Source organism: Sturnira hondurensis, unplaced genomic scaffold (assembly GCF_014824575.4).
Source record: "Sturnira hondurensis isolate 20B ecotype Veracruz unplaced genomic scaffold, ASM1482457v3 Scaffold0007865, whole genome shotgun sequence".
NCBI lineage: Eukaryota > Metazoa > Chordata > Mammalia > Chiroptera > Phyllostomidae > Sturnira > Sturnira hondurensis.
In genome coordinates this window covers 783,416-1,067,136 of record NW_028080496.1, presented here as the reverse complement: position 1 = coordinate 1,067,136, position 283,721 = coordinate 783,416, and the positions used below count along the sequence as shown (strand labels likewise).

At 50.3% G+C, this 283,721-nt stretch overlaps 3 protein-coding genes and 1 pseudogene across 7 annotated transcripts; 2 read left to right on the top strand and 2 right to left on the bottom strand.

The window, feature by feature from the left end:
• The first annotated feature begins 24,953 nt into the window (after positions 1 to 24,953).
• LOC118992094 (uncharacterized) lies at positions 24,954 to 25,098 on the top strand (annotated as a pseudogene).
• Positions 25,099 to 67,922: 42,824 nt separating this feature from the next.
• On the bottom strand, positions 67,923 to 75,734 carry MINAR1 (membrane integral NOTCH2 associated receptor 1). Its single transcript, XM_037053472.1, has 3 exons — positions 73,431 to 75,734; positions 69,624 to 69,878; positions 67,923 to 68,316 (listed from the first exon to the last, which is right to left on the bottom strand). Exons 1-3 carry the CDS (start codon positions 75,732 to 75,734, stop codon positions 68,119 to 68,121), a joined length of 2,757 nt encoding a protein of 918 aa, XP_036909367.1. The 3' UTR covers positions 67,923 to 68,118.
• A 38,763-nt stretch (positions 75,735 to 114,497) lies between these two features.
• On the bottom strand, positions 114,498 to 127,346 carry RCN2 (reticulocalbin 2). 2 transcript variants are annotated; one of them, XM_037053471.1, is made up of 7 exons: positions 127,082 to 127,346; positions 126,686 to 126,791; positions 123,048 to 123,244; positions 119,748 to 119,849; positions 117,581 to 117,677; positions 116,661 to 116,803; positions 114,498 to 115,510 (listed from the first exon to the last, which is right to left on the bottom strand). In XM_037053471.1, exons 1-7 carry the CDS (start codon positions 127,208 to 127,210, stop codon positions 115,358 to 115,360), a joined length of 927 nt encoding a protein of 308 aa, XP_036909366.1. In that variant the 5' UTR covers positions 127,211 to 127,346; the 3' UTR covers positions 114,498 to 115,357. The 2 variants fall into 2 exon arrangements, with proteins under 2 accessions (XP_036909366.1, XP_036909365.1); XM_037053470.1 differs by having other exon boundaries at positions 119,748 to 119,861; positions 127,082 to 127,345.
• A 2,777-nt stretch (positions 127,347 to 130,123) lies between these two features.
• SCAPER (S-phase cyclin A associated protein in the ER) lies at positions 130,124 to 280,566 on the top strand. Of its 4 annotated transcripts, none has more exons than XM_037053468.1 (32): positions 130,124 to 130,191; positions 133,714 to 133,779; positions 139,421 to 139,538; positions 141,612 to 141,682; positions 143,643 to 143,840; positions 149,086 to 149,186; positions 151,389 to 151,505; positions 151,768 to 151,928; positions 155,442 to 155,698; positions 159,286 to 159,504; positions 162,601 to 162,771; positions 163,588 to 163,663; positions 163,860 to 163,977; positions 164,253 to 164,364; positions 165,341 to 165,481; positions 168,773 to 168,928; positions 169,853 to 169,995; positions 172,618 to 172,699; positions 174,047 to 174,199; positions 174,758 to 174,865; positions 185,857 to 185,993; positions 188,649 to 188,714; positions 193,693 to 193,819; positions 219,013 to 219,128; positions 228,594 to 228,717; positions 240,963 to 241,195; positions 246,308 to 246,463; positions 255,004 to 255,241; positions 259,057 to 259,206; positions 274,671 to 274,862; positions 277,434 to 277,485; positions 280,135 to 280,566. In XM_037053468.1, the coding sequence occupies exons 2-32, from the start codon at positions 133,774 to 133,776 to the stop codon at positions 280,233 to 280,235; spliced, it is 4,200 nt and encodes a 1,399-aa protein (XP_036909363.1). In that variant the 5' UTR covers positions 130,124 to 130,191; positions 133,714 to 133,773; the 3' UTR covers positions 280,236 to 280,566. The 4 variants fall into 4 exon arrangements, with proteins under 4 accessions (XP_036909363.1, XP_036909361.1, XP_036909362.1 ...); XM_037053466.1 differs by having other exon boundaries at positions 159,286 to 159,522; XM_037053467.1 differs by lacking the exon at positions 130,124 to 130,191 and adding an exon at positions 130,232 to 130,310 and having other exon boundaries at positions 159,286 to 159,522.
• Positions 280,567 to 283,721: the final 3,155 nt, after the last annotated feature.

Sequence of the window (283,721 nt, the reverse complement as noted above, 5' to 3'; positions counted from 1 at the left end):
CTGTCAGAGATTATCAAGCTGGCCATCAGACCGCTGGGCATGCGGTGTGTGTGCTCGGTTCTGAGAGCCACCAAGTTTTCTTCCGTGAAGCCAGGGTAGGAGGGACCGCATTGCCACGGTCCCCCTCTCGGAGGGCGAGACACTTGTCCACAAATCCAATACGTGTTGACGGAGCGAGATTCAACATGAAAATGAAGGAAGAGGGAAAGCCCTCTATAAACTGGTAAACACGACAGATGTAACCTGTTTCTTCAGAAAGGGCTTGGGCCGACCATCATGTCTACCGACTCTGTCCCAGTGGCCACAGGTGCAGAGTCGGGAAAGACCCAGATCCTTCGGCCTCCGGGGAATCACAGGCGGGTGGGAAAGGTGCAGCCGTGACTAAAAAGAGCTGCAGCCACAGAATCTCCTTCCGTCACACTTTTTCATAAAGCTGGGAGAGCTGGGAAAGAAGGAGTGTTCGGTGAGACCGCACAGAGGTGAAGGGTATATTGCAGACAATGAAGTGAGCCGGAGCAGTAGCAAAACCCAGAACGCCAGTGGCTTGACATTGTCAGCGATAGTTCTCACTCGTTTAACAGCCGGTCACAGGTGTTCTGGGGTGGCGGCCACTGGGGCCGGGGCTCAGGGTGCAAGAGGGTGGAGACTGGCGCGGACAGGGGCCCTGGCTGTGGCTCCGAGGGCCTTTGAGGGCTGAGCTCTGGCCAGCTGGTAGGAAGAGAGGTCAGGGAGGAGACGCCCAGCTTTTCATCAGGTTAGCCTCAAAGAGACACACATTCTTTTTTTAAAAAAGATTTGCATTTACTTTTAGAGAGAGAGAGAAGGGAGGGAGAAAGGAGAGAGAAACATTGATGTGAGAAGCATTGATTGGTTGCCTCTTGCACAGCCCCTTCTGGGGACCTGGCCTGCAACCCAGGCGTGTGACCCGACTGGGAATAGAACCAGCGACCTTTCAGTTTGTGGGACTATGCCCAACCTGCTGAGCCACACCAGTCAGGATGGGGACACCTGTTCTTTTCCCTCATATTTCATTGGTTAGAACCAGTCGCAGGGCCCCATCTAGGCTTTAGAGGGTTGGAAAAGTAGTCCCTGGCTAAGGACACTTTCTTAAAAACAGCTGAAGGCTATAGCTTGATGGGCAGCAAGCCAACTGCACCCCAGAGGGCTTCCTGGAGGAGGCAGACCTAGTGTCGGGTTTGGAAAGATGAATGGCCATTTGTCAGAAGTTGTAGCCAGAGGGAAAGTGATTTACGACAACAGTCACAGTGAGAAGATTTGTGAGGTTTAGAATTATCTCTGTCCATTAAAAAGCTTTCAGAAGTTTCACATTTGACAGAGTGTTCCACCGAGCATTTTATGACCCAGCTGTGGGTGACAAAGATCTGTACACAGTTTCTGGGCCAAGAGTGATGACTTCAATTTTCTTGCTGAGAGAGCTGTCTGGGTGTGGGGTTTGATGCTGGGTTCATCTGAGGTGTGGACGGAGGCAGGTGTGGCCTCTCTCCTGGGGCACGAGCTGAGCGAGCTGAGCGTGAGCGTGGGGCCGGGAGTGACCCCTCCGAGCCTGCGTGCAGGGTTGCTCTTGAGCTGCAGGGGCAGCAGGTGCGCACGCTCTGTGCAGAGGGTCAGCTCAGCAACTGGTCTTTCAGAACCCTGGTCTCTTCCTCCATCGCTGCCCGGTCCTGCTCCTGCTCGACTCACATACATGTCGGAGAAGTAGCCAATGAGGGGAGAGCCAAACAAAAAAATCAATGTAGATGGAGACATTTGTTAATAATTCAATGTTATGCAAAGTAATCGATTCACTTGCATTTCTGTTCAGTGGCATGGGATGACTAGTTACTCCGGAGAAGACCTGGAGCTAGAAGCCAGCGAAAGGACCACGCTGTTGGGTGGCAAACTCCAGGGTATGTTCTCCAGGTGGCAGGCAGCCCCCAAGGTTTGGGCCAGCCACATGGCCTCGTGCAAATGGTCTTCTAGGTAGAGAAGCTGGTGGCCAGGTGAGCGCTGTGACCTATCAGTTCTGTCTGGCGAATTGCTCTTGGCCTTGCCCCCCCACTTCAGGTCCGTAGAGCCTCCTAGCTCTTACCATAACGTCTCTCGCATGGAACGCACGCCACAGTAACCACTCCAAGGCCCTTCTTGGCTCCGACCTTGCCGTTCTGACTCACCGTCCACATGCACCTGGAGGATTTCACCCCATTATTTCTGGGTTCATTTGTTTGTTCGTTCATTTATGTATCCATTCATCCAATATTTATTGAGCTCCATCGTGCAAAAGGCCTTGGAACATGGCCATGGTTTTCGCTGGGGTGTTCAGTCTCGTCACATTGCTGCTCCCTGTCATCAGGTGAAACCCCGCAGCAGGGCACCCACAGCAGGCAGTGGGTGGTGGCGCTGGGATGCACCCGGAAGGTGGCTCGAGCTTTCTAATTGGAGCGCAGGCTGAGACGCACGTCCCTGTGCCTGCGTCAGACCCATTCAGAACTTCTCAGCATCCCCACATCTGTGGTTTTGGGGTGTATAGTTTAGCTTTAACTGCTTCTGTGATGACCGCCTCTGGCTGGGGTCCCCTTTCCAATGTGAGGTGTCCGCACACGTGCAGCCTGACAGCATGAACAAATGAATGCTGCGTGGGGCGAAACTCTGACCAATGGGGCGGCGGGAGCCAGGGGGGCGCTTCTTGCTCTTCCTGCCTCCACCCGCACTGTCCTGCCTCATGGTCGTTCTGCGACCTCGGCAAAAGCAGCGTGTGAATCCAACAATCAGTCTCGCTTACAGCCAAGCAAAGAGCAGGTCAGTAGTAGGTGCCGTTGGCCCTTCCTCCCTCTCTGCTTCCTTCCCCTTCCCCCTCCCTCCTGTGTCTCTGATGATAAAGGGGGAACACGCAGATGCTCACGGTTTCAGCTCCGCTTTCTGGGCCGCCCGGGCAGACAGCGCGTGAGGCGGTTTCACTGTGTAGGATGGTCTTCTCTTTCCAAAAAGGTTCTTGCTGAGGGCTTCCTGAGGTCGAGAACATGAGTATTCTGTTGCTGTGAGGACCTCACCCCCGTGGCTGAGTTGAGGGTGCAGCCATTGTGATACAGAGGAACTTTTTAAAAAAAAAGAGTTTACTTATTTATTTTTAGAGAGGAAAAAGGAAGGAGAAAGAAAGGGAGAGAAACATCTTGTATGGTGGATGAGCACCCCCTACTGGGGACCTGTCCTGCAACCCAGGCATGTGCCCTGACTAGGATTTGAATCTATGACCCTTTGGTTCTCAGGCCGGTGCTCAATGCACTAAGCCACACCAGCCGGAGCTGCACATGGGAACCCTTACCATCATATTTATACGACCAGAGTTTGCTCCCTGTTAATATATAGAAAACGCAGTCTGTGCTGAAAAGGAATTTTAGCCATGTGAGTCTCGTTCCCCAGGGAAGGAAAACTGAGGCGCACAGCCTTTACCACTGTGCTGGCCCCTGGTAATTGTTCTAATTACCTGTGAGCTAATTAGGGACTATTATGTATTCAGGAGTGAGATTTTCATCCTTCGGAATTTGCATTTCCAGCGAGAGGCTCATTCTCTACGCATGACAAGGTGAGTGTTCCCCGCTGGTTTCCTTTCCTCAGACACACGCTGGGCTCACTCTGGGATGCTGTCATCAGAAGCCCATTAGGAGGAGCCCAGAGGAGCCGGGAAGCGGGAGCAGGCTCCCGGGGCACCTGGGCAGATCTGGAATCCATCTCATCCCCGGAACGAGTATTTGGAACGAGACTGAACTTGGACAGCTCTTTTCAGGGGCTGCTTTTGAGTTTGTCCGGCCGTAACCCTGGACCTTCCCAGAGAAACCAAACAGCGTTCCTTCCCCGAGGAAGACATGGCCGTGGTCTGGGCCCTGGCGGGAGCCCAGGAGGGGCTTTCGGCAGCCGGGGTGGGGCCTGCCGAGCTGCGTGTGACGGTGAACATGGGGCCCAGGGAGTCCCCGTGGTCTGCTACTCGCTCCCTCTCTGTTCCCCACTGGCTTCTACTGAGTGTCCCGAGTCCTTGCGGTGTTGTTCCCTGTGGACTGAAGTCTCACTTCTCAGCCCTCTCCATCTCGGGGTTGCGGCTTGTTTCTCCCTCCCTGGGGGGAGTGAGGAGCAGAGGGAGGGAGAGAAGGTCTCCTTCCGTTGGCCAGCTCTGACCGCGGTGGCCAGCTGCAGGCCAGTGAGCCCCTCAGGGTGGGCGCTGTGTCCCAGAGAGACTTTGGTGTTCACGGTGTGAGCCTGTGCGCTTGCAGGACTGAGGTCCCCTTTCGCCTGCTGGCTGTTGGCCGGGGTTTTCTCAGCTTCTGGTGGCTTCTTGTACCCCTGACCTGTGGCCGCCCTGCCTTCAAAGCCTGCAGTGGTGCCTCAAGTCTTCCTCATGTCTCTGATTCTCCCTTCGCCCCCTCCTCTGCACTCAGCCACGGGAAGCTCCCCACTTCTGAAGGCTCATGGAACCATGTTGAGCCCGTCTTGTCAGAAGGTGGTCGTACCGGATAACAACACCGTCGCAGGAATAATTCTCATTGCGTCACAGGTGCTTTAGGACTGGGGGTGGTGTGTCATTTTAGAGATTCCACCTACCGCCTCCCCATCCAGAAGTCGTGCAGAATCCGCCCGAACAAAGTCGGCGTGGGTGGGTTTGGCAGGACGAGGTTCTGCTGAGCCAAAGGTTTTACTCTGTCCTTTCGACAGACGGTGACACACCTACTCGAATCAGATGACTGACTGGTCCCTGCTGGTTCTGGTCTCCAGAAACACACAGTCCAGTGGGGGACGATGATCCCGCCTTGTTCTGGGGGCTGTTTGTAGCAGGGGTGGGCACAGCCTGTGTTGGTGGGAACGTGTTTACTCTCAGAGAAGTAGTGTGGGTGGGGGGGTGATTATTAGGGAGCAGTTTGCCCAAACATTGAAATTTTGGTTGGATCCCAAAGGATGTTTTTCTGCATTGTATTTGGCNGGTCTCCAGAAACACACAGTCCAGTGGGGGACGATGATCGAGCCTTGTTCTGGGGGCTGTTTGTAGCAGGGGTGGGCACAGCCTGTGTTGGTGGGAACGTGTTTACTCTCAGAGAAGTAGTGTGGGTGGGGGGGTGATTATTAGGGAGCAGTTTGCCCAAACATTGAAATTTTGGTTGGATCCCAAAGGATGTTTTTCTGCATTGTATTTGGCAAGTCCTTTTTTCCTGCCAGAACCTAAGTCTCCTCATCAGCATTATGAGAAGTTTGAGAAGGTACTCTGTCTAGCCCATTTCATGGGGCCTGTCATAGAAATCCCATTTCCGGGCGGGTGCGTGTAGAATGAGCAGAAACAGCCGTGAAGACGGGTGGGGACATGGAGGATGAGAGCGTCCCTGGGCGTGTGTCCTGCCTGCCTGCCCGCCTCGTTGCTGGGTGTCAGCAAGCTCCCTCTGTCCTGTTCAGCCGGGAAGTCGGCGTCCACACGGACGCCACAGAAGGTGAATTCATGCCATACGAGTCGGGAATCCAGAGGCAGGGTGACCTTGAGGTCGACCTCACCCAGCGGCACATTTTCTCTCTCTGTCCCCTCGGATCTGCTCTTCCCCCACTGGCAACGGAGTCCCAGACGAAGTTCTGGGCCACACAGGCTGGTCCAGAGAGGGACCCCCAGCAACCTTTTCTAGAATTGCATAGAACCTGGTGGGGTGAATCCTGAGGCGGTAGGAAAGCCTGCGCTGTGAACACCAACCCGAGGTCGTGCCCCCTCCAGTGGTCAGAGCAGGGAGCACCATGGCCGACTTAGGCCATGATGCCCCTTGGGGGATGTCTCCGCCTTAGAGACAGCCACGGAGTCCACTCACAGGCCCTGCGTACTGGCCTCTCACTTGAAGAGGACACTCAGGACTTCGCTTGGGTCCAGCAATCCATCCAGATCTGCTTGGCGCTGGGATGGAGCTATCGGTGGAAAGATGCACAGCCTGCCCAGGGCGGTGACGAATGGCGGCCTTCGGGCCGGGGCTCAGCGGTCAGCACCCAGCAGCCGCGTGCACGGTGGGAGCACCCTGGTGCGGCTCCGAGGGCACTGGACCTGTGCCTTGCGCGCAGGCCACGTCCTTGGAATGGACCGTGGATACACGATGCTCCGATAAAAATGTCTTTTCTCTTTGAGTCAAGCCTTCCTTTTATCCAGGCACAAAAATAAGTACAAGTCTGCAGGCAGAGCCACGCCTCTCCACGCGGTGGCTTCGCCCCATTGGCTCGGCCCCCATTCCAGAGACGCAGGAAGTAATAATGGGTTTTCCATTCATCACTGCGGCACCTTAATGGCTCTTCGCAAATTATTTGTTCTATGAAGAACAAGGATGGGAAGCACAGCGACAAAAAGTCAACCCACACTGCTGCCGCGGCAACAAATTCAGCACTCGTGTCTGCTCACACTGTGTTCCAGGTTTGGCCCCCGTGCACGCAAATGGCATCATGGAAGAAGCATCGCTGATGTTCGTACATTACAAGCATTTTCTGTGTTTATTGTGTGACCATCACAGTAATGCGTTTTAGTGGCTGTCGGTCAATCATCGATTTCTTTTTTAAAAAAAATTTTAATGATGGATTTCGGAGCATGAAAACCAGCGGTGGTCTGGGACACATCCGCGCCCGTCCGGGATGTAGGTTTAGAGCCGGTGCGGGTTGATGTCCCCGCCCCTTCTTGCTGCTCGTGTGAAGGGGTCGCTGCTGCAGGGGCAGGAGGGGACGCCACCCTAATGAGGCTCGAACGCCCTGCCTGCAAAGGAACGCTTCCTACTTAATGCAGAATTTTTCTCTTTCATAATCTTGCTATTTTAATTGTACGTATGTTTTCTCGACGCTATTATTGAAGAGTTATACTCTGGATACTTCCCAGTGGACTCGTGTGGTGTGGAGACAGAGACCGTGTGAGCCCTAACTGGAGACTTGTCCTCAAGTACAGGTGGAGTGCCAACCAGGGATGGGAGTGAGCGCCGCCCTGCAGGGCAGCAGGGGACGGTCCCACTGGCTTCTCTTGCCCTTCCTGTGGCAGATGTCAATCAGGGAGAAGGGTCTCCCCACACCAGGCTCGGGCACAAGCGCGACATCTCTCTCAGCACTGTCCTCAGACGCCTGCAGCCAGGCAGCAGCTCAGACACATGCGAGATGGAGTCTCTGGTTCGGAGGAAAGTGTGCAGACCCCGGAGCGAGGAGCCTTCTCACTTGGCCCAGGATCAGCCGTACTACCAGGGGCATTAAAAAACCCCAGAATGTTGAGGAAATGGGAACGGAAGATCTGAATTCTGGAGAAATGACTCATCTTGCAGAGCATTCCAGGAAGGGTCCTACGTCCTATAGCATCGGAGAGTTGCTTGGGACAGGTCATGACCTTGAAGCATTGGTGGGATAAAGATGGGACTAGACCTCATGATGGAGACCTCCCTGGGGTGCCCTCCAGTAACCCGTCCTTATTTTCTTCATTTTGCCTGCCGGGTCCTCCCCCTCTGCCTCCCACGCCGGCTCTGAGAGAGCTCTGGCAGCCTGGTGGCTGCCTGCCTCCTCGGAACACACCGCTCTTTTCCTCCACGCATCTCCTCTTGCGTCTTCCTTTTTGGCCACGTGTGGAGGAGGTGGTCTAGCCCTAAACTTTGGCTCCGAAGCAGGGAGTGACTCCACCCATTCCTGTGGCAGGGGCCAGTGGGGTGGGCGCTGGGCAGGATGGGGGCCTGTGTGTGTGAAGGGTTTGACTAGAGTGTCCCGGAGACTGGAATAGTGGCCCAGGCCCGCATCCTTATTTCAGGGCCACTGTTTTTATGGAAAGGAAGGACAGAGAAGTAGGGTTGCAGAAATGGTCATAAGGTATATGTTACCCGTGAACACGCCAACGCAGGTCCTGTACCTGTCCTGTCCTGACAGTTCGTTCCTGCTGGACCTTGGGTTTGGTGGAGGGCCGTCTCGCTCACGTTCCCTGGCAAATGCATCTTCTCGCAGTCGTGTGTGCGCTCGATGGCTCTTGTTTGACCTCATCTGGAGATGGCATCGAAGCATGCACCTTTGAGGCCAGTGGGGACGAGGCTGGGGCCCGTCCGGCTCCCCCTGTGACAGGCCGTGGCTTGACCGCCCCCGCACTCCGCTCCCTCGTCTGCAGTGGTGATGCCCACGATGAAATCCGCGATTGTATCAAAACATCGTTTCCCTTCTGAGACTCGTCTCTCGCAGGAAATCCGCGCTGGTTCTTCGCTCTGCTTCCGCCTATTCTCATCTCAGTCGCCTTTCTGCTCTCCTCCCAAGACCCTCCATGTTACCCGAGGAAGTCCCGCACACACTCTCTCGGTGGGCAGCGCCACCCTCCTCCCGTCTCTTCCCTGAGAGCCGGGGAACCACCGAGACCTCGTTGTGGTTTTTTCTCTTCAGAATACCCTTCGTGCTGTGCAGTCTGCTCTGAATCGCGTCCTGATGTCGGGAAGGGGTGGCCCGTGGCCCATCCAAGAGTCCCGCCTCCCCTTGTGATGTCCCCACTGCACACCACACACACGGGGACAGGGGGTGGTGCAGGGGACGGATCTCTTCCAAAGCCGCTGTCTTGAGGCAAACGTGAGGATGAAAAGTCTGGCTTGTGTTTCCCAAGTTCCATGGGGGCACATTTCCTCTGCTGGCGTGTCTCATAGTCTGTATCGTGGTTTGCAATGTTAACTCTTTTTCATTGAGCCTGGGCAGTCTGCTGGTCTGGGGACTCTTGTTGGTCAGATGGGTGAGGGGCACGCTGCCGTCATAAGTAACCCCTGCCTCTCACGTGCTTAAGGCCATAACGGTTTACTTCTGGCTTGTTCGGTGGGTGCAGCCCTCTAGGCCAGCAGCGGAAGAAAGGGGGTACAGCGGAATGCACCCTGAGTTTTGTTTGCTTGCGTTGCTTTGTTTCGCTTTTATTGAGTGCCACGGGGGTAAACCTGCAGTGTCAGGGACCGCATGTGTATAACGTGTGCTATGTGACAGGTTTGGACACGCGCATACGCGTCCGACTCCATCCGCACAGGGGAGGAGACGAACAGCCCCTCATTCCCTTTGCAGTCAAGGCCCTGCCTCCCTGCACCTCGTCCTCGGGCCACACCGACCTGCTTTCTGTTCCCGTGGATGGGTTTGCATGCTCTAGAATTTTCTACGGTCGGAATCATCTCCTTTCCACGTACTCTTTTTCCGACGGGTGCGTTCACTCAGCGTGATGATCTGTAGCTCCCCAGGATGACACCCCAGGCCACATGCCATTCTGCCCCTGAGTATGACATGGCGTGTGTCCCGCTGACCATCCCTCATGCTTAGAAAACATGTCCTGGGACCCCGGGGCCACGGGCGGAGGGTGCCTCCTCCCATCATCCTTCGCTGGCATGTGTCCTGTTGTGTGCAGGATGAAATTTTTGCAGTTTATCTTCTACCATCTGCTAAGCAGACACACTGTGATTTGTGCAGCAGAGGACGCACACGCCGAGTTCTCTCTTTACAGTCAAATGCAGATTTTCCATTTAAAGTCAAGTTCTTCCTTTCTAAATGCTAACGAGGACGGTGGTTTTAGAGAGTCCCAGATGGTTAAATTAGGAGACAGAGAATTTAAAAAGGGAGCAAGCAAGAGAGAGAGAGAGACCAGCCCAAGATTACTCACAGAGCCTGAAGCCTTCATTTGGTTATGAATGAAACGCATTTCCTCGTGTATCTTAAAGTGCGTACCTTCTCCCGCTTGGCTCTGAAATCGTTGCCCATCCTTGGCAGGCACCGTCGGCGTCCCGGGCTGCGCCTGACCTCCCTCACCAACCTCTTTCTTTTGCCCATTGCAGGAGAAGATGCTCTGCTTAGAACAGAAGATGCTACTGGGAACGGAGGCATTTGCGTACAGGCACTTGCGTACAGGCAACCCGTACAGAGGGGTTGTGAGGTTGGGGGAGATAGGCCATTGTGCCTGTGTGTGACGCTCTGGGATGTTCCTTCCCCCGGAGAAGGAACCCATAAGAGCAGAGGCCGCAGAGGTCACTGTGGAGCCTCCGTCCGCCTGGACGCCTGGGCATCTAGTGCACAGAACGCCCCCCCCCCCCCACCGACCTGCTGTGCACGTGCAGCCTGAGGGAGAAAGAAAACTTATCCTGAGCCAGCGTTTGGCAAACCAGGGCCCACAGGCCAAAGCTGGCCTGCTGCCTGTTTTTTGAATAAAGTTTTATTGGAACACAGTGGCACCCGTTCACGGATGGATTTTCTACGGCTGCTTTTCTCTGTCCAAGGACAGAGTCGGGTATCCACACCAGAGACTGTACGAATGGCTCACAAGGCCTGGAAGACTCACTCTTTCGCCCTTTACAGAAAAAGTCTGTCAATCCCTGATTCCCGCCGCCGTGTTTTTAGGGGCAGTTTGGTTTTTGCGGCGTAACCCAGCCTCTCCTGATGGCTACCCTGAGGACCATTTTTAAAGCTCACTGGTTTAGTGGGTAACCAATAAGGCATCGTTGTGTTTACTTTACATTTCCTTGGTTATTATTGGGGTCCCACGTTTTTCTGCGTGTTGACAAGATGTATTTCTCTTTCGTCTGTTTGGGTCATTTGCCATGTTGTCATTAGGGCTGCTGTGATTTTCTTATTGATTTGACCGAGGTCTCCAGGGAGGGAGGGTAGTAATGCTTTGCAATTTATATCTGATTGATTCTGTGAAAGCCCCTCTTACAAAGGAGACAGTCCTCCCCTTCCAGAGGTTCAATAAATATTTAAGTGTATTTGCTCTTGTTTAATCCATCAGCAATTTGTTTTAGTGTGAGGGAGAAGGGCCTAATGCAGGCTTTTCTAAAATAGGTAACCAATTTCCCAACACCATTTATTGATAAACCTTCCCTTTCCCGTTTTTTAAGACCGTANATGGGCATCTAGTGCACAGAACGCCCCCCCCCCCCGACCTGCTGTGCACGTGCAGCCTGAGGGAGAAAGAAAACTTATTCTGAGCCAGCGTTTGGCAAACCAGGGCCCGCAGGCCAAAGCTGGCCCGCTGCCTGTTTTTTGAATAAAGTTTTATTGGAACACAGTGGCACCCGTTCACGGATGGATTTTCTACGGCTGCTTTTCTCTGCTCCAAGGACAGAGTCGGGTATCCACACCAGAGACTGTACGAATGGCTCACAAGGCCTGGAAGACTCACTCTTTCACCCTTTACAGAAAAAGTCTGTCAACCCCTGATTCCCGCCGCCGTGTTTTTAGGGGCAGTTTGGTTTTTGCGGCGTAACCCAGCCTCTCCTGATGGCTTCCCTGAGGACCATTTTTAAAGCTCACTGGTTTAGTGGGTAACCAATAAGGCATCGTTGTGTTTACTTTACATTTCCTTGGTTATTATTGGGGTCCCACGTTTTTCTGCGTGTTGACAAGATGTATTTCTCTTTCGTCTGTTTGGGTCATTTGCCATGTTGTCATTAGGGCTGCTGTGATTTTCTTATTGATTTGACCGAGGTCTCCAGGGAGGGAGGGTAGTAATGCTTTGCAATTTATATCTGATTGATTCTGTGAAAGCCCCTCTTACAAAGGAGACAGTCCTCCCCTTCCAGAGGTTCAATAAATATTTAAGTGTATTTGCTCTTGTTTAATCCATCAGCAATTTGTTTTAGTGTGAGGGAGAAGGGCCTAATGCAGGCTTTTCTAAAATAGGTAACCAATTTCCCAACACCATTTATTGATAAACCTTCCCTTTCCCGTTTTTTAAGACCGTAGGATTTGATAAATCCCTCAATATGAAATGGTTCATTTTAAAGCCAGTTGTTCTGTTGATTGGGTTATCTTGCATGTTCTTGCAAAATTGCTTTTGTTATCATGTGAAGTGGAAGGCAAAATACAAAGATATATGTGTTGTATATGTGTGTGTGTTTATGTGCATACTACCTGCATATACACACACATATACATACGCATAGACACACATGTGCGCTCAACTACACAAAAAGAACCTTAATCATAGTAAAAACAAACCAGATGGAAAATAGTCTAAAATATTAACAGCTAGTGTTTGTATGAAACTGCTTCTCTATCTTTACATTTTTTTCGGGTATTTTCATAATCTTTTATACACAATAATGAACAACTCATTTATTTTTAGGGGGAAAATCCTCACCCTAAAATGGAATTTGGTTTTCTGATTTCTTCGCCTGTCCGATGTTCACTGCCATCCCGAGAGGTTCTGCAGTGGCCAGGAGACAATTCCCCGATTTTCCGCCCCCACGAGACGCTGCCAACTGCCCGCGCAGAGTGGGCATCTCTCCAGCAGAAACTTCCAGCCCTTCCCCCGTTTCTCGGAATCGGTCCCCTCTGGAGGTGCAGATCGATGTTGCCCAGGGCTTTGGCCGTAAAGGAGAAGCCAGGGTGTCTGGTTACAGGGGACAGGGACCCCGGGGCCTGATGGCTCCCACATCCACAGCTTTTCCCATCAGCCCCACCCTCCACCTTCCCAGGCATCCATCCACGGCCCTGCCAGCTGCCTGGCCACCCAGGCCAGACCCTAGGGTTCTCCACCCCCCCAACCCCCCTCTCCGTCTCTTAACCTCCCCTATTGCTATGACTACGCAGCTCACCCACCCTTCAGAGGCCTCTCAAAGCTCTCCCGCCCTCTTCTCTCCTAGTTCCGGCCTCATTATCCTTCCTTTGCCTTAGGGAGTCCCCTCTTCTCTGGGCTGATCGACTCCTACTGTTACCGAACAAGGGGGTCCGGCGGGGTGGGGGGCAATACTTGGCCCACCGAGGGACGCCAAAAAAACTGCTACAGAAAACAGAGGCCCCTCCCAAGGACGGCATACTAATATCTATTGGGCTCTTCTGTCCGCGGCTAATTGGAAAGACATCTCTCAATGCCAGAGATTTGTGAAAAGGAAACAAAATGTTTACTTAATGCTATTCAGGCCTAATGCCTTCCTTGAAATATTAAAGTCTTTAAGGGTATACACCTACACACACACACACACACACAGCATTCCCTTCTCCCATTGTCCCAACTCTGGGTACCTTAAATCAGGAAAAGAGCACACGTCCGTTTTTCAGGTCGCTGGCACTGTGAGCTGTGTCGCCTGTCTAGGCAGCATCTCCAATTAATCCAAAGTCATGCGGCACCTTCCACTGGCAAGAGTTCTTGTACCAAGTTCCAGTCAAAGTCTTTCCCGCTTTCCAGGCCACTCAGCCAAAGGGAGCACTTCAAAACCGTGTGGGCCTCTTCTACCAAAGCCGCACTCCACTGAAAGCGTGTGTCTTTCTTCTTCACCTGGCCGCAGGGATCTCCATTCTGGCAAAGCTACGTGGTTTTCCCTTTTCTGGCCAACAGGGGGTCCTCACTCTGCTAAAGCCACGTCTTTCTCGCAGGCACTCTCTCAGAGAAGCAGCCCCCAATTACATCCTGGGTAGCAGCCACTCACTTCTCCCTGGCCCAAAACTTGGCCACAGCTATTTAACGTATCTATGAAACCAGTTAAAGGTTATAGATATGTTAAATGACCATTCCAGAGGTTAGCTGCAAAACTGTTGCTATGCAAAACAACTCTCAATGGCCTTGCTCCATTTGTCCCTTCCCCCAACTGACACCTGGGTAGGATGAGGACATCTTAATAATATTTCCTCCAATATTCCTATACACTTTGAGTTCTGGACACCATTCCAAATCTTTTTTGGGGACCCCCTCCTTGGCTGCACCCTGTATCACTACTGCCTCCCAGGATTTTCTTTTTCTTTAACAAAATNCCAATTAATCCAAAGTCATACGGCACCTTCCACTGGCAAGAGTTCTTGTACCAAGTTCCAGTCAAAGTCTTTCCCGCTTTCCAGGCCACTCGGCCAAAGGGAGCACTTCAAAACCGTGTGGGCCTCTTCTACCAAAGCCACACTCCACTGAAAGCGCATGTCTTTCTTCTTCACCTGGCCTCAGGGATCTCCATTCTGGCAAAGCTACGTGGTTTTCCCTTTTCTGGCCAAAAGGGGGTCTTAACTCTGTTGAAACCGCGTGGCTCTCCCTCCTAATGGCTACAGGGGTCTACATCTTTCCAAAACAGCGTGGCTCTCCCCCTCCCCTGGCCAAGGGGGGGGGTCCTCACTCAGCTAAAGCCACATGCCTCTCTCGCAGGCACTCTCTCCGAGAAGCAGCTTTCAATTCCAGCCTGGTTAGCCCCCACTCTGCTAAAGCCACATGGCTCTCAAGCAGACCCTCTCTCAGAGAAGCAGCTCCCAATTCTAGCCTGGGTAGCAGCCACTCACTTCTCCCTGGCCCAAAGCTTCGCCACAGCTATTTAACATATCTATGAAACCAGTTAAAGGTTATAGATATGTTAAATGACCATTCCAGAGGTTAGCTGCAAAACTGTTGCTATGCAAAACAACTCTCAATGGCCTTGCTCCATTTGTCCCTTCCCCCAACTGACACCTGGGTAGGATGAGGACATCTTAATAATATTTCCTCCAATATTCCTATACACTTTGAGTTCTGGACACCATTCCAAATCTTTTTTGGGGACCCCCTCCTTGGCTGCACCCTGTATCACTACTGCCTGCCAGGATTTTCTTTTTCTTTAACAAAATTTTTTTCTTATTGTTGTTCAGTTACAGTTGTCCCCATCCCCCCTCCATTACTCTCTCCCACCAAACCCTGCCCCACCTCCCACATTCAAACACCCCCCCCCCCCCCGTTGTCTTTGTCCAACACGTCTTCCTTGACAACCCTGCCCCTTCCCGTTATTCCCCTTTCCCCTCCCCTCTCGGGTCGCTCTCAGCTTGTCCTTTATTTCCACGTCTCTGGTTGCATTTTGCTGGCTTGCTTGTTTTCTTGATTAGCTTCCACTTATAGGTGAGATCATCTAGGATTTGTCTTCCACCACCCGGCTTACTCCACTTAGCATAATAAAGCCAAGGTCAGGCTTTGCTTAAAGCTCCGCATTGTTGCATCTGCTGCCTTGACCTCCATTCTGCTCTTGCTGTTCAGAGTTGGTATTTACAGTTCATCGGCTGAGACCCGAGCTTCAGCATTTCCTGACGAGCCCTAGCGAATCGTGCAGGGAGCTGTTCTTCCTTGAACTTTCGGACGGGCCAGGCCCTGGGCTTGGAGCGCTCTCTCTTCCCAGCAGTGCCAGCACGTGCGTGGGCGAGGCCGAGAGGTGTCGGGAAGTGGGCGACAGAAAGCGAGAGGCTGTCTGTTCTGAGTGAACGGTTCCTCCGAGGTCAAGGGAGGGGCTGACACTCAGCAGGCGTTACTGCTGCAAACCTGACGGACCAGAGTCCCAACGCCAGCTTGGCGGTGTGAGAGTCCTGTGACCTTGAACTAGATACTTAATCTCGCCGCACTTCTCTGCTTCTCAGTGATAAAATAAGGAGCACCTACTTTGTGAGGTGAGAATCACATGAGCTAAGGATTTGTAGATGCATGATCTTTACTCTGTTATAAACCATCTTGAAGCAGTGACTTCCTTTCTTACTGTAACTTTATGGGGCGAGACTCTGGTCGCTTCTTCAGCGGGTTTTGCCTGCCATCCTGACGTGACTGTGGCGTCTGTGGGTCTACTGGGGCTGGAGGGTCCCCGGTGGCCTCCCTCACGCACCTGGTCACGGCGGTGGCTGGTGGCCAGGAGACCCGGGTTCCCTCCGCTCGGCCAGTCATCCTTCAGCCAGCCGGCCGGGATTTCCTCGGAGCCCAGAGTTCTCGGTTCCATGAGCAGAAACAGAAGCTGTGCGACTTCTTCCAGAACTTACAGGCATCGCTGCTGCTGCTTTCTGTCGACCCAAACCACAAGGGGGGCCTGGCTTCTAGTCTCAGCGCAGAGGGTCCAGGAGCAGGCGGGGGGAGGGGGGTGTGCCCTGGGCCGTTGTTACCCCTCTTGTCCTGCACCTGTGGGTCCTGGGGAGGTGGTTGCAGTGCAGAGAGTGATGGTGGGGAGAGAAGCCACGGGCAGAGGCTCTGGGGCCGCAGACCCACCCGGGTCCTGTTCTCACTGTCCTGGGCACGTAAATGTTGCAGGTTCCCGGTCCCCTCTTTTCTCACATTCTCTTGAGAGCCACCCCCCGCCCCTGTCATCTTGGGATCGTGTCAGGTAAACTTTAAAGTCTCCCGGAGTCGCTTTGGGAGACTTTGGCTGATGCTTTGCTGTGATTTACAAATGGAAATTTTACTAAGAGTTTCTAATTTTACTTCTTTTTACTTTATCACCATAGAAAATGACTTTATATAACTATGTATTCCCTTATTTAGTTGTTGTTTTTTTTTCAACTAGAAGGTAAACCCCACGAAGTTTTGAACTTGATCTGTTTTATTTACCACGGGATTTGCCCGCACTGTAAAAGTCTGTGCCACAAGCAGCGTTTGTCAAATGCACGAATGAGGGAATGGATTTTTCTTGTGAAAAAAATTTTCTGTGTACACGGGAGACTTCCAGCACTGCCATATGTGCTACGAACGTAATGGGCTGAATCTGTCTGCCGCACTTCATCACCCGGAGAACAGGGAACTAGAAAGTGCCAACGTGACACCGAGTGTGTCAGAAAAGAGGTTGCCCAGCGATGGAAATAAGGAAGATGGCTGCGGAGGTGAGCTGGAGCCGCTTCCTCCGGGAAGGTGGGGGTGCGGTTCCGGTCTTCCGGTCTCCCCTCACCACTGAGGGGTCTCCCCGCGGTGAGAAGCAGTCTCCCACCCAGGTGTTGCCGGCGAGTTCCCTCAGTCACCGAAGGAAGTGTGCTGCGTGGCCTGCTCAGCGCCTCGGCTAAGGCAGCCCCTCCTGGTGGCACTGAGCCTGCCCAGCCGTGGGCCAGACCTACACTTGATCCAAACACCTTCAGGAAGAGCTGAAACGATCTCTGTAATAAACACATGCCATGAACTCCGCTTGTCTGCAGACCACATCCTTGTTCCCGTGAGGCTGTGCTTGGCCCAGCCAGTTCTGGTCTCCTGGCTGAGCGGGACCTTCAAGGCCACTGCGGTCACGGGCCGGAGGGCTGCACTGAAGCTCAGTCTCGGGACGTGTGCCCGTGCCAGGTAGGGTGCCTGTGACTGAGGGCCGAGGTGTGGGACGGAGCCCTCCAGGACCCACCAAGGGTGCTCCCGGCACAGCCCTGGACTCGCTTCCAAGTGACATTATTGTATTGATTCCAGAGGTTCAACCCCCAAGAAAAGGTCAAAATATTTTTTACCATTCAAGACATTTTTAATGAATCTACCTCAGTCTCCAGGGCAATTTCTCTCTAATAAATTTGTTTTTCCACAGTAATAGCATCATTAAAAGAGGTTTTATAGCTTGTCTTCATGCAGTAACTGCTTTGAAGGGACATAATAATTCAGACGTTCAGCTCCAGGATCTTCGCTGAAGACAAAGCTTTACGCAAAAGCCCTTTTTTGTGTTTTTATTCTTAACTCAGTTGGTGGACAGTTTCACTATGAATGTTAGCGTTTTCCATTCCTAAGCACATTCTAGTTTTGCTTACACGTGTAAAAAGACATTTTATATTCTCAAATCGCCTTTTTAGTATTCAAGAGCCATTTTAAAGTTTCTGAACAGAAGGGTGGACGTGGAGACAACACTTTTGAGGAGAATTCACCCAGTGGTTCTCGACGCCGGTTGCATGGTGAGACAACCTGTAGATGCTTTGGAGGTGCCCACCCGGCCCCCACCCCAGGGTAATTAAGTCAGAATCTGTGGGGGTGGCTCCCGGGGTAACTGCAGGGTACAGCCAGCCGCAGGCAGAAGTGAGCCATTGAATTCTGAAACCTGGCCGGGGGGGTGTCAGCTCCTCTAAGGGAGGGGTGGAAAGCCCAGCCGTTGGACACGGCAGGCCCCTGGGCGCTGTGTGACTGGGTGATGGGCGGGAAGCAGCGGAGTCTGGGTGGAATCTGGCGGGAGCGGGCATCTGACAGGCAGCGGGAGGGGGCGTGGGCTTTCGAGTGCCCAGGCATATGTGTGTGGGGGCGAGGTGGGGGCGGGGGCGGTGAGACGCAGTGCTGGAGAGAGGCGCAGAGGAAGGACGGGCAGGGCTGGAAGCCATGTGAAAATTCCAAAGTTCCTTGTGAGCACCACCAGGAGGCATCGATGGATAAAACAGAGGAATGACAAGATCAGATGTGAGATCTTCAGGGACTCGGCTGACTTCAGGGTCAGACGGGGCAGGAGAAAGACAAGAGGCGGCAGGGAGGGGACCGGTGAGGAGGCGGCAGCGGAAGTCCAGCTGAGACGTCTGTCAGGGCGGCCTCTTCAGCTGGTGGCAGTGGGGTCGCAGAGAGGCGGGTCCATCCCAGAGATGTCAGGGCAGGGCTTGGGATGAGGGAGAAGGTGGGGAGAACGATGGCTTGAGCATCTGAGCTTCTTCCTCGACAGTAAAGGTGGGAGGGAGGGGAGATGCCCATGAGCTTTAACTCGGGCACATTGTGCTTGAGGAGGGGGTTGGGACTGTCTGTCACGAGGCCGGACTGTTGGCCAAGGATGAACTTATGGCCTTGGATATTGGGGCAGTGGGCTATCCACATGGAAGACAGTCCGATTGGACCTGTCACTTCTGCCATACATCACCATGAATCCCCGCGGGGCTCCAGCGCTGAACATTATAGAAAGAAAGGAAGGATTATCTATAACCCAGGGATGGAGAGGCCTTCCCACACAAGACGCAAATCCGGAAGCTGCCCTAGGAAGGATTGATAGACTCGGTTTTGCGTACAAGGAGGTAATCACAGCATCGTTTGTGGTGATGAAAAATTCGAAACAAGGTAAAGATCACTTAAAGCAGGAACGATGTGAATAAATACAGCGTTGGACATTTACAGGAGTGGGAGTATGTCTTCCAGATGCCAGCGTGCCCGGGCGGGAGCCTCGACCCCACCCCCTCTCACGCCGGGCGTCTTTGGGGCGTTACCCGACTCCCTCCCGTCCCTGGTCCACGGTTAAGCACGATGATCTTGTGCACCTCGTAGGGTGGTTGTGGGATGAGGCAAATGAATGGTGCAAAGCCCTTTGGAGGACTAGGTCCTTGCACAGTGGCCGCCGCCGCCCCAGCATCCGGGCTGCCTGGAAGGTACCCCTTAAAGGGCGCGCCGGCCCAGACAGCCCGCCGAGAGAGCAGACGGTGCGCGCAGTAGGGCCCACGTCCACAGGAACGGGTTCCTCTGGCCCGTGCGTAGATGGAAATGAGTAGAGCACATGGCTGTGGCCTGGGACAGCCCACCACACTGTCATGGGGGCGGGGGGTGGGGGGGAAGGGCAGTCAGCGGGTCTGGAGAGCGCCGCTCACATCGTACGCTGTACAATTTAGTATCGCTTCAGTCGTTTGCAAAGGAGAAGGAGGTTTCATAGCTCTGCATGAAAGAAAAAGGAAAGAAAGAAGGAAGGAAGGAAGGAAGGAGATGGAAAGGAGGAGGGAGGAGGGAGAGAGGAAAGATAACTTAACACTCTGTGCCTTTAACACTCCAAAGCTCATGGTGGAAAAGCACTGGTGCCCACCCCCTCCTCCTCCTGACCCAAGCCCTGGTCTTAGGCGCCCGCTGGGGGGCACACAGGACCCAGAGGGAAGCGGGCGTGAGCTGGAAAGGGGTGGCAACGTCAGCCCTGGCTGTAAAAACGGCCAAGTCATTCTTCCTTTCTCCTAAAATAGACATTGGATGTATTTTCAAGGCGATCAGACATGCTAATAAGCAGTTCGAGGACTGTTATAAGTATAAATCGTGGGACCCACCAAAGTAGGACAAATAATTAAAGCAATCAAGTCAGCATTAAAATGGTGTAGAACTAATGTAATTAATTTACCCTTTTTATAATGATATAAAAACAAGACCATAAATCACTGCACAGCTTCTTTTTACTGAATTTGTAAATGTGGGTGTGTGCGTGTATCAAACATTAATTTTCTGCTTTGGAATGTAATTAAATAAGAGCCAGATGTAAAGAGGAGAAATCACTCCACTAATTCTATGAGACAGCAGGAACAAACTTTCCTTACATGTGGGATGAAAGGGAGTGATATTTAGGGCTCTACAGCCCGAAATACTAATCAGTCTGGAAGTTCCAATTTTTTCTTTTTGGCTGGAGGAGGTGGAAAATAGTCGACATTTTTTAGGCTGAAATACGATGTGAGCGCAGAAATTCGTGGGGGTTCCCCAGTTATTAGTGTACGGTCTTCCCGGGGTGGGGATGACGGGCACTGGAACCCAGTCCTGGGACCCCGCCCCCCCAGGCCTGAGGGGACTCAGGGAAGGTTAGGGGGACCCTCCAGGGCCCGATGGGGGTGTTGCCAGAAGCCGTGGAAAACGTCCTTGAGCAGCTTTGAGGGAGGGGGCAGCGTGCCCAAGACGGAGGACTCTGACCCTGGCCCGAGGACAGCTGGCAACGCCCACCAGCGTCTCCCTGTCCGGTTGTCTTGTAGGATCTTCTCTTGCTCCTCGTTTATCTTTTCATTGCTGCCGTTCCTTCACCATGGCTCAGATTTTCCTGCCTTCTTCTCTCCCCGCAGAGCTCTTGCTGCATGTCCTCAGTCCAGTCTGAGGTTTTCCTCAGTCCTGCCGTTTCAGGGGCTGGCTGGCGTGGGGGGAAGCTCTGGAGGGGGGAGCTGGAGGCAGAAGCCGCCCCCCTCTCGGCACAGACAGCACACCCACCAGCGGATAAACAGCTTGGCCTTAGATGAAAAGGGGGTCCTGTTCGCCTTCCCGCCAGGGCCTGAGGCATACGCCCAGGGCCATTAAAGGCGTGGGAGGGTGCTCTGGTCATTGACTTGGGCTCTTCACCCTCCAGGGCCGACCCCAGTTCAAGCCTGGGCCTCTGCTGATAAAACATGGAGACAGTTCTGCGCTGTGGAAAGCTCCGTCATTCTCCCTGTGCTCCAGGAGCAAATTTCTGCGAAAAACAGCTGATAGAGGCCCATCTAGAAAGATGGGTAAGGCCTGAAAAACCTCATTCCGGGAAGAGATCGTGGCCATCCGTCGGTGCCCGTTCCGCGGCTGTTTGGATGGCGAGTGCCGAAGGTCGTACATCTTAATTGGAAAAGCATGCCCTTTCTCGACTCCTTGCAGCTCGTTTTTGTCATTACTGTTTCTGCCCGTCTCGTCCCCTCCTTCATGAATCAGTCACTGTTCTCTGGGGCCCTTCGCTGAAGGTTGCCCGCTCGGCCAGGGACCCAGCGGGAGAAATACACACCAGCCTTGGTGGAGGCAGCCAGGGGGTGGCATACGAGGACGCACGACCCTCAGACTCAGGGTGACAGGCGGCATTTGGTGAGGGGAAATTGAACGGGGACTCCCAGGCAGCTGCAGGCAGATTCCCGCAGGCAGGTGGCCGCCTAAGCAGCACCGTGCTCCATTGCCAGCACCGGAGCCCAGTGAGCCAGCGTCACCAAGACCGGCCCGTGGAGAGGACTCGGTTGGAGCTGGCCCGATTCTGTTTGCTTTCTCGGAGTCTTTCACTTGCTTTCTCCATGTGCATCTATTACACTGCAGGCCCAAGAGCAGGCCCTGGGGCAGAGAGATGGAGCAGACGCCGTCCCTGTCCTCCAGGAGCCCGGGGAAGGGTCAAATGTGGCAGCGGACCGTGGCTCTGAGACGTGGGAGGCCTGTGCTGAGCCACAACGCCAATGTGTGTGTCTGCCCTGTTTGGCTTCCTCCTTCCTTCTAGGGGCATACGGCCTCCTGACCTTTCTCACTTGGCATTAGTGAGACCTCCCAGCACCACCCCTGTGTTCAGTAGAGGGGGAGGCTAGACCCAAGGGCGCCGATGTGATCAGTAGTCCCTGCCCTCTGGGACTCCACGCAGCAGATCGTCCCAGTCCCTGCCGGGGGCATCCAGGACCCCTGGGCGCGGGGGTGCCCGGGCCTCACCTGCAGACGCTTGGTCCCGCAGACTGGGGGGGACTTGAGCGTGTGGTTTTGGCAGTCTGCACTGGTGCTGCCCCGGGCAGTCAGTCCTGGGAGGAGGCCCCGGACATGCGTAGCGCACGGGGCTGGGGTGGGGGAGCTGCTGCCCTCGGAGGTTTCACAGAGGACCTGGACTTCCTGCAGGCGAGGCGCAGAGAGGACATGTGCGGCTGGGCAGGGAGGTGGCTGGGGGGTGGAGGACATGGGAAGGGGGGCAGCGGGGGCAGGAGTAAGGGAGGGGCGATGAAAGCCGAGACCGGGTGGGTGAGAGCAGGGGTTGGCGGCGGTTGCTCAGCGAAGGTGCCGCAGGGTCCGGCTTCGATGCTGTGGCACAGGTAGTGAGTGACAGGCTCACATCTGAGTTCAGGGCAGTGTCGCCGCCGGATGCAGGCGTGAGGTCTGCAACAGTGGGGTGGGGGGAGGGAGGGTGGGGCCCGGGGCTGCCTTGGTTCTCTGTGTCTATATAACAAGTGCAATATGCCCTTGACCTTCCTGGGTGGGGGGGCTGAACTGAACATGGGCACCAGTTCCTTGTCTGCCATGCTGAGGTCTGGAACAGGGACACCGTGGGGCTTGTCTTGCCCCACGTGGCATTGGCCGGGCTGCTGCCTGGCCCCACGGCGCTCCCCCGAGTGGCCTCTGTCTGCCGTGGGGAGGGGGCTGCTGGGGATTCTTCCCAGAAGAGTGGGTCCAGGGGAGTCAGAATTCTGACATGGAGCCTGGCTTGCAGAGGCAGCATTCTGAGTGGCAAATGCAGAAGTGGAGCATCTTGGAAGGCCCAGCCCGGGAAACAACTTATGTTGCTATCAGGGGTTGAAGTCCCAGGGCCGGCTGAGATTGGAGGGGAGGGGAATAGATTTGACCCCCTACCCCACATGGAGTAGAATCAACGCCATGTCCTATAAGAGCACGGGGTTGAGAGACATCAGGGCAGCTGCCTTGGTGAGCGCTGGCTCCAGCCAGCAGCCTTTCCCTGAGGAGACGAAGATGCTGGAAGCATAGGGACAGGAAGGATGTTCCTCAGAGATGTCCCCCCGGACGACCTGCGCCCTGACTGGATGGAGCCAGGAACGAGTCCTGTGGACGGGATGCCATCCCCCGGAAAGCAGCAGAGCCTGTGGGGGTGTGAAGGGAGGGCGGGTGGCGGAGGTGGGGGCGGGTTGGTGCCGAGCTGAGTTGGAGAGCCCTCCAGATGGAGCCCGGGAGGGAGACACAGCCTGAAGATGCAAGAAGTCGTTGGACCTGAAACCTCAGCAATGGAGGAGTCTGGTGCGCCTCCATTCTCCTTCTTATCTTCATCCTTAATGTCTGGAGCAGCTCAGACCCTTCGATCGGATGTGCCTTTTCCTTAATGCGAATAGGAAAACGCATCCCAGGTGGGGGCGAGACACACACCTCCGAAGCCCTAGTCAGAGACGGTGGCTGCGCCGATCCCAGCTCACGCTCGGGGGCATCTGCTGCCTCCTGCCCCACTGCGGGCGGGCGGGAGCGAAAGTGGCACTTCTGCCATCAGCCAGGGCTCCCATCCCCCGCCCCCCCCTTCCCGAAGAGCCCAAATCAGAGGCGTGAATCCGGTCTCAGCGTAGCAATCAGGAGGGACGCTGTGAGAGTTATTTTCGAAAGCATTTAAAAATATCTCCTTCCGAGAGGCTTCCAGAGGGAGACACTCATTAAAACATACATAATGGAAGCCTTTCCTTTCGAGGTTTTTTGTTTGTTTGTTTGTTTGTTTGCTCCTTTTGCTCCTGACAAAGGTGAAGTTTCTAAGTCTGGTTTTAAAAGATGAATTTCTGTCCTCAGAGGGTAGGCAGACCATGTGCTGAAGTGGAGGTATCTTCACCAAAAAGGAGCACAGGCATGCACGGGCTGCCTGGGAGGCGAGGAGGAAATTTTCTGGCAGAAATTTTCTTGCAGAAATCTGCTCGTCGGCAGAACTGCTGGGCGCTTCCACAGACTGCGTTTTTTCTGGTCACACTGAGTCCATGGAATACAGATACTTAAAAAAGCAAACACATGCAGCTTCTCCTGTCATTGACCTCAGTATTTTGACACCATATTGTGTATAATTTTTGTGAGAATGGTGGAACTTGCTGTCCTGGGGAAAAGCAGACATCGGTTGTAAGACATAGTGATTTAAGGAAGTTGTGAAATACCAGCCAGGTTTTAGGTAAAAATGAGGGAGTGGAGCGAGCTCGTAGAAACTTTCCTCTTTCTTTTTCTTTTCTTTTTCACCTGGCTTCTCCAAGCGACAGTGGCCTCCTCAGAGTCTCCGCCCATTGAGGCTTCACACCCAGTGGGGTCCCCAGGACTTCTCCCTGCTGTCCTCAGCCGGGATGGCCCCAGTGCCTCCACCCCACCTTGCATGTGCCGTTTCTTTTCTGTAGACTGTGTCCAGCCCTGTCCCCCGAGTTCAGTCCTGAGCGCCCGGCGGCTGGACTCTTAAATCACAGGTTTCCTTACCAAGCCCGTCCCTCTACTTGTCCCCCAGCCTGAGGTCCTGAGCTGTTCCCATCGCCCCGAGGACAGACACTTGCTGAACAAATGATCGCTACCGGGAGAAACCGCTGATTCTGTGGGGATGAACAAAGATGGCCCGAAAGGCTACTACTTCTGAATTTGGGAATTCAGGGAGTCTGAACCACCCCTTGCATTTGGCAGAGTCTCAAAGGCAGGGGGGACCCGGGGACACTTCCATGGATCAGGGAATCTCAGGGGTGGCCTGTTGCCAGAGGGCCCGGGGGCCCAGGGCGCTGGAGGTGGCCTGCCTGCAAGAGGGCATCTGTGTGATCCCTTAGGGGCGCGTCTTTCACCTCCCCCAATTGGTGCTAAGTTGGAAGCAGGGGCAAAAACTAGGGAGGCTGGCTGCGGGTCGGATGACGGAGTTCTGTTTTAGTCCGTGGTCTGGCCGCCGTCGGCCTGCACATTCAGTCTCTCGATTCCAAAAGGCCCGCATGCCTACCGTCTTTTAACACATGTGGAGTTAGATCATGTCTTATGTTCTACAACATGTGACGATCTAATCGACAAAGTTCTTTCTTTGTCGCTCATAAGACAATGGCACATTGAAAAATGAACGGCATCTAGGTTTGAGGAACTATAAAAATTGGGGGGTAAAACCGTGAGACTAACCCCCTGGCAATGGGCAAGGACACACCTGATTGGTGGTGTTGCTCTTATATCACTCAGGGGCAAAGCAGTTGTATAGTCCTTAGTTCATCCTAGCTTGTTGCCTGCATTGGTGGCCAGAGCTGGTTCATGCCTGGGGCACATAAAAAAAAAACAAAAAAAAAAAAAAAAAAAAAAAAAAAAAAACGGTGTTCGANCCCAGATGGTACCGCCAGAAGGTGCCACCAGAAGGGGCGGAAGGGAACCGGGATGGGGGTTGGGTGGAAAAGGAGCCACAGAAGCAGCCATAGCGGCCACTTGCCGAGTGACCACCTGCGCCAGGCATCATTCTAGACACAATATATGAATCATGTTTTTTAAAAATTAAAAAAATATATTTATTTTTAGAGAGGGGGAAGGGAGGGAGAAAGAGGGAAACATCAATGTGTGGTTGCCTCTGGCACGCCCCCTACTGGCGACCTGGCCCACAACCCAGGCATGTGCCCTGACTGGGGATCGAACCTGCAACCCTGTGGTTCACAGGCCAGCTCTCAATCCACAGAGCCACACCAGGTAAATCATCTTCAATATAACAAGATGAATTTGGAAAGGAGGAGAACCAGTCCTTCAGGAACAGACAGCAGAACCACTAGGCGCCCCTTGAGCATTAAGGACTTCCAACCCTCCCACTCGAAGGAGCCCAAGGAGAGGCTGTCCCAGGACGGCGCAGGGCTTCCTCTCCGCTGCGCTCCCCGTCTGGCTGCTGGTCCCCGTGCAGCTAGCAGATGGCTCCGGGGGCTCCAGGCACCTCGGCTGCGTTTGCGGAGGGAAGCCGCGCGGAGGAGTGCCATCTGTCTCTACCCAGTGTTAGGAAACAAAATTCGGCAGAGTGACATTTCAAGATCTCCCTGGCTTTTCTCCACGATTTTGGGGACTCGGGCGGCATCTCCTCTCACAGAGAAAACAAGCCCCGAGGAGCCTCACACGGCGAAGGGCTTCTACAGGCCGAAGGGGCGGGACAGGACGTCCCCCATACGGAGTAGGTGTTTCGGGCAAGGTCACCCTCCCGGTCCTTCCGGATCGACTGTCTAAGACCCCAGCCCTGGGAGAGGCTGCAGCTCTTATCTGAGTCAGATACTGAGTCTTGGTTTGGTGGGCTCAGCAAAAGTGACTCTGTGGGGGCGACTTTCCTCCCAAGTCCCCCCGTGTGCCACGGATGAGAGTAAACATGACTGAGACATGATGTGATCTGCTTGGGGAGGAGAGGTGGCCAGTTTCCCAGAGGAAAAAGGCTGTGAGCAGTGGCCAGTTTCTCAGGGGAAAAAGGCGTTGAGCCCCTCCTCTAGGGCCTTTTATTGGGTTCTAATACACAGGAATACAGGGCGGCAAGGATCAAACAGTAGATAACATTTCAAAGAAATCTGAGGGCTTAGTCTGAGTCAGTGACTGTCAGGAACAGAGTTTTAGGGTTTCCTGCTCGAACCCTGAACATATGAATGAAAGCACTCTTAGCAAAGCAGATTTCACAGGTTTATCAGGAAGTCTTTGTGATGCCAGATTTTCCCCCAGGACTCGCTCTAGCAAGGCAAGGAGCTGCACCCCTCCCCATCAGGTATTCAGGCTTAAGGGGATTAGAGCCAGGAAGCGCTTCTCCCAGAGAACATGGGGACTCGGGCTATGTCAAAGCCGGGGGTGGGGGGCCGAGAGTCCATTGCTCCCTGTTGCAGCCCCCCGAGTCCTTCCATGAAGGCCTCCCAGGTGGTCATGTCTGGCCTAGGTTGCCCCTCCTCTCAGGGGTCTTCAAGGACTTCCGCCGAAACTTTGGGGGCAGGGAGGAAACTGAGGCAGCGTTGGCTACCAGAGACAAGCTTTGTCTCCTGAGGCTCGCATTCCAGAGGTCACTTGTTCATCCTTAGCCACAGGGGGTAGAGTTACACTTCCTAGAACCAGGCAGAGCGTCCACGACGTGACTCCACGTGGGGCCTGTCATGTCTTTTAAACACCAGTTGTTCAGGAAAGCCCAAGCTTCCCCGGCTGCCACTGTCAGCACCCCATTCGGCCGCGACGATGCAGCAGAGTTCAGACATGCTGGGATTAGACCAAGTCGCTTTCCCCCCCCCAGGGCTGGGACATCGCTGTTCCGAACGATGCTGGGGTGCTGGGCCTGAGAGCCGGGAAGTTGGGGGGAGACCTGTGGTACAGGGACTAGGGGTGACTTCACAGCCTGCCAGGCAGGGCGCCTGCGTTGGGGAGAGTGCGAGGTTTCTGCAGAAAGCTGAGCGGACTTTCTCACCAGGAAGGAGAATGGGAGGGTGAACCACACCAGTGGGGGAGTCAGCGTGGAAGGCAGCCCTCGACTGGCCTCAAGGTCACTGGTGAGTGAAAAGGGCCCATTTCCCGACCGGAGGGACCTGACAGTTCCTCAGACGCAACCGCAGCCTTGACCTGCATTGGCACGAAGCAGGTTACAGCGGGTGTTTCCCTCCGGATCCCCGAGGCTCTGCTCGCGTGGCAAATCAGGGCGTGTGGCCATTTCCTGTTCAGTCCATCCGACTTCCATGCAGCGTGTATACATTCGGTGGGAAAGAACGGGTGAAGGGCAGAAGGGAACGGATTATTACAGAGTCAGAAACAAACCCATTGTGCTCCTTACACGAGTGAGGGAAACGAGTGGGCCCTCAGTTTCGGTGCTGGGGACGGTGGAGAGAGAGGTGTACACACACTCTTGAGCGAGCACTCGCCTCTCAGACCCAAGTGGTCGGGCCCCTGGGAAAATGTGGCTCAGAGCTGTGTGTGGCTCTCTGCACGTCTTTAAAGAGAGATCCGGACTGCTAGGGCTTTTTCAGTCTTTCCGCTGCAGGCTGAGTCCTGCAGGCTGGCACACACCAGAGCCTCTGGGGCTTCTGTGGGTGTGAGTGGGGAGTGGCGTGGGGCCCAGCGCCCTGCCCACCCAGGAGTTCACTTCTAGTCCCACTGGCCTCAGAGCTCTCGTCTACCCAGCCGATGACCAGAGCTGCACTTTCAAGGCTTTTGTTCATGCGGACGCTTGAGCAGCCCTGCCCTGCCTCTCCCCTTTCGTTCAGCCAGGCAGCACTCTCTTCCCTGACCCTCCTTCCTGACTTTGGTGCCGGCTCCTGAGCCCCCCCAGGACGCGTGACCCCTGGAGGTGCTGGCGTGGGGCCCACGCCCTGCAGTCTGGGGACAAACCCGGGCTCTCTGTAAATAAGGTTCTACTGAAACGTGGCGACACCTGCTCGCTCACACAGAGTTCCGGCTGTTTTCGTCCGGCAGTGGCCGAGCTGACTGGTTGTAGCAAGACCTCGTGGCCCTTGACGCCGGAAATAGCTACTACCTGGTGTCTCCCAGACCAAGCTTGCTGACCGGGGTGGCGCCCGCACGCCTGACTTGCGGTCCCAGTCCTGGAGCTGCCCGGCTGGGGTGCTGTAGAGCCCCCGTGGGCCCAGTGTCCTCGCCTATGCGTCGGGGGTGACGCGCCCTCCCCACTCGGCATGTTCAGGACGCAGAGGACAGCCAGTGCGGAGCCCCTTGGCTGCTGGTGGACGGGCAGCGTGGCCGCTTCTCCCGTCCTCAGAGCCCTTGTATCGCTCCAGTTCCTTCATCCGATCCTCCCCAGGTATCCCTGTGGCCGTGACGAGAGCTATAAAACCCCGCGGTGTGCAGACCAGGCTGATGCTGATTTGCTAGCCAGCCTCCCTTTCTTCAGGCTGTCAGATGACACGGAGGTTTTTAAATAAGCATGAATTATGGAAGAAGACTGCCTCGTGAATGAAACCCACAGTCCCCTATTTTACTCCAAGAATTTAAAAAAAAATTCCCATTTATGGCTTCTCTATGCAATGGAGAAACCACACCGGGTGGATGAGCGTCGTTAGTTTTCACGCCACCCTCTCTGGCCAGGTATTCTCCTTGGTTGCAGCGGAAGTTGTGGGCATGCCCTGGGGAACAGAGGCTGTGAGGACGGCAGAGGGGGTGCCGGCCGGGGCTGCTGCCCAGACACCCGGCCTGCCCTGCGGGCTGCTGGGCAGCTGAGCTGGGTGGGGCATTTGCGAATCAGGCAGACAGGGCTGTCCGGGCCTCCTCGCTCCCTCAGGGCCCGGAGGGAGCAAACAGTCCAGACAGTGGGGTACGAAGAATGCCGTTTGGTCAGCTTGGTTCAGGCACAGCTTCTCCCTCTGCGTAATTTGTCCTGGCCCGCAGGGGCTGCTGAGGTTGCAAACGGCAGCCCTGGGGACTGCAGACCTGCTTTGTCTGGCTCCTGTGATTGCTACTTTATGTGATTTGAGTGTCTGCACGGGCTGGTGCCTGCTTCAGCTCAGCCCCTGGCCTTGGTATCTCCCTGACAGTTAGAACTGGACCCCTGAGGGGGGGGGCCTGCAACCTCACCAAGCAGTGCTGGTCTTTGGGGTTCCAGGGAGCTGCTGGCAGCCCAGGCAGAGGCTGGCCCCTCCCCTTCCATTCTTGCAGGGGGAAGGTTCATGAAGGACAGATGAGGAGTCAGCCCTGCAGACAGGGACAGAGGCCCAGTCTCTGCAGGGGAAGCAGAGGGGACACGGAAGCTGGAAGGCACCGAGGCTCCGGAAGGAGCAACTGACTTGGAGGGAGATGTCGGTGCCTCTTTGGTGGCCCACAGCCAGCGCCCAAGACACACCAGGCACCGGGAGGCGGGCAGCGCCCGTGTTTCGCTCCTCCTCTTGGGCAGGAGCTGACCTTCGGCCTCCTGTTGGGGGCCTTACGGGTGTGTGAGCATTGGACACAGAAGGACTGCTCTGTGCGCGGGACTGAGTCTCCCTTTCCCAGCCTTCGTCCCGCCACCCGGGCCTCTCTTCCTGCAAAACCCAGTGGGTGTGCCTGGATTTTGTGAGGGGCCAATTTCACGTGCCGGGGTGGTGGAAGGCTGGGGTGCCGTTTGCACACTTGCAGATTCTGGCTTTAAACTGCTTCACACCACAGAAAGCAGTGGACGTCTTGGTTTTCTTCCTGGTTTTATCAGGAAAGTGGAAACCGCAGGAGTTCATAATAACCCTTTTCGTGCCCTGGCCTCCCACCCCCCGCCCTGGAGCCAAGCAAGGTGTACGCACCCCTTCTCTGAACTAACATTTTGATGTACAAAATAAAGTCCACAGGATTACAAAGGGAACCAACCGTCAAAGTAGTTACCGAAGTATTATTACGACACCAAGTAGCAGGATACAGTGGCAGGTCTGATTAACCCCTTAATTTCAAGTCAGTCAGCGGCGTCCGCAATCCTTTGAGATTCCTGCCGTGACGGTAGTAGGTCGTGAAAATATCGGCGACTTCTGTAAGCGACAAACATCACAGGTGGTTCTCATATTACTGGGGGTTGTTACCTGTGTTCGTCATTGAAGGAAAAGATGGCTTTGTTGGAGGTTAGTGAAAATAAGGAGGCCATTTTTTTGTTCTTGCCCATCTAAGGCATGAATTAAGAAACATAATTAGAGGTAGGATTTCTCGGGAAGAAGGATGCCCATTGGAGGCTGAGGTGCGCGCATTCTGTCGTGTTCAGGAAATACCCCTCAAGTTGTGTGTCATTGAGTGTTTCCCAGGTGGCTGTTGAATTTTCTTTTCAGACTCCAAGGAGATGACATTGTTTTCTTCTCGTCTGCCCTGTTAACAGAGAGAAAGGCAGGAGCGGATTTCCTGCTAGTGAACTCCCCGTCCTGAGATCAGCTTTCCCGGGGCTCCTTCCGGGTCACATCTGACCCTGCTTTCTCAGGTGCCCCGCACGTCCCTGTCCCCATTGACCTGTGTGCCCGGTCCCAGCCATTCCTCCGGAGGGTGGGGCTCTGCCCTTCCCTGTGGTTTCTGCCCCTGCCCTCCAGAACTGCTCTACAGCTTCTATCATTTTAAGGATATTCATTGCGGCCCTGGCTGGTGGGGCTCAGTGGATTGAGCTCAGGCTGTGAACCAAAGGGTCGCTGGTTCGATTCCCAGTCAGGGCACATGCCTGGGTTGCAGGCCAGGTCCCCATTAGGGGGAACACGAGAGGCAACCACGCATTGACGTTTCTCTTTTTCTCCCTCCCTTCCCCTCTTTCTATAAATAAATAAATAAAATCTTTTTTAAAAAGGAATAGTCATCATTATATTCATATTCTCTACCTTGGCTTCTCTTTTTATCTATTGAACAATCTGTTTCTGATTTTAAAAAGTTACACTCTCCCGATGGGAATTGTTGATTTATCTTTATTTCTTCTCATATTTCTGTTTGTGGCTGCATTGTCTTACAGATTCTTTTGGATATCTTGTTTGATACATGTATCTTTTTCATTTTTGCTTTTATCGGTGCGCAAGGCCAAACATGGTCTCTTATCACATTTATTCTCTAGATTCTGTTCCGTCTGACATCGAACTTGCTTTCTCGGTTGGTCTCATGTTTGCGGGTGTATCTCTTCCCCATGCCCCTTTGCACCGTTTCGTTACAAATTGTCTCTTGCACACAGCGTATTGCGGAATGCGGGTAGGTTCTGTTCCCCTTTGTCTTTCTTAAATTCAGTATGACAGCTGCTTGTTTGGGTTAGTGTATTCCATTTGCATTTGTTGGAATTCATGTCATAGTGGAAATTGCTATCTTATTTTTTCTGTTTCTATTTATGTATCTGTTTATTTAATCGATAATTTCCGGACTCACAGACTGAGAGCAGGCTGACAGCTGAGGGGGGTCACTGGGTGGCTGGAAGGATTCAGCAAAAAAGAAAAAAAGAGAGAAAGAACTTGTGGACACAGACCACAGCATGGTGACCCGGAGAAGGAGTAGGGGGTGGAGGCAGAAGAGGGTATGGGGGATAAATGGCAATGAAGGGGAAATAATATTTTAAAAAAGCAGTCCCCTCTAAAATCAATTTAAAGTTAATCCCCTTCAAGAAATAAGGGAAACAGAGATGAGCCCCTTACAGTGACTGACAGAAGTCCTCTAATTAGGGGTGGACTTCCTAATTACAGGAAGGGCTTGCAGGCTGACTGACTAGGGGCCCCGGCCCCCCACCCCCTGCCCCCGCTCCCAGCCCCCCCCCCTGGGAGGAGCTGGCACTTTCTCTCCGGGCAGGTGTTCCCAGCACAGGTCGGCACCTGCGCTCGTGGTCCTCCTCGGCAGGCTGTGCCTGACGGGAAACCTGATGGAGGGAACTCAGTCTGAGGTCCATGGGAGAGGGGGTATTGGGGTCCAGCAGCAGCTGGCTCCCAGTCGACACAGCAGCTCTGGGGTTGGATTCCTCTGAGTCACACCCTGGCTCTGCTGCTTGCTTTGGGCGAGTTGCTTAAACTCTCCCTCAGTGTCCTTGTCGGCCAGTGAGGACCCGCACCCCCGGCCCTGGCCGAGTGGCTATAGAGAAGGATGGAAACCACTGGTCTCCTCTCCGCCCCCCTCAGGGCCACACCCCGACCTGTTCACTGTGTTATCACCCTACATGCTGGCTCTTGGGTGGATGCATCTCAGAGGGGCCGCGCTGCTGCCTGCCAGGACTGAGTTCATCAGGAAGCAACTTCGTGCGGGAGAGACGTTTATGGCCTCCCATGCTGAGGCTGACTGAGGACAGGCCCAGGCCAGCCGAGCTGGTGTCCCCGTGTCAACAAGGACAGCTCTCTCTCCGCCAGTCCCAGCGAGATGGTGGCTACAGCTGGCAGGATGACACCTACCCTTCCTTCCTCAGGTCCACCCATGAGTCTGAGGGGCCTGTCCCGGGCCACGGGCTGTGGTGCTTCCTGCAGCCTGGTGAGCTCAGCCGAGGGCCAGTGTCGCCCCGAACCAGGACGGCTGCCAGGGTGTTGACCCCGCACCCAGCTCAGACCAGGAAGCCCACAGCTGCGGAGTTCACAGGGTGAGGGTGGCTGTTACTCATGCTAAACCCTGTCTTGTCTGGCTCAGTTTTGTCGTCTGACTCATGGTGGGGGTGACAGACACAGGAAAAGGGCCCACGTGCACATGTCACATTCCCCTCGGGTCTGAGCGCGTCCTCCCGAGGACAGACACCCAGCAGCACCAACTCAGTCGCTGTACCGATGACGGTGACGCCTGGTGGCTCCTGGACACCTTACATTCTCCAGCGGCCCTCTCATCAAATGATCTCACCCGGTGTCTGGAACGGGTGAGGCGGACGGTCTGCGGCCCCAAGCCCGTCACGCTGGGCCATCTGACACCTTGTGCCGTGCGGCTGCCGCTGTGGGAGGTACGGCGGCTCCTCCCCACCTCGTCCTCCGTGCACACGGCCGCCCATCTGTCCCCTCCTGGCTGCTGCCGTTCGATCTGAACTGACTTCTCCACGCCCTCCGCTCGGTCTGTGTCTGACCTTGTCTCCCCGGCTGGTTTCCCCCGGCGCGTCCCATGCCGTGTGGTCGGGTTCATCCCGGGAGAGAATGACATGAGCCAGGGACACACCGAATACGAAAAGAGGCTCTGGCCGGGAAAACCTGCTCTTGCTGAAAGTCAGAGTTTAGCAAATGATGCTGGACAAGAGGGAAGGGGGTAAACAGCTGCCCTGCGTCCTCTAAATGGCCTCCTTTCCGAGTACGCACCGGGTGTGGGTTCTTCCAGCTTCTCGTCTCCTGGGGGCAGCTTGGCAGCTCTCCCTCGGTGTGCGCCTCCCTGGGACGCCCAGCGTCTCATCTCCAGCCCATCTGGCTTCGTCTCACCGCCGGCGCCAGGGCACGGATGCTGCAGCCTCCGGAAGCCGCAGGGGTTTGGGGGAGCAGAAGGTGGGCACCCCTGGGTTGGATTTCCTGACCTCTGCAAATGAGCTGTGTGGCTTTAGGGAACCCAGACCACCTCTCTGGCCTCGCGTGAAAGTGTGATTCAATATCGTGTCTCTGTTCGGACCAGAGGCTCAAATCCCCGGGTGCCTGGACGGGTCAGGAGAGCAGTCGGCCCTGGGCTCTGCAGAGCCCATCCAGACCCGACCCGTCCCGCAGGGCACGGACGCCAGGCCCGCGGTTCTCCGTCTCAGGCCTCTTCCGGTTGTGATGCTGCCAGGGCGGCACAGGGAGGCCCCGAGGCGCTGGGCCCTCCCACGTGCCACCACAGTGAATCTGCAGGACCTCGCGCTTGATGAGAGTCTCGTGGGTTTGGCATCTGTGCTCCAGGACACAACTGGGTCCCTCCTCGCTCTCTGTCATTACCACCTCCAGTCCCACCCCCTCCCCACCCTGGGTCTTTTCTGAAAGTCCCACAGCACCCCTGACCCCAGGCTCCTGAGGTCTTCTCCCAGGGTCCAGTCCCTGTAATGGGGGGGGGGGGGCTGGCCTGCTCTAAACAACTGTCTTTGGCAAGTGCCCTGACCGTTCTTGACAGTGCCTGCACCACGCTCCACCGTGAAAGTCCCTCCTATCCGTCCTTAAAGAAGCCAGTTAATGCCCTGGCTGGTGTGGCTCAGTGGGTTGAGCGCAGGCCTGCAAACCAGAGGATTACGGTTCGATTCCCAGTCAGGGCACTTGCCTGGGTTGCAGCCAGGTCCCAGTAGGGGCTGCACGAGAGGCAACCATACATTGATATTTCTCTCCCTGTCTCCTTCCCTTCCCCTCTGAAGATAAATAAGTAAAATCTTTTTTTAAAAGCTTCACAATTTTAAAAAAAGAAGCCAGTTAATGTGTGTGCTTTCTGATCTTTGGGTCAGTAACAACCCTGACTTCTCGGTTTAGTCCGCAGACTTCCAAACATAGGCTGACCTTGAACATGCACTCGCGTCTTTTCGTGGCTGCTATTCTCACCTTCAGGAGCGCTGGCACTTGAGGCTGGGGATCGGGCTGTGTGAGTTTAGCTCAGGTCGCACTGAGCCGGGACCGCAGAAAGTGCGTTGTCGAGCGGGACGGCAGTGGTGGCATCTCCGTCCCAGACGGCAGGGCTGTCTCCCTGGACGTCCTCCAGGAGGGCTCTGTGTTTTAGAGCCGGGAAACTCATTTCTGCCTGCTGACAGGAAGCGTCCATCCGTTGGAGTCTGACGGGACACGTCCGAATTCCTCTCGTTCTCTCTCAAACCTGGGGCCCCAGCGGAGAATTGCCCGGAACCTCACGGTCCCAAATAGCAGAGTTTGCAAACCGGTGGTCTTGGGGCTGCCTTGGACCCACGGAAGGGCCCAGCTAGTGTTCTGGGTCTTTTTTTGAGTATTTTTTCCTTGTGCAGAAGCAGCAGAACACGGGCTTCGCGATCCGATCCAGCCAGTGCCATCCACCACCAGCATCGTCACTGCGCATGGGCCACCACCCCGCTCTCCAGCCCCCGCCGAACCTCGCTCTTAAATCTTGGCCCTTTGAGGCTCCATCAGGTTGCAGCCCCCCAAATCTCCTCCTCCCAGGCTGCAAGCAGGCTCCATCAGTCCAAGGAGTCGGAATGCTTGGGGAAACTTGTCTGCCACCTCCGGTGCAGTTAGAAATGGAAGGATGTGAGCCCGCTCCACGCCCAGCACCGAGCCAGGCCTGGGAGGCAGTGATGGTGAGACGGGGGGGCTTCGGCCCCCAGGAGGCTAAGTCTCTTGCTGGAGGAAGGGTGGTGAGCAGACATTTGCAGCGCGTGTCTCTAACCGTGCCGTGTTCGGGGCTGTGAAGGAGCAGCTGGGATGCCGGAGCGCCCGGCCTCCTGGTCTGCCCCCCTGGCCTGGACAGCCGCCCCTGCGGCAAAGCTGGCTGTGAGCTGCCGGCCGATCCCCACGCCTGCCCAGGAGAGGTCCGACTCCCATCACGCCTCAGCGTGGTCACACCGGGGCACACACAAGAAGCCGTGCTCCAAAACATGAGGTGCAGGGGGCGGGGCCAGGTGAGCAGCTTGTAAATGATGGCAGTTCGGTTTTTAAAATTCTGGGAGGGCCAAACTGAACACGCCTGCACACACCTGCCCCTGGGTGGCCTCTGCTTTTCAAAACCGTAGCCTGTCCCCGCCCTCAATTCCCAAGTTCCTTAAAATTCAGGTCCTCTATTTTAGGCTCAGAGGAAGACAGCCTTTTCCAAGACAACCGGGGCTTCTCGGCAGGCAAGTTCCTCCTGAGCCCAAGTTCCTCATCAGCCGAACATCTGGTCCTCACCGCCCCAACAGCTGCACACACTGTCAGTGCGAGCAGTGTCCATATGGGCGTCATTAGCCTCCAAACTGACCCTCGGGGTCTGGACGGGAGACCGGGCTGCCAGCCAGGGGGTGTGAAGGAGTCTTGCCTGCCCTGGGAATCACTGACTCTTCCTTCATCCTTGGACCTTCATGGAGACTCACAACCCCCTCCTGTGTCTCAAGGTGCAGCTTGATGGTCTGTGGACACTTCACTGTTGGCCACTCAACCCAGCCAGGCCCAGCACCACACCACCATCCTCGCCACTAACGCCGCAGCTCATTACTCGCTCGGCCTTGAGATGAACTTGGAGGCCCCAGAGGTCGGGGACTGTGTGCTAGATGTGCCGGCCTCGTTAGGGCCTCTGTCTGTCGCACCTGGAACTAACCGCCTGCCATGGCACCGTGTAGTGCCAGAGACTTCTGTCAGGTGCCTAACATTTTGTGTGACCTTTTGCACACAAGCCTGACGTTTCCTCTGAGCTTCCAGGTGGGGGCGCTCTTTGCTGTTCACTGGGACCAGGCACTCGAGTGCTCCCACACTCGTGTGTCTCCAGCAAAAGGGGCCGCTCCCCTTCTCTTGAAAAGCTCCCAGACACCTGCACAGTGTATTCTCTTGCGTCCAGGCTGTGGGAGAGTCCACCGTGGCAGATGAAGCTGCTGCACTGTGTTCCCGTGAAGAGAGTCACTCTGGTGCGTGTCGGTCCAGGAACTGGCTCTTCAGGAGCCCGCATTATGATTTGGGCCACTCAGTTCAATTCGACAAGCTTTCGAGAAGCACCTCCTGGGCACCGGGTGCCAAGCACAGCCCTTGGTGGGAGGGGTGGGAGGGAGAGGGCAGGACAGAGAGGGGGACCATTTGAACCTCCCATCCCAACCAGGGACGGGGTCCCCTCAGCATCTCAGGGTTCAGCACACATCTGAAGACCTGATTCAGGGGCGGAAGCTCCATGAAGCTTCACCCTGCGGTTCCAATGTGTGCAATACCTCCGTCTTCATTTTCCCTGTTCGCAGGTCAGGCCGCAGCAATGTTCCCTGTCTGTGGTACTTGGGGTATGGGTTTCTTGGAGACGCAGAGCCAGCTGCTGGCAGCCAGAAAGGCCGTCCCCGGGGTGGGGGTGGGGTGGTATGAGACAGGACTCCCTGCTTGGTGAGACAATATATTAACCGTGGTCCTTAATGGCACCCAGAGACATGCAAACCTGTTCCTAATAGGTTTATTTTTCTGGTGAACAAGAGAAAAATGAAACCTGTAATAAGGCAAAAGAGGATCCCGCCTTCCTCTAAACAGCTCCAGAAAGTGCTTGTCTCCAGGAAGAGAGGGACTTAACCTTCGGGGACCCTCACACAAACAGTCACATCGACCCCCTGGTCCTGTACGTACTTCACATGAAAACACCACTGAGCCGGGAGATCTTTGTGGAGAAAGTCCAAACACCCTGATTTCCTCCTTTTGTGAACTCAGCGCTTCTTTTAGGCAAGACTGTATTCTTCGAAAAAATGTCTCCCTTCGTTTTATGTCCATGCCCTCCCCATCCACGTAGGTGGCCTGTGGGGAGGCGAAGTCTCTCTAACAGAGGGAGCACTCACCTGTCTCTCGGGAGACACCCACTCCTGTGTCCCCTGAACCAGCTGGGAACTCGTCCAGGCCTGGACCTGTGTTCCTTTCAGAGGCAGGGCCCTGGGCTCGTGTCCTGGCTCGAGTCTCTTGCTCTGAGGCCTTGGCAGCTGGACAAGTAGCTACCTCAGCACCTGAGGCGAAGGCAGAGGGAGGCACGGGGGCTGTGCAGGACGGCGGGCTGGGCGAGAGGCCGAGGCTGGACGGGCCTCGGAGGGAGACGAGGGTCAGGAGACGATGCTTTGGGGCTGGCACTGCCATCTGGGGAGGGCTGCTCTGGCGGGCAGAGGGTGTGGTCACGGACAGTTCACTCCTGGGAGCGGTCTGAGCAGGACCTCACAGCTGGAGGTGCTGGGGTTGGGGCCCAGCATCCTTGTCCCCACCCAGTGGAGCAGGTGTGAGGTGTCAGCTGTGTGGGCTGCGGAATGAAGGCGAGAGTCGGGGAGAGACTGACCTGAGGGACAGACCTGTCCTGTGCTCCCCCAGGTACTGAATCCTCGGCCACGAGGGCGAGTCCGGTCCTGCTGTCTGTCAGAGCCGTGGTTCTTAACTGAACACGCCGCAGACTCTGCTGGAGCTCAGGACCCCTACTGCAGACCCTGGAGGGGAAAGCCGCTGGGTCAAAGGTCAAAGGTCAAGGTCATGTGATTGGCTCACACTCTCAGGGGCAGCGTGTTTGGACCGAAGAGGTCTAAATTCTGTTTCCTCTTAGATTGCTTCCCTCTCGTTCGCCAGCACCCAGTGTTCTCGCTCCCTCGTGGCAATCAGGGAGGACAGGGGACAAGTGTCATATCCTGGGCCCGGGAAGAGCTGTCTGCAGTGAGGGGTCGGCGTCGCCGGCTGAGCACAGACAACAGATGGCACCAGTTCTGGTGACACAGCCTGACCTTGGGCAGCAAGGCAGGAGCTCGAGGCCGGTAAATGCACATCTGAAATAACGGACCATACACCCACGCGACCCCACGACACATCCATTAAAAGCTGGAACTGCGGGCTGATTTCCGAAGCCTCTGCTACTGACACGTTGGCTTAAAAAAAGAAAGAAAGAAAGAAAGAAAGAAAGAAAGAAAGAAAGAAAGAAAGCCTGTTAGGCAGCCACAGTACAGAATCCCAGTTCCCTATCAGGAAATCTGCTGTGTCTGCCCTTTGAGCTAAGTAATGCGCCCGCCCCTGGGGGCTCCTGGGGAAAAGGAAGCCTGAAGAATGGGGGTGGGGGGCGAGGCCACGGGCACCGGGCTCCCCTGGATGTGGTCGGTGTTGCCTCAAATGCCTGGTGAGCTCAGGGGGCGTCTTCACAGAGACCCCTGCCCTGCTGTCGTGCAACCTGACTCCCCGCTTCCAGTGGGAGAGTTTCTCAGCGCGTCGGTGGGAGCCAGAGCTTCCGCGGGGAGGGGCCCGCCCCTTCGACACCGCCGCCGGCTGTGGGGACGTGCGCAGTCTCAGACGCTGCCTGTCTGGCGTCTGGGAGGCGGCAGATAACGTGCGTGGGAGTATCCCCTTATCTCGTTCATCACGGCGTCAGGTAGCCTGGCCCCAGGGAATCCGCAACAGGGCTCGGCATTTTCAGTTTTTTAAATGAACCTCTTCGATGTTGACTTCGGGTTTCTTTCCTAAAGATAACGTTGTTCTCTGGGGGAATTTGTTCTGTTTTATTTCTTTGTCAAGATTGCAGTTTTAATCTATGCACGTATAAGGAATTCCAAGAAGATAACCGTACCACGGAGCCAGGGGCTGTTCTTGTTTTGGATTTCGGGAAAAAAGAGAGTATTTCAAATGGCATATTTGTGGGTAATCAGTGAGAAAGATTTTTTATTGTTTTTTACATGTTCGTGACGTTTCTGGCGTGCTGTGACTTGCAAAGTCCCCTCGCTGATGCTGTCTCCTTTCCTTTTGTCCTCACCACACGTCTGTGTCACTGTCTTTGTTTTACGGATGAGGAAACTGCTTTCTGTTACTCACCTACACCAGGCAGCTAGTGCGTTCCAGAAAGAAGGCCCCGACCCGGCTGCCTCTGGTAGCTCTCCTTCTCTTGCTCCTACGGCGGTTGAGTCTCTTCATCCATTCCTTTCAGCAGCTGACATCTCTGAGTGTCTGTCTCGTATGATTCCAGCTTCAGGAAAACATTGGCAATACAGAGGCAAAAACATACAGAGTGTTCGTCTTTGAGGACTTCCTCGTCTCATGGAGAAATCAGATGGGCAATCAAGAATGTCAGCTCAGCCCTGGCTGGTGTGACTCAGTCGACTAAGTGGACTGAGCCCTAGCCTGCAAACCAAAGGGTCACCGGTTCGATTCCCAGTCAGGGCACATGCCTGGGTCGTGGCCCAGGTCCCCAGGAGGGGGCGGGTAAGAGGCAACCACACATTGATCTCTCTCCCTCTCTTTCCCCCTCCCTTTCCTTCTCTCAAAAAATAAATAAATACTTTTTTAAAATGTCCATTCACCATGCTAAGACAATTGAGAGTATTTTTTCAAATCTAAATCTGGTTTCCAACCAACCCTCACTGAGCACATACATGTGCACACTTCTGTGAAAGACACAAGGTGGATGAAGGCCCTTCAGGGAAGCGTCCCAGTCTAGCAGGTGAGGGGCCTGGAGGGGCCGTCAGTCTTCCGCTGCAGGCTCCAGTGAGCAGGAGACGGGCCCGTGTGCCTGCGGTCACCTCGGTTGTATTGCAGCACCCTCCGTCCTGGAGCCGAGGAGCCAGAACCTCACTCAGGGGCGCGTCGGGCACTTGCACAGAGGTGGTGCTGGGACAAAGGCTTTTGTTGGTGGCTCCGCACTGCTCAGAGCTGAGAATTCTTTTACTTCTGGCCACATGGCCCCTTCCTTTGCTGTGGCTGTGTCATGCCCTGGGGGGCGGGGACACTCTGCTCCTTCCGGACTCGGCTGTGTGCCTGTGTGTGCCTGTGGGGAGGTGCGGGAAGTTGGCCGGAACGTCTTTGGAAGGCGCGCTAAGGCTGCACCTCTGTAGATGCTCTGCACCCCCGTGTCCTTTCTGGGACTGGCTGCTTCTGCAAAAGAAAAAAAAAAGATTCCTGGCATTTGCTAAGGATGGCAAGGAGAGATTGAGATGAAGCTCCACTGGAAATGCCTCGGGGACAGGTGGAGGCAGAGTGGAGAGCCAGGTGGAGGAGCCGGGGCAGGATAAGGGCCAGGGGGATCCTAGCCCCAACAGCGAGACAGGACGGGGTTTTGATGGCAGGTGGCCCTGAGACATCGAGGGTGGGGCGTTTTCCTTACGCCAACCTGGCAGCGTTCTTGCTGGAGCTGGAATAAGGGGCCAAGGAGGGAGCCTGAGGTCGGGGCCTGCTCGGAAAGGGGACTCAGAGGACCCCGACTCCAAGGTGCTCGGGGAGAGGCCTTGTCAGTCAGGGTGGAGCCGGGGGAGGGGGAGCCCACCAGGCTCAGCTGTGGTTCCTCCATGTGGATGTGGCCTGAGCCTCCCTGCCTGACCTAAGTCGCAGGTCAGGCCGCAGCAGCCCTGGCCCCGGTCGCCCCTTCCGGTCACTGCACCTGGTGGGTGCCCTGCAGGATGGTGCTTTGTCCTGATCCACCCGTCTGCCCTGTTAGACTCTGCTGTCTGCCAGCAGGGGGGGCCCTCTACTTCCGCTCTTGCTGCTGGACTGTTCGCCGAGCCCGCTCTGTGGGCGTGCAGCACCTCTCACTCGCGTGCATGCCGGCCCTGGGTGCACCCCCACCCCACGGAGGTGGAGGAAGCGGAGGCCCAGAGAGCGAGCCCAGTGGCCGAGGGACAGAGCCAGGTTCTAACCCAGTTTCCAGGGCTGCAAAGCCCTCCCCTCTGGAGGGCCCCAGGTGCTACTGAGGGAGCACCTTTAGGAGCAAATGGGCGCAGAGGCCAGCCAGGCCTGGGGAGCTGGTGGGGCTGGAGACGCAGGGTCTGTGGAAGAGAGGCCTCCCGCCTGGGGCCTCTGAGCCTCGGTTTGCTCATCCACGGGGTGGGGTGCCCTCTTCACGGTGTGGAGGTCAGGACTGAGAGAGTGGGTGTGGAGGGTGTACGGAGCCCAGTGGCCGCATGGAGGAAGTGCTCCAGGCGTCCTCTTCCTGTTCCCTTCACATCCTTGGAGAAGAGGCAGGGACAGGACAGCATCCGCTCCCGTGTTCCTGATTTGGACACAGGCCCCGGAACAGGTTCCTCTGGTGTGGGACAAGCACCATTGTTACCCCTGTGCCCCTCCCCGCAGCGCCCCCCCCCCGCCCCCCTCCAGCTGCCCTGGGCCTCCTCTGTGGCCTCAGCAGGCTTGGATTGCCCTTGGATTTCACAATGGCCGTTCCTGACAGGCGTCCTCCCTGCCAGCCTCCCTGGGCTGGCTGCACAGAAGCCTGCATTCGTCAGTGACAGACTCTTTGAAAAACGAGGCGCAGGCTCGACGCACCGCGCTCTCCGGGCGACGCCGGCCTGCAAACCCCGCTTTGTGCAGCAGGAGATTGATTTCTCCCGGCCCTGCGTCTCGCGCCGATATTTCATCTCGGGAGGTCAGGGCTGTGGGTGTTTGCAGTCATGCGGCGCTCCCTCCTGCCCGTATTTGAATCGCCGGATGGGAGCCTGGGAGATTTGCCCCATCCATTCATCTCCCTTTAAATTCGAGCCAGCTTCTTTGTGGCTTTAACGCAAGAAAGACTCGGCGTGGCCAGCCAGCCAGCGTGATGCATCTGGCAAGGTGGCACATGGAGCTGAGCGTGAAGTCCACGTTGGGCCCCGAAGTTGACCGGGGTGGGAAATGGAAATGAGGGAGGTCAGGTTGGGGGGGGGGGGGGCGGGGCGCGCGGCGGCGGCGCTGTCCTTGGTCCTGAAGGTGGTTTGAGGGACCGACAGGCCTGGGAGAGGCGGACAGTGTTTGGGGATGGCAGCGCTGCACCTCCCTGGGGTTGGCTTGGTGTGCCCTGGACCTCAGCTTTGTCTGGTCACACAGAGGAGCCGGGTCTGCGGGAAACGAGCCACACCCAACCTGTGAGAGGCCACACATGGGCCAGCTGCGCCTTGTTCGTTTGGGGGCCTGGACAGAGGATGAGGGAAGGCGGGCCGGATGGGTGGAGGCTGGAGCGAGGAGCAGAGGGCCTTCCGGTGCGGCTGCCTGTCAGGGCTGTGATGGGAGCCCAGCTGTGTCCTGCCTTGTTCTTCCTTCCTCACCTGTGTCTCCCTCCCGGTCCCCACTCGGGATTTAATGAGACTTTATTGTGGGCCCGACCCTTGCCAGGCACTGCGGGGAGAGATGTGCACAACCGCTTCTGTCCCCAGGAGGCAGACAGTGCAAAGAGGACACAGGGCCCACCTGTCCGTGACCGCTCCTCACCTTTAGTGCGGGCTCCTTGGAGGGCTGTGTCGCACGCCAGGTCAGCCGCAAGCCCAGTGGGTGGCTCATGAGCGCCCAGGAAGTGGCGGCAGCTGTTCAGTTTTTGTCTTCTTACCCTGCTGACAAGAGCCACGGTTGCATAGTGGGGGAGAGGGCTCCCAGGGAAAGCAGGAGGGGCAGTGAGGGGGGAAGGGTGGGCCTCCCCTGAGGACAGAGTGGGGTGTGAGTCCCCCCTCTGTTGCTCCAGATGCGGACTCCGGAGCAAGAGGTGGGCCTGTCAGCAGGTGGCGGGATCGAAGTTTTAGAGAGCGAACCCTGATGGTGGCCCAGAATGAGGACTGGGGGCAGAAAGACAGCTCAGGAGGTGTTTCCGTGGGGCGGGCGTGAGCGCACACAGACCGGGGAAGGGAGATGTGGGGCAGGTGGAGGTGTCAGGAATGGTTGTTGCCTGGGGGTGAAGGGAAAGGAACGGGGCTGTGTATCCAGCATAGGCAGTGGAGAAGGAAGGGGAGGGGGCAGGGGAGGGGGCCTGCCAGGGGGACCCCAGGTGCGCATGGGGAGCATCGACGGGCCGCCTTGGGGCCACTGGAGGTCCTGGTCACTTAAGGAAGTGGATAGGAAGGCGGAGGGCAGACAGACGGTTGGAGAAGGGGACCCAGGCTGCGAGACCGAGGGAGCGGCGGTGCAGAGAAGCAGGGAAGGAAGGCGGGAGGGCGCAGGATCCCGGTGCCAGAGCCCTGGGGACGTGTGGAGTGAAGGGTGAAGCCGGTGGCACTCAGGGCCTGGGAAGCCGCTTTTCTGTCGGCTCCTGTTCCCGGGTCTGTACAGACGATGACCAGTGATGCGTCCGACTTCGCCTCCCCGTGATCCCTGTTTAGTCAACACAGGGTTTGTTGCCTGCAAACAGCTCCTCGTCCACCCTCCTGCCGGGCCTCGTAGGAGTTTAAATAAAGGCCGGCCAACAGGATCTTGAAATTTCCAGCCCGACAGCTTATCTTCCTCCGGGCTGGTTATTAAGATTTCAGAAGCTTCGCCATCCACCCAGGAACACACACTGATAATGCTGTCGGTGGGAGGTTTCCATGGAAACTAATCTCATCGATTTTTTTAATCATTTCTCTCAGTGCTCACATCAGCCAGTGACTGGCTGTCTGGCCCTGAGCCAGGTGTGTGTGGGGGGAAGAACGTGTCCACCCTTGACTGGAAGGCTGGCCAGGGCCTGTACCTGTCCACGGCACTTTGAGGTGGACAGGAAACGGTCTGCATCTGGACGCCGTCCCGGCGGTCAGGGCAGCTGGTGTGAAGTCCCGAACGCCCACCTTTGGCACTTGGGGTGTGTGGCAAGGTATTTAAAGGCTCAGCGCCACCTCGCCTCCATCTGGGGCAGGAGGAAACCCTACCTGTAATGACACAAGCTGAGGTCGTGAAAGTGCAGCAACGGAGGCAACCACCTGTGAGTGCTGAACGCTCAGGCCGTTTCCACTTGCCGTTATGTTTTTATGGTTCTGGAAACAGTTAACTTGTGTTGGTGGGTACAGTGGAGCTCACGCAGCCCCTTCCTGAGTCTGTTGTTTGACCATGAAAGTTTTCACTTCAAAATGGAGCGGGGGAAGGAAACCCACCTGTACTGACTTGTGAGGGGCTGGGACGGCAAAGACCAAGGCCGGAGGGGAAAGGAGCTCAGCCAGGGAGGGGCAGGGGATGTGAGCCCTGGGCTGCCACCTCTCCTCAGCCCTGCACCCCCTACCTGGTCCTTCCTGGCCTCGCTCTCCCCTCCCACGTCCTCCCTGCTTCTCCGGACCCCTGGTCTGGAATCTGGGCAGGTCTCTGCCCTTCAGGCTGACGAAGCCCGGGGTGTCCACTGCTTCCTCCTGACTCTAAACAGCGGAGGGCCAGCCACTCTCCTTTGGTTTGCTCTTGTCTCCTGCCCGGTGTACTCCCCCCGGTTCACAGACTCGGTCTTTCCTTTGCAATAGTTTTTGTTATTTTCATGAGAACCCGTTCTGTGTATTCTTTTTACAACAAATCTCACCGTTTTTGCAGAAACTCAGGGACTTTTGAGGAGCTTGTTCAGGGCCCCAGCGTCTTGCAGGTGGAGACGAGATGGGACCCGAGAGCCGACATTTCTAACCCTCCCTCCCCTGCTCCGCCGACACGAGCGAGCTGTGGCCCTTGTCCTGTGCGGCTCCTCGTCCCATAGAAAGGAGACCGTCCCCTTGACGTGTGCTGTGGCGCTTATTGTTTCCATGTCTCTGTGGGTTGGCGCTGGTACCTGATGTTTCGGTGACTGATGGCCTCACCGTTCAAGCCTGGGGCGCCCCATGGCTCTGTGGGCAGGCAGGCCCCGGGGGCAGCGTGGGGCAGGGGGTGGGGGTGGGGCAGGCATCGCAGGGGCTGCATCGGCCCTGGGCACACAGCTTTAATGTGTCTTTAATGCAGATTTTCAAATCTGTTAGGACAGAGTTTGGAGTATCATCCTTTAATTTCCTTCTCTATAACCAGATAGCCATCCTTAGTTCTGATTTCAAAGGGTCACTCATTTTTCTGGATTCTGAGCGGTTTCGCCTGGTTTATCGGATCAGTGACAAAAGCAACCTCTGGATGAACCTATCACCTTTATTTATTTATTAAAAGATTTTATTTACCTTTAGAGAGGAAGGGAAGGAGAGAAGGAGAGAAACATCAATGTATGGTTGCCTCTGGTGCGTCCCCCTCCGGGAACTGGTCTGCAACCCAGGCATGTGCCCTGACTGGGAATCGAACGGTGATCCTGTGGTTCGCAGGCCCACGCTCAATCCACTGAGCTACACCAGCCAGAACTACCTTTATTTATTTTTTACTAATGATGAATATTGGTTCCTATTATTTTTTCTTAACTATAGTTAGATGTGATTTATCTGTTAATAATGCAACCTGTTAAAGGTTCATGCCTTTATGAACAAAAACCTTTCTGTTCCTTCCGTCTCGGTAACGTCTTACGCTCGACCTTCACTTTTCCGGTGTTGACGTCGCGCACTCCCTCTTCTTCACCTTTCTCTTTTTTGCCTTTGCCCGCCCCCCACTTCAGCATCTCGGTGCCCCAGCGCCTGGGAGTTTTCTGTCCTGTTTGTGTAACCTCAGGACTTCTCAGATTTCTTGAGAATTTCTTGAAAATTCTGGGTGTGTCCCCCGCAAATTCCCAAGTGGAAGCCGTAACCCCAGTTAACAGGAAGGTGTTAGGGGGCGGGGCCTCCAGGGGGCGCTGTGGTCCTGAGCACGGAGCCCTGATAAGCAGCCTCAGTGTGCTTGCGGAGGAGCCCCCGGATAGCTCCCCCAGGGAGGGGGGCACAGTGAGGGGGCGGCCGCCCATCGTGGGCCAGGATGCAGGTCCTCACAGGACACGGGCCTCCAGAACTGTGAGAAACAAGTGTTTGTTGTTTAGAAGCCGCACAGTGTGTGGGGCTGTCAGAGCCGCCCTAACAGACCAGACCGGGCCCAAACAGGGTCTCCTCTCGGGCTCTAGGGCCTGAGGTTAGGCCCTGCCCTGCAGGGACTGGGCATCTGAAGTAAGAGGTCAAGTGACTTAGCCACCTCGACGCCCTCCCCTGTGGGATCCGCACCTTCCCCACAGGTCTGCCCTGAGGACCCAGCAAGGGCTGGGTGCCTGGCAGGCGGCAGGTGGCCCTGAGGGTGAGGTGGGAGGAGCTGCCTGCCCCTCCCCCGCCCCTCCCAGCCCTCAGCCAGACTGACCCTGCAGCCTCATCTCCAGGTTCACCCCAATTAACTCAATCACGTCCAAGAACCACGTTCAGAGGGCCTCCTGCGCCACAGGCACCCTGTGCGGAGCCCTGCGCCTGTCACAGGGGGTGGGCACAGGAAAACGGGCACTTCAGGCGGTGCCTTCGATCCTGTGCGGTGAACTTCCAACGACAGATAGTTACCGCACAGTGCAGCACCTGTGCCACTGTGAACGCAGGTAAGGGGTGGAAGGGGCACAGGCAGGGGGCAGTTTCTTCCCCTTGGACGGCAGGGCACAGGAGAGGGGCTCACGGGCTGGCAGGCAGGGGGGCAGAGATGGGTTTCCAGATGCAGCTCTGGCCCCCAACACTGCTTGCCTCCCTATACACACATCCCCCCTCTTCCTCCAAGGTCCAGCTCAGTCCCAGCTTCCCCGGGAAGCCTGTGACAACCGCTCTGACTCACCGGCCTTCCCTTGAACTTGGGCAGCTCCACGGGCCTGAGCTGTGAGCTCGCTGACGGAGTGGGCATCTTCTGACTCTGAATCCCAGGGCCGCACCTTACTGACACCTAGCAGGTGCTATGACAGATGGAACGGTCCCCCAAACAATTAGATAATCACCATGGGGCCCCCCTCCCCTGGCTGGGACAGACCGAGACCCCCTGACGACCCCACGGGGCTCTGAGGATGGGAAGAAATTAGAGCGTTTTGTCTTTCACGGCCCCCACTACCTGTTCCTTGTCCCTGGTCCTTGGATTCAGGAGCAGAAGGGACCTGGCTCCTGACTGCGGAGGGCGGACAGACAAGCAGGAGAGGGGTGTAGGAACCTGGCAAACACACCCTCACTGCTGAAATGTCAAAGCCACCCGAGTCAAGCCCATTAATCTTGTTTTATTGCGAGATTCAAAGTCGCCAGGCTGTGGCAGCCACAAAATTGATGGATGGGCTTCCCTGCGTTCACGGCACCGTGCTGCCTGGGAAACCAGATCTCGGAAGAACAGGGAGAGGAAATTAAAACCGCCTTTCGAGGTTTTTCAGTTACTGCCTGCACAGAAAGACGGGGTGGGCATTCACGGTCGCTGGCCGCCAAGTTGCTTACGCTCGGTTTTTACTGCCTGTTTTATAAGCAAATCGAAGAAGCGGCGTTGCCGAAACCATCCCGATAAATCTTAAGCCAGTCCCCGCTCCAGGGAGGGGGCGGCCCTGTCACTTCCGGCCAGCAGGCTGGGATCTTGTTGGACGTTTTGCTAATGAAGTAGGTGCAGGATGGCAATGCCTGGCTGTTTTAATTTGCAATTCTGTGATCGCCGGGGAGCCGGGACCCATCACCATATGTCAGTCTTCTCCTCAGAGTTCCGCTTTTCGTAAAGAGCGGTTCCCTAGTATGACTGACAGGTCAGCAGTCACACACTCATTGAGGGACTACTATGTGCTCGGCACATTCTGGGCGAGATGACTTGTAGGTATCAGCTATTTCCTAACATAATGGAGTGAGGGGAGGAGACTGGAGAGAGGGGAGGGGGAGAGAGAGAGAGAGGAAAATCCCATTTCACTGCAATACAGCTGATACACATACTCCCTGGTTTTGTCGTAATTTTTGCTATTTTTGGAGAACACAGAGGTCTTTCTATTTTTTAATCTATCTTTTCCTTTGTGGTTTTTCTCTCATATGTTCAAATATTTAGTTCTGTGTTCTGTGGTCAAATGTTTTGAAAATCAGCGTTATCTGATATCAGTAAATCCATGAGGACCTTTCAGAAACTTTAGTGACTTATTCCTGTCTCCGTTTTGCCTTTGTCCTGTCTATTTGTGTGTGTGTGTGTGTGTGTGTGTGTGTGTGTGTATGCATCTGGCCTCTTCATGCACATGCACACCCACACCCCCCCAATGAGCACACATGTATGAAGTATGAAGAACATCATCAAAATACATACATTTCTAATTATACAACTCTCCATAACATGGCTGCATACTTGAAACTTTTTTTAAAGATTTATTTATTTATTTTTAGAGGGGAAGGGAAGGAGAGAGGGAGAGAAATATCAATGTATGGTTGGCTCTCATGCGTCCCCTGATGGGAACTGGCCTGCAACCCAGGCATGTGCCCTGACTGGGAATCGAACCGCGATACTCTGGTTCGCAGGCCCACGCTCAATCCACTGAGCTACACCAGCCAGGGCATACTTGAAACTTTACCCTTATTATTAGTGGCCTGGTTTCCGTCCTCTCTTCTCAGGCTGAGTTTCATTTGTCACGCACCGTGAGGAGGTTGATGGGAGACTCATCTGTTTCTTGTTCTTTCTGTCCAAAGCTGATGTTCAGTGGCCCTGTGGTGGCCACCACCAACCACACAGATGCCTCAGCGACCGCTGTGCCCTCACGGGGCTGATTGAACCCCGACTGCTTTTCACTGGACACCGGAATTTTTCATCAGTGCTCAGAACGTCGCTAGACATGATCTAATTTCATTTTTACAACAGCGCTATAAAAATGACACGGTGACTGCCCACATTTACTTCCCATTTTAAATGGGAGACATGGGGAAATGGGTCACATGGAAATTAACTGCCGGGTTCAAAGCCGCAGAGCCGTGCATTAGAATGAGGATGCGAACCCGGGTCCAGCTGACCTCAGATTTGGGCTCTTAAAGCCCCACATTCTCCTGCTTTCCTTTTGTTTTCCTCTCTCATTTTATTTCTTTTCAATTTTTTTCTGGTCCCTTGATTTTTCTATTCCATTATTCTATTCTATTTCTCACTTATTCTCCGTCCTCTCCCTTTCTGTCTCTCTCCTGGTTCTGGTTTCTGATTTGTCAGCAGTATATCAGGCATTCTTCTTGGTTCCTACTTGTCTGAATATTTTTCTTCATAGTATCTGCTGGAATTTTTAACTTATGCATTGTCGTCTCAAAATATCATCCATAGAGTCTCTGCTCCTGTGTGTTTATGGATATTTTCTTTATGATTTAGTACATGATCCTTTTTTTAGACCCAAGGCTACGTACCTCAAAAGATAAAGTAATCCATGTTTGTGAACTGTGAAATTCCATGTGCGTCTAGTGGACACGCCGGGTTTATTGTCTCTCCCATGTTTTCTGTCCTCACTTAATCTCTCCGTACTTCGGTCTGTAACAGACTGATAATGGTGAATTACACTCTCCCCCCGAACTGTGTTTTTGTCCCATTTCTCATGTATTTTTGAAGTTTTCGCCTACATGCTTTTGAGACGTATGTAAAATTTTTACTTTGAAACCCTCTGATCTCCAGGGCTAATCTCGCTGTCGTTTGGTCTGAGGTTGACGGGCATAATTCCAGCCCATGAGTTTATTTTAACTTTCACCATCTTTCTGCTACAAAAGTGGATGTTACGGGCAACTTAATACTAACGTAAAAAAATCTTTAAGTAGCTGCCTGGCTGGTGTAGCTCAGTGCGTTGAGCTCGGGCCTGCGAACCAGATGATCACAGTTCAGTTCCCAGTCAGGGCACATGCTTGGGTTGCAGGTCAGTTCCCGGCAGGAGACCCATGAGAGGCAACCATACATTGATGTTTCTCTCCCTCTCTCCTTCCCTCCCCCTCTATAGATAAATAAATAAAATCTTTAAAAACAAAACAAGAAAAAATCTTTAAGTAGCTTGAGATCCCCACTTACATTTGTTTTCATAATCACCGTTCTGTGTTTCTCATCTGCCACCCCACTTCATGTCTGCTGTTGTCCTCTTTCCTCTTTTGATTTTTGATAAATGATTATATTATACTTCATTTGAAAGGTAACTCTCTAATTTAGAACCATCATTTATAATAAAATTATGAGCCACCCAGTGACATTCTTAAAGCTACAATCGTCCTTTTTAAACTTTCTAAAGCAACACAACCCATAGCTCCCCTTGATAGCCAACGATGGATTTCACAGGTTTTGCTTCTTTTCTTTCATCTTCCTTTTTATCTCTTCCTTTATTAGTAAAATCTGGGTTTTGATGCTACTTTTTTCCCTCTTTTATTTGGTTTTAGTGTTGGTTATTCGTAGCTTGTTTGTGAGCCCTAATGGTAGTTAATCTAGTTCGTGATGTTCCATGGATTTGCTCATGCTGTTCCATGCATTTGTTTGTGCTGTTCCATGCATCCGCCCATGCTGTTCCATGCATTCATTCATGCTGTTTCATGCATCCACTCATGCTGTTCCATGCATCCACTCATGCTGTTCCATGGATCCACTCATGCTGTTCCATGGATCCGCTTATGCTGTTCCATGCATCCATTCATGCTGTTCCATGCCTTAGTTTTTCATGCTGTTCTGTGTCAGCTGACACCTTCAAATGTGTTCACTGAGCATCCAGGAAAGCATGAGGTGCCCTTGCCGCCCTGTTTTTGGAGTGTTTCCTCCCCATTCCTCCATTTCTACCCTTTCCCAAGTCTAGCTGCCTGCTAACGCTCTTCAGGTGGCAATTCTTGCTCCCTCTGTGCAGGGAATCGATTCCATTTCACAAGCGAACCCTAGTCTTTGTGTGATTATTTTAAAAGGGTGCCCCCTGTCCCCACCACTGCCCTGTGGACCCCACAAGAGTGGGGCTGTGCTGTCCTGGGTTCTGGGAGCATGCAGTCTGGGCTGCGCGGGAGCTCACAGGTCCCGTGGGGTACAGCAGTGAGGCAGTGTGTGCATGTACGGAGCCTCCTCCTCCCTCCCACACTTGCTGTGGGGATATGTCCCCGTCTCACCACAGTGGGGCCCGTTCGATTGCCAGGAGCTAAGCCCCTCCCTGGCAGGAGGACAAGCACCAAGCCTGGAGTCCCAGGGCCTGGACCTCAGATATTTTGCACCCCCTTCCCAGTTGGTGAGAAACCCTAAGCCTCGGGCCTCGGTCTCCGCCCCCCTGGAAAAGGAAGATGTTGAGTTGTGCAGGAGCAGACNTCTGGGCTGCGCGGGAGCTCGCAGGTCCCGTGGGGTACAGCAGTGAGGCAGTGTGTGCATGTACAGAGCCTCCTCCTCCCTCCCACACTTGCTGTGGGGATATGTCCCCGTCTCGCCACGGTGGGGCCCGTTCGATTGCCAGGAGCTAAGCCCCTCCCTGGCAGGAGGACAAGCACCAAGCCTGGAGTCCCAGGGCCTGGACCTCAGATATTTTGCACCCCCTTCCCAGTTGGTGAGAAACCCTAAGCCTCGGGCCTCGGTCTCCGCCCCCCTGGAAAAGGAAGATGTTGAGTTGTGCAGGAGCAGACTGAAGCAACCTGTGAGGGGAGGGGAGTGATAGGTGGGCCGGTGGAGCGGATTTCATGCAGGCTCAGCAAGTGCCGGCCCCCAGGTGGGCTGTGGACCCAGCACGCCCGTCAGAGTGGCTCCCATTGGATGCGAATGTCCGGGCCTGTTTGTCTGGTCACCCGGCGTGGGCTCTGGCTGGGACCAGGGGTGTTTCTGGGAGGAGGGAAACCCCACGGAGGCCGACGGCGGGGCAGCCGGCAGCCGGCAGCAGGCCCTTCCTGGAGGAGATCGGGCAGTGCGTCTCCGCGGCCACCACACCACCCAGTGCTCTCTGGCTCCCCGGGGGCAGCTCCTCCAGGCCCTGGGGACCCCTCTTCTTTAGGAACCGGACGGTGAGCCAGCATGGTGGGCAGGGCCGGCAGCCTGCCACCAGGGAGGGGGCCAGCTCCGAGCCGGTTCAGTGCCCTCAGTCCACTCTCCTCCTCTGCTGCTAATAGCAGCCAGAAAGTTGGAACTTGTCACCCTTTACGGTGGCTTCTCAGTGACAGTATATCCGGCTGCCTGATTTCGATATCTGTGGAAAGCACCACCTGTAGGAAAGAATGCCAGCCAGTGCAGCCCAGACCGGCTTGCGGTCATCGCAGTCGTCCAACACACCCACGGGCCGTGCTTCCCCACTTTTCATCCCCTGTTCTGAGAGGGGGTGTCCGGAGCAATCAGCATCCTCTCAAAAGCCCGCCGGCCTTCTCGTGCTTGAGGAGAGGTGCTTTCATTCGTCCGGGCTCACTGAGGATGGAGAGATGGAAATAAGGCAGCAGAGCTCCCGGTAACGTTTGGGAGCCTGTCCCATTAGCAGTGGAGAAGGAAGCCCGCTCGCACCTGCTTCCCAATGCACACGGGCGAAGGTTGCTCAGGGACCCCTTTGAGGATGCTCACGTGGAAGCCAGGAGGACCTCCCCACCCCAGTCTCGCTTTGCTCTCTCACTTGGCTGACAGATGCAGTTGGAGTTGTCAGAACCACCTTGACATGTGCTAATTAGTTTCACATTAAAAAAAAAACAAAACAGGTGCTGTCCTAGACGTCGTCATAACCTAGCTCTTCGCCGAGAAGGCCGAGATGTAGAGAAAATTCGTTCACGTCTCTTACCCCACGTGGGTGGGGTTCCGGTGCACTTTGTGGAAGCTCCCAGGGGCAGTGATCCTCAGCCACGTTGCGGGATTTCTGTTCTCGTGGGCTCCTGACGCCCCGTGGCTCATCTTGCCTGCTCTGCACAGGCTCAGATGTGAGACGCGTCTCCTCTCCCCAAATCCCAGCAAACACCCACACGGCACTGTGTGCACGCTGGACGTTAGCCGCTGCTGGGGAGCTAGGAGCTCACGTTGCAGCCAGGCACCCTCGTTCGGCAGTGAGGTTGGGACAGGCCTGTCCTTGGGCAGCTCAGCCCTGGAAGGCTTCCGTTGGCCCCTTGTATCCCAGAGTGACACCCGTAAGTCTCCCAGCTTCGGTGATTCATCGTCTTATCGAGTCCTTCTGTGCCATGCCCTCCCCTGCAGGCGATGACACATTCCACCCTGGGCTACTCAGGGATGGCTCTGTGACAGGTTTTGGCCAAGGACACAGGCTGCAGGCAATGCACGCCACCTCTGGGCACAATATTCCAGAACGAGGACACGGGTTGTCAGTTCACACTGTTTCTAATTGACAGTTCGCTGCGACTGGCCCACCCCAGGGAGCCAGCCTGTGGTCCTGGAAACCCAGGCGTGACCTTGGCAGACAAGCCTGCTGTGTCACGTGGATGGGCCAGACACCGTGGACACTGCCAGAGAGTGTGAGCATTTTGCCCTGAATGCTGCCAGCAGGACATTCCTGAAACAGGAGCATCTTTTGTCTCTTCAGGGACTTCGGCCACAAGGCTTTTGATGAGTTCCGAAGTGGACTGTTTTGCTGTGTGTTGGGGCAAATGTGCGCTTGGCTACAAAACGTCGGCTCCCGCGGGGGTCCTAGTGACCCCTGTTGCCCCTGCTTTTCCATCTTGGGAACGTTCAGCGCGCCCGTGGCCAGAAGAATGGTCTTCTGCCCTGTCTGCTAGCTTGGCCACAGGAACCATGCTCTTGGGTGATGAGGTCAGCTTCTGAAAGTACCAGACTGAGGATCCGTGTTTCTTCTCTCTCACCCGTGTGCCAGCCACTCGGCCACCAGCGCTGCGGGAGACAGGAGGGCACGTGGCTCCCAGAAGTGCAGACAGGAAGAGGAAGTGTGGAGGGAGGAGGAGGAGGCCGTCGGAGGCAGGCCAGCAGGGAGGGAGGGAGGCGTGTCCTCACTCTCTCCCAGCTGAGGCCCCAGAGGCCTGCTCAGCTCCTGGGGGTGAGGACAGTGCCCAGTGTCTCCTGGTCCCCCCAGAAGAGCGCAGAGGTTGACAGCGTTGGCTGGAGCTTTCCTCGGGGCGAGGGGCAGGGGCGCTGCTCATGGTGAGGGGTGCTGCAAGCGTGGGCTCGGGCGGACCGTCCTGGCTGAGAACTGGCTTGGCGTCGCAGCTCGGCCTCGGCAGCTGTGCAGCCCAGACAGGGCTGGGCTGGCGTCAAAACAGCTGGACTGCTGAGCCCCGCCGAGGCCGAGAGGTCGGCACCAGCCCCTGCTGTCCCCAGCAGCGCCATGGCACCCGCCGGGAGAGCTGCTGTGGCAGAGGGTGGTGTTTCTGTGCCGGGCTGTTCCGGGAACACTCAGCCTCGGAAGATTAGGCTCATAACGGCCCATTCCTTCCCGCCGCTTGTCACCGCCGTCTGCCGGGGGATCGGAGTTCTCAGTGCCCCACGCTCCAAGTGAACGCACATTGAACTGTTGTGACAGCTTGGAAATTTTGTCGCTGATTGTCGATGACTTCCCGTCGGGATCGATGTGCAGTCCTGTTTTTTCGGCTGGTTAGGTCCCATCCAGCTTTCTTGATCCCAGGTTTCGGGGGACCCGGCTCCTTCCCTCAGCACCACGGAAGGGATGGAAGCCAGGGACCCCCGACCCCTCCCCGGCGGGGCTGGGTTTGAGGTCTGACATCCAGAACCACGGGGCCCACTGGGCCCGCTCTTTGCTGGAAGAAAAAACAGGGAGCTCTCCACGAAAAAGTCACACTGTGCAGCCTCTGCCCAGGGATCCTGTGAGAATCAGTGAGGACAAACACAGAGCTCCTCGCTGGGGCTGTGCCTGGGAGACGGGACGGAGGGTGGGGTTGTCGGCAGGCGGGCACACCGCTTCTCAGAGAGGATGCTTCCTGTCCCCTCAGTCATTAACGCCCGCGGTCCTCAGGGCGGCTCCTAGACACCCTCCCCCACGCCCTACCTACATGTTAACATTAGGGATTTTATAAAAAATCATGTTTTGTTTTGCTCCTTCTAGTTAGTGCTCTGTACTTGCAGGTGAGAGTTGATATTCATTCACAGTCATGGGGACTGTCCGCACATCTGACCGGGTGAGTTGATCTTTGACCTGGCGGATGAAATTCCACCATTAGAACAGTTCAAGGTGCATGGCATCCTTCCTTCAACAGGCTTTATGTATCCTGTACAAGCAAGACAAATGCTGAACGCAGGTCTTGGGAACAAAACTCCACATTTCCATCCAAGCCACCCACTCCCCCCAGATGCCTCCCGAGATTCACGGGGTGCGGTGCTGGAGGAGAGCGTGGCACCCGGTTCCAGCCGCTTGCTCTTTCATTTTCACCAGCGAGGTGATCGGCGCCGTTTGCAAACGCAGGAACCGGGATGAGCACAGGGTTCGGGACCAGCAGAGGGCGCTACTCTGTACCATCCTGCTGGAAAGCGAGCCTCTCGCTGTTGGCCGGCAGGCACGTGGGCCAGCAGCCCGCCTGAGGGAGGTGTGAAATAAAGCTGTTTAATCTGTGTGGTTCTTGCATCAGCCAGGAGCATTTGGTGTCGGGGCCGCATTTTTCGCAGAGGCAGCTGTAGAGCGCACATCTTGTCACAGGCCTCGTTCCCGTCTCGCTGCCGTCGACGGCTGCTGTTTCCCCACTCCTGCCTCACCTGTCATCGGAAGGGTCGATAGCAGCTGCCAGGTTGGCTGAGCTTCTTCCCCCCACCAAGGCAATGCCAGGTGGGGGCTTGGCCCACGCCCCTGCTGGCCTCACAGTTAACAGCTCAACCCCCCTGGCCTTCCTCCTGCGAAAAGTCACACTCCAGCGGGAGGTTTCCACCTAGAAGCAGTGCACAATGAGACCGAAGTACCCTGGAGAGCAGAGCCCTGTGCCAGGCGATCCTCCCCTCTCCCTGTGCGAGATCCTGGGCTGTGCGCTAGGGCGGGGGAAGCCGACCAGGAGGCTCAGGCAGCAGGTGGTGGAGCCATTGGTTTCTGCCTTGAATTTACACCCAGGCTGGCTCCCCGAGGAAAGGGGTGGGCGTGAGACTAGGAGGGAGTGTGTGGGCCTAGGGACCCTGAGAGCTCACCTGTGCAAAGCTCCCCGGGGCCTCACTCACAGAGAGTGACACCCCTGCCGTTTCTTCATGGATCTTGAAAATGCTGGAGGGAGACGGAGAAGGAGGGTTTGGGGAGACCCACCTGCACCAGAGGGGAAGGATGCTATTCAGAACATAAATCATTATAAAAATATAATTGGAACAAACATAGTGGCTCAGGTGAAATCATAGCCTGGATATATCATTTCTTAAGTTTAGTGTTGGTACTGTGGTTCCATACTGAATGTCCTTATTCTCGTGAACAACATACTAAAATATTGTGGGAAGGGGCATGTTGCATGCAACACGGAAAGATACATTTGCAACAAATATTAGAAGGGAATTCAGCCCTGGCTGGTGAGTGCTGGCCTGCAAACCGAAGGGTCGCTGGTTCGATTCCCAGTCAGGGCACAAGCCTGGGTTGCAGGCCATGTCTCCAGTAGGGGGCGCATGAGAGGCAGCCACACACTGATGTTTCTCTCCCTCTCTTCCTCCTTCCTTTCCCTTCTGTCTGAAAAATAAATAAGTAAAATCTTTTTAAAAAGAAGAAGAAGGAAATTCATTACTCCTAAAACCCAGAAGAAAAATGATCAGACAGTAAACAGAGTAAATAAGAGAAGACTATCCAGGGGAAAACAACCAGCTCCCTAATTCAAGAGATACACATTAAAACCAGGAGACGCCACCCGTCACCCACAGACTGTCGGAACCAGAAGAGTTGGGAAATGCAACGTGCTGGCATGCACACTGGAAATGGTGGAACTGTGAAAGAACGTGGCCACTTTCCAAGAGCATCTCACCTGGGCCCAGGTGTGTGGGGGGAGGGGGCAGGTACACGCACTCGGCCGTGGCAGCTGTGCTTACAGTGAGGAACCCGGAGCAACGGAAGGGCTGTCAGAAAAGGGATGGGAACACAAGTCACCGCAATGAGTGGAAAACGTCTCTACCTGTACCACTAAACCGTGTGATTTTACGTCTCTATCATTCTGTGTCCAAAAGAATGAGGAAAAAGACGTACCCCCGACAAGAACGCGAGGTGGGGAGCAGGGCAGGCTGCTCAGAGGAACTTCTGCCTTGCCTGTGGTGTTTTATTTTACTTTTTAGAAAGGGAAGTATATTCCTATACTGCTTATGTAATTAAGAGTTTCATATATGATCGAACAGTAGTTAAAAAATGTAGGCAGCATTCCTTCCCTCCCCAAGATCGTTTATCAATCAGCTCTGTTTCCCGTCTGCGAATACGTCAGCCACCACTCACCGGGGTGAAGGTCCCCTCTGCCGGTCTGGCTTCTATTTTTACTCTCCTCTGGCTCCTCTGGACGTACTGTTTAAATCGGTCGTGTTGTGATTGGAAAATTAAATTCAAATAAGGACAGAGGGAAAGTGCTCCTGCATTTAAGTAGCTTGGGTGTTTACCTTTTCCCCGTTCAGGTGTGCGTGTACAGGACTTCTCCCGGCCTGGTGCCGTGAGGACAATGGCAAGAAGCCCCATGAGAGCCATCGGTCGCATCTGCACCAGGGACACATTTTGGGCAGCGCTATTATTTGGGGACGTTGTGAAAGAATGGCATTTCTCTTCCCAAGCCTGACGACTAGTGAATAAGAATGTGCGTCATTTAAGTCCCTACATATTCTATCAGGAGTATCAAAGGAATGTGAAAATTCAGAGAGAAATCACTGATCGCCAACTTGAATCATCTTGAGAGTGTCAGTGCTGTTGGTCAGTAGGTTTGGCTTTTTTTTTTTTAAGATTTTATTTATCTATATCTTTAGAGAGGAAGGGAAGGAGAGAGGGAGAGAAACATCAATGTATGGTTGCCTCTCGTGCATCTCCTGCTGGGACCTGGCCTGCCACCCAGGCATGTGCCCTGACTGGGAATCAAACCGTGATCCTTTGAGTAGGTTTGTTTTTAATGGGGACCCTGAGGTCCAGCAGGGAGCGGCCTCCCGGGTCACAGAATGTTTGGGCAACGTGGAGGGCGCTTTCCAGCCCTGATCGTCCCCAGCAATGTGACCTCGGTGGGTGTGGGGTGCCCCTCCCGTGCACCCAGTTTGTAAATGAGATGCTGGAGGGAGTGGGAAAGAGGGAAGGCGATCACACCTGCCTGCCCGGCCACGGCGTGCAGTCAGCCGTGGGCAGCAGGCCTTCCTGCCGCGGCTGTGGCCCACGTGGGAGGGTCCAGATTGCTGGTGCTGTGGGTCTGCATCAGCAGGAGCAGATGGCAGGGGACCCTTGTGAAACCTGGTGGGATAAAGCATGACCTTTAGAGTCGAGAATCAAGATAAAAGTCATGTGTTCCCAGCCATCAACTAATTATACAGTCTCCCCAGGTCTTCAGGAAACGAGTCCCCCCCCCCGTCCCCAGGGGGCAAGGCACACTCAGGGAGGGTGGGGAGCAGTATCTCCAGCCCTCACGGGCTTGCGTTTCGCTGCTCTTGTACTAATTCTGATGACAAGTGTGCCGGGGACAACATTGTGAAAGCTGGTCTGAATCAGACATATCCTACCTCAAAATTAAAAAAAAAATTATACAGAAGTGTGGTCTGTAGGTGCAGGTGTGGGGAGCTGAGACTGGCAGGTGGGACCTGCTAGCACCCTCCCTGGGTGGGCACCATTGGCTTCTGCAGACGCCCGCGTGGTGGGTAGGAATCCACTTGTTGTTGGCTGCTGGTTATGGAGGACGGGTTCCGGAAATGCTAACGACAGACGGTTCCATCGATTCTTGAAAACGCTTGCTGACTTCTCTTCCCCACCGTCAAGTACTTTAGGTCACTCTAAGGCTGGATTTTTTCACCCTCACCGTTTTCTCCCTGCCTCCCGTCAGGGGGACGAGGGAAGCTTGGCAGTGGGACTCGAGGACGCTTGCAAAAGGCCTCTGTTGGGGCTTGGGGAATCAGAGAACGCACCCTGAGAACCCGCGTGTGGACTTGCATGAAGGACACGGGTTGAGTCTTCAGGATCCGGGGGTGGACTCCTGGGAGGGCAGAAGGTCAACGGGGACTCTCTGGTTCATAAGCACAGCTCTGTCCCCGCGTGCCGTGTCCCCTCGGGCCTTCCCGGTTTGCATGGCAGGGAGATCACCAGTGCAGGGTCTCCCGGGAGGTTGGGGGCGGGGTCACTGAGAGAAGAGGGGACGTGCAGCCTCCGCAGCCGCCTAACACTGGACACGGGCGCCCAGTGAACGGGATGCTCTGCTGGCCGGAGCCTGAGGCCCACGGGCGGCTCACGGAGCCTGTGCAAACGCTGCCTCCAGGGGCCCAGCCTGGGACCGGCTTCTGAGGAGGCACCCGCAAGGGCAATTACAGGAGTGATCGAGGAACTCCGAGCTCTGCAATTAATTATGAGGCCGGAGGGAAAATGTTATGGGGACAAACTGCTCGGCTTCCCCTTCTGCCTTCACACAAACACATTCGTCAGCACCCGAGGGCAGAGAAAAGATAAGCCCAGGAAGCTCTGGTGCCCAGGAAGCTCTGGTGCCCAGGAAGCTCTGGTGCCTGGGAAGCTCTGGTGCCCGGGAAGCTCTGGTGCCCAGGAAGGCCCCTCGCCTGCTGGGTTCTACGTGGCGTTCTCAGAACGGAAGGCACGGGTTCTGCCCAAATGTGGGCCCAGCCGCTCCCGGGATAGGAGGTGCAGCGACCTCAGGAAGGGACCCGGGTGCCACCCCTGCAGCCCTTGGAGCCTGTCCCCCTGCCCCCGCCTTTGTAGCAGGGGTGAAGGGAAGCCAAGTGAGAGGAGGGAAGGATAGTCAGAAACGCTGCGCTGTTCCTTGACAATGGCTGCGTGGGTGATGGTGCAGAGTCGGAGGGATCTGGATTTAAATCCAAAGTCAAGTTCGAGCTCAAGGTCGCTAACTGGGATGGTAGACATGTGTGCCGACCTCCCTGAGCCCTGGCTTCTCCAGCTGTGATATGGCGACAGCGCCCACTGCTCAAACGTGGTGTCAGGAGAGACGCACGTCACTCACCACTGGCCGACCTTGTCCATCCGTCAGCTTCTAGGTGGATCACGTGCCCACCACCCAGTGGCACTGTGGGTGCCATTCCCCGTGGCCTCTCAGCCTCGGAGCCCTGACCAGCACGCGGCTGGCACGTCACAGACACTGGCAGAACGAATGCCTGCCCACATGGGGCTCGGCCCGGTGCCATCCCATAGTAAGACTGTAAACTATGATGTCATTCAAAAACTGGGCCTGGGGATCTTTGTCCGGAGATCTCGGGGAACTCAGTTTCACTGTGAAAGCCCGTGTGGCAGACTCAATGTGAGTGTGAACTCCGGTCCCGGAAGCCCCGGGTTTCACTCGCAGACCTCCCACCGAGTCATCTTGGGCAGGTTCCTTGTCTGCTCTGTCTCCTTGACTGTAAAATGAGGCTGTGGGTGGTGATGGCAATCAGTGCCGGGGGCCGTGGCTCCCTGCAGGAGCCTGCTGCTTGCTCTCGGGGGAGGTAGCTGGAACCATCAGACCCCAGGGGCCCTGGATGGCCTGTGTGTCCACCCTGGGGCTGGGGCTGATCTCAGCCCCTCTCCAGCAGGTGGGGCTCAGGGTCTTTCGCTGCATGCACGGCCCTCTTACGGCACAGGGCCTGCACCGGCGTGGGCACCGTGGGGACAGAAAGCTTGTTTTCACTTCCAAGTGGTGCTCCTTTGAAAGCCCTTGTCATCTGCCTCGCCCCTCCCCAGGGCCAATTTCAAGCCTTTTACTGTGAGACAAGGTGATGACACGCCCCATGTGTCCCTCCTGACAGTGTCTGGAAGGGTCACAGCTCTGTCCCCAGCAGTTCTCGTAGTCCCTGGCACACCGACCCCGTTCACTGAAAAGTCTGTAGGGTGTGTGGAGGGAATGGATCAGTTTTCTGTGCGGTAGAACGTGCCGCAGGTTTGGCTGAATCACCCTACCAGTGCACCGGCACGGCCCTGTCCTTCTCCCTCCCTCTCGATTTCAGTCCCTGCCGCTTTCACGTCGATGACAAAAAGTGAAGGTGGAACTCTGCCGCTGGTCTTCCCAGGGAGACTCAGGTTTGCAGAAAAGGGGGGCCCATCGGCCCAGGACATCCATGGAAGAGCTCCCACTGTGACTGCAGGCGTGTGTGGACCCTGTGACAGGTTAGTTCCCACTCGACGGTGCCCCTCACACTCCCACAGGAACGTGCTTGTGCCCTGAGGTCGGCCAGAGCACAGACTCCTGGAAACACGTCTCATAGCTCGCAGCCGGCCCAAGCAGCCACGCCGCATACGGTGATGCATCTCAGCGGATGCGTGTGCACGCCAGCCACACGCAGGGCTGCTCTCTCCCCGCCAACAGCACAGGGAGAGAGCGTGCACAGACACGCACCAATATGTCTCACTCTGCCTCACACACACACTGGATGTGTGCTCACACTGCTGCACACATACTCACTGTACTTGTGCTCACGCTGCCTCACACACACTCACACGTGTGCTCGCCCTGCCTCACACACACACTGTACATGCGCTGAGACACCCGGATTGGACCGCCCAGGCCCCAGAGAGAAGGAGCTCTGGAAGTCCCCCTCCCGGGGAGTGTGGAGCCTGACAGAAGTTCAACGCCAGGGATGACGGCGAGCGACCAGCGTGAAAACACTGGGCGCTTGTCTTCTGCTCGCGGGTGACCATCATCACTCAGGAGGCGTGATTTATGAGGCGCTCTTCTCGACAAACGAAAGGAAACTGTTATGTACCATTAACCACGCTTGCCCCGCTGGTTTCAAACAATAATTTCATGCCCAGAATCTATTAAATCTTTCGGGCATTTTCAAAACCTGCTCCGCGTTGAAGTGAAAGTTGAGACAGCAAGGAGACGGTGTTGTGTGGGTTGACACGCAGGGCCGGGTGCTGGCCAGTGACCCCGACGCCCTCGTCCTGTTTTCTGATGCTGGCGTGTTTTCTGCGTCACGTAGCATCGCTTCTGTGCGAAGTGCTGGGTGCCTGCTCCACCTCCTCTCCACGCCAGGGACTGGTCAAGATGTGAACCTGCTCCAGCCCCGGGAAAGCGCAGCGGCTACGGCTCTCCATGGAGCAAGCCGCCCGGAGCCATCGCAAAGCCTGAATGCTAGAGCCCTCGGGATGGCGTGTGGTTTACTTTTTAAGATTTTAATATTTTAGCTGTCTATTTTTAGAGAGAGGGGAAGGGGTGGAGAAAGAGAAGGAGAGAGACATCAATGTGTGGTTGCCTCTCCTGTGCCCCCTACCGAGGACCTGGCCCACAACCCAGGCACGTGCCCTGACTGGGAGTCGAACCTATGACCCTTTGGTTTGCTGGCAGGCACTCAGTCCTCTGAGCCACATCAGCCGGGGCTGGTGTGTGCTTTTTCAAAAAGTACACTCACTAAGGGAAAGTAAAGCAAGCAGATATTGACTTTTGCTACTTCTTCGGCGGGGGCAGGGGAGAGATGTAAATTAATAATGTTAAAATGCCCTACAATAGCATATGCTATATTGACTTGTCCTGTTAGAAAGGATCAGCGTTTTCCCCTACAAGATTACTTATATGTCACTTTCTTAATCCACTTTTTCAGAGGACTTAGGCAAAATTCAGTCCAGGTAGAGTGGATCTGTACGCCCACTTTGGACTGTGGGTCTGAATTAATATTTTACCATAAAAATAAGTCACCTTACTCCTACCCTTGCACAGTCACCCCAACATTCTCTGAGACTGTTGTCTCTGAGACACCGTTCCCGTCGGAGACTTGTTTTCAGTGCTGAGGTGTGAAGATAGTCACCGCTTTCCCACAACATGCTTGTGACTCACATTCAGTCACTTCAGTGACGCCAGCAGGGAGCCCGGTGACACTCGTGAGTGGCCGACTGAGATCAGAGAAGGCGGATGCATTCTCCCCTCCCCGGGCTCCACGACAGGATTTCCCAAGCGTCCACCGCGCTATAGCTTCTGTCCATAGTGAGAAATGCCTGACTGTAGGGCACAAACACTGCGCTGATGTTGTGTTTACATAAGAACAGATGAACCGGCAAATGGAGCAGAATAAACAGTCCAGGAAACCATATATATATATATATATACCCACAGACATGAAGGAGGAGAATGATCCTTCCGATAAACGGAGCTGATTGAAGGAAAAAGCGTACCTTAAGCCCCTACCTCACACCGGAGAAAACTCTCCATGCCCGAAGGCGGGTACACATCTCACCGTGCAAAGTAGAACGTCAAAGCTTCCGGAAGGAAACAGAGCACCTTCATGACCTTGGAGCCTGTAAAGATTTCTTAACCAGGATGCAAACTGCCCATCATATACTGCAAGAAAATGATGCCTCTCTGGATTAAAACAAAGAACTTTCCTCGATCGGAAAGACAGCTTGAAGAGGGTGAAAAACGGATCCCCAAGGAATGGAAAACCGTATTTGTCATGTAGATCTACCAATAACTCATTTCCAGCAGATGTAGGGATATCCTCAAGTCAGTAAGAAACAGACAAGCAGCCTCACAGAACCCTGGCCCAAAAAAAAAAAAAAAATGGACCTGCAAGTCACAAAGGAGCATATGCAAATAGCTGATAAACACACAGAAAGGTAGCAAACCCCATCAGTCGTCAGGAAAATGCACGTTAAATAGGTCGGGAGAGACCACCGCACCTGGGACTCCTGGGGGGCACCTGGGACTCCCGTGTACGCCGCTCAGGGTGGGGTCCCCTGGTCGCTTGGACATCCCGAGTTTTCCTGTGGACACTGAGGGCACGGCACGCTCCCCGTGCGGAAATTCGTCGGGCGCACCCTATGTTCCCTGCACACCACCGAACTCTTACGACCGTACGTGTAGAACACAACGTCCCCATGAGATCTACTTTTTCTGTTTATTTCTGATTATTTGGAGAGGCAGGTGTTTACATGATAGCTTCAAAACCAACCGTAGTACATTAACCAAGTTTTACACAAGCCATTTGAAAAAGGATCTAAAAATGTGCTTAGTTACTGGTGTCTATATAACGTCGGCCAAGCACCAGGAGTGTGCTGAGCCATTCAGGGCAGACACAGAAAAGACAGGTCCCCCCCTGCCCTCCCGGGGCCCGCTCCTCCGAATCCCACGTGTAAACACCCCCTCATGCCTCACGCCTCACGCCCTCCTGTCCCTAAGGCATAAATAAGGAAGGGGGTTGTACTTCTCATCGTTAATAAGTGTACCCTTTTCTCTCCAACGGCACCAGCAATTGCTCATCTCTTGACCTTTAATACAAGGTTCCCGTAGTACAATAATACAACAGTCTATACTGGTTTGGTGTTCACACGGTGGGCGGTGGTATTCTTGCAGGTCGGTCGTAATAAGACCCCTGTTGAGTGCTCACCATTCCCAAGTGTTTAGGCCGCTCAGAATCACTCACTGTTGGCAGAACTTTTGTTGTGGTTGCTCCGAGGCTGATGAACTGTAAACAGTGCAGCACGGCCTCCATCCCAGTACGGGGATCGACGTCCCGGACAGTGAATGTCAGTCAGCACATCCGGGAAACTAGCCTCGAGATTATCAGTCACGGAGCCGAGCGCCCTAAAATCCTAGTCGGTGATGATGGTTGAGTAATGGGTGACATGTGTGATTTGCTTAACTGTGTTTGCCATTTAAAGACGGGGGTACTGGTGTGAAATTTTTGAGAACTGTGAGCTGGGAACCTTTTTTTTTTTTTTTTTTTTTGCTTTTCTGCGAGGCTGGGCTCAAAGCAAATTAAGACCGGGAGAGAGGGTGCAGTGACTCTGAGTTGTGTCATTGGCAGAGGGCATCTGATTTCAAAGTCATCTCTTAAAGAATGACATCTGATTGTGCACTTTTCAAAATGCAAGGGGAATGAGGTGAATCTGGATGGTGTCCTTATTTTAGACTCGGGCACGACCAATGAGGCTTTACGTGAAAATGCCTGTGCGTGTGGTGGAAGTTGACACCCCCCGCCCCCAGTGCAGGGGACGGGCCAGTTCCCATGTCACCGCAGGGCGCTCCCAGAAGCTGGACGTGAGAGGGGACTCTGAGAGGGAAGGACAGATGTTCCCCTCCCAGACAGATTCTGGTCTGGACCGGCTCTGCAAACAGGGTGCTATGGGGGCCAGAGTGGGACTGGGGTCCAGGGAGAGAAGGCTGTAGTGAGCTCGGGCATCCGTGGAGTGACAGAACCCAACTACAGGGCAACAGAATGTCACCTTCCTTGGGTCCCAGGACCCCGAGCACTCACGAGCTTCAAGTCACAGTGAAGGCCCAAATCTGACACCAGACGAGCGGATCCCTTCCCAGAGGAGACCCCCTGGCCCTGGGTCCCTCCCTACCTGGACGCTTCCATCTGTGCCCACGATGTTGAGTTCACTTCAAAGTTGTGCGGGACTCAGAGCAAAGCCTCATTTCTCTGATTGCTTCCCCAGATGTGAAAAGGGCAGAAGGAAATGGGTCCCTTCACTTCCCTGCATGGGGTGGGGCTCACAGGCAGGCCCCGCCCCTCCGTAACCAGATGGGGGGGGGGGCCCTTAGGAACAGAGTCACCTGAGGGCAGTGGCGACTGTGGTTCGGGACCGTCCCCCAGGACTCTCTCTACCTGGCAAATGAGGGGCCCGACTGGCATTGGACAAGACCCATCTTGCCCTGGGTGAGCGTTCCTCCCCTTCCCTGCGAATCACAGAGCAAGACACTAGGACCGGCCTGCCTTCGATGTTCTGGGGGCCCCGGGGAGAGGGCGGGAGGAGGACGTGTCCCAGAGCCACGCTGGCTTGGAGGACCAGTCCCCGTGGGCAGTCACCTGGTACCCACTTTGGGGCAAATCAAACCACCTTATTTAACGTGCCCAACCCAAAACCAAGCACCAAAGGACTAAAATTCTGACCACGGACAGTAATACACACACACACACACACACACACACGTGCACACACACGCGTGCACACACACGCATCATCCTCAATGATAAATAAGGCTTGTGTTTCAGGTGCCCAGGTGAACATCCAAAGCAAACATGAGACTGAAACAGATGACATGAAGACCTCTGAAAATAAAGGTTCCCGACCCCTCGTTGGTCAGGAGCAGGAGATGACGCCCTGACCACCTCTGAGGGGGCGCAGCAGACTCAGACATAACAAGCTAAGCATTACGTGGGACATTTGGGGGTGGATGCTGGGCTCCTGTTGGTTTAAAAGCTGAGATGTTTCCCAAAGCCCCCTCTCAGGGATGTCTTACACCGTCCGGAGCGGGTATTCTCACTACCAACGTGCATTTCCACCCCTCCTTGTCCTCGGGGGAGTTGGGTAGCCGGTTTCTGCCCATCGTTCTCCTTCCCCTGTGACACGATGTTCGACTCGGATACTGAAAGGGACTCCTGTCCCGTGACGTTGAAGCACCGGTCCGTAGGTGGGAGCGGCGAGCGAATCCCCACAAAGTGACAGTGGCCTTCCCCCCCCCCCGGCACACTGAAGACACCATGCTCTCACGTTAGCTAACGGAGAAGACAGTGAACCGAAAGTAGGTACTCAGATAGACACACGGGGAGATGCATAAACCGGTAAATAGATCCTAGGATTTGGGCCGCTGACCAGAGTTCGGAACTGGGGGAGGTGCCTCTCTCCCACTGTGGACGAGCTTTCCAGTGTCTGTGAAGCCGTGGAGGTGGCCGCTCTCAGCGGCGTGCGGAAACTGTGGGTTACAGTTAGAAGGTCAGGGGTAGCCGTTCTCTCTCCTCTTCAAGGCACAAGGGCAAGTTCCTGACTCTTCGACTCAGGAGTGAGAAGCAGAGCGTCTGGTCCCCCTGGGAGACAGATGATCAAGGAATGGAGCCACTCACCGAAGCAAGAATGGGGGGCGCCCTTCGGCGTGGCTGTTATTTGCTCTGTTAAGCCCTCCCACCCCGCTGTTCGCAAGCGGTCCTCCCACCTCGTGGGGCGGGGACAGGAAGCACTCCTGGCCCCAACTCCTTGGCTTGTCAGGCAGAGAAAGGTGCACTTCATGCCACGAGTGGGCAGTCCAGCTCCTTCCTCCCGTGGGCATGAGGAAGAGGCCCCGGAGGGCTCTGTGAAGATCTGCAGTGATGTGCGTCGTGACGACAGAGGGCGAAACTGAGAAGTCAGTAGCCCTTGGTGACAGTCTGCAGAGGAGGAGCGTCCTTCGTGGGTACACACCCGGTGCCTCGCCCGCAGCGCCCTAAGAGTGTCGGGAAAACAGAACTTCTCCCTGTCTCCCCTCATCTGGCTCTCTCCCTCGGTTTCCCTCCAAAAGGTATGTACGAAATATCTTTTTTGTAACGCATTCCCCACCGGGAAACTTCCAACAAAATGGAAGAAATCTAACTGAACTTCCTGTTCTTTTTGTTTTGTTTTTCACGTGTAATTCAATTTGTATCCCTGCTAGTTCATTACATTCTTTTGGTAGGAAAAGTTATTGCACTTCTAAAAATGCATCCAAGCCCTGGCTGGTGTGGCTCCGTGGATTGAGTGCCAGCCTGCGAACCAAAGGGTCAGCAGTTCGATTCCCAGTCGGGGCGCAGGCCTGGGTTGCGGGCCAGTCCCCCAGGAGGGGGTGTGCAAGAAACACCCACGCATTGCTGTTTCTCTCCCTCTCTTTCTCCCTCCCTTCCCCTCTCTCCAAAAATAAATAAAATCTTTTTAAAAAATTAAAAAGAAATTAAAAATGCATCCGAGCATCATTCAGTCACAGCCCCCAGGCAGGCAGATCTCCGTCTGCAATGCATGCTTTCCGGGGGCCGTCACCCGCAAAGCCTCCAGGATTTCATCTCCATTCGAAGACACTAGTGCCACGCTGCCGCACGATTTTAAACTGTGGAGGAAGACGTCGGCGGCCCTGAGCCGCGTGCCACTCGGCGCCCTCGGGCTCACGATTTCATGGTGCAGATGGGCACGACGATGACCAGGATGACCGTGCACGCGGCGGCGGCGATCAGCGCCGCGATCTTGCAGACCCTGGCTCTCCGGAACTCGGCTTCTTTGCGTTTGAGTAACGAGTCGTAGCCTGGAGTGTAAATATCCTCCATCCAGTACTCTAAGTTGTTTGGATTTAGAGATTCCTGCGCCTGAAAGTGAAGAGGAGAGGTTAGAAAGGTGGTGAGTGCTTGAACCCGGGTGGGAGGCGCCCTGACAGCCGTCCCTCCCGGAGCCCCTGGGGGTGCTCTGGGGCCGTGAGATGGGTGTGCGCCCAGCACTGCCCACATCCCCGGCCTGCGGCGGGTCCCACGCAGCCCCGGTTGCACCTGCCCCTTCTTCAAGACAAACGTCATGTTTTGACCCAGCAGACCTGCGGGTCTCCTGTGTAGGAGCAAGCAGAGAGGCCAAAGACACACGAGCCTGAAGTTCAAGGGCACACAACCAGGACGGGCTGGCCCAGCGCAGGGGAAGCGGGCGATCACTGAGAAATACGCTCCGCTCACGGTCCCTGAGAATGGAGCTTGCACAGGACTATCGGGTCGCTCCTGTCAGTCCCCAGAGAAGCAAATGCACCTCGCAGATAAGCAATTCAAACCAAAGACAAAATGTTCCCGTTTCAGACACCTGTGGAGTAGCCCAGGCCGCGGCCCCAAGCCACGGTCTGCAGATGTGTGGGGCAGGGCGTCTCCACGCCAGGCACCGCGTCCCCAGAGGGAGAGCCGTCTGCAGGAGAAATACCGTGTGTGAGCTGCCTGGCCTGTGAACCCCATTCCCCATGGATGGTGCTCCTCTAGTTCCGCAAAGAAAGGCAGCGTTCTTGTGTATGGCGAGCGTTGAATACACGTCACAGAAAAGCAACAGCACCTTGCTGCTCCAAGCGAGGGCACCTAAATCCTGGAAATGCTCACAGATATCCATGTTCTTGGATTGTTCACTGCTCCCAAACATCAGCATGTAAATAATCCACCTGTCTCTCTCTCACACACATATACGCGCACGCAAAGGAAACCACCCACAGATTTCAGCTCTGTTTCATGATGTCACTAGTGGGGTAATGATGGTTCTAACCCACGCCGGTCACTCTCTGTCCGATTGTGCTCGCTCCCACCTTGCTCTGCGCCCCAGGAGACTGGCCCCCAAGGATGCGTCTGGGGCTCCCAGGCGCCCATAGCTGGGCGTCCACTGTCTGCTCACCCCAGGTGTTGCACGGAACAGTCTGGCCTGGGGATTGTGAGCAGGTGTGAGGACCTGCGCTGGGTACGGAGTCTTATAAACGTATCTCGTTAGCAAATGCAGCCCAAGTCAGCCACTGTGAGGCTTCCCGTGGCTACGTGTTCACAGATAACTAAACAGCAGCCCCTTGGTGAAACTCTGAGCTCCGAGGAAGTTCAGAATTCCAGGGCGGGGCCCGGGAGCTCCCCAGCCACCCCCCCCCCAGGGATGTCCGGAAGCTCACCTGCAGGTCCAGGGCCGTGAGCTTGCCCTTGTCACCCACGTTCCGGGGGTACTCCTCCAGGGTCCAGGAAGGCTGGCCCCGCTTCACCTCAGCCAGCTCGGTCAGCCGCATGTCCGTGTAGAGAGGGTTGTTCTTCAGGTGGGCCTTGAGGGAGGCGGGGTAGGGTTGCGGGCTGAACACCTGCTCCACCAGGAAGCCGTCCTTGGGCTGCTTGGGCAGGCGGTGCTGGGGGGGCGCGTCATGCTGCCTGTCGGCCTGTGGAGGGGCACAGAGGCCGTGGGCTCGAGGTCCCTGCCTCCAGCTTCACACCTCCAGGCCCCTGGCATCCCCGCAGCAGCATGCAGTGACCCACCAACAGACGTACACAACCCACACAGACGTGCAAGCCCACGTCTCTGTGCCAGGAACAGAAGGCCCTATCGGGGCCTCGCCCACCACTGCTCTCACCGACCCGCCTCATACGTAGGGGAAGCAGATGGGGCCCAGGACCCCCCCGTAGTCGGGAGGTGGGGTTGCAGTTTCAACCTCGGCATCTGGCTTCTGAGACTCTTTGCTTAACCATTACTACCCCCTTGCTTTTGCCAACGGGGGGTCTGGTCCCGAGGAGTAAAAGATACAGGCTTTTCTCCCCGGGAGCTGCGGAACCCACACTGCCTCTCTGGAAGGAAGAAGCCACACCAGAAAGCAGGCTGAGAGCCTCTGGTGATTTTCAGCAACCCCTGCAGGGCCGTGAAGGTCGGGGGACGCTCAGGAGGACAGTGTGGGCGCAGGTAGGGGCCCGGCACGGTGGGCCGCCACTCAGGTTCTCAGTCCCTGAGCTGCGGCCCGGGCACTCTCACAGCTGGGGGCTTCTGATACCTTCTGATTCTAACGCTGGGCCTTTGGATCTCTACAGAATGTCACTTCCTCCAGGAAGCACTCCTTGACCACCGGGACTGGGTCAGTGCCCACCTATGCAGCTCCACAGGATGTGGACAGACCCAGCGGCCAACACTGTCCTGTTGGTCTGTGTCCTCCGCTGGCCTGTGAGCTCCTGGAAGGCAGGGCGTTGTCCTGTCTGCCTTTTCACGCCATAGTCCGGCAAAACCGCTCCCCCCCGCCCCCGCCGGAGCAGAAGTGTGTGAGCGGGTGTGACCCACCCCGGGGCAGGGATGGGCATGGGCCCTCCCACTGGCACCCTGGGACCCTGCTCCAAACGCAGAGTCAGGCGGGTGACCATTGCCCAACTCCAACAAGAAAATGATGTGGCCTCTCATGTTCTCACTCCTCAACGCCCAGTATCCTCCAAGAGGCTTCACTGATGTTATTGGTTCTGCTCGTTTCCACCACCCAACACTCAGAGCTACCGCAGCTGCCAGGCCGCACCAAACTGGGGGCAGGGCAGGTGTCCCCTGCCGTGCTCAGTGCTGAGAGCGGGTCCTCTCGGTTCCCCCTCTCAGTAACCCCCCTTTCTGCGGCTGCAAAATGCAGGCTAGAGAGGGGACGAGAGCGAGCCAGGGTCCCACAGACAGCAAGTGGGACGGGCAGGGTTTCAGCCTGCCGGGGCGTCTGAGGCGGGAAGCCTGCCTTGCTGCTCCTGCTGGGAGACGCCCAGGAGCTCACTCGGCGGTCAGTGTGTGCGCGTGACAGGCTTTCCTACGTAAGTTTAAAGACGCTCCCTCAGAACAAAGAGGGCGGAGGGCGAGCGTTGAGAGGCCAGCAGTCACCCCCTCAGAGGTTTCAGGGGCTGCAGCATAAAGGAGGTTAGTGGGGCGCACAGGAGCCCGGTCAGCACGGAGAAGGGGACAAGACGTTCTTGACAGCGGGCCACGGGGGAGAAAGGCCGGGTGGGGAGTCAGGGCCTGGCCAGCAGAGGTGCTCGGCTGGGTCTGCCCGCGTGAGCGGTGTGTTTCCGAGAAAGGCAGGCAGGGCAGAGCCCAGGCTCCGGACCCAGGGGCTTCCTGTGAGGGCGGATGGACGGATGGACGTGCCCTGGGCTCCTGGAGTTGGACCCTTTTCACTGAGGTGATGAGGAGACACGGGAGGGCCATAACCGGGGGCCCCGCCCCGCCCCCTCCACAGTGGGGCTTGAGGAACACGAAGGGAAGGGAAAGGGAGGGGAGGGGTGGGGAGGGACCAGGTATCCACGTGCCCCAGGTCTCAGGCGGGGTGTGGTGAGGGCTTGGATGGTGCGGAGCATGAATGTAAATGTAGACGGAGGCAGGGAGGCAGAGAGCACCAGGAAGACAGACCCTCTGGGCCTACAGCTGAGTATGGGGAGAGTGAGACCGCCGGGGAGGTCACGGGCCTCCCTACAGTGTGGGAAGCTGACGGTGCGGTGGCCCCAGAACGGGGGCGGGGCAGGGAGCGCTGGCTTTGAAGGAACAGGAGAGCCCGTTTGGGACCTGGTGACACGTGCGCTGTCACGGGGGGAAGAGGCCCCGAGCATTGTGAGGCGTGTGACTGAAGCTCAGGTGGCAGGGGGGCTGGTCACCACCCTGGGGAGCGTCAGCCCAGGTGGCAAGAGCCACCTACTGGGAGGGAGAAGTGGGTCACAGAAGGTGACAAAGTAAAGATGACTCAGGCGGAAAATGAGCAATTTGGGGGTAGGCACGTCAACGGACCTTCCTGAAACTTCTGGCTATTTCTGGCGGGTTCACGAGGCTGTGACGCTGTACAGGGTGGAGGCACGGCTCGCTCAGTGTAGCCTGGCCTTTCTGTAGACGTGCCCAGCCGTCCGAGTGCCCGACGTGGCCGCTTTTCAACGCTGACGCCGCCACAGGGCACCCGAAACCTGGCCGGATGCTAGCAGCTCGGGACAGCAACAGGGACCAGAGGGCCAGTGGCCAGGGTACACTCTGCTTTCTCTCCACACCGCACCCTGTGCCATGGCCAGCACGGGCAGCGAAGGTTTCTTCGGGGTCAGAATATAGATCGCTCTTTAGATTCACTCCCTCCTCAAACTCTGGACCCTGAAAACGCCCCAAGAGCCCAGCTTCCCAAGCCCCTCCTGGTTGGCACCCTTGGAACTAGCCTCCTCCTGTGGTTTTGCATGTCTGCAGCCCACGCCACCTTCCCTCTGATGACCGGGGCCCCTCTGTTCTCAGGACACTCCTGGCCTGTCCTCGGGCCTTTAAAACCAGGGGAGGGACTGAGAGGGTCCACCAGACCCAGGCAGGATGCAGAGGAGCGGCCACCAGTGAGCAGGTGTGTGTGAGTACGTACACGTGTGAGTGTGTCTGTGCCCATATATGTGTGCACACGTGTGCCCTCGGGCACCGACAGGCCACAGCAGCTACACAGATGCAAAACGCAGATGCAAAACGCGTCGCGCTCAGGGAAAGGGCGGAGTGGACCGTGTGCGGGAAGAAATGACACAGGAAGGAGGACGCTGCTGTGGGCGGCACTGTCCCTGGTTGGGGGTAGAACTACGGACGACTTTCTGTCTATCTTGTTTTCTAACTGAATTCCTGTCATTCCTATACAGCAGCCGCTGACGCTTCCCCCGAGGGGCACCTCGCCTGCGCCTACTTCTTACGTCACTTCTCTCCTGTTCTTTCGGAAAGGACAGCGGGCTGTCTCCAGTGACGCGGGCCCGTCTGCCACTTCCCCTGTCCTGTGAAGACTTGGTCTCCCGCCCGGCAGCAGCCCCCAGCCCGGGCCCTCCCGGCTGACGCGAGGACCCGCCTGCCTGTGCCGCGCCCCCTGCTCCGACGGGCCCAAAGCCTCTGCCAAACCTGGAAGGGCAGCTGGCACGCGAGGGGCAACGCCCAAGACTGGGGAACGCACCGGGCTGCGCCCGGTCACGTGAGCTTCCGTGGACATTACCTCCTTCGATTTTCGATGCCAGTCCTTGCTCTCTCCAGGGCCTCTGTCCTTGATCTCCTCCTCGCCGGGGCCCGCGCGGCTGGCATACGTGATGGTGCGCCAGTCCCTGGGCGAGTTGGAGATGCTGGCGATTTTGGACTCGGTGGCACTGTTCTCTTCCGTCAGCGACCTGGAGGACGGCCTAGCGAAGAGGCTTTTCTTCAGGGCCTGGACACGCAGGCTCTCGCTGTTGCTCCCGCTGGCGTCGGAGCAGCACCAGTCGGCGCCGTTCTCCAGTTTGGGCCCGTGGGAGCCGCTGTGCGCACGGAACATCCGGGGAGAGGCGCTCTCCTCGGAGGGACCCTCGCTGGTCAAGGAGTTCAGGTCGATCGGCACGCTCACCTTCTCGGGCTGCTGCATTTTCTGATCCAACTTGTTCAGCTTGCCCAAGACGTGGGAGATTTCCTCGCGGACACCCGACAGCGACTCCAGCTTCCGTTCGATTTCGCCGATGCGGAGCACCAGTTTGCACACGCTGGTCTTCAGCTCCTCTTCCGAGTGGTGGCTATGGTCGGGCCGGCTGCCCTTTTCTCCTTTGCTGCCGGGAAGCCCACTGGCCCCTTTGGGGATGTTGCGCTCTGGCGAACTGTCACAGTCGGACTTGTGAAGCTGAGACAAGGACCCTGTGCTGTTGTAGCAGGATGATTGTATCACTCCCGTCGAGCCACTGATGCTCATGTCATCGAGGAATCGGAAAATGTCGCTGATGTCGTCGCTGACGATCTCGGAGTCGTCGTCCGACTGCTTCCTGGTGTGCCTGTCCCCATACCGGCAGTGCCCCGAGGCACCCAGGTCTTTGCATTTCTTGGGCTCCGGCAGGTGCTGCTCGGTCTGGGTGCCCACGCTGCTGGTGTCCGAGCTGAGCTGCCCACTGGTGCAGCTGATACTCTTGTCCTTGAACTTTTTCACTGGTTCATGCTTCTCCAGGTCAAGGGCGGACGGGATCTCCTTCGATTTCAGCCCGCTGGGTTTCGCCGTGTAGCCGATGGGGAGCATGGGCTGTTGTTGCTCCTTTGGCGTGAGGTAAGCCGGCCGCTGGTCCGGGACCGGGAAGCTGGGCGACTGGCCGCCGGCATTTGGATAGCGCAGCTTCTCCTCGGAAGGGTTTCGATGGAAAAAGGACCGTTCAAAGTCAGGGACCTCTTCCGTGTTCAGGCTCCAGCTTTTGGCTGGCCAGGGGGTCTGCTTGCCGGGCCTCCCCAGGCAGCGCCTGGCTTCCGGGGTCCCCATCACAGGGGTGGGTCCGAAATACGTGGAGGCCTGAAGGTCATCTAAGCTTTCGTGCTTCGCCCGCCTCTTGTCAGGGACAGGAGAATACGCGGGGTTCAGGTACTGGCTGTTGTAGGGCATTTCAAAGCTGTGGTTCAAGAAGGGTGTCTTGTGGGGCTCCTTGCGGCTCGGGGGCTCCCCGTGCTCCCCCTCTGCCTTGTTAGCGGGGCCAACCAAACTGGGAGACACGGTCATCAGGTTGTGAAAATCCTCTTTGAAGATGTTCCTCTTCTGGACGCAGGACGGGACCACAAAGGGCTGGTCGTGGGCGAGGAAGGCCTCCTTGATGCTCCGGGTGATGGGCAGCGAGTCCTGGTCCGAGACGGGCTCGTTCTCGATGTTCATAGGGAAGTAGGTCCTCTGCATCTCGCAGGGCTGAGGGCTGGCAACCGAGTACGGGGCCAGGGCCTGCAGCCTGTCCAGCGAGGCGGCGCGGGCCTTGGCCTCTTTGCTGACACCCAGCAAGAAGTTGGGTTCAGAGGCGGGCACAAACTGCGGACAGTCCTTGCAGTCCACCTTCCGGCACTTGGACGGCTGCCTGGTGGGGTAGCCCTGGCTGAAAGGTCTGCCGTCCAGCTCGCAGTTCAGGGGCTCGCACTCGGCCGCCTGGCAGATCTCCGCGTCCGGCCTGCAGGACTCGAAGGACGCCTCCTTCTTGCGTGCCTTCTGCCGGCCCATGGGCAGCTTCTCCTTGGCGGCACCCCCATTCATCTGGATGAGGTTGAAAATGGTCACGATGTCCGCGGCCACCATGATTTTCTTGGACTGCTGGTTGTTCACGGTGCATTTCATCTTGTCTTTGAATAACGTGGCTGGAAAACTGGGGTCGAGGCAGGCCGTGTAGAAGAGCACGCTCCTCAGTTTGGCCAGCTGCGGCAGGTCGAAGCGGGCGCACAGGGACTTGCACAGGTCCTGGTAGGACACGGAGCTTTGCTTGCTGTCCAGCTCCTCCAGGATCTTCACCAGGAAGAGGGAGGTTTCCTGACCGGCCTCCATGACTTAGAGTTCGCACAGGCTCGCCGACTCCGAGTCAGTTCTACAGAGAGGGCATCGAAAAAGAGGGAGGGGGAGAGGATTAGAAGAAACACCAGTGGGAGGTCCTGGCTGGTGTGGCTCAGTGGATCAAGTGTGGGTCTGCGAACCAAAGCATGGCTGGTTCGATTCCCAGTCAGGGCACATGCCTGGGGTGCGGGCCAGGTCCCCAGTAGGGGGCGCACAAGAGGCAACCACACATTGATGTTTCACTCTCCCTCTTTCTCCCTCCCTTCCCCCTCTCCAAAAATAAATAAATAAAGTCTTGAAAAGAAAAGAAAAGAAACACTGCTGGGGTTTTAAGTCAAGCTTGCTGTGTACCACATGAAGAAATACAAGGACAAACGTTTCAATGACTAAAAATGTATTAAGAGCTTTAAGAGTATTTGTAACACGTGAGCTTGTAACTCCCTCCCCAGGAATCCACCTTACAGATGTGGTCAGTGACAATGATTTATGCATGAAGATGTTTACTGCGATGGTATTTACAAGAGAAAAAATAAAACAGCCCAAAGGTCCCACAAATAAGGGAATGCAAAGATGAAGCTCTCGGTGACATACGTGACTTCTTATAAACGTTAAAATTCCTCGAGTGGACGTCCTTTCCAGGGGCTGCCATTTGTCCATAAAAAGGAACAAACCACTACAACAGGCAGCGACGTGGGTCCCCGGTGGATTGTGCTGGCGGGAAAGAGGCCTGGGCCACAGGGCCACGTGCCGTACAATTCCGCGGCAGCGACAGTGTGGGAAAGATGTGTCCCGGGGCGAGGGGCTGACTGCGGAGGGACGCAGAGGGACCTTCCAGGAAGATGGAACTGTGATGCTGGGGTGGTGCTGTGGCCGCCCGCATTTGTCGAAACTCAGGGAACTGCATGCCACATGGGTGAATTGTACTGTGTGTAAATGAGACCTCCATTCAGGAATTACACAGGGAGGACTCCTTCTGAGAATGACTGGCTACGCTATGGCATGGGAAAAAAATAGTAAAATAAATCTGTATACGTAGGACGATCTTACTGCTATATTCCTGGAAATGGAAAGGAAAGGAAACAATGTCTGCCAAGATGTGAACGCTGGTTACATTTGGATTGTAAATACGGATTTTTTTTCTGAATCAGGAACCTGGTCTTCAAGATTGTATGATGCAAATTTTCAAACACCTAGCAAAAGGGGACGAATTTTGTCCTAAGCACTCAGGTAGCCACCGTCTGGGATTGCACCACGAATATTTTTCCCTGTTTGCTTTATCGCACATCTGCCGCTCCTCTGTCCAGCCATCTTTCTGCCTTAGCGCACGTCAGTGTAAACTGCAGGCATGTATACGCTTCCCCTAAATATTTCATTGTGGAGACCGCGGACTTGACTTCAGTAATTGTTCACAGTTTTCCACTTAACGTAAGGCTTATGCACAGTGACATGTGGGAATCTTGAGTGGGCATTAGCTGGAATTTTGACCAGTGGGCTATAACCAAAACCATATAATGGTCTGGGATATTCCGGTTGCCCCAGCAACTTCCCTCGTGCCTCTTCCCCTTCAACCACCATTCTTATTTTTGACAGGTAACTTTTATTTTTTCTTTATCATTTCCCATTTTTTCCTGGAACTCCTGCCATGGATACGAGTTACTTTGTAATCAGCAAACGATAATTCATCTTACTTCGGAATGGGAAGACGAAGCTGCGTTCATGAATCTTGGATGGAAAACCTAAAAATGCCAAACCCGACGTTTGACAGAATCTCACGGGAGAAAGCGAAGCTCCTCGTTGACTGACAGGGACCCAGGTTCTGAGAGTTACGAGGAAGCATCACATGACACAGGGGTTTCCCTTCCCTGGTTGCACCCTGCTTAGAACAGGCGTCTTGGACAGTTGACTCCGTCCGCACGCGTCCTGTCTATTTTCTACGGGAACAGTAGCTTTCCCTCGGGTTGAATTCCGGCTGCTCTGGGCTGCGGTGCTCCCTCCCTCCGGGGCTGCTGTGCCCACGGGCGTGCGCCCTCCCGAGAATGGCTGCAGCAAAGTGCGGAGACCAACGTTTGGGTTTGCTTGTGCAGAAAAGACAGCGAAACCCGGAGAGGATCTGTACCAGCCCAGAACAAGTCACCGGGGCCCACTTCACCAGCACGGCCCTCCGGGTGCTGCCCCTGCCCTGCCCCCGCCCGATGAGAGCATTCTGGGGCCAGGCGGTTCTAGTGTGTCAGGGGTGGGGACAGCCTGACACACCTGCCCCACAGGTAAATAAACGGGCGAAGGCATCAGAGCGGAGGATGAATGAAAGCAGCTTCGGCCCATGCATCTCGCAGGTCAGGATTTCGGTGGCACCAAGTGCTTTCCCCGCGGTCTTTTTGGATGCTCACCTGTGCGGCCTCTTGCGCACGCGCTGTAGCCCTCTGGCAGATAAGGACACGGGCCTGCAGGATGGAAGACCGCGACTGGGAGCCCCCGAGAATCAGAGCCAGGGCTTCCAGAGAACCCGGGACCGCTTCTTCCCTGCGAGGCCTTCTCAGTTTTTTTTTTTAATTCTTGTTCGCAAGGCTCAAAAATGATTCATCCCGGGTTAGAAGAGAACTCGGAAAGTCAAGACCCAGGGCCTCGCTTTTCCCTGCAGCAGGTCCAGCGGGAGTCAGCAGGGGGCTCTGCTCCACTTCGCCTTTGCCCAGGAGGGGAGAACAGCGCCCCCACCCGGAGGGATGCTGTACGGAGGCAACGAAGGGCGTGGTGGTGTACCTGCTAGGCCTGGAGCTCCCACACACATTTCTCTGGCCCGAAAAAGCACGCGGGCACACTCGTTTCCACTGAGCGGAAAAAGGCATCCCACCCACGTCCCAAGGGAGGGGCAGAATCTTTAGGGACCGAGGGAATAACGACCGCACTCATGTTCCTCATTTACAACTTCAGTGTCCAAGTGTGCTGGGCCCTGGCAGCAGAGCAACGCAGAACCGGGGTCCCTGCCCCCTGAGACCCTCGCTGCCTCGGATCCAGGCTATCCTCGCCCTGCTTTCTCTCATCCATTCGGCGAGCATCCACTCAGCACCTGCTGATGCCCCAGGCCCTGCTCGAGATTCAGGGGGTCTTCAGGCTGCAGAGACTGGGGTCCTCCAGGGGCTCAGGTTGCAGGGTCTAGCTAGCTGTCCCGGGGGACCAGATGCGAGGGATGGGTCTGTGACACACTGTGACACGGAACTAGATGACCGCCATGGGGGGTCATGGCGGTGGTCATCTAGTGGGTAGCAAAAGTAGGTAAAATCACCAACCTTCATTACCCAAAGGATAAATCACAAGGAGGGATACAGAGTAATAACAGCAACAGTAAGACAAGTAATGCCGATAAATAAATAATCAGACAAGAGCAAAGTGGATCACACACAGCTCTGAGCCTGCTCTTGCCAGCCCCTGTATTCTCACTTCAGACGCCGAGCGGGAGTGTGCCAGATTGTACAGAGACGCCTCTCGAGCGACTGCCAAACCGTGACCTGGGGGGCCGTTAGGGGTTCCGACAGGGGGCTTTCAAAGTCACACCGGGAGTGGACATAGCCCTCCCCTGCTCGCCGGTGGGTTTCTGATGCTTCATCGTCATAGCAGATGTAATCTAAAAGGTTCGACTGTTCAAAGAGGTGGGCGGGTGTGAGGGGGGAATGAACGATCCACTCTGATGCTCCCTCAGGTTACACAGATGATGATACACCAGCAGTAAAGTTAGCAACTTCCCAAGACCAAGACGTCACGAGTGAGAAGCGCGCCCGAGGCTGGCCGCCAGCCGCCTCTGCCTGTCTCTGAAGTCCATACCCCTCTTCCCTGCTTGTTGTTCTTGCACTGACACCCAGCCTGCAAGGAAGCTCCACAAACTGAGATGCCCATGTCAGTGGGAAGAGGTAAGTAATGGCGGGGGGGGGGGGCGTTGAGCAGCCCAGTCACCGAGGAACTTGGAGACCACGTGTCACCACGTGGCTGGAGCAGAGAGCAGGGCCTGCCCCCTCCCTTCTCCTGGTGGTCGCATCCCTGCCCAGCAGACACAAAGCCTCGCTGGATTCTGCTTCCCGCGTGCACCAGGATTCGAGAAAGAGCTCGTTCTGGGGATGAATCCCGAGGGAGATAACCCCCGGAGCAGCGCCGCGTGCTGTGGGTCACGGGAGGCAGGCGTCTCAGCCCCACGGGGACACGCATGTTTCCGAGGGAGCAGCAAAGAGTTGATAAATACAAAGGCTTTTCGAAGCTGCAAGTCACATCGATGTCACCTCTAGCCCGAGCCAGGAAGAAAATGGCATTACATATGTAAGACTCAAAAAGGACTCCCACCGACAAAGAAACCTTTGTCTGTCTTCCAAGTGTTAAAGTGCCACGGAACACTCCCTCACCAAACTCATCAGAAATGCAAATAAACGGGTGTATTCTTCCCCCAGCAACTGACATTTATCATCTCACGGTCCCAGATCGATAGAAATCAGACACACACACACACACACACACACAAAACAAGCGCCCGACTTTGTTTACCAGGCATTAAGGTTTTCTCTCCAGCCTCCCACAAGCTAACAGAATCTCTGAATCTGCTCTTTCTGCGGAATCCCCTCTCGCTCCCTCTCCTGCTCCACCTTCCTCCGATAAACAAGAAGAAAGCTCATTAAAGGGGGCTGGACAGCTGCCCCTAGGAGCAGGCTACTCTCCGTGGCCCCCTTCCCTTCTTTCAGCAGGCCCCAAAATACTGCCACCAGACTCTGCTCGAGCTGGTGGCGCCGAGCGGAGCCCATTGTAAAAGACACGGGTATCCACAGCAGTCTGCCGGCTTCTCTGCCTGCAGGGCGGGCTCCGTGGTGCTGGCGGGTCACAAACATGGGAAGGAGGGAGGGGCCTCTACCCACCGTCTCCATCCGGGAGAGGGGGCATGGGCAGCAGCTTGTGTGCGGGAGGAAGGGGTGCAATCGCTGGCCACATCTGCCGCCGCCAGACTCCCCCCCACCCCGCTCCCCCGCCGGCAGCTGTCCATGGCACACACAGAATCATGGCAGGGCCTGGCGGCGGAGCCCCCACTGCCCGGGGACACCGCCCATCCTCAAGCCAAATGGTCTGAAGCCTTCCCTAGATGTGTCTGAATCCCCATCTGAAAGAGCGCCTGAGCGAACCAGCACCTTCCCCACCGTGGACTCACGGTTTCACACCTCTACGGTCTTCCAGCAGGACAGGCAAGTGATCGCTGGGGCTGGATTTGGCAGCCTCAGGGAGGCCGGCTCACAGCGGGGCGGGGAGGGGGACGCTTCCTGTGCCCGAGCGAGACGGCCTGCGGGTGCACACCTGGCGGCCAGGCCGTGCCTCTGTGTTTTCCTGGGGGTGAAGTTGCAGGTCCCACCTCCTCAGTGAGAGCCACGCTCCCATTCCACGTCGACGCCGCTGGAAGTCTCGCCTGGAGAACCGGATGCACTGGTGGTCTATCTTGGGGTTGTCCCGCGCTCTTTGCGCTGATGTGCCAGGCTTTTTACACACCCCGCTGGTATATTTAACGCTCAAAATACGGTCTTCTAGAAGCGAATTTGCAGCCATGAAAACTTGTCCCAAACTGCATGGTCCTTTTCCGTGGTTTCCCTTCTCTCATCCCTTCTCTGACAGCCAGGTTGGCTCACGCCCGCTACACCACACACCCACTCCCTCTCCACCACCGCCCAGAGCGCAGCAGAAAGGGCCCTGTGGCCCACACCGTTCCGGAGTCCTGGGGGTTAGGTGGACTCACACCGGCGCGCCACCACCGGTGCCCACACTGCGCACGGACACGCGCTCGAGTGCGCTCCCATCCCCGCCCGCCCCGGCTCTCCGAAGTTACCTCCGAGGCTCCCGGAGCGGGGTCCCTGGGGGTCTCCCGATCTTCTCTGGCCGAGGTCCACACGGCCTCGAATGCCGCGCCTCCGCAAGGCTCCGGAGCCCACTGGTCCCCGCCTCCCGGTCAGCGGGTTCTGTGCTGGAGGTGCTTCCCGGGGCTGGGGAGGATGCAGCTCTGGCCCCGAGTCGGGGTTCTGCTCTCACCTGCGTGGCGCCCCGCTGACTGCGGCCGGGGCAGGAGCTGGTGCACGGCGGCCAGAGCAGGCACGTGGGCTCCTCCGGGGCAGGGGGCAACCAGCAGAGGCTCGCATGGCGCCGGGGCTCGCGGCGGCCCCGGGACGTGGCCTCAGCGCCCGGGGAGCCTCAGCCTTGGGCGTTGTGTCTCGGCCTGTGCCGCCGCGTCACGGTCTTGGGGGCAGTGAGCAGCGAGTGCCGGGGAAGCGGCGGCACAGAGCCGGGCTCGGCCTCCCCATCGTCGCCTGCCAGGGGCGCGCAGGCTGGCAGGGCGCACGGACAGTGACTGCGCGCGCCCTGGGGATGGAGGGGCGGGCCCCGGGAGGGGCGCGGCGGACGCCCCAAGAGGTTACCCTGATGGAGGTTGCAGCCTGGAGAGCGCGCGCGGGGCGCCGCCAGAGCACAGCTCGGGGAAGGCCACGTCCCCGCGGTCCCGGATCGCGGTTGCAGCGCTGGGGGGCAGAGCCAGCGGAGGCTGCGCGCTGGAGGGAGCGGCGGCCGGAGCCGCCAGCAGGGTTCGCGTCTCCCCGCTCCCTGTGTTGAAGGTGACTGCGGCCCCCAGTGGCCAAGTAGGGGCGCGCGGTGCCTTCACTTCTCTTCCCTGGATTGCGCGGGGCTCTTTCTTCCTGGCCTCTGATTCCGCCGCCCTTTTCAAGGCCGGGGCAAGGTGATCACTTCGTTCATAGATTTTCCCTCCTGGCTGGTCTCTGCTTAAATGGTACCCAGGTCGGAGAGACTGGCGGTCACGTGACCACCCCTTCCTCAAACACACACAATTGCAGTCACACCCAGGATCGACGGAACTTGGGTGGATTTCCGAAAGTCAGGCTGAATACATCATCGGAACCGGAGGCCCTGTGCTCCGCCGTGGGCCGAAACGCAGTGGCAGCCTGCAGTGCCACAGACTCCACAGACCCTGTCCCCGCTGCCAGGGAGGCCCCTACGGATGACACCACCGGTCCCTTTGTTAGGAATGATGCTTTTTCACACCCATGGGATATCTCATTTCAGGGAAAAACATCCCCCAGGGAGAGGAGCCTACCTCCCCGACACCCATCCCCACCCCCGGCTGGGTTTCCGGGAGCACAGCCCAGATGCCAGCCCAGGTGGCCGTGGCGGCCTTGGCGGCCTTGGCTACCTGTAGTGTGAGTATGGCCCCAGGGAGGCACGAGATCTCCTCCCGGCGCCGCCCCCCTCCACGTACACTGCCCAGATGTGGCTGGCAAAACCTCTAAAAGTGGACCTGCTAATAAATGGATACTTTAAATACTGCCTGACCAGGGTGACGTGTTGACAACTTGATGTTCCCAGAACTCCTCTGCTCCAGTTGTATAATTCATTTGCCTGTAGCGCCTTATGGTGAGGCCATTTCTAATTCTCTCTGCACAGAGGGTGCAGGGATTTGAAAGAGAGGCCCTGGCTCGGCAGCTCCAGTGGTTAGAGCTTTGTCCCCATCCCTGGAGAAACCCACTAATGAAAGCATAAAACAGTGGAACAACAAATTAATGTTTCTCTCTCCCTCTCTCAAATCAACAAATAAAAAAATAATAATTAAAAAAGAAAGGGTAAGCAGGAATAATCGTTGATCCATTCTGCCTTTCCCAGGATTTCATTTAAAAAATTTTTTTTTGCTTTTTTCCCCATTCTTGTGGCCCTCTGGTTGAAACTACTGCTCTAGGTCCATCCACATCGTCACCACTGTGAAGGTATCATTCTTTTGTATGGCTGAGTGATATTTCATTGTATGTGTATATCACATCTTCCTTATTCATTTGTTATCCATGCACACTTGGATTGCCCCATGTATCAGCTGTTGTAAGTAACGCTGCATTGACCACAGGGTGCATGTATTTTTTCCACTAGTGTTTTAGATTCTTTCAGATAAATACCCAGCAGTGGGATTGCTGGGTCATGTGGTAGTTCTATTGATTTTTTGAGGAACCTCCACACTGTTCTCCACTGTGGCTGCACCAATTTACACCCCCACCAACAGTGCACGACGGTTCCCTTTCTCCGCATCCTCACTGACATTTGTTTGATTTATTGATGATGGCCATTCTGACAGGTGTGAGACGATATTTCACTGTGGCTTTAATTGGCATTTCCCTGATGATTAGTAAAGTTGAGCACCCATATGTCATCTTCAGAGAAGAGTCTATTTAGGTCTCCTGCCCATTTTTAAGTCAGATTTTTGTGCCTGTGCGTGAAGTTATATGAGTTCCTTATATATTTTGGATATTAACTCCTTGCCAGGTGTATCATTTGTGAATACCTCCTTCCATTCAGTAGGTTACCTATTCATGTTGTTGACATTTGGTTCCTCATTGTACTTCCTAACTCTCTTGAAGTTCTCCCTAAATTCCTATTCTACTCCCTAGTTTGGTGAGGATCCTTAGGACTATTTCGTTGCATTCTTTATTGGGCGAATTATGTATCTCCATTTCCTTAGACTTTTCCTGGGTATTTTTCTTTCTTTTTTTTTTAAAGATTTTTATTTATTTATCTTAGAGGGGAAGGGAAGGAGAGAGAGAGAGAGAGAAATATCAATGCATGGTTGCCTCTCGTGCGTCCCCCGCCAGGAACTGGGAACTGGCCTGCAACCCAGGCATGTGCCCTGACTGGGAATCGAACCGCGATCCTGTGGTTCGCAGGCCCGTGCTCAATCCACTGAGCTACACCAGCCAGGGCTCCTGGGTATTTTTCTTGTTCTTTCATTTAAGAGATAATCCTCTTTCCATTTTGGGTGACTTTCTGTTTGTTGAAAAGAATTAGGCAAAACAGCCCCTTCCCCCAGCTCCGGAAACGTGGGCTGGCATGGAAGCAGAGGCTCTGTGTGGACCACGTACGCTGGGCTGCCTGATGGCAGGGCCGAGCGGCCCTTAGGCATCCGGGTCCAGGCTGCAGAGACCGCAGGGCGGCAGCCGGGCGGCCCGGGTAGGAACTGGACGCGATATACCAGGCCTGCTGCCTCTCTGCAGCCTGAACCGGACTGGGTGACGGTCCCAGAAACCTGCCGCTGGACTGGGCATGTGGGCCCACCCCAGGAGGTGGAGGGCGTGGACGGTGGCGCTGAGGCCCCTCCCCACCGGGTCTTCTCCAGCGTGTCTCTGTCTGGTGTGTGGCACCAAGAGCGGCCCCCGTAAGCTCCATGGGTCCTGCGGCGTCTGATGGTGTCAGGAAGGCCCGTGGAGCTGAGCATGCGCTCTCCCCGTGCAGGACACGTGCTCATGGTGCCGGGCATGCGCTCTCCGCATGCAGAGCACGTGCTCTACACGACCGCGCATGCGCTCTGACGACCGAACCCGAGGTGACGCCCTGTTCCTCCGTGCGCCCGGAACACTGCTGTCTGTCCACAGGGGGCTTGCTCGCGGGACTCTGATCGGAGACTCTGGGCTCCTGTGCCCGCCGCTATCCCGAGGGCTGGGGCGTGGTGAGTGCCACGAGGGTGCCCAGTTTCCCCGGGCCGTGGGCTCTCCCGGCCCCGGGGCCACACTCCTCCTCCGGGGAAAGGGCGTCCTGCTGCTCCGGGGACGGCGTGGGGGCGCTGTGTGTCCGGGCCCGCAGTGGAGGGCCACCCACCGGCCCCACTGGCTGCTGCCGAGTCCCAGGTGCGCCCTAGACTCCAGACCCAGGGCGCCCAGTGCCGTTTCCCCGGGTGACGGTGACCCTTTGGAAAACCTGGCCTGGCGTTCCCGTGCGGCGTGCGGGGCGGCCTGACTGAGGTAACGTCTGCTTTCGCCTCCTGGCTTTTCTGTCCGACTTGGGACGAGTCCTTTAACCTCCTTGATGACGTGAAATGAAGATTCTGCGCAAAACGACCTGGAAGTTTCTTTGCCTCTGGAGTCACACCTCGCCTGTGTGTTAGCCAGGCACTCGGGCTTCCCACCCGCGGTGGCCGCGAGACTCGCGTGGTCAGCTCGACTCTTCCCAGCCCCCGCTTCTGCACTTGGGGTGACAGTAGAACCTCGCGAACGTGGATGGCACTAACGTAGCGTGTGTGATGATTCTGTGCCTGGGCCGAAGTTTGTCTTTGTTTGGTAACCCGGGACCTCGTGGGAAGGGCAGAGAAACCGTGTCAACAGTGCTGCCAAACCAGTGTTCAGAATCTTTCAGAAGTAGCTGTTTTTCAAGTCCTTGCAGGCGTTCTTCGCCACCTGCGTCTGTATTTACCACGAACCAGCCTGTAGCCCAGAGGGGAAACCAAATCGCCTGGTGGCCGGGGCTCCTGTCCGCTGGGAGCCTGGCCTCCTCCCCGTCGGCCCTGCTGGGTGCTTGCTCCCTGCTTCTGATCCTGGGAGACTCCCTGGCCCTGGAGCGGACTAAGCCACCTAGCTGTGGAAATGGCAGATCAGGCAGGGAAGCTCTTGTTCTGCTGCAGCACATACTCCTGACCACCCCTGCCACAGTGTGATGGAAAGGGCGCAGGGGGCACCTAGGAGGGGGCTCCGATTAGCGAGGGAGAAGCCCTTGCAGGTGGCAGTCGCCGTCTGCCATCACACACCGGCAGGTCATTTCCACCGGGAGCCTTGCAGCTTCGTAAGACAGACCTGTCTTCGGAATCAATCTGTCTGTTTTAGCATAGCCGCAGGCGGTGCCTCCGCCCAGCCCTAGCAGGGAAGCACTGCCTGGGGTGAAGGACTATGACGTGGGACTTAACGAGACTCACTGCAGTGGGGCCTGGAACTTACCTGCTGTGTATTAGATGCTGGAGCGAACAGTGTCCTAAACCGTCTTTTGTGTTCTTGTTACTGTTAAGGAGGCGAAGCTGAACTGTGTGGACCAGAACGTACTGGCAGCCCAAATCCTTCTGTCTGGAGTGGGAGGGAAAGATCAAAGCCACCTCCTTCCAGGAAGTCGAATGTGGAGAGAGCACCTGCCTGCTTTGGAGCCGGAGGACCAGGCAAGTGAGCAGTTCTCCCTGCCTGCGCTGTGTGTGTGGTGCCTGGCAGCCGTTTGTTTGCCTCCAGGGAAACCTCGCACTCTCCTGGGAGGATGGAGCTTTTCCAGACTCCCCAGGGGGAAGAGCTCATTGTCGGCTAAACCCAAGAGCGCCCCAAGCCAGCTTGTCTCTAGGTTGGGAGTGTAGAGGGGGCGAGGGTGCTGAGTGCAGGGAAGCTGTGTCGTAGTCTGGCCTCTCTTACTGCATGAATTCTGGGGGTGGATGTTGTACAGTAAGAGACTGAGCATCTGTGAGCTAAGACGGTAAACCCACAACATCCCCTTGAGCCGGCCACCATTGTGTAGGCTGTCTCACCGCTCTGAGCTTGTGGCAGTCAGGGGCACGTTGCTACATTATCATTTTTCCCACTTTCCATTCCAACTCCCTTCAGTGCCTCGAGCACTCCATGAGGCTGGAGTGAAGGGCAGCTCAGAGAACACTGCCCTCATCAGAGAAGTGATTCTCCCCTGGTGAGATCAGACTACGATCCCTGGAAAGAGGTCACGGAGCTGGCAGACTGGGAGTTTCTGGTGATGGGCAGCTCACTGATCCTGGCTGGCCAGGACTTGGGGCTATAAAGCGTGTCCTGTCACAAATTAGGCCCTCCTTCCAAAATGCATCAGGCAAGAAACTTCCCAAACGCTTGAAATTTTAGGACCAGCTGCCAAATGCAGGGCTGAACTGGGGATTTTAAGACAGATTTGTATTTAAAAAAAAAAAAAGAAGAAGAGAAGGAAGCCAAGAGAGACGTTTCCCAAAAGCTGCCCACAACGAGTCTGTGGCAGCTTTATCTATGACAGAAAAGTTTCTGGTGTTAAGACAACTTTTAAAAGTAAGGTGAGAGTTCTTCAGACACTAAAATGAAACTAATATGAACTCTGAAAGAGAAACAAGTTGATATATGCTACATTTTAAAACGATAAAAGGAATCATGTGTTAGTATTGCAACAAAGCAAATACATCTGCATATGGACAAGGTCTGCAAGGTGTGGAGCGGAAGGGATCATAAGAGTTGCCAGTTGTTTCTATCAAATTCTCTTTAAATGTGTTACCTTACCCTCCCCCCCAAAAAAAAGAAAGGAAAGGAGAATTTTTCCTGCCATGATACCTTTGAATATGAAATTCCTGCCACTGTCCTCAGGTCTCTCACGTTCTCAGCATATGGGCCTGTAGTGAAAATTTGTGTTTCGTGTTTCCTGGCCTTTCTGGGCGCCCTGCTCTCTGTCCAGCTTTGCTGTCCTGAGACACGAAGACCCCACAGGCAGCCGGGCTGACAGGGCCGGCCCAGAGTTGCCTGTTTGCAGTCCTGTTACATGCAGCTCTTATCCAAATTTATCACACAGTTTCCTAAAAACCAGGTCCACCATATGGAGACTTTTTTTTTTTAGTGACGCTATTGATTGTGGTTTGTGGGACTTGAGAAGAATGCAGCCACCAGGAGCAGGAAAATGTTACGTGATTCAGTTCATCCCCAAACCATGATGACAAACATGACCAGGAAATCCCTCACAGGAGATAAAGAGCCGACGGGGAGCAGGCTGTGGGCTTCTCCCGATTTGGTGCGCAGGAAGAAGTCACATTTGTTCCTTTACTTAAAATGACACACAGGCTGGTGGGACTGCTGACCTGCGGCCACGGCCCTCCCAGTAGGAGCCTTTTGGTTTTGGGGTGTGTCTGTCCCATTGCAGCAAAGGGGCAACCCTGGCTCCTCACTGGTGTGCTGTGCTTTGCTGGCTCTGTCCCACCTGCCCCTGCCCCATCTTTCCTGTGGGAGGCTTGTTCTGAAACCTCGCTGGATCTTCCACGCCTGCATGGGAACCCGGCGCAGGCTCACTTGACTGGCCATTCTGACGTGAGCATACTCACAGACTCGATCTGGGTTCTCTGTTCTCTGCACTGAGCTCCACTGTCCGCACTGGTGACATCCTTCTCTTCACGGTGCTGGGAAGCTCTGTGTTTCATATCAGACTGGGCCTGCTCAAGCTCTAAACCACCCTGGGGCCCCCAGAATGCTGGGCGCCCCCGCTCTGGAGCACTTGGTGCATTCCACATTGAGCTGTCACGATTGGTGGCTCCCGGGTAACTCTCCCACCCCACCCCAGCTGGACTGGGCCTTACCTCCGAGTTTGGCACCTCATCAGGCTCACATAGTAGGGCCTCAATAAGTATTCATGCAGTCGAGGTGACTGGTCTGAGGAGACCACCCTGTGCCTGCAAACACCCCAGCATCTTCTGATCTGCAGCCGCGCCGCCTGATTCTCGCCCCGTCTCCCTGTCCCCCCTTTCTGTACACCACACTGGCCCACCAGAACCCAGCTCGCCCTGCACTGCTGCCAAAGCATCACCCCAGTTTGCCTCGCACCTCCTGTTCCCTTCGCCCCACTCTAGCTTTGCTCCTGACGGCATCACATACCTTGTCACGTTGTCACTTCTCCGCACTTCCTGTACTCATGTATTTAACCAAAATTACCGAGCACTTGTTATGTGCCAGGGGAGTGGAAACGGGAAGATTGAAGGCACAGTGCAGTACAGAGGGGTCAGCATGTAGTCATAGCGCTTCCGTGTGGCTGCTGTGAGTGTGTTCACAGGGGGGAGAGGAAGGTGGGGACACCAGCCTGGACCATACGAGGTTTGGCTGCACGGGTGCAGGGTCCCTCCCCTCACACTGTACACTGAGGGAGGGAGGGTGTGTGTAAGTAATCCCGTGTACGTTATCTCCACAGCAGGGAGGGTCAGACCTGAGTCAGCAGGCCACCCCGAGCAGCATCCGGTGGCAGAGAGGGAAGACCTGGAGGCCGGGGGTCAGGCAGCCGCAAACAACCCCTGTCCTTCTCAGTGCTGCGCTCTGAAAACCGCACAACGTGAAGCTGAAAGACGAAGGACCTTCCTCCTCTCCACGCCCCACTGTGGCACTGAAGGCACAATACTGAGGAGAGAATGGTGATGCCTCCCATTCTTACAGCACCTGCAGTTCTCCAGGTGATTTCTGTGCCCATCCTCTTTCTTGGAGTTGGTGGTGACTTTATGAAATACAAAGAGTGGGGACTAGTACTTCCAGGCTTTTCTGAGAGGAAATGAGGCTTCAGGAGGCTGAGTGACCTGCCCGTGATCCCTCAGCCAGCAAAGGGTAGTCCCGGAAGGCTGAGTGAGCCCATTCTGGCCCTCTCCCAGTGCATGTCCCCCTTCCTGGGCCCCCAAATCCCTCTTTTTGGAGGGTTTTAGCAGGCACGTTTCCCGCAGCCTGGGTGGACCACACCTCGGCTGCAGGAAACAGCAGGAGTCCGCAGACTTTTTCTGTGAAGGGCCAGACAGTGACTGTTTCAGGCTTTGTGGGCCGTGGAGTCTCTATCCCAGCTCCGGAGTTCTAGCCTGGGCGCAGTGGCAGCCTCGGGTGCGCCCATCAGAGGGTTTAGGAACGGAAGGGCGGTGTCCCCATCATGTCTGCCAATCAGTCCTCCCACGTGGCTCTGCACACCCTCCGTGGAGAGATGGGGTGGCGGTGGGCTCAGTGACAGTGGGCGTCACTCTGTGTCAGACGGCTTTCTTGCAAAGTGTCTGCAACTGCCCCAGTTGCTATGGACAGAGGGGCCATTGGTTGTAAATGGAGCTGAAGAGGAGGAGGGCCCATGTCCCTGTGGGGATGGGAGCCAGTACCCACCTGCCTGGCTTGGGCCTACACTTCCTGCTCTCGGCCGTCACTGCGGGTAAGACCAGGCTCCCGCCCCACGGTCCCCACAGTTTTGCTCAGCCTTCCAGGCCCCTTTGCAGTTGGCGTTTGAGTAATGAAAACCAGCAGTGCTGTGCCCGGAACAGGGAGGCATGTTGGGGACCTTTGTACGATACAGACCCAGCTTTGTCTCTCCCTTGATTGAACCCTTTATGGCAACTGGAGAAAGGACGTATTGCCGGGCGTGGAGTGCGGGGCCCTCTGCTCGTGGCCCTGGTGACCATGCCCGCTCACAGCCACCACCGCTCCCTGCTCCCGTGCCTGAACTGCTGTCCCCTAAACACACGATGTGGGTTCCATGCCTCGGTTTCTCTTTCCACCTCTTCCTTGTCTTTGGGGGGCTCAGGCAGCACAGGGCATGCAGGTCATGCCGGGACTTGCCCACTTGTAACCCTGGAAGTCCCAGGCTAGGAAACCGTTAAGTCCTGGGCGCAGTGGGTGTGACAGTGGGTTTTGTGTGTCAGTCTGACCGTGCCGCCTCGTGCCCAGGTCTGTGGCCGGGTGGTCTGCTGGGACAGCCTGTCAGGGTGTCTTTGGACGAGAGTAACACTGAGTCGCTGAGGAAGGCGGATGGCCGTCTGCAGTGTGTGGGGGCCTCACCCCGCCGTCTGGGGGAGACAGAGTAACACTGATGGAGCCAGAAACAGTTGTTGCAGAGAACAACTTTAGAATCTGTTCAGGAATTAGAGGAAAAGAACACAGGTATTTTGTTTCAGAACAAAAGGTGTTAGATCAGAAGATGAACAAACAACTTACCTCTGTCTTGTTGAGGAATTGGCTGAATTGAAGCATTATTACGGGTACATCCCGAGCAGTTAGAGGTACGCACGGACAGACCACCTACCCGCAGTCACCGAACCAGGAGAGAAGGGGAGTGCGTTCAGAGTATCCACTGAGAGCGCTATTTTTTTTCTTTTTGACATAGTATCCATTAGGAGAAAGGGCAAAACAAACACATTTAAAAACACCGAAGGACCGAGTTTACCACATGCAGACTTTCATTAAAAAGCCTATTAAAGGATCTATTTGAACACAAATGGAAAGCAAGAAGTGGAAAAAGCAATGATGAAACACATTGGTAAAATGTGTCGGCAAATTTAATTAAACATCTGCTTAAAAACCCTACATGTCTGTGTTAAAGGTAAAACTAAAATTATGAGTCATAATAGGGAGAAGCGGGAGGTGTTTACTGGGTGTCTAACCTCACACATTCTTTATACAGGATTGGGGCATGCATGCACATATAGTCTTTATTTTAAGTATAGTTTACTATGCATTTTTTTAAAAAATGGAAGGCATTAAAAGAACAAATGTTTTTTATGTTCCTGTTCAAAAGAGACTGAAAAAAAATGGAAACAAAATGTTATCAAGCCGATAGGAAGCAGAGAAAAATAATAGAAAAAAATGAGTGGGGAAGGTAGTCTCACTCTGTCGTTAATATTTTTCTATTAATGTAGCTTGGAAGCTTTTGTAATACAGCACTTTATATTAGTTATATATATATATATATAGGGAGAGTACGAGAGCATATGCATGGGAATGATATCCCAATTCACCAAAATATCTGCCCTGGGGGAAAAGGGAGGGTGGGCTGAGGCCCTGGATCCTGGTCAACGGGGCACCTGCATTGTCCTGAATGCCTGGTTTCTTCCAGTGCTGCTCACAGAGGCGTCGTGGGAAAGCGTGGGAGAGCTGGGTGGCGGGACACCTCTCTCCCTGCTGAGGCGTGTGCAGGTGGTGTTCGCAGCGACAGACGTCTGGGAGAAGCGCTCCACGCTGCCCCACGGGGTCGGGGTCACGCAGGCCCACTGAGGAGTCCTTCCCATCGGCCCCGACCTGGAAATGACCCACAGGCCTGCCCATCGATAAAGTGGGTGAATAAATCTGGGTGTATTTTGACAGTGGTGGGATACTATGGAGTGATTAGGCTATTGAGTGTTATGTTTTATAACATTGAGCAAGAGAGGTGGAGGAGTTACTTGTCTGTTTCCAGGAGGGCTGGAAACAGACTCTGCCGAGCCGTGTGCACGAGGCAGCGGCGAACTCCAGTGGGCAGAGCGGGAACCGCCACAGGCGCGGGCGACCCTCAGAGCCAGGATACGGGGGGAGGAGGGTGTGAAAGGAGGCACGTGAGGCTTCTGGGTGGTGGCAGTGATCTGCCTCCAACTGTGACATGAGCCCGTGCTTTTACTGTATAGCAGTGAGCTACGTGTGTGCCTTGTGGGAGAGCACAGGGCCCCGGCCTCGATGTGAAATGCTCTGAAGCGTACTGTTGCTCAGTGACCGTGCGTCTGAGGTGTCTGAGGGAGCTCTGTGTCAGCTTGTCGGCATTTTTATTGATAACAACATGATCAGTGTCCTCACCTGGCCCTGGGAACACTCTGGAAGGTTCTGTCTTTGCAACTGGTGGTACAGCGACCGCATCCCGGTCCCCTAGTTCTGCCGTGTTCTCTGGACAAGCCCGTGGTTCCTGGTCTGAGGGAGCTGGATATGGCCTCTGCCAGGGGGATGGAGGGTTGGCGATTGCAGCTCACACGCCACCCCCCCCCCCCCGACTCCTTGCTGCTGGGCGGCCTTTGGGAGTGCTGACGTCCTGGTCCCAACGCTGGTGCTTCATTACGAACATTGGTCACGGCATCTGGAACACCCAGATGCCCGATATTGGGGGTTTGCAGGCCAAAGGCTCTTTGAGTGGCTGGGTTTTTTTTTTTTTTTTTTTGAAACGTGAATGGTCTTTTTCACACTTAACATTTAAAACTGTAAAAGCTACTCTCAGCTCTTGGACGGTATCAGAACTGGCACTTCGGCCCGGCCCTGTGGCAGGGCATGCTCCTCCTGCGACACATGGCCCGTGGGCAGGACGCACGCAGGCAGGCTTCCTCGTTGGCCACACCCTGTCCTGTGTCTGCCTGGGGGCTGTTAAAACTGAGCTCCGAGGAGAGCGGGCTGCCCTCCCTGTTGGGGTGGGCCCCAGCTGGTCGACAGAGGCCTGAGTGGGACACAGACCGGCCTCCCCAGGCAGGAGGACAGGCTGCACCACTCACCACAGGCAGGGTCTTGCCAGGCGCCACCGTGGTGAACCTTTCCCTGTCTCTGTACGTAGGCACCCTGCTGGCTCTGTGTCTGCAGAGAACCCCAGGTCACAGTCCAGGTCCTGCGACTCTCCGGCAGTTTACCCCTGTCCATTCCTACCAGTGTTTCTCTTGATTGGGGAAGTAGAACCTCTTAATAGATATTGAGTGCTTATTTTGTGCTCGTTACATTATCTGGATTATCTGATTTAATTTTCACAGAAGTCCTGCTCAGATAGGTGTAATGCCTTAATCCATTTTATGTGTGTGTAAACAGGCTTAGAGAGGAGGAGCAGCCTTCCCTCAGCTTTCCCCCCAGGCGGGAGTTCAGAGGGACTTGGAGGACATTCCAGCAGGGAAGAACAGGGCAGTGTGGATCCAGACAGTTACTTTCTAAGCCAAAATTCCCGTTTACCAAGGGGAACTGTGAAAAGCAGAGACAGGCCACACCACCCCGTCACCCGGGGAGGGCCTGTAGCCCCGAGGGCACAGGCGTGCCGTGTGGGGCGGCATCCAGGGCAGGAGGGCTGGGCCCTTGCAGCAGCGTGCAGCCCTGGGTCCCGGCGAGGCGCTTTCCCTGTGGGCATGGGCACATGGCAACTCCAAGCGGGTTCTGCTCTCAGCCAAGAGAAGCTAGAGCCGGCTGCAGCTCCTCTCTCCCCTGCACCCCCACCCCCAATATTAGATCACAGAGGAAAGGCTGGGGGCCCAGCCAGCCAAGGGCCTTCCTACAAGGACGGCCTTCCTGGATTAGTGCCCGTGCAACTGAGTGTTTCGTTCTGGCTTGAGTGAAGTGCTGAGGCCCAGCAGCGCAGTGCCTGCACCTCGGCCTCGAATCTGTCTCCTCCAGCACAGGCCTGTGGCTCGCCTTTGGTGGCCAGCAGGCCTGGCAGATCTTCACGTCGCCTGCTGCGGAGCACAGCCCCAGGGAGGGAGGCGCCTCCTTCCAGGGAGGTCCGCAGAGATGGACGCCTGAGTTCTGGGGCAGGTGGTGGGGACAGGAGCACCTCTCAAGCTGCTACTGTGGTTGCAATGCACAGAATAGTATAAACGGGGAAGCTGAGCACAGAAACTTGACATCACTTCCGGGTCACTGGGAGAACTCGCCACTGGTTGGCCACGGTGCAGTGCTCTTATCTCAGCTTCCAGAGCCCGGAGAGCTCGCTGGAAGGGGGCCGTCGCTGTGGGCCGGGACCACGGCTGTGACAGGGGTAAGTCAGTCTGGGCTGACTGCAATCACCCGGCACACAAAGCCATTTAAAGCGGTGGAAGAACCAGGAGAATGAAAAAGTGTTTGTCAGCCCTAAGGGACAGCAGGAAAGTTTAAGGAGGTGCAGCCAGGCAAGGGTGGCCATGGCATCACTTGTCCTCTCTTGCCCTCTCCAAGGGTTCCAATGAGTCACCAGGTCTGGCCTCCCACACTGGCACCCTGGCGCAGGGAACCGGACCTGGGCGCCATGTGGCACATGTTAGGGAAGAACGTCACCCAGTGAGTGTGGGTCGCTTAGTGATGGTGCAAAGCTTCCCGGGATGGGTGGGGGTGGCGCAGAAAATGAGGACAAACGAGATCAGAGACTGCCACGTAACTTCTGTCTGTGGCAGTCGGTTCTCCCTTTGGTTCGGGAATCGTGTGCATTTTGCCTCCGTTCAGCCCTGTGTTCGAGGCTGCCGGCGCTCCGGCCTTAAAGCTCACCAACTACTGTGGAATGCTGCCACCCGGTGGTGGCGGCGGGAATTGTCTCATGTGGACCCCAAACCAGAGAGCCTCAAATTACCTTAAAAGGCGGCTTTGAAAACAATAAAAATTAAAAATATAAACCTTTGAGAGCAAGAGTAAACAACATAGTCTTAAAAGCTAAGCAGACCTGGTTTAAAGGCACATTCATTTGATGTTCGGCCAATAAAAGGAAAAGCTTAAGGTATATTATGGATTTTCTGCCCTCCTTCCTTTTGTTAAACTGTTACTTGGCTATCCTGTTTAAAAGGAAATTACAAGAACAGAATCTTCCTTAAGATCTGAGGTATCCCTGACTGAGCGAAACATAGCTTTTTAAAAATTAATGTACCTGTCTTTGTCTAACAGGAATGTAGAGGGGTTTTTTTGTTTTGTTTTTAATAGCTTTAACTTGTGTGTGAAGCTGGGACGGCTCAGCAGGATCAGCTAGATGTGTGTGGAAACCGTGTTTGGGCGCCTTGGAGCTGACTTCTAAGACTCTTGTTAGGGACGCCCTCCTCGCCCTCGGTCCATATAATTGACCTTTAAGTTAGAGTGAGTTTTTTTCTCGTGGCCCATAAAGGGGAGAAGGAGAAGCAGGAAAGTGGGGATTCAGGGAGGGGGCTTTGCAAGGATTCTGGGCCCAGGGAGTGTGGCGGGATCTCAACATCTAGAGGCAAGCTGTTAACACGGAGCCTGCCTAGAACAGGTCAGCGTGACGCCATGACCCCCCTTCCAATCGTCCCCTTCACAGTGGCCCTTTCTGACCAGAAACCAAGGCTCACCTACGCTCCTGCAGTCTTACCAGGGCAGCTCCCTTTGAGCCTTAAGCAAACATGGGGGCGCCAAACAAAGTGATGAATTTAAAACAGTGCCTTTGGGGCAACTCCTCTGAGGAGCGGTCAGAGTCCCGGGCTTGTCTGGGTCCCCGAATGCTCTCTGCCACAGGGCTCGTCCCAGGTGAAGGGGCAGCCGGCCTGGGTGAGGAAGCTCTGAACGGGGGCACACTGCAATTGCCGAGAGGGTTTCCCTGCTTCTCTCCCCCATGGGTTGTCAAATAAGTCATTACGCTCGTGGAAGAGTCTCCTGAAAACGGAGCAAAGAGCCCCAGAACCGGTGTCCCCCCTCCCACTGTGTGATGGGTTCTTTCAGGCACTCTGTGTGCCCAGGACCTGTCCCGCTCCGCCAGGCACCTTCTGTGCGGCGTGACTCCCACAGTCATGAAACCGGAAAAGATACCACTGAGAGGTTTTCTTAGGCTCCGCCGAGAAAGAAATGCCAATCAGCCATAAAGTAGGCAATAAAAAGCTTTACTGGGGTTTGTGCTCCCGGGTGAGATTCCACGGTCTGTAGGATGAGGCCTTGGAAGTCACGCCCAAGCAGGGAATGTAGTGGGGTTTTCTTTTCATTGACTCCCTGTGGGAGCTGGGGATTGGTGCCCTCTGAACAAAGCAGCAATACAGCATTGGTGGTCTCTTCCTCGGACTCAGGTTACTGTGAGGATGTCTGTTTTGGCAAAGTCCAGCAGGAGCTTCCTCCTATCCCCGCCCACCCTAACATTCCGACCTCTTTGATAGGATAAGGGGTGTCGTGTTCATCTGGCTGCTTCTTGCTGTCAGAGGGGGATAGAGGGGAGGGCCTAGAGGTCAACTGTTTCTAGTTTGCTAGGGAGGGGCGAGTAGGTTTGTGTCTTCAGCAACATCTGGTTAAAAGTAATTCTGGAAGCTTTGCGAATTCTTTCCTGGAGGAATGTCAGGAAACAGGGGCCAAGCATTAATAGTATACAGATTATTATGATTGGCCCTAGGACGGGGGCCAGGGTGGTAAAAAATAGGAAACGCCATCACAGGGTTATTTCAAGAGTGGTGGGGTCTTGGTGTAAGCTGTGGGGTCAGCATAGTCGGGAAGCAGGGGAAGGCTGAGGAGGAGTTAATGGTCCGCAGCAGCGTTCCATTGCACCAGAAAAACATACCTGGGGGGCTGGTAGTGGTTCCCAATATCTGCACGGTCTGGTCACATGGGGAAGCACCTGCAGTAGTGTAACATACTTTGGGACTGTTCATTATGTTTTGAGAGAGAGGTACATCCTTTAGGAAAAAAGGTGTCGGGAAGTTTGTGACCTTGAGGGGAGTGGGTATGGGAACTGCCGCAACAGGGGAGCGGTCAAGAAAAGCACACAGGAAACAGTCGGTGATGTTTCCCATGTCAGTGATATTGAAGAACTGAATTCCTTGGCGTATGAGGCTTAGCCAAGAAAAAGGGGCACTCCGTTTTCTTTGTTGGATCTGTGTTTGCAAGGATTGTTCATGTGTTAATATGGTGTCAGTTAATAGGGTTGCATTCCATGGTTCTGGAACAAGAGTTTGGTATATTTCAATAGAACTCTGGGGATACAAATATGAGAGGCTTTGGTATAGTTTTCCCTTCACTCCCTGTTCCCATCTGGAGTCCCATGGATCATAAATGGTAAAGCGCCACGACTGGAGAGTATCTGCATCTACAATAGTGCAAGGGGCGGCCTCCATATGTGTCTGGCCAGAGTTTGCACTTACTTTTTGTCTGGTCATAGAGGAAGCAGAGAATGTGCCATCCATGCCGGGCAGTCCAGCTGTCTAGCCCTCTAAAGCTACTTTTGGGAGCAGAGAGACGGATGGATATAGAGCAACCAGTGGGAGGGCAGTCCGCAAAAGTGACAGAGTGAGAATTTACCTGTCTGTTTTTGCAATATGTTTCACGTACGAAGAATCTCTAGATGTATTTGGTTTGTAGGTTTGGAGAGGGTTTTGCCAGGGATGGGTAAGCAAGAAGGATGAGAAGGAGGATTTGTAGAGACTTCATTGGGAGAACCTGGAGTTTTAGTAAAGTGGACTCGGGTATCTCCTATGGGCTGTGCTGACCACTTTCCTGAGGCAGGGGCCAGCTTAAGGTGGGAGAGGTGGACCCACACTGGCTGACCCACCAGCTTTGCTGCTGTGGGAGTGGTTAAAATAACAGTATGATGCCCCATCCACTTGGGCTGGAGCAGTCCAGGTCGGAGTTCTTTGAGTAATACCTGGTCTCCAGGCTGTAGGAGAGTGCCTGGGCCTGTCTCCGGACACCCCCCCCCCCCCCCGCCCAGGAGGAAGAACTCTGTCTACGTGTTCACGGAGAAGATGCCGGAGGAGAGAGAGATAGGGCAGATAGGAGGCCAGAGGAGGAGTATATACTGGCAGGTTATGGTTAATAAGGAAAGGGCGGCCGTGCAGTAGTTCAAAAGGGCTAAGTCCTGTTGGTATGTTTGGTTAGGTGGGTTTTCAGGATACCATTAGCCTGTTCTACTTTACCGGAAGACTGGGGATGATAAGGGATGTGCAGCTTCCCCTCAACGAACAGGAGGTGAAATTCCTGTAGATGGGAAGGGCTCAAAAGAGAGAGTGCTCGGTGGGATAGCAGGTCTGTAAGGCGATGAGAGGAAAATACGGTAACAGGTTGGCACAGAGTGAGTTTGAGGGCTTCTTTCCCGAGTTCAGCTGCGCTCCCTAACACCCAGAGGCACGGCTGCCATCCACGTAGGGCAGGATCAAGCTGTTTGATAAGTAGGCAACTGGGCAGTATGTTGGGCCTCCGGGTTGAGCTAAGACTCCCACCGCAATTCTCTGTCTCTCCTCTGTAAACAGATGGAAAGGACGGGAGGGATTGGGAAGACTCAGGGAGGGGGCCTGTAACAGCGTGTCCCGCAGGATGGTAAAGGCTTTTTGCACTAATTTGGGGGATGTGAGGGGGTCAGTAGGAGTGTCTTTGGCTGCTTCATACAGCGGCTTGGCGTGTAGGGCAAAGTTGGGGACCCAGTGTCTGAAAAATCCAATTAGCCCCAAGAAAGATAGAATTTGATCGCCTGTCGTAGGTGGTTGGAGATTGCGGAGGAGCTGAGTGCGGTCCACTGTGAGACCACGTGAGGTAGGCGAAAGGGTGAGACCTAAGAAGGTGACTTGTTGGCTTGACAACTGAGCCTTGTCAGGGGAGACTCAGTATACTTTTTGGGCAAGGAAGTTAAGGAGATCTGCAGTATGTGGTCTGGAATTTTGCAAAGTGGGGCTGCAGAGAAGGAGGTCATCTACATATTGGAGGACTTTGCTGGAACCTAGGTCACAGGAGCTAAAGCCTGTGACCAAATAAATGGGGGCTATCTCTAAACCCTTGTGGCAAGACTGTCCACGTGAGCTGTTGTGACAGAGCAGTGTCAGGGTCTGTCCATGTGAAGGCGAAAAGAAACTGGGACTCTGGGTGTAGTGGGATAGTGAAGAGGCATCTTTGAGGTCTAGAACTGAGAAGTGGGTTGTACAAGGAGGAATGTGAGAGAGAATAGTATAGGGGTTAGGTTTCCATGATCTGAAGAGTGGTGCCTAATAATTGCAGAACATCCTGTCCTAGAAGTGGAATAGGGCAGGAGGGTATGACAAGGAATGAATGGGAAAAGGGAAAGCTGTCCAGACTGCAGCTAAGCAGGGGGGTTCGCCATGGGTTAGATGGGGTCTCGTCAACCCCCATGACCGAGATCTGGGAAGGAGTAAGAGGTCCTGAAAGAGATGGTAAAACAGAGTAGGTAGCCCCCATGTCCACTAGGAAAGAAATGGACTTACCTGCTACCTGTAGCGTTACCCTGGGCTCAGCGAGGGTGATAGGGGTCTTCGAGGCTGGGCTGCTTCAATCACCTAGGAGTCCGAGAAGTCCCGGAGTGACCAGGGAAGAGTCCGCACCTTGATCAGCTGGTCCCCCGTGTGGAGACACTGGGGACGAGCTTCTAAGGGGACAGGCATCCTTCTAGTGGCCAAGCTGCTGTCAATCAGGGCAAGGCTTCCTTGGTGGCTAGGGTTGAGGACACTGGCGAGCCTAGTGCCCTTTTTTTGCCACACTTGAAACAGGCCCCCCGGTGGGGTGTTCTTTGGCCCGGACTTAGGCTTCACCCCTGCGCCAGTGTTTGTCGCCGGCTGCAGGGCCGCTAGTATGGCCTGGGTTTGTAGGGCTACCTTTTGCTGTAGGCGAGCCTGGTGGGCATCCTCAGCCTCTGCTTCCCGGTTATTGAAAACCTTAAATGCCTTACTTACCAGATCTCGGATGGGGGTTTGGGGGCCATCCTCAGCCTTTTTCAGTTTCCTTCTAATGTCTGGGGCTGACTGGGAGATAACGTGAGTAGCTAAGACAGCGGCCCCAGCATTAGAAGCCGGGTCGAGGCAGGTATGGAGCACCATTGCCTCGGTTAGTCTGTTGAGAAACGGCGCTGGATTTTTCCGGGGCCTTGGGTGACCTCTCTGAGCTTACCGTAATTGACTGCTTTCTGGGCAGATTGGTGCATACCTGCTGTCAGGCACTTGACCATTTGGTCGCAGCATCTCCAACCCGCCTGTCCTACCTGGTAGCCCCAGCCTGGTTCTGCCTCTGGCATGGCTTCAGCCCCTACTGGCATGAGGGGATTGGTGGTGTGGGTTTGGTCTGCATGAGCCCTAGCTGCAGTCCAGACTCGGTTGCGCTCATAGTGGAAGTTAAAATGATGTGCAGGTCATGCCACGTGGGGTCATAAGCCTGGGCTAGGTACTGGAATTCCTTGATAAAATTGGTAGGGTTAGTGGAGAACGAGCCTAGGCGTTTTTCAATTGAAGAGAGGTCAGCTAGTGAAAAAGGAACATGGACCCAAACTACATCTTCTGCTCCTGCCACTTCCCGGAGGGGGCAAATGCAGGAGTCTAGGGGCTCTAGATCCAGGTGGGAGTGAGTGTATGAGCTGACAGGGGAAGAAAGGTCTTCAGGGGGAGGGGGAGAATCTCCTTGAGAAGGGGGAGCCAGGACTGAAGTAGTTGATGGCAGGGACTGATGAGGAGGAGGAGGAGGAGGGGTAGCAGGGTCTTCAGGGGGACCAGAAAAGGGGCAGGAAGGCTCTGGGGCAGCAGGCTTAGGAGGCTGGGCAGGGTCAGGGTTCCCTCAGGCAAGGAGAGCTTGCCAGGGAGCCGGGTTGGAGCGCAAGGCCCAAAAGCTCTGAATGTAGAAGACCTCAGAGCATTTGCCAGTCCGTCTGCAAAAATTATTTAGGTCAGTAAGGGTAACAAAATTAAAAGTGCCTTTAGGAGGCCAGGTCTCACGATTACTGAGCTGATATAATGGCCAGGCCATAGTGGATAGAAAAATCAGCTGTTTTCACTCGAGTCCAAGATCAGTTACTTTCAAATTTTTCAGAAGGCACCCTAGAGGTGATTTAGGATCTGGCTTGGACTCCTGCCCCGCCATTCCTGGTCCCACGAGGAGCAGCAGATGGGAATCGGTGTCCCTCAACCCAATCTGCTGATCCAGTCGGTAAAAATGAGAATCTAGGCCCAGGGACGTCTCCTCCGGTGCCTAGAGCCTCTCAGTGGAGGGAGGGCCGTCCCTCCCAGAAGGGTCACCCCGACACAGCGCTGCGATTTGGTGGAGAGCAGTCTCTCCAGCAGACAGGGGCCCGGAATCAGTGTTCAGGGACCAGAAACTGAAGGGCAGTGGCACTTACCCTGGTTCTTTGTCTGGACTAGTGGGGCGGCCATGAGGCTTTCTCGGGGAGCTGAGAGAGGAGCGGTCTTCAGCAGACAACAACTCCTCCCGGGTTTCGGCACCAAATGAAAGGTTTTCTTAGGCTCCGCCGAGAAAGAAATGCCAATCAGCCATAAAGTAGGCAATAAAGAGCTTTATTGGGGTTTGTGCACCCGGGTGAGGTTCCCTGGTCTGCAGAGTAGGGCCGGGGAAGTCACGCCCAAGCAGGGAATGTTGTGGGGTTTTATTTTCGTTGGCTCCCCATGGGAGCTGGGGATTGGTGCCCTCTGAACAAAGCAGCAATACAGCATTGGTGGTCTCTTCCTCGGACTCAGGTTACCGTGAGGATGTCCGTCTTGGCAGAGTCCAGCTGGAGCTTCCTCCTATCCCCGCCCACCCTAACAACCACTGTCTGGCCTGCCTGTCACTGCCAACCCCAAAAAGCAGAGACAGCGATTGAATCTTCATGGGTGCTTTACTCAGATGGCCGGCGGTCCGAGAAGTCAGCAGGTTCATATGGTAACAGCCCATCTTAAATTCCATTTTTAAATGGCCCTTTTTATAAGGAGAACAAAATGTAGGTAAGGGGTTTGGAATTCAGGGAAAAGTTAATTGGCTTAAAAAAACCTTCAGCCCTGGCAGTGGTCTGCAGCTGTGTCTCGGGTGGTGGTCATCTCACGCTGGAGCAGGGTGGCTCAGATACCATCTCGAACTGAGGCACAGGGTGGAGCTGCCTGTGGTCTCCTGGAGGCAGGGCGGGTCACACTGCGGGTTCTTGGAACAAAGCTTTTACACCCACGGATTACTGAGCTTATCAGCTATTACTTAAACTAAAGTGTTCCAACTCTAAGTCCCCAATCAAACAACAAGTCATCAGCGGGTGATCCACTCTGGAACAGCACACGATCAGCCCGTGAACACCACGCGATGGGTGCATGTGTGGCACGTGACTGGCGGGTAAAAATGGGTGTGACACGTGATCAGCGTGTGAATGGCACATGAGCGGGCATGGGTGGCACTCACGATTGGTGTGTGGAAACAGCACATGAATGGCATGTGAAGATGCAACCAGAAAAAATGGCGACATTGGAGCCGCCTGTCTCCAGCAAACCCAATAAGCAGTGACAGCAATTGACCCTTTATGGGCGTTTTATTCAGATGGCCGGCGATCTGAGAAGCCAGCGGGTTCACACCCCAAAGAACCGTCTTCCTTTTTCTTTCCAGGCCAGACTTTTAAAAAAAGATTCTATTTATTTATCTTTAGAGGAGAAGAGAAGGGGAGAAGGAGAGAAATATCAATGTATACTTGCCTCTTGTGTGCCCCCTGCTGGGAACTGGCCTGCAACCCAGGCATGGCCCGAGTTCAATCCACTAAGCCACACCAGCCAGGGCCCCAAGCCAGACTTTTTATAATGGGGAATAAACAAGGTGTGAGGGCTTTTAAAATTCAGGGAGAATTCGGTGAAAGAGACTGCCGCGTTCCTGTCCTGGGCAGTCAGCTGTTCCCAGAGTGTTGTCTGCCGCTCCCTGGAACACACAGGCCCAGATGCCTCCATTGTCCCCCAAGAGGCTGGCTGTCTTCCCAGGAGCCTCCTCTATCTGTAGTTTCTGAAACAAAATCTTTAACATATGCATTACTTGCTAGGCTTATAACTATTTACCTTAAACTAAAATTTCCCAACTCTTAGGTCTGCTGTCAGTCTGAGCCAGGAGCTCTCCGGTGTGCGGGCTGCGGCCCTGCAGGGGCGAGCTCTCAGATCTGCTCACAGCCCATTTGAACACACCCCGTCCTGGAAGGTGCATTCCAGTCGAGGTTGGACGTGACCTGATTTCCTTTCATAAAATGTTTGCTATTTTTCTGTCTCCTTTTGAACAAAAACAATTATATGCTAATTGTCAGAGTGTTTTGTTTTCATACTTCGTTAAATACATAGAAAAAGTGCAGTTGTGCCGTTGAATGTAATCAATCACGTCTGATTTTTATAGATGATACTTATTTATTCCAGAAAGCTATAGAGATGTGTTCAATACACATTTTCCCAAATGGTGTGCTTCAGAGGCCTAGCTTCATAAATAGCGGAATTTTAACTACACTATACCCAGCACGCTGCTAGGGAAACAGTAATAATTACGTTAGATGTACGTGACTTTGTCAATGCCTGCTTTTAGTCACTGCGTTTTGCCCCATGTAATGATTGCACAGCTGTGTGTTTGGCCCGAACTTTCAGGAAAAAGAATCTTTCGTTTTAATTTTTTAATTCAATTTTTATTTGTTTATATTTAGAAACGAAACTGATTATCGTATACCGGGGTATTATTTTGCATAAGGATATCATCATTGCTTTCTAGAGTGACATATTTAATGCGTCAGCATAAGTAAAAGAATTAAAAACATTTATATAGATACGGAATTGGTACTACCCATGTTTAATGCACATCCTCATTCCTCCCTTAAAAACCTGGGCAAAAATGTGCTCAGTACACATGGCAGAATGCGGTGTATCCTACAAGATGTGCTCTTGAAGTTATTTCTTAATGGTTCTTTTAAAATAATATTGTTCAACTCTGGCTGGTGTGGCTCAGTGGATTGAGCGCTGGCCTGGGAACTGAAGGGAATCGAACTGATCGGTTCGATTCCCAGTCAGGGCACAAGCCTGGGTTGCAGGCCAGTTCCCAGTAGGGGCCGTGGGAGAGGCAACCACACACTGATGTTTCTCCCCCAGTCCTTCTCCCTTCCTCTGTCTCTAAAAAAATTAATAAAATCTTTAAAGTAAAATAATAGTCTTCAAAATAAATGGAAAATAAAGTTGGTCCTTTCAGGCTCGACCGGCTGGGTTGCTGACGAGGACAGGTTGTGCTCACTGGGTTATGTAGCAGACGTGCTCCATGATCTCGATAAGCTAACTCAGCCGTCCAAAATAAAAATATGTTATAAGGCAGTAAAATAATGAAGACATTTAATAAAATAATGTTATGTTGACAAAGATATATGAAAATTCCCATTTTCCTGCCTTTCCTGATTAAATAAGGTGCCAATAAGTGAAGAGGTGGCAGGTGTATATAATTAAATTGTCATTTAACACACTTTTGGGAAGGTTTTTTGGTTATAGTTCTCAGAAATGTAAATAAGGAATAATTGTAATGAATGGGTAACATCATTTGCATAAAAGGTGGTTTTAAATTATGTGATTTCAACAGTATTGCAAGAGGACCTGGTCAAGTCATCAGCTGAGTATTTAATGAAAAACAGCTTGTGATAAGGATACCATTTTTGACATGTGACTCGGAAGGAGTTCCAAGAACCGAGTGACCAGTCTGTAACATAATAGCTATTTCCACTGACTTATTTCCGAGAACAGGTTTCTCCGGAAACTATGATAGTTGCATCTATAGAAATGGGAAAGAGAAACGGAATAGATGCTAAGGCATGTCTCAATTTAATAGCAGGTGACATCCGCCAATGGAATAAGGCATGGTTTATAAAAAGCCACCCATCTTGTTAAGAGATGTCCTTTCAGCAAACTCTGCTTCGTGTGTTACTCTCGGTGCGTAGGTGCCTTTGCTTGCTGTCCCCAGAGAACCCTGTTCTCCCCACGCGGCCCCCTGTGCCCCTGTGTGCAGACGGCTGTGGGATGGCCTCTCCCCAGGGGAAAGTGAGGAGTTGCGGTGTGTGTGATGTCTCAGAGGTGGCCTGTCTTCTCCGTTCCCCTCGCTGGGTCCCACCGAGATGGTGAGGACTGAGTCTCTGAGTCCCTGGGTGGAGGCAGAGCCATGCAGACCAGACACGCGCTTGAGTCTGGTGGGTGTGCGGAGGATCAGTGTGCATGGTGGTGAGCCCCCCTGGGACGTGGGGGTTTGTTTAAGCAGCCATAACTTCCTTAAATAGCACAATGCTTAATAATTACCTGAACTGTAATACATCTGTGTTGCTTTTTTCAAGTGCATGCTGACAGTGAATTGTACCAGTAACCCAATCCAGAAGAAAGTTTTAACACTCAGAGGCTTATGGTGATAGGGAATCGTTCCAAAATTCAGTTCCGTGTCTGTTCATAGTTTCGACAGAGAGAGTTTGGTTGCAGTGATCAACAGATACAGACATGAGTAACATTAGGCCGAGATATGTAGTTGAATGGAACTAGCAATATGAATTCATGGAGGAAAAAAATGATATAAAATTGCCTAATGTTAAAGAAGAGTTGGTTCATATGCATTTTTCAAAGGATGATGGTTTGCCGTAAGTGGCTACCAGACTCTCCTCTGCTGCTTGCTTAGAAGTATTTAGGACTTTAAAAATCTGCGCGTCGCAGCACAGGAACACGGTGCTAGGAAAGCCTGAGTCAGGGCGTGCTGAGTCTGTGTGGAGTTGGGGATGTCTTTTCAGTGTCTCCCTACTCAGCCGAATGGCTGGCTCTCTGGGCGGCCGCCCCCACGTGAGTGGCTCTGCACAGGGAAGGCACCGCACTGCCCTCCGAAACACCCCATCCTCCACACCTGCTCACGTACAAGAAAATTGTTACAGAAAATGAAGCGACCAGACAACGAGGGTTCAGGAGCACGATCTTTATTACATGCATGGGCCCAGAGGAGAGTGACCTCCAAATTCTGAGCCCTGAACAAAGGGTTCTTGGGGTTTATATAGTCTGCAGGGTCTTCCTGTCTACGTGGCAAGCAAGTTACAGAAGCGGAATGCGGAAGTTAGTTCTGGCTACGGGGCTTATCTTAGTCTTTGGCAACATCCTGTTATTTGCTTTCTCAAACGCCTGGCTAGCTCTTCCCCAGGGTGTTGGGGGTTGGGTGAACAAAGGTTTTCCGTACCATTCCCCCCTGTGGGTGCTTAGACAGCGCTTTCATCTGTCTCAGCATCCAATAATGGGACTCTCTGCTCTTGTGACGAAAGAGGGTGGTGGAGTCAAGGGCTCCTGCGGTGGGGCCTGATAGGGAGGCGGCTGGTGAATAACTAATTCATCTTCTTGGGCCTGATCCTGGTGGATGGGGGGCCTGACTCTAGTAACTAATATGGCCAGGGTCCTCTGTCCCCAGGGCCGCGCACAACCCGTTCTCAGGCGCACTCTGCCCGAGGTCCCTTTGGGACGCCTCTGAGTTCCTGCACACTGGCTCAGCCACCTGGGCATGTCCTGGGCTAATTCCTGCCATCTGTCTATATAGGGGTATTGGTCGGGGTGACCTGGCTTCCCTGTAACTATGAGGTGAACTGCTCTAATGGTGGACAAGTTCAAAGTCCCCTCGGGGGGGCCAGCCGACTCCAAAGGTCGGCCATTCTGATGTGCAGAAAGTCTCGAGTTGTTCTGCATTCAGCGACGGGTCCTGCCCTCTAAATTTACTGAAGTTCTGAAGCATACAATCTAGGACTGTGGAAGGCCCACCTCCCATGGTCTTCCTCCTGCTCGGTGCAGACACACAAAGGGTGGGGTTCACTCGCTCGTCCGCCTGGCCTGCTCTCTTACGGGACGAAGTCGGTCTTGGCTGAGGTTGCCCCAGCAGAATTCAGGGTTAACTGCCAACCGTTATGCCGTATGACCTGACACAGGAACCGCAGGTTGGGACCCAATCTTGCTCCGTAGGTTTTTCACCCATGGAGCCACAAACACACACACTCTCACTTTCACTCTCAGACACTCAGAAGTTAAACATTCCCTCCCCGAGTGAGGGTCCAGTGATTGGACTACCTAGTCTCGATCCTCAGGCAGATCTGGGAGGACTCGAACCTCCCCTCCTGGTCTCGGGTCCGGTCCCTCCTTGAGTGAGGGTCTGATGATTGGACTCAGTCTAAGTTCCTGACTCCGATCAAATTTTCTGGCTATGAGAGGTGATCAGTCTCTCCTGGTCTTGGGTCCATTCCCCAGGGCACTTACTGATCCCCAGGGCCTTCCGATAGATCGTGGTCCGAAACCCTCACTTCCCGTCCGGAGTCTGGAGTCTCGAGTCCGGTTGTCCAGTGCCCGACCGGTCGGGGCCTGAGAAATCTCAGGGCACGTGCTCCCCTGGTCCCCAGGCGGGCCACCGGCCGCTTGGCCCGCCCTGTCCAGCCCTGTCCAGACGGCGGCAAGTCGGCCCAAATTTATGTAAGGTCGCTTCCCAGTCAGGGAACCAAATGTTACAGAAAATGAAGCAACCAAACACCAAGGGGTTCAGGAGCACGATCTTTATTACATGCACGGGCCCAGAGGAGAGTGACCTTCAAATTCTGAGCCCTGAACAAAGGGTTCTTGGGGTTCATATAGTCTGCAGGGTCTTCCTGTCTACGTGGCAAGCGAGTTACAGAAGCGGAATGCGGAAGTTAGTTCTGGCTCTGGGGCTTATCTTAGTCCTTGGGAACATCCTGTTATTACCTTTCTCAAACACCCGGCTAGCTCTTCCCCGGGGTGCTTGGGGGTCCGGTGAACAAAGGTTTTCCGTACCAAAACCTCAATTGAAAAAACACGAAACAGAAGGTATTTGGAGATGCTGTTTGGAGTGGACTCAGCAGGGGAGCTGGTCGGTGACCCCACCAAGTGTGGGGGCTGCTTTGGAGGTATCGATGCGGCCTTGGCTCCAGAGCCTGGGGTGCTGTTCCCGCCTGTTGGTGCCGGCCAGGTTGCCCCCCAAGGCAGTGGGTCCCAGTCTGAGCAGCCCTGGCAAACGGAGGGTTCCTGGTGAGATGCCCCCCTTCCCCTCACAGACATGGACAGTTATGGAGTCAGAGTGGGGTGGAAAAGAAGGGAGCTGGGACTGGGGTGTTAGGGTGTCGGAGTTCCTCAACTCTTGTGGCCTTGCCTCACCCGCTGAAACGCAATATGCCAAATGACCAGTAAACCTTGTCTCTGTAGGTCTCTGCTGCCCTTACACTAAAGTGATCCAAACACCCTGACGGTGACCAAATCAAGGACTCACCCCTCTGTAGTACGGTACACTGGAAGTACAGGGTGCTCTATTTTAGCTTGCATGAAAATGGTTTTTGTGAAATCAAGTTTTAAAAGGGTGGGTCCCCTGACGTGGAAGTGAGGACCAGAGGGCATGTGGTGGGGAGAAGGCCCACTAGTCGGATGACGTGGCCTTAAACATCCCAGGGCGGCCGCCTTCCTGCCTCTTCCCAGGGATGGACGGGTGAGGGGAGGATGGGGCTGGGCTGAGCATCAGGCGCCCACCTTCCTTCTCCGAATGGTTTCTGGTCACACATGGAAGCATGTCCCCTGAGTCTTCCTGTGGTGGGGGCTTTGGCCCAGAGAGTCCCCTCTTTCCCCCAGCTGCACAGACCAGAGTCCCTGGGACCAACGAAAAAGGATGGAGACCCAGCAAAGCTTCCTGTTTTCTGGGCAGAAAGAGATTACGCACAGATGGGACCTGGTGCCACATGGTGACCTGGGGGAAGCGGGACAAACAGCTTTTCCACCTCACAGTCCAGCCCCAGGGCACTGGGGAGTTGCATCTGGTATGACATGGGCTAAAATGCCAGATGGACGCCAGCCCAACTGACACCGACTGTGCTCCTATGACCAGCCCTTCGTCGGGGCCTTTGAGGCTGTGGGGCAGATGTTTTTGTAGGACGGTGTGGAGTTCTGGAGGCCATGGACGCTCTGCATGAGCCCCTCATTGCAGAGGCACAGGATTAGCAGTTGGGGGCGGGCTCTGGGGTGCAGGCTTCAGAGGGGGGATAGAGACCTTCGCAGGGAGCAGGGCGGGCTGTGGAGCAGACACTGCCCGGGAGTGGAGGGCATCACTCTGTTGGAAATGTACCCGGGGCCCCGTTTCTCGGCGTTCAGTGTGTGGCAGGCAGCTTGAGAGAGGAGGGGCACCCCAAAGCATGGTTGCTCTGATGTACCCGTGCACCTTGTCCATGTGCACATCACCCCAAAATCCGTGTCAATCAGGCAGGTAACTGGGCAGGCGAATGGCAGAGAGAGGCAGGGGGCAGGAGAGAATGCTTTCACATTTCCTTGGTTTCCCTTCTTGCTTTATTCGGTTTTCCATCTAAGCTGCGAGCAGTTCCAGCCGCCCCAGGGCTGGAGAGACCTGAGAGACCTTTCAGGACCTTTCCGGACCTTTCGTGCCTGAGAGACCATCTTGCTTCAGGCACGAAAGACCTCAGACTCACTTTGCAGCCGGTGAAACCCACCGGTGAGCACAGGCCCCAGGGCGTTGCCACAGGCGGGGAGCAGAGCTGGGGAGAAACTGTCCCCGCGGATCAGGGCCTATGTGCCCCCTGCAGCGCCCTCTCCTGGGCGGGGTGGGGATCCAGCTCGGTCCCTGTGTCGGGCAGACCGCAGATCATTGTCTCTGGTTGGTTCATCTTCAGACTCTAGGTGGCCTATAGAGAAGTAAGGCATGTAGTTCTTTCTTCACCGAGCGCCATAAAGTCCCTTGTCTCCACTCCCTCCTGCTGTGGCAGACACCATCAGCTTTGTATTTAAATCACCCGGGGAAGGGGGGAAGGTTTAGAGTACCGATGTCTCCCCAGCTCCTCCCCCCCCCCCCCCCCCACGGACAGGTGCTCCTGCCAAAGGTCCAGGTCTTCGCNGTGCACCTTGTCCATGTGCACATCACCCCAAAATCCGTGTCAATCAGGCAGGTAACTGGGCAGGCGAATGGCAGAGAGAGGCAGGGGGCAGGAGAGAATGCTTTCACATTTCCTTGGTTTCCCATCTTGCTTTATTCGGTTTTCCATCTAAGCTGCGAGCAGTTCCAGCCGCCCCAGGGCTGGAGAGACCTGAGAGACCTTTCAGGACCTTTCAGGACCTTTCGTGCCTGAGAGACCATCTTGCTTCAGGCACGGAAGACCTCAGACTCACTTTGCAGCCGGTGAAACCCACCGGTGAGCACAGGCCCCAGGGCGTTGCCACAGGCGGGGAGCAGAGCTGGGGAGAAACTGTCCCCGCGGATCAGGGCCTGTGTGCCCCCTGCAGCGCCCTCTCCTGGGCGGGGTGGGGATCCAGCTCGGTCCCTGTGTCGGGCAGACCGCAGATCATTGTCTTTGGTTGGTTCATCTTCAGACTCTAGGTGGCCTATAGAGAAGTAAGGCATGTAGTTCTTTCTTCACCGAGCGCCATAAAGTCCCCTGTCTCCACTCCCTCCTGCTGTGGCAGACACGATCAGCTTTGTATTTAAATCACCCGGGGAAGGGGGGAAGGTTTAAAGTACCGATGTCTCCCCAGCTCCTCCCCCCCCTCCCGCACGGACAGGTGCTCCTGCCAAAGGTCCAGGTCTTCGTGGTGTCTCGGTGTAATTGTGCTGTCCTGCGGGCCTGAGGAACCCTGAGGTGAGGGGGTCCTTCTTCTGAACTCACAGTTGGAGAAGTCGGAGTTCTTACAGAGGAAAAACGCGGATCTCCCGGCCCCTCCCGAGCCTCTGGTTTGGAATGTGCCCCGGTGTCTGCGGCGTTAAACGGACTTCTGGCGTGTGGCATGCAAACCAAAGCCACGACCACAGCCTCCCAAACATTGAGATGACAGGTCTGTCCTCCTCGGCCGTTCTTCAGGCTGTGGGGAGACCAGGCGGCACCCCACATCAGCAGGCAGCTTCTGGGACTGAGGACACAGCCATCAATGGTTTAACCCCCCGACCCCCCAGGTGATTCCAACACTGGGTGCGCAGTTAAAGGTCGCAGTTGCAACCAGGTGACTCCTGGTTCAGCTGCATTAACTGGGGCGTTGCCGGCCAGAGCCGCAGACTCGGCTCCCTCCGCGTGAAAGGACAGGCATCCAGGACAGGGGGCCGCTTTTCGAGCACAGAGGCCTTTCCGGCAACAAGTGCGCGCCGGGAACACAGACCACGTCTGGGGAGGGGGTGGGGGGCGCGGGGCGGGGCGAAGGCCGCGCTGAGACCCCTCCAGTGGCCTTGCCGCTGGGTGGCGCAGGGCCGCGGTGCGGGGTTCCCCAGGTCTTCTCAGAATGCGCCCCGCAGCTGTCCTTCCTGCATCTCAGGTCAAACGGGGGCTCTTCTCACTGCGGCTCACCCTGTGCTCCTGGCAGCTGCGCCTCACCAGCGCCCCCTTCCTCCGGGAAACACGGCCTTGGCCCCCCCCTTAGCTCTTGGGACTTCCTCCTGGGAACTAGTGACACTGACAAAGGCTAACCAGACTTGGGCACCTAAGATCATGAAGTTTCGTTTTTGCCTAAATATTAGACTGTGATCAGTACATCAGAAGAAGGGAATAGCCACGTTCGTAGTGTTTTTGTTTGTATCTTTAACAAAGAATGTCTGCGTTGTGCAAGCTGATCTTGGCAGTGAGTGGGGGCAGCTGGGTGAGCCCCCAGTGCAGGAGAAGCTGCCGGGGTGTTCTGCGCGCATCTCGGCCTTTCTCAGTTTGCAGGTAATCACTCCCATTCTGTTCGCTGCCTTTTCGTTTTGTTGCTGGTTTCTTTGTGTGGAAGGTGTTTTCGTGTGTACAGCATGCTTCAACTACATGTTACTTGTCCACTACAAAGTGGAAACACAACATCCAAGCACAGAGAAGTCAGGTATTTAGTTTGGCCTGCTGTTATAAAATCAGAAAATTGTTTGATAATTTCCCCCAAATAGTCTCCAGAATGCACTTCACTGTGATTGTTCTCATCACATATTAGAGTGGTCAGGAGACAAACTCAGTGTGTTATGAATTAATAATAGAGTTTCTTCACACTCATTGTGCTTTTAAATATTTGAATAGACTTTTTCTATTTTTCTTGGCCAACTTGAGAAAGGAAACTTAAAATAGGATGAGTCCTTCTGTATTTGATGGGCTTTGAAGATGACGAGAATGTAAGTTTTGGAATTGTTCCGTACTGGGAATAAAAATGTGCTTTTGGTTCTGTATCTGTCAGGTACATGTAGCTGCCTGTGTGGTTCAGATCTTATACATGTTTATTGGTTTTTCTTTTCAATCTGCCAATTATTGAAAGGTGTTAACATCTCCTGCTATGATGATAAACTTCTCCATTTCCACTCATGAGGTATGAGATTTAGTTATATATTTTGAAGGAAACTTAACAATTTTAAATTTTGCATGCAGCTAATATCTCTTTGGATCTCTCTTCATCTTCAGTAATGCCTTAGACTATTTTTTAAATATTAATAAAGCTACATTAATTTTAAAAAGATGAAAATGGCCTCTGCACCATTGAAAGGCCGCACTGTAATCAGCTAACCCAGTATTTCCTACCTGCTGATTAATGCAGAGCTGGGTCAGAATAACTCACACGTGCTGTTCTTGACCTGTTTCATATTTTCATGCAAATTCTTAAGAAGATGCTATTTATCTGGGTTTTATCTTAGGATTCAGGCTGTGGGGGCTCCTGAGGCATGAATGTCTTGAATGACTAGTGGTCAGAGGAGCCCCCCCAGGCTGCCCCAGTCTGCGTTCCCCCAGCGGTGTCCTGGGGTTCCCGTCTCTCCACATCCGCACCAGCACTTCTTGTTTGGGGCTTTGTGACGGCCATTCTGACCTGTGTGAAGTGGTATCTCGTTGTGGTTTTAGCGTGCATCTCTCTGATGGCTAGTCATGCTGACCTTTTCTCATCTGTCTATGGGCCCTCCATACGTCCTCCTTGGAGAAGTGTCTGTTCAGACCCTTTGTCCATTTTTCACTTGGATTGTTTTCTTGGTGTGGGGTTGTGTGTTCTTAATATATTTGGGAGATCAAACCCTTGTCCAAGGTATCATTGGCAAATATATTTTCCCATACGGTTGGTTCCCTTTTCATTCTGCTGTTTTCCTTGGCCATGCAGAAGCTTTTTATTTTGATGAGATCCCATTTGTTTATTCTTTCTTTTTTATCCCTTGCTCTAGGGGGACGTATTGGTGAAAATATTACCACATGGAATATGAGGTTTTCCTACTTATGTTCTCCTCTAGGACTTTTATGGTGTTGTGACTTATTTAAGCCTTTATCCATGTAGAGTATTTTTGTGTAAGGAGTAAGTTGAAGGTCAAGTTTCATTTTTTAGCATGTACCTGTCCCGATCTCCCCACACCATTTGTTGGAGGCTTATTTTCACTCCATTATATGCTCCTGTCCCTTTTGTCAAATATTAATTGACCATAGGGACTTGGGTTTATTTCTGGGCTCTCCATTCTGTTCCATTGATCTGTGTCTGTTCTTACGCCAGTACCCGACTGTTTTGATTACCATGGCCTTGTAGTATAGTCTGATATCAAGTATTGCGATCCCTCCTACTTTGTTGTTCTTCCTCAAAATTGCTTTGGCTATTCAGGGTCATTTATGGTTCCATATAAATTTTTGAAATGTTTGTTCTGTATCTGTGAAATATGTCATTGGTACTTTAATAGGGATTGTGTGGAAACTATAAATTGCTTTGGGCAGTATGGACACTTTGATGTCTGGGCTTCTCTGTCACCCCCCCAGGACTTGCGCTCCCTGAACACATGAGCTCTGTTGGAGACAACTGTCAACTGTCATCAGGAAAACTATTAACCGAATAAAAACATTTAAGGAACAAAAAGTACTGTCTGTGGGTGAGAGCTAGGGAAACGCGAATTCCTCACCTTCTCCAGAGTCTTTACTCCCCCCACACATACTAACCTGACCTACCTACCGAGTAAGGTTCAAAACTGACCAGGTAGGTGTGCCGAAGTGCTCGTCACACGCGACAGTGTGACTGATACTGAGCTGTGCTGGTGATTTCAACCTGGGAAACTCTTACAGTTACTTCTACTCCCAGATAGCAAGGCCACATTTGCTACAACAGAAACTGAAATACATCAGGTGTACAGTCAAGTGTAATATGCTTTTATTTAAAAAAAAAAAAAAGCAAAACAAGAATATGGAACAGGAATAATTTAACAGAATTTTAGAACCCTCACTGCCCAAATCCGGGAATGGATGAGGCGGGATGATGCAAATACAACAGAAGCTGTGCTCGAAAATGGGTTTACCAGGAAGGTTAAAAGCAAACAAACATTTAAAAAGACAGGACATTTCATTTTTAATCAGTGGAAAGAGACGAGTTCTAGACAATATCAAATGCAACACACAACAGACTACAGTTACACATTAAATATAATTACCATCTATACATATGCAAAAATATAAAGTTCTATTTCATACAATAAAACCCTTTATAGAAACCATTTTAAAACTAAGCAGAACTTCTCAAGTTATATGCGAGGTATAAGTCCCTCTGTAGGTTCCTTTAAAGGTTTTAAAACAAAATGCTAAATCTAAAAACTGATGTCCTCTGGTCAGTTCCCAATTTAATGCTACTTAAACAAAATCGATAGCTCGATCACATACTCCTGTAATATTGTTCAGGCATCTCTACATCTTCCATTTTTTCAAGTATGGAAATAGAACTCAAAATACTCACAGTACAGTACTAAACAGATGGCGTCTTTCAGGAAGGGTCTGCTGTCATATGGCACAACACTGGTTTATTTCTTCAATACATTTTGAAGTAAGTATCGGGGTTTGGTTTGGTTTTTTTCTCCCTAAAAGGCGAAAAGTCAGATACACTGGACTGTGGTAAGACTTCCGAGTGGAAAATAACCTCATGAATCTTTTATCCCCAAAGTAACACTGGTAACAAATTTATAAAAGGATCCCGCACGCTCCTCAGACACACCCAGGGACTAAAGCTCGTCGTGATAGAAATACTCGTCGTGAAGCTGTCGGCCATAGTCTGTGGCTTCACTGGTGAGAAACAAGTCTTGGTTCTCCAGAATCTCGGCCTCGGAGAGCTTCCTGTCGCTGTCCAGGTCCATCTCATCGATCAGATGAAGCGCCTGTAACGCAGAAAAAAGGTGCTGAGTGGAGTAGGATTTTCAGCAAGGGGTTCACATTTCAGTGGGATTGGAGTTGTAAGAACCGTTCGTGTTTCTTCATGCAGGTTGCACCGTGCTTCATGGTGCAAAGTGAAGAATCAGAAGCTAAGAAGCTGCGATAGGAAGCTCACGCCCTCGGTACTGTCTCCAGAGCTACGACACCACACACTGCAGGCAGGTCTGCCTCTGGCTTCTCCCACGATCCTTCCTTGATTTCTGCTGGGTTCTGCCTCCTTTTCTCAACTCAAATCCAATTCAGGATTTCTCAAATTTAAGCAAAATGCATGTAACCCCTTTTGAGCCCCTCTAGGTAAATGGAAATCCTGTTCTTCTACTCACTGTCCTGTCAAATACATGATACAATCTTAACTTCCTGGCCCCTTGACCATCTAAACCAGTTCACAGATAAATTAAGATACTGCAATAGATTGGCCTAACTATGAGGGGGGACCCCCCCAAAATGAACAAAATTTACTTGTAAAAATTGTGTATTTATTCTTACATGTGTAAACTTCAGTCACCTTCAATATATTCCCTGCTGGATGCAGTACACCTAATGAGATGTTTTTCTACAGCTCAAAACAGGTTTTGAGCTCGCCAATTTTGATGCCTCTTAATGCTTCTGCTTTTTGTTTTGCCTCTTCCACATTGGCAAAACGTTTCCTTCTGAGGACTTTTTTCATTAAGGTAAACAAAAACAAAGTCGCTCTGGCGAGATCAGGTGAATAGGGAGGGCGAGGCATCGGTGTCACGCCATTTTTCAGCAAAAACTGATAAACACAGTGGTATGGACAGGTGTGCTCAGAAATCACCCATCATGAAATGGGCAAACTCGTTTAACGAGTCTTCAAAAGGAATTCACTGAGGTCAAACGCAGCCTCTCACACCACCACCAGCTGGCGCACTGATCCAGATGGTTTCCTAGAACACTCAGCTAGCAAGGAAGCGTGTACTTACAAGGAGCCTGCCCTCCAGAAGATGATTACAGTTTCTGAGGGGTCCTCCTTTGTACGTAACTCGATTACTTCCTTCTTTGGCTTAAAATTGTAAACTTCCTTTCTTATCAATAGCACCAAATACGCAGGGGAGGTCATCACTCTGCAACACTCACCTCTTCCTGGGCTATGCCCTGGTTGTTGGGCACCACCCAGGACAGCAGCTCCTGGGGATCCAGCCTGCCGTCGGCATCTTTGTCATAATCGTTCAGGAATCGATCCTTCTCAACAAGTATCCACTCCGGATCTTCATTTGCAGCTTAATATGAAAACAATAAGAAACATAAACACTCACAAGAATAACGCATAAGACGTTTGATCATCCCCAGAATGAAGGTTGCCCAAAGACACAGAAACACTTAACAAAAAGTGCTCAAGTACAAACTACACAGTAAGTTTTCAAAAGTGACACACGGGTATAAATAACTCTGAGTTTTCACACCGCGGCACAGCTCACCACCAAGGAGTAACCGTGTTCACTGCTGCTGCTTGTTCTGGTACCTGGTTTTCCCAAATTTGTTTGGGAACTTTGTTTATCGTATGACTACGTAAGACATCCTACGTGTTCTCACAGATAATGCCACCTGTAACTGTAAGGTGGCATTCACAGCAAGGGGCGCTTTCATACAACAATTGGGGAAAAGGGACAGCTGTTTACAGAAAAGGCTGCATGGACCAACTCCCAATTTTAAACGATCAGCAGTCACTTTCCAGTCTACACCGGTGTTTATTTTGTATTTCCACATCAAGATCTACATGCAAAGATACAAGATTTCGTGTAAAAATATTAACCTTTACTTCCTCCATCACTGATTTCGTAACAACACTGTATTTGTCTGAAAATAGAGGCGTGTCTGAGCCCAGGCACAGGACTCCGGCAGGACAGTGTCCTCAGATCTGGGGAGTCCCTCTGTGGTGCCCGTGTTGTACTGAAGTTGGCAGAACAAGTTGAAACCAGGCCAAGCTCTTCTTGTTTTTCCTTCTTTACTTCCGTTTGTCCCCCTGCCCTTCCCCACACAACCCCCAGGCTCCTTACCTGGATCCCGCCTGTAGTCACCAAGAAATTCTTCCAAACTAACAAATCCATCACCATTTTTGTCATGTTCTTCCAAGGCCTCTTGAATGACAAATTCCTGTTGCATAAAATAAATGAGTGACAAAACTTCCAGTCCCCCCACCATCTGAGTCACTCTTGCTGAACTTCTCAGGAGAAACCATGTTGATCACCTGTGCTTATGACCAGGGGAGTTCACAGACACGAACGAGACACCAAATACTCGGTACCTCTTGGCAAAGACCCTCTCCTAGGTTTCCACACACAGTACAATCGTTCCTAAATGCCTCTTGTTTACTGCCCTCACTTGTAATCACCGCTATTTGATGCCTGTTCCCCTCATTCTCCTCTCTGCCAAGGCAGGGCCCCCTCACCTGCCCCGCAGACCCCATCCGCACCCACTTCCTGAGCGCTTTTTCTCACACTTTCTCCGAGATGATGCTGTAAGTCATCTCGGATTCTAGTGGTCTAGGCCCTCACAGCTTGGCGCTGATGTTCGCGTTCCTTTCTTTCTGGACTCGAGCACGGCGGTCATGAAAACAGGTTCTTCAGAGCGTCCCACTCTAGCCAAACCCAGAGGCTTCACGGGCACGTGTGGGAAATAACACTCAAACACGAGTCGCCTGTTTCTCCTCTTCCCACACTTAGCCAACGCCCGTTTACTCTTTCTTCAGACTGTGACCAAGGTCCAGACCAAAGCACGTAACGCCTACGTTGTTATTTCACTGCTGTCACGGGCCATCCCCTTTCTCAACCTTCAGTGCTCCTAAGTCCCAGAGACGAGAGCCAGCACCCTCCACCGGCCTCGACAGGGCTCAGGTCGCTTGTCTCCACTGGATTTTGGCACTTAATCAAATGGTGCCCAGCACTGTTCTTAAACTGGGTCATGTATTTTGTGGCAAGGGAGATGTCAGACACCTCACAGTGGCAAAGAAGCAGTGCTGACGGTGCTGCACTGAGCTGTGGGGAGACATGCCCCCGCAGCCTTGGTGCCCGCAGCAGCCGCACCTGTCCGTGACCACGAAGCAGCAGCCCTGCCCCGCCCTGAAATGTCCTGAGCGCAAAGCCACAGAGCTGGAGGCTGATGCCAGGCAACAGACCTCGATACAACCATTGAGTCTGACTTTTAGAGCTATTTTGTTATTTTACTCTCTCCTCCCCAATATGCTCTCAAGAAGCTTGCCAAGTCACAGAAGGACTCAATCAACGTTCGCAGAGTTAAACCTAGAGTGCCGCCAGCTGCTGCCGAGGTGGTGGCGGGGCTCTCCAGGCCCAATGTGGCGAAAACAGTAGTAGTTCTTCGCAGCTGTGCCTGCGCCTCCACCCCCCGCCCCTCCATGAAAAGAGATGCAAAGGTGATGTTTTCTTTCTTTTTTTAAGATTTTACTTACTTTTGGAGAGTGGGAAAGAGAGAGAAATATCCACATGCAAGAGATACATCAATTGGTTGCCTCACATACCCCCTACTGGAGATCTGCAACCCAAGCACTTGCCCTGACTGGGAATCGAACCGGCAACCCTTTGGGTCTGCAGGCTGGCAGTCCATCCACTGAGTGACACCAGCAAGGGCCGATGGGTTTTCTAAGACTCAAAGTTTTCACAAGAGATGTTGTAAACAAAATAGGAGGTTTCAGTGTTACTAATACTGAAAAACCACAGAAAAATCTGCAAGTCAGGGGAAGAGTAATACTCATATATTACAGAGATTAAAAAAAAAAAACAACAAAAAGCCCTGGCTGGTGTAGCTCAGTGGATTGAGCTCAGGCCTGCAAACCACACCATCGCGGTTCGATGCCCAGTCAGGCACATGCCTGGGTTGCAGGCCAGTTCCCAGCAGGGGATTCAAGAGAGGCAACCATACGTTGATATTTCTCTCCTCTTCTTCCCTCTCCCTCTAAAAAAGTAAATAAATAAAATCTTTAAAAAACAAACAACTCAGTCCTTTACCTCCTCCCTCCCACTTACCCGGGTGGGTAAGCGACCCACCCCCGGGACCCTCCTTCCCAGGCCTAATCTAAAGTGGGGAGAACCTGGGATCTTCCAGTCTCTGAAAATTCTGGCTGCTATACAATTCATTTTCATGACTTAGTAAAAACAGGTTTTAAAGTTCTGGTCGCTCGATAGTTCTCTTAAAAATTTTCTTCCTTACCTTCATATAATCAACTTCTTCAGGATGCTCGAAAGCAATAAATTCTTCAAGATTCAAAGCAGGATCTACATCCTGGTTAGCTTTTTCAAATCGCTTCTTGTCCTTTAAATGAAGCTTGGAAGATTAAACATTGAACATGTTTAAAGGTATCATCATAAAATATCACCATAAACAATACTCTGAAAATACAAACGAGGTAAATCTAAAGGACACTTTCATACATTATTTTGTCTCCACATCATCCCTGTGAAGGTTGCTGGGCCAACAACGTCTCCGAGAAGCACAGAGCAGCGGGTTCCGGAGTGAGAGAGACGCAGATCGGAACTGCGGCAGCGCCGCCCACCAGCTGTGCTACGGAAGGCCAAGTGCCGGGTGCTGCTGGGTTCCACACGGTAACATTGGGACACTCCGACACCAAGAGCAACAGATGAACGTGTGACTATACAGAACTATTAGTAAACAGGGTCTACACAGCAGAAACCATGAACAAGATGAAAAGTGACGGGGACGATGCTCTAACCCACTGAGGACGTGGCGAGGGCTCCATCTTCCTTTTCCTAACGAAGTGTCAGCTTTCAGGGAGAAGACTGCTCTTAATTAACTTCTCACAGCTAATTCTGTAATCAGGAGGCTTGGAAACCAATAGTCCTATATTGCTAATCCTGCATTCATTCTTTTCTGAGAACTTCTGTGAATAATTTTTCTTTCTATAAACTTGCATGTATTAAACCACCTATTTTTAAAAAGCTCAATTTGAAATATTTTAGAAACTTTTAATTCATGTGTTTCATTGTTAAAAAGAAATGCTCTTCTCCAATTTCTAGGAATTAGGTAGCATTCACTCACCGAGACATTTCTTTTATGACAACTGATTTACATAGATGCTCACTTCTTCCCCAAAGAATTTATCTTTCAAACATTCAGAATCCATTGGTCAGTTAGTTACACTCACCTACTTCTCAGCAGCTGCCTTTAACGTAATGTTTCATATTTTTAAATAACTAGACGATATAATTTACATTTTACATTCGGGTTTCACACAGGGAAAAGCAGTCAAACGAGACCTGATGTGCTTTGTTGAGTCAATCGAGTTCTTTCTGAATAAACCTCTCTTCAAAATACTAAGTGCCTGGACTTCCCTATGAACGAATGCTTCCGTTCGGAGCAAAGATGTCCATGCTTCTGCAGAGGGAGTGCAATCTGGCCAATCTGCCCATGAAGGATCGCTTTCAACACACTGAGAATTCTTTAAAAAAAACAAACGAGAAACAAATAATATTCTACCTCACATTTCTCAGATTACTTAAAATAATGTGATCTCTGAAAGCGCTTTCACCCACAGTCGTCTGAAGAACACGATCTACTGGCCCCTCAAACGCGAGAGGCCAGTGCACGCAGCGGCTGCTTGTCCAAAGTGGCCAACTTCGGAAACACAGTCACACAACAGACTCCCCACCTCCTACCAACTCGACTCTCTGCTTCTGTACAAAAACCCTGTACTCTACGGGATGACAAAAAGCATTGTATACATGGTAGTAAAAAGATTTAATTACCAATCATTTGTTTTTATATTGTAACGGAAGCTCGGGGAGAACAACATTGCCATATGTGGTGGACTGATGCTTTCCCACGAAGGAACGTGTAACTTGTGTCACCAGAGCCAAAGCCTAGGTTCTACAAATCCGGACCAGCCCACATAAGGTTGTAACCCACAAAAATGAATGTTGCTTGTACACGCACTTTAGAAGTTAGAGGGACTGAGCTCTGGCCAGACAGGTCCCCAGACTTTAGTTATCCCGTTAAACTGCTGTCAACACTTGCTCCTCAATCATAAAGACACACTTTTTGGGGCATTTCACAGCTCAGGAGGGCCATGATTCCAGGTTATCTCTATTCTCTATATGGAAAGAGTAAAAATATAAGATAAAATTCAGGTATCCAACTGATTTTTGTTTTTAATAGGCTTCCATGCAGAAAGGAATTATTTAGCTATTCTGTTAGTTTTTATGATTTATTCATGGTATAATGTTTAGTCTGTAACCTGACGACTGACTCATTCTTCATCCTTGATTTTTTCCTTTGGAGAGTAACGCAACTGTTGCTGAGTTCATCTTTATACCCCACATCCACTTTTAGAGAATTATATCAAATTGTAATACAGTATTATGATGAAAACTTCATGTAGAGACATATTCCTGGGTCGTCACACTTCGCTACTGAGAAGTGTTCACTGCAGAGACCCACTTATTCCTTTCGGTTCTTAAGCTCCATCCAACTCATTCCGCAAAGGTAGAGCCTGAGGCTCGACCTGCCCTGAGTGCCCCGGGGGAGGAGGAGGGGTGGTGGTGGGGACACTGCAGGATGAGCAGACATCGTTGCAAAGAAAAAACAAGTGGTTTATGTTAATAAATCATGTATCTCTTCAAAGTGAACATTTTCTTCTCAACACCATAATCTATCACTTCATACCCGCTTAAGAATATAGATTTAAAAATCAAAAATACATTCTTTTATTTTGACGGGAGAGTGATCAAGTCTTTTGGGTGCCAAGAGAAGAAAAAAAAGAACACAAGTAGAATCTAAGAACAGCAAGATTTTCAAATACTGGATTTAACTTCTCTGCTGTTCCTGGGCAGGGAAGTTGTGACATCACGCGATGGTTTGGCTTTAGAAGAGACTCAGAACTTGAACGATGTTTCTAAAGGTAAGTTCGTACAGTCAAGGAGGACACCTCTTAGGTGGGCAAATCTCAGAGCTCGCAAATCTCATCGTGTTTGCACCAGGTGCTAAGAAAGTTCTGCAGACACTGATGGCGCGGCGACACGAATGCCCGCAGCACCGCTGACGCGCACACTGAGAAATGGTTCGTACGGTAAGTGTTACGTTCTGTGGAGTGCACCGCAATGCAGAAACATTTTTTTAAAGAGTTAATTTATGTAAAAGTATGTGCTTAAATATGGGAATGGGCCTCTTGTAATCTTTCCTCTTAGTGAATACGATATACAACAGATTGTTCAATAACATAAAAAATAAAATATTGACACACGCATCCAAAATACACACAGACACAAAACACCAATTCTGGAGACGAGGACAAATGGTACACCTGAGAAGAGATGCAAGGGTGACGCAGACAGTCACCCTCGGGCACTAAACCTGGCTTGAAAGGAAACTGCTACACTGACCAAGAGGCTGAGCAGGCGACTGGCGGCCTGGCAGCCAAGGCGGTGCAGCGGAGGACCTCGGCCCGGAGCGCTCCTTCCCTCGGGAAGCCGGAGTGGCTCGTGCGCATGCGCTCACCTGCCTGAAGGACTCCTCTTCCGCATCATCCAGAGCTGTGTTCTCATCAAAGTCGATGACACGATCATACATCTGGATGTTGTACTCGTCCCAGGACACGGCACCATCACTGTTTTTGTCATATTCAACAAACTGCTGCTTTGCTTCTTGCATAGCATAGTGTTTAAAAGACATCTGAATCCACGAGCTGAGTTCACCTGTGTCAATTTCCCAGAGCACAGGGAACATTAGCAGTAACTGTCATACACAGAGGATTTCTAAATCTTCTCTCAAAGAATAAAAAAATAGTGTTTGCAAAGGCTGAATGAGAAGTGGCTTAGTTGGATTCAAAGAAACAGGAGTAGGAAGTAGGAGGACCTGCTGGTGTGTAAGACTCCAAAAAATCACACTTACTAGGTCAGCCCATTGAGTTCACAGCGTTTCTGTGATTTGTTCGCTGTGGATCTCCAAAGATCTTCCTTTGGAAGAATTAGCAATTGGCCAAAAGAGCACTTAACTTTGTAAAAAAATTACCCGTGAAGTTGCAAATACCTTTGCTGTTGCAATCATCTCTGGAAGCGCAAATCTTTAAGTAATGACCTATTAAAATATGCATTAGAAAAAAAGTGCTTTTCATTTATGAAAACATAAAATTTTCCTTTAAAGTAAGTTTAACATTGAGTTGAAGCCAAACAGTACTAAGGACAAAACAGATGGTAAGTAGACAAGGCCTGAATTGTAAAAAGATAATTCAAGTGACTGAAGTTTGGTCACATTTTTCACCCAGCCCATGGAGTCCCAGGTATTAGGAAAGGGCTCCTGTAGTGGCGCTGACACCAGGGGAGGCAGAACTGGAGCACACGAACCTGGAATGAATAAATACGACAGTGCACGGCACCTCCATGAAGGCATGAGGAGGAGGGGCCGTTGCCTGCACTGGCCTGAAAGGACCTCATGTTCGAACTGAGACCTGAAGAACCAGAAGCCACCCTGGGGGGGAGTGAGGGTGCGGCAGTCACCCCTGAGAGAGGGGAAGGCCGGTGTAAAGACCCTGAGGCATAGGGACACATGCATATCCCCTGCTTTCCTGCAAAGACCACCTACCTAAAATGTGTAAATGTACCTAAATGCACACACATATATTTAAATTCATTCATGGAAAAAATATTTGAGAAAACATTGCAGTATGTTCCTTTAACCATGACACTAAAACATTCAGAGGCAACTGGAACAAAATTATGGGCAGCAAATGTGATTTATGCCCCTCTTACAACAGCTGTCTAACTTGGTACCTGAAAGTTTCTAAATCTCATATATCCACTTTCAGATCAATTATTAAAAATGTATTCATAGAGTTACTTACTCTTTGCATTACAGACAAAGGGGAGGAGAAAAATATTTGCGGAAAGAGTGGTACCGCTCTACTGGTTTGGGGGGGGGTGACAGGCGAATAGAAAAGTATACACTTTTTTGTCTCCCCTGAAACTCTTCATCAGGACAGAATAGTACTTAGACATCAATGATGTCTAAAAGGTATTAAACGATGACTATACAATACACCATCTATACACATTGTCTCTGATCTTCAAAACGAGGCAATTATAATTGCTAGTTTAAAGCTCAGGAAATTCGGGTTTCTCATTGAGGACTCACAGCTATTAAGTAGCTGAGTGCACACTCCAAGGCTACCTTTGGCTTCAGAGCCTAAACTTCTTCCATTGACCTTCGCCGTCTCCCAAGAACCTGAGTCCAGTCCTGGCCCTTACAGTGCCAATGAGCAGATGCTCCCGAAGGGTCCTCAAGAATGAGGACTTATTCTAGTTTATTTAAAGAGCTCATCATGGCCAAGAAAATGCAGAACGAAACGGTAACCGGAAACGGTTTGCTCCAGCTTTGCCGTAAGGGAATGTTAATACTCTCAAGTGTTTTGTTTTGCTATCTGTGAAATGAACATTTGGACGAAGTGCCCTTTAACTTTAACTTTTTATTTTTTAAAAGATTTTATTTATTTATTTTTAGAGGGGAAGGGAAGGAGAGGAGGAGAGAAATATCAATGTATGGTTGCCTCTCATGAGTCCCCTGCTGGGAACTGGCCTGCAACCCAGGCATATGCCCTGACTGGGCATCGAACCGCGATGGTGTGGTTCGCAGGCCCGAGCTCAATCCACTGAGCTACACCAGCCAGGGCTAACATTAACTTTTTAAAAAGTTACTATTGCCAGAGCCAAGTGGCTCAACCGGTTGGAACATCAAAGGGTTGCAGCTTGATCCCCAACTGGGATGCGTGGGCTCTGAATGCAGGAGGCAACCAATTGACATTTCTCTTTCTCCTTTCCTCTCTCTAAATCAATAAACAACAACAACAACAACAAACATATCCTTGGGCAAGGACTAAAAAACTTTGCTATTAAATATTTAATTATAGCAGGCGTTTATAGACAGATACCATCAAGTCTGCCGAAACTACCTGTTCTGCGTGCTTCCTTGTATAACCAAAGATGGACCCATTCTTGCTGGGTAATAGAGTTCAACAGCTAATTGCTGTTTAAGTCTAGAGAATCTAAACCTCGATATTCCTAAAGGCACCAGTGTAAAAACTTTATTGACAACCCATCTTAAATTTCCCAGACTGAAATTCTCTCTCCCGTCACTTCATTCCACAGATGCTGAGCTGCATGAAAATAGGTTACAGCAACGTAGCTCCTATGTTTGGTTCAGAATCACCTTAGAAAGTGACAGGGTTCATCACTTGAATTAAGCAATGAGAGGCAGGTACACAGCAATTAACTAGAATATTCTTTTAACAATCTGTGCATTTCATTTCTGCCTACAGAATCTACTTAAGATCACTGAGATTTTTTTTTTAAGTAAAGGGTACTGAAAACTGAATTAAGATTGGATTCTAAGTCCTGGCTTTACCACTGATTTGAGAAGGGCATCCATGGACTTCAATTTATTCATCTCTACAAAGAAGGGTAGACAAGATGACCCCAGTGTCCCGATTAGCAGTAATAATTTGTGATAAACATAATTCACACGCAGCAGGTCTTTCTATACTTGCTTATGAAAAGAAGCAAACTCTTATAATTCTAAAAAAAGAATGTATCAAAAGAGCAATAACTTAATACCTTAAGTTGGTTTTTGGCCTGTCCCTAGGATGAATCATTTGTTGACACAGACAGAAGTCCTATGAGGAAGAGGGTGTTTGCTCATGGTATAACCACATATGTTGTATGACCATGCTGTGTATATATTATTAAAGAAAGCACTGAGTTTTACTTGGTATCCTATGTCTAAAGATTTCCAAGAATACCACAGGGAAGGGAGTTGGGGGGATAGTTAAGGGTAAAGGGGGTCAAATGCATAGTGAAGGAAGATTTCACTGCGGGTGGTGGGCACACAATCTAATACACAGATGATGTAATACAGAATTGTACGTGTGAGACCCATATAATCTCATTAACCAATGTCACCCCAATAAGTTAACTTAAAAAATAAAAGTAAGTAAAGATTTCCTGGCATAAAACCTACTCACTATGTCCTTTCCCCCCTCTCACAGTACTTCTAATTTGTGGGAACACTCGCACTGTGCCGTCAGCAGACACCCCTCTTAAATGTGTGTTTCTGTGTCCATTGTTAGTTGTGCAGGACGTGCTTACTTTCGGTGAGAAAGCCATCTGAGTCCAAGTCAATTTTCTTTATGATTGACTTCAGCCTTTTGTGTTGCTCCTCCGGGGTGAGTTTAACATATTCGTCGACTTCTTCCTTCGGGGGTAAGCGATACACAGGGGTCAAGCATTACTACCAGTGGAGCAAAATGGTGGAGCAAATCACGGCCACCGGATGCCTCCCAGTCAACACAACCTGCTCTCCAAGGCCCTTATCCTTCCACACCCTCGTTAACCCCCTGCCTTGCGTGGGAGGAAGGAGGGTTTGGGCCTTGGGATCTCCAGTGAGCGGCGTCCTGCCGGGTGCCAGGATCAGGCCACCCAGGACCCAGCCTGGTACCCAAGGAGGCCATCCTCCCGGCCCCGGCCCCGGCCCAGCCGCCTCACCTGGCCGCCCAGCAGCGCCTCGCGGTCATAGTCTGTGCGGTGCTCGCCGTGCGCGTCCCCGGCAGCGGCCGTGGCGCAGAGGAGCAGCAACAGCAACCCACGCGCCGTGGGCCTCGGGCCCAGCCCCATCGCGCCGGCCGCCGTGGACACTGGATGAGGCGGGGGGCTGGCGGCGCTCGGTGGCGCGGCGTACGTGGGGGCACGCAGCGCAGAGGGGCGGTGGCGCCGTTCCTCGACTCCCGGGAGCTGATGCTCGAGCCACGACTGCGCAGTGCGATTCCCGGGCCAAGCTTATATAACCCCAGTGGAGGGGGCGGGGCGCCAGTCTGGGTCGCTGATTGCTCTCTGCTAGGGAGGCAAGGCGCGGGAGGGGAGATCCCCTGCGGGTGGGGAGAGCCCCTGCGGGCGGGTAGAACCCTGCGGGCGACTTTCCCCCACCGCACCCCGGAAACTCTGCCAGAAACTCCCGTCTGCTCCACGAGTCTGTCCTGGTTAACCCTCAGTGAGGAAAAGGCAGGAGATTCTAACTACGGTACAGTTGTTATAAAAAAAATCTGCTCTGGAGAACCAACGGACAGTATCCATTTCTCAGTGTTCAGTGTATCTCTCTGATTTATTTCACCAGAGTAGAATGAACTAACGCACGCACATAACAAGCAAGATATTTGTATTGGATGCTCAGTCGTGACTTAATAGTTCTGCCATCTTGGCCAAGTTACTTAGCCCTTGAAAATCTATTTGCTCGTTTCAAAAATGGGCATAGTGATGAGACTACCTTAAAGAGTTGTCATGAAGATTAAATAATATAATGCATTCAGACAAATATGATGAGGTGTCAGCTTCACACCCATGTGAGTAGAAAAGTAAAGGATAATTGCATGGAAAGAATAGCTGGCTTAGCTAGGACCTAGGAAACTCTTACCAAGTAGAATACAGGTTTTGCCCCTTCTTGAACTTCATATAGATGGCATCACACAGCATTTACAGCGATTGGTCGCATGCCCTGCATGCCCTTCTGTCTTAGTGGAAGTACAATAGCGTGGTGTCATGAAGGAACACAGACAGATCATGTTTGGATCCTCGGTTTCCCTACCTCACCTGCTGTACACTTTAAATGAGTGACTTCATTTTTTAAAAATTATGTGAAAAAATTAAATAATAACACCTGTCTAATAAATTTTGTGTGGGGAGTATTCTATGTAAGGTGTCTTACCCATAGAAGGAGCTCAAAACTTTAAAAAAATTATTTAAAAAATTTTAATCTGTTGATTTTTGAGAGAGACAGAGAGACATCAATCAGTTCTGCATTGATTGAGTCTCCTATGTGCCCTGATTGGAGTCGAACCTGCAAACTTGGTGTATCAGGACCAGGTTGTAACCAACGGAGCTACCTGGTCAGGGCCTGGGGCTCAAATTTTTTTGACTTTTCTTTTTCCACCCCCCAGCAAATTCCTACTCAACCTTCCAGATCCAGCAAAAGTGTTTCCTGAAAGATGACTTTTCTAACTTCCTGCCACCAAAACTGTTGATCTCTTAGGTCTCTTTGTCCCGTCATTTTGCTTTGTCTGTTTCTCTGCCATAGCAATTAGCACAGAATACTGTGACTATTTGTTGACATTACTACAAGAACTAGGGAGCCTTGAGGTCAGGAACAGACGACTATAGGGCAGTCAAAGAAGGGACAGTTTAGACGGAGTAATCATACAACTCGAGGGATTTTTCTTGGTTTAGTCTATTAATCTTTTGGGGAGAGAAGATGTGAACATGCCAGGGTTAGGGAGAGGGGATAACTGATGAGGATGAGGCCCTGGCTACCGTTTATTAAACTGCAGTCTGTTCTCCATTCTCCTGATCCTTATTTTGATAACTGTAGTGCTTATCACCTTATCGTGTAACTGGTTGTGCTTACTGTTTATTGTCTGTCTCCACCCAGCTCCAAGAAGGCAGGAATATTTTTAAAATCTAGTTTATTGACTAACTCCAAGCACCTAGAACAGCATCTGATATGTGATAGGTGTATAAGAAACTTTTGGTAAGTAAAATCAATAAAAGAGTAAGTTTCCTAAAAAGGAAAGGGGGGAAGAGGAGCCAGAACATAGCCAACGATATGGTTCTGTCTCGACCTGGAAAAGAATATACTTGCCAGTGAGGACTCCTCCTAGTTGGTTGGCCTCAAATTCATAACCGTTCTTAGCAGAGGTGCCTAAGGCAGGCTGCATTTCAATGAAAAGCTACAGACTGGGCTGCCAAACCTCCTGCCTGCGAGTGGACTCTTATAGGAGATCCAGGATCAAACTGGACTGATAGGACTGAGGCATGCAACCAGCCGTACAGCCTCACTTACATCTCCATGGACCAGTCAGGGCCCATTTGTATAGAAATGGGCCAATCGGGGGTGGGGTCGGGCAGTTCTCCACATAAACCTGCTTCATCTCTGCTTCTTCTCAGCTGCACACTCTCAATTCCCGTGGAAGACTGGGTTACCTGGCTAGAGCTGGGTTTCCTCGACCAATAACTTCACTTTACCCTAAACCGGGGACTCCTGTGGGCATAGAGTTCGTGATAGGACCTTCCCTTGACAGTTTTCACCACGCCGACAGTCCAATTGTGAGGTAGTCTCCATTGGATTCTATGACTTCCCACCTGTTGTGACACGGGAGAGAGAAGGGTGAAGCGTCTGAACTCCCAGTTAGATGACGATGATAATTACGGTCTAGAATCTAGACCACAATTTTTGTTCAGAACTGTGATTTAAGTATGTTTTGTCGGGTGTGTACTCCACCCTGCGAGCCTGGAACAGAGGAGGGGCCGCATAGAGCTTCCCAGAGTAGTCCCGCGTGGGTTCTGGAGCGTGTTCACGGGTTCTTCTTCGGTGAGACTCGCTGTGGGGATAAGACAGAGGGAAGGGATCCAGTAGGAGAGCGCGCGCAGGGTGGACAGAGGTGGCTGTGCGAACGCAGCGCAGAACTCCAGTCTCCGCGGCCCCACCTCGCGGGCTGATGCGCCTGCGCGCGGGAGGCCAGAGCGCGGGTCACGTGGTGCGCTGCAGCGGCCCCGCCCCTTTCCCGGCGGGACGCTCGGTGTCGCCCGCGCTGCGCTGGGCGGCGGGGGTGAGTGTTCGCTGGGGTGCGCGTCCCGAAGACCTGGCGGGCCTGGGCGGGGACACTGGCGGGCGGGGACGCTGGCGGACCGAGTGACTCGCGGGACCACGGGGCGCCGTGGCGGCGGGGTACGCTCCTCCACCGCTCCCCTTCCCTAGGCGTGCGGGCGGAGAGGGCCTGGGAGCGCGGCGGGGGGGAGGGGAGCGGGCCGCTGGGGAGGACCTGGGGGTCGTCAGGGGAAGCCTGCGGGGCAGGCGGCGAGGTGTGCGGGCCGAGGGGCCATGCGCAGGTAGTGTCCCCCTCGGCCCGGGGTTTCCGGAGGACCCTTCTCGCCGGCACCACGCTGACAGGATGGCCGCCGTCCGCTCCCTGTCAGCGGGTTTTCCGCGCTTTCCCTACGCTCTGCGGGGAAGCAGGGCGAGAGGGGCTGCCCGAAGGATGAGACCCCCCGGGGCCTCGAACCTGTCAGCGCCTCCTTCCCGGCACCTCGCCGGCTCCTTCCCCCGCCATGTGGTGAGAAAGCGGGCCGGAGACCGGCCTTGGAGCAGCACCTGCTGCCGCCGGGCTCCCGGGACGCGCCGCCGCCTCAGAGCAGCTGCCTGCGGCGGGTGGACCACATTTCCCCTTCTGTTCATGCCCAGAGATTCTCCAAAAAAATAGCGGTTCCGTGGAGACATCTTACTGCATAGTAATTCCTTGATTATATTACTGCTTGTTACAGTTCATACATCGGCTTCACCAACATTAGCTATTTCATGCTCATAAACAGGCCAAGGCAGAAGCATGGGATGTTCCTTATGCCCCCTGGTATGAACGGGGAAACTGAGGCTGACAGAGGTTATTTCCTGTCCCAGGTCACCTGCTGGCACATGGTAGATCTGGGATTAAGCTTTCAGACCTGAGGTTTAGGTCTGAGCGTTATCCCCTCTGGTCTGTCCCTGGTATTTTTTTCTCTTAACTAGGACTTTCTCAAAAAATGTGTTGGGTGCCTGTTGATTTATGCCACATAGTGAAATGGTTTGAATAATACTCAGTGAGGAATTAGTCTTTGACTTAATCATACAGCCAGTTTGTAATGATTGGGAAAGTTGTTTTTGTGGAAGTATTATTTGATGGTTTTGAAAGCAGACTGCTCTCGGTTTGAATCCCAGCTCCATGAACTGTCCTTTGGCCAGTGGTTAAGTTTTCTGGTGCTTGATTTCCTCCTCCGTAAAATAGGGAACTGTTTTCCACCTCATACATTTGTGATAGTAAGTAAATGAGGTGTCATTACAGCTGCTCCTGGCCCATAGTAAGCCCTCAACAAACCCTGGCTCCTACCCTTCCTTCTTTCCACGCCATTGGGCTGTAATTATTTATTTTCTCTAGTTAACCACCTGCTGGTTTAGGTCCGTTCACCTGCTGGATTATGCATGAAAGCATAATCAGTGTTACTACAAAAATGCATTTTTAAATAACTCTGGTAACCACGGTCCGGAAGATATAGTGTTTAAATTTTTTAATTTACTGGTGTTTTAGAGATAAAGAGGAAGCGGGGAAAGGGAGAGAGAAGAGAGACATCAATCTATTGTTCTAACTTATTGATGCATTCATTTGTTGATTCCCATATGTGCCCTGACGGGGATCAAACCTCCAACCTTGGCGAAAAAGGTAGACTGTAAAAATGTTTGTTCTAGGGCTTCACCATTATAATATCACACAGAGTGCTTTCATTGCCCCAAAGTTCTCTGTTTTGTGCATTTATCCCTCTATCCCCAAGCCATTCCACTTCTTTTCTGTCACTATCTTCGTTGAGTGCTTACCATTTCTATAATACTGTCTTATGTAGGTGAAAGAGAAGATCAGGTATTCGTCCTTTCCTTCAGGCTCTTAAGGTGTCATAGAAGAGAAAAGTCTCATACAAGAAAAAGGGAAAAAAGGATAACATTTACTGAGTGTTTACTATGTGCTAGGTTTTATATATTGTATAAAAAACTATACATTGTAAAAATTATTTACATAGTGTAAAAAATTATATAGTAAAATATTTTATAAAATTAAAATTATATTGTATAAAATATATTTATACAATATATTTATATATTATATAAAATTATTTGTATAAAATTATTCTGTATACCATATAAAAATTATACGTGTCAGATATTGTTTTAACTGGTCAATAGTATAGTATGCTACCATTTAACTATGTAAAGTAGATGTTATTGTCCTTACAGAATAGAAAACTTCAGTTCCAAGGGATTAAATGACTTGTTCACGGCTGTATAACTAGTATCTAATAAATTGACTAAATTGGATTCCATCCCACATCAGTGTACTCTCATTCCCACTGTCCCATGCTTATTTCAGCATACATATATCTCATCTAATCCTTCCAACAACTTTATGAGTTGGGGATAGCCTTCATTCCCCCCACAAGCTATGTGCCCTTTTCTTTGATTCAGTTTTATTGATGTATAATTTACATACAAAAGTGCACCCACTTTTTAAGTGGACAGTTTATTGAATATCCACAACTTAATACATAATTGTGAACCACTGCCACAGTCCGGGTGTAGAACATGTCCATCTCCCAGAAAGTTCCCGTGTACCCCTTCTTTCTTTTCATGGCCAAACAATATTCCATTGTACTAGTTTTTTAATCCATCAACTGACAGACGTTTGGGTAGTTTCCACTTTCTGGCTATGATGAATAATATTGCTGTGAATATTGCTATAGTTTTTGTTTGGGCGTATGTTTTCATTTGAGGCGCTGCATTTAAAAGGAGCAAATTCACTTGACAAAGGATAAGTGATCTTGGCAGTCGTCCCAGAAGGTTCGGTTCCAGTTGCTGCTTGCTCTTCTCTGTTCAGTAGCTCTTCGTACAGGGTCAAGCCATTCTTTTTAGCGATTTCCCTGCCCCTTTGTGTTCTGTCCACTGTCTCTGCTTCGGATTCCTTTGAGTAAAGATCTGGCCACATTAAGTAGGTTCCCTGAAAAGTAGGTTCTGTTCTGTGGAGAGTCTTATGTAATTGGTAAATAAGATATTCTGATAACATCTCACTTTCTGAAAATCCCTAAGAAGAGTTTACACAGTGTTTCATGTACTGGGTTGAGATTCATTAGTGAGTCATACGTCAAAGCAGTGGAAGCATTTAAATAGTGGAATAGAGAAGGAAATATCAGAGTATACCTCACCCAACAGGGGTGAGTATTACTTCATGAAACTTTCGTTTCAGTTAAACGTGAAAACTGAGTCAGGATATGAAGTGTTTGTGTGTTTATAGTTGGTAGGAAAAAGTTTGAATCCTCTAGGTTGGGATATTGTGGATTATTCGTGTGATAACACTGCTTCTTTTCCATTTAATTTGCTTTTGAGCGACTATTTAAAACATGATATATTGTATCAAAACAGGCAGTATGAAGGAGCAGTTTATTTCTTGTTGTTAATTTAATGAGAAATTTGTGGGAATAGGATTTGTATCTTTTTATGAATAAATATGATTTCGGAACAATGTTATGACTACTAGTCTATCTATACTTTATTCTAGGAGTCACACCCCACGGGATTATGTGATGAATGAGCTTCTTGGCATAGAAGAAAATAAAGAATGATGGTAAGCAATTAACTATCTTAAACACTAACCTTTGTTTTTTTGTGTTTTTTTTTTTTGGCCTCTCTCTTTCCTTTCTTCCATCTATTTTAAAAAATATTCTTACTTGTTTTTTTTAAGATTTTATTTATTTATCTTTAGAGGGGAAGGGAAGGAGAGAGGGAGAGAAATATCAATATATGGTTGCCTCTCATGTGTCCCCCGCTGGGAACTGGCCCGCAACCCAGGCATGTGCCCTGACTGGGAATTGAACTGCGATCGTCTGGTTCGCAGGCTCGTGCTCAATCCGCTGAGCTACACCAGCCAGGGCTCTTATTTGTTGATTTGAGAGAGAAATGAGACAGAATCAATTTGTTGTTCCAAGTATTTATGCATTCATTGGCTGATTCTTGCATGTGCTTTGACTGGGGATTGAACCTGCAACCTTGGCATGACAGACGATGCTGAGCTACCCAGCCAGGGCTCTTCCGTGTATTTTTGACTTACTATCTTTTCTCATGCAGTATTTGTTCCATAAAGGTATTTGATAGAACACATTTGTGGGACAGCGCAGTGATACAGTGTACAACTGTGGTATTCAGCTTGATATAGTGCTCCTGCCATTTGTGGGACCCTAGAGCAGAGAGTCAAATGGAAGCCAGCTTCTTTTATGTCCTAATTTTTAAAAGTCATAAGTCGATCCATGCCACCAGATTGACCTGCTTTTCTACCCAGGGCCGAGCCGCTCTGAAAGGAGCAGTGCGCTCCCAACGGGGGTGGGGTGCAGGTCTCTGGATCTGGGAGGCGGACCAGTGTGGCGAAACGCCCAGGGAGCCCAGACAGGCAGCTTCCCTTTCCCCAACGCTTTGCTAACTCAGGATTTTCAGGCAGCTCTGAGTGTCTTCTTACACTGCACCCTACACCACCCCACTACAGGAAAAGGAGGGCATGGAGTTTAGAGGGGAGCCCTGTCTGCCTGCACACCTCCTGTGGGAAATGTAGGGTAGCCATTTCTAGACAGAATTAGATGTTTTTACTTCCAGCACAGAGGCTGTGATCTCCCTCCTTCCCTTTCCTTCCCTCATTGTGAGGCCTGGGGGAGTCCCAGTGCAGTTTGCGAATCCCTCTTCATTCCCGTTCACTCAGTTCCTGCTTAGCTTTGGGTTTGATACTTTGACAGGTTCAGTCTTTGAAAGTGTAGAGCCCAGAGCAGGAGTGTGTCTGCCTGTGTTCTGCATCCTTTTCATCGTAACCCACTCTGCACCCCCCGTACTATACTCTGCTTTACGTCTTAATGATGTAACAACACGTTCTAAGTTTTTGATTTTTTTTATCTGTCATTTGGGATTACTTTCCTTCTGCATGTTATATCCTGAGAATTTCCTACTGCAAGGGACCTTTTAATTATAAACTCTGTTTTTGTTTACCTAAAGATATCTTTTTAAAAAAATATTATTTATTGATTGATTGATTTTTAGAGAGGGGAAGGGAGGAATAAAGGAAGAGAAACATTGATGTGTGGTTGCCTCTTGCACGCCCCCTGCTGGGGACCTGGCTTGCAACCCAGGCATGTGCCCTGACTGGGAATCCAACCCGAGACCCTTTGCTTCCCAGGCCTGCGCTCAATCCACTGAGCTACATCAGCCTGGGCTAAGATATCTTTTTTCTGCCTACATTTCAAACATGGTCTTGCTCAGCATACAAGTCCAGGTTGCCAGATTTTCCTCTCAATACCTTGAAATAAATATTCCACATCTTCCTTTTGATCTTTTGATATTTCTTTTTCTTTTTGATTTTTATTTACTGTTACATACAACATTTACATGGTTCAAAACGTAAGCTATAAGATAGTATTCATTTAGAGAAGTCTGATTTTCGTCGCTATTCTTCCTCTTCTTCCCTTGTGGATAATCCTTTCTTTTTCAGTTTTTTAAAAAATATATTTTATGGAGGCCCTGGCTGGCGTAGCTCAGTGGATTGAGCACAGGCCTGCGAACCAGAGGATCGAGGTTCAATTCCCAGTCAGGGCACATGCCTGGGTTGCAGGCCAGTTCCCTGCAGGCCAACTCCCAGCAGGGGATGCGCAAAAGGCAACCATACATTGATGTCTCTCTCCCTCTCTCCTTCCCCTCTAAAGATAAATAAATAAAAAATTATAAAATATATATATATTTTATTGATCGTGCCATTACAGTTGTCTCATTCCCCCCGCTTCACTCCCCTCCACCCTGCACACCCCTCCCCCACCATTCCCCCCTTTGTTCATGTCCATGTGTCACAAGTTCTTTAGATTCTGTATTTCCCATAGTATTCCTGCCCTCCCCCCTGTCTATTTTCTACCTACCATCTATGCTACTTATTCTCTGTTCCTTCTTCCCCCTTCTCCTCCTCCCACTCCCCTGTTGCTAACCCTCCATGTGATCTCCATTTCTATGTTTCTGCTCCCAATCTAGCTGTCCTCTTAGTTTGCTTTTGTTTTAGGTGTGGTTGTTAATAACTGTGAGTTTGCTGTCCTTTCACTGTTCATATTTTTATCTTCTTTTTCTTAGATAAGTCCCTTTAACATTTCATATAAGAAGGGCTTGGTGATGATGAACTCCTTGAACTTGACCTTATCTGAGAAGCACTTTATCTGCCCTTCCATTCTAAATGAAAGCTTTGCTGGATAGAGCAATCTTGGCTGTAGGTCTTTGGATTTCATGACTTGGAATACTTCCTTCCAGCCCCTTCTTGCCTGTAAGGTCTCTTTTGAGAAATCTGCTGACAGTCTGATGGGTACTCCTTTGTAGGTGACTGTCCCCTTATCTCTTTCTGCTTCTAGAATTCTCTCCTTCATTTTCATCTTGGCTAATGTAATGATGATGTGCCTTGGTGTGTTCCTTCTTGGGTCTGACTTCTTTGGGACTCTCTGAGCTTCCTGGACTTCCTGGAAGTCTATTTCCTTTGCCAGACTGGGGAAATTCTCCTTTATTATTTGTTCAAATAAGTTTTCCACTCGTGGCTGTTCCTCTTCCCCTTCTGGTACCTCTATAATTCGGATGTTGGAACGTTTAAAGATGTCCTGGAGGTTCTTAAGCCTCTCCTCATTTTTTTTGAATTCTTGTTTCTTCCTTCTTTTCTGTTTGGTTGTTTCTTTCTTCCTTCTGGTCCACTCCCTTGATTTGAGTCCCAGTTTCCCTTCCATCACCACTGGTTTCCTGTGCATTTCCCTTCATTTCAATCAGTTTAGCCTCTATATGTTCCTCTGATTTGTGGCTAAAGTCAACCAATTCTGTGAGCACCCTGATCACCAGTGTTTTGAACTGTGTATCTGAGAGCTTGGCTATTTCTTGGTCACTTAGAATTATAGGCTCTGGGGCTTTGAGCTGTTCTTGAGTCATAATGTTTGGTCTGTTCCCACCTGTTAGGTATGAAGGGCGGAGCCTTGGGTTGTGACGCTGTATGTGGGGTCAGGGTCAGAGAGGGGGAAAAAAATGGTGCTTTGCTCTGCTCTGCTCTCTCTCAGATTTTTGTCCCCTCTGCGGCTTCCCACAAGCAAATTGAGCCCCTCTAGTGCTGGTTCCTGGGTGTGTGGGCCCGTGTACTCTCCAGGACCCTGTGGGTCTCTCCAACAAACTCTCTGTGAGCCTGGGAGCTTCTCCCAGCCCCTCAACCCTGAGAAAGTCTTTCCAGATGGTGCTTTCAGGCTCTAATTCCCGTTGCTGGGGCCCTAGCCTGCAGGGTCTGTCTCTGCACACATGCCCTACAGAATGTGTAATCGCAGTCAGCCAGCCGCCCTGTGCCCTCACTGGGTCCGCCCATCGCCACCCCACGCCTGGGATCCACCGACCGCCTCTGCCTCTGCTCCTAGGTCGGTTGGACCCAAGGATCTTTCCAGCCTGACCCCACTCCGCCGCCGACTCCGCCCCTCTTACTGGTCTGGTTGAGTGGTTCGTTGTGGTCGGACTTCCGAACAGTTTAATTTTCACTGTCTAGGCTGCATTTTTGTTTCTAAAACTTCACTGTCTTTAAATTTAGTTGTGGGAGGGGGCACAGTGTTTCGCCTATGCCTCCATCTTGGCCGGAAGTCTCTTTTTCAGTTTTTAAAGAAACTGTTAAAATACACATACAATTCACATCTGAATCCTTTTTAAGTGTCCTGTTCAGTGGTATGTAGCACATTCGCGTTACTGTGTAACCATCATCACCATCCATCTCCAGAACTCCTTTACCCTTGCAAAACCCAAACTCGGTACCCATGCAACAGGAACTCCTCACTCTGCGTTCTCTGCCCCCTGGCAGCCCTCATTCTACTTTCTGTCTTTGTGATTTCGGCCGCTCTAGGTCCCACACTGAAGTGGAATCGCACAGCAGTCGCCTTTCTCCGACTGGCTTATTTTAGGTAGCGTACTGTCCTCAAGGTTGTAGCGTGTGTGAGAATTTCCTTTGTGAGACTGAATGCTATTCCATTGTGTGTATATGGCACACTTTGCGCCATAGTAATGGCTCATAGTTACTAGCCCATAGTAATGAGCTAGTAACTCGCTCATTAGCCGGTGCACAGGGCGGCTCCCACCTCTTAGGTGTTGAGAATAAAGTCACTGTGAACACGGGTGTACAGTTACATCTTTGAGGCCCTGTTTTCTGTTCTTTGTGCTGTATACCCAGAAAGGGAATTGCTGGATCATGTATATGGTCATTCTGTTTAAAGATTTCTGAGGCCCTGACTGGTGTGGCTCACGTGGTTGAGTGCTGTCTCGCAAAGCGAGAGGTCACCAGTCGGATTCCCGGGCCGGTCCCAGTTGGGCCATGTGTGAGAGGCAACCCACCCATGTTTTGCTCTCTCCCCTTGCCCCCATTCCCTATCTTTAAAAATAAAGATATAAAATTTAAAAAAATTTTCCGAGGAACCCCCATACCATTTTCCACAGCAGCTGTACTGTTTTTACATTCTGACCAATAATGCACAAGAGTTCCCATTCGTATTGTATGTATCCTTGCCAACACTTTTTTTTCTGACAGTAGCCATTTTGCCGGGTGCTGTGAGTAATCATTTTTACTAGTTTTTGGTTTATCCTTTATTGCTTATATTTTCAAAAAGCATCTCTGTAAGTATGCATGTGTATATTATATATTATATATCTATCATATACATGATTTATCACATAATTTCATAATTTAGAGTATAATTGTGAGATGTACTACAAAAGGAGTATGAGTTGTTTCTTGCCTACAAATTGGAGGCCTGGCCAAGTCCAGGCGTTGAAGAGACCTCATTCTGAGAAAGTTACTCTTTCAACTTTTTTATTTTCCATTTCTTTAAAAATTTTGTTTATTTGTTTTTAGAGAGGGGAAGGGAGGGAGACAGAGAGAGAGGGAAAGGGTTGCCTCGCGTGCCCCCACCCCCAGCCCAGGCGTGTGCCCTAGACCGGGAGTTGAACTGGAACCGGCAGCTCTTTGGCTGGGGCGCTCGATCCACTGAGCCACACCAGGTGGGGCTGGATTACAGTGTTTAAAACTATTAAGTTACTACTGGCATTTCTGGAAGAATAGAATCACTAGAAATTACTAGAATTTGAGTGTTTCCTTCCTGAGAAATATGAGAAGTAATGAATTTATCTGCCAAATATATTTTATATGTTGACCGACCTGCTGATTTAGTACATGCTCGCCCCACCATATGCAGGCGTCATCCCAGCGCTCCAACAGCCACGACAAAGTGAGGAGAATAGTCGCCGAGGAGGGACGCACGGCCCGAAACCTGATCGCCTGGAGCGTCCCGCTGGAGAGCAGAGATGAGGAGGGTACGTCTTAGAAATGAGTTTCCTTGTGCTGTCAATGAGAAGGTGATGTTTAGTCCTAAACCACAGATAGACCGAAAGCTGGTTACCATTAGAAAACTCTTGAGCAAACTAGCATAGATTAAATAAGTAGTGATTTTTACAGCCTTTTTATCTGATATGCAAATGGTTTCAGGAAAATGTTGTTAGTAATTTTACTGTTTCACAAAGGAATAAATTTAGGTTTGTTATACTATTATGACCAGTGAGTTAGGGTTTTTTTAAGTTAGAGGAGATTAGATTTTTGTTTCATCACATTCTTATACAAATAAAAAACAGATATCAACATTATTTACTACAAAAGTACAACATAAAACCTAAACATATCTATGGGTGCTATGTATTATGTTTTGTTAAATTTCATTTGCCATTTTTCATGTGTTATTCAGAGCACAGAGCAGTCTGGAGGTGTTTTTATTACATTTGCTTCTATTTTAAGTAACCATAAAAGGAAAGAAAATACCGGAAAGGAAAGAAAATGAATCACACATATGTATATGACATAGTTTTGTGTATAAATACCTAAAAAATGAGCCAGTACTATTTAAAAGCTTCATTTCTGTTAATTGTGAAATAACAGAACAATAAGCCCAGAGAATTAAAACTATCTGAATATCTACAATAACTACAAAGAAGAATGTTAACTTTATGATTTTTGGTAAGGATTATTTTATATTTTTAAAACTTTCCACTTATAGAAAAACATTTATTTATTTGTTTGTTTATTTTGTAGCATCAGTTTGGGCCCTGGCCAAGTAGCTCAGTTGGTTACAGTGTCATCCTGATACACCCAGGTCGTGGGTTTGATCACGGATCACCAGTGAATGGTGGTGGAACAAAGAATTGATGTTTTTTTCTCTCAAAAAAATTAATAAATCTATAAAAAATAAAAGTTATAAAACAAAACAACCACTTGTTCTTGTTTTATGGCTGCGATGTACTCAGATATTTCTGAGGATAATAAATCAGTGTTTGAAAGTTCTCATCTGTTCTTTGGGTGGTTTTTTTCCTATTTCCTCTGGCACTTGTCCTAAGCCGGTGATGCTACTAGATGGTCTGTAACGAGAGGATGAACCAAGGGTTGTGTGTGAGTGCAGGGTTCTCTGCCTTCGTGCCCGGTCAACATAAGGGAGGTCGCTTACGGGCAGATAGATCGTGGACAGATGTTACAGTTTACTGCCTTTGTCCTGCCTTGGGGTTCTGACGGAAATTATTTAGCAGAAAGAAAATTATTTTGTTGTACATTATACATTTTTTACTCCTGTTTAGAATTGTTTTCAGAAATAGAGTGATTGTGAAACAGTTGGTAGTATCTTATTAAAAAATAGAACAAATGAGAAAGATACACGTGACTGCAAAAATAGGAAAGACTAACAACCTCCCTTTTCAAAATGAAACTGTATTTCATAAATCATATAAGTTAAAATAATGAGTCTTATGTAGTAAAGGAGGTATTCTTGATTTTAGTGTTGCAATAAAATTTGTATTGAAACAAATATTTTTTCAGACCTGTATATATAAGTTGAGATGTACCTCTAACTTGACCTTGTTTTTATTTTTTAAAATTTTATCACCCATGAAACAAATTCAGGTCCTATCTCAACACAGTTTTTTTGGTGGAAGTTTTTTATTTGACCTTGCTGTTATTTATTTAAAGAAAAATTTTTTATTGATGTGAGAGAGATTTGAAAGAGTGATTTGTTGTTCCACTTATTTATGCTTTCCTTGGTTGATTCTTCTACGTACTCTGACCGGGGATCGAACCTGCAACCTTGGCATATTGAGATGACACTCTGACCAACTGAGCAACCCAGCCAGGGCGACCTTGTTTTTAAATTGTCAGAATATCTGACTTCCTTAAGTTGATTTACTCCTCTTTTGAAAAGGCTGCTCAATGAAAGTATTCTGTTTTCAGAAATTTGTTTTTTATTCCATCAGTAGTTCAGATTGATCTTCAGTAGCATAGTAGTTTGTGTAGTTTGATTTTATATTGTATTAACTATTTGTTGATCTTTACATTTATGTTTATTCTTGAAGGAAGGTCGAAATGTCAAGCTGGTGGAAAATCAAAGAGGGCAGTTCAGGGCACTCATAAAACTACCAAACAGGTACAGTATATGCAGCTTTTCATTTTACTTAAAGAGTTTACTTTTTTAGGATATGAATATTATATATTTTATTTTCATGTATAAATTTAATGTAACTTTCTTTTTTTAAAGATTTATTTATTTTTACAGAGAGGGAAAGAGAGGGAGGGAAACATCAATGTGTGGTTGCCTCTCTCATGCCCCCTACTGGGAACCTGGCCCACAACCCAGGCATGTGCCCTGACTGGGAATTGAACTGGCGACCCTTTGGTTCGTGGCCAGTGCTCAATCCACTGAGCCACACCAGCCAGGGCAGGAGTTACATTTTTAACACTCTGTTCTGTAATAGTTGCAATTTTCTAATAATCTCTACCTACTTATCACCTTGTCAGACTTTTGTGGACTTTTACATTTTCCTTTCTGACAGAAGAGCTCCCTTCAACATTTTTAGAAGCCAGGTCTTGTCGTGGTTAATTTCCCATCATCTTTATTTTTTCTTCTCTTATCTTTTTTTGTTAGACAAAGCCTTTATTTCTACTTCATGTCTGAAGGGTCACTTTGATGGATAAATTATTCTTGGCTGGCAGTTTTCATCTTTCAGTATGTGGAATATATCATTCTTATCTAGGTTACTGGGTTTTTTCTTCTCCCTGGCTGTCTTTAGAATTCTTTCTTTATCGTTGACTATTAACAACTTTAATATAATGTGTTGGAGGTCTTTTTGCGTTGAGAAAACTAGTTATTATTCTCTTAGCTTCTTGTACGTGTATGTCCAGCTCCTTCTCCAGGTTTGGGAAGTTCTCATCTGTCAGTTTAAACAGACTTTCTGTTCGCTGCTCTGCTTCTCCGCTCGTTCTGGGGACCCATTTTCCTGGGTCGCCCCTTCTCCTGGAGGCAGATAGGTCTCAGGTCTCTCTCCTCTTCCCTGTGAGTCATTTCTGGGTTTCTGTCTCTCTCCCGTGTGGCCTGCTCTATTTCCAGTGCTTTCTAATGCGTTCTTCATCTCGTTTGTTGAGTTCTTCAGCTCCAGAATTTCTGTTTGATTCTTTCTTTATAGTTTCAGGTTTTTGGTGAAGTACTTCTTCCGTTCATTCATTTTGTGCCTGAGGTCATTGGGCTGCCTCTCTGGGTTTTCTTCTATCTCCTTGAGTGTCTTCATGGTACCAGTTTTGAATTCTCTGACATTGTGGTCGCAGTCTTCTATGGCTTTGAGTTTGGGTCCTGGAGAATCATCGTTTTCTTTTGTGTTACTGTGATTATTTGTGGTGCTTGATGGGTTTTTCCTCAGCGAGTGCATTTGAGGTAGTGAACAACTTTCTTATTTAGGTAAAGCTTTTTTTTTAACCTAATAATTCATTAGGTTGGAAATTGGAGGCCTTTTTTGTTTTCCAGTAGGTGGCACTGTGGGATGTGTTTTTAGTTTCTCTTACCTGAGCTGACTGACTCGGGTTTGATAGCCACCACTTCCTCCCTGCAGGGTGCCCTTGCTGCTCGTGCCTCCAGGAGTCGCTGGTGCCTTCCTTACTGCTGCGGGTGTCCCTGCTGTCACAGCGTAGCCACTGGGATGGTGGTTCCCCTGCTGCGTCTTGGGTCTCATCTGGGGTCTCATCTGGGATCTCATGGGACTCGGGCAATGTCCCTGTAGTATGGAGGTGGCATTGGTGGGCCGGGGAGCTGGGGTAGCAGGCCGCCTCCACTGCCTCCATGTTTGCCAGGCTCTTAGCTGTTGCCACCACGGGCTGGGCCCGGTCAGGGCACATACCTAGGTTGTGGGTTCGATTTCTGTTGGGGCGTGTGCAGGAGGCAAGCAGTCGGTCTTTTTCTCTCACATTGGTGTTTCTTTCTCAAATCAATAAACTTATTTTTAATTATTAAAAAACCAGTCTTGGGTAAAGGTAAAGAAAAAAAGAAAAATGTACTTCATGTAATAATACAATCCCTGGAGGATTAAAAAAATTTTTATGTATTGTTTTATTTACAGAACACTGCAGGAGACTGTAAAATAACATCATCCACAACAGGAGAAAAACACTTTGATAAAAGTCCCACGAAAACAAGGCACCCTCGTAAAATTGATCTAAGAGCTAGATACTGGGCGTTTCTTTTTGACAATCTTCGCCGGGCAGTGGATGAGATCTATGTAACTTGTGAATCAGATCAGAGTGTGGTAGAGTGTAAGGTAAGTTTCGCTTTGAGGCTTTGGCCACACCTGACTTGACTGTTTACCTCAGTGTGTAATACTGTGACATTGACTGCAGTCCCTGTGCTGCACGTAAGATCCCTAAAGCCATGCTCATTTTACAGCTGAAGGTTTGTACCCTTTGACCAGCCTCTCCCTACCCCCCACACCCCTCGAAGCTGCGGTTCCACTCAGTTCCGCGAGTACTTCAGGTTTTCCCTGGCTTTGATTTTTCCAGGGAACTTTGCTGGTTGCTGCTGTTTGCCTTGCCTCATTATGTGCAAGATTTGGTAGAAACCTGTCTTGATATGTAGTCCTGGGCAAGAAGTCAAAGGGATGGATACACACTCAGACACAATTACTTACAAAAAAAATCCCTCTTTATTCTCCCTTGGTGCGCCAGGTGGCACTAGTGAGATTTTCACATTCTTCGGTTTCGTGTTTAATGTCTTTAGTGGGACGTTGCTCCCTTTCCGCTGAGGTGCTGGTCGCTCTCCAGATTCACTCCCGTTGGGGAAAGGGGAGCCTGATGGCCGACCGTGACCAGTCCTGGGTGGGAACGGAGTGTCGTCAGTGAGTTGGGTTCCTGTTTGTGTCTGTAACTGGGTATTAAACAGATACACAGCATTAGCCGCTGCTAAAAATTCACTTAAAAACCTGGCCTTATAAACTACATAGAATATTACTTCATACTGCATAAAACTGTTTTGAGAAAAACCAGGAGTGATACATCTTTATTGAATTATTACAAAGGTAGCGTCTTCTGTTTCTATAGTGAACAGGGTTGAAAAACCTGGAATTCATTACCTAACCTTTGAAATGTATGTAGAGTCGAAGAATATTTACATGTTGAGACAGCAGCTGTATTTCTTTTAAAATTGGAAACAACCAGAACAGGTTTTAAGCTTAAAAATATGATTCATCAGAAGCAGGTGTTTAGGATGAACAATAATTGAACTCATCCAAAGTTATGGTTTGTCACAATTGATATTGTTACATTCAGCATGTGAAATTTATTTTTTAAGATGAATGTTTTCAGGCCAGTCGTATTTGTGGAGTGTAGTGGATCAGCGTGGTGTGGTAGAAAGCACTGTGGGACCTAACTGTAGAGGTTCTGACAGGAAGTGAGTGTGTGGGTCTAGATGATCTAGGTCATCCCTAGGTCACTCACATTAGCAGGTTGTTTGAGTTTATGTTGGGAAAGTACCGCGTTCGTTGAGGAAATCAGATTTGGGTGTGAAGTGTGCACTTCCTCCTGGGAATAAGCTTGCCCAGTTGTAATCGGGCCTCTGGGAGGAGCAGCGGAAGCTCCGGCCCCTTTCTCTGACGCTGTCTTTGAGGGGCTGGACGTGGCCATGAGACGCTGTGGCTCTGTTTTCTGGCTCTGACCCTCGACTACCCAAAACTCTGTGGAAGTGTGGCAGCAATAGAAGCTTGTTCAAGTTGGTGGGTTTTAAGAATGGAGAAGGTTTTGACAAAGTGAGGGGGTGCAGAGAGGGGGGCTCTCTTGTCCGTACGGTGCCAGGATGTTCAAAGGCTTATGCTGAGAAATGAAATCTGGGAGCTTGAAAGTAACCTTCATACACAGCTCTGCGGCCCTGCACACCCAGGACTTGCAGGTAGGGATGTAAACAGGCAGAGTAGAGCGTTTGGTCGAAGCACATGCTGGGTGCGTAGTACCTCGACTTTGTGTTTTGTTTATCTTCCTTCTTTCACACAAGCACTTCCATACATTATCTCATTTGATTAGTATCTTTGTGAGACGCATAGTCTAGGTTTTTCCTCTCATTCTAACTGTGGATGCAACCCTTGATTTGCAGGAGATTTGCTTACTAACAAGATTTGTGATGTTTGTGATTTTTTCTTCACAGCTCAGTTCCTTGTCTCGTATGCACAATGCACTCACTGATAGCCATGTTATGTAATTCACATAAGTAGAACATGGTAGTAAAAAGTGTGTTTTCTGCTTCAGCCAGAAGTAGCCGTAGATCAGAGCACGGGTTATGTGTGTAACCAGAGGAGGCTGACTTCCTCACTCGTCGTTTGAAGGAGTGCCCGTTAGGCTCACAGTCACGTCCAGTGACTTGCTGAGAACCGATATTCACCAAAGCTGTGCTCTCACCGTCAGCACTCGCGTCCCCGTCTCCCTCACCATGTGGGCAGAGGATGGGTGGAGGGGCGCCCAGGCAGTGCAGTGGGAGCCAGCCTCTCAGCTTCTTCCGAGAAGGGTTTGGGGTGGGGCGGGGTGCTCGCAATGGGGACTCTGAATGGTGCTGTTCGCAGGGTGGAAAGTGATGTGATTCACGTGCCGTTTGGCTTTCAGATGATTTCCATTCTGAATTACCATTCCAGTAGTAGCTTTAAAAACAGGCCTCAAAATCATTCTTAATACTTTAAGAGCATTCTTAAAAATCATGCTCTTAAAATCGTGTCTCCCTTTGGTAAAGCTCTTTCTTGTGTTAGGTTCCCTGTATCGCTGACTTCTCACGGGATGCATGTTTCCACCCCCCACCGCCAGAGTCACCGCTGTGCCCACTCCTGTGGCTGAACTGGCGGGCTCTGTCGCCGTCCTGGGCCCAGGGGCCTGCGCACTGGTGTTGTATGTCAGCAGGACAAAGGATGGCGCCAACCGTCCTGTGCCCAGCGCCAGTAACTAGAATTAATTACCAACCAATCAAATCCGTTGCAGCCAATTGGTAAACTAATTGGTAATTTTAGCCGTACATCTATATGTACTTATCTGAATGCCTGTACCATTACTTTCAGAAGCACTTTTGTTCTGTTCCATCCTGCCTGACAAAGTGGCCTTCCTTGCTGTGGGGGGGAGATGCGCATCAGTGACCGCGAGGCTGCTCCAGCTGCTTGTCCTGCTTGTGTTCCGGGTTCGTAGAACACGACTCGGATTACAGCTGCGTGGTACCACTCTGATCATTCCCGATAATGCGGAGCTCAACATTCCTTACAGTGGGTTGTTTAAGCCACCAAGGGTCCTTTCTCTGGGCCGACTGGCATCGGAGGTGTAGCTGCTGACCCTCTGGTCCAGTGAAGGGTGGTTTTCCTTCTCCTCCAGCACGCCCCCTCACAGGGAAACTCAGAACCCTGATGGAATACGTTATTCTGGACTGAACCTTTCTGTGCTCTAATGAGGGTGGTTTAAGTTGAATGAATTTAATTTAAAAATTGAATTAGTAGAGTTGAGAAAAGGAAGCCAACTAAATCTTTACGTTTTTCCTTTTCCTGATTGTAGAAGACTGTTATTACCAGTGATTTGGCAGTAAGGATCACCTTTAGAGGAAATAAACAATACTTCTTTGTTCAGAAGAGTCTAATTTTGAAGTAGAATATGAGTTTTGTGACTAAAGTGAGATTGGTACTGTATTTTGTTTGGGCATAATTACGTGTACATTTAATACTAGGGTTGGGCCTGATTTCCAAAGTGTAGCTATATTTTTTAAAAATTTATAACGGGGCCCTGGCTGGTGTAGCTCAGTGGATTGAGCGCGGGCCTGCAAACCGCAAGATTGCAGTTTGATTCCCGGTCAGGGCACATGCTTGGGTTGCAGGCCAGTTCCCAGCAGGGGACGCAGGAGAGGCAACCATATGTTGATATTTCTCTCCTCTCCTTCCCTTCCCCTCTAAAGATAAATAATTAAATAAATCATATTATTTAAAAAAATTTATAATGGAAAGTGTCATGGAGGTCTTTGGGTACTGCTGATACTAGAAAGTCAGTCTAAAGCTTGGTTATGTAACACCAATATGTTTATAAAACAAATGATCATTTTAAAAAACTAAATTTCTTGGGGTGACATTATTTAGTAACGTAAATCTCAGGTGTACAGCTTTGTAGTGGAACGCCTGTGTACTCTATTGTGTCTTCAGCACCCACAGTCTGCTCCCCTTCCATGGCCTTGGATGTGACCCCCTCTGCTCCCTTTGACCTTCCTCCAACCCCCTCCCCCTCTGGTACCCACCGTCTGCTGTCTGTACCTATGCGTCTGGTTTTGTATCTGTTTGTTGCTTTTTGTTTTATATCTCACATATGAGTGCAGTTTTACGGTTTTTGTCCTTTTCCATCTGACTGACTTCCTTTGCCATAATACTCGCAAGAGTCATCCATGTGGCCACAAATGGCAACATTTCATCTCTGTAACGGCCACCGAGTATTCCGCTGCACGGATGTATCACGCCTTCTTTATCCAGTCGTCTGTCGAAGGCCCCTTGGTTAAACAATTTGATTAAACAGTGAGCAGAGGACCTGCACAGATATTTTTACAAGGAAGACATACAGATGGCCCACAGATATAAGAAAAAATGCTTCACATTACTAGCCACACGGGAAATGCAAATCGGAACAATAGCGAGACACCAGCTCACATCTGTTAGAATGGCTGTTCCTGGCAAGACAAGGACTGACCGGTGGCGCAGAGTGTGGAGAGAAGCAGAGCCCGTGCACTGCCGGTCAGTAGCAGCCTCTTTGGAGACGGGTCAGGATTTGGTGCTGCAGCAGAGCGTGCAGTTACCTGTGAATCAGCGGTTTCGCTCAACAGAAGTGCATATGTATGTGCAGAGGACATCTACATGAATAATAGCATGTAATTTGTAATGTCTGGGATTCAGAAATTATCCAAGTATTCATCGGCAGTTGATTGGATAAATAAACATTCACTTAAAGAATGCCGTTTCACTGGTGACCTTAGACATCGACAGTTAGTGAATTGCAGGTACACTCTGAAATATGGATGAACCTAGTAAACAGATGTACAAAAGAAGCCAAAAATAATATTCTATGAGCTCATTTACATGAACTTTGAAATAGGCAAAATTAAACTACCAAAGGTTAAAGCAGTGGGTACCTTGGATGGGATGAAGGGGTGACAGGGAGGGGACAAGAGGGAATTTTGAGAGACTGGCATTGTTTTATTTTCGACCGGGGTGGTGGTTGCCTGGGTCTTTGCTGTGAAGTAATTTACCTATACATTTGTGTCTTGTGCATTTTTCTGCTTATTACCCCCACAATAAAGAAGGTTGAAAGAATTGTCATTCTGGCAGTCTTAAACAAAGAATACCAGTACTGTCTCGTGGTCTTTAGATTCTCAGCTTCACTAATTTCCTGGCAAATAGTATGAATGAAAATAAAACAGAAACCAAGAAAACTGAATCAGTAGATTTTCCAGCTTCCTTCGCTCTCAAGTTCTTTTTAGTGTGAGAATGGACTATGATGTTTGTTGTTGCTTCCTATCAGGAGGTGCTGATGATGCTGGACAACTACGTAAGAGATTTCAAAGCACTGATTGACTGGATTCAGCTTCAGGAAAAGCTGGAGAAGACAGATGCTCAAAGCAGGTAATGAACTCGGGTCTTTATTGCTAAAGCTGCCAGCATTTTCTAAAGCAGCCATTGAAATTGACAGTGAACTTGACCTTAGCATCTCTCATTCAACTTAGTAACAAATATTTATTTGATACCTACGAGTGCAAGCCACTTTTTTTCAGTGCAGACATTTAACTGCTAAATATGGTACATTTTCTGCTCTCTTGAATTTGGAGTCTAACAGTAGGGTAAAATAGAGCTTATGGTACAAAAACTGTTGCAGGTGTTCAGAAAAGGGCAGGGTCGTGTCTTTGGGGGGTAGACCGGGAATGACTTCCTGGAGGATGCAAAGTATTCAAAGGGTATACTGGGTTTTTGAGAATTTAAGCATGTCGCTTTAAAGCCTGTCTCTTTGAGGTCAAATCCTCACGAGTCTTGGTTTTAGTCCCCCTCCCCTTGGATGTCCTTGACCTTGTACAGTGTATATCCTTACGATGAATCTTTATTTTCTTTCCCCCTCTTTTTAAATTTAACTTGAGTTTCTATAATGTAACCACCAATATGGAAGAAAAGCTAACTCTCCAATAGATTTTCGTTTCTTGCGTGCAAATTCCAGGCAGCCAGCAGGGGCTGTTTTGAGGCTTGGTTGCCTTGAGAAAGATTCCGCACCAGGTCCCAGCTTAACAGCTGCTCTCCAAAAGCATGCCCAGAGCGCCTCTTCCTCCTTGGACCAGTTAACAGCATTTCTCCTCCTCGCTTCCTGAGCAGCTCGAAGATACAGAGCGCGACCTTGAATTCCCTACAGGCGGCATTGTTCAGTCCACCTTCCTCGAGGTTCCTTTCACCTAGGCCTCAGACTTAAGTACAAAAGCTGAAACTGTACATATGTAGAGAAGAAAATACAAGTGTTTATATGTTGCATTGTGGATGAGGACTCTGTATTACAAAGTAAGAAGCCACAAAGGAAAATATTGACAGGCTTGTTTAATAGGAAGAAAATATGCTTTTCTAAATACTAAAATTAAAAGAGGTGCATCGTGTAACCCCAAGGATTCATAGCCATAATAGTAATAGTAGTTAAATGATTTCAAATCAGTTAAGAAATTATACAAATCCCAGTGGGAAGAAAATGAGGAAAAGATACCAATATGAAAATCCTAAGAGAAGAAATTAAAATGGTTGTTAAAAAAGTTTAGCCTCAGAATTAATGATAATAAACACATAAAATTTGAAAAACAAAAACAAGTACCATTTTACCAATGATTTTTAAAAAATTAAACACCTTGACTGAAATTTCTGTAGGAAAAAGCAGTCATTGCAAGATGCAGCTTTGGCACAGAAGTCGGCCAACTTTTCCTGCGAAGCGCCAGGTGGTAAATATTTCAGACTTGGCTGGCAGCGCTGTCTTTGTCACGAGCCAGTGGAATTTTTAAAGCCAGGTGTCAGCTGTTGGCAAGGTTGGAGGGAAACGGACCCTTACCGTCTGGTGGCAGTGTGGTCTGGTAAACCTTTCTGGAAGGTGATCAGCAGGAGATTGTCAGAAGCCTTAGACTTGATTTGGATAATCTTTTATTGGAATTTTCTTGTTTTCTGGCAATATCACTTTTTAATGAGAGAAGAAAATCACAATCACTAGATCGAGTGGAGAGTAAGAGGCACAGAGATTCTGGGGAGGTGTGGAGGTCTGACCCAGGGCAGAGGGGTAGAGAAGAAAAGATTTTTGGTGGGGACGAGCACTGGGCGTGGGCCCGTGAGGCGGGGAAGGCAGCTTCCTCCTGAAGAGACGTGTCTGTGCTCCCACCGCGTGGGGCGTTGACAGGTAGAGGAAGGAGGCTTCGCGTTTCCCTGCGTGCTCTTCATTGAACCCTCACCCCTGTGTTTCCGTCTTGATCCCAGTTCTGCGTGCTTAGGTCTCCGGGACACTGGATGCAAGTGGCCTGAATTAGTACCTTTGTACCACATTTTTAAATGTGGTTTCAGCTGGGTGAGCGGAGGCATTTAAACATGAGCATTGCGAACATCGTGTCCTTGTGCCTCACGGTCCCGTTCTAGAAAGCAGGGCGGTTTGCTGTGCTGAAGTGGCTGGGAGGTCCTGCCTCTGTGTCATCGGCGATGGCTCACGGGCACTGTGGCCGCCTTCTGGCCAGTGGTTCCCCGGGGGAGAATTGTAACCTGCAGAAGAGGTTGGGTTTTCCCCGCTTCCGTCTATGTCATCTGTGTGTCTTGACCCGGCAGACCAACCTCGCTGGCCTGGGAAGTAAAGAAGATGTCTCCAGGACGCCCTGTGGTTGCCAGTCCGTCGACCGACAGAATCAGCGTCGCATCAAATGCTCGAAGAAGCTTAAATTTTGGGTGAGATGAACTCAGGGGAACCTGCTAAGGCTTTTATTACAGTAAATTGTTTTCTGCAGATAAAATGCACTTAAAGTATTGTAAAACTGATATTCTGTTATAAAAATACCCATTTATATGGCCGCCTGTGTGTTGTTTGCAACTGTTTGAGTGAAATCCAGGTGAGGAAAGTTTAACTTTAGGAAATGTATGAAAACGTAATTGGGATCCCCAAATTTAAACCCTCACTTGGTTTACTGATGAGCAGGCGTTTTCTCCGCAGGGCTCCACAGGGCGCGGTGGCCACTCCCCGTCTGGCTCCCACGGGTGGGAGTTGGGCTGACAAGGTCAAGGCTCATCACACAGTCGCCGCTGCTTCTCCAGATGTGGCACCTGCTCAGTCTTGCCCACCAATGACAGTGCCGAAGGCTTCCTGCAAAAATGGCAAGTGACTTTGAGTTGTTCTTTTTTATGTGGTAGACAGGTGGGTATATGTGGAAACAGTTTGATTTAAAATGGGAGCTGACGGCATTGTATATTTATCTTTTTACATCATTTACATGGTATTAGTCTTTCCTACATAAACCCATAAAATAGTCTTAAAATCTATGTGAAAGCATAAGGAGCTCATTCTAGTCTGAGGTTTGCCCTGCGTAAACTTTAAGGAGAATGAATGCTTTTGTCGATGTATTTGTAGGACAGGGCCCTGACTAGGAATTGAACCAGGGACCCTTTGCGTTGCAGACTGGTACTCAGTCCACTGAGCCACACCAGCCAGGCATTACTTTAAAAACATCTTCGGGAGGTTTTCGGTTACTTGATCCTGCTTTATAGCCAGCCACGTAATATTTACTGAAATGTTTAATATGGTATATTAAAAACCACAGAGCGTTCTAAAAATATTATTCTTCTATTTTGGCAAGAAGATAAAGAGTACAAGCAGATCGCCTTAATTCTGTCAGAGTTTGGTTTGAGGTTTTATTAAAATCAAAATGTTTTAGTTTTATCTTTATTCTTTTGGGGGATGGGTAACCAGGGATGGAAACTGGAGACCGGGGATGCCCGCCAAGGCCGCTGCGTTCCTGTTTCCCAGCCTTTGCTCTGCCCTGTGCAGTGGCTGCAGGCTCTGCGCAGCTCGTTAGCGTCCTGGCTGCTGCCTTCTGGGGTGCCTTGGCGTGCCGCCCCGCCCGTGCAGCGCTTGGCCGTTGTCAGACTTCTGAGGGAAGATGGAAGGCAGACTTTGGGCCTCCCGTCCTGCATCTGCCCCTCTCCAGGAGTCCTGCCTCTGAAGTCCCAGTTGCTTCAGACTCACTGCGCTCCAGTGTCTGTGTCAGCCAGACCCGACTGCTGGTCTCCGCCAGGGCTCGCCTCCCGCCCTGAGAGTTCCAAGTGTCTTCAGGGAGCATTCTGGCCTGAAGATCCACATGTGGATCTCCCGCGGTTGTCCTTCCCTTTTCTTGGAAAGTATGGTTTCTCAAATCTGGCCTCTATTGCTTGCTTTCCAATGGCTCTAAACAATTCATTTATATGTTTTGTCTAGCTTTTATAGTTTGGAGGAAAGAAGGTTAATTTTGGTACAGGCCACTTTGTCATGGCTGTGACTACAGAATCCATGTGCAAACCCACAGGGGAGGCCTGGCCAAGTGGCTGCTGGGTTAGCGCCGAGGCCGAGGGCTCGCTGTCTGGTGCGAGCACATACAAGAAAGCAGCAGTAAGTGGAACAGATTGATGGGCTCTTTCTCTCCCCCCCCCCCCTGTTCCTCTCTCTCTAAAAGCAATATAACAAACGTTTCAAAAAGCACACATGTGGGACATTGGCCAAAATCGACACATGCTGAGCTGTTACACATTTCAACAAACTTCAGATGATTGAGCCCCTTCTGTCTTTTCTGAACACAGGGGAAGTAAGGTAGAAAGCAATAACAAGAAGATAATCATACAATTGTAAAGTTTTTTGAAGTTAAAAATGGATGAAAATGGAACAGAGACAAGATAGCATATAATTTATTTGTTACCACAGTGCTACTGTTATATTTAAAATTTTTTTTCTATTAAAGACATTAAGTATTTATAAGAGAAAGGATACGATGTTTAGGATTTGCTTTAAAATATTTCAATGGCAACCATTTGGAAGGGGAAATAGAAGGAATGAGAGTGGAAGAATGTTAGCAACTGTGGAAGCGGGACGGGCAGGCCACGGTGTTCATAATACCCATTGGCTCTGCACTGTGCATTTGAAACTCGTCAGAATCAAAAAATTAAAAAAAACAATTGTTAACCTATTTCTCCTTTAGAGATTTCAAAGTAGAAATGTTTAAAGTAAATAGTACAGGTTCTTTTTAATCTTTATTTTAAAACATACAAAATGTAGTATAGTTATTATATTTTTTAAAAATAGGATTATGAGTAATGAGCATTTTATAAATTTTTTTGAAATAAAATTTCTTCCTTTTAGTGAATCACGTGATACACACCCCCAGAATTCAGTCTCCCCGTCCGATGTTAGTGCGTAGCCTTGTCACTGTATTGTATCTCAGTCGTGCTGACAGGCGTCTCTCATGGTGGCTGTAATTTCCATTTCTCTAGTGACTAATGGCGCTGAATTTCTCTCATGTGCTTATTTGCCATTTGTGTGCCCTCTTCAGTGAAATGTTTGGTCATGTTTTTTACCCATTTCCTACTTGGATAGTTGGTAATGATGCTGTTGACTTTTGAGTGTTCTCTGTATATTCTAGACGTTAGTCCCGACTGGGATATTTCCTACCAGTTTGTTGTTGCTTTTCCATTCTGCTCACAAAGCCTTTTGCAGACGAAACCTTTTAATTTTGAGGAGGCCCCTGGGGTCTCAGGGATCATGCCTTCGGTGGCAGCTGTAGGAGCGCATTATCTAGCCATAGGTTGGAAAGATACTCCTTTTGTGTTCCCTACAAGTTTTATGTGACTTAGCATGGGTTTCCTAGCATTTACTTCTTAGTTTCACGTCTTTCAGTAAGTTTGGGAGGTTTTCAGCCGTTCTTCAAAGCCTGGTGAGTCCTGCACTCCCTCCCTTTCCCCTCTGGGGCTCCGAGGACAGGTCCCTGAAACACTTTCCCAGAAAATCCGAGGCAGCTCCTAGTGGCATCAGGTCAGCTGCCCTCAGGCCCCGCTGATGCCGGGAGCAGCAGCCTGAAGGGAGCGCTGGCTCCCACCTGGTGCAGGGCAGGGGGGGCCTTCGCTCCCTGCTGGGCGGCACTGACGTGAGGGGAGGTAGGTCAGAATGCCCACTCAGTCTTCCTTCCCCCACTGTGTTCTGCAGGGGGAGGGGGGGTAATTTTAAAGTAGATAATTTAATATAGCAGAATTCTATTTTTTTTATTTTTTGAAAGTTTTTGTTTATTTATTTTTAGAGAGGGGAGGGGAAGGAGAGAGGGAGAGAAACATCAATGTGTGATTGCCTCTTGTGGCCCACAACCCAGGCCTGTGCCCTGACTGGGAATCAAACCGGTGACCCTTTGGTTCGCAGGCCGGCACTCAGTCCACTGAGCCACACCAGTCAGGGCCTGAAACTCTCTGTCTCAGTTTCCTTACTGCTAAAACGGGGATGATAGTGCTCATAGGGTGTAAGTGAAGGTGAAAAGTGTGATTGTGTGTAAAGCCCTTAGAAGAGGGCTGGCACACTCTGTACACTGTGTAAACCATGTGGCACTAAGTCTTAATCTAAATCTCAGTTTTGTTGTTTGTAAAATAGGAATAATTTTTAAAAAATGTTGGTGGGATAGGATTAATCCTGACGCGACAGTGTAGTTAGAGGGACAAGAGCCTCAGTGTGTATGTGTGTATAGACATACTACTTAGTGTCACGTTAGTATATTACTTATATTTACTGGGAATTACACTGAAAATATTTTTAATTTATAGCTTTTTGAAAATTTTAGCATCTAAAGAATTCTGTATCATTTTCCTCCCTCAACGGCACAGAACGGAAAGACGCTGAAGGGTGGGAGACCGTGCAGAGAGGAAGGCCTGTTCGCTCCCGGTCGGCGGCAGCCGTGCCCAAGGCTTCAGCGCCAGCCTCGCGGTCAAAGGACGACAGCGACAAGGAAAACGCAGGCCTTTCACCGGAGGACGGCGTGCACAGAGGTGGATTTGTCGGAGACGGGCCGCATCAGGCCGCGGACTCTCGGCCCAGAGACCCCTCACACCTGTGTGACCGTCCTCTCGCTGAGAGAACCCAGGTAGTACATCCCGAAAGTCCTTGTGCTGAATTTTTGTGAGGGATACGTGTATGCCGAGCTGGCTTATTTTTCTCCTTCATTTTTAACTTTTTGTTGTGAAAAATTTTGAATCTACCGAACAGTTGCCGGACTAGAACAGCGAGCCCTCCTATGCGCTTTGCCTGGATTCGTAGGTGCACATTTTGCTGCGTCTTTTCTCTCTGTTTACGTGTCACACAGACGTGCTGCACACGTGGGGTCTGCACATGTGAGAACACGTGCAGCGTCACAGCATGTGTCTCTGAGGGAAAGGAAAGCTTTTGCGGAGCCACATTATAGTTATAAAACTGAGGCAATTTGATAGTTCTATGATATTATTGCCTTATAATAGATACTCAGAATTTTCTAGTTCTCCCAATAATTCATAGAATTTTTCCCCCAGTCCAGGGTCCAGTCCAGAATCACGCATGGTGTTTGGCTTTGTTTCTGTAGTATCGGTCTATCTTTGTTTTCTGTGACATTAATATTTTGAAGACTACATTGCAGTTTTCTTTGTAGAATGTCCTTTAGTTTGTTTGCTCATTATTCAGTTTAGATTATGCAGTTTTAAAAAATTGAAAAAAGTTTCAATTACAGATGTACAATATTATGTGAGTTTCAGGCATACTGCATAGTGATTAGACATTTGTGTACCTGACACAGTGCCCCCACTAAGTCCAGTGCCCCTGACGCCACACACGGTCACTGCAGTGTCCCTCTCCACGCTCCCCGTGCCGCACTCCACGGAGCTCACGCAGCTCGGACAGACACAGTGGTCGTCCCGAGTGTGGCTTCAGGAGGCCTCTGGCATCAGTGTGGCCCAGTCCGTTGCTGACGTGGATGCCTGGGTCTCCGTGGCGCGTCCTCCTGCTTCGCTTGGACTGGTACTGAAAACACTGGGGAAGGTCAGGGTCATTTTCAACCTGTTCTGCTTCTGCTTCCCCTTCTGCTTCCCGCAGTTCAGATGTGGCGTGCTTTGCTAATATTTCATGTAATTCTTTGAAGTTAATATTTTTAGTATTTTATTGATACATTTGAATTTTGTACTTGTTTGATGAAGGAATGCACTATTTATTTATTTGTTTACATTATATTTTCTTGTATTTTGTACATTACCATGTGTCCCCCTCTACCCTCTTCCACCTCCACCAGGAATGCATTATTTAGGCTTGTTTGCATCAAGATTCATGCTCTATGAGTGTAATTTTATGTAAAGTGACTAATGAAATATGAGTTATTCTTTGATATGACACAGGGGCTAAGTAAACAAGTTGTAAAACAGTTGTTTCTCAGTCTGGAGTAGCTTCTGCTTTTAAAAGTCTCTTCTTTTACCTGTAGAACATTTACTTTTATTGGAAACTATACTTAACTTCAGTGTTTTTCTTTTTTTTTGTAATTTTATTATTTTTAAAGGGTTTTAAAAATTGATTTTAGAGAGAGGAAGGGAGAGAGAGAGAGGGAGAAACACTGATTTGTTGTTCCACTTACCTGTGCTTTCATTGGTTGATTCTTGTATGTGCCCTGATTGGGAATCGAACCTGCAATCTTGGTGAGTCGGGACAATGCTCTAAGCAACTGAGCCAGGGCCGCGTGTTTTCCTTCTTAATGATGACAATGTTTCTTACTCCTACATTGTTCGTGGTGTTCTATAAGTCTTCGATGGCCGTATGTTTTACGCCCACTTGAGGTTAGAAACCCCTTGTAGGCAGTGTTCATTTCCCACAACACAGAGCGCAGCCCTAGACACCTAGGAAATGATCAGTAGTTAGTGTTGACTGTAGCTTGAAGGAACTTTTTAATATAGGTTCAGTTAATTAAAAAATACTTTTTATATCTCTTAACAAACGTCCAGCATTTTTGCTAATGTGTGTTTTAGCTGTAAATTTTAATAATGTGAAACTTCCACTGGTTTGGTATAAGAAAAATCTGTGATTTTGGAACTTGAGGAATAATCTATACATAAAACTCTTGAGTAATTAAACTATTTAAAAAATATTTCAGTATGAAAGTTCACGGCTGATGGTGGTCAAGCTAATGATAATATTTGTTTTCTCCACTGCCATTCTAAAAATGGAATTAGCATATTTATATATTTTTCAACATTACTTTATAGTTGGGCTTTGATTTTGTTATATAAATGATATTGATTTTTTAATAAACAGAGTTGACTGTATTATAAACATCAGTAATGCTTATATAAATGTTGCCAAGAAGATTATACACGTGGCGACTGATGCATGGATGATGTTGACAGCGGTGTAAACACCGCGATGCAATTTACATAACGCTCACGTTAAAATCAGCACTTCGGGACACTTTCAGCTCTGACCAATAGAATTTTTAAAGTAGTTTATAAGACTCGGCCAAGTTTCATATTTATATAAATAATTAATCAAACTCAGGGGTTTTATGGCTGCTGCACTCAATATTTATCTAATGTTTATTTAAGTACTGGTGTGAGTTTCAAAGTCAAAATTTTAGATGGGAGTTCAGCTCATTACTCTGAGTATAATCGGAAAACACAGCAACATTCTTTCTCTACTTGGTTTGCAGGTGAAAATAAAGGCTCATTTCTGTTCACTGGACAGCTTTTAAAAATGCATGGGTGGTGGACCTGATCCAGTGGTGTATGTGTTTTAGATCGTTTTCACATTTCTGTTGGTTATGTGTTAAATACTCTTAAAAGCAAGAGGGGGGGATGTCAAAATCTAAAGAATATGAGGTATGCAGTGAGACTGCTCACGAAATCTGTACTGTTTTATGGTGTATTTCTCTTTTAGATCTGAAAATTGGTGTTGTGTGCCATATTGGGTCTTCTTGAAAGATAATTAGAGGTTGTTTTAATGTTATCTAAAGTTTGATATTTATATCATCCTTTATATTTTTGAGTGAAATACCCTCAAACTATATATTTGGTGAAAAGTGCCTTTATTTGACAGTAGACAGTCTTCACAAAAAAACCATATAAATACCTTATTTGAATATAACAAAGTATTATGATTGCAACTACATTTTTTGTGAGGTATATCTTAAAGTACTCATCAAGAAGAGGCAGGTAAAGCAAAATATAATTACAGTACCTATTGCTTAGTTTTTTTAAATCTTCACCCAAGGATATGTTTATTGATTTTTTTAAGAGAGCGAGGAAGGGAGAGAGAGAGAGGAAAAGAGAAAAACGTCGGCCGGCTGCCTCCTTTATGCACCCTGACCAGGGATCGAACCCTCAGCCTAGGCGTGTGCCCTGACTGGGAATCGAGCGTGCAGCTCTTTGGTGTGTGGGATGATGCTCCAAGCCACTGAGCCCTCCAGCCAGGGTGATGTTGCTTAGTTTCTTAAAGCACTCAGGCAGTGCCCTATACATAGTAGGTATGCAAATAAAGCTTGGGGCTGCTTGCTTAATGGTTTTTTCCTTTACACTCGAAACATACAAAAAGGATGGGTGAGTTTTCTGCCCACCCGTCAACTGCCACTTCACGGTTGATACATTCAGCAGAATCAGGTTTTCTAACGTGGAGTAGTCAGTATTTTCTTTTAAACCTCTGACTCAGTCTATAAATATATTTTGTTAGTTCACAGTGAGCCCGTTGGATGACGTCAAGAACTCTGGCAGCGGTGTCTTACCAGACAGTCCCGTGCGAACCTCGGAAATTCCTGCTGTTCACGTGGATGCGGAGTGTGTTTCGATGACTCAGCAGGAGGGCGCACCTCCTGTGCGTTCGAACGAGGACGCATCTTCCGCAGAGAGAGCGGGGACGGAAAGTGAGCTGGACTCTTCAGATGTTTCAAATGTGAGTGCTGCTACCTTGGTAAGAACAACTTATCGGAATTCTGAGTGAATGCAGTGAAGCCATAATCTGTTATTGGGGCACGAACTCCAGTAATCATAAATTGTATTATGTGTTACTTTACAAAGCATTTTTTTTACAAGTCATTTTCTTATGGAGCATTCTGTGTATTATTTCCTTTTAACATTTTACGCTTTTTGACATTTTGATATGGTTTAGATCCTTCTCGTCTTGTAGAGGAAGAAAATGAGACTGTGAAAGTTACATAACTTGCTCAAAATCATTCCGTTTGAATGTGATTTGGTCCAGGGTGTGTAAGCCCAGCATTAAGAAACCGATTCAGTAGCGAGTCTGCCCTGTGCACGTAGCACTTCGGTGGGTGGGACATGGCGTCCGCTGGATCTAGTGTTGAAATCCTCCTCACACGTTACTTCAGACAGCGGCTGGGACTTGGTGTGTAAGGTGAAACTGATGTGCCATCCCCATTGTGGAATCTTTGAAACTGCATTGATTTATGATTCTGTAGGTTTGTGTTTTGGGATGACTGCTTATTTCTGCTCACGTCTTCCTATTTCCAACTTCAGTCTTAAGAGTACTTGGCCTGGATAATCCAGAATAGGTCATGCTGGCTTTGTTTAAAAAGCAACTTTCAGAGGGCAAGAGGCACATACAAAAAGTTACTGAGAAAAGCGACTCAGATTTTCTTTTCTAAATGGCCAGCATATATTGTAATTTTTTTCAGAACTCAGTGCCTCGTCATGCTGAAGGATTCTGTCAGCAGATGGTAATAGGCCAGATTATGCTTCTGGTGGAGAAGAACACTAGACAGAGGTGGAGCAATGTGGGTTCTTTCAGGGAGAAATAAGGTCTAGAGCAATAAGAAAAGCAAATACTTAGATTCCTTTAATAAGTAATAAAGAACAATTTGTTTATTTTAACTTGGGTCTTTCAGTGTGAATGTTTTTAAAGGTCGGACATCATTATGGTGCTATAAGAAGTGGGTTTAATGTGTGGGATAGAAATTGGTCCTATTTACACATTTTTTCATATCTAGATATATTAAATTACTTGTATTGCAAATTGATTCCGTGAGAATCAAATTTCAGAAGTGGAAACAGATCCCAAACTTAAATAAGCATAAAATAGTTAAAAGTTGTTCTCATTATTTTTAATCATGTATAAAAAGAAGCTTGTGGTAGAATATTAAAAACTCTGTGTTACATTGAGGATTGGATATACGTACTTGAAAGAAAATAAGTTCTGCTTTAACTATGAATATTAATATATTCTTACAGGGGGTAGAGGAATTTTTTTTAAAGATTTAAGAAAGTTTGTATTTGTCTTGGCAGAGGTGCTTCTATGGGCAGCCCTAGATAAGCACGTCATCGTTCAGGTTCTCAGTGGGGGTCACAGCAACGAGAGAGCTCTTTTCTTTCTCAATAGAGTGTCCTCATGTAACTGGTTACCGTGTGAAAGAAAACGTGTGCTCTTGTTTCAAAACTTCAGCCAAAAATGACTGGGAGAACCTCTGCTTAAGGTCATCTTTTGCCAACATTGTAAAAATCTGCTGACAGGAAACCTAGCTACAGTGGATCTGTTTTCTCACATTTACTAAAGTTTCAGATTTACTAAATATTTGGAAATTTAGAAAGATGCCCTCTGCAGATGTTCATTTGAGTCCCACAGTGTGACAGTAGTAAAACTTACGTGTGGCTGATTGAATCATCACTTCCTCCTTGAGCTCTGCTGTTACGTTCGAGTGTTTTCAGGTTTTCAGAAACTAAATGGAAAGGTAGTGTGAGGAGGATGCAGTTGAGGGAATGGGCTTATATGGGAAAATATTCAACTTTAATACTTGGAATTTTTAAAAGATTTTGTTTACTTATTTTTAGAGAGGGGAAGGGAGGGAGAGAGAGAGGGAGGGAAACATCCATGTGTGGTTGCCTCTCATGCGCCCCCTACTGGGGACCTGGCCCACAACCCAAGCACGTGCTCTGACTGGGAATCGAACTGGTGACCCATTTGGTTCACAGGCCAGCGCTCAGTCCACTGAGCCACACCAGCCAGGGCAGGTTCATTCTTCTTATTGTCTTTAACTGTGTTCTGTTATATGCCTGTGACACAGTATGCTCATCTGTTGAGTCAATGACACATTACAGTTTTTTTCAGGCTTTGTGTGATGAATAAAGGCCCCATGAACATCTCTTTGTTTTAAATGCATTTTCATTTCTCTTGGAACAGTAGTGAGGTCAATATTATTGATAATACAGTGTCCAGGTCTTCTGTATCTGGGCCCAGTTTTGGTACTTGCTCTATCAGTAGAGAAAGGGGTGTGGAAACCTCTGAATATAACTGTGGAACTACATTTTTATACATATTTAGCTTACCATAGGGACTTATTAATTAATACTTGTAATTTATACTGTTTGTAATACTTAACGGAGCTTGTATTTAAGTTAGGTATCATCACCGTTACAGTGTAAATTCTATGTTCCCTTTAAAGCACAGGTGGCAAGCACAAGGCCCGCGGGCCGAATCCCGTCCCCCACCTTGTTTTATCCGCCCAGCACCTTGCTTCTACCAGGCAGCAGCTCCGAGCTCTCCCTTAACTGTTACGGAGTATTTACATTTATACAGCCCTAAAATGACATCCTGCCCTTTGAAGGCATCCGTGAGGCTGGTGTGGCCCCTGGTAAAAATGAGTTAGACACCCCTTCTTTAAAGTATAGTGTTTTTAAAGACATTTGACCCAGAACTTTTGAATTTTTGCATGGAAATAAAATTCACACTGTCAGTAATAATACTTGCGATTTATATAACTCCACAGTTCCTCATGCACAGCCGTCTGGTAAAGAAGGTAAGCTGTGGATTATTGTACCATTTTACAGAGTACAAAACAGGCTCTTGAATTTTAGAACCTTCCACGTCACACAGCTAGCGAGAGGCTGAGCCTGTACTGGACCCCAGGTTTATAATTCTAGAACAAGGCGATTTTATGTATACTATTGAGTATATGAGTAGAATATAAAGGATGAAATGATTACTTAACTTGCTAATCAAGTGATGATTCTTTATTTCTGTTTGTTTTTAACTTTCTAGTCCATGGCAGAAGTTCTCGCTAAGAAGGAAGAGCTCGCGGATCGTCTGGAAAAGGCCAACGAAGAAGCCATCGCTAGCGCCATCGCCGAGGAGGAGCAGCTGACCAGGGAGATTGAAGCTGAAGAGAACAATGATATTAACATCGAAACTGACAACGACAGCGACTTCTCTGTGAGCCTTTAGAGTTTCTGATTGGTTGTTCAGAAATCAAGTTCTCGGGGCACGAAGGACTGGGAGTCCGTCTAGTCCTATTTAGAATTGCTTTAAATAATATATTCAATAACAGTATGGTCACTCTGTGTGATTAAGATACGCAGTAAATAATAGCACGTCTTAGTTCAACACTTTACCGTTACTAGGAGTTCTTAATATAATGTAATTGACCAGCTAGAAGCTATTGTCCATTTACAAACCAAGGAATTGAATCTCAGAAAGTGACAACTCACCGTTACTCGGATTGTCATTGTAGAGACTGAGAAGCACCTAAGGTGTCTTACTCTTTCTACTGTAATAAAAAGCCAGCGGTCCTCTGCCTTGCTGACGCTGAGTGTCTGTGAGAGGGCTTTCTTAAAGAAGGAAAGAAACGCTAACTAGATGTTCCAGATACTCTTCTATTAAGTCTCACTGCCCAGCAGATGATCTTAAGCTCTCACACATTCTCTGAAGATGTCAGAATTCATGGAGCGCTGGCGTACCACGTTCCTGTGCCACCGTACAGTGCGACGGGGGCTCTTAGGGCTGTTAAATATTTCATGTGCTTTGTCTCTGCAGATTTGTCTTTCTCCTAAAATGTTTAGACTGTGGTAGTTTTAACTTGGTGATTATTGTGGTCACAAAACTACACACTTCTAGTTTTATTCTAGTTTTGAACTATTTGTTAAATAAAATATATTAGCAACAGAGAGGAAAATTTCACATGTAATTGATTTTTTTAAGGTTATCATTGTGTTCCAGTATTTGTTTTGAATTTTCTTTATTACATTTTAGGCCAGCATGGGCAATGGAAGTGTGTTTTTCTGTGGTATGTCTATGGACTGGAATGATGTCCTTGCGGATTATGAAGGTACTGTGTGTGTGTGTGCGCACGTGTGTGTACAGGTGGAGGGATATAAAATAGGTGATCTTGTTGTATGAATTTCTATGTAAAGTGCATAATTCACAGAGGGAATGCTGTTGCCTTTTGAAAGTCTGTTCTCAATGGTTAGTTTCATAGAACTGTGTGGTTGAACAGTGACTGTGGTTTTCTTCTTAACGAGCAGCTCGTGAATCGTGGCGCCAGAATACGTCCTGGGGGGACATTGTGGAGGAGGAGCCTGCGAGACCTCCAGGACATGGCATTCACATGCACGAGAAGCTTTCCTCCCCGTCCCGCAAAAGGTCTGGCCTGCAAACAATAATTTGAAATATTCTGCAGGAGGGGCGCTAGCCACTCCTGACTGTTAAACAGAGTTGCTACTACGCAGCGTTTTAAGGCCCATGACTCAGGCCAGCTCAGATCCATTGAAAAGTGACAATGGTTTCCTAAAATGTTAGACTGAAATTAGTTTTGTGTACTTCGTATATTTATTTTTAGAACTCTGAGGACTGAATAAATTATTTTTGGTTTTATCATGTAAACATACTGTGGCCTGTTTATTTACTTGTATTAATAGAACAATTGCAGAATCTAAGAAGAAACACGAAGAAAAACAAATGAAAGCACAGCAGCTAAGGGAAAAGTTACGTGAAGAGAAAACACTAAAGCTTCAGAAATTGTTAGAAAGGGTGAGTTTCTAATATTTAGGGAAGTATGAGAGCCTGAAATGGCAATTTCCCTCTGGTCTGAGAAGCTTAGGGAACTGCAGAGCACGCAAGGAGCCGCCGGAAGCAGCACTGCCCCTCGGGAGCAAGGGGCCGCCCCCTTTGCCAAGCGACGTGGTTCCCAGCCTTGCCGCCTCGGCCCGGGCCCTGAGGCCCCATCCTCTAGCCTCAATTCCATGCTGTCCCTGCGCCATACCTTTTTAGGTGGTTAAACACATAAGTATGCAACTGAAACGTTAGTTTCTCTCCTACTCACGTTGAGTCCACATCTGATTTCCTGTGATCTATTCTTGTTGGTGCCAGACCTCATTCCTTGAAGCACGCACCTTGTCTTTTGCTTCTGTGTGATGTTTTAAGGAACCAAGGGCAGCTGTTATGTCTACCTTTGTTCCTCTGTGGGCAAAATCCTCTTTCCCTCAGAGAATGTTTCTTAGGCAAACACATGTCATTTTTAGACTTCTCACCGTTTTCTAGCCTCAGGCTAAAACTACTTGGTGCTCTTCATTGGGTCACTGGAGGCACTGGGTATGTAGGGCTCACACACACCCTGTGTGCATTTTGCGTGTCCTCGAGTGCAGTGTGGCAGTGACAGGGAACACTGCTGTTGGGCCGCGTCTAATGCGGTGAGCGAGGTGCTGTGCAGTTGGTGACTCAGCCCACAAAACAAGCCAGCCAGTTAGCTGCCGCTGCCTCTCTGTCCCTCGAGGCAAGGACAGGGAGATGGGGGCTTAAAAAGTTTTATTTGCGGGGCCAGCAAGTGGCCAGGTGGGCAGGGGCCCCGGGCAGTCTGCCTCTGCCGTGTGTTCTCCGTCGCCGGTCATGCTCTGCCGTCTCTGCCCCAGCCCCAACCTCGACCAGCCCCAAGCTGTCTGTCAGTGTGCACGTCTGTGAAACGGCCGTGGGCACCGATTGTAACGATGCCGTAATTCACTGTGTGCAGGAGAAAGACGTCCGCAAGTGGAAGGAAGAATTACTGGACCAGCGACGTAGGATGATGGAAGAGAAATTGCTTCATGCTGAATTTAAACGAGAGGTGCAGCTACAGGCAATTGTCAAAAAAGCCCAGGAGGAAGAAGCCAAGGTAGGTGTCTCTCTGCTGCTTCGGAGGTTGAGTCAGTTCCCCACGTCCCTTTCCCGTTGTTGCATAAGAAGTTCCTGTTTACATGAAGTTTATTCTGGGCCACAGGAACAGCACTTTCACAGGCTCGCGTACAGCGTACTAGGTGCAGCGTCTTACCTTTACGGCGATCCTGGGAGATGCGTAGGTGTATTTTACGGCACTAGTGAGGTATGAGTGATGGAGAGTAGATCGCACATATGCAAAGCATCAGACTGAGGAGTTTCGACATGTGTATGTTCCTGCAGCTATCAGTGCTGTAAAGATTTTAAACAGTTCCCTCGCCCTCAACAGTTTCTCCGTGCCGCCTTGTGCTTCATTCCTCCCTCCAACCACGACCGCCGTTTCTGATCTGCTTCTCGTCACTGTAGATGTTAACATTTCCTAGCATTTTAGGTGAATGGGATCACACAGTGTGTGCTCTTTCTCTGGCGTCTTTCACTCAGCATAGTTATTTTGATTTCATCCCTTCTGACAGTACATCGGTTACTTTTCATGGCCGAGCACGCCATGCCGCTGAACAGAAATAGCTTAATTTGTTAGTTCAGTCACCTGTTGATGGACGTTTGTTTTCTTTCCGGGTTTCGCAGTGAACATTCACATTCTAATCTTTGCGCAGATGTGTGCCTTTATTTTCTTGAGTAAATACCTGATGGTGGATTGGTAGGGTCTTATGATAGGTTTATCTTTAACTGTTAAAGAAAAAGTTTTCCAAAGTGGTTATAGTGTTACCTCTTTGGCTGGCATGGCCGGCACTGGATGTGAGTTGCAGTTAGCCACATTCTCGCCGACACTTGACATGGTCACGCGTTGTAATTGTGGCCATTCTCAGTAGTGTGTGTGTGTATGGTGTGTTGTGTGGTTTTTTATTTTAATATTTTATTTATTTGTCTTTAGAGGGGAAGGGAAGGAGAGAGGAGGAGAAACATCAATGTATGGTTGCTTCTCATGCATCCCCTGCTGGGAACTGGCCCCTGCCGGGAACTGGCCTGCAACCCAGGCATGTGCCCTGACTGGGAATCGAACTGCAATTGTCTGGTTCGCAGGCCCGCGCTCAATCCACTGAGCTACACCAGCCAGGGCTGTGTTGTGTGGTTTTAATTTTCCACTTTGAACATGTTTTCATCTACTTATTTCCTATCTGCATATCTTATTTGGTGAAATATTTGTTCATACATCTTGTTCATTTTATTAAAGTTAGATTGGTTTATTATTGTGTTCTTTTTCTTAACTGTATTAAAGTATAATTGGCGGATAAAATACTGAGATATTAATTTTTTTAAAGATTTTATTTGTTTTAGACAGAGGGGAAGGGTGGGAGAAAGAGAGGGAGAGACACATCAATGTGTGGCCGCCTCTCACACGCCCCCTACTGGGGACCTGGACCACAACCCAGGCACGGGCCCTGACTGGGAATCAAACCAGCGACCCTTTGGTTCACAGGCCAGCGCCCAATCCACTGAGCCACACCAGCCAGGGCCAATACTGAGATATTTAAAGCGTACAACATGGTGATGTGATCTACTGTACGTGGTTAAGGGTTCCCCCGGGCAAGTTAATGAGCGTATCCATCACCTCACCCTTTTGTGTTTTGTGTGTGTGAGAGAGCACATTGCACTTGCACAGCAATGTCATCGACCGCGCTGTGCCCTCGGCGCTGTGTCACTGGAAGTCTGCGCCCTCTCACGACCCCTCCGCATGCCTTGCCCCCCAGCCCCTGGCAGCGGCCTTTTCACTCCTTGTTTCCATGAGTTTGACTTTTTTTTTTTAATTTCAAGTATAAGTGGTGCCATGCAATATTTCTCTTTCTCTGTCTGGCTTATTTACTCAGCACAATGCCTTCCAGGTTCATCCTCCTTGTTGCAAATGTCAGGATTTCTTAGAGGATTTCATATTAGGGTAGTTAGATCTGTGTTTTGCCAGTGTTTTCTCTCAGTCTGTGGATTGCCTTTTTATTTTCCTAACAATGTGTTTTAAAATTTTCCAAGTTTATAAAGTTTAATACATTGACTGTTTTTTTCCATGCTTGGTGAGTTTTGTGTCCTATTAAAAATTTTTTCCTTACCTTGCCGTGGTTGGTGTGGCTCAGTGGATTGAGCACGGGCCTGCAAAGCAAAAGGTTGCTGGTTCGATTCCCAGTCAAGACACATGCCTTTGTTCCAGACAAGGTCCCTGGTAGGGGGTGCTCATGAGGCAACCACACATTGATGTTTCTCTCTCTCTCTTTCTCCCTCTCTTCCTCCCTCTCTTCCCTTCTCTCTAGAAATAAATAAATAAAATATTTTAAAAACACCTTTACCTAAACTTAAAATCACTAAGATTTTTGTCTTTTTCATAGAAATTGTTAATTTTACAGTGAGGTCTGTGTTCCATTTTGAGTTATTTTTTGTATATGGTGTGAGTTAGGGCTGAGAGTAATTTTTTTTCTGGGGATAACTCGTGTTCCCATACCAGTTGTTCGAAGTACTTTCGTGTATTCAGTGGCCTTAGTCCCGTTGCTGTGAGGCCGCTGGCCCTGTACATGTGGGTCTGTGTCTGGGGGTCTGAGTGACCCCCGTGGTGACAGCTGCGTGTCCCCAACACAGGTTCCTGCAGCCTCCGCTCCCGTCACAGAGCGCGAGCCCAGGCGTTCCTGCCCGGTTTCCCTCTGCCACTTCACCGCATTCTTGTGGCTGTAAAGAACGCAGAGGTTGACCCTGCTGGCTTTTTTCAGCTTCATCATAAGCTACACTTTGCCCATACAGACTCCTCTCTGGGAAACACGTGGCTCCTGGGAACTGCTGTGCGTGAAGGGGTGGGTGCAGGGTCTAGGGTTCCATACCTTGTCCGGGGCTGTCACTCAGCCAGAATGTGCGGGGGAGAATAATTGTTATTTAGGGTTTGTGCAGACTCACCAGAATAACGTATATGTACCTGAACCTTCATGTAATTTGTGTGGCTGCAGGCTACTGTGATTTTCCAGTAGAACTTTATAACATGGTCTATACGCCCCTTAATTTGTTTCTTGAATTAAAAATATTTTCACGGCAGACTTTTTTAATCAGTTGTCACCGAGGCCAATGGGTTTATTATATACAGTGGATTGTTATCCATTTTTGAGGTAAATATTGAAAGAAAAGACTCATAAGTCAGTAAATTTTTGTTTTATGCCTTACCATTTGTTTATGTTATAATATAAATACTATTACATTTATATTTGTGATATACCCGAGAATTAACTTGATTTGAAATTCACTTCCCCTGTTTTTGTTGAAGGTAAATGAAATCGCCTTCATAAATACCCTGGAAGCCCAGAATAAACGCCATGACGTGTTATCAAAACTGAAGGAATATGAGCAGAGGCTGAATGAGTTGCAGGAAGAACGTCAGCGGAGGCAGGAGGAGAAGCAGGCGCGTGACGAGGCCGTGCAGGTAGGATTCCCGTGTGGGAAGCGTGTACCGAGCACCTGCTGCGTCCCGGGCGTGAAGAGGGAGGGTGCCGTAAACACGTTCCTGGCGGTGAGGCAGGATGCCCGGGGAGGTGGGGGCCGTCCGAGCGGTTCCAGGAGGCTTAAGAATTAGGAGGTACCTGTCTAATTCTTTTGCCATAGGGTATAGATTTATGGCGCATATTCTGTTACTGGTAAACAGGAGGCAGGAGAGGTTGTGCGCACTGCCTGGGGGTGGGGGTGAGCTGAAAGGAACGCATCATACAGACAGTAATGGGGCGGGAATTAGCAGAAGTACTCCACCGGGCGGGAATATCCTGGGGGCACAGTGTTCCACGCTGCAGCTTGCCCTGTGTCGACGAAGCCTTTTCCACCTCGATGATGGTGGTGGTGATGATAAGTACGGTTGTTACTGGTGTTTCAGAAGACAGAGGCACAGATTCGATGTGACTAGATCAGAGTCCCCCAGCTGGTGAACAGTGGGGTCTGGAAACGCAGTTAGGGAGTCTGAGCCAGCGCCCACTCGCCGAAACGCGTTGACTTGCAGCACCTCTGTCTCCGAGCCACAAGCTGGTCTTCAGTAGTTCCTTTCTGGAAGCTTCCCTCAGACACGAACTCTGTCAGCTGTGCTTTGTTCATGATGTTCAGGCGTTTCTACAAGCATTTCTGAGCACGAGGCTCTAGAAGTGATTAACCAGGAAACGTTATTAGGTTCTTAGAGAATATGAGTATCATAGTACCTGCTGAAAATAGCTTTCATTCTGATCATTATGGGTAACGATCGTCAGGGACGTGAAAACCTGGTGTCATCGATGTGTGATTATCTGTGTGTGTCACAGCTGTGTCACCTTTAATCACTCTCACTTCGCACCTGAGTCTAACATCTTACCCCACACTTCCGCGTCAGGAAAGAAAGAGAGCGCTGGAGGCAGAACGGCAGGCCCGCGTGGAGGAATTGTTAATGAGGAGGAAAGAGCAAGAGGCTCGGATTGAACAACAGAGGCAAGAAAAGGAAAAAGCCCGTGAGGATGCCGCCAGGGAAAGAGCCAGGTACCTCACCTGCTGCCTTGATTTTGATCCTGACAAACATCTTGCAGTGCGTGAATATTCACATCAAGTCGTCAAATGAAGCCAATCGCTGTCATGTAGATTTTTTGAAGAAGTAGTCCCAATACAGAAATGTTGTAAATAATTTTGATTGATAGGCATTATGACATCATATTAAAATGAAAACCTGTTGAACATTTCTGTTAGATGGGAAACTTGATATTTCCAGATTTTTTTTGGTTGCAAGAAATAGAGTTTGATTCTGGCTTCGCTAAGCAAAGGGAAGTTTTAGGGACACGCTGGGAGTATAAGCGATCGGAGGCCTGAGAACTCGCCTTGGACGTGGTCAGGCAGCAGATGCCAGGCCCCAGGGGCTCAGCCACGGTCTTTGGGTGGGAACAGTCTGGTCAGCGCGTCATCACTCTGATAAGTGACCTTTGGCCATCCCTGCATTTTACAATCACTTGTTTAAAATGCAAAGGGCCAGGAAAAAGCATTTCGTTGGGGAAACCTAAATCCCTTTTGGTGTGCACCTGCTGACCTGTGATTTCTTTCCTGACCTTTGGATTGTGGCAAATGTGGTGGATGAGAAAATTTACTGTCCAAGGCTAAAGATGAGGCTGAGCAGTTTTTGCATACTTACCAGCTACTCAGTTTTTAAAAATATATAATGCCTGTTCAAGTTGTTGCCTATTTCTTTATTGGGATCTATTCTATTGATGTTTAGGAATTACCTTTAGTAGATACTGCTTCCTCACCAGATACACATACTGCCCGTAAATTTGGTAGGTTGTGGCTTGCTTTTCACTCTCGTTGTGATGTCTTTTGATTAATATAATCCTTGATTGCAGTGTAGTAAAACTGAACAAGCTGTGACTTGTGCTTGCTAATCTTGTTTGTGAAATCCTTTTTGTCCTGAATCATAAGATACTCTTTAAAATGTCGTAGTTTATCTTTAACAGTGTGTGCCTACCAAGAATTTATTTTATTGTGTGGTTTGAGATAGAAATACAATTCCATGTGTTTTCATGTGAATACCCTAACGTGTTATTGAAAAATCAACTTTTTCCTACTGATCTACTAAGTTTTCTGACATAAACCAAGATTTTATGGATGCCTGGGTCTGTTTGTGGGCTCTGTCTTCTGGGCCAGGGGTCTTTTTTTTTTTTTTACTCTCTGCTTTAATTATCAAAGCTTTGTAGTAATTCTTGGTGTTTAATGCTATCGCCCACTTTCCTTTTTATCAGGACCATCTTGGCCCTTTCACGTTTCTGCATGGCTGTGATTTGTCTCGGTCGGTTCTCTTCATGATTGTCTGACTCTTTGCATTACTGTTTTCCATCAGATTTGGGGAGTGTCTGGCTGTGCTTTCTCCGGGTCTTTAGCTGGCAATTCTCTCGGGGCTCCTCTGAGCTCTTCAGTGCCTCAGCTTTTCTCTGGTTTAGATGCCCTTGACAGTGTGGAGGTGCCGTCAGGTGTTTGGTGGAGCGTTCCCCAGCTAGGAGTCAACAGACGCGTTTTCATGGTTGGATCAGGGTTACTGACTCCGACTGGAGGACCACAGGGGTAAATGTTAGTTTGTGTTCCTGACTTGTCAGAAGTTCATGCTCTCGACTGGACCTGACCACTGATTTGTTCACCTTGATCCCCAGTGGAGACAGTGTGTGTTGGGGTTCTTCACTGTGTGAGTTAATGTGAAAACCCCCCTTGCTGTGCTGTGCTGTGCTGTGGTCCTTGGAAGCAAGCCACCATGCACAGCGCCCCTGCGGGATAGGAGAATCCCCCGTAACTTATTTACGATGCAGGACATTTGTCTGTTCTCTCCCACTGAGTCACTGATTGGCTTTTGCATCACTGTGAACCCATGGATGTGGTTTTTGTCCTTTGGGTTGTAAACCAGTGTTATGTCACTCACTTCTTTGCTCAGCTTGGTCCCACTTTGGACCTTGGGAGTCCTTCACGTGGCCCGTGTGTCTCGCTCACACTGCGGCTGTTTCCCAGACTCCTTCCTTCCCGGCGGGGCGGGACGCTCCAGACCCATCACGTTCTCCGTGCCGCTCCCCAGAATCGGCTGTTTGTCCAAGGATGTCTCATCCCTTCTGTTGGAACACTTTTGTGAAATGTTTTTCTTTCTCTGCTGAGATTCCCAATTTGTTAAATTGTTGTCTTAGTATTTTTATTTTGGTGCACTTTTCATTATTCGAACATGTTTCTAACAGCTGTTTTGTAGCCTTTGCCTGCTCAGTCCCACAGTGACCTCACTCAGAGGGTTTCGATGGGAGGCCCGCCCGCCCGCCCTGTGTGTCTCCCGATGTGTTTGCGGTTGTTTCCTCTCCTCTCCTGCTCGTGCACTCCTGCCTTCTCTGTGCTTTTCCTGTGGTTTTACTGCCACGTCTAAGTGACAGTCCCAGCGCTGGTGTTTAAACCCCTGCCCGGGTCCAGAAACCTCCCTCCTAACCCGTAATCTCTGCTGCTGTCCAAATGCTCAGTGAGCAGCGCGTCTGGGACTTAACAGGCACTGACAGAAATAATGCTAAAAAATAACAGCTCTTTAGCATACATAAGCCTGTGAATCCTAATTGAATTTTTAACCACGGGGTTTGTTCCCCCACCGTGTTCTCACAGAGACCGGGAGGAGCGGCTGGCCGCGCTCACGGCCGCGCAGCAGGAGGCCGTGGAGGAGCTGCAGAAGAAAATCCAGCTCAAGGTGGGGACTCGTGTGTGACGCTGTAGCGCTGTCGGGGGCGCATCAGAGTGGAGTCTCGCTCACTGAACGGTTGTCCAGGAAGTCGAGTCAGTGTGTCCTCGTAATCTTTGGGTAACGAGACATACAACTTGGCCACCACCGTATGGGCTACTTCAACTCTCTGAAAACGAAATTTGTTTTAACAAGATGAAGCAATTGAGGGGAAAAATTAAACACACCTCAACCTTTCTTGTTTTAACTGAGCAGTGAGTTGTACATTTGTAGCTTGGGAGGTTACGACGAGCTGGCATTTGGAGGAGGGCCTCACCACGAGCACGGCCGTGTCTAGCAGTGTGAACACTTCACATCTGTCCCAGTTGTTTGCGCGTTGCCTCCTCACAGAGGGAGTGGGTTCCGTGTGGCAGCGCGCCAGCCTCCCTGTTTGTGTGGCCCGAGGGCTTTGTCGTGCCTTTACGTTTAATACAGGGAGTGTTTATTGGTAGGCGTGGGGACAGAGATGATGAGTAAGACATGATTCCAAATTTCAGGGCCCTCGGCTGAAGTGGGAGGTTCCAGTGCTGAGCAGAAAGTGTCCACGTGGATGAAGGCTCATTTACAAACCCAGTGCTGTGGAAGTGCAGGGGGCACTTAGTCTCCATGGAAGGCGTCAGGGAAGTGATTCTAGAGAATGACTCCTGAATCTTAAGAGACGAGTTACATGTGCAGGAAAGTGGGTCCCTGGGTGGGATGCTACTGCAGCGTGTGAAGTAGTGTGAGCACGGAGCCAGGATCTGAAGTAGTGGTTCCTGGTGTGTTTGGGTTTTGTCTCCGGGAAGTCACTGGAGGTTAGACAGCTAGAAGCACAGTGGGCGTGGGGTCGAGGTCCTGGGCCTGACAGCCCTTTTCTGCTGTGAGGATTCGCTTGGCCCTCACCCGCGGGTCAGCGTTTCCTGCAGCCGTTCAGGAACCGCTCCCCAAAGGCGCACCGTGTGTGACGAGTGGGCGAAGGGTTGCTTCATGGGAGCTCCGTTTACTGAGTCTTGGCTGACGCACAGTGACACGCGACAGGCTGTATAAAGTTACAGTTTAAAAGCCTTTCTAGCTTTTGCTTACTGTTTTCCACGTTTATTTGACTATGGAACCTCTTCCAGAAGCACTAATTAACGCCCCGTGGTGTGCCTCCCTGGAGCCGCCGGCGGAAACGTTAGTGTTCCTGCGGGAGAGGTTGAAGGGCTTTACGGGAATCGTCCTCCATGTTCAAGTTAACGTTGAATTAAGATGTCCTGTTATTTTACAGAAATACTTTTTCAGGTTATCAGTATAAATTGCTTAACGCTGTGTATCGTCACACTCTGCCTTCGTCTGCAGCACGATGAAAGCATCCGGAGACACATGGAGCAGATGGAGCAGAGGAAAGAAAAGGCTGCTGAGCTGAGCAGTGGACGGCATGCAAACCCCGATTACGCCCCCAAACTGACCCCTTACGAGAGGAAGAAGCAGTGTTCTCTGTGCGGCGTCCTGGTGGGTGGTCCTGCTCAACACGGCGGAAATGCAGTATGGGTTACGGCTGTGGTTGGTTGGACTGTGAAAATGCACTCTCCTTGATTTTTAAAACTCATTTAAGGCATCTGCTGAGTACCATGAATTCTGTGTTTTTTTTATATGCAAAGTAAGCAGTACAAAAATAATATCAGCATTTAGAAGTAGGACCACAAAATTCCAAATTACGCAGCTGCCACTGTCATGGACAGGTGCCTGCTTAGTGACAGCCCGAGGCAGTGCTGTTCAGTATGGGAACCAAAAAAAGGGAAGGCGTGTTTTCCGTGCCGAAGCTTGAACCCTGGTGCTTAGAGGAAGAGGCATCCATGAGGGTTAGCTCTAACGGCCTGCCCTTTTGGGACCGTGTGTGCTCTAGAGGGTTCTCCAAATTGCGTCCTAAAGCAAGCGTTTGTAAGCAAGCCTCATGCACAGACACTAGAGTGACATCAGCCTGCGTATGGTGTCATGGGTTGAATGGGCAGCGTTGGGAATGAGCTGTAGTTCGGTGCTGACCTCCTGGCTTTGGGCGTGTGCTTTCAGATCTCCTCAGAGGTGTACCTGTTCAGCCACATCCGAGGGCGGAAGCACCAGCAGGCGGTGCGGGGCAGCAGCAGCATCCAAGGGCGGGAGCTGTCCGACGAGGAGGTGGTGAGCGCGCCCTTCCCACCGGGGCTCTGTGTGTGCGCGCGTTTCCGCGGCTACCTAGGGCTGCGTGGGCACTTAATAACTGTACTGGTGCGCAGACGCGTTACTCTTTTAGTGCACGTATTAACAAGGGACGTAGAAATGAGAATTGAATGCTGTGTTTATGTAATTTCAGTATAAAACAGGTTATGGCATTTTTATACTTCAATAATATAAAGAATTATTAGGGATTCTCTACTTCTCTTGGCTAACAGTTGACAGTATAAGTTTCATATAAAATAATATGCTGTTTTATATGATAGTATATATGATAGTGTACTAAATTAATGATATATATGATTTGGAAATTTCTGGAAATGCTTTATCAATGTATAATTATTATTTCAATGCAATTTAGACTTGTATAAGTACTTTTATAAATTTTTTTAGCCAAATGTTTTTGAGATATGGATGGCATTACTAACCTGTGAACTTAGTGGTTTTAGTTATAATAACAAATTTCTAAAACTACCCAAAGATGAAAAATCCGTGTTTGTCAAGCATCTCCCAAGAAGCCTGGGAAAGGTTACTGTGGTTCTCTGAGGGCCTTACTGAGTGTAGGTGCAGATGTGTGTTTAATGCATTCCCTACCCTTTTTGAATCCTCACCGAGGGTATGTTTACTGACCTGAGAGAGAGGGAGCAACATCGATGTGAAAGAGGAGAACATGGACTGGTTGCCTCCCATAGGCACCCCGACTGGGGGTCGAACCTTTGACTTCCTGGTGTACGGGATGATGCTCCAGCTCGCCAAGCCAGCCTCTCAGGGCGTGTGTTTGTGTTTTAGGCCAAGTATTAGTGCAAAAGAGTTGAAAAGTTAAAAATTTTAAAGTTTATAAAGTACAAAAATTGCGGAAAGCTAAGGTAATCGAATTATCGAAGACAGATAATTTTAGAAACACATTTCGTGTAGGCCAAGTGTCTAATCAAGGTCGCAGCTGTGTGCAGTCCTGCCCAGGCCTTCGCATGCACGCCCCACTCACCGACTCACCCAGACAGTGCCAGCCCTGAGAGCCCAGGCACGGTGAGCGCCCTCCACAGGTGTCCCGTTTGACTGCACCTTCCCCACGTTTAGACACAGAAATCCCTGCCAGTGGGTCACAGTTGCCCACAGCCCTCAGTGCAGTAACATGCTGTGCAGACCGTGGCCTAGGAACAGTAGGCCACGCCACACAGCCCAGGCGTGTGGTAGGCAGGCCGCAGCATCTAGGTGTGTGTAAGTGCCTCTGTGATGTTCGCACAGCCGTGAAATCCACTGTCGCATTTCTCAGAAATCCAGAATTGCTGTCACGAAGCCGTGCACGACGGTGGTGACTTTAGTTATAACCCCTTCTTCCCAAACACAAGTGTGTGGTACAGCACAGGAGTTACGTGGTATAGGAAGGCAGTGTTTTATTTCTCACGTGGAAATTTCATTTTTAATCAGTGAAGGTGTCTATAGTAAACATACTTGTTCTACTTAAAGTTATTACTTGTCATCTGTGATGTCTTTATGTTATATACGTAAGGTCTGTGACCCTTCTTCTCTGGCACACAAGATTTTATTTATACCACCTCTGACCTAATAAAACTGTACCTTTGACCTTATGCATTTGACATACCGGATAACTTACTCTTGATCTTTGACACATTTTGTTTTAATCCTGTTAAATATAATGGGTAGTTGCCCCACAAGAAGGGTTTAGTGTTTTGTGTTTTTATTTTAATTTGATCAGGAAATTTTTAATGTTTCTTGAGCCTTCACACAAAGAGCTGTTAGCTGTTTGATTTTCTCTCTTTTATTATCTTAGAATCCAAATCATGAAAGTGTGTGATTTTTTTTAAAGGTCGAAGCAAATGGTGCTAGTTAAATGCATTCCAGAATTTAATATTTTTGTGTGCATTGCTGGAGAAATAATGCAGTTTGTTTTAATTAATACTCATTTTTTGGTAGTTTGCTGTTTGATTCGCCTAGAGAAGCTGGTGCTGAGTGTTGTGGGGGTCGTGTGAAGTACACTTAACCCTATATAAAGAACTAGGTCTAAAAGTTAATTTAAAAGAAATTTTGAATCCATCTGTTTCTGTTTGTGAGACTCCGTGGCTTTAAAAGCATGAAGATTATACAAGTTCTGAATGTGAGCCTGTGTATATAAATATAGAGAAAGTGATAGTTCATTTTCATTTAATTCATGGGAAGTATGAAAAGGAGCTTCATGAAGGATCTTATATTAATCATCATTTATTGGATGTTTACAAGCAAGTGTGGCTTTACAAACTCCAGATTAGTATACAACTTGGAAAAATATGCTACTTAGGCAGTTGAAGGAAAAAATGAAATTTTCAATTAGCAGAAACATAAAGACGTCCCTTGTTTAGTGAAATAGTAAGTCGAGCCCCCTGGCCAGAGCGTGGTGAGCGTCGAGGTGGAGGCCGTAGCAGCTGCCTCTCAGCGTCCATGGCGGTCTGGGGAACAGCAGACACTTCCTAGTCAGTCCGTTCCTTCCCTCCCCTTGCTTGCCTTCTGTGAACAGAAGCAGAAGTATTTACCCTCTTGTTATAACCATGCAAAGAAAAACCTTGTTTGCTTTGCAACAGAAAATCAAGGAAATGAACAAACTAGTACTCGTTTAGAATAAATCATTCTCCCCCCCAATACATCAGTAAGGTAGGTTTTAAGCTAGAGAAGTAATCCAAAAACATCCTACCTTCTTAGAGGACAAAACTTCCATTGCCTTCATTTTCTCTTTCCCAGGATGGGAGGTGCTAGTAGCTCTGTGTGAGGGCGCGAGGAGACAGAGAAACACACACACACACACACACAGCATGTAGCTCACACACGCCTGGGGCTGGTTCTCACTGGCATTTTCTTCCCACCATTTGGAGTTCTGGTGGTACATTCACTCACAGCTAACTAGGGTGTGCGGAGGCTGTGTGGCCATCTCGCTGATTCAGCCTCCTTCATCGTTCTAAACCTTAGTGTGATCCAACAATTTAAAGAGTATCTCCAGTTAGTACACGGCCTGTTTTGAAAAACAGCCCTCAGTCCCCAGCCACTTGCTCCTCTCGCGCCGTGGCGTCAGTGTGTGGAAGGGCACGGCTTCGTGACCCCACGTCAGGAGCACGAGTCGGATCTTGAGGCAGGTGCCCTCTCCCTTGTCTGGGTTCCAGCCGGTGTCCTTGTTCACCTGTTCACTTACGTGCTCTCCGCGCCACTGCTTTGAAGAGTGGCTGGTGAGCTCGTCACCTGCTCTTCCCAGGCCACCCCTCAGTCCTCTCGGCCTGCGCATCTGAGTCTCTGACGTAGTCTTTGTTCTGCCCCCTTGAAGGCCATCTGGCTTCCACCAGCCACAGGTTCATCGCACGTAGGAAGGAGGCCTTTGGGAAAGCTAGGCCGCAGGGCCTTTCCTGACCGCAGAGCCTGGCGTGCGAATGGAGCCCAGCCAGCTGCCCCGGTCCTCTCCGGACGACACGTTCGGCCTCGCTCTCGCTTGCCGAACACACCTGTCTTCCCTGGGAAATGCACTGTCCTTCTTATTTTCCTTTTTCCATCTCCAAGTTTCTCTGGGTGAAAAGGTAAAATTACTGTAACCTCTTCTTCCTCTCTATTCTGACCAAGTGACAGCCTTCCTCTGTGGCTCTCAGACACTGAACACATGTGAAAGGACATTCACCCGCACAGCCAGGGGTCAGCAACCGTGTATTTGTATGGTCTGTCTATTTCTACTTTTAAATGTTGTGGTGAAATTCATTATAAATACCTAAGGGCATTAGCTGTATACATACTATTAGTGCAACAATAGTGAGACAATTATCTATGAGATACTCACTACTCAGGTTAGAGAGAATCTCCTGGCAGGAAATTCTGAGTTTTTGTGGTTGTTTGTATGTGCTTTTGTTTGTGAAAGATATTTTCACTGGGCGTAGATATGTAGCTTGACAATTACTTCTAAGAATTGAGTGGATATTATTTGCTGTCTTCTTGCTTCCATCTCTGTTTCCATCTCCAATAGGCTGAGTTTGTTCCTCTTTATTCTTTTACAGAATTGCCCTGGCTCTTTCTCTGCCTTTCAGTTTGTATATGACCTTTGCAATTAGTTTATTAAGCTGTGAAAATCCTATTAGAATTTCAGGGTTGAGGTTGTGTTGCGGTTACAGATGAGGTTGGTGACCGTGGATACCTCTCGAACACTCTCTCAGTGGCGTGCTGGGATGCTCCTGTCTCGGACTTGTGTGTGTGTGTGTACCTCACCGGATTGCTAAACATTTCTTGTAGGTTCATTCTATCTTTAAATAATTCATGGGCTTTTGAAGTGTTTCCTTTTAAACAAAGTGGTGTTTCTAAGGTCATGGATTAGAAGGGTGGCAGGACCTTTTGTTCAGGTTTCTGTGAGAGTGGGTGTGTTGGGGAGTGTGAGGTGACCCCTGGATTTGACTGACATCTGGCACAGGGGCAGCTTAATCTTCTGTGTAGCACTTGGTTTTGAAATCAGTGCCGCCACATGAGCCCTGGTTTGTTTTTCATTTCAACTTTTATTGCATGACGATCAGCTATTTTGGCTAAGTAGCTTCTATTTTGGGGAGTTTATTGATTTTCTTTATAGCTTAATACATTATACAATTTTAGGAATAATACATTTTTTCTCTGGGTATGTATAATGTATTAGATCAGATTTGTTCATTGTTATGCAAATATTTAATGTCTTCACACTTTTTTGTCCTTATTAATAATTTTTCTCCAAAATGGAAACACTGCTACTATACTGTTACTATTATTCATGTCTGTATTTTTTGGTACACAGGTCACATAGACTTATCATCGTGCTGGTAACTGTTTACATATTTTGTCCTGCTGATGGGTTTTATTGTCTCGGGGTGTGAACTCTCTCTCCCTAGTGCCTCTCCCTCTGCTGTTACCTCTGCTCAGCAGTCACCCTGCTACCCTCCTTCTGGGCAGTGGTGCCTGAGCGGCCCTCCCCTCCTTCCTCCCCTCCTTCCTCCCCTCCTTCCTCCCCTCCTCTACTGCCCCCTTCGGCATCCAGGGGGAACCCTCACGAGTACACTTTTAGTTCAGTAGTTTTCTGTTCTAGAGAAAAATACCATGCTGTATGTCATCCTTTTGGACTTCTGTTTTTCCACTCAGTGTTATGATGCCCAGGTTCACACAAATTGGAAATCCGTTGATGTTTTTAAAGAGCTGTGGAGTACACCTGTCACACATGGAACCGCCCGTGTTTCCAAGTCTGCAGTGGAATGAGTTTGGGCGTGTGTGCACCTCACCTCCACAAAGTCACCGTCACCTCGCCTGCTGGGTCCCTGCTGGCTTTCTGCCCAATTTTGTTCTATCCATTTTTTGAGAGGGATACCGAAATCTTTTGGTTTTAATTGTGAATTTTAAAATTTCTCTTGGCAATTCAATTAGTGTAGCTTCATGTAATTTAAAGTTGTGTTATTAGGTACTTAGACACTAGTGATTTTCATGTACTCTTGATGAAGTCTTACGAAATAACCTTCTTTCTCCTAGTGACATTCTTCGCTCCCTTGTCCGATATTGAGATCGCTACTGTAGTTTCTTTTGTCTGGTGTTGGATTGGTGTAACTTCTCTCTCTTTTACTTTGTGTTTACATTTTTATTTTGTGTATATATTACATTTAGTTTGTATTTGTATCATATCTACTGTGCTTTTGTGCTTTTATGTATAACCTTTTCCAAAACTGACAAGTTGAGAGACTGAAAGGGACCATTTGTTTGGTGCCATTGAGCATGATGTGCCGCCACCAACGCCCCCAGCGCTTGTCCCCGGGGCCCTTAAAGCCACTCTGAGCGGGGGGAGTCCGACTGTCTCTGAGTGTTCCTGTTCCTGTGGTTTTGTGTTGAAAGGCTGATGCGATTTGTGACCCGTGGCGCTGTTGTTACTGGGACGTTACGAGATGATGTCTCAGGATGCAGCCGGGTGGTTCCACCACTTGCCATGTTTGCCATCTGAGCATCCGAAGGAGACACCTTGGTTGCAAGGCCTGCCTCGGCACAGCTGGACGGTCCCTGTCCCAGTGTTGAGCTCAGACCCCTTTCCGTCCTCACAGCGTGACCAATTAGTCAGCGAGTGCCCTGAGCCTTGCTTTGAGTCGTCTGTTAGACCTCAGATCAGATCAGAAAGGAGCAGCCGAGTCTGCAGAAGTAGTCTTGACGTTGTTTATCACCTTCTCCCATCGGAAAACTGACGGGGTATTTATAATTGTCACCGAGTGGCAGGGGGACAGATGGCGGGCCATCGTCCTTATCGGAAGATGGCCTTTTCTCTTTTCATGGTGTCGTTTTCATAGTATTTCATTAGCTTCATTTTCTCATCTGTCGTCTCCAGCAATGCAATACATAGATTGTAATATACGAAAACGTAAGTGTGTCCCACACCTGGAGAAAGAGACTTAGCAGAGTTAAATCTTCTGTATAATTAAAATAGCCTATAAAGTTTGCAAAGTTGTCATTGCCATATGTGTTTGATTTTTCAAAATGATGCTGTCACAGAGAGCAGTGTTTTGACAGAAGGTGTTATGTTTCAGGCAATATATTTTTCAAATTTACTGTTTGATGAAATTTTCAATCTTATTTAAGTACAATGGAACCCTCAGAGTTTTTATTTTATTTTTAAGCATTTATTCAGCACCTACTTGTGCATTTTGCATTCGTACACGTGCCCAGGAAACAAAGACACACTGTCGTGTGAGTAGTGTCTTTAGTTTGCTCTGTCTCTGACCAGGAATGTGCAGTATCGTGAGTCTATAAATGTGCTCGGTTAAACACCAGAGAACTAAGTTCGGCATATAGTGCTTTCATTTTTGAATAGTGTTTGGATAATATATGTAGCCACTTTATTTGATGTGGCTAATGCCATCCAGCAAATCAGTACACACCGGCTGTTCTCTGGACTGTCTGGGGGATCACCCGCTGGAATAGTTTTACGGAGGAGCAATGCCAGTCAGAATACCTGTTCACTGCAGGTGCTTTTGGTCATATTCTGAGTAAAACTCTGACAGCCAGGGAGAGTTTTTCAACTCTCTCAACGGAAAACCGTTGAGAGACAGCGGTTTTCCAAACGCAGCGTGGAAACCCGAGCATCGCTTTCTCACCTGCCCGGTGCCTTGGCCTCTACCCTGCTCCTGAAGGTCAGCTCTTGGCTCCAGAGAAATACGCCTCTTGAGCATGACATTGGATTTCTCTATAAAAAACATTTTTTGATTTTCCAGTAAAAATATATTTGTTGTTACTGTAATGAAGCTTAGTTCTTTTTTTCAAAGGAGACCTTTAAACCCTTTTGATCTAGGAAGAATAACATCCCTCAGATTTCTCAGTTCTGTTCTATAATATTTCCACGTAATGGGAAGCAGATTATCTCCTTCAGTATATCTATGTGCCGCATTTTATGAAATGTGTTTATTCTGAGCTAACACTTGAGAAAGCTGTAAAAATGGAAGCTCTCCTATATTGTGTCTTTCATATTTCCCTATTATCCTATTTTTAGAACTTTTACTTTCTTTCCCAAAGATCATGAACCTATCTATAGCTTAATTTTTTCATGTCTTTCTTTCTTTCTTCCTTCCTTTTTTTTCTTTTTAACAAAATAAGGAATTATGAGAACCTTTAGGAGGAGTTTGATAGAATATCAGGGTCATAAACCTCAATATTTAATATAGTAAATTATGTTAGGACGGCCAGAGCTTTTGGTCTAGGATGCCATAAAAGGTAATAAAAAGAATAAGAGGAGTATAAACTCTGATGAGATCATGTCTGTATGGTATTAGTTTCCTTATATACATTTACTAGTATTTCATATTGCAGCAACGTTACTTCCATGAGAAGTCACAATCGTGACTTGAAAACCAGAGTTACATTTTTTAGTGTGTGCGTGTATGGGATTAGCCATCCTTACTTAGCTTTTGGTCTTTTCACAATGATTCTTAGAACGTTAGAAAAGAGGGGACGTTAGGTTTTATCATCTGCTGCCTTTATTTTACAAGTGAGGAAACCGAGGCCCAGAGAAGTCAGCTCTGTCACGGGCTGTGGAGTTTATCCTGGGGTGGACGCCGTGACTCAGCGCCGGTTCTAAGGAGCCAACCTGCGCTTCTGTCCCTGAAGAAGAAACTGTCCCCTGTGAATGCTTATGCGGAATGAAAGGGTCAGATGGAGTGGCCAGCTCCCAAAAGGAGCTGTGAAGTCCGCTTAACATTTAATGACGCGCTCAGGAAAAAAATAAAGGTATTTTAGATCATTTTACTTCTGCAAAATTACCGGAAGGAAATAGAGATTGATTCATACTTGAGGAAGGACAAAGTAAATCATAGATACTGTGTCTCCAGAGTGTATTTTGCTTTTCCTTGTGCCTGTGGCATAGTAATTAGAATTTTGAGTAATTATGAAATGATAGTGTGTTTTTACACGGTTATGTTCCTTCTTCCACAGACAAGTAAGCCTGCAGCAACTGTAACCTTACACAAATCAACCTTGTTTTCTTTAAGGAGTTGGCCTTTCCTTGCATTTTCTTATTAGCATTAATTTTGCAGTTAATGTTAATATATATAAGTTGTGGAGTATTTGAGAAAATAATGCCTGCTGTTAGTATATTGATCTACTCATTTCTGCTTTTTATATATGAACATATAACTCTTACACATTTATATATAAACTGTATCATATAGATTTTGAACCCTGATTTTTTAATTTATTATTACACAGTGTATTTTTTTAATATTACTGTTGTTTAAAACTAATGACATCGTGTAGTCAGTCTCCTGTGGGTGCCTGGGCCGTGATTTATGCAACCAACTCCCTAGTGCTGGTCTTCCATTGTGTTACTAAATCTCACTGCAGCGAATATATTTCTAGAGAGATATTTTGCTACTTCTCTATTTCCTTCCAGTAATTTTGCAGAAGTAAGGTTATCTAAAATGTTAAGCAGACTGGGATTCTGAGGCGAGTTGCTGGTTCGCCGAGAACAGGGCCCGGGTCGCCAGTCTCCGAGGAAGTGGTGCTGCAGGGGTGAGAAGCCACTGCATGTCAGGAAGAGACAGCGGCGTGTGTATCTTCTGGTCCTTGCTGATTCCTTGGGGTTTTAAGAAAGGATGTCATCAAGGATTGGAGGGCAAAGGTTAGGTTCTACGGTCCAGGCCATGGCTCCAATCATACGAGGAATCTGGGACATTGAGCAGAAAGGAGAAATAACTAAGCCACCAAAGGTTATAGACTAGACTCCTGCTGAGGCCAGTCTGTGGGAGAGGGGGGGCTGCCAGCCTGTGTCCCCAGGGTACGGATTCAGGCCCTTCTATGTCCCAGTTTGCAGGAGGGGGAGTCAGCGAATGGGCCTTCAGACACGGTGTGCACTCACCATTCCTTTGCCTGGGACTCAGTCACATGGCTCCCTCCAGCTCTGAGGGCAGCTGGGCAGTTCAGGCCTTGGCAGAGGCGTTGTGTGACGGGCTGAAGCTCTGTTGCTGTGCGGGCTGCTCAGGGGCAGTGTGCTGGCGTGGCCGGCCAGTGGGCAGGTGGATCGAGGGTCCCGATCCGGCTACGGTTCAGCCCGTGGGGAAAGGCTGCTGTCGGGGTTGAGTTCTTCCATCAGGATGAGCATGGCGTCTGATTGTGGTGGCGTGGTGTCAGCCGCTGCTGCCCTTCTTAGCTGTTATGGAAGGGATGCGTTGATTCCTTAGTTCCTGGATGCTGGGGCTTTCTAATTCTGCATTTTATTTTCATTTATTATTTTGAGTACACTTGTAAAGAAATGCTGTCTCTCGTTTACCATTTGGTTACTGAGTGGCAGGATAAAATTTGGATTATTTACTAGTTTTCAAGATAACGAATTGGTTCTCTGTTATCCTCCAAAGGTGCCCAATTAGTCTAAAAATATACATGTAATTATAAACTTACAGGTAAACACTTTGGATGAGGTTTAATCATTTAAAATTTCCTTCTTTGAACCTCACATCATTCCACTTTTAGGTAGTGAGAGCCTCTTGAAATTCACTCTGCGGTTCTTTTGACCTGAGCCTAACTGGTTTTCATGGTCATCTCGCCACTTGGTATGGGGAGATGTTTAGGCTTATGATCAACTGTTTTGCTAAGAAGCCTTGGCTCTTTTTAACGAGAAACGATATTTTGGGAGCAGGGGTGCTCGTTGCTGCTGGGCTGGTCATTGTGAGCAGAATTCAGAAATAAATACCATGTATGTGATGTGCATGCATAGAAATGCTCATATACATTTATTTATGCTTTGTTTATTTAAAGATGATGGCTCATGAATTCTTACAATTCAAACTGAAGACTATAGGAGTTTGACTGAACCTCCTGTGTATTGTATGCGTATCAGTTTTCTTTTCTTTTCTTTAAGTCTTTTTTTTAAGAGTTTATGTATTTATCTTTAGAGGGGAATGGAAGGAGAGAAGGAGAGAAGTATCAATGTATGGTTGCCTCTTGTGAGTCCCCTGCTGGGAACTGGCCTGCAACCCAGGCATGTGCCCTGACTGGGAATCGAACCGCGATCGTGCCGCGATCGTGTGGTTCGTAGTCTCGTGCTCAATCCACTGAGCCACACCAGCCAGGGCCGTATCGGTTTTCTTTTATAGCGAGCACTCCCGGTGTCCGAGACACGGGGCACTCTTTCCTCCTCACCTTCAGTGGACAGCGATCTCCCCTCCAGCCCTCTGACCGACTGGCCGCTGCCAGTGCAGAACTGCGTCTGCAGGCTGCCTCCCCTCCTGCCTGTGTGCTTGCGTTGTTAGCACTTTGCTGATGTGCCCCGGAGGTTTGATGAGTCAGCAAAGGTCTCCGGTAAAACAGTAGCATCCAGAGCAGTTGCGGAAACCAGTGTGTCCTGGAGGTCACACTTACTGCCTCTGCGTAGTCTTTTCTACGTGCTGTTGTCTGTAGCGGTGCTGCATGATTTTTAATCATCATCTCCGTCTTCATCATGGCTTTTGTTTGTCTTGCAGGAGCATCTTTCCTTAAAGAAGTACGTTATTGACATTGTGGTTGAAAGTGCAGCTCCACCAGAGCCACTGAAAGATGGAGAAGAGCGGCAAAAAAACAAAAAAAAAGCCAGGAAGATAAAAGCCCGCATGAACTCCAGGTATCGTAAACATCCTTGAAAGCAGAGCAGAACTATCAGTGATGTATCCTTTTTAATGTAAATTCAAGGAAGACCCTCCCCCCCAAAAAAAGTTTAAAGTTGTTTACTTCAACGAAGCCTTGGAAGTAACACTGATGAGCCTAATTTATAGCCACTTTCTTTGATTGAGAAGGAAAACTGCGTATCGATCTAAAGCCCTTGCCTTCACCTGCTAAGAGCTCTTCTTATAATTTGATGCAGAAGCTGTGCCAGACTTGTGCCTCCTCCAGCATGCAGTAGCGTGTCTGCGTGTGTGTAAACCAAGCCTATTTCTCTTTCCAACTATTGATTTTTAAATGAAGTATTAAAGAAAATCAATAGCAATCAACAAATAGAAGTCTGCTGGCTGTAGTGTCAAATCCCATGACTAGCTTTAATCAATTTGCTTGCCTGTCACAACAAGAAAAAGTTCAAGAAATATCTGGAAATGGAAAGTGAGTTGTCAGACCTGTAGTTTATCATCAGCCTCAAAGTGACATCCGAGGCTCAGACAGCTGTGTGGCGCATCGTGACCTCAGAAACTCTGTCATCACCTGATGACGGATGAGTCTCGTTCGAGGACACCGTGCAGTGCCTCCTTCGTAGATAAGTTGAGAGAAGGTGGTCTGAGTACGTGGTTATACCTTTGCTCCCCAATCTCTAGAGAGGTGGAGACGCCGGGCCCGTGGGCACACAGCCGCGTGCGCTAGAGTGCCGGGGAGTGGCAGTCGCCTCTGTGCAGGTTCCAGTTTTCAGTTGCAGTGAATAGAGCGGTTCTGCCGTCATTTCTCAGAGTCGGTGAAAACTTCAGAGTAGTTATGGAAGCAAAGAATACAAGAGGCTTTTTTAGTTGCATTTTTGGATGTCCCTCCAAGTTCGTAAGAATAGTTCCACGGTGAAATTCAGGGGGTGCAGGCCTTTGTTTCTGGTTTATGCTAAGACTCTGCTGAACTCCTGACACTGGAGTAGCACAGGGCCCGTCCTTTGGACCTATCCCCTCTGTGTGCGCTTTCACCTGGTGAGCTGACCCAGCCCTGTGGCTTTAAATATCCTCTACCCACCAATTTTACAGCTTCAGAGTTACTTCCACTTGGTGCGCACCAGACCAGGTCCTGCTCTCTCCTCCCCATCCCAACCCCTTCTCTTTCCTGAGCTGACCTCATGTCCGTCCAACTGCAAATAGCGGTAGCTTTACTTCAGATATGCCCAGCATTTGACTGTTGAATTCACTGCCCCCCGGGGACCCCGCCTCCTTGGTCTCTCACCTGGTGGTCGCCGTAGCCCTCCACCGGTCTCCTTGTTTCTGCCCCTGCCCGCCTCGTCTACACACTGTAGCCACAGCAAGCCTGGTAAATGTAAGTCAGAGCGTGTCATTTTCTTTTGTCAGAACCTCCAGTGTCCTCTTGCTGGGCGACTCTCCCCACAGCTGTCCACACAGCCAGCTCTCACCTCGTTCCCCGTCTCCACGGGAAGCCGCACATAAGCGTGTGTTTCACTACCACAGACGTCTTCCTGAGCCATTTCCCCTTTGTAAGGTGGAGATAACACCACGTCGTGCCTCAAGGGCTGGGGGAGACAGTGGCTGTGCAGCCCCCGGCACAGCGCGGGGGGCTCACTCCACCGCCCTTCCTGTGGGGTCAGAGTTACTTGCAAGTACGAAGTGGTTATTTCCCCATTTTGATATGTCTTACCATTTCACTGGTAGCACTGGGCATGTGGAGGTCTAAATAACACTGTAGTATTTCATTCTAGTTTAGTTATCCCTCTGTTCTCGGGAACAGCCTGTGCTGCTTTCCTTTTCCCATTAGGCCAGTTGCAGTTTGTGTCTTTTGTGCTTTATGAAGCGGAGTTTATTTTTTCACCTGTCATTTTTGTCTGGATTGGTATATATTGTGACCGATTATTTCATAGGTAACTGGACTGATTCTCTGAGGCTAAGACCTTTTGGATGAGCAGTTTAAATGACCTTTTTGCTCCAAAAGGAGAAATCGACAAATTAAGTCGCATGGATGGGTTGCCGTGGTGACACCCATGTTAGACAGCGGAGGGTCTAGACAAGCAGAGGGTCGGTGGCTGTTGGCCTGGCTGGTTCGGGCTGCAGGGGGCGCCCCACGGTGGCGGGAAGGGTTTATCGGAGGTTTTTCCAGGCATGCGGAATTTAGTCAGTAGAAAGAACAAAAGCAAAACAAAAGTAGTCTTTTGAGTGGTCAGATTATTTCTACTGCCTTTTAAGTTATTTCTAAAGTTGAATGATTACTCTTTACCTGTATTTAATTTGACACTACACACCTTTTGAGGTACATAGACACTTAGCCACCTCAACTACCTTGTAGAGACTTAATATGGTTTCAAATTTAATAATTATGATTTTAACATTTTGAAAAGTAAGCATTGTTCTGCACCAGGTCTGTAAACCCAGAAGTGTTTTTACGAATCTGCTCGCTCTCCTATGAGGGAAGGCACATCTTCAGTCTGTTTGGGCAGCATTCATGGTATTTTAAAGAAGTGGCCTCAGGGATCAAAGTGTTAAAACCCGTGTACTAATGTTGCTGATTTTGGAAGAGGAAACACAGCTAGGATTTTTGTTAGAAAAATTAGCAGCAAATAACTAACAGCGATTAAACCTTTTCTCTTCAGGGCCAAAGAATATGAAAGTTTAACAGAAACAAAAAATTCTGCCTCTGACTCACCATATAAAGCAAAGTGAGTATTTCATCCTGCACTTTAGTTCCCCATTTCTTTAGTCCCCGCCTGCAACAAAGTCTGTCTGAACCCTCGGCATGTGCCTGTGGTCACGGGCTGTGTGTCCACCGCGTAGAACTTTATTGTCCCAACGCAGTGCTGTCCCACCCGGGGCAGTTTCGCCAGGGGACATTTGTCTCTATGTGGGATGGAGGGTGGCACTTTGGTTACCACAGCTCAGGGGACGGTGCTACTGCCCCGCAGCATGGGGAGGCCGGGGGAGCGGTGACACAGTCCTCAGGGCACAGGACAGTCCCTCCAGCAGAGAAGCATCTCGTCCAGACCGTCACTTGTGTTGACAGGACAGGTTCTGGCAGGGCTGCTGGTTATGTGGGAGGAGATCTTTCAGGACCGTTGTGACGGCCACTTGTGACAGGTGAGGATTTAGACCCCATGACGACAGAACCGAGAGGCACGCGGAAACGTCCCAGTGTGCTCCTCTGTGACACGCTGCCCACGGAAGTGCAGCGGACAGGTTCCGCTGGTGATGGCGAGTAGGCTGCTGTGGCCTCGGGGGGGTGGGGGTGAGTCTGGGGTGTAGGACGTGACCTGGAGGCTTTGTGCTGTTTGGCGAAATCATGCAAGATGTACCCAGACAGTTATGTGCAGAGGTGATGTTTAGTCATGAAAAAGGTCGAGAAACACTTGAGTCCCACAAATTGAGGGCTATCGATAACCACACAGCTGTTGATAGGTAGGTCGTAGCATTTTAATGTAGCAACTATCACAGTTGGACAAGAACGTTCCTGCACTGGATGCGGCTGGAGGCCGTGGTGGCCCCAGGGGGTGTCTGAGCCCCTGTTGGCCGAGGCGGACATTCCTGGGGGGGGGCTGAGTGTGGCGGCTCAGAGCCCCCATGGAGTGAGGGGAGCTTCCGTGTGGGCGGGCACACGGCCTGGGCTGGGAAGTCAGGGCAGTGTGGAGGCCTGTCTGCGCAGAGGCCCCGGTGAGGAGGGCAGTCTGGCCAGGGTGTCAACACCCCTGTGGGGGTGAAGAAGGGAGAGCCCAGGACAGGCAGGTGGGGCCGAGCAGGGAGGCAGCAGCGGAGACAGGGAGCTGTCTGGGCTGGGCGAGTCAGTCACGTGTTCAGTAAGGATGGTGGTAGGTGAGCTGCTTGCTGCGGGGAAGGTAGTTAAACGCACTCAGAGACAGAAAAGACACCGTGTGGTGATGCTCTGGAATTGCAGGTATCACCTTAACTCGTCATTGCCAACATACAGAAGTACAAATGGAAATAAATGTAAACATAAATGTGTAGGGGTAGGTATGTGGCATATATTAATTCACAAGGTGACATACACACATTTCCTGAGCCTGCCCACCGAGAGTGGCACCCTGACAGCATCGAGCGTGTGCAGGGCAGCCCTTGAGTGTGCGGTGAGCGGCCTGTTTTCGGTGGGGGGGGGGGGGGGGGGGTTCTTTCCCCTGAGCAGGGCTGCTGTCAGACGGGAATAGAAGTGTGCAGAGCAGGAGGCTGTATCTGTCCACTGACGTTTTCACCTTATATGGGGGTTTCTTGAGCTCTTATATTTAGAAATACAGGTTTGAGCATATTGTTTAAAAATGGAAGGGAAACCAGTGGCCCTAAATTTAGACCATGTACCTGTGAAATGGAGGAGGTGACAAAGAAGGAAAGGTAACAGGTTTGTCTTCATGTCCAGCGCACCAAGTGGACCCAGCCTGTGCTTTTACCCTGTCACGCATCTTCCCAGTGGTCCCAGCAGACTGGCCTCTGACGGAGGTCGGGGCTCCTTTCAGAGGGGCTCTCGCGACTCACGGTTACGGCCAACAGGTGTGACTGTCAGGTTGCCGGTGGAGTTTGTTCGGTTTGGGGGAAGAAAGTACCTGATCACACAACATTCTCCACAAAGCCAGTTACCCGGCAGACACTTACCGTATTTTAGGGTCAGAGTTACGAAGCGACCGCTTTTTCTTTTCACGCAGAAGCAATCCAGGTAACAACTTCTGTGTTAACAACTACACCCTTTAAGCTGCTCCTGCTGGTGCCTTGTGGAGAAAGTGCAGCTTTCAGGGCCTCAGTATAGTTGTTCGCAGTATGCAGCAAAGTCTGAGGCTTTTTTCCTCGAGACGGGCAGGCAGGGAGTGAGGCGGAGGGTTAGCTCCTGTTCCCTACGCGCCCCCTTGGTTTGGCGTTCTTCCTCCAAGGGTAGGCTCACGTGAATCCCAGATTCGATGTACCTCGCTGAAACACGAGCCTCTTGTATTCTGTGAGTTAAAATGGTCCCTGGGCCTCCCTAAGCACCTCTGGCTTTCAGTGGACCGGGAGCGTTCTTGGTAAGAACACTGCTGGATTCATCGGAGTCCGCGGCCTCAGCCGGGTGTCTGGTTACGTGCCGGGCAGCCTTTGTTCAGCCAGAGGCTGAAGTGGCTGCTTGTCTGTCCCACAGTGAGGTTGGCTGCCAATACTCTTCCCCACGATAAGGTCGGTAGCTTTAATCGGATGGGACTCCAGCCCACATTCAGTTGGAAGGAAAAAGAAGTATGTTGCGCTTACTCAGTTTTTGTGTTTTTTTACATTTCGTTTCACTTTTGTTCGGTTGAGAACTTTCCATCAATGAATAGTAATAATAGTTGGCCATTTGTTAGCTGCTGTGGTGAATGAGGTCCATTGCATAGTTGCCTGTGAGCTTCAGAGGCTCTAGAAGGGAAAATCTGTGTATTAACTCCACTTTTAAGATGAGGAGACTGGGGTTTGGGCGAGTGACTTCCCGGGGCTCCCATGCGTGCTCTGTGCTGCAGCCAGGTTTCCGGCTCGGGGGTTTCAGGCCCGAGTTTCGTGTTCGTTCTTCCACACGTCAAAGGGACTTTATATTAGGTAGCTTGGGTTTAACCCAGAGTTCATCTGCATCTTTTTAAAGCTGCATTTGCTGTGTTTTTTTTTAATTTAAAATTTTTACACAAATGCATGTATGGATGAAATTGTATCTTGGGGTATTACTCATTTGTGAATAACTTTCCGTTTCTGGGTTGACTCGTATGGTACAGAGAGAAAAGCCTGAGGTTTGACGATGGACTGTCCAGGTTCTTAGTCCCAGTAGCACTCGTACCACTTGTGAGACTTGGAGAAAGTCTCCTAACCTGCCGGAGCCTCGGTTTCTTCACTTTTCAAACAGGGCTAACACTCACGAACAGTGTTTTTCAGAGGCTTGAATAACGTCAGGTACAGGAACGCATTTGTGAACACATCTGTGAGGTTGCGGGTGGTATTAAGAATGTAAAGAAGAAACTCCCCCTCGGACCATTTGTCGTGAAAGGTCTGTGGAGTGCGCCGGTGCACAGGCCGCGCTCTGGGCACCGTGGGTGTGGCAGCGAGCAGTGGCTCGTCGAGGTGATTCTGCACGTCTCACTGTCCAGTGTGGTACCTTCTGGTCCCAGTGACTGTATTTCAAGTGCTCAGCAGCCCCCACGCGGGCAGTCCAGATCCAGAACTGCCCCTCGTCGCAGGGTGTTCTGCTGTGCAGCTCTGTGTGGGAGGGACTCGGGATCAGTGGGTTCAAGGGCCAGTGCCAGCAGAGGAAGGCATGTTTAAGCTCAGCACTTCGGGATAAGCGGGGATTTTCCAAAGACCGTGGGGGTGGGGGAAGCCCTTGAGAAGGCATGGATGGGGAGCATCTGGTAAGACACTGAGCAGGAGGAAGAGGGTGTAGACGTGGGAGGACCGCGAGGCCTGCGGAGGCCGAGGGATGCGCCCGCGCTGTGGGGAAGTCCACCCTCCTCGGCTGCGACAGCAGAAACAGGAGAGTGTGGGTGAGAGGCAGAGTCTCGAAGATTTACAGCAGAAAGGAGGATTTTCTTGTTGATGGCAGTGGCTTCCGTTTCTCTGTGAAATGTAAGGTCCTGGTAGAAAAGCAGGAGGGGGCATGCCAGGGTGGGCAGGGAGAGGCTGCAGGGTGTGTGGGGCTGTCTTTGTGGAGAGTGGGCAGGTGCAGCCCGGCAGACGTGGGAGATCCCACGGTCAGGCTTCTGCAGCACGGCCTGGCTTCTCCTCAGGACCAGGAATGGGAGGCTGGCCCGTGTCTGCCGGCCCAGCTGAAAAAATAAGTGGGAGCAAGGCCCTGAGGAGGGTGCCCAGCCCTGCAGTATGAGCTAAACAGGCACTGGTGACCCTCCCCACTGGGGTGGCTGCTAGGAGCAATAAGAAAGCAAGCAGGTGATGACAGCCTGGCCGTGGAGTCCGTCCGTCACAGGTGGAGGTGAAGGGGAGACTGCCGTGCTGATGTGTCAGCCCTGGAGAGACCTGGGTGAGGGTCTCCTGGGTGTGTGATGGCGAGACGCCGAAGCAAGTGAGTGGGAACGAAAGGCTTGCTCCCAGCGAAATGGAAGGGGGGGGGACTACAGAAAGGTGTGCAGCCCCTTCCTGAGTAAAGAACTCCGCAGTCTAGGTCACATGCAGTATTTCTTGGTGAAAAGCAGGCGATTGCTCGATTGTCTAGGTAAATGACACGGGCAGTGTCGGGCAGTCCTACATTGCGTGTAAATTGGGTCACGCAGAGTTTGACATTGAGAGTTTGCGATGCTTATAACATAGTGAGGATTTAGATGAAAACCTGCTCAGGCTCTTGCACTCATTTCTCTGCCATCGTGCGCTCACCTCCCTGTCTCCAGTCTGGTTCTGGTTTGACTGTCACACGGGAACTGACCGCAGCAGCCTGTCCCCTAATGCATGAGGGGACAGCACCCTCCATCGCTTGTGTTTGGTGACATGAGCATCCATGTGGCTCGTGAGTAGGAAGAAAGCTGGACCAGCCTTGTGGGGGGCTGGCTTTCCTTCCCCTTGGGTGCTCTGGGGCAGTTTCTCATACGATAATGGAAGTAACTTTTGTTCCAGGAAGTTTAGGAAAATGCAGTGTGCTGGTCTAATTTGTGAGTGTCCTCGTTCTCTTTCACTCACTCCTTCCCATTTAATTTTGTGTTGAAGGCTTCAGCGGTTGGCCAGAGATCTTCTGAAACAGCTGCAAGTACAAGACAGTGGGTCGTGGGCAAACACTAAGGTTTCCGCTTTAGACCGCACCCTGGGAGAGGTCGCCAGGATCCTGGAAAAGGAGGTATGTCACTAACCTCTGCCCCTGGCCGCTGTCCCTGAGCTTGTTTGCCCCTCCGACAGGACGCGGGCTCCCGGGCAGAGGCCAGTGTGCGGTTCCTTCCCCGTTCCCAAAGCCAGTCGGTGTTGATGGATGGTTTCCTTTTGTTCTTGATTAAATTGAAGTAACAAAAATATGTTCTTTAGGTCATGGTTTTCTCAGTCATATTTTTCTCCACACAAACAAAATGAAATTATTTTAAATGGAATCATACCGATAAAGATATATAACACTTTTATGGCAGAAAATATAATGCTTTGAGTCATAAAGCCCATAAATCACAGATTTTCACAAAACACCAATTTTCTTCCTGTTTCCAATAATAGATTTGGCAGTTTTCTTTAATGACTTAGAGTCATTAAATATTTCAAAGACAGCTTAAAAATTATTAATAACTTCAAGTCTTTATTATTCACTGTAGAAAATTTTAAGTATACAAAGAAGAAATCAAATTCCCTGTAATGTCCACTGTTGACACTTTATTGTATTTTTCTAATCCTTTTACTGTACATTTTTTACATTTTATCTAATTTTATGATAAATAATTTCTCACAACTTAAAAAATTTTTTACCGAAGAATGAATCACAGTTCACATAATTTGTATCTCTTCTAATTTTCCTATTCTGGGAAAATTACTTGTTTATTACCCACATTTTTTTTATTTCTTATTTTCTGGGTTTAAAATTTACTACATTACAATTTATACATAAAAAAGACTGTAGTGATAAGAGTAACAAACATAAGGCCCTGCCGTGAACTGACCACAGACCTAGGCAGGGGACTGACCATTCCCAGCCACCTCTGCCTCGCCTCCCTCTGGGCAGATGCTGCACAGAAGTAAAGGGGTGGCTTCTCTTTGTTTTTTAAAAATAGTTTTATTGCTTTATCACATAAATGTATTGTTAAATAATATACAGGGGTGGGCAAAAGTAAATTTACAGTTGTAATGCAAATAAATACCATGGTATTAATAAATAATAATAATACAAGAGTACACTGTGTTTGGTGTACTCGCAACTGTAAACCTACTTTTGCCTACCTCTGTATGATTTAGTTCTGCTTGTATTTGACTTATAAAATAGTATGCTCTAGACTTTTTCTAAATATAACATTCAAAATGATGGTTCTAAGTTTCATTGAAGCTTATAAATGTAGCTGTTTTCAGTTATTTTCTCTGTTGTACACTGCATTCTTGATTGTGTTAATTCTGCAGTTTTTTATCCATTCTCCTGGCAGTGGACGTTTGTTTTCAAGACTTGGGTGTGGGTGTGTGGGTGTGTATGTGTGTGTGGGGCGAGGGGGAGAGACTGGAGATGCTGCTGCTCGCTAGCACAGTCCTGGGTCAGAGCACGTGAACAAGAGTGTCTCTGGAGGGGAGCCCCAGACGCCAGTCTGCTTCAGCGTCACCTGGAGGACTCGAGACCACGCAGCTTGCTGGGCCCCCCACCCCGGGCTTTCTGGTTCGGCAGGTCTGGGGTGGGTCCCGAGAATCTGTATTTCTAGCAAGTTTCCTGGTGACGCTGCTGCTGGTCTGGGTCTGGTCAGGGCCTGTGCCTCAGGGGTGAACTGTGACCAACTTGACGACGAGGTGGTGCTCAGCACTGCCCTCGTGGAGCCGAGCAGGTACTGGCTGTGGCTCTGTGGGGGGGCCCCAGCCTCTACTCTGCCCGGCACGGCCCCTCCGAGTGATGGAGCCTGAGGGTCCAGTCAGTGTGGGGCTTGCGCTGTGTGGGGTGTGCAGGTTTGATGTGCCTTGGAGAAATCTCTGTAATTATTTTAAAATTAGTGCATATTGATTATTTTCTGTTTTTATAAAGGGTAAGTATACTTTGAAGTAAAGGCAATTGCTTGAAAATAACACCATGTGCACCTTCTCTCGTGAATACTGTTTAATTTTTTTTTTCGTGAATACTGTTTTAGATTGAAGTAATCAGAATTTTTGAGGAAAAATTAAAATGATCTTTATAAGAAAGGTATTCATTATAAAGATCTAAGTAAAGTTACTTCACTGACAAAGGGGCAATTCACTGCAGCACCACTGATTCCTTCTAGTTTGGGGGAGAGTGAAGCCTGGCCCCCAGTCCACGTGGTCCGTGTCAGGAAGATGCCGTAGAGCGCACACTGCCGGGCCAGTGCCAGCCTGCGGGAGCCTCCACTGAGACCCTGCTCCCGCTTTTGTGAGTGCTTTTACCCAGCTGAGGCAGGCTCCCTTTCTGTGCCACTACGTTTGTAGAGTTGTTCTGACATTTCAGGGTAATTTCGCTGGTGATATTTACAGTTTCGGTCTAGGCATTGTAAATAGCCATTTCTTTTTGTTTGGAAAACTGCCTGGAGTAACAAAATGGTTAGAGCTAAAGCCAAGTACCCAGTGAGGGGCTTGGGGGCGGCCTGGGGGTGGCCAGAGTGGGCACGGGCAAGCCCTCCCAGAGGCAGGGTGAGAGATGGAGCCGGAGGGCTTATCCCATAACTTAGACCTCAGCACACAGTGTGTCTGCTGTTGCGGACAAGGTTTCCTCAGGATTTTTAGGAAGGTCAAAGGTCTGCTCTCGAGCACAGGGGTGAGACTGTGATGCATGGGAGCACGCCTGGGATGGAGGCGGTCAGGACACCGGGTCCCGTCTTGTGCTGAGTTCTGTGAGTCTGTTCAGAAAGGAAAAGTTTGTAACCTTTGTTGCATCTGTTACGTTTGTTAGAAAATGAAAGCCACTCTGTAAGGAAATATGGCATCCTAGGGTTTGCACCCACTCTGCAAACAAAAACATCCAACAGAGCTGGAAAAGTAACCTTTTTAAAAGCATCAGACAGCTAAAAAGAAATTAAATAATTTTTAACTATTTAATTTAATAACCAGGTCAAAGAAAAAAGCAAGAATTGTGAAAGTTGTGCTTATAACTGCATTCCGTGAGAGCGTTTCCCAGGCTGGCAAGTGTGAGTTGTGGTTTGTCAGCCGCAGGACGGAGAAGACGAAAGGAGAAGCGTAGGGGCCGCCAATGTTGGAAATCTGCTGGGGCTTCCCCTCCCCAGACGCTGCCCTGACATCAGCAGGACCCTCTGGGCAGAAGTGAGGAGCCTAGTTTGGCCCTGGGGCAGCGTGTCGCCTCTATTACTTTGAATGCTGAATTGAGTTTCCGGTAGTCCCTGGTGGATGATGGTGTCCCTAGGAACTGGGCAGAAGCAAGTGCTAGTCCCCATGGGAAGAAGATGGCTGTATCCGAGGCCTTCGATAACGTGTCCAGTCATTTTATAAGAACAAGTAGCCATAGTCAAAAAGCAAGCACAGAAGTAAATGAGTCATTACAAGTAAGAGCGAGCAGAAACTAGAATTGCGGGGCCTTATAAATGTGGGTCACAGATCCTAAAACTGTTGCTTGGCTTTGAGGAAATTAAAGATGCACTTAACCTGTCTGTAGCTGTGGACCCGAAAGTAGTACCCGTGTCAGTGATTCAGAACCCCCATCCCTTGGTCACCGTTGGTAAAGCAGATGGAACACAACCTGGAACTGCACGGTAACCAAGCAGTTTGGAGTCTCTGCACCAAGATGTGGAAAATGGCGCTTGGGGCTGGGTACAATCGGTGACCCAAAAGTGGTGGACGACCTCTTTGTAGAACTGGTAAGGAAGAAAAGTGGGCGGCTAGGGCCTGCAGCCAAGCCCCGAGACCTGGGTTCCTGTCTTCCAGGGCTGTCCCAGCAGAGGGACATCTGCCGTATGCCAGTCACTGCACAGCCTGCAGCTCGGCTTCCGGTCACCTGGTGGCTGGGAGGCCCCCGTCACTGCACAGAGGGATGTGATCTTGAATTGCTCATATTCCCTGGTGCCCAGCAGAAGCACATGGAAAATCCACTCGACAGGAAGCAAGCATCCCCCTGAGTCTCACATTACTTCAACAAAGTAACTTTCAAATACTCTGTTTGACAGAGAGATGTAATTAGGCATATAAAAGGGCAAGGCAACATGGATTTAAAAAGTCAATAAAAGCAGACCAACAGGGTCTCCAGAACCACACCGACTGGGTTCAAGAATGTAAGTATTCGTTGTTGTTTTTTAAAGCGATGGCATATTTGAAAGAAAACAAATTTGGGAACTAAACATTTTGTAATCAAAATTAAGAAAACAGTATGTGAGATAACAGGATAAGCCAGCCGCAGAGCGAATCAGTGCACCGTGCGGCAGGCCACAAGAAGGAATCCCGAATGGGCAACGGGGTCAGCTGTGCAGTGACGGGTGGAAACTGAACTTCCGGTGGTGAGCACAACGGAACAGACCCAGACACTGAGTTATAATGCTGCATGCCTGAAAGTTACATGATGTTGTAAACCAGTGTTACCTAGATTAAAAAAAAATAGTAATGGAAATGAAAGAAATCAGACTGAAACATGAAGATTGTGCGAGGCATGCAACACGGCATGTCGTGAAGAGGGCTAGTTTCTGTGTGGCGATTCAGAAGGAGAGGAGAGAGGGTAATAGGGCAGAAACAGGATTTGCAGGGATTGTCATTTAGGACTTTCCCACGGATTCAAGAAGCCCAGGGAAACTCAAGCAGGGAAAGTAAAAAGAAATCTACACCTACAGACAGCATAGTGAAACTGGAAAAAATAAAATTGCAAGCCAGTCTCATTCATGAACTTGGAATCGAAATTCCTAAAGAACGTTTTGGCAAACCAGATCAGGCAGTGTATAAAAAGGATAATGTATCCCAACAAAATTGCATTTATTCAAGACACTCAAGATTGGTTTAACATTGGAAAGTCAGTCATAGCTTTTTCTGTCACATTAAAAGAAGAGAAGAGAAAGCATACGATCATCTCAAAAGATGCAGCAAAGGCGTTTGGTAAGCTCACTGTTGATTAATGATGGTAGAATAGGCACAGAATGAAATTTTCTTAATCTGAGAAATTGTATCTACAAAAAAATGGATAGCTAGCTTCGAAAAACTAGTAAGTTTAACAAGGTTACTAAATACAAGGATAACAAGTAAACATCAATTGTATTTATAATACCAAAATATTTGGTCTTTAGAAGTAAATCTAGCATGTTCACAAGTTGGAAAACTCACTGTAGAAATATTTCTTCTCTAAGTTATAAGTTCAGTGCCGTCCCCATTAAAATTCATTTTTTTTAAGATTTTATTTATTTTTACAGAAAGGGGAAGGGAGAGAGAAAAGAGGGAGGAGAATGTCCATCGGTTGCCTGTAGATTCACCCCCAGGCCCAAATGGGGGACCTGCCCCGCAGTCTGGGCACCTGCCCTGACCACGGATGGAACCAGCGACCTTTCAGTTCACGGGCCAGAGCTCGGGCCACTGAGCCACGCCAGCCGGGGCTCTTTTTTTTTTCTGAAGAGCCCACATATTTATTACAGAGCCAACCCACTAGTGCAGGAAAATATTAACAATGGGAAAAATCATTTTTCCAATACTTTCTCAGTAAAACACACCCAGTTGTCCAGATGGTGGCAGTCTCCTCGGCGACGGAGCAGGATGCAGACAGCCTGGACACAGGCCCGGATGTGTGAGCCGTCTCCTGTGAGTCCTCCGTGACCCAGCCCAGCTGTCCTCCAGGGTCCCCTCCCGGACTTGCACCTGGTTTTAGTACCAGTTTCATTCGAATCCACTGGGGAAGGGGCTGGCTCTGCTTCCTGTTCTTGGCCAGGAACCTCTTGACCCTGAAAGTCTTGTGAGGAGACTTGGCAAAGAAAAGTCAGCCTCACGCACTGTGGTGGCAGAGAGAGAGCCCAGTTACAGTTTTTCGTTTTGTGAACTTAAACCTTTATTTCATGGAGGTTGAAATGGACATTTTTAAATTAAAATATGGAATTTCAGCGAGCCAGTAATGACCAAGAGACTGTTAAAAAAGAATAATATGGGAGAATGTGCTCCACCAGCTATCAAACTGATTATAAGGGTGCAGTAATGAGGACTCGAAGGTGGAGAAGAAGAAGGAGGGGACATAATCGCATTCCTAAGCAGCCCCACCCAAATGCGCACGCACGGCACCGAGACCCCTTGTTTGTGTGTATGTGGAAAGAGGAGGTTTGCCAAGCATTAGGGAAAAGTGTGGTTTACTTTGTGAATGATACTATAAATGATTGAATACCCTTATTTTTAGGAAATGAAATTTGACCTTACCTCACATCATAAACAAAAAAATTAATTCCAGATGGACCTAAATGTAAAAAGAAAAAAAACAAACTTTTAGAAGATAACATAGAAAAATATCTTGACTTTGAGGTTTTGCCCGGACAAGAAAAGGACACTAAAGACATTTGTCATAAAGGAAGTGTTGATCAATTTACATTAGGAGTAGGCACTTGTAGTTATCAAAAGACACCAGAAAAAGAATAAAAAGACAAGAAACAGAATGGGAAACGATCTTGATAACCCATGCAGAAGTGGTATCCAGAGTACTTAAGGAATTTCTACAATTTAATGACCAAAAAACAACCCAGTAGGAAAATGGTCATGAGAATGGGCATTCCAAAAGAAGACATTCAGATAGCCAATAAGTAAATGCAAAATCTGTTCAATAATCAGAAAAATTCAAATTGAGAACTCAGTGTGATACGGTGCATTACCTACCAGAGTATTCTTTCAAAGTGATGTTTTGGGTTTCTTCTGATAAATTTCCAGAGTTAGAATTGCTGGGTCCGCCCTGGCTGGTGTAGCTCAGTGGAATGAGCACGGGCCTGTGAAGCAAAGGGTCGCCGGTTCGATTCCCAGTCAGGGCACATGCCTGGGTTGCAGGCCAGTTTCCAGCAGGGGACTCATGAGAGGCAACCACACCTTGATGTTTCTCTCCTACTCTTTCTCCTTCTCTTCCCCTCTCTCTAAAAAAATAAATAAGTAAAATATTTTTTAAAAAAAGAATTGCTGGGTCATCCGACATTTTTAGTTTTGTGAGGCCACTCGACACTGCTTTCCACGGTGGCTGCACCGCTCTGCGTTCCCACCAGCAGTGCAGGCGGGTTCCCCTTCCTCCACATCCTCGCCAGCACTTGTATTACATTTAAAAGTTGAAGTCAAAATGAAAGTGTGTCTTCTCCAAAACCCCTTTTCTTGCAGAAATGTTCAATTATTTCAAACATGAGTTTCTAAAACATTCTGGTACACACAAGCACTTCCCTCATTCCTGCTGTAACATTAAGTTTGGTCCAAGTGAGCGTGACTTGTATCAGTATTTCATCGACTCTTCTCACTCCTCTGACGAGCAGCTCCACCTCTAAGTGTGGGTAGCAACGGAGTCCCCGAGGCATTCTGTGGATTATCAGGAACACGAGACATTTGTATGCTGTTCCTGTAAGTAAACAGTTTAGCAGATGGATTGGACGTGGAGTTTTTCCAATTGCCTTTCATGACTTTTTAGAATCCTGCCAAATTTAAATAGGGATTCAGCTGTGAATCTCTCGAGCCTGGGTAAGCAAACCACATAGCTGGCTGCATTCGTAATTTGAAATGAATTCAGAGAAGTCCTGTCACAGGACATGTGATAGCTTTCACAAAGCTTGCTGTTGGTCTGATGTTTTCGAAATTCATTGTGGAAAATTCTGTGCAGACACTGTGGAGGGTAGTAAGTCTTCCTCACACACCGTTTTCCCCCACAGTATTTCACCAACCGAGCTTTGTGGCTGTTCAACACATGCCTAGACTCGGGAGGAAAGTCACTAACCCCCGAGGGCTTTTCCACCCTACCGGGCCTTGTGTCCCCGTCTGCTAGACACTCCCTGTGCTCTGAACCTCGTCGTTTCTCATGCTCTCATCCCTCTTATTTTCAGCTGGAATTCTTCAGAGGGACTGGGAAACCTTCAGTCTCAGAAACCTCTTATTTTTGTCCAGAGCTTACCAAATCCTCAGTTTCCGTAGCTGTTTCCTGGCAGCAGCTAATGCACGAGTGTACCTGGTTGCGAGGCACCCACATTGTGTCAGAACGTGGCAGGTAGATCATATGGCCCAGAGCAAAGCGAAAATGCTTTTCAAACCTTCTTGAACTAGTTTGCGTTAGGAGACTACCATAAGGAACATGGAATTAATTATTTTAAGAATCCGACAGGTTTATATGTGGTTTGTAATTTTTTTAAAAGACACAAAGAAGGCAGAGATGTGTTTGTGTGTTTTGTTTTAGGTGGTGGTAGCAGTGGTGTGTGCAGTGACCCAAACTGGAGACCTACCACTGGGCACTTTATTATATGTTAACGATGTCTCAGCAACAAGGAAAAACCCAGTTAGTTAATAATCATTTCTAGATAGTTTTCATTATTTTACTCTGTCCTGAAATGTTCAGACTTTTCCTAAATAATTTTATTCTATAATCACCTTAGAAAAACCCAGATATTCCTACTGCTTAGAAATTATATACTGATCTTACAGGGTAGGAAGACAGTGGTCAAAAATTGTTTTCTTTCTTTATAATTAAACATATTTAATATAAATATTAAAATCATAATTTTGAGAATTCTTTTAAATATTTGTTCAGTTATCACACGGTATGTTCTTATAAAGGCCTCTCGTAAGTTTTCCAATTTATATTCTAATATTCTGTCTCGGTGAAGTGACTTTGTACTTTGGTTACTCAAAAATTATGTTTAGGTCTGTTTATTTTGTTAATTAAAAGTATGTTACCAGCAAATACTAAGCAAATGCACATGCACCACAAAATTAAGCTTTTATCACTTACGTTTCTAGGTGAATGTCTGCAGTCGGAAAAGGGCAATCGGAAGATAAATTTGTCAGTGTTAATAGGCAAGCCCTCACTGGAGTATTTTTTTCTTGTTGCAGACATTACTCTGCCACCAGTGAAGTCTCATTATTTCTAAGTGTCCTAATCAATAAGGTCATGAAAGATTGATTTCAGAAGGTGCCACTGTGTTTATGACAAGAAGCATACAGAGTCATTTGTCGGAGTGGGCAGTAATTCTCCTGTGAACTAGCAATTCAGGACCAGCAGGCCCATCTTCCCTGTCTGCAGGTGCTGGGGAAGATCTCAGTGGTGTCCATCACACAGAGAGGAGACTAATATTGTTAATTGAATTTCCCTAAAGAAGCAAAAACACCCCCTCGTGGGCGGGGGGTGGGGAGGCAAGGCAGAAGGAGCAGGTCCGTGCCAGTCTCGGGCGCCTGTGAGCTGGTTGCATTGACTCTCCTCAGCCAGTGGCCTGGGGGACAGGCAGTCGCCGCCGCTGCTCTTCTTCAGGTCCGACTTTAGGAATTGCAGCTATCAGTGTGCGTGTGTGCACGCGTGTGCGTGTGCGTGCAGGTGCACACACGCACATTTGCCACTAGTTCTGGTAAACTAGAATGGAAAACCTGAAAACATTTCAGTCCTGGTAGAGTAAGGTGTTGTAGGAAATGCGTCACAGAAACATGTTCTCCTCACTGGTTGTGGACCCGGTTTCAGGAGCGCACAGTATTCTCTCTAACAGGAGGGCTGCAGTCCATTTGGCTAGTCCTCTGTCAGGGGGACTTTAGGGTCACAGAGTCTTTTGTAAAGAAAAAGATCTTTATTACTATAATACATGTTCCTCGTTAAAAATGAATTTAAACAACATAGAAATATGCAGCAGAGTGAGTGAGAGTCCCCTCGTTTCTCCAACGTGACAACCCAAGGTCGGTCCTCGAGGTTTTGCAGCTTTTCCTCCTCTCACACTGAATCGGCAGGTGGTTTTGTGCAGCAGTTCCCGTTTTTGAATCTTTCCAGAGCGTTCAGCTTAATAGAAACTTCTTTCTTAGTGTGTCAGTAGTTTACTTGACATTCATTTAAATTATATAACATAAGAGTCAATGGACAGATCCTCCTTCGGGAAGAGATAGAACCCATTCATCATACCACTGAGAGGCAAAAGCAGGAATGCTCACTGTGAGGCGGGCATCGGTCTCCGTGTGCGAGAGGAAACGCAGGGGTCCCGGGAACCATCGCTGGGCCGCGCGGAGCTCTGGTGCAGACCAAGCGGTTTCGTGCTGAACTGAGTCCTGTGCCGTCTGTGGTTTGCGAGCATTTCCACTCATCCTCACCAACACTGCGCATTATTGATTTATGGCGAATGCATTTTAAAACTGGAAAAAGTTTGTCAGTAATCAGCAACGTTAAAACCCTAGAGTTTATTGAGCATCTATCTATTCTTGTAGTACTTTCTGATGTCTTGTAACTCACTGCAGTAACTCTGTAATATTACTTAACATTGTCCTCATTTTAAGAATAAAGACATCGAGACACAGAGAGATTCACCAACTTGGCGAAGGTCGCACTCTAAGTGGCAAAGCCAAGATTCAAAAATATTTTTAAGAGGCTTTTATTTGACATAGTAAGTTTAGTGCATGAATGAGCTCGTTGGTATTTTAAAAATACTGTCAGCTGAAACTTTGTGGCAAAATACAGGAGTAGTGTCTATAGTGTACGAAATGTGTTTTTCTTTCGTGTCTTACACTTTCAGAAAGTTTTGTGAAGTTTACTCAACGAGGTACTCTCCTGTTTTTGGAAATAACTGGAAGAGGTGAACCAGTCCGTCTGCAATAACAAAGGTTAAGTTAATTTCTGTAGACCTGCCGCATGTGTCTGCTCTGGCGTGTTTCATAGCACAAGTTAAGACCTGCGTGTTCCTTTCCGTTGAGTTGTAACTTTTATAGGTAGTTTCCAAACATAAATGAGGGAGACAGACTCACACACATCAACTTTCTACACCATGGTTCCTGAAAATGTGCTGTTTGCTAACACTCTTAATTATGAGTTATCTTGAATTTTTGCATAACCCATCTGCAAAATGATATTTTTGGCATGGCACTTCCAAAAGAAGAAAAGCTGTCCTTTACCCTATGCTCTTAAATTTTTCTAGACTGGAAAATATCAGTAAAGGGCAAACTTCGTGGAATAAAAGTGACATGCAGACCTTGCCGAGTGTTTATATGAGGATTTCTGTAGCACGCTCTTTTAGAAGTAGAATCACCAAATGAGTGTTGCATCCGGCCTTTTGCGAGGTGCTCTCCTGTCCTTGTCTTTTGAGGAACCTAGCTTAGGGCGACGTGCTGCTGGCTGAGCCGCGAGGGACGGGGCTGCAGTCCCCTGGACTGCAAACCCGAGCCCGGCCGAGAAAAGGAGGTTAGAGGGAAACAGCTGTAGCAGGGAACGCATGGTAGATGCCTGGTCTTTCTGACTGGAGGTGTCCACGGCAAAATAAAAGATTGGAAATTCCATGACTAAAAGACCTGACTGTGTGCCCTGTGCTCTGGAAGGCTGCCCCTGCCGCGGGCTGCCCCTGCCGCGGGCTGCCCCTGCCGCCCGCCAGACCATGGCCCCACCCCTCTGTCCCGTCGCCTCAGAGCAGTCGGGGAGTTTTAGAAAGTAAATACGGTTGACTGGGTGATCCTGTTTTTTTTTTAGTAGTGCTTTCCTTTTTTTTTATCATAAAATTTTAAAAAGATGCTATGGACCAGCACAGACTTACTAACTAAAAGTTCCACCACTCATGTTGAGCCAGGATTGAGAATCTTTGTTACCAGGGTGGTTCATTTGCTTGTTTGTCTTCCCATCCGACTGGGGAGTCTTTAAGGGTCCTTTCGCGTCTGCGTCCCTAGCAGCCAGCCCAGAGTCTGACGTGTTACAGGTATTCAGTAAAGACTCGCTGGAGAAACCACAAAACCAGTGCATGAGTGAGACTTCAATTAACTAGGACAAGGATAAAAAATAAGCTACCGGAGTTTGCATCTTTGAAAGGTGTGTATACAAGTGTCTAAGATACACTATTTCGGTTTCTTTGAGAATGAGACGTAGGCCAAGGCGCCCAGTTTCATAGACTGTGCTTTAGGAAGACGTTCTCTCGCCTGAGAAGATGACTGAGCTGTATCAAAGCGCAGCTGCTTCATGAGGGGTGTGGACTTCCTCACACTAGGTGGCAGCCGGACATTTTGACCTGCACTGGAGGTTTAAGCCAAAGCGACCTAAGTCTTGGGGGCCAGGACAGAGTTGGTGCAAAGGTTAGAATGAGTTGGTCCCAGAGCGAAACTGCTGAGACTATAAAGTATTTATATGAGGCAGTTCTGGTGCGAAGGTAGGGCTGAGCGTCCTGGCTGATGGCGGTGCCAACGACAGGGCCCTGTCCCCAGGAGACGGAGCAGGAGCACGTGGGCCAAGACGTTGAGTCGGGACGAGGCTGTGGCTGACAAGTGTTGGGCATGTCCCCAGTTCCTGGTGTTGGGTGTGTCCAGGGACAGGCCTGCTGGTTTGAAGACACTGTGGAGGGTCTAACATAGGATTCGAGTTCTATGAAAAGCAGCACTGACCTAGCTGCCCAGTGGGAAGAACTATGCTAGGTACACAAATTCATGCTTTTGTCTTTGGTTTTATAATTGCATGTTTTGCAAAATGAATCCAGTGGTTGTGACTGTAATGGTACAATATGAATAAAGCTAGGTCAGTTTTTATTTTAGCTGACAGTGTACAAGGTAACATGTAGAGTCTTTTCATTTGTACGGTAGAACTATCTCCCTTCCCCAACCTCTAAAAAAGGCCTTTGCTCTGCATTTCCATACTCGAAACATTGGCAAAATGACTAAGCAGCAGTCACAATGACTTCAGTAGAGACAGTGAAGACTGGAATTTCTCACGCAGGGCAGCGTGAATTGCCTCACATAAAATGTATAAAACAATGTGATTGATGTTTCTTGTGGACTGTAAGAAGCCAAGTCCTTGATTTTGGACTGATTAATATATTTGTTAATGTGTCTCAAAGTGACCTCCCTCCCATTTTGCAAACACTTCTTTACACGTTTAGAGATTAAAAAATTGGCATATCTGTCCTTCATGTCACCTGTTATTGTTAAGCTCTCCATGTGTGAGGCCCAGGAGTGCACATGTGGCAACCGTGACCAGTTATAGATGTCCTAAACACCGAGCCAGCAGTATTCTAACCTAATAATTTACAAATATAAAAGTAATGTAATTGCATAATTTATAAAATAATAGAATTTGGTTGAGCGCCATCTTCACTGAACGGAGGTCCCAGTCTTCCGAAGACCCGGGCCGAGTGAACGACTCTGCACTGGGTTTGGGCTGCTTCGAGGGGAAGCTGTGCAGACAGTCTGTCCCAAAGCCCCGAGGACGTGAAAGAACAGATTTATTGAATTTTATAGAAAATCAGAGTTACACATTTTATTCCACACTCTGCCACTTAAAATCATTGAAAAACCAGAAGTTAGGGTTTACAGATTTTAAAGTTCTGCTCCAATTAAAAACTCTCCTTTAGACTGAAGAGAAAATTTTACCCTTTTCCTACAAGTTTCTCATTCTTCTGTCTCTCATTTACTTATTTTTGCCTCCACTAAGTTGCAGCAGTATCTTTGGTGCTGTGTTGTGAAGACCGATGACAAACAACACTTCTGGCCTCCCAGAGCCGCTCCCTTGGTGACCACTAATGGTTTATCTAGTGTCAAACAAGATCTTTGTCTTCTTGATTTTAGATAAATTTGCAGCCCACTGCCTCACCAGTCATGATGTCAGCTGTTTACATTTCAGCAAAATGTTTGTCGTAACTTTCAAATACAGGGGAACTGTAGACAGACGGTATTTATCACGCTGTAGAGACTGTCAGAAATGGTTGGACTCAACGTGACTGAGCCGAGCTGCCCGTTTCCACTGCAGTCTGCAGAGCGTCAGGCCTGCTCACTGCCACGGCCACCGGCAGCACGAGAAGATGGATCGCCCAGGACCCTCCCACTGGTTGCCCCATTTTGCTCTCAATTCATCTTCTCAAAAAAAATGTGTCTGGCACGTGATGGCTGAAGGGCGAGAAGGCCTTCCAGCCCTGGACGGGGTGGCATTTCTCTCCCAAAAGTGAGGTGTAGGCACCCGGGGATAGAATGTGCTTCATGGTGACACTGTTTCCTTGCGTCTCCCAGTCAGGCCAGGAGAGCGTGCAGACAGCTAGGCGGAGGGGTTCTCAGGGCGGGAGTGGCCCCGCGCTATGGTCGTGTCCACTCCGAGAGCAGGGAAAGCCTGTTTCGCAGTTCCAGGGCTTCACTCAGTGCTTGGCTGAGCAGGACGGGGTAAGGGGGAGTGTATAAGCGAATTCAGTATTGCTTAAAATATGTGCATACCTAGGTAGGCACTGCACAAACGTTGACTTATGTAATTCGGGACCCAGCTTTCCTGCTCGGGAGCCCCAGCATCCATGGCCTCTGGCCCCTGCAAGGGCGTCCTCACGTGGGGGCTCATCCTGCCGGGGCCGCCGTCTTCTCTGCATTACCTGGGATCTTGCTTCTGTCTTGGGCCCCCAGTTCCTCTGCTTATGTGTATCTGCTCTTTTCCTCAAGATGCGTGGCCTTTAGAAAACCTAGGGTTAGTTCCGTCCTGGATGCCGCAGAGAGAATGGTGAGTGGGATCGGCCCGGGGGAGACTTACTGGAAAGGAGTGAATGAGGGATAGATTCATTGACGAGTGAAAAGTCCACATGAGCCTGCACGGTTGAAAGAGAAAAAGTATGCTGAACAAAGGAAAATAAGGAATGGGGAAATCCTAGGAGTAGGTGGGGAGAAGGCATAGCTTGGGAGATAACATTAAGGAGTCCGCCCACACATGGAGCCGAAAACAGATCAGAAGGGCGAGAGGAGGGTAGGCTGAGGGGTTCCCTGCATTTACTGTGTACAATACGCAGGTCGTGTTTGTAACGAGGCCGTTTTCTTAGCACTTGTAGCTGCCCTGCTGAGGTGTGCTTCACACAACGCACAGTCTGCCCTGGTAAAGGGTGTAATGCGGTGCTTTTCAGTGTATTCACAGAGGCCTCAGCCGTCACTGTCCGCAGCTTTACAACATTTCCTCGCCCCGAAAAGAGACTCCACCCCCTTAGTCTTCACTCCCCTCATCCCCTTAGCATGTTAGCATTTACACTTATTATTGAAATACTTATTTCCTGCCCCATCTTAGTATAAAAATCCAAGGTTCACATTTTTTGTGTGTTTCTACCATTTATTTCTCTGAACAGCTCAGGCTTTCACATCTTACTACAACTTAATATGCTTACACGAGTGCCAAGGTTAGTAATTTAAGGTTACCGTTTTATTCTTTTCCCTCTCGAGTACAACAGTTAGACATTAGTGTCTTGTTTGACGAGCAGCCGTCACTTTGTTGACCGAACGGAAGCCTGCAGCCTGTTGAGGGCTCACTGCTCCTGAGCAGGCCACTGCGGGGTCCCAGACTGACCTTACCCCAGACTCACATGGCGGGGGTGGGGCGGGGGCATGGGGCAGCTCCGCCTCTCGCAGTGTGGACAGCGTGTGTTCAGTTCATACGTCCTGACTAAACTGTTCTTTCTCACGAGTGTAGGCAACTCCAAGAAAATCGGCATTATCCACAAAGCATTTGGAATTTCTCAGAACGGGAACGTCTCTGCGAATGGCCAGTCATGTCAGACACTCACAGTTCGTTTGTATGTATATCGCTTGTTAGAAAGACATTCAGTGATCTTTTTATCTGTGTAACTTACACTAGCCTCTGGCTGACACAGAATTTTCGGAATTAAAATCTCTGCAGTTGAGGGAGCTGCGTTGTGTGTGTGTGAGTGGTGCATGAACACCGCAGTTAGTCAGGGTCAGCGGCAGGCAGACCAGCAGGCAGACTTGTGTCTGGGGCTGCCTCTGGCTGTTTTCGATCAAGCGCTTTTAGAATTGCCTGCTGGGCACAGGAAGAGATTTTTTAAAATTTCTTGTCTAAGTCAAACCAGGCTCAGGTGAGTCGGTGGTGTTTCCATCTCTGAGACGTTCATATTTGCTGAAGTTGTATATCATTTGTGTATCCTGGGGATGCCCACTGTCACACCAGGGGCATGAGTGATTGCTGAAGTGTCACTGTGAAGGGTAGACTCCTCTTACCACTTCAGTTTATTAAGTAATAAAAGTTACTTTTATAGTTTGGTTAACTTGAATCAATAAGGGTCATTTCAGAACTCCCTTCCGACCAGAGCTTTCCCCCATGAGAACCGAGCAGTGTGTCTTGATCTCACTGTCACTGAGTTTGTAGCCCCTCCGTCCTGGTGAATGGGAAGCAAGCGCCCCGCGCCGGAACGCTGGGCTGTGAGCTCCGAAAAGCTGTGGCCATGTCTGTGTTATCTGTCCCTGGTACCTAACGTAACGTGATGGCCGCTTGATAAATGTTGAATAAATGAATGAAAATGTAAAGCAGTAAGACAGCGTGCTCTAAACTAGTGGATGAGTAATGGCTTGCGCAGCGTCCAGTCTGGAAACCAGTAACTACTCTAGGTGACCTCAGAGAGGGGCATCTACAGTCAGCATTTTGTTACAGAAATTAATGGACAGGCTAGAGGAGAAGGTGATGGTGTCCAGAGAGCAGTCTCTTCGTGTCTGCCCCAGAGCTGGGCAGCAGGAGAGGGAATGAGTCTCGTCCAGACCAGGAGCCATGCTGACCACGGGCAGCACCGGCCGCCGACTCTGCCTTTGCAGAAGGAGCGTTTCCACACAGCCGTGGTCTGTGCGTATCTGTACGTTGTCATCAGGCCTGAGGAGCTGACGCCACGTTCACAGGGCAGAGTGATGCATGCGGAACACGGCTCTTCTGGGCCGCCTGCGCGCCAGGTGTTTCTCACACCCAGGACCTGCAGTCTTCTGATTTACTCCTTTGTAGGCTTGCAGCTATTTTGTTTTTTGAAGATTTTATTTATTTATCTTTAGAGGGGAAGGGAAGGAGAGAGGGAGAGAGATATCAATGTATGATTGCTTCTCATGTGTCCCCTGCTGGGAACTGGCCTACAACCCAGGCATGTGCCCTGACTGGGAATCGAACCGAGATCCTTTGGTTCACAGGCCCATGCTCAATCCACTGAGCTACACCAGCCAGGGCTTGCAGGTGTTTTTATTGGGACAGAAGCATGCATATATTAATCCAGTAAAAGTACCTACTCAGTGCTAGGCACTATTCTAGATACTAGGAACATAAAATAATTTTTACTCTGCAACTTGTATAAATAACTTTATTTCTTTTACACTCACATCTTCATGTAAATGTATTCAAGCCAACAATATGGTGTTTAACCTCATANCCCCTGCTGGGAACTGGCCTGCAACCCAGGCATGTGCCCTGACTGGGAATCGAACCGAGATCCTTTGGTTCACAGGCCCGTGCTCAATCCACTGAGCTACACCAGCCAGGGCTTGCAGGTGTTTTTATTGGGACAGAAGCATGCATATATTAATCCAATAAAAGTACCTACTCAGTGCTAGGCACTATTCTAGATACTAGGAACATAAAATAATTTTTACTCTGCAACTTGTATAAATAACTTTATTTCTTTTACACTCAGAACATAAAATAATTTTTACTCTGCAACTTGTATAAATAACTTTATTTCTTTTACACTCACATCTTCATGTAAATGTATTCAAGCCAACAATATGGTGTTTAACCTCATATAGGAAATTTTGACTTCACAGCTTTGACCTGCCAGTTAACCTTGAAATCACCCTCATTCTTCCTATCAAATTGTATTATTTTTTAAAAGATTTTATTTATTTATTTGTAGAGAGAAGGGAGGGGAGGGAGAGAGGGAAAGAAACATCAGTGTGTGGTTGCCTCTCACGCGCCCCCTACTGGGGACCTGGCCCGCAACCCAGGCATGTGCCCTGACTGGGAATCAAACTGGTGACCTTTTGGTTTGTAGGCCGGTGGTCAATCCACTGAGCTACACCAGCTGGGGCTCGAGTTGAATTCTTAAACAAACAGACAAAAACGGAACTCAACTCCACTGGCTGGCAGTACCATGCAGAGGCTCATCTTGTGACTCTTTTTTGGCAGATTAGAGGAGAAGGCAACTTGTCAGAACTTGGTGCACTTACTGAAATGCACATTCTGAGAAGAGAGACCCATGTATGCGGGTAGCTAGTGGCTTACGGAGCTCAAACACGCACTGCCTCCGAGTGTCTGGGTGCTGGCTGGGCTTGGGACTCGTGAGCGCGGGAGCACAGGGAAGTGGTGGCTAAGTCCAGTCTCCTCTGGGAACCGCTGTGTGTTCGCGCTGTCCCGCACTCTGTGGCCTGTGATGTCGCTCCTGCAGCTGTTTGGAGAAGAAGCATCGAACCAGCGCAGGCAGGTCCTTTCGAGAACAGGAATCCTCTCAAGTTCAAATTAAGGAGAAAGAAAAGTAGGCTTTTTGTTCTGAATACATGGCAGTCAATATATGACATCCACTGGAAGAAAAATTGCCTTTCCTAGAAAAAGCAGTACATCTTTCCTTTCTTCCTCCTCCCCCTCCTCTGTGTTTTACTCCTTTATCTTGTCCGTGGACTTGGTAGCATTGAACAGGGATGGCTATGTAGTGACAAATGCAGTAAAACCTCTCCGATGTTCAGTCCTGTATACAAATGCTCAATTTGAACCACTGTTCCAGTCACCAAGGTTGGGTGTGGAGAAGCTAAGATAGTCCCAGAAGGTGTTTTCCCGTTGGCATTGTGAGAGGCAGGCAGAGGGTGCCCCCTCCTGTCCGGCAGGAGCCCTGGGCTCCAGTGCCAAGGCGCCCTCTGCAGACTTGGAGGCAGGGTCTGTGCCGGAGTTGGAAGCACAGCCTGCAGAGGTCGCTGACGTTCGGGGAGGAGGGAGTTTTGAAAGGCTGCCCTCGCGGAGCAAGTCCTGAAGGCCAGAGGGACCCCCTCCGGCCACCTGCAGTCGCACTCACCTGGGCCACCCCTGCTGTGGGCTCGGGCCCTCCAGCTGCCTGACATGCTCCTCCTGTTTCAGCCCCACAGAATCTAGTTAACTCTCGTCGTACGTTCTCTGAGTCTCGGTTATTTCAAGAATTTTTCTTTTTTTATTTTGGGTGCTAGTGAGTGCTAATGTCAGGGCTCAGGGCCCCCCCTCTGATGTTGACGGTTGCTTCACCTTCACCTCGTCTAAAGGACAGTACAGAGCTTCACGCAGTGCGGTGTCCGGAGCTGATCCTGGACCCGAGAAAGGACATCGGGGGAACTGGGGAAGTGCAAGGCGAGGCTGTAGTTTGGGTAGTAGTTTTGCGTTAGTGTGATTTCTCAGGCTGGTTAAGTGCGTTGTGGTTGTGCAAGATGTTAACATGAAGTGAAGAGAAGCGAATGAAGGCCTGCAGGGACCCCAGCACATCTGCGATTACTTCAAAATGAGACTGTCTGTAAGTGTTTCACATAGTATCCAGTCTAAGCTTTTACAGAACTGGCATCTTTAGTGACAAGTGTGCCCAAAGTCAGGCGTGTTTCTGTAGCACACACGGGATTTCCCCACGGCGTTCTGTGTGCAGGTGAGTCGCAGCCTCCGAAGCAAACAAACCTAGACTTGGTCCCCAGCGCTGCCACTCACCAGCTGAGAAACACAAGCCTGAAACCGAGTCCCCGGAGACTGGTTCTCTTTTCTCTGGTGGGACAATGAGCCCCCTCGGACTGTCCTCAGGGCTTGTAGCCACCAGCAGCGGGGGGCGGCCACATGGCCAGCCCCTCGAATACCACTCAGCCCTCCAGGATGGCACCTTGAGGAACAGTGAAGTTTAGGTGCCTGCTTCCTCCCTAAGTTTCTTCTCACTTTGGAAACTCGCGCTCCTCCTTCCTCCCCTGGGTCGCTGCTTCCCTGAGAATTTGGCACATGGCCTTCAGGTCTCTGTCCTCCTCCGCTGGCCTGTCCCCTTCAGGGAGCCAGAGACCAGGCCTTGACGTTCCGTGGCATACGGGTGTTTCTAAGCCTTTCTGTCCTTTTGTGCATGTATGGGTTTTCTCTCCTTTTCAGAGAATTTCTGACGTTAGAACTCCCAGAAAATAGGCTGTATTTCCATTCTTTCATTCGGCAACTATTTATTGAATACCTCATTTTCGCTAGACCCTGTGTGTTAACAAAACCCCAGCCATCGGAGCGCTCTCACAGTCTACTTTGTAAATGTAAATGGGTAATCAATACAGTGTGGTTTGTAATCAGCTAATAGAGAAATCAGTCAAGAACCACAAGCGTGGTGATGGCGAGGGAGCCGCGCACCCGAGCTCTGTTGTCGTTTACGGCTGGAAGAACCTCTGAGCTGGGAGGCCCTGCCCTGGGAGCCACTGGACCTCGGCATCTGTCCGTGGCGCTGGCCTGCGTCCACAGCACCGACTTGCCCAGAGTGGATTCCACGGGGTCTCGTGGTCCCGAGGGGTTTTTTTGCTTCCCAACTTCAAAACATGCAGGAACCAGTAGGGAAAGGGAATTGCTGTGTGAGACCCCTCAGGTCTGCCCTCACCCCGCAGGCAGCCAGCAAGGGGGAAGGGGACAGACAAAGGAGTCTAGGAACCTCCTAGGTGGGTTTTTGTCTTTCATTTTGATGGAAACAGCCCTTGTTACAGCCGTGGTGCCCTGAGGAACAGTCGTCACAGGTCGCCGCCCCCCCCCCCCACCGTCAGCGCATGAGCAGCTCCAGGTGTGCGCTTCCCGCAGCTCTGCCTCTGTGTCTGTGTCTGTGTCTCTGTCTCTGTGTCTCTGCCTCTGTCTCTGTATCTTTGTCTCTCTGTCTCTGCCTCTGTGTCTGTCTCTGCCTCTGTGTCTGTCTCTGTGTCTCTGTGTCTGTCTGTGTCTCTGCCTACGTGTCTGCCTCTGTCTCTGCCTCTGACCCAGGGCTGGGCCTGGCCTGCCACCTCGCAGCCCCGAGGAGCCCGAGGGTAGGGGAGATGGACATGAGTTTGCTGTGAGTTCTGCCACGTTGAAGGAGCACGCTCTGCACACTCGTGGGTCTGTGGCAGAAGGGCAAAAGGAGAAGAAACCAGAACACCCGGGTCTCTTGTCCTGCAGCGCCGGCCCCCTCCCCCACCTCCTCTCCGTCCAAACAGGTCCAGAGGGCACAGTGCAGGTCCCTGAGGAGGCCTTCCCAGGTTCCCGTTCTGATTAGCATCACAAAGGGGTTGTCCTGTCCTCCTGAGATGCCTGTCGGCCTCCCTCAGCCCCCGTTGACCTTCTTACCTTTGCCTGCAGACGGGGCAGGGGGTGGGGGGTTGCTTTTTAGTCTTTGGGGCACCACATTGCCCCAGATTGGCAGTTTTCTCGCCACAGTCTTCATCCCAGAACCTGAGTCCTTTCCAGTGTGAGCGTCTACGCCTCACAGGCTGAGCCCACGTTGGCGTGGCGTCTGGCAGTCAGCAGCCGGCCCAGAAGGGGGAAGTCGTGCGACGGGACGAGGCCGAGGAGGCAGTAGATCTGTGCCCTCGGTGCCCTGTGAGTGTCGGGACAGGTCTCCACCTGGGAAAACCAAGCCGTCACCAGAAGTGCACTCTCGGGTCTTCTGGTCGCCGTGCATTAGGCGACCGGGTTCTGAGGTTATGAACTCGCTGAAACCTACTTGTATTATCTCTGAACAGTCTTAGGTGCCGCCAGACGCTCAGACCAGATCTTGCCTCTCCTGCTAATGAACACGCAAACGCCTTCCCCGTCTGCCACCTCTGCCTAAAAGGCTGGGAAGGCCTTCCTCCCTGATCACAGAGGCGATGATTGCTGTCTGCAGGGGAGTCAAGTGCAAAGGCCGCCAGCCTTTGCGGGCCCCCGAAGATTAACGGCCGCCTCCCTTTGGACTGGGAGAGGTGATAACAGTCACTCCAGTTAATAACTGAATGGCTTCCCAGGCCGTGTGATTCAGACGGACGCTGTCCTTCTGTGCTGGCCTTCAGCCGAGCTGGGTTATTGGGACGGAGCTGCTGCCCCTGTTTGCCAGTGTCAGTCTCACGGGTGGAGGGCACAGGAGGGCAGAGCTGCGGGGCATTCTGCCAGGCCCAGGTCCAGGCGTGAAGCCACACATGTTGTCGTTGGAGGGGTTTTTTCCTCACTCAGACGAGAACGATAAAGCTCTTTATGGGAGTTCCGATTTCACGTGCCTGAATGAGGAGTATTTGGAAAGGGGCTAAAGAGGGAAAGGAAGGCTCCTCTTTCCAGGGAGGTGGTTCCGCTCATCGAGCCGGGTGTCAGCTGTGTGCGCGTCCATGCCTGCCCGTGCTGACGGGGCGGCGTAGCTCTCTGGTGCAGTGCGCCGACACAGGCAGGTCCGGACGGAGTGGGGAGGGGCGGTTAGGGCCTCGGGACACACACACTTAGTGCAGAGCCTGTGACTTGGGGTGAGAGGGTCAGGAAGGGTTTCGTGGAAACACAGCCTTTGGGTCTTACGTGACCAAGAGGGAGCGTTTGAACATTACATGCTGAAGAGGTGACGGTGTGGATGGAGAGAGTACAGTTAAGCATTTTTAGTGGACTTACTTTTTCTAGCCATTCACAGCAGTGGAGACAAGCACAAGATGATGTGTTTGGGGAGCTTCCAGACTCACAGAGCATAAGAAGTCCAGGCGTCTACAGAGAAAAGCGACCAGGGGTAGGGACCAGGGGGTCGGCGTGAGGTGCCTGTGGAAGGACTCGGCAGGAAGAGGAAATGCGAGGCTCTCCGCCGCCTGTCTGCTTGGTTGTTGGGTGAAGCGGCGTCCTTTTTGTGTGTGCGGTGGACTCTTGAAAGCCGCATGCTTAAGAACATGGTTTGACGCTTGGGTAACTGATCACTGAGCCCACTTGAGTTCCCCGTTCTGCCCCGAGGTGACGCCCTCATAGGACGAGGAGCCCGGCCCCGCCCTCGTGTGCGGAGAGTGGGGCCCAGCGGGAGGTGTTTCTCCTGGTCCTGCTCTCGGGATGGCCCCCCTCTCGGCTCACCTGCCACTCCTCGCTGGGTGTCGCTGCGCTCTGAGGAATTTCGTCGTCGGTCATCCCGTCGTCATGTCCCTCGTCTGCCCCTCTCTGTGCTTGCAGACACAGACTGCGCAGCAAACACCGACCTGGGGTGTGACAAATTGGACCCGTGGCTCCAGGAAGGAGCGCTGGCTGCAGGGGCCTGCGGGGGCTTCCCAGGAGACGAGAAGAGGGTTCTGGTCGTCGTTTGTCACACGGAATTGAGTGGTACACTTAAGATCTCAGCCTTTCTCCCAACTGGAAAATATAGTGCAATTTGAAAAACAGGCAATAATCATACTGTGTTCAATCCCATTGATCATCAGGAAAAGGCAGTAAAAACCTTAACAAAATGCCAGTGCACACCCATTCGAATGACTACAGGTAAAAAGAATACTGGTGAAACCATGCTTTGGTGTGCATGCGGACTACCTGAAATCGTCGCTGCACTGCAGTGTCTGCACAGGTGGTTTCTGGACTTGGGGAAGCTGCGTGGCCGCAGCTGACAGCTGTGCACACTCTCTGGCCCCGTCGTTCCGCTCCTAAGCATGTCCCTAACCCTGGTGTGCCGCAGGGGGCTGAGCACGTGTTCAGAAGTGTTTACAGCAGCACTGACTGCAGCTTCCGAGGGGAAACAGACCAAGGAGGGAAAGCCACTGAGAAAACCGACAAAGGAGCCTGTGTGGCGAGGAAAAGGAGGAAGTGCTGTGCAGGCCGCCTCACGGGTGCACTGAGGGCAGATCCACGGAGCAAGAAGGGTAGCCACTGCAGACGATGCTGTGACCCTGCATTTGCAGGCGTGAGAGGAGGGCCGAGGGAGTCCGCGCCTTTCAAAGTCAGGGCGACCTACACCTGTGGGAAAGGGGGGTGGACGATGCAGGGGCACGTGGCCAAGCTTTCTTCACGGGAGGTGTTCAGGGGGATCCGAGTGCCGCAGCTCACCCGGCCTCGCACTGGGGATCCGTGCCGTTTTCTCTGTGTTTGCTTCAGGCTAACATGGAAGTTACTTTCTAGTATGTTGACGTCCCAGCGTAAGAAGAAATAATGGTAACAGCATTGTGGTTTTAAGTAAATTGCTAAACATGTCCGGGTTTTTTATTATTCTGATGGCTAGTTTTATTGTCGAGAAACTTTTTTCAATAATAAAACATTATTAATCTTTAATCCTGGAAGCGTGAGTTCTTGTATAGGATTCACAATGAACGATTTATAGCTCCAGTACATTTTGTTGTGCACAAAGTGGGTAGTTGAATGGCTGGGCTGTGACGCTGCCGAACGCCAGCCGTGTGCTGCACGGAGATTGGAGACCCCATGCGACCCCCCAGCACCGTCCTGAGAACACGAGAGCACTGAGGCAGACGTGCTCGACAGAGTTGGGCTGAAACTCACATCCCCACTGGGATCACCTCGGTGCTTCCCAGAGACTTCAAGGCTTGGTGAACGAACGTAGATGCTGTTGGAAGAATTCCAAGGTGCTGTCGTGGTAGAGGGTTTGTGGGTTGGTCAGCCAGGACTCCCTGCCAAAGGACCACAGACTGGGTGCCGTAAACAGCAAGACTTCATGTTCTCGCAGGTCTGGAGGCTGGACGTCCAAAGCGAAGGTGGCAGCAACTTTGCTTTTCCCCAGAGCCTCTGCTTGGCGTATAAGTGGCCACCTTCTCCGAGCGCGTGCCTCCCTGGTGTCTCCCCTCCACCCCCCGCCCCATGAGAACACCCGGCCTATTGGATCAGGACCCACCAGACGGCCTTAGTTTCAGTTAGTAGCCCCTTTGAAGGCTTTATCCTCAGATACACGTAGTTCTGAGGGACTAAGGGTTAGGACTTCAGCATGAGAATTTGAGAGGGGATGCAATTCAGCCCCTAGGAAGTTGCTGTCCTACTTTGCACGTATGTGATTCACTGACACTCTGCACCCCTAAACCTGGATACAGTGCACCCCAGAACCACGCTTGCCTTCCACATGTCAGAAGGATGCCACGAACTTGGGGAAATTTCTTCCCATAAGAGCTGTAAACAGTTTAGAACATGGACAGAGATAACTAGAGGTCCAGGTCTAAAATGGTGTGATATTCTTCCTAAAATAACTGAAGTGGTAAAAGAGTAAAAGGCGTTGCTAAATGGTTAGTATTAGATTGCCTTATATCTCCAAAAAAAAATCCTAGGAGAGGAACTCTTTGTGGAAGTCTGTCCGTCTCGTTAGGTGATAATGACTATTGCAAAGTGATCGGGTTTTTCAAAATGTTGCTAAAAATTTCTCTGTAAAATGCTGTTTCCATCTGCCTGCTGGCCTCACCCTCACGTGTTCGGCTTTGTGGGGGACTGCAGTCATGTCTTCTGCGTTCGCCACTTTGACCTGCAGTCCTAGGAAACCTTCCTGGGTGTTTGTAGAGGAATGGAACCCGCAGAATGTGCCCCACCATGGCTAAATATTTCATTTGGTTATAATTTTATGCTTGGGAAACTGAGCTAGTTTCTGTTTGTATTTTTTCTAGAATGTGGCTGATCAGATCGCGTTTCAGGCTGCAGGTGGACTGAGAGCCCTGGAACACGTCCTTCAGGGAGCAGTCCTGGCCGCGAATGCGAACGCAGTTCCACGAATTCCTCCCAAGTACGTGTAGTTTTTTAGTCTGTCTTTTATGTGTCACTCACGAGTCGTTTCTGCCCTGGTTTCCGTATGGGAGACCACAAGGAAAACTGTATGCGTGCTCAGGCTTGAGTAGCAGAAGCCTACACCCCCCGTCGGGGGCAGATCCCTGATGGGGAGTGAGTGCCCGCCCTCACTTACAGCGTGGAGATTGAGCCTCAGAAGCCTTGAGGAGGAGATCTCGTTGGTCTGCAGTGTTCTCTAGTCCTAAACCAAGAAGCACTGATCAACTCCGGGGCGGTTCTAAGGGCTTACAGAAAGGGACCCCAAAGGAACAGCAGTAAGAGAAAGCCGACTTTCTGTGCTGCGCGCGAAACAGGTGAGTGGGCCTGGTCCCAGGGGCCCGAGTGTGCAGTTGGAAGCCCCTCACTCGCAGGAAGAGCACTCTAAGGCCAGACCGCCGTCGGCTAAGTCCCAGCCAAGTAGCTGGGCCTTTATCTGCAGAGTGCTCTCTGTCATCAGGTAAAAAAAAAAAAAAAAAATCCAAAAGTATGTTACTTTTTTTTCCTGGGACACATTTCTGTAAAACAGAAGCAGCACCAGCTCTGGAGTCAGACAAAGGTGGCCTCGTTCCCATCCGCCACGTCGCAGCTGGAACAGTTGGGGCAGCTGCCCTGGCCCGTGGGTGTGTCTCCTCCACGGTCCGAGGTGTCGCGTCCACCTGGCGGTGCCGCTGTGCGGGTCCCAGACCACTTGGGACTCCCCGTGTGTGTGAGACAGGAAGTTGAGGGAGGGCCCAGCAGTGATGTTGGAAACAGAACTGCGGTGTCTCCACGTTGCCTCAAACTCCCCTGCGGCACTGACACCAGGTGCAGAGATGGGGGGAGTCATCCCGTCGGACGGTGGGGACGGTGTGGAGTGGAAGCCGTGGACACCTCGTGTGACAGCCGTGTCACGGCCCTCAGTGCACGCTCCTGAAGTGGCGTTGGGCGAACCCGTTGTTAACCAGCAGTTCCTTATTCCCAGGCAGGGTTGTTTTAATGTAATTCTAAATACCTATTTTCAGATCACAGTTATGGAAAGTGAAGAATACCCTCCTGCACAGTAAAGTAAAAAGCGGCTCAGAGCTGATCAGCCATAGTGACTGATGAATGCTCTTCCCCAGCCGACTTATGGCGGCGTTTTGCTCATGCCTCACGAGGCGGCACCGAGACAGTTATAGTGGGCAGCTGTCGCGCCGCTAATAAGATTAAAGTAAAGAAATTAGTTGTGTCGACTTTAATCTGCTGTGGAACACGGCAAGCCACCTGCGTCTTCCCCGGAGCCAGCGTGTTTCGTGGTGAATTTAAACTCCCATCCCCAGATTCTCCTTAAGACCAGATCTGAACACGTGCTGTCGCTAACTNAGTCAGACAAAGGTGGCCTCGTTCCCATCCGCCACGTCGCAGCTGGAACAGTTGGGGCAGCTGCCCTGGCCCGTGGGTGTGTCTCCTCCACGGTCCGAGGTGTCGCGTCCACCTGGCGGTGCCACTGTGCGGGTCCCAGACCACTTGGGACTCCCCGTGTGTGTGAGACAGGAAGTTGAGGGAGGGCCCAGCAGTGATGTTGGAAACAGAACTGCGGTGTCTCCACATTGCCTCAAACTCCCCTGCGGCACTGACACCAGGTGCAGAGATGGGGGGAGTCATCCCGTCGGACGGCGGGGACGGTGTGGAGTGGAAGCCGTGGACACCTCGTGTGACAGCCGTGTCACGGCCCTCAGTGCACGCTCCTGAAGTGGCGTTGGGCGAACCCGTTGTTAACCAGCAGTTCCTTATTCCCAGGCAGGGTTGTTTTAATGTAATTCTAAATACCTATTTTCAGATCACAGTTATGGAAAGTGAAGAATACCCTCCTGCACAGTAAAGTAAAAAGCGGCTCAGAGCTGATCAGCCATAGTGACTGATGAATGCTCTTCCCCAGCCGACTTATGGCGGCGTTTTGCTCATGCCTCACGAGGCGGCACCGAGACAGTTATAGTGGGCAGCTGTCGCGCCGCTAATAAGATTAAAGTAAAGAAATTAGTTGTGTCGACTTTAATCTGCTGTGGAACACGGCGAGCCACCTGCGTCTTCCCCGGAGCCAGCGTGTTTCGTGGTGAATTTAAACTCCCATCCCCAGATTCTCCTTAAGACCAGATCTGAACACGTGCTGTCGCTAACTGTCTTGTTACCAGACAGAATGGAGTGTGACACTGGAGTTTGAAGTTAATGTTTTCATTTCATGCTCCCCTACATTTTAAAATATATTGTAATCTTTGAAATGTAACATCTTCTCAGTGGGAGGTTAATTTTGGGAAATGCTGGAAGTCTAATTAGGTTGGTACTTAACATATATGTGACTTCTCATCTGAAGGTACAATGTGTCTCTGCGGAGTAATTCAGTCGCCTGTTCTGCATTGTAACAGATTCACCAATTAAACAAAAACCCTTGCAATAATTCACCTAGTTGAAGATTTCTCCGAGGGGTCCTTATGATGAGGGAAATACTTTAATTTAAAAATTTGGTTTTTTGTTATTAAAGTGTTGCATGATAGAATGTGATGTGCATGTGATCGCCACCTGGGACTGTCGGGCTGAGTGTGGTGCAGACTGGAGTGCAGGCTGCACATCGCCGACCCCCCACAGGGGAGGGGGTCGGCCAGGCCACGTCCCTGCATTGGGGGGCCAGCGGGCCAGGCGGTGCAGTCACACCAGCTGTCACAGCGCTGGTGGGAGAAAGTATCCCCTTCACACGTAGCATGCACTGACCCAGCTGTCTCACTGTCCACTGCCAAAACCAAATTCTGTCACAAGTCCACCTCTGTGGTCACAGAAATGTCAGAACTGAGTCATCTTTGCCTTGTTCAATCCCCTGCGTCGTTCTTCTGTCCACAGGTTTCTTGCTGAGAAGGCAGTTTCTTGCTAACCAAGAGTTGTTTATCTAATTGTGCTTCTTTAACATCTTCTGAGTTTAGCAAGAAAATAAGACTTTTATTTCCATATGTGAAAAACCACATGTAGAGCTTCTTGCAAATACTGTGTTTCCCTGCTTTCATTCACTACATTTTTTCCCCATCAGTATCACACATCCAGAATCTGTGTGTGCGACAGGCCCACTGATTCAGACGTGGCTCCACTGGGAACCTCTCCCCCCGGCGGCAGTAAGTAGGTTCGTGCCCCTGAGCAGGCGGCACTGTGCTCCCGGGAGCAGTCTGTGAGCTCTCATGCAGTGTCCTAACTCGACAGTCGCGGGCCCAGTGACACACACTGGAGCCTTCCTACTTTCTGTGGAGATGCATCGAGAGATCAAATACTGTCCTTCCTGTTTGCAAATGAGAGCTGGTTTAACTTGTTTTAAAATGTAAAATCATAAATTTTCCACGGATTTTCTAAGCTGGGCGCTGTCATTTCTTTACCTGCTTCAGGTGAGGAAGAGACTATTGTATCCGTTCATTCTGCCAGTCAGGGCGTATTTTTCACTCTCTGGGCCAGGAACTGTTTAGGGGCTCTGGGTGCATCACAGAGTAAAAGTTAATAAATGTGCAAAAGACCTGAACTGGTGCTTCACCAACGAAGATGCAGATGGTGAACAAGCATATGAAGAGATCTCAACATCACTAGGAAATAGAAAGTAAAACTGCAGTAAGATACTTCATCATACCTATTAAAGTCGCCCATGGCGCCAAACCGAAGCCACCGGGTCCCGAGAGCCTGCAGGGTGCGTGGAACGCCCTCGCCCCAGTGGTGGGGCTGCAGAGTGGTGCAGCCGCTGGGGAGGAGTCTGGCGATGCCTCGTGAAGTTACGCGTGCACTTACTAGATGGCTCCGCAGGCCCCGTCCTGCCCAGGTACCGCAGGGAAGTGAGGAGCGTGTTCTCTCCAGAACCTGAAAGTGCTGGTTTGCAGCCGCTTGGTTCTTACTTGCCCCAAACTGGAGACCCCCCTAGTGTTCTTCAGCTGGCGGACGAATAGCAATCCACAAGCATAGAAAGTACCCATGCAATGATAGGATATGATGTGATGTGATATGAAATATAATACAATTAATTAGTTATGAAAAGGATGGACCTCAGACGGTACTATGCTAAGTGAAAAAAGCCATCTAAGAAAGGCAAGACTAAAGTCTCTTTTGAATGGAAAACAGATCCGTGTCTGTCCAGCACTGGGAGAGGAGATGACTAGAAAGGGCGCGCCCGGGGGCGTTTGGGGAGCTGGAGGTTGGAGACCCTGCAGAAGCGACCTTCCTTTGTATAGGTACATGCTCGTCAGCACGCAAGAACGCAGGGAACTGTCGCCACACGGTGTTCCTAGGGGGTCTCGTAGAGAGCACGCTCCGTCAAGCAAATGACTACAGGTACATTAACATAGGGGTTGGGGGTGAGCGTTAAGTATGTAATTATAGCACAAAACTGAAGGGTGAGAGGCGGACTCGCGTATAACGTGACTGCACTTGGAGACAGTGGCTAGTCCAGCCTCACTGGGGGTGAGGAGCGGGTGTGGGTTTTGCCACGATATTTTTAACAGTTTTCAGTCATTGTAATTGGTGATGCTTTTGTTACTCAGAAACTGTTGTGTGTTGTAATGTAGCATAAAGCAAATGAGTACTTCTGGAAATTTTACTTCCGTCATTCTCAACGCTCTTAAGGACCTGTATTCTTGGTATCAAAGAACAGAGAGAGAGAGAGAGAGAGTGCTATAAAGTTGAAAGAAAAGAAGTTCCTTACTCCTTCCTGATTTTGAATCTGAAATAACATGAACTCCTAAGATATTTTATTTTTCAGTAAGGGGTGGGTTTCCTGCCTCTGCTTAGTCTAATGAGTACTTGAGAAGTCGAATAGTGGAAAATCTGGTGAATTTACGTGTTAATATATTCCCCAGTGGCACGTTCTTCTGTATTCTGCCCCCTCAGACATCCCTGTGCACAGCCAGCTCTGCTTCGCGCCGAGGCTCCACGGGGACGGATCAGTCGAGGACTTTGCCTCGAAGTCACGGAGGGTCGCTGTGTAACAGAATAGCGTTTTCAGTGTTTTCACAGGAGGCTCAGCTTTCGCGGCTCCTGCAGGGCAGCCCCGCACCACAGGCCCCTCCCTGTGGGGGCCGCTCCCTCGCTGGGTGCAGTTTGGGCACCTTCTCACGGCAGCTAACAGCTCTCAATGTCAGAAAAACCTTCTAAGTAATATCTAAAGAAATTAGTTTGAAGCTTTGCAAAGCAAAGCAGAATTTCAGAATGATAATGCAAATAAACTGTATGCCATTTATTAAATGCTTAGAGTAAACTAAAGGCGCTTGGTCAGTTATAATAGGTTGGGGCCCTGGTGTTTAATTCTCAAGGCAGTTGCTTTCAAGTATCTGCTGTCCTGACACCAGTGTGAGACAGGATTTGGGGCAGAAGTGTCTCCTGAGCAGTCTTAAGGACTGCAAAGGGCATTAGGGCATGAACTGCGCACGTAACTAAGTTAGGGAGTCAAATCCTCTGAGGATGCGGCCCCCGGGGCTTTTCTCTTGGACTCTTTTGTAATGTCTCAGGTACTAGACTGCCTGTCTGAGGTGCACACACTTGCATTCTGTTACAGTCATCTCATATGTAAATAAGTTCCTGCTCTTATTACCGAAATACCCACTTTTGTGATGTGTTTTCTGGCCTCTGTTTTTCAGAGGAAACCTGTTCTATGAGAAGACTGACCTAAGACCCAGTGTGTTGTCACCATTCCTCGGGGCAGAAAGCCTTTATTGCGACCCAGTCTCAGCGTAGTTCTGACAGGGTGGACAGTAGCATTTTAATGTCTTCTGAGAAGATCATTTTAAACTCTGGGCTTTGTGTTTGATGTTGTGAAAAGTGCTTCCAGTCATTCGAGTCTTAAGTTACAAGGAGGGCTGCTTGGGCAGACCACCCAGGCTGGCTCGAAGGCGTACCCCTTCTGAGACAGGTGCTCTTCAGACAGAGCTCGCCTTTCAGCCAGGTTTTGCTGAGTGGACGAGTTTTGCTGGCCCTGAGTTTTTGCCCCCTGCCCCCTTGTTCTCTTCTCATCAGAAGGTAGTTTCTCTGCGGCAGTTTCCTGGCAGAGTTTGTGAGCTTGAGATTGCAGAGACGCACGCGGCGTGGCTGTCGTGCAAAGCACAGGGGGCGTGAGGACGAAGTCCCACACCGTGTGCTGTCTGCTTTTTTTATGCATATCTTTCTTTTTTTTTTAAGTGGTATTTATTTACTTTTAGAGAGGGGAAGGGAGCGAGAGACACCAATGTGTGGTTGCCTCGCGTGTGCCTCCCAGTGCAGGCCTAGCCTGCAACCCAGGCCTGTGCCCTGACTGGGAATCGAACCAGCAACCCCTTGGTTTGCAGGCCGGCACTCACCCCACGGAGCCGCAGCAGCTGGGGCTGTGTGTGTGTTTCTTTATGCCTCGTGACATTCCACAAAAGATGTTAGGCACGTTGTAAGCATTGCATTGAATGAAACAGAGAAACAGAAATTAAAAATCAAGGCCATAAAGGTATAGATCAAAACCAAAGGGAAAATAAGATACAATTACAAACTTATAAGGTTCCCCGTGTCATTCTGATGTAGTACCCTTATGTCTGAAGCCTTGAGGGACCTACAATTTTACATATTCTATGCTAAAGCTACAATACACGAATAATGTGATATTGGTACAGTGCTTGACAAAATGATCACTTAGACTAGGAAACCAGGGAGTACATCCTGTACGATAAAGGCAGCTTTTCAAACCAGTGGAAAGGGTGGGTTATTCAGTAATGTCTTTGAGGTGGTGAATAAATTTAGGCTTCTGCCTCACACAAAAATAAATTCTAAAAGTTTTGATACTTAATTATAAAAACCATAAAATTACTGCACACAGTGGTTTAATTCAAGAAAAACAGATGCAGTAGCTCAGCGGATTGAGCACGGGCCTGCAAACCACACGATCGCGGTTCGATTCCCAGTCAGGGCACATGCCTGGGTTGCAGGCCAGTTGCCAGCAGGGGACGCATGAGAGGCAACCACACATTGACATTTCTCTCCCTCTTTTCTTCCCTTCCCCTCTAAAGATAAATAAATAAAATCTTAAAAAAAAAAGAAAAACAGATGCAAAGGGCTGGGTACAAATGTATGCTTAACACATGTCATAATGAAGAGGGTTTTAAAGAATAAAAGGAGGAGAAGAAAACATAAAATTCCAAAGAAAACAATTGTTAGGCTGCATAAAATTGTGTGGCTTCCATACATAAAAAATACCTTTAAAATAATGTAGGCAAAATGAAAGGCATTAAACTGACAAAAATATTAAGAACATATATTATCCCTCTGTTATATTGATAATGAGAGAATTTGGTAAATCATTAAGGAAAAGGTGAAAACCTCCAATAAAAATTTTAAAATAGAGAATAAGAATAATTAACAAAAAGACAAGTATAAATGCCAATTTGACTTTGAAAAAAGTAAATTCTTACTTTGTACCTCATCCTACCATCAATTTTATATTGAGGATTTAAATGTAAAATCTATTAAAAAATTAGAAATACACTTAAAAGAATATTTTTATAATCTTGAAATGGAAAGGTCCTTCCAAATTTGACAGAAAATCTAGATGTGCTAAAGGAAAAGTTAGATAAGCAACAAACTGGAAAATTTACTTGCAACGTGATAATCGAAAGTTAACATGTATTATTGGTAAAGAGCCTTATAAGTCAATGAATAAGAATAGACAAACAATGGAAAAGTGAGTAAAAGGTTCATATTGATAATTCAAGAAAGTGTAAATATACATGGCATATAAGCACATAAAATAATCCTTATTCATATTAATAATAAAAGAAATGCAGCCTTTAACAATACCATTTTTAGTTGTCAAATTGGTAAAGATCCATTGTTGCCAAAAGCACAGAGAAACTTTTTCTGGGAGTATAAAGTGGTTAAAACATTTTCTTCTGGAGAGCAATTTGAATTTGGCAGTGTCTGTGAAAAATCTTTAAAGTGCCCATATTCTTTGACCCAAAATATCATCCCGAGAAATGTATCCTTAGGAAGAAGTGTGGTGTGTTCGGTGCAGGTGTTTGCGACCTTGGCCTGCACTGTCGGCACCCCTTGTCCCTGAGCTCAGAAGACGGCCCTCCATCTGCAGTGCAGTCTGAGAGGGCACCAACCTGCCCACGCCCTGCGTGTGGGCTGTGCCCTCGGCCTCCTGACCCAGCACACCCACTCCAGACCTTCCTTCTGTTGTCTGTACCCTGAAGCATTACAGTCAGCGGTGCCCCGTATTCAGGAAGCTGTTAATCGTGTGAACAAGGTGCAACTGTACAGACAAACAGGTGGTCACAGGTACACCAGGGCTCCCTTCCCTGTTTCTCCCCGGGGAGCATCAGAGAGCTTGTCTGCCTCGTGCGCCTCGCACAGGGCCTGGAAAACCCCGGCACTTAGTTGTTTGCCAAGTGAGCGAGTACTCAGTGGTGTTTCTCGGACCTGTGCCTCAGCTCCCCAACTAGCATCTCTTGGGGAGGAACAGTGCTCAGACTGTAGGACCCCGTTCTAGAGCAAAGCTCCAGACTTGAAGGTGCATCGAGCTAGCTGCAGAATTTGGTACAACACGAATTGCTGGACTCTGCCCCAGAGTTTCTGTTCAGTAGGTCTGGGTTGGGGCCTGAGAATTTGTTTTCCTGAAAAGTTCCCGAGTGATATTGATGATGTGGATCCGTGGCCCAACTTGAAGAATTACTGTCCTAGGGGATCGGTTGCAAGGGACCCAAGTCAGAACCTTGTCACATGGGACTTAGCAGCGGATGTGACCGGACGTGTCTCTCAGCAGTGCAGCTTTTCATCGAGGTCTTGAGAGCACCCGGAAGACTACCCCTTGAGTTTGTGATTTCAAGTGTTTTTGGTTTTTTAAACAGTGGCCTATGTATCTTTTTAATCCTTGAAAGAGGAACATTTCTTGGATCAACTTGAACTTAGGCTGTTGCCCTCCGCAGGCCCTCCTCCACAGGGCACAGCGGGGTCCATGTCCTTGCAGCCTCCGAGCTGCTGGGGGGCTCAGCCCCGGTCTCCTCCGAGGTTCCTGTCTCCCAGGAAAGAGCGCCTCCTCCTGGGGCTCCCTCCCCCGTCACCCACTGTGTCCTGGGCCAGGAGATCCGGCGTCCGGAGCCTTGGCACATCCTTTCTCTGGGTATTGTTCAAAGACTTCCAGGCCCCAAAGTTCCTGGATATTATAATCTTAGATTATTAAGACTGTTCCATTGCCTGCTGCTGCCAACTGAGAGATAAATAAGAGGCAAGAATTGGGTGCTAAGGGACATGGGGCTTTGGGTGAAACCTGCAGCCCTTTTCACCTGGTGACGGGCCTTGTACCTAAGGTCTGGCTCGGTTGGTTGGAGCAAACCCTGTTACCTGCCCATTTCTTTGCACTATTTATTTTCTGTATTTTAACTGTTTAGAGAAGCTCTGCCGAGGTTTTCTAAATGGCGCTTTCTTCTCCTGTTAGGTCTCTCTGCAGTGCAGTCAATGTTTACAACCTCACCTGCAGTAACTGCTCGGAGAACTGCACCGACGTTCTGTTCAGTAACAAGATTACCTTCTTAATGGACCTCCTGATGCACCAGTTGACGGTATGTGATATTACTGCTTTGAATTAGAAATATTCTCTGTGGAGGAAACTAAAAGAATTCAGCGTATTTGCTCTCCAGATGGAAAAAACTGGAGGTGGCCAGGAGAGGAGAACAGGGACCAACAAGAGAAACCTTAAATTTAAAGTGTCGTACTGGATTCTCCTCAGTTCCAATATTTAGTGACAATACACTGGTGACACTTGCCAAGACCGTAAGTTGACATGGTTAGCATGGGGCTTTGGAGTCGGTTGAACTCAGACCTGGGAGCCTGCGTGCGGGAGTTCCGTACCGGGGCAGAGAGCTGGGAGGGCCACCACGGCTGTCTTGCCAGCTTGGTTAAAAGGGCCAAGTAAAAGGAATTTGTGGTGGCCACGGGCTTTTTTTTTTTTTTTTAAGCAAGAAACCCCTCCTCAGTGGTACTTCAGAAATGGGAACAAGCAGCCAATTTTACCCTTAAGTTTTATTTCAGCTCACAGATGTCGAGACAGGTAAGCTCAGTGTAATATCCTATGGTTTAAGCCTGTCGACTGCAGTCTCCAGAGCACAGCCCTGAGGCCAGAAATTTCCTGGTGAAGTTTCTGAGTCCCTGAGGGATTGGCACAAAATCACTCTCCGGCTGTAAGTGTACAACGTGCGAGGTTTTTTTTTTTTCAGAGCCGGTTTCCTTTTACTCAGCACGTAGTTCTAATGGCTCTTCCGAAGCCGTGCGGCTTTTGTTCTCCCTCCTCCTCCATCTGGTTAATTTCTGCACGTTCTGCAGCCCTTCCCTGAGACGCAGCGGCACCCTCCCCAGCCCAACTACATTCCCCAAGTTCATCTTCCACAGAACTGCTCACAGCGAATTGTAGTTAACCATTTCCTTGTCCACCCCCCCTGTCAGCCGTCACTGCCTCTGAGACCCCAACACAGGGCCTGTAGACTCAGGTCACCGGTGCTGGACAGACGCGTGGACAGACGGATCCCCACGCATCTGAGGCTGAAGATCAGAAAGGGGGCGATGTGGCAGGCATCCGGACAGGGAGACACGGACTGTCACACAGCACAGCCATGGCCGTTCGTGGTGGTGATGTCATTTCAGGCTCATTTGTACATGTTTTTATCTCTAAAAGAAGGCACTAAAATACGGCAAGACATTGTAGCACAAAATTCTATCAGAAATAGGTGAAAGGCAGGGACAAGGAGAAAAACTTAGCGTTTGTTATAGGCCTTATATTCCAGGCATTTTAGTGTATATTGTCTTCTTTAGTTTTTAAAACATGCAGTCCATGTTACTATCCCTTCTTACAGATGAGGAGTCTTGAGTCCCAGAGGGGCTGGCTTGCCAGAGGCCCCACAGGTAGTAAACCACAGAGCCAAGAGTCAGACCTAGGTCCCTGACCCCAGACACAGGCGCTCTACACAGTAACTGACTGACGCTTTTCAAAAGTGGCGACGTCGTGCAAGACGAGGAAAGACTGAGGGGCTGTCAGAGGTCGGAGGAGGCTGAGGAGGTCTGACAGTTAAGTGTGGTGGGATCCTGAACCAGAGACAGGGCGGCAGTGGGCAATTGGGACGTTCAAATAAGGTCTACGGAGTAATGAATCTTATTGGCTCAGTGTTAATTTCCTACTTTCAGAAAGAATCAAATAGAAGTTTTAGGGCTGAAGAATATAACAATTAAACTGAAAAATTAGCTGAAAGAGTTCAAGAGGAGACTTTATCATGCAGAAGAATCAGTGAACTCAAAGACAAGTCATTTTAAATTATCCGGTCCCAGGAACAAAAAGAAGAAAAAGTGGAAAAAGCCAGTGGGGCTTTTGCAGTGCTATCAAACAGAGCAGTATGTGCATAAAGGTGGTCCTGACAGAAGGAGAGAGAACAGAGCAGAGAGGTTTTGCAGAGAAGTAGCAGGCCAAAATTTCTGGCTGGGCAAGGAAATGGGTGTCTGGGTTCAAGCAGTGTGGCAGACAGCAGCTAGGATGAACCCAGAGAAACCCGCACAGAGACACACTGTGATCAGCTTGTCGAGTCTCAGAGGGAATTTGGAAAGCAGCAAGGGGAAAGCGACTCGTCTTGCACAAGGAGCCTCCCTAAAAGTCGGTGGGTTTCTCCCCAAGACCCTGCGGGCCAGAGGGAGCGGGATGGTGTATTCAAGATGCTAAAAGAGAATGGTACCAAGGACGCCAAATCCAGCAACACTGTCCTTCTGAAATGAGGAAGGAGTGAAAAGACACCAAACAGGAACACAGGAAGCTCGCCGGTGAAGGCAACAGAGACGAGTGCAGACCGCTGCATTGCTGTAATAGGGTTGGCCATCAGCGTTAATTCAGAGAAACTAAGGACAAGAGGACAGCAGTAACTGTGGCAATGTGTTCATGTGGATACGTAATATAAAAATACGTGTTTTGTGACGACAACATAAAATGTTGGGAAGAGAAGTATAGGTGTGGAGTATTCATGCTTAAAGTTAAGTTGTTGTCGCTTAATATAGATGATTGTAACTTAAGATGTTTTGTGTTAGCCCAATGGTGACCATGAAGGAAATACCTATAAAACATACACACGAAAGGCCCTGACCAGTGTGGCTGTTGGTTGGGCGTCATCTGGCAGAGCAAAGGATCGCTGGTTCAATACCCGGTCAGGGCACATGCTTGGGTTGTGTGTTCAGTCCATGGTCAAGTGCGTATGAGAGACAACCAGTCAGTGTTTCTCTCACGTCAGTGATTCTCTCCCTCTCTTTCTCCTTCCCCCTCCGTCTTTCTAAAAGTAAATAAATGAAATTTTAAAAAGATACACAGAAGAAAATGAGAAAAAATCAAAACATGTTACTACGAAAAACCAGTAGCACAAAAGAAGACGGCAGGAAAGGGTGAGAGACAAAAACAGCGAGATGGCAGTAGTGGTCCCTCCACCAGGAATCACTTCAGATGCAAGTGGATTAAACTCTCCAGGAAAAAGACACACTGGCCAAGTGGATCCGCAAACAAGATCCATCTGTGTACTTCTCTGAGAGACTCACTTTACATTAAGGACACACAAGCTGACAGCGAAAGACCTTGAAAAAGGTATCTGGGCACATGGTAACCAGAGCAGCATGGGTAGCCATACCTGCATCAGAAAATGGACCTGAAGGCCAAAACTCTTCAGAAGACATAAAGAAGGGTGTTATATGGTAATTCCCCAGGAAGGTAACACTGTTGTAAACACACATGCACCTGTTGGAGCACCCAGACATAAGAAGCCGACATTGAAAAACTGAAAGGAGGAGATGACGACACAGTGATCGTAGGGGATTTCAGTCTGATGATGGATAAGCACCCAGAAAGAAAATCAGGAAGGAAACGGAGGGTTTGAACAATGCCGTCTACCAAAATATTCCACCCAGCAGCACCCAGTGACACATTTTTCTCCAGTACACATGGAACATTCTCCAGGACAGATCACGTTAGGTCACAAAATAAGTCAACAAATTTAAGAAGACTGATAACGAGCCACATATATTTCCTGACCACAGTGGAATGAAAATAGAAATGAATGGCAGAAGGAAATTTGGGAAATTTTCACAAATATGTGGAAATCAAATAATACACTCATGAGAAACCAATGGGCCAAAAAAGAAATTAAAAGAAAAGTTAAGTAATACCTTGAGACATGAAAATATAACATACCAAAACTTGTGGAGTGCTGCTGAAGCATCAGTGCTCGGGGGGAAAGTTTATAGCAAGAAATACCTGCAATAAAAAGGAAGAAAGATCTCAAATAAACTGCCTAGTCTTGCACCTCAAGGAACTAGAAAAGCAGAAATGAATGGAGCCCAACAGACAGAAGGAAATAATTGATGTTAGAGTTGAACAAACTAGCGTAACAAACAGACACACAGACCAACAGAAGAGAACAGAGCATCCAGAAATAAGCCCGGGCATGTTCAACCAACACTGGACAAAGGGATTGAGAATACACAAAAGGGAAGGGGTAGAACCTTCGGTAAATGCTTTTGGAAAACTGGACGGCCACATGCAAAAGAATGAAATTGGACCTTTATCTTACACCTTTCCCGTAATATTAGGTCAAAATGGGTTAAATACTTAACATCCTAGAAGAAAACATAAGGAAAAGCTCTTTGACCTTGGTCCTCGCAATTGGCTGTTTTTTAATTTTTTCTTTTGGGCACGACACCAAAAGCATGAGTAACAAAAATAAAACAAACAAGTAAGCAAACAAAACAGGTGGGGCTACGTCAAACTAAAGGGTTTCTGTACAGCAAATGAAAAGGCAACCTAAGACATGAGAGGAATATATTTGAAAACCATATATACAAAATACATCCCTAAAAAATTATTACTGACTACAAAATGAGGAAAAACCTGGCACACACCACCTTATGAAGTGATGAAAGTGAGTGTTATCAGAAGTCCCAGAAGCCTGGAATGGCCTGTGAGAGTTCCGTGGTTTCAGTCAGCTCATGTGTGGACCTCAGCAGCTGAAACACTGGTCATTTAAACACCAGGGCTTGTTTCTGAGAGCTTAAAGGTGGCTTTCGACTTAAAAACATGTCCTTATTGGAAAGTTGTTGTTCTTATGGAAAGAAAGTGAAGCTTTTATTGTAGACTATATAATTGAAACACCTTTAAAATACTTACGGTGGAATTTTTTAAAACAGCTCTTTAACTCACGTTATGAGAATTCCTTAAAGGTGATGACAGCTACTCAATGTATGTTCCCTGCCGCCTTGAACACAGTGTGCAGTCCCTTAACACAGAGACTCAGGAAAGTGTGTGACTGTGGCGCACACAGGGGCCGGAGTGGAGATGTGCCGGGGACGCAGAGGCACCCCGCTTGGGCCTGTCCGGTACCCCGCAGCCACGCGTGGTCTGCCTGCCCTCTGGAAGCTGCCTTGCAGCGTCTTCACTGTCCCGCACGCTTCACAGGGGCTCCTGGCTTTCCAGTAAACAGAGAACGGCGCTCCAGTCGTTAAAGGGTCGTGCGTGCTGCTGAGTTCTCCGGGGTTTTATGAGAGGTGGGGAGTGTACCCTTGGCCTCTGCTCTGCAGAGTCCGCGCTCGCCTGCGGAAGCAGTCTGGGGGGAGGGGGCGGCAGCCGCGTCAGGCCCCCCTTAGCACAGCTGGCTGCGGCAGGTGGCGCGCCGTGGAGGCCACACTGCAGGGCGTGTTTGTTCTTTGAAAGATGACTTGCTTCCTCTCAGATTTTGGCAATATGGTTTAACAAATTGTGAAATGCCCACGTTTTAAAAGTGTGTTTTAAATTTGGCAGTTTCTTATAAACATATGCTTACCCTGCATCCCACCAGTCTCACTGTTCGCTATTTACCCAGGAAAAGTGAAAACATTCCCCCACACAAAAAATTGTATAAGAACAATCTTAGAAGCGTTATTCATAAATAACTGAATTCCACAAGTCCCCCAACAGGTGAAATGATAAACAAATGTGGTAATCCATACACTGGAATAATATTTAACAACAAAAAGGGATAAGCTATGGATACACCCGACAACATGAATGAGTTATTCAGAATTCATGGGGATAAGAAGCCATATTCAAAAGTCTGCTTATCATGTGATTCTAGAAAATACAAACTAATCTACAGTGATACAGACCAGATGAGCGGTCGCCTGGAGCCTGGGGGCAGAGAACTTTGACTTGGAAGGAGCACAGGCTGCCTTTGGGGACCATGAAAACATTGTGTTGCTTGATTATCATGGTTCATACACAGGTACAAACATTTGTCAAAATTTACCAAAGCATGCACTTAAGCTAGGTGCAGTTTACAATAAGATGTGTTTTCAAAGTGTGCTTTTGCCAGTGTGGCAAGGTCATATCCATTGATGAGTCTGGATAAAGAGTGTCAGTTCCTTGTATGTTACTCCTTGGCTTTTCTGACAGCTTGGCGTTTTTTAAAAGGAAAGGTAGTCTGGAGAAGCTTACAGATAAGGTGGCATTTGTATGGAGACCTACAGGAAGTTGGCGGGGCGGGGGGTGGTCCTGAGTGCACTTGGAAGAAGAGTGTTCTAAGGAGAGGCAGACGGACAGTGTGGTGGGTGCAGAGAGCTGAGGCAGCGGGAGGCGGTGGGAGGCCTCACTGTGCGCTGCCTGGTTTGGCTTTTACCACGCAGGGTGAGACACCAGCGGAGGCATGATAGGATTCAACAGATTTGAAAGCATTGTGACTACGAAGACATGCACTATAAAGTTACTAAAATTATATTATTTAGGATTTTGGCTGCATGAAATATATAAACAGACTGGAAGGCACAGTAAGTGTATTAAAAAGAGTAAGGACATTTGGGATAAAAAGTAATATCCTCTTTAGTATTGTTTGTAGAAATTTAATGAAGATAATGTTGAAAATCTATTAGCCCTTCCTATGTAATTTCTTTTTATACCTTAAGCCAGTGAGTCATTGTGGTAAATACCTGTCCTGATTCTGTTGTATGTGAGTGTAACAGGAACATAGGTATCTTGTAAGGGTGGTGGCCAGAGGACATGAAACCGTGATGACAGTGCAGGAACCTGTGTCTGTGCGGCGCCTGTCCCTGTCCTCTCATGCTGTCCCGTTGGTCCTCGGTGAACTTAACTCATGTCGGGACCTTTGTGAGCGCACCGCAGAAGGGGAACGCAGCTTCCCAACGTGACAACTGACTTGGGTGGAATTACCCCTGATCACCAAGTTTATTTTCTCTCTCCTGTGCTCATGCTACAGAGGATGGATTCACACCACTAATAAAAGCCCCCTTCTGTATTGGAAAAAGAATCGCAGACAGTGTTTGAAACCACATTGTGGTAGGAGGTAGTGGGTAAAAAAGAATATGAGCTTGTCTTTTAAAAGTGATGACAACTTTAATTTTGCTGAAAACACTGTGCCTCAGGGACTTGGTCCATAAACACTGTGTTCCTCCTTGGTGTGGATTTAGAATAAGTGCACTTATTCCAACCCCAGTGACTTCATTCTCCTCTGGACCATAGTTTCCTCACACAGAAGGTGAAAAAACTTGATTCTGAGATCCTTTCCGAATCTAAAATTAATGAAGTATTTGTAGATTTTAAGAGGGTTAGATCTCTTTTGAGAGGAAGGGAAAATTTTGTGCTAAGAATAGGCATATGAAATCAAACTGTAATTTCCCGGTACATTAAGAGAAAGATAATGACATACCAATGTATTCTAAAGAAATATACTGAAGGAAATACCTTTGGTCCATAGAAGAGATTGTGGTTTTAAATTTCTGCCTTAGGAACAACAGGTTCAGAGGAGCCAAAGCTCCATAGCTCCTTTCTTCCCCGCTGGCCTCTCTGTGCCCTCAGGGCTAGTTTACAGGACTGCGGCCTGCTGGGGAGGCCGCCCTCCGTGGACCACCCACCCCGGAGGGAATGGGCTCCAGGCGCAGGTACGCCAGGTGTGCTGTAAAACCGGGGCAGCGGGCTGGGGGGAGGGGCTAGGTGTTGTTTGCACACCTTTGCTAAAGGACAGGCCCTTCCGGCATATCCTTGGCCAAACAGCTGTGCTGGAAGGAAGTTCAGACTCAAGCGTTGCCCTGTGAGCACATGTCAGAGCTCGAGGTGTGCATTTCATCCGCAAGGCGTCCCAGAGGAGCAGAGCGCTGACGAGGAACGGCGATATCCCGCCACACAATGGGCAAGTCCAGAGCTTTTAAAGACTAAAAAGAACTTTTTTTTGTCTCAGTGAAGATAAGCCCCCCTTCTTGCCCTAATTCAGGCAATTTTGAAATTCTTTTCCTAGATGAAATAAGCAACAGAAAACTGTATTCTCAGCAGTGAAAGGATCAACACAAAATAGAGAAATTAGAAAAAAATTTCTATGGGAAAACATGATGACATGATTGAATTGAATGTGAAGCTAACTTAGACTGTTGGAAATAGGAAATCATGGTGCGAAAGGGAAAGACGGTTCTGTCCTGGGAGAGCCTCGAGCAGGGCCAGGGCCCAGGACTCACCCGACGCCTGACAGGCTGGCCTAGCTCCTGAGCGCACGGGGTCCTTTGTGTGACTGCCAGGTTGTCAGAGGACTTTTTCAATTTGGGTTTACTTTACGAGAAACAGCCAAAATGGTGTTTCTAAAATTAAACAGAAAGCCACAATGAAACAGTAAATCAGAAGTCAGCTATGGACAGAAATGAGAACAGTATAAATATATATCTGATTTTCTTTTACATTGAGCTTATTTTTGGGGGGCTGAAGAAGTGACATTTGGTCCTCAAACCACATTTACAGTTTCTGAATAATGAGATGACTGTACTTCACACAGAATTATCCCAGCAGCCCTTAAATATAATGTTTTCTTACCCTTTGCCAAGAATAAAGCTCTTATGGAATTCTTTTTTTTCCCAGTGGAAGAGACATCAGAAAGGCCATGTTTGGCCTGTGACCACTTTTCAGGGGACAGATGTATAAATACTGGGAGTTGGGACTGCCCCATGAAAAAGCTGGGTCTCTGCTCAGTCATGCAAATCTAAGCCCCTCACGCAGCATTTGTATCCAGCTTGCGATCTGGTCAAGATCACAATACACCATTGACCTATCTGTGCCTCAGCCTTAACTGGGAACAGAAAGCCCCAGATTACCACACGTTTGAAAAAAGCCTGCAACCTGAAAAACAGAACTCAGAAGAAACAGAGAGCATGCATGGAATGAAAGAAGGTCTTTAAAAAGGATCATTTCAGTGATGAGTAATGATTGTATTCATGAAGTAAAACCAAGATCTTATAGGAACAAAACATACAAGGAGCCAAAAAAAAGTTCCTGAAAATTAAGAATATAATTGAATGCACACCTTGGTAGAAGGACTGGAAAATAAAGTTAAGGAAATCACCTTAGAAGTAGGACAAAGTACAAAGAAATGAAAAGCAGAAAACACAGTATAAGAAAATTAAAGGCTTATTTAGTTCAGGACCAAAATCCAACAGAGAGAACATGAATGGGAGGAAATTAGCAAAGACAATATGCAGGAAATTTCCCTGGAAGTGAAACACATGATTTTCAGGTTGAAAAGAACAGAGTTTTTGCATAAGAAACGAACAAAGAACCAAGATACAGGAAAGCAGGGGTAAAAAGTTTCTGTCAGTTTCCCGAGAGGACCGGGCAGGTCATCGACCAGGGCACGAGGAGCCATTCGGGCTTCCCAGCAGCGGTCCTGAAGGAGGAAGCCGGGGGCAGCCCTTCAGACGCTGAAGGGACATCAGTGCCAGCCGAGAGTTCTATGTCCAATACAACTCAGGTGTGAGGACGGAGTAAAGATATATTCCAACATTCAGGTTCTGAGAATCTTTGTTCTCACGTACCCTTAGGAGGTTGTTGGAATAGATTGTACAAGAAAATGAGAGAATTGCGTGGGAAGGACAGATGACATAGAATCCAAGAAATAAGGGACTCGGAGCTCAGGCTGGGGTATGGAGGGAGTCCAGAGGGTGAGGGCGAAGGGCCCTCTAAAGGGGGAGCGTGTGCACGGCCCAGACTGGAGCGAGAATGTCCCTCCACTGGGAGGGGGCAGCATCCACAGTCCCTGCCGCGTGCGAACTTGAGAGGAACTTCCACTTCGCCGGGAAAACTGACAATGAATGAAAGACGTACATAGGAGGTTCAAATAGGGAAAAAAGCTACTTGAGCAAAAACAAAAATCTGTACAAGAGAGTAAGTGTAATCACTTACTGAACAGCTTAGCTGTGAACAGTGTTTGTAGGGTCACCGAGGAAGAGACGGCGCTGTGCAGCCAGGAGTGCCGGGCGGCTGTCCCGATCCTGCCCCTGAGGTTGGGTTGGCCTCTGTGCTCCGTTGGGGCGGATGAACTCTGAGCAGGGGCGGATGTCACTTCCAGGTAATACAGGTAAGGTTGACAAGAGACCGAGGATCATCATCTTCTCTGCCACTGTGACCTGCGGTGCTCTGTATTGTCCAGTACACAGCCACTGTTACAACGGAAATTAATTAAAATTAAAATTCAGTCCCTGAGTCGCACATTTCAAGCGCTCAGTAGCACTTATGTGTAGAACCGTGTAGAGTGAACACAGCAGCCATCTTAGTCATCTTCTGTTGGGGATAGTTGCTCTAAACCAGGGATTTGAGTCCTTTTTCATCTGATAGTACATAAGCTAATTACTAAAATCCTGTTACACACCAAAAAATAATTTTTTTGCAAATCTGACAAAAAATAGATATAATTTTGATAGATTTATCAAAAAAAAACCATAGTAATTACCTACCCTTTTTGTTCCAAAGTGACTCTAAAAAATCAGCTGCCTGTATTTGTATATAAGGATTTCTGGTACAAGAATTAACCAATCAGATGAAACCTTATGCGACATGACCAATAACATGTAACTTGGTTACATGATCTATGTTTGTGGTTCAAGACCAGGCATTCACATGGGATGGCTGTTGTCGTGTTTTTAATTTGATAATCTGAGGGAAAAGAGGTCAGTGCCCTGACCAGAGTCAGGCACTGCCTGTTGTAAAAATCCCTGTGGCGCACAGGGTGAAATTGCTGCTCTGACTGGTGGTTGCTTTGCCACACGGGGCTCCGGGGCAAGTGCAGGGAGGAAGACACAGAGCAGAGACCCAGCCGGCCTGAGAGCGGGCGGGTCACTTGAGGGAGAAAGAAAGCTTTGTTTGAAACCGGTGAAATTTTGAGGGAGGTTTCTCTGCAGCGTGAGCGAGCTTATCCTGACTCTCTCAATCGTGTGTTCAAACCCCACTCCCAGTGCCACCTTCTGTGTTGGGACAGGCTGGGTCGTGCTGGTCACAGACTGAAGGAGCTCGCATGACCTCCCTAACTGCGGTAGAGGTTTGGAGGGGCCTTTTGAGAGCATACACTGCAGGAAGACTCGGCTGTAACTACGTTGGCGTAGGAATGGCTCTGCTTGGGCGTAACTTGTGGCCAGCAGTCTTAAACAGGGCTGTTCTTACAAAAGTGGCTTTGAAGAAATCATCTAAAATGACAAAACCATGGAGAGAATATTTGCTTGTGTTTATAAAGATCCAGGTGACCATTTCTCCCTCTACCTTTTGGTAGAACTGGTGCAGGTGAGGAGTCAGAGTGAGGCTGGTGGTCAGAGGTCAGGGCGTGTGTAAAGTGCTTTACCAAGTGTTAGTAAAGTACTTGGTAAAGTACTTTACCAAGTGTTAGTCTGTTCACCATCTTCCTTGAATTTCCTAGTAATAACAGCAGGCAGGCAGATAGAGCAGCCAAGGCCTGGGGATGTGAAATGATTACTTAGAGTCCTGTGATCTGCTGGAGGGAACTTGAATACAGTTTCGTCTGGTTCTGAGCCCAGACCCCCTTCCTTGCACCCTTTCTCGGCAGCAAGGCCTTTGGGAGGAGCCTGTTCTCTCCCTGGGGTGCGTGAGTCAGTGTCGCGGGCCACAGCACGGCTCCCTGTCTGGGAAGTGCGTCCTGCTCATCGCGCACATCTGAGGGCCAACCTTCATGCACTGCATCCCCTACTCCTGGGGGTGGTAGGAGCCCCAGTAAGAACTGCAGTTGTGGCAGCAGACGACACTTCTGTGGGGCGTCCCCGTCTACCAGATGTTGTTCTGAGAACTTGTATGTGGCGATTCGTCAGACACTGCGCTTGCCTTTGTTTCACAGTGGAGGGAACTCGGGCGCGGGAAGGTTAGGGGACTCGTCCGGGTAGTGTAGCTGCAGGGCTGGCACCCGAGCCCGGCTGCCCGCTCCCACTCCCCACGTCTCGTTACCTATTAGTCACTTCCTGTAAATCATACGCAGATCTGAGGGTGAATCAGTGTGTTAGGGAAAGCTGTTCTGCCGTTTTGTGATAAACACAAATGTCATCCTAGTACAGGAATTCAGAGTTGATATTTTAAACCTTCACTTTAATGAGAACAGTGCTGTCAGTTTACCAATTGTTTTCTGAGCTCATACAGGTTCTTAATATAATGTATTCAACTGAATGAGGAATATTTACTGAGCACTTAGCATATGCCTAGGCACGAGCTAAACCTGTTATGTGCGTTAGCTCCTTTGCTCCTCACAAGAACCCTGTGACGGAGTGGCTGTCGTCACCCCTGTTTCACAGATGAGAACATCGACGCTGGGCAGCCACCAGCCCGAGGTCACCCCGCTGGTGCGGGCGACGGCAAGAGGGGCACTCAGCCCTTGGACAGTTCAGGGGCCCCTCTAGAACTTTGAAATTACTTACGATTCCCGAAAGTTTCCACAGCATTTCTGTCCCCTCGTGGTGGTTTTATTTAAACACAGTTACTGCACTTATTTCCATCTAGGTTTATGTTCCAGATGAAAATAATGCTATTTTGGGAAGAAATACAAATAAGCAAGTTTTTGAAGGCTTGACAACTGGACTTCTCAAAGTCATTGCTGTGGTTCTTGGCTGCCTGATTGCCAATCGACCAGATGGAAGCAGCCAGCCAGCTACACCAAAAATATCCACAGAGGAAATGAAAAACAAACCCTCCCAAAGTGATGCTTTTAACAGCCGAGTTCAGGATCTCATCAGGTAAAATCGCCGAATTTCTTAAAACTTTCTTCTGTGTTAAAAAGTTACGTTAAGATCATTGAAATCTCAGAGCCCGCGTGGTAGCGGTGGTGGTTTTGGCACTGCCCACCAATTCCTGGCGGAGAGGAAAATCTTCCTACTGAGAAGGAATAGAGCTGGTTCATGTGTCTTCCCTGATGTTTCCCTGTGTGACATCTGACGTGTTGTGTCCAAGCTTCCAGAACCGTTGCTGTCAAGTCTTTTCACCTCCGAGAGTTCCTCCGAGCTCTCCTATCCCACACCATCTCTGGTTGTAAATACCGTTCAGACTCAGTAACAACAGCGGCCATTTACGGAGCAGCCGTTGGGTGCAGGCTCTGGTGCAGAGGCTTTGCAGCCCTGTGCGTGTCGGGTTTTAACGCAGACGCTGTCCAGGAGGTTGTTCAGAAAGTGTAAGTGCTTTGCCCAGGATTATGCAGTAGCAAAGTTCTAGAGCAGGTAGGAGAGTCGAGACCGGAACTCGGGTCTAGCTGGACTCCCGACACCTGCATGCTTCCCATGCGTTTCCGGGGAAATTTACTCCTACTTTGAAGTCTGACCTCTTTTTCCTTCGTGAGTCTGGAATCAGGCAGGACACTGGGTCTCCCGTCAGGGCTCTGCAGCCGCCGGTCCCGTCTCTCAGCAGCTGCTCTGTGATGTGCGGTTGGCTGCTGTCCGAAGCTGCTGCTGGGTCGGTCGGAGGAGGAGAACGCCCTCTTCTGCCTTCGCTCCTGTCACCTCCGACGTCCTCAAGTGCTTTGTGGGGAATTAGCTGTTTCATTCAGTAGCTTCCTTAACCCGGAGGACTGTGTTCACTTATCCCTTCCCTCTGCCCGCCTGCCTTTCCCCAGGCATGTTTATTGCTGGAGAGAGCAGAGCCCTTCGCGTTCACAACCATTTACTGGACAGCACGTGCCGTTTCCCCGCCCCCGCCTTTCTCTCAGTTGCCAGGCCCCACTGGGTGTCCCTGTGTCTTGGTCGTTGGAGAGCCTGCCCTCTGCTGACGGGTGCCGTTCTGGCGGTGGGTTGGATTGCCCTGCCAGTCTCCTCTGGCCGGTAGAGTTTGTGCTGAGAAATCTGAAGGTGGCCCCATGAATGTGTTTCCTGTGTAGCTTATGGTCTTCTTTCCCTCTTCCACCCAACTGCCTTTAGAATTCTTTCTTTATTGTTGACTGTTAACAACTTTAATGTGTTGGAGATCTTTTTGCGTTGAGAAAACTAGCTGTTCTGTTAGCTTCTTGTACGTGTATGTCCAGCTCCTTCTCCAGGCTTGGGAAGTTCTCATCTGTCAGTTTAAACAGACTTTCTGTTCGCTGCTCTGCTTCTCCGCTAGTTCTGGGGACCCATTTTCCTGGGTCGCCCCTTCTCCTGGGGTCAGATAGGTGTCAGGTCTCTCTCCTCTTCCCTGTGAGTCATTTCTGGGTTTCTGTCTCTCTCCCGTGTGGCCTGCTCTATTTCCAGAGCTTTCTAATGCGTTCTTCATCTCGTTTGTTGAGTTCTTCAGCTCCAGAATTTCTGTTTGATTCTTTCTTTATAGTTTCAGGTTTTTGGTGAAGTGCTTCTTCCGTTCATTCATTTTGTGCCTGAGGTCATTGGGCTGCCTCTCTGGGTTTTCTTCTATCTCCTTGAGTGTCTTCATGGTACCAGTTTTGAATTCTCTGACATTGCNAGGAGGAGAACGCCCTCTTCTGCCTTCGCTCCTGTCACCTCCGACGTCCTCAAGTGCTTTGTGGGGAATTAGCTGTTTCATTCAGTAGCTTCCTTAACCCGGAGGACTGTGTTCACTTATCCCTTCCCTCTGCCCGCCTGCCTTTCCCCAGGCATGTTTATTGCTGGAGAGAGCAGAGCCCTTCGCGTTCACAACCATTTACTGGACAGCACGTGCCGTTTCCCCGCCCCCGCCTTTCTCTCAGTTGCCAGGCCCCACTGGGTGTCCCTGTGTCTTGGTCGTTGGAGAGCCTGCCCTCTGCTGACGGGTGCCGTTCTGGCGGTGGGTTGGATTGCCCTGCCAGTCTCCTCTGGCCGGTAGAGTTTGTGCTGAGAAATCTGATGGTGGCCCCACGAATGTGTTTCCTGTGTAGCTTATGGTCTTTTTTCCCTCTTCCACCCGACTGCCTTTAGAATTCTTTCTTTATTGTTGACTGTTAACAACTTTAATGTGTTGGAGGTCTTTTTTGCGTTGAGAAAACTAGTTGTTCTGTTAGCTTCTTGTACGTGTATGTCCAGCTCCTTCTCCAGGTTTGGGAAGTTCTCATCTGTCAGTTTAAACAGACTTTCTGTTCGCTGCTCTGTTTCTCCGCTCGTTCTGGGGACCCATTTTCCTGGGTCGCCCCTTCTCCTGGAGGCAGATAGGTCTCAGGTCTCTCTCCTCGTCCCTGTGAGTCATTTCTGGGTTTCTGTCTCTCTCCCGTGTGGCCTGCTCTATTTCCAGTGCTTTCTAATGCGTTCTTCATCTCGTTTGTTGAGTTCTTCAGCTCCAGAATTTCTGTTTGATTCCTTCTTTATAGTTTCAGGTTTTTGGTGAAGTACTTCTTCCGTTCATTCATTTTGTGCCTGAGGTCATTGGGCTGCCTGTCTGGGTTTTCTTCTATCTCCTTGAGTGTCTTCATGGTACCAGTTTTGAATTCTCTGACATTGTGGTCGCAGTCTTCTATGGCTTTGAGCTTGGGTCCTGGAGAATCGTCGTTTTCTTTTTGTGTTACTATGTTACTTGGTTGTTCGTCATGCTTGATGGGTTTTTCCTCAGCGAGTGCGTTTGAGGTAGTGAACACTTCTTATTAGGGTACTGTTTTGATTTTAACAGTTGCGGTTGATGATTAGGAGTCTTTCTTTTGTTTTCCAGTAGATGGTGCTGTAGTGCAATTTTTTGTTTGTTTGTTTTCTCTTACCTGAGCTACTGGCACCTCCAGGGTCCCTGCGACCCGGGCGTCCCTGTGGTTGCCAGAGTAACCCCGCCTCAGTGACAGGGTGGTGGGTGGGTGGCTCTGCTGTGTCTGGGTCACTCGGGTCTCCACTCTGCTACCCGGTTCCCCCTGGCAGCTGGCCCTGCTGTGCTCTGGCCGGGAAGCCAGATGCTCCAGCTCCAGCCCTAGTGCTGCCCCGCCCACCCCCCACCGGCCACGGGGTGGCGGCTCCTGACTCCTCCTGGGCTGCCTCATCTGCTGGAGGATCAGAGCGGAGGATCAGAGCCGTGTGCACCATTCCTGCCCAGGCCCCTTCCCGCCTCCCCAGCAAGTTTTAATGGGCCTGCCTTTAGACGCACCTCGGCCGGGGAACCTTGCTGGGTTAGAGGCGACCTAGTCGTGGTCATTTTAAGGGGACGCACAAGGGGGTCGTCTCACTCCACTGCGGTGCTTGCATCCCTGTGTCTGTTTCATGCCAGGACATTCCTCTTTTTGTTGCCATAGCTTCATACTTGTTTGTCAGGACTGCTTTGGCGCTTTGGTGTGTTATGTGGTTCCAGGCAATTGTTTTTCCTGCTTCTGCAAAAAGTGCCGTCGGAATTTGCGATGAGGGATCGCCCTGAGTTTATAAACCTAGGGCTCCCGTTATACCGCCCGGACTCTTTTCAAACTTCTGCTTCCGCTGCCTGGCTCCTTTCTGGAAGCATGTGTTCTCTATGGTGAGTGGCCCACGTGCCCCAGAGTCACAGCTCTGTCCCCACTGTGGAGTTACATGCACATGTCCCCAGTGGGGACTTCCTCTCCCTTGGCCGTGTGTTCATTTCACAGAAGGTGCCGAGTGGCCCTCCTTGGTCATGTGCCAGTCCCGCAACTCGTTACTACTAGTGCTAAGGCAAGGAGTGCGTGGCCTGCCCTGGAGCAGAAGGCAGGGTGTTTCACAGCCCAGCGGGACCCCGTGGACATGGAGGAGAAATGCGCAGGGCAGACAGAAACGAAACTGCCGCTGCCCACCCCCCTGGGCTGGTTCAGATAATTCATGGGGATGTTAATGTGAACCCACTGTGTGAATTGAAAAGTTCTGTGCAAATGTAAGAGCCAGCTTTTAAAGGTTTGGTTCTGTTAAAGCGGGTCACCCTGAGATCCGCAGCATGTGCGTGTGCGTGTGCTGGTCTGAGTTTTCCTCGCTGTGAGTGCGCGGGGCTGGTGGCCATCCGTCCACGCTCTGGGTGTGGGATCCGCAGCAGCTGCTCAGTAGCCCAGGGACACACTCCTAGTGTAAGAGGAGAGAGCAGACAGGACCTGCGCCTTCTGTAAACTTGGAAGAGGCTCCGACATGAATAATTCCTCAGATTCGCCTTCTTCTTACACAGAGGGGTGCTGAACAGTGAGGGGGGTACTCAGGAGCAGACGTGTCGATTGCTTCGCACATGTCGCTGGAAGATAACCTGGCGGTTTTCAGACAGCCACATTTGGGGGCCTGTCCTTCCCCCGCCTGCAGATGCAGTAGCCCTGGGTCGGAATAAGATGGCTGAGCGAAGGTGATGGATCCACAAGGTCATTTATAGTCTTAAAATGTTATCGTCAACAGTTGCTGCTTTGTGGACTCATAAAAGGGCCACTGTTGTTCATCCACTTTAATAAATAATTTGGGAAAAGGGGCTGGAAAGATGAAAGTGACTCTTAAATGTCATTGTCAACTCTCAGGGCTGGTACTTTTCATAATGGGGAGCAGTTAGAGTGTTTGTGTTTGTTCCCGGTTTTTGTTCCATGCTTAGTAGTGTCGGGACTTCCAGACCTCGAGGACCTGCCGTCAGCCTGAGAGGTTTAAGTTTGAACTGGAGTGTCTGGGCATCGTAGATGTGGCTCCCGGGCAGTTCAAGAAGGTCTGCTTCTCAAGTGTCGAGCTCAGTATAAATCACTCCAACTATGTTCAAACTCCTTAGGCCAGTAAGAATGATCGGACAGTCGTTTTCACTCACCTTTCTGGAAGGGCAGCCTTAGAAGAACTGAAGCAGAGAAGGGAACCACTCACAGAAACAGCCGATCATTCAGGACTCAGTGTTGAGGAAACTGCGTGCAAACCTGGGCTGCGTCTGCCTGCCCGGGCGCCTGTGCCTGTGTTTGTGAGGACACCCCTTTGGGGGTGTTGCCAGCACGCGCAGGCTGCTGACCCCCTTCTCCTCACTTCCAGCTACGTGGTGAACATCGGCCTGATCGACAAGCTGTGCAGCTGCTTCCGGTCAGTACAGGGCCCGGTGGACGAGAACCCCCGGTTGGCCGTGCTTCTGCAGCACGCGGCGGCGCTCCTGCAGGGCGCCTGCACGCTGTGCGGGGCTGTCACCGGCAGGTAAGGTGCCTCCCTGGCGTCCGTCCGGACTGAACCTGTGCACCACCTCTGACATATGGGCCACCTTCGGGTGGTTTCCTAGGGAGGCTGAAGGTCGCCTTGGCCTCTCTTTCCTTGACCCTACCTCTGTCCTTACTGGCTTCCCATTCGGAAATCTGGCCGCAACCTCCTGCCAGGGTCTGGCTTCCTGGTTGGTGTCCTGAACTGAACTGTCACTTCCAGGAAAGCCGTAGAGGACAGCCACTGCCTCCCACACGGGGGTCCAGAGGAGCCGGGTGAGGCTCTTCAAGTCCGTGTGTGCGTGCTTTGTCCCACCACCGCTGCAGCTTGCGGGCTTTGTCCGTTGCACGGAGTCACACGTGACCCATAGGCATGCGTGTAGCCAGGACTCCTGAGGGCCTGCGTGGCTCTTCAGACCCCACCCTGGGGCCTGTCCCCCGAGCAGTGACTCTCCGAGCTGGGCAGAGGAGGCCTCCTGTCCTCTTCCCTCGCCCGCACCAAGCGAGAGGCCTCTGCGGAACCAACTCAGTGTTCCTGATAGGAGTGTGACCTGTCTGTCAGGTGCACTGAGGATTTTCAGTACAGTCGTTTTCTTATAGCGGAGTTCTGAGCAGCTCTGTGTACAAACTATTTTGTAGGGGTTTGTCAAGAATGAAACTAATGGCCCTGGCCGGGTGGCTCACCTGGTTGGAGCCTAGTCCCTTACACCACAAGGTTGTGGGTTCCATCCCTGGTCAGGGCACGTACCTGGGTTGCTGGTTGGATCCCCGTAGTGGAGACAGGTGACCCCTGACTGCTGCCGTCCCGTCCTCCTTCAGCCTCCAGCATTTGCTGACCCCTCCAGACCGCACGACCCCTCTGGTGTTGACGGACCAGTTTGTCTACTTCCCCGTTCTTTGTGGGAATTATATTTCCAAACTGTGAACTGCAGCAGCCTGTCCAGAGTACTGTGTCACGTGTGTCACCTCTGCCTGGGGAGGAACGCAGTGTGGCTGCTATGACGCCCCGGTGCCTGTTTGGGCTGCCAGGGGAGGCGTGAGCTCCAGGCCACTTGTGAGCGGCAGGAATCAAAGACAAAGAGGAGCCGAGAGGCCCCCGGCACTGCCCCCAATGCGCTGGCTGCCCTGAGATAGCCAGGTCCCTAATGGAGAGCCCGGGGCTTTGAGTAAACACCGGGGGCTGCTGGTGGCTTGCCTTGTGGGGGTGATTACCCAGGTCCGTCGGCCCTGCTGTCATGGTGCCCTTCATCTCCTGATTTTTGCCTGGCTTTTCTGGAAGACAGTTGGGGTGTCAGAATTTATGCTGTTAATCCTTGTTTCAGTGTGTGTGTGTGTGGGGGGAAGCACTGCTTGCTTTTGAACAATGAACTTGCATTTCTTTAAGGAAAAATAGAAATTATGATCTTCTCACAAAAGGATTGATTTTACCTTAGGATTACTCCAGAATTTTAATGGTGGAGCTGTTCATAAGCTACCACTTAAACAAAGTTCAGCAGTCTGTGCAGGACTTTCAGAAACGCTGTTTCTTTGGCCTTTACCATTATCAGTTTTCCGTTCTTGGTCCTATAAAAGAGAAAGGACAGCGTGCAGACCTCAGGGCAGTGCGTCGCTGAGGCCCCTTCAGGTGCTGGCCCCTTAGCCCCACAGGGAGGTCGGGGCACGGGCCCCTCACCTCCCGGCGTCCGGTCTGCACTCGTGGCCGAGGGGGGGGGCTCCACAGCAGGGGGGCTGCACGGGAGAGGGGCTGCTCAATCGCAGCCAGCTCTGCATTCCAGAGTCTTTCTGTGCAGGGGTGTTTGTTGTTCTGTGCATTTCTGTTTTCATTTTCATATCCATCAACTGCACCAGCAGAATGGGTTCTAGGCAAGGTCCCTGGGAACTGACGTCAAAAAAGACAAGGATGGTTTGCGGGTCAGCCCATGAACTGTGTGGGTGTGAATACGTGCTGCCCAAGTGTTCAAGTGCCCGAGAACCATTCGATCAGACGAAGGTAAATTCTAACGCCCGAGTCACTCTCTCCTTCATTCAATAAGTGTTTGTGTAGCACTTGCCCCGTGCCAGGCCCTGTGCTGGGTGTGGGAGGAAGCAGAAATGACTCAGACGTCTGTCCTGTCCTCAGGGACCATCCGCTGGCATGGGAAAGACGTCCCTCGTGCCTCTGTCCACGGTGTGGGAGCGCCGAGCGCGGCCTGCCCGTCACACCGTCCTGGTGGAGTTCGGGGATGACAGGGCACCCTCAGCGAAGGGTTTGCTGTTTTCTAGAGCAGCTGGCGCTCCATCAGGCCTTGAACAAGAGAAGGGGCTGGAGCACTGAGTGGTGGGGAAAAGGCAAACAAAGGAAAAGCAGAACCAAAGGCATCCAGCAGAAATACAGGAAGACGAGCTAGAGGCCCGACTTGACTGGGTATCGCGTCACGCAGTGCGATCTGGCGCCTCTCAGGCTGCCAGGAGGCTCAGACGCGACAGTAAATGTGGAAATAACGTGTGATCCACAGAACGTGATCTGCTGGGAGGTGGTCGTGGCAGTGGGGTCAGCAAGGAACCCTCTGAGCACTGTTCAGACCTGTCTGGGGGCTTCTCCTGGGGTCTCCCCTCTGTTTCCTTTAAGGACACACTTACCGTTGGCCTTCGGGCTGTAGAACGTTGGAGGCAGGCTCTCCAGAGGAAGACTGTGTAGCGTGAGCTAGTCGCACACGTTTAGGAGTCCAAACACATGGATGCAGTTCCTTGTCTCCCAGCTCTGTGACCCGCGGCAGGCTCTGCGGCTGCAAGGCCTGTTTCTCCTGTCATGAAAGTGAATTTGGTCATCTTCCCTCCTGCGGTTGGACAGGGCAGGGCAGATGGGGACTAACTCCCTGAGTGCTATTTTTTATATGTATTTACTGTATCCCACTGTGTTCCAAACAAGATTTGAGCCGCCTTACAGAAGTACGGGGTGGGGCGAAAGTAGGGTTACAGTTGTGTATATGGGAAATAGTACAAGAATAAACAATAATATGAGAATAAACATTGTATTTCCTGTACTTACAACTGTAAATGTACATTTGCCTCAACCTGTATAAACTTTTTAAAATTTTTTTTAAAGAATTTATTTATTTATTTAATTATTTTCAGATGGAGGGAAAGGGAGGGAGAAAGAGAGGGAGAGAAACATCAGTGTCTGGTTTGCCTTTCGCATGCCACTAACCGAGGGCCTGGCCCACAGCCCAGGCCTGTGCCCTGACTGGGAATCGAACCCGCAACACTTTGGTTCACAGGTCCAGTCAATCCACTGAGCCACACCAGCCAGGGCTAAACTTAAAAAAAAAAAATGAGCCCTGGCTGGTGTGGCTCAGTGACTTGACTGCCTGCCTGCAAACCTAAAGGTTGCCAGTTCAATGCCCAGTCAGGGCACTTGCCTGGATTGTGGGCCACGTCCCCAGTTGGGGGTGTGCAAGAGATAACCAATGGATGTATCTCTCACACATCAATGGTTCTCTCCCTCTCTTTTTCCCTTCCTTTCCCTCTCTCTAAAAATAAATAAATAAGATCTTTTTAAAAATTAAAATTAAAAAAACATGAAAAGTTAGAACAAAAAAAAAACAAATAGGAAAAAGTAAATCAAGTCAGCATGTACAGTACCACAAACCATGTTAGTAATAAGATATTTCCTGTTAGAATTTCTACTCCCAGTTTCTACCAGGAACTTCCATTTAATATGTCAGGTTCTAAACTCTTTGGTTTTCATTCAATATTGAGGATTCCTCCTACCTTACTTTGCTCTTGATTCTAGGCGTCTGATCTGATTTTAAGACCCTAAACCTTACTTATTTTTAAGTTCTGTCTCCCAGAATCCACTTCAATCATATCCAATTCAGTCAGAGGAGTACTTGGACATATGAGATGGAGCCTGCTATTTATACCTGTTTCTCAATATTTGTCTATTTCTAATCCATTAGTTCCCATGTCCTGTGTATGTTTCATGTCTTCAGATGAAAAGACTTCCCCGAGGAATGAGACCAAATTCCCCGGCAGCTCCCCTCAGGCACCTGGCTCCAGGCTGGAAACAAAGGCAGAGCTGAGGGAACAGTGGCTGACTGGCGGCTGGAAATGCCGGCGTGCGGTGTTGGCCTGAGCCAGGCTCCCAGGCCCAGGGCCCCACCTGCCGCCTCAGTCCCACCTTGTGGGCCCCTCCTGCCCTTCTTCCTCTCACCTTCAGCTGTCCCCAGAGTGTCCCCAGCCCATCACCTCTTGTCTTCCACCTTCCCGGGCCTCTGCTCAGACCCCAACTAGAGCCTAGAGTTTCTTCTCACTGACCTTACCCTAAAATTCATATGGAATCTCAAGGGACCCCAGTAATTAAAATAGTCTTGAAAAAGGACAAAGCTGGAGGACTCATGCTAGCTGATTTCAAAACTGTACTACAAAGATACAGGAAGCAAAACAGCATGGTCCTGGCCATAAAGGCAGACAGATAAACCAATAGAATAGAAGAGAACAGAATGGAACCCAGAAATAAACCCTCACATATGTGGTCAAGGGATTTTTGACTAGTGTGCCGTGACCATTAGGAAAGCACAGTCTCTTCAACAGACGGTGCTGGGCAAACTGGATGTTTATTCGCAAGCAGAAGGATGAAGCTAGACCGTTACCTAACATCCTAACTCAAGATGGATCAAAGACTGTTAAACTCTTAGAAGAATGTTGAGGGCAAAGCTTTGTGACATTGGGTTTGTCAGTGATTTATTGCGTATGACACCAGAGCCATAGGCAATAAAAAAAAACAGATAAGTTGGACCTCGTGGAAAAAAATTATTTTGTGCATCAAAAGGCATTGTCATGCCCTGGCTGGCTTAGCTCAGTGGATTGAGCACAGGCCTGCGAACCACACGATCGAGGTTCGATTCCCAGTCAGGGCACATGCCTGGGTTGCAAGCCAGTTCTCACCAGGGCACTCATGAGAGGCAACCACACCTTGATGTTTCTCTCCCTCTCTCCTTCCCTTCTCCTCTAAAGATAAATAAATAAAATCTTTTTTTAAAAAACAACAGGGTTTTGAAGACGTATCGGTACACCCACGTTCAGAGCAGCATTATTCACAACAGCTGAAATGCGCAAGCAACCCAAGTGTCCAGTGGGTGGATAGATGGACGAAATGTGGTATACATACATACAGTGGAGTAGTACTCAGCCTTACAAAGGAAAAGCATTATGTCATATACTGCAGCATTGGCAAACCTTGAGGACTTTATGCTAAGTAAAATAAGCCAGTGACAAAAAGTGTATGATAATTCCAGTTACATGAGGCACTCAGCACAGTCAACACCATGGAGATGGAAAGTGGAAAGCGGAGTTTTTGTTTAATGGGTACAGAGTTTCAGCTTTCTATAGTGAAGGACTTATAGACAAGGTTGGTGGTGATGGTTGTACAATATTATGAAACTATTTAGTACTCCTGAACTGTACAGTTAAAAATCCGTAAAATAGTACATTTTATGTGTATTTTACCACAGTGAGAAGTACTGGGGACAGAGAGTGGTGCCCCTCCCAGAGATGTCTGTGTCCTGATCGCAGAACCTGTGAAGGCGTTCCCTCGCCTGGCAAAGGGGGTGTGGGAATGCTTTAGGATCCTGACGTGGGCGAGTCTCCTGGGTGCTGCAGCGCGCCCCACGTGACCACAGAGGTCACTGTGAGTGACAGGAGGAGGCAGGAACGTCTGCTGGCTGCCGGAGAGATTTGACAGGGAGGAGGGGCCCCGAGCCACTGCGCCGGCCTGCGAAACCTGTAAAAGGCCAGGAAACGGCTTTTCCCTGCAGCTGCCAGAGGGGACGCAGCTCCGGGACACGTGACTGTAGTCCAGGGGGACCTGTGCTGGGTTTCCAGCCCCAGAACTGGACGGAGATCATTTATTCCGGCAGCAGGGTGGGCCTGCTGCTCTCCCCGCCTGCCCCCGTCAGCCTGTAACTTCCTCCCGGAAGGCTGCCTGGTCTTCCTCAGCTCTGCACATGTCAGGTGCTCACTGTCCCTGGGGCATGGGGACTTTGGCTCTTTAAGTAGAGAGTATGTGACCAATCGTCGCACCCCTGTGCTCACCCCAAACTCTGTGAACCGCCAAGTGGGGTTCTCTTGGTTAGGGGAAGGAGGGTCACACGAGATGCCTTGGGCTTCCAGAACTAAAGGAGTGAACAGGCCCAAAGCCAAGATGCCCACAGAAGTCCGGACGGTCAGCAGCGCTGAAGCTGGTCAGGGTGGGTCTTCTCAAGCCAGGAATCGGGACTGGGGGGATGACAGCCAACAAGCCAGGGACAAATGGGGCAGCAGGCTGTCGTGTCTGGGGCTGTCACAGCTGTTTTGGGGGCCGAGGAAGGCCTGCACGTAAGTGGTTTAAAGTACCAAACTCAGGGTGGGGGGCACTTGCGTCATGCCACACAGGTCACTGTGTTTCTTGCCCAGCTGGACTCTGCTTTAAAGAAAAGTTGGGGGTTCGGGGGTTGTGCAGGAGCATTGATGGTTTTCCTCATTGAGTCCAGCTTTTAATGAACAGAAATGCACGTGCCACCAAGATCTCTGGTCCTAGAAACCGGACAGAAACACTTGAAATCCGGTAAAATTTAGAAGATCTCAAAGTGTAGTATACAATATTTCCGATCTGATGTTTTTTCATGTCTTTTTAAAAGAAAACTTTATAACCCTTGCCTGATATGAATAAAGCCTTTTACTTTTGTATTATAAACATTCAGGCTCAAAGTGACCGTATTTGACAGCGGAGACCAACAGAAGCCAGGGGCCTGTTCACGGACAAGTTATCTGTATTTCAGACTTGATCAAAAGTAAACATTCTCTGAAGTCCTTCAGGACTGCATTAGTCCTCACCCTCCCTGCGCCCACACTTGAACATGAGTGGTCTTTTCCCTGAAACAGTACTCTGGGTCCTTTGAACCATTTCCACCCATGTCTGAGTTCTTGAATGGCTATTTCATGGCTTTTTCTGAAGGAACGTGTTTGTTTCATCCAGAAAATGCGGCAGAAGATCCTGGGGTGTGTTGCTTTGTGACCCACGATTGGCATTTACTTGAATAGTTGGGGGGGGCGTGGAGAGCGGGGCGATACTCTGATGACTTTACTGACTTTTTTCCTGATATTTATTCTGTGAAGAAGTAATAGCAGTGAATTTGTGTCGTTTACTAAATCCTTGGAAAGAACAGGCATTGAGAAGCTTTCAATGTTAACGCTGTATTCCTGAATATCTGCAAGTGAACACGCTGTCAGTTTAAAGACAGCAGGGCGGGGGCTGCAGTCAGCCCCTCTCAGTCACAGCAGCAACGTCACTCATCCCCAGGGCTCCGAAGCCTGGTGGGAAGTAGCTTTAGGGAGGAATGTCTTCTGACCTGTCACTGGTTCTGAAAAGCAGTCAGTGCTAAACAAACACAGACCCCTTTTTGGAACCTATATAATAAACGCAGACACATTAGTTTCTGCTCACGTCTCCAGTCAGGGTCTGACCCCGAAGTCCCCGGCTGTGGGGGAGGGAAGGGCCAGCAGACACGAGCTCAGAGTGTGTGAGGGGCCGCGTGCCCGTAAGCAGATAGATATTGTCTCCTAACTTTTTGTTTTTATCAAGTCCCATAAGGAAGTATGTCTCCATGGCGATGCAAGATTACATTACAGTCTGTGTACTTTAACAGTCCGGTTAAGATTTGACACGAGGGGTGGACAGGAAAGAAGAGGTCATCCTTAAAAGTCTTTGGCAGGTCCTCCTGCCGGTGCCGCCAACAAATGTGCATACCTACTGCGTGTCACCCAGTCGCTCCATGTATGCAATAAGGAGGACTAAGGAGAGCTGCTCCTTCCCTACCAGCTGTGACAAGCTGAGGAGAAGAGGTGGGAGACAGGAGTGCACTTAGTAGGTCTTCCATGTTAGCGAGATGAGAGGGTTTCGTGAGAGAGGTGCATTCTCTCCCACTTTCAGCCACATCAGAAGTAGTGCACATCGGGACGTAAGTGCTCGTACTACGGTGGTGCAAGTCTGATGCAAGTAGCAGGTTAAAGTGAATAAATAATGCCTTTGGAAAAAAATAAGTTACACGTGAGAAAAATAGACAAGATCCAGAAACTTGCCAGCCAGGACTTCCAAATTCTTATTTAATGAGTGCCATCTCTTACGTGCTTCCTGGCAAGGCAGTAAGCGAAGCCTGATCTTCAATGCTCTCTCCCCTTGCCGGGGCCCCTCGAAGTCAGCCGTGCCTTCAGAAGGCTGCAGTGTCTCCCGGGCCCAGGGCCCAGCACAGCACTGGGCCTTGGAGGCCTCCTGCTTCCCTGGTAGCCGTCCCACCGGGGAAGGTGCCCTTGGCATGTCCAGAAGGGAAGCCATGCTGTTCCTGGTCCGAATCCCAACAGGTCTCGTGGACTCTGGTTCGCCCACGAGCTAGGCCTACCAAGGCCAGTTCTCGTTCCCTATTACACAACTCTGAGGGCTTGCGTTTAATGGTCTGCGTGGCTTGTGCCTAGAAAAATGCTAACATCCTTTCAGTAGGTTTAAAGAGTCGAATGTCTCCTTGTCAGGTCACACAGCATATTCGACAGCAGCCGCCAGGACCCCACGGGCCTGACGGCGGCTCTCCAGGCCACGGACCTCGCCGGCGTTCTGCACATGCTCTACTGCATCCTCTTCCACGGCACCATCTCGGACCCCGGCGCCGCCAGCCCCAAGGAGAGCTACACCCAGAACACGGTCCAGGTGGCCGTTCAGAGCTTACGTTTCTTCAACAGCTTTGCGGTCCTTGATCTGCCTGCTTTTCAGGTACGAAGCGGCGGCCGGTACTGGGGTTAGCCCGCCAGGAGTCCGTGTCCCAGGGCAGATGTGGCGTGGGGTTCTTCTCCTGGTTGGGCCTGAGGAGTAACTCGGATAAAGGCAATTACAGTACTGGCCACTTACCAGGTCCCTGTCTTCTGGGAACTCTGCTACATGCTGTCCGTGTGCTTTCCCATCCGTGCTCGTGGCTGCCCTGCAGGGCCCCGTCTCGCTGACCTGCCAGGGGTGACACGTGGCTGGGCCAGGACCAGTACCCTGACCCTCGAACTCTGCTACCTATAAATCCTCCGTTGTGATTTCTTTTGATAGAGGTGTTACCATATCATCGACTGTTAAGTAGTAGGGAGAGTGACAGTTTCTAACATACACAGAACCAAAATTGGATAAATTGATTTGATTGATAGGACTTTCTGTGAGTGATTGAACTGGTTTGGGTCCAGTGTAAAGGGCCTGTGTGCTTCAATGTGCAAACCTATAAATATTTACAGCTAAAGAAAGAAAAATTGCTTTGTGCTGTAACAGTAGCCTGTCAGCTTAGAAACAGGGTTGTTGGTTTTGGGGGGTTTTTTTCAGGTAGGAAATTTAATTTTCAAAAACACTGAGCCTTTGGAACCAAGAGAAATCAAAAGCTCATTTCTGGAGCCCTTCCTGCCAAAATAAGATAAAAACCAAGATTTTTCCTCTCCACCTCCTTGCCATATCCAGCCCGAAATGTGTCCCCAACTCGAGCCACTTTGCCAGAATCATCAGGAACAGCAGGGTGACAGACTGTTCGCGCGGCGCCTGCCCCCACGTGCAGGGCCCGCCCTGGCCGCTCCGAGCCATCGCCAGCACCCCCGCCACTCTCTCCTCTGTCCTTCGTGCAGCTCTGTCTTTCCTTCATTCTTTTCTTCCTGCTTTTCTTCTTTTTCGTCTCTGACCTGACTCTCCTGTCTCATTTATTTTGCTCAATTTTGCCATCGCTGTTTCTCATTCTCTCCCCAGACCCCGTTCCTCCTCGTCAGCACGTGTGGGGAACTGAATGTCCCCACTCTCTAGCGTCAGGGCCTTCCGTGCATCTCCCAACAGTCACTCAATTGTTGCAGTTACTTTTGTGTGTTTAAAAAAACAAGCACCCTTACTGGGATAAACAACCACCGTTGTGTTAGGGTCACAGAGTCGGCGGATGTAGCATTCAGACGACTGGCTTGTCCCTGCCCTGTGCTGTGGGGGGTCAGCGAAGAGGCCTGGGCAGTGGGTGCGTGGACGGAAGGGGGATGGGCTCAGAGAGCTCGGGCTGAAACTGCGTGGAGGCCCCTTCACCCTCACCTGTGCGGCCTGGGGTGGCTCCATCCAGGACCAGACTCGCTGAGCACCGTTGGCCAGAGGCTCCCCTGTGTGACTTGGCTTCTCGGAACGTCATCGTGTCCGGGTTCTGAGAGGGCGTGTCCTGGGAGGAAGCTGACAGAAAACAAGTGGCTTTTTAGGGCCAGTGGTCATGCCGCTGCATGTTACCTGTGCTCTGTCGGTTAGATCAGTCCTAAGCCTTCCAGATTCGGGGGGGACACAAAGTCCCCCCCCCTCAGTGGGAGGCCTGTCGGAGGTGCCGTCGGTTTTTGGAACCACTGCGTTCTGTTCAGCAGGAGACCCACACAGGCATCCTGATGCAGACGGACGTCTGACCGGGCAGATGAAGCTTGAGGAGCCGTAACACAGACACACGATGCACTGTGAAGTGGCAGGGGGTTTGGGAGAGAGGCAGTTTTCGTGATTGGGAAGGCCAGAGCAACTCACGTTCTGGTGCATCAGAACAAGTTCTGTGTGTCCAAAGTGGGGGTTTTAAGAGCTATAAAGTGGGGTAAAGGATAGGAAAAGAGACTTTAGGTACAGCGTGGGCTTGACCTCCGAAAAGTCTGAGAGGCAGTGGTGGATTTCCTGGGGGGACCAAAGGACCGAAGACCAGTGGAATGAGATCTGACCTACCAAAGGGCCACACAAGATGAAGTGAGTCTCGGCGCCTCACAAGGATGCAGAGCCGGTCCAGGGAAGACCCGGGCTCAGCGGCCCTGACCCTGAGCCGCCGCTACCAAGTCATGTGACCTCAGACAAGTCATTTGAACCTTACGACTCAGATTCTCCTCTGGGAATAGAGAGTAAAACCTCCTAACTCAAAGTCTGAAGATTAAATGGGATTTCAGAAAGGTCTGTGCTAGCTAGCACATAGTAGGGCCTTAAGAAATGTGGAATGAGTCAGCGTGGGAAGATGGAGAGCCTGGAGTTGGATGTGGAGCCGGGAAGTTCAGGGTCAGAGACAGCGTGCCCAGTGCTGCGCCCCCATCTTTGAGGCCGAGGAGCCGTGAGCCTGGTTGCACAGGAGCGCCTGGTGCTGTGGTGACAGGGTGTCCATCACCACGCTTTCCTCTTCGCCCACATCCTTCTCACCGCATACTAACGAGGCCGTCGGACTAGCTCTCTTCTCTCAGCAGGGTGTGATCTCAGTCTGGATGGCCCCAAGGTCCCAGATACTGTATATTGCATAGTCTGGCATGTCTTACAATTGAAGGTGGTCTCAAGAAACAAATCAATATTCTGACTAGGCAATTAATTCTGGCTAAAAAGGAAATATAGGATCCTTGAAAAATTGGTTTAATTTTTATATTCAAACTTACATGCCCCTTGACCTGCTCTTATCAGTGAAGGTCGAGCAGGGGGCACTGGGTCACAGCATGCCGGACACAACTAATTAAGTGAGGGCTGAGTGGAGGAGGCGTCGCTACTTGATTTAAAGGAGCAAAGCCCTCCTGAGGTCTCTGTGGGGCCTGGAAAACATTGTGTCTCAGGGCAATGAAACTGAAATAGAAAACGCTCTTAAATGTAGCAGTAATTTTGTTTCAACAATACTCACTAAAAGGCTGTATTTCTCCCACCGTTAAGCAAAGTACATTGGTTGAAACGTCCAAGCTCCAACGTATCTGACCTGCTTCCAGCCGGCCAAGAGCTCAGACCAAGAGATGAGTTTAAGACGCTGCCGTTCCCTTGGCCGGCAGTGGGGCGTCCGCCCGGTGGGGGCCCAGAGCCTCTTCTGTGGCTCGCCTCTCCCCTTTGCCCTCCTGTCGCTCCATCTGTTTGACATGTTGATTAAGTGGAAGCCCTGGGTCGCGCAGACAGCCCTGGGCCCTCCTCCCGAGTGCCCGCCACCCACAGCCCTGGGCCTGTCTGCACAAAGGGCCCCGGAAGCCTCAGAGCTGGCGGGGCGGGGGCTTCGTGGTTTGGGTTTTGGGGGGTGGGTGGTTATTGGGGTTTTAATTCTTTTGGGAACCTTGGGGAGCTGGGAGCTGTTTATTCAAATAATAATTATTTGTGTTTTCTGTTTGAACGTAAGTAACTAAAATTGTATTTCTATATCCCTGTGTGGAAGAAAATATTTTCTCCTTCAGGGAAAAAAGCATTGGAAGTTAGCTAAATAGTAGATTTACAGATGACTTTTTAGTATTTTGGTATTTTTCCAATTTTTTTCACAGTAAGACTTTGTACAGGAGAAAAAAATCACCCACTACAAGTAGAGGAAAGAATCATGCATTAGGGGCCGTGATCTGTGTAGCGCAGGCATTTAGTCAGCTGTGCTCTGTTTTCCGCCCCTTTTCAGGTTAAGTGTTGCCTGTGCCACACTCACTCGTTAGCCCGAGTAACCCTGGGCTGCACTGTGATGCATCGTACGCTTTTCAGACCCTGTGGCAGGAAGTGCCCAGGGCCCGGCCTCTCCTGTTGCTTGGCAGCCCCTGGCTCCCCTGGGTGGTACTCTGACGGCCCCTTGTCTTTGCCAGTCCATTGTAGGGGCCGAAGGCTTGTCCCTTGCGTTCCGGCACATCGCCAGCTCCCTCCTGGGCCACTGCAGCCAAGTCTCCTGTGAAAGCCTCCTGCACGAGGTCATTGTCTGCGTGGGCTACTTCACTGTCGGCCACCCAGATAACCAGGTAAGAGGCCCTGGAAAGGCCCTGCAACCGCTCCCCAAGCGCCGAGCATGCGAGGCATTCCTCACCGGGGTGAGGAAAGGCAGGCTGGCCTGCTGGGGTGCATCCGTCCTGCGGGAGGCCCTTTCACAGGCTCCGGGCAAGTCTGGAGGTCTCTGGCTTCTTCTCTCCAGATTTGTGATTAGCACTAGATTAACGCTAGGCCTCCCCTTAGAGCTATAAAAATAATTTTTTAAAGATTTTAATTATTTATCTTTAGAGGGGAAGGGAAGGAGAGAGAGAGAGAAATATCAATGTATGGTTGCCTCTGGTGTGTCCCCTGCCGGGAACTGGCCTGCAACCCAGGCATGTGCCCTGACTGGGAATCGAACCGCGATCGTATGGTTCGCAGGCCCACGCTCAATCCACTGAGCTACACCAGCCAGGGCTAAAATATTTTTTATAAAATAGCCTTAAGCTGCACGGAAGCATCTGCTCCCTTACCACATGGGCACTGCCGCTCCATGCGTAGACCTTGTTCTGCTGAGGGGGAGTGCATCCTTCTGCTTGGGTCACTGTGTAAGAAGTACTAGAGTCAGGCGCTTTATGACACAGCATTTGGCCTCTGCCTGGGTGGGTAGAGGCTGCTAGCGGGCGGTGGAGGGGAGCCTGAGAAGGCGGGACTTGGGGCTCTGCCCCTTGAGTCACCAGAGTGGTTTGCTTTTGACTCTTTGGATTACTTGGTTCTTGAGCAAGATTCCTTTTGTAAATGGGGCTCTGCTGCTTTTAGAACTTGGAAGATCTGTATCAGACTTTATGAAAAACATAATAAAGCACCACATTTCCCTTTATTTTTAAAACCAGAGATATGGCGTAACGGACCTATCAAGGAGTAATTTCTGACAACCTCATTTCTCTGTCTTTATTATCTCACAACTAGAAGGCTGTGCCTTCCACCCACCGCCACCCATCGGGGAATGTTTTCACACGGGTGAGATCACACTGTGCGCTCAAGTTTCGCTCTGTGCACCTGACCTCACATAAGCATCATTCCTCTCGAACGTCAGTTCCAGTGTCTGTGTGGCTTTACCTCATGTGGGTAGGTCATAGTTGACCCGACAGTTCCTGCTTTGGGTTGCTTACCACGCTGTCATGACACCTGCTGCCCCTGTGAACAGGTGCGTGATCAGTGTGCATGTGATAGTGTTTTGCTGTGGACAGTCTACAGCAAAAAGTTCAGTTCTGTGGGCCTTACGCATAAAGCTGCTAAGGTATTTTACCAGCAAAAATAAAGACTGAGACGTTGCCGTTCTGCAGCCCTGGGACATAACCCTGTGCCCAGCTCAGGAGACACAGAGATCCTGGAAGGCGCGAATGCGTGTGTCCTGTGAGCACCAGCTAGACCGTGGTGTGGGGGAGAGAAGGCCCCAGTCTGACGCCAGCACCTCCACTCGCTGCAGGGTCTCAGGGAGACCAGTCTTCCCGGGGCCAGAGCCTTGTGACCTTATTGAGGGGTAGACTGGAGCTGGAGGTGGATCGGGTGGAGGGTGCACAGTGCCGTGAACGTGAGCTTGCTGCCACTGAACTGCGGGCCTGGAAATGGTTAGAACAGTAAGTTCCATGTGGTATACATTTGCCACCCCAACAAGGCGGTAGAAAGAGGGCACGGTACTAGATGATCTCCCCGTGAGTTTGGTGCTACTTTAAAGGCTGAGACTGAACCACAGCCAGGCCAGCACTCTGGTCTGGGAGTCCGAGTGTCTGGGGGGTTTTCAGATTCTCCTGTGCTGCTCCAGGCTCCGCCACCCCAGGTGGCTTTCCTGTTCATGGAGGGGTCAGCACAGACGCACAGGTGAGGTGCCAGGCGCCTGGCTCTGGGATGCCGCCTGCAGACCGGGCCGGGCTCGGTGGGCTAAGGAGCAGGGGGGGGGGGGCGGCCTCCCACTGGCTCAGAGGATGAAGCTCCTGTCCTTGGAGGACGGAGGGGTCTCCGAAACTGAAAAGCTGACTGTTTATTTCCATTGTTAACTCATTGAGTTCCCGTTACACTCCCCCAGCCCAGTCACTTGCTGAGTGAGTGAGTGCGTGCAGGAGGGACCTGCCGCCCCCGCTGCAGTCACAGGCTGTGCAGCCTTCACCCCAGTGGACCAGCCCTTCCCGTTACCGATGGAGAAACAGGCTCGGAAAGGGAAAGGAATTGCCTTTCGGTCGGTCGGTCAGCAGGTCGGTCAGGGCCCCAGCTCACCTCCGTTCTTAAAAACATGAATTTATTTGGCCGCTTTGTCTAAATCAGAAGAATTTCAGAGGAGACATTATAATGCTTAACTCATGCAGTGTTTCTGTATTGTTAGTCAGAAGTCTCTTGGATTTGCAGGCCCAGGTGTCTGCAGGAGAGCCCTCATTTCCTGTGGGGAAGCGTGTGGGTCTCCGTAAGATGGGGCATCCCAAGCTCCCGCTGCAGCTGCGCTGTTAGCAGGTCACCCCTGTGGGCCCCCTCCAGTGCTTTAACTGCACTGGTGGACAGGGCCCCTTGAAAGCAGTGCGACTTCAGCAAGTGAACCTGGAGAGCAGAGCGAGTGTCCCTGCAGGGTGCTGTTTCCAATGAAAATGGTGAGTTAAATCCAAGGCTTCCTTGTATTTGATGGTACTACCAGGGTTATTTCTAAGTTTCTTCCCATTTAATTATTACCATGAACATAATCAGTAGGTGCTGTGAGCCTTTCACTTTATTTACATTTTATATTGGATAATTAAATGTGGCCTGATAATTAAATTAGCTCCGGTGACAAATGATAGGACCGCCTGCGTATGGCTCTGTGGGGAATAAGCACCTCTGTGTATGCATTTAGGGGGCGACTGACTTTCTCATTTGCAAAGACCCCGCAGATTGCAGCTGTCGGAGCACGGATCTCTGAGGAGAGCTGAAGGGTCTCCAATCCCCATCAGCTCTGCTGTGGAGAAGTCCGTGCCTGTCACGTAACCATCTGCGCTGCACATACCACAGGCCCCTGCAGGCTTCTGAGAGCTCAGACCAGCAATGGAGCTGGACAGGGAGGCCCTGGGAATGAGGTCTGAGTGGTGTGATGGGCATTTTCCAGGTCTTTTGTGATTTGGTGATTTAGTAAGAAAACACAAACATTAATTGGCCAAGTATTCGTCAACTCTGTATGTTGTCACCCCCTCGGCTGTTTCCCTGCAGCGGATGGGAGACTGCCCCACGCATGCAGGTGGGTGCTCAGGGGAGCAGAGCTGAGTTTCCACAGGGGCACAGCGTCCCAGAGCCCGATGCCGGCGTGGGGAACCTCAGAGGCAGCCTGGTTCCCCCTCAGACAGTCTTCCTTTACTCTGCCGTTCTCCCAGGCAGAGGGAACTCCCCCCTGCCCGTCCTGCGAATGGCAGGTGCTGGGAATGGTCAGAATGGGGCCGCCAGCACCCAGGGCCTCCGGCCCTCACAGGGACTGTGGCTGCCACCCTGGCGTTCCGTCCTCTGTGTTTTCTCTGTGTGACAAATGCAGTGCCTTTGGTGAAACAAATATGTGTCGTGTCTGGGGAAGAGCCCAGGAATTTCAGTAATACAGCCATTTTGGACTTACTCTCAATATTACAGTGCCAAGGAAAAATGCGGGTTTTTTCCCAGGGTACAACAACAAATTTCCTAGTTAAAAATAGCCTCTGCTTGCACATTTATTTTGAGACTTTCAGTGAGTGACCTGGCTGGTGTTACAACAGAGACAGTTGCCAGTTTGCAATTTTGGCTGATGGTGGTGAAAGTCACCATCTCACAGAATCCAAGTCAGACAGTGTTACTTCCTCGTCTCCTTGGTGAGTTTTCCAACTCGAGGGTAGTTTGAGGTACCACATGCTCACGTCAGGTGCCTCTTTCCCTGTGCAAAGCCGCTGAGAGATGATCAGGAGCCGCGCTCTGCGAACCAGCACCTGCAGGGGCCCTGTGGGGCCTGACTGAGAAGGGACGTTCTCCCGACTGTGACTCATTGTGTGGCCACAGGCCCGCCTGCGAGTGGGCCTGCAGCAGCAGTCACGGGGGTCTCACGGGATTCAGATCCAGAGCCCATCTGCGGTCGAGGATTTGAGATTGATCTTTGGTGGTGCTGCACGCCGGACGCCACAGAAGACCAGAGCGTGGGCTCTGAAGTCAGCAGGCTTGGAAACCCCTCTGCTCTATCCCAGATGGGTCAGCTTACTGAGCACAGAGCCTTAGCGTCCTCACCTGTGAGAAGGGGCATGCTCGCAAGGCAGCTGCGGCCCCTTCCTCTCGCCCGGATATCCCAGCCCCGTGGCACCAGACAGCACACCTGAGTCACACGGTGGTGCCCTGCGAGGGGTGTGCACATCAGCCAGCCCTCTGTTCCCAGCCCCGTCACCTTCCTACCTGGAGCGCACCGCCCCGTACGGCGCAATGCCCTGGTAAATACTTGGCGAATGAACGATCACTTGTTGAGATTATACATCACTCCATAGGCAAAGCATCACAGAAGAGGTTTACGACAGGCCCGGAGTTTGGAGGAAACAGCACTGCCATTTCGCAGATCAACCCTCCTGAACTGGCTTTTACCTAAAAGTTTAAGAGCTGTTTCTTTGGCATTATAAATTATTTATCTTTGAAGCTGTTCTAAGACAAACTCATTATTTTTGTTTTTGCTGGAGCCAATAGCTCTGAAAACCAAAGGAAATTCTGTTTCGTGTTCAGCAAACCCTGTTTTGAGGAGACAGCACCACGCAGGAGCGTGGGTCATGTCCCACCCCCTCACAAGGAGGGGGTGATACACCGGCAGGTTGTCCCGAGCGTCACTTTGCCAGGATGAACTAGAGACGAGAAGGCCCAACTCGCAGGCAGTGACACTGACACTGACACTGACTTTCGGTTGAGTGCGTCGTGCCCCTGGGGTCTGTGCTCACCAGGTTGGTGGCACTGTGACTCATTATGCCTGGGATTTAAAGAAGAAGACAGCCTGCAGCAGGTGTGTCCCACTCTAAGAAAGCCCACTGTGGGCGAGTCCGCACGTAAATACCCCAAAACACCATGTTACTCATTTTAATAGTGAGTTTCCTGAAGACACTATAAAGGACTTTTCTGAAATCCCTTTGGGAATCTTCATTCTTTCAGTAGTTGCTGCACATCTGTCGGGGCAGTGGGGGCTGGCCTCTGCTCTCAGGCACTGGCAGTCTTGCTCTGGCCGGACGAGAGGGAGGGGCATGTGGTGGGCCCTGGGCCCAGGTGACTTCAGTTCTGTCCCGGCTGTCCCACCAGTGCCTGTGCCGTCCAGGCAGGGCGCTTACTTGCCAGCTGCCACCTCTCAGCTATAAGACACGGTAGCACCGATAACACCTCACAGTGCACACTCTCTGGCCAGAACAGATGCTGCTTCTGTGATGTCACCAAACGCATCCTTGTCTTCCTCCAGGCTCCCTGCTCGCAGCAGGGAAAGGTGTGCAGCTTTCGTCCTTCAGCCCTGACACCGGCTGTCACCCCACAGAGGCACCTCTGCTGTCTGTGCCTCCCAGCTGTGGAGCCCCTGGAGGGAGCTTGGCCTGCCTGCTGCCTGCGTGATCCTCTGTGTGCCCAAGGGTGCGCAGCACCGGGGCTCCTCCTGTCGGGGTCCCTGGGCTGCCACTGAGCACGCTGCGGTGGCCCAGCTGCCAGCTGCGTCACGGGGTCACGCCTCTTTGAGTGGGACACGCTGGCTGGTGATCACCAGATGCTTGTCGAGAAGGCAGTGGTGGGGCAGGGCGGGAGGACAGCAGAGCCCACACCCGAGTCACTCTGCCTGGATGGGCGGCTGCCCCGCTGAAAACAGCACAGAGACGGAGGTGCTCTGAGACTGTGTTGGAAGGAGACACGGGAAAACGTCTGACATGAATCACCCGGGCGTTTAATGCGCCTTAATAGAAACCTTATCCTGATGTACTCACAGCAGAGAGATGAAAGCCAGAGAAACCGGAGAGACCATTTATTTCACTCGAGAAAGCAGTAAACCGAACTACAAAGAGACTGCACTACTATTACATTTTCATCATTAAATAACATGGTCACAGACAGTTCTCCATGGCACAGACCCGCGCTCACGCCACCCAGAGGCTCCAGGAGGAAAGTCGGGCACCCGCAGCCCTCGAAGGGGAGGCCCGAAGCCCAGCAGGAGGACGCCTGCGTGCCGAGACAGTATTCACGGCATTCCTCCGCCTACCCACCTCCTACCCGCCACACGCACCCCGTCAGTCTGTGATGGTCACGGTCTTTCCCGCATCACACACTGCATGTGTGTGCGTGTGCGTGACAGTGAGTTCTCTTAAAGGACCTGGATTAGAAAGTCAGAATGGCTGCTCCTAGAGAAGAGTTTGAAAGTGGCATGTTCTGTGTTCTGACTTTTTTCATTCTTAAGAAAAACTATTCTAAGCTGTTTTTTAACCGTAGTTAAGTGTGACACACACACAGGTGCAGGTGGCACACGGGGCTCCTGGCTGACAGCACAGGGTCACGTTGCTCTTGCACCGTCGGTGGCTCTCTGTGGCCGGCCTGTCGCTCCCCCACCCAGCGGTGGACAGGACACAGTTACTGCAGGTAAACAGCAAAGTGGAACGGAGTGGTCCCTCAAATGTGTGGCGAGGTGGTGAGTCTGTTTCATTTCCAAGGGCTTGCTCTTCTTCGGGGCCTTTCTCAAACCTAAATCACAGCGGGAACAGTACTTTTGGCTTTAGTCCTGACAAATTGTGGAACCTGACTTTCAGGGACAGGCAGCGCTGCGGCACATGTCTGCAGGGAATTCAGGGCAGAAGGAGGCGGTGCTCCTCATGGAGCAGAAGGCTGGACGTCACTCATCGTGGGGGACATAAGCTTTGTGTCCGCGTGAACATGCGTCACTCATCCTTTCCTCATTCATCCCTTAACAAAATGACCACGCCATGTCGACTCGTGTGCTCGGAGGTGCAGAAATGAATAAAACCCACCGCCTGGCCACCGGCTGACTGTGTGCAGCTCATCTGCTCCAGGCACTGTCCTAGACACCTGCACCAGGGGAAATAAACACACCAAGTCCCTGCCTCCGGTTGCTCACAACTGGGCAGCAAGGGAGGGACAGACGATAGATGCACCTGGGTGTGTGCCAGAGGGTCCTGGCTGGAGATGCTGCAGGAGCTGATACTGAGCAGGGGCTGGGCACTTCCCAGCAGCAAGTAGGAAAGACATTCTTGGCTGGGGAAAGGCTGTGAGCAAAGGTTCTGGATGCAAAATAGCCTGGCAGGTCCAGGGACTGGCGTTCATTCTGACGGGCACCTGGGAGGTAGAGCCGAGTGGAGAAGCAAGCCAGGCCCAGGTCGAGACGGCCACAGTCCTGGGGACTTCCCTTCTGGGCGATGAGGAGCTCCTGTGCCTTGCTGGCGGGGGAACACGTGTCTCAGGGGCCACCACACTGTGTGGAGGACAGGAAGATGGGCCGCAGGCCGTCCCAGCGCTGTGAGTGGGGGCCTGGCTCTGAGGCAGGGGTGCCCCTGCAGGAGCAGAAGGGCGTGGGAGGAGGGGCTGCCCAGAAGCCTCCTTTGCATCCCTGTGCTGGCCCCCAGCTCACAGCCCGTTTCCCAGAGGAAGCAGAGAAGCGCAGCCTGGCTTCTTGCCCGGTTTCCCTGGAGGGGCACGCGGGACAGCTGCTCACCCCTTCTTTCTGTAGGATCCCCTGGTCTCTAGAGCCCGTGAGAAGCCAGGCCACAGTGTCCGACTGTGGCCCTGGCTGCGCCTGTCCCTCCATGAAGCTCTGCCGCCACCACAGGGGGAGGCCGCCTCCTGCCCAGCCCGCCACGGTCCCTGCCCTGGACTCAGCCTGGGAGAGAAGAGGGAACTGTGTGCCGTGCCAGCCAAGGGAATCTTTGTGCTCCTCTGCTCCGAGTTGGGTTGTGTAAGTGTACGGATTTGCCATGTTGTCCGTGATGTATAATCGGGGCCATTTCTGCGTGGCCTCCAGGCCCGGGCCTCAGGTGTGACGAGACCTGTCAGGAGCGACGTGCGCCGGCGCGGCCACCCGGCTGCTTCCGCCGCGCAAGGGCTTTGCAGCAGGGCCTGTTCCGAGGGAGGAATGCGGCAACTGCTTTGTGTCTGCCCCGCTACAAAAATATGCTTTGTTCTCGTGGTTTACAGGCGATCTTGGCTGTCTCTCTCTCAATGAGTTCAGATGTCTAGACACCTGTTTTTGTCCTCTGTTGAGGACATCTTATCTCTGACAAGAAAAGGGAAAAAAGCAAAACAGGAATTCCTAGGCATGAAGATGTTGCCTTGGTGAGCCTGAACTATCTATACACATTCTGTGCGACTTTGCTCACCCTGCCACACTGACCGACGCTGCTGTTTGGCCTTAGGTGTGACGGTTCAGCTCCCAGGATTTGCCGGGAGGGGCTGTGCCCCAGGCTGCCCTTCTCTCTGGACCGCATCGCCAAGAGACTAGGGTTCAGTGGGGTGCCGGCAAAGTGGGGGCATCTCAGGCCCCGGGGTGGTGGTTTGGGGAACCTGGGCTCAGTTCTCACCCATTCCTTCCCCTGACAGTGAGCATAGTTCCTGGTGTTTGTCAGCAACTGTGCAGGGCACTACACCAGGCACTAGGGCCATGGTACCAGTGAAAGGAACACACCCCACACAGGGCTGACAGACTAGAGACTGTCAAAAACTGGGATTCACTGTTATTGGACTTGCTCCCCAAATGCGAATTGGTAGACAGCTGAGGTCACCGTGGTTCCCTGTGAGGAGCAAACATGGGTTCTGTGGGAAGACTGGGTCCCCTGTGAGGGCAGGGCTGGCTCTGATTCGTCACCACCCCGTTCCGGGTGCCTCACACCACACCAGGCCGGATGGAGGCACCGTAGACACGTGATGAATGGACCACTTGTCTGCTCGCTCACTTCCTGGCTCCTGGCCGCCCTCCCGGCCATCAGAGCTGGAGGAAAGGCACCTCAGGGTGAGGAGGGTCGCAGCTTCTGTCTGTGTGACGAGATAGAGTCTGCACAGGTCTCCTCTCTGTGGGTCCCAGGAAGCGAGGGCAGCTTGTCCTCTTCACACGGGTGAGCTGCCCACCCCTCAGGCCAGGTTCGTGTGCAGACCAGACTGACTCAGCACCTTGCCTCCACTTTCCTGTTCTTCTTCTTTAAGTTTAACTGCTGGGAAAAGTACCCGGGCCAGACCAAGGATTCGCATTGTAAGTATGCGTGGTAGCATTTGTTCCAAAAATGTGAGAGCGGATTCTGAAAACCCGGCAGGCAGTTGGCTGCGAGACTCTCCAGGACGGTGCCCGCTCCAGAGTCATGCGTGCAGCCCTACCCTTCCTCTCGCTCAAGGTCTTCTATCTGATAACGTGAGACAAACCCTTGGCGTAGCCCAGTGCATAGCCAGGAACTGGGCATTTGATACCTAGCCCAGCAGAACATAGGTTTTTGAAGAAAGGCCCTTTGTGTCGGTCGGATCTGTGTGTGTCGGTTGGTTGCATCTGTTTGGAACGGCAGGGTATCATCCTCATCTTCATCTGGACTGGCGAGGTTGTGTGAGAAGCTGGCTGGCGGCCAGGCGGGGCAGTGAGCTGGGGCGTGGCGACAGGCCCTCTACCCAGGGAGAGGCGCCTCGTGCATCGGGTGGCCCCCGGTGGGCCTGGGGGAGAGCAAAAGCCAGCACTCAGAGTGCCCCTGCCACCTGGGGGCCTGGGGTGAGTCCTTTGGACTTTCTGAGTGTTAGGTTTTTATCTTATGAAATAAGATGGTCATCGTGTTTGCCCACCTAATGCAGGTGGACAGTCTTTGCAGACAGACTCTGGGTGCCCAGGACCCTGTGGATTCCGAGCCGGCTTCCTTCTAGGGTAGGAGACGGTTTCTCGCGGCATCGAGTCTGGAGGGAGGTCTCAGTCGTCCGGCTGCGGGAACAGCGTGCCACAGACTGTGGTTTGAACGCAGCGCAGGTTTCTCGGGGTCTGGAGTCTGGAGGCCCAAGGCCACAGTACCGTCTGGTCGGGTTCCAGAGAGAGCGCTCTTCCCAGGCCGCAGAGGGCCGCCGCAGGTCTCCTCATGCAGCAGAATGCAGCCGAGGGAGCTCTGTGGGGTCTCTCTATAAGAGCACTAGTCCCAGCCACGGGGGCTCCTGATGCCATCGCTTTGGGGTTGCGTTCTGCCTCTGGCCCTGGGGGGACACAAACAGTCTTCACGGGGACCCGCTGTGCAGACCAAAGGCACCACCACTGGGAGGCCACTGCAGTCTCTGAGGCAGAAGCAGCCCTGGCGCCCCCAGGAGGAGATGTGGATGGGCCTCACCCCCGGGCAGAGGGGACAGAGCGAGGACCCGGCCTGTGCCCGTCATCGCTGCCCCGTCTCTGGCTGTGCCTCCTGGGAAGACCTCCTGGGCCTGAGGAGTTTCTGAAGGGCTTTGAGGGAAGAAGCTCTTCCTGGGTCTGAATCAGGTGCCCACAGCGCTGGTCCTCCCTGCGGTTTTCGGCTCGTCACATCCAGTACCATAGCCTCAGCACGGAGCCCCTGAGCCTCTCTCTGTGCCACTGACCTGTGTTTCTTGGATCGCGCTCATGCTGGGACTTTCTCCCCAGAGCTGTCAGATGCACTTCCCACCCCAGGATCCTGGCTGGCACCCCAGCGCTGTTTGCAGCTCTCTGTCCTGTGCTGCCAGGTCCCTGCCCCGGTGAGTGGCCCTCGTGTGTCATGGAAAACATTCGTTAGGCCTCACACTGTGGGGACGCCTGGTCCTGCCAGTGCGTGGAAGCCAGGTGCCACAGAGCAGGACTCCGAGCAGCAGAGCCATCCCTGCCTTGGTTTGTGCATTGTGGTCACAGACTGTCTCATGGGCCTCATCGAAGCCCTGAAGGCCGCCACCCATCCTGCTTTATAGAAAGGACCCCGGAGCTCAGAGTGGTTAACTGACCAGAGCCAGGCTGCCTGAGACCAGACCCCTTAAGCCTGCACAGCCAAGGCCACTGAAAGACAGCTGAGCCCTCCCCCTCTGAAAGACAGCTGGTTAGCCAGGGCAGCCTTTCTAGTGAGACGTCGTTCTGGCCGGGCAGTGCGGAATCACAGGTGTCACCCTGATTCATGTGTTGAACCTTAACCCCAATGTGACTTCACTTGAAGACAGGGCTTTTAGGAGGTAGTTAAGGTCAAATGAGGCATAGAGGTGGGGTCTGAATGTATTGGGATTGGTGGCCTTATGAGAAGGAGAGAAAGGGATCCGTCTCATCACCCACGCACCAAGAAAAGGCCACGTGAGACACAGCGAGGTGTGTCACCAGAACGGACAGACTGGCACCGTGATCTGGACTCTAGGCTGCAGAACTGTGAAAAACGCATTCCCAGTGTTGCAGCTGCCAAGTGTGCGGTCCTTTATTGGCGGCCTGTGCGGACCAGGACGGGTTGGCAATGAGTCTGGGAGCTGCTTCTCCCCTCCTGAAATTCTCCACCTGCTGTTTCCAGGTGTCCAGCTCAGGTCCAGCCCTGAATGTCCACATCCCCGTAAGTGAGCAGTAACCTGTCCCTCCCGTGGAGTCTCCCAGTACTTCGTTCTTCCTCCCCTGATGGTGTGGGCTCCTTTGATGGTTGTCACTCGTGCACACAGCTCATCTCCCTGCAAAAGCAGGACACCTCCGTGTCCCAGCCAACGGAGCCTCGGGCCGCGTCTGCGACTTTCCCTGGAGCCCTTGCCTGCTCTCTGTTGGGTGCCCCGGTGACCCTTGGTAGGAAGGACAGGGACTGGAGCCACCAGTCAGCAGACAAAAGGATCGGCGCGTCCCCTTGTCTACTCCACGTCGCCCTTCGCCAGCCTCACGCCCCTCGGCCCGCCCTCCAGCGGGCTGTGGCACGTGCTCTTCCTCCTCCTAAAGGCTCTCCTTCCCAGAACTGCTGATGGTTCCAAAAAGAAGAGGAAGTGGGAGTACCTCTCCCCCTGCCTCTCCCTGTCCCCACCCCAGGGATGCTGAAGAAGAAAGTGGTGAGGACCAGGGCCTGGGGAAAGGCCCTGTCCGAGACTGTGGGTCGTGCCCTTCGGCCTCTGCAGAGGAAGATCGAGTGGACCCGGGACCTGAACCTCCCTCTGATGTTCCTGTCAGGGAGCCGCGCGCTTGGTCGTACATCCAAAACTCGGCAGTGTAACCTCCCATGAGAGAGGCTGTATTTGAAGGTTCGGCCGTGGCTGGTGTGGCTGGGTTGGGGTGTCATCCCCTACAACAAAAGGTCACAGCAGGTTTGATTCCCAGTCAGGACATGTCTGAGTTGTGAGTTCCGTCCCCAGTTGGGGCGCATATGAAAAGCAGCCAGTCAGTGTTTCTCTCCCTCTCTTTGTCCCTTCCCCTCCCCTCCCAAGATCAGTGAGCATGTCTGCTTGTGAGGATGGGGGTCAGGGGTGGAGATCAAGCACCTTGGTCATAGTTGCTTTTGGGGGGTACTGGCTGTACCACTACAGCCAGAACCCTTGGCAAAAATTCAGCTGTTCACTTAAGGGGTATGTGTACATCAACCAACGGTTTACTTTTTAAGAAACTCGTCACCTTGTAACCCAGAGCTATTGGGCGATTCGTGCAGGTCACACGACCAGCTGAAAGTGGACATCATGTCTGAGAGGTGGTTTCTCGGCGAGAAGGGGCTCTCCCAGCCCCTGCCCGCCATCTCTGCCGTCCAAGCCCCTCCGCATGGTGCCGTGTTCTGTGGGAAGCCCTTTTAGGTTGGTGTTGGCCTGTGTCACCTGGGGCAGAGGCAGGTGGCCTGGCCAGGCTCAGGGTGGTGCCCACCTTTGTAAACAAAGGAGACAGACCAGCAGTTACTGATTTAGCGGTAGCTCCCTCGGGAAAGCAGATGGAAAACACCGTGTTGTGGCTCTGAGCTCTCCCTGAATTGTGTGCGGTCCTTTCACTCAGCAAGACTCCCTTCCATGTGCCACGAGAAGACTGCTGACGTTCCACTACCTTTGGAGCGTGGGGCAGTCCAAGGTGACTTTGACCCCTTAGGGCCTGGATGAAAGAAGGCAGCCCTGACCGCCCCTCCCAGGGCCCTGAGCATCCGGGTCGGGCTGTCAGACCCTGGCCGCCTTTCCATGCCCTTAAAGGAGTGCTCAGCCTACTCCAGCCGACCCACAAGCCCACCTGAATCACCCGGCAGTGGTCTTACCCAAGTCTCAGCGTGACGGGCTAGCCCCTTCCTGGACTCCCAACCCTGTCTCCCCACAGTATGTAAATCATGGTTCAAAAGACACTGCCGAGGAGATGTCCTCACAGCGAGGCCAGGGGTGTGGCTCGCACCACCCCTGGTGGACCCCTGACCCGTACCCTGGTGGTCCGTCCTAGGTGGTCCTGTGGGTGGAACAACTTACCTCGAGGTAACCAAACTGCCTACATCCATTCATCCCTTCACAGTCCAGGGACTTCCAAGTAGATCGTCTCGCTATACTGCTGGTGACCTCAGTAAATTCACCTCTTCCACAGGCAGCTCTGCTGTGTTCTGTTCTGGGGGGCTGACAGGCCCCTAAGGGCTCTGCACCACCTCAGTGGGGGTCCTGGGGGAGGCAGGTCCCGTTCGGCGCTCCTGTTCTCTGCTCATTTACCAGGAACCAGAAATGTTGTCTTTGAGTTAAGACAGTGCCTGTGCCAGTGAGGCCGGCCAGTGTAATAAATTTTCAATTAGTGAGTCTTCTGATAATAGCATTTTAACACCTAACTTCCAGATAAAAAACTTGTCTTTAATTTTTGTCAAAGGGTAGAAAGAGACTTCTAATGGTATCCTTATAAATTCGAAAGTGGTAATCATTTGGCTGTGCTACAAAACTCATGCTAATAATTACAGATGTAAGTAAATGCTTCATCGGTCAAGTAGATGATGGGATGTATTTTTCTCAGCGGCCGTCAGAAACGGCAGCTCACAGCCATGTGCTGAGTCGTCGTGCTGCGAGTCTTTAAAATTCCTGCCGGATTTGAAGGTGTTAACAAGTCCCTATCAACATTCTCTGAAGGGTTTTGATGTCGTTTTAGCTATTGAACTAAAATATGTGAACTATTACTCTGTTGATTTTGTTCTTAAACCAAACTCCATTATCATCTGAGAGTGTGTTCTTAAAGTATTGTTAAAAGTACTTTGAAAACTTGTAAATCCCTGTAATTTATGTTTCTCCTGCCTCTGCTGCCTCATTCTTTCCTTCTGGTTTTAATTTGAATGCAGTCCTGCCTGCCCGTGTACCTGTAAAGCTGTGTTTTCCCAAGTACGATTTACCGTCCTGACCTTAGGTTTTACAGTGTTCCTCGCCTTCCATGCGGTTCCTCGGACACCAAGAAGTGGGGTCACCCAGCTCTTTCATTTTAGGACTGTCTAGTCAGGGTCACTTGAAACATATCTGATTTTGACATTTCTTAGTTTATCGTGAGGGCCCAGGGAGTAAATTAGGAGGACTTCCCTACAAGCCCATTAATTGCATTGCCCGTTTCTTAAAGTGTACACAGCTGTAACCCTAGACTGCTTCAAGACAAAGGTCTCATTTATCTGAACAATTCTCCTTTTAGATTCAATGGCACTGATGGAAACACAGATAAGGAGTGTGGATCGGAGGAGGGACCTTTCGGAGCCCGGGCTGAAACCGTCCGCTCCCTTACAATCCCCTTTTCTTTCCAGGGCCTGTCTGCATACGGAATAGATTTACCTGCGTTCGGTGTATTCCGTGAGCAACCAGGGAGACTGCAGTGGGCAGGGCTGCGGGAGAGGGTGTCCTTCTGGTGAGGGAGCTGTTTGCAGCCTGGAGGAAATGGCCGCCCTGCTCCCGGGGAGGGTAGTGCAGGGGCCATTGCTGCCACTCTGTGTGTTGGAGGTCCGCGTCGCAGCCGTCCTCGCCAGTGGCTGCAGAACTTACGGAATCTTCTCCTTGAGTTAGGAGATGAGATTACTGTATTTTCTGCTACTTTCAAATATCCCTTAAATGAAGCTCAGGTAAAGAGTCAGGAGTCTTCTCTCCCTCCTCACGCTCTTGCAGCCTGCTCTCCACAGTTCTTCCTGACACTCGGCAGNAACCGTCCGCTCCCTTACAATCCCCTTTTCTTTCCAGGGCCTGTCTGCATACGGAATAGATTTACCTGCATTCGGTGTATTCCGTGAGCAACCAGGGAGACTGCAGTGGGCAGGGCTGCGGGAGAGGGTGTCCTTCTGGTGAGGGAGCTGTTTGCAGCCTGGAGGAAATGGCTGCCCTGCTCCCGGGGAGGGTAGTGCAGGGGCCTTTGCTGCCGCTCTGTGTGTTGGAGGTCCGCGTCACAGGCGTCCTCGCCAGTGGCTGCAGAACTTACGGAATCTTTTCCTTGAGTTAGGAGATGAGATTACTGTATTTTCTGCTACTTTCAAATATCCCTTAAATGAAGCTCAGGTAAAGAGTCAGGAGTCTTCTCTCCCTCCTCACGCTCTTGCAGCCTGCTCTCCACAGTTCTTCCTGACACTCGGCAAGGGGAAGCTGGCAGCTGACCTGGGTTGCTCCTCTGTCCCAGGTCATTGTGCAGTCCGGACGCCACCCCACGGTGCTGCAGAAGCTGTGCCAGCTGCCCTTCCAGTACTTCAGTGACCCTCGGCTGGTCAAGGTGCTGTTCCCTTCTCTTATCGCCGCTTGTTACAACAACCGCCAGAACAAGGTCATCCTGGAGCAGGAGATGAGCTGTGTGCTGCTGGCTACGTTCATTCAGGTACCTCTGTGCTGTGCCCGTTCTCTGGCCGGGTGCGTGGGCGGACGCCGCCAGGCAGGAAGAGTGGGCCGGCTCCGTGTCTGCGTCCACACTGCCTCTTAGAGAGCTCGCGTAGTTCTGTGCCTGAAGATTGATTTCTGAAACACTGGGATGGTAACACCGGGTTGAGTGTTGTATATATATTTCTAGTTGTAGGATCTCAAGGAAAGGGTATTTTTCCCAATTAATGAAGTAAGCCCATGCTGAGGAAATGTTTTTAAAAGACTGCCAGACTTCTTTAAGGCTTTAATGGTTCCTTTTATCTTACTCTTACAGTTTAGTCTGGCTATAAGGGGCTAGGTAATGATGGCTGAAGAAAGATTAATTAAAACTTCAGTTTATTGTAAATGTTTAAATAAATACCATTCATCTATATACACACATCTGTGTGTATAATAAAAACCTGTTACGTTGCTTTTAGAAGAGTCAGGAACTGTTACCGATGGCCTTGCCCTTTCCCACCCAGCTGCCTTCTGGAGGTCTGGCACCGGAAGGGCAGCAGCAGAGCGAAGCATTGCCCCCGCGTCCGCAGTAACGCGGCCCGAAAATCCGGTTGTCTGTTCTGTGATACTGGCAAATCCCCGATCCCATCATTTTTCTGTCCTTGTCTATCATTTTTCCTGAAAATTTCCCATTTTCTTTCACATATTCCACCATAAAACCAATGAGCTTTCGCTCCTTGAAACACACGTGATTGATTAGTGGACAATAATACAATAATGAAACAGAAAGCCGAGCTCTGTGTTGGTCGCGAGCCTTGTTCTGGCTCCTGCGCACCGGTCCCTGTTGAAGGGGTGACAGTGCCCAGCTGGCTGGGGCGGCCCAAGAGTCCCAACACCTTCTTCACCTTAGAAACAATCAGTGCTTTACGTTTTGTGAACTACCCTCTAGTACGTGATCAGCTTGTAAACACAACTAGATCAACTGTGTTTAGAAATATTTTCTTTTCAGCTTAGTTGTGTTGTTTGAGGCTGGGTTCCGTTTTCTAAAAATTTTTTCAGAGGTATTCAGATCAACAGGTCGAGTACGAATTTTCATAAAGTTATGGTTAAACCATAGTCTTAATAAAGCCATCATGCCAATGTTTAGTATTCCACACATATTCTTAGAAACTTAGGATTGGAGTAGATAGAAAATACTTTTCAGAGATTCTGAAGACTCTGACATTTCATTAAAATTGTTCCCTCTTTCACGGGGCAGGAAACTTGTGAGTGCCCACAGCGTGCCGCACGCCGCGCTCGGCCCTGGCAGTAGCGCAGTGAAGGAGCCAGATAAAAACCCCTGCTTTCGCAGATCTCGCGTTAAAGTTGGGGCGAGGGGGGGAGTCAAACGGAAAACAAGTAGCTTGTCAGACCGTGTTAAGTGCTGTGCAGAAAAGTATGGTGGGAACGGGGTGGGGACAGCCGGGGACGCAGTGTGCGCTTTTCATGGCCCAAGCAGAGGGTCCTGGACTGAGATGGAGCAGAGCAAAGACCACATTCTGCGTCTGTGTCAACTTGGTCCCATACATTTCAACTGCTTGGGAAACAGTTTATAAAATACAAATGATACCAGAATGTGAGGTAGTAAAGATCATGCATGTTACTTGTTTTCATCTGTTATTGATCCTCAGATAGTTCTGAATATAGTCTGCTCTATTACAGTCAACAGACATTCAAATGTAAGGAAATATAAACTTAACACACAGTTAACATATTTTAACACAAAAATTCTCTAAATGCTACATGGATTTCTTAGAATGCTTATTTGGGATAAGACAATGTTAGTAATAGTGGACTTAAGTATTTTTTTTCTATAAACAAGTGTGCTCAGGGAATAAAAATACATTCAGTTTTAGTTTATAAAATGGTTCTGCAAAGCCCCCATGTATTATATTATTACTAGCCACTAGAAAATATTAAAAGTAGGACCCTGATAGTTTCTGAAATTTTTCTGTTCTACATTTTTCACTTTATATCTAAAAGTAAAATTATTAAAATTTAAGATTTAGCCCTGGCTGGTGTAGCTCAGTGGACTGAGTGTGGGCCTGCGAACCAAAGGGTCACTGGTTCGGTCCTCAGTCGGGGCACAGGCCTGGGTTGCACGCCTGGTCCCCCAGAGGGGGATACGTAGGAGGCAACCCCATGTTGCTGTTTCTCTTCCTCTTTCTCCCTCCCTTCCCTTCTCTCTAAAAATAAAATAAATCTTTTTTTAAAAAGTTTAAGATTTAGCTACAGAATACCTAACAGCTTTTAGTTGTACTTTTTAAAAAATGTCGAAAATTGTCAGTATTTTAAGACAGCAAATTTGACTAAAGTGTTTTGTTAGATATAAGTTGTAGTTTCCACAGTAGGCAGCAAGCTGGCCCTGGTGATAGTTGACCGGAATTTAAGAGTCATTTCTATTTGATTTAAATTTATGAGAACCAACCTTCAGCTTTTATATTTGGGCTTTTATATAGTTGTCTCAGAATTCAGAAGCATTTTTAAAGCCACCCTCAGTGAAATTCTCTGCTCCCCAGTTGGATAAAAACACTTTTCTTGTCTCACACAGGATTTTGCACAGAATCAAAGTCAGGCAGACACCCAGTCTCATCCGCCCAAAGGTACGTCTCCATGAAAACTCAATGTCATGTGTTTGTTAGCTGGACGGGCAGGTTTCTTACTCCACCTTCTGGAGCTATTAGAGAAGTTAATTTATTGCATTGCCTAAAATATTTGAGATTTAGATAACTGTGTATTTCAGTGAGGAAAGAAATCGACTTTGTTGTCAGTCACGAGAGTATCAGAACATCCAAAGAAATCTATGGAAATAAAAGGAAAGCACAAAACATCTTTGTGTGCTTTACACTCACCACATAGGAGATATAATAAATGATGAATAATTGCTAGATATATTTAGTAACACTGGAGACAATTAGATGGATCACTAGTGTTGGTTTGCATTACTTACATAAATGCTGACATCACATAGTTGTGGTTCCCTGTCCATGTTCAAAATAAAATTATCGATGCCAGAAGTGTCTATTTCCCTCTAAATCCAACTACTTGAATGTTTTTTATCAAAATAAGAAACGTAAAATTGTTTTCTGTGGAGAAAGAGCCACCAGATGACAAGCGTTTGTTCCTGCAGTGTCCCTGCTGGGGTGTTTGCTGCGGTCAGAGCTGGGGGGTGGGGTGGCATTTTAAAGTGCATTTTTACTTTTTAAAATATTTCACTACCTGGGAAATATTTTACACTCTGGGAAGTACAAGATGCTCTTTGACTGTCTTGACAGCATCTCTGTTGAGACCGTAGTCCAGATTTCCCCAAGTCTCCCATTAGTGTGGTGGTCTTTGACTCGGAGGCCCAGTCCCAGCAGGACCCTCCCAGGTACCCTCCGACTAGCCCTTATTTGGGGACAGGCAGCAGTAAGGGGTGGGGATGTCACCGTGTGCTCTGTCTCTCTCTCACACACATGCACACAGTTATCTATAGTGGGCAGGTGTTGAAAAGTACATAGAAGAGAATATGACTAAACCCATAACAAAGTCACAGAAAAAAATATAATGTTCAACTGTCTCAGGTACTTAGAGGTAAACAGAAAGCTGTGCCCCTTTTTAGAAATTCAAGTCAGCATCATAGTTGGTGTCATTTGTCTAAGCCACCAGTAGGGTGCAAGTTCAGTTCTGCCCTGACTGGGTCATAGCTGTAAAAAAAAAACAACAAAAAACCCATTATTGGAAGCTACCTGGGAAAACCCAGGAAAAGCATAATTTGGTGCTGTTTCTTACAAAAACAGGTTTAAAACTTTGAATATGTGAAAATACCCACAAAAATCTTCTAATGCATTATTTATTGCTGTAGAGCAATTTCTTTGACAGTAAGAAGTATAGCCATTTTTTAAGAGATTTTATTCATTTATTTTTACAGGGGAAGGGAAGGAGAGAGGGAGAGAAATGTCAGTGTATGGTTGCCTCTCATACGTCCCCTGCTGGGAATTGGCCTGCAATCCAGGCATGTGCCCTGACTGGGAATCGAACCACAATACTCTGGTTCGCAGTCCCGAGCTCAATCCACTGAGCTACACCAGCCAGGGCAGAAGTATAGCCATTTTTAAAACATTCTTCTCCTTGCTCTAAGGATGAGTCACCATTGGCTGGTTTGCTGCGAATGGGCAGGCAGTCCCTCTGCTGCTCGGGGCGCTGAGGCCTGTGGGAGTCTCTCCACCTTCTTTCTTTTCCCAGGGTCCGTCTTCTCTGACTTCCATGCTTCCCCCCAGTACAGAGTTTAATCCACACAACAGCAAGTGGAGACTCAGAAAGAGTCCTCACTGTAATTGGTGACAGTTCATAATATGGTCACTTGATTTAAAAGAAAATGATGGCACCTCACTAAGTTGCCAGTTTGTACCTTTGAAATCTGTACCCCTTTTGCTTAAGCCACAGGTGGCAAACACAAGGCCCACAGGCCGAATCCCGCCCTCCACCTCGCTTCACCTCGTTTCTACCCTGCAGCAGCGCTGCTGAGCTCTCGCTTAACTGTTAAGGAGTAGTTGCGTTTATACAGTCCTAAAATTACATGCTGCCTTTTGAAGGCAACCGCCAGGCTGATGTGGCCCCCAGTGAAAATGAGTTCGACACCCTGGCTTAGGGGAACTTTTGACTAAGTCCCCATAAAATGTTTCAAGTCGTTTTGAGTCCACGGCCCAGGTGAACCTCTAAGTGTAAATCAGCTCCGGGAAGCACCACACTCTGACCGCAGAGGAAGATTCTGGTTTGCAAATCTCCGCTGCCCCACTGCTGTCCAGGGGCGGGGTCTTCTGCTTTGCCCACGTCAGTGGCCACTAAAGCTCCTCATGGTGCCCTCTGCTTTGTTAGGTGACTGAATGCCAGATTTGAGCATTTCCAAAGTTATATTCAAACTAAAAGCATGTTTTCAATTAAACAAACTGTTTTTAGGAAGTATGTCAAGTTTACATACATATTTACCCCGTCAAGGCTAATTTAAAGATAGAATATATGGCTGTCAACTTTTTTCATAATGGTTTACATAGGGGCTAATGTCTGAATATATTAGAAGCATAAAATAGATTGTGGTTAAAATACATATTTATACTATAGATAGATCAGTTACCTTGTTTACATAAATTGTGCCACAGTTTATCTGAAGTTATGTCTCCATTTTATACTCAGATATCAAATTGATTTTAATTTCTTAGATTTCAAGGAATTTAACTCTTTTTACATTTAATTCTTTTCCACTTCCCTCTCAGGAAAATGCCTTGCATCCCAGGACTATCTTGAGCTGGCCAACAGATTTCCTCAGCAGGCCTGGGAAGAAGCTCGACAATTTTTCTTAAAAAAAGAAAAATAAAAAAAATGCTTTGGTTGGTTGTATATTTGAGTACCCTCATTAATATTTCGAATTGCTCAAACGTTCTGACTGTTCCTTAAGAAACTCATCTTCACATGTTTATACTCTCCCCTGTACTGTAGATATGGTATATACTTTCAACTATTTATAATGACTGTAGATACTTTAATGTCCTACTTGCTAACACTGCAAGTTGTTTATTTCATTTATGCACAATATTTTGCAGTTTGGTAACTTCAATCTTACATACTTTGCATTTGTAATATGTGTGAAATTAGACACAAAATTAGTAAATCTGTTTTGTTCTTGTAATAAAATAACTTATTCTGTTTGCAATGGTGACTTTTTTTGTTAAGGCAGTACGAATTTGAAAGGAGAATGCAAACTCCAGCCCCGGAAGTAACTTAATTAAAGACATAAAAGTTAACCAGTTCTGGATTTCCCTCTTTAATAAGATTTGGCACAAAGACGTTCATAACACTTTTACATTCTAATTACGTCTGTTTTCCGGGGCCATTTGAAATGCATTTGGAGCGCTGATCGTCGGCCTGCCTGAACTTCATCGCACACAGTGCAAAGCCTCTGCTGCCCCGCAGACTGAAGTTACTCTCCAGAAAATAGTCCGGAAAAGATCAGCCCTAGTGAACCACCCCGAAGTACTTTCTGGAAGAGCTGGGAAGCAGCGTGGCTCCGAGACAGGACGTTGACCTGGTCTGTCCTGTTCTCACCGCAGCCGCTGCTGCTGCTGCTGCTGCCCCCGCCTCTGAGGCCGGTGGCGGGCGCAAAACGCTAAGCCGGTCACTGAGTGACATCGGTAATCTCTTCTGTCGGATAAGGATCAAACATTACCAAGAACAGAGATCTGGCTGGAGAAATTGCCCCGAATATGTATCAGATTCAAGGCTGGGACTGGGAGGCTAGAAAAGAGAATTTTCTTCCATTTTTCCAAAGCAAGCCCATCTCCTGGTGTTCGTTCGTAGAGCAGTCCCCCGTGTGAGTGGTTTTTACTGGTTTACAAATTAGGAGAAAGGAAATCCACCTTTAAAACCTCAGCAGAAGGAGAACCTCATCCGGACCCACCGGACTCGCAGGCGCAGAGAGGAAACGTCAGATACAAGCTTGACTCCAAGACGCTTCTCAATAAAATAAGCTTCTCTAGTGAGAAACTTGCCTAAAAGCCGTAACGAATGGAGTCACCGCTGATCACCGTCCCAGAAACCGTCCACACTCGCAGGTAAAAGTGGGAGGGGATGGTTTCGCTGCTGTGGGCCGCCCAGGCGAATAGGGGCCAGAACCCGCAGCGGAGAGCTGCCGGGCGCGCCCGCCTCCCCGGGCACTGCCTCCCCGCTGCACCTGGGCCCGGACCTCTCCGCCGCCGCCTTTCCCTCCCAGCGCAGCTGCAGAACCGCGGGTAGTTTTCTTCCGGAGCCCCAGGTCAGCTCTAAACGCCTGGGTCTCAGTAACCTCAGTAACCTGGAGTATTAATTACTCCCCACCCCCACCCCCGTGTTCTTCCACTTCCCTCCCCCTGTTCCCGCACCCCAACACGGGGAATCCCCTGCCTTAGATACCTAACCGCCCACACGCAGCCCTCGGCTCCTTCCCGGACCGCGCTCTCCCGCCCAAGGACGACCTGATTGACCAGCAGGTGCCCTTGTCTCAAGGCCGGCCTCACCGGAACCCTCCTTCCCGACACCATTGCTGCAGGGCCGGAAACTTGCTTTTTAAATTGGGCCGTTCCCCACCCAAATCCACACCGGGATCCCGAAGGAGTATGTCTGTGTGCACTTCCTCTCCCATGACCAGTCTGGCTCCATTTATCCGCAACTCCATGCATAGCCTCTGTCAGCAAGGTGCTCGTCTGTAATTGCTTACACAACCCTCGCTATTACATCGAATCTGTATCTTGAAGGAAGTTTTCCTTTACATCATCAGTCAGAGCTGCATGTAAAAGCTTCTAATCTTCCCTTCATCAGTTTAATAAACTGTGAATTTCCTGCTTTTATCAACTCCCTTGCAACTTCTCCGCAAACAGTGTATTACTCATTCATCGTTTCCTCTCCCCAGCCCACTGCTATTCAGGTTAGCTTCTCGCACTCTTCGGCGAGGAAAAGAGCCAACTAAATGTGTGGGGCTTTCTGCCCCTCCCCCAAAGCATCATTAGCAGAATCTCATGTTTTCTAGAGAACAATTTTAGACAGTGTCTCACTTTAACCCATATTTGCAGCCCTGAGAAAACTGAACTTTAAGCTATCCCATATTCAAAATTGAGAAGCTGATTTCTGCCCCACAGTCCATTAAATACTCAGCTTTGACGACTCTGAATTTCCCAGAAGTATGCAGCCTTTCAACATGGATTAAATTTTGTGGTATAATAGCCATAAACTTTTCTAAATCTCAGGGAATCGCTTTACTGCCTCAATGTCATAGAGCTATCCGAATTATTAAATACTCATACAATGTCTTATTCTGAAGTTAATCTAGTCAAATGACTGACTCCCATTTCCCATCCATAGCTTCTTTTACTGTACCTTTTACTACACAATCAGCTATCACTTTGAAAGTTCAGTAAGCATAAAATACAACACTTGTGATTGTTACAGCTAATTTAATTTACAAGAAAACCCCCACTGTATTACAGAAGATGGGTAAAGGTGATCTGGGAACCATTAAAACTGATTAACTAACCAACCATAGACCGGACCCATAGACCCATAGTCCCATCAAGGAACTTCCATGGGAAAGGACGTGCCCCTATGCCTGGCTGGCAGACTGCTGCTTTATGCAGTCATGCAGGCAGTCGCAGCCATCCTAATACACAGTAACCACTTCCATCATTTCCCGACACCCAGAAACAGACACGCTCAAATAAATATCAAAAGAAGGAATTAGACTTTTTCATCTATGAATGATAAAGAGGTGACTGCAACTGGATGCTTCCACTTGAAAGTGGAAAAAGCAAAAATTAATCTGTCAATCTGTTAATCTGTCAAAAGCAAAAATTTGGAGCTAATTAACAACCATTAGTGAGTCTTCTGTAGTCAAGAACACTTCTGACTTAAAAAAAATGACAAAACCTAATATTCTGTATAAATCAAAAGTTTTCTAAAGTAAGATTAGTTGGGAGTTTAGCCGACCACCTATATTTCTGTTTAGGAGGGAATGATCTGAGTTAAGGGAATGAAGCCTCAAAGAGTAACCCTGATTATTAAAACCGTTTCTGGATACGTAAGAGGTAAAGCTGGTCCTCATTAACCCTACATCTCTCTCCCCTTATCTGTAAGTTTGCAGCACCATTTTCTAAATCCCGAAGAAGGAGGATGTTCTCTTTAATTTTGTGCTAGCATCACCTTGAGTTTCAGGAAGCAAAATAGAAACGCGGCCCCATTTCCACACCTCCCCCAACTTTCCTTCAATAATTGCCAGCCAGTCTTCCAGCCTTCCATCTCCAGCGAGGTGGGGGGTGGGGGATGGACAGAGCAGGGA

Excerpts from the sequence above, each read along its gene's own strand:
- RCN2 (XM_037053470.1), bottom strand. The coding sequence starts at position 127,210 with ATGGGGCTGGGCCCGAGGCCCACGGCGCGTGGGTTGCTGTTGCTGCTC. Across the intron at positions 123,245-126,685 it reads AGATGGCTTTCTCACCGAAA|GTGAACTCAGCTCGTGGATT; the intron begins GTAAGCACGTCC and ends AAATTGACACAG. Across the intron at positions 119,862-123,047 it reads AAGAGGAGTCCTTCAGGCAG|CTTCATTTAAAGGACAAGAA; the intron begins GTGAGCGCATGC and ends TAATCTTCCAAG.
- SCAPER (XM_037053466.1), top strand. Across the intron at positions 165,482-168,772 it reads CCCAGGAGGAAGAAGCCAAG|GTAAATGAAATCGCCTTCAT; the intron begins GTAGGTGTCTCT and ends TTTTTGTTGAAG. Across the intron at positions 255,242-259,056 it reads TTGATCTGCCTGCTTTTCAG|TCCATTGTAGGGGCCGAAGG; the intron begins GTACGAAGCGGC and ends TGTCTTTGCCAG.
- MINAR1 (XM_037053472.1), bottom strand. The coding sequence starts at position 75,734 with ATGGAGGCCGGTCAGGAAACCTCCCTCTTCCTGGTGAAGATCCTGGAG. Across the intron at positions 69,879-73,430 it reads GGCATCGAAAATCGAAGGAG|GCCGACAGGCAGCATGACGC; the intron begins GTAATGTCCACG and ends GCCCCTCCACAG. Across the intron at positions 68,317-69,623 it reads TCACGGCCCTGGACCTGCAG|GCGCAGGAATCTCTAAATCC; the intron begins GTGAGCTTCCGG and ends CTTCACTTTCAG.